This window comes from Esox lucius, chromosome 23 (genome assembly GCF_011004845.1).
Source record: "Esox lucius isolate fEsoLuc1 chromosome 23, fEsoLuc1.pri, whole genome shotgun sequence".
In the NCBI taxonomy this organism is placed as follows: Eukaryota; Metazoa; Chordata; class Actinopteri; order Esociformes; family Esocidae; genus Esox; species Esox lucius.
In genome coordinates this window covers 18,137,679-18,426,036 of record NC_047591.1, presented here as the reverse complement: position 1 = coordinate 18,426,036, position 288,358 = coordinate 18,137,679, and the positions used below count along the sequence as shown (strand labels likewise).

At 44.2% G+C, this 288,358-nt stretch overlaps 8 protein-coding genes and 1 non-coding gene across 29 annotated transcripts; 6 read left to right on the top strand and 3 right to left on the bottom strand.

Annotated features, from left to right (window-relative positions):
• Window positions 1-68,639: 68,639 nt before the first annotated feature.
• On the bottom strand, window positions 68,640-104,469 carry LOC105020322 (ATP-sensitive inward rectifier potassium channel 1-like). Of its 2 annotated transcripts, none has more exons than XM_010887257.3 (3): window positions 104,410-104,469; window positions 80,294-80,385; window positions 68,640-70,491 (listed from the first exon to the last, which is right to left on the bottom strand). In XM_010887257.3, the coding sequence occupies exon 3, from the start codon at window positions 70,489-70,491 to the stop codon at window positions 69,370-69,372; it is 1,122 nt and encodes a 373-aa protein (XP_010885559.1). In that variant the 5' UTR covers window positions 80,294-80,385; window positions 104,410-104,469; the 3' UTR covers window positions 68,640-69,369. The 2 variants fall into 2 exon arrangements, with proteins under 2 accessions (XP_010885559.1, XP_019898344.1); XM_020042785.2 differs by having other exon boundaries at window positions 80,294-80,394; window positions 104,410-104,460.
• Window positions 97,314-107,372, top strand: e2f7 (E2F transcription factor 7). The gene is made up of 12 exons (XM_010887258.3): window positions 97,314-97,482; window positions 98,192-98,284; window positions 98,819-99,335; window positions 99,923-100,171; window positions 100,991-101,149; window positions 101,374-101,511; window positions 101,843-102,031; window positions 102,238-102,325; window positions 102,560-102,878; window positions 103,848-104,010; window positions 104,230-104,612; window positions 105,606-107,372. Exons 2-12 carry the CDS (start codon window positions 98,192-98,194, stop codon window positions 105,759-105,761), a joined length of 2,454 nt encoding a protein of 817 aa, XP_010885560.2. The 5' UTR covers window positions 97,314-97,482; the 3' UTR covers window positions 105,762-107,372.
• Window positions 107,373-113,389: 6,017 nt separating this feature from the next.
• On the top strand, window positions 113,390-120,876 carry csrp2 (cysteine and glycine-rich protein 2). Its single transcript, XM_010887261.5, has 6 exons — window positions 113,390-113,706; window positions 116,405-116,525; window positions 117,582-117,750; window positions 118,559-118,688; window positions 119,382-119,475; window positions 120,671-120,876. The coding sequence occupies exons 2-6, from the start codon at window positions 116,414-116,416 to the stop codon at window positions 120,745-120,747; spliced, it is 582 nt and encodes a 193-aa protein (XP_010885563.1). The 5' UTR covers window positions 113,390-113,706; window positions 116,405-116,413; the 3' UTR covers window positions 120,748-120,876.
• Window positions 120,877-123,272: 2,396 nt separating this feature from the next.
• On the bottom strand, window positions 123,273-148,874 carry zdhhc17 (zinc finger DHHC-type palmitoyltransferase 17). The gene is made up of 18 exons (XM_020042786.3): window positions 148,799-148,874; window positions 147,262-147,365; window positions 140,862-140,965; window positions 137,665-137,787; window positions 136,737-136,814; window positions 135,605-135,749; window positions 135,134-135,198; window positions 134,893-135,055; window positions 134,504-134,629; window positions 133,012-133,154; window positions 132,459-132,559; window positions 127,731-127,855; window positions 126,936-126,998; window positions 126,710-126,803; window positions 126,175-126,258; window positions 125,810-125,967; window positions 125,415-125,509; window positions 123,273-123,748 (listed from the first exon to the last, which is right to left on the bottom strand). Exons 2-18 carry the CDS (start codon window positions 147,322-147,324, stop codon window positions 123,610-123,612), a joined length of 1,869 nt encoding a protein of 622 aa, XP_019898345.2. The 5' UTR covers window positions 147,325-147,365; window positions 148,799-148,874; the 3' UTR covers window positions 123,273-123,609.
• osbpl8 (oxysterol binding protein-like 8) lies at window positions 148,453-222,379 on the top strand. Of its 18 annotated transcripts, XM_034290073.1 has the most exons (26): window positions 148,453-148,997; window positions 154,655-154,741; window positions 169,676-169,770; window positions 186,118-186,154; window positions 188,366-188,683; window positions 204,447-204,517; window positions 206,039-206,119; window positions 206,278-206,379; window positions 207,014-207,217; window positions 209,258-209,342; window positions 209,618-209,780; window positions 210,037-210,262; window positions 211,560-211,744; window positions 211,850-211,931; window positions 212,143-212,241; window positions 212,785-212,881; window positions 213,089-213,187; window positions 213,583-213,680; window positions 213,981-213,995; window positions 214,250-214,339; window positions 214,691-214,827; window positions 216,969-217,154; window positions 217,864-218,014; window positions 219,133-219,238; window positions 219,502-219,607; window positions 219,776-222,379. In XM_034290073.1, exons 3-26 carry the CDS (start codon window positions 169,723-169,725, stop codon window positions 219,909-219,911), a joined length of 2,922 nt encoding a protein of 973 aa, XP_034145964.1. In that variant the 5' UTR covers window positions 148,453-148,997; window positions 154,655-154,741; window positions 169,676-169,722; the 3' UTR covers window positions 219,912-222,379. The 18 variants fall into 18 exon arrangements, with proteins under 18 accessions (XP_034145964.1, XP_034145966.1, XP_034145963.1 ...); XM_034290075.1 differs by lacking the exon at window positions 154,655-154,741 and having other exon boundaries at window positions 217,864-217,951; XM_034290072.1 differs by lacking the exon at window positions 154,655-154,741.
• A 17,417-nt stretch (window positions 222,380-239,796) lies between these two features.
• nap1l1 (nucleosome assembly protein 1-like 1) lies at window positions 239,797-255,504 on the top strand. Of its 3 annotated transcripts, XM_010887266.5 has the most exons (15): window positions 239,797-239,900; window positions 243,107-243,145; window positions 244,798-244,886; window positions 246,392-246,521; window positions 248,296-248,437; window positions 249,594-249,674; window positions 249,998-250,126; window positions 250,449-250,520; window positions 250,645-250,784; window positions 251,140-251,305; window positions 251,533-251,655; window positions 251,769-251,801; window positions 251,901-251,951; window positions 252,684-252,715; window positions 253,848-255,504. In XM_010887266.5, exons 2-14 carry the CDS (start codon window positions 243,129-243,131, stop codon window positions 252,687-252,689), a joined length of 1,179 nt encoding a protein of 392 aa, XP_010885568.1. In that variant the 5' UTR covers window positions 239,797-239,900; window positions 243,107-243,128; the 3' UTR covers window positions 252,690-252,715; window positions 253,848-255,504. The 3 variants fall into 3 exon arrangements, with proteins under 3 accessions (XP_010885568.1, XP_010885567.1, XP_010885566.1); XM_010887265.4 differs by lacking the exon at window positions 252,684-252,715 and having other exon boundaries at window positions 246,419-246,521; XM_010887264.4 differs by lacking the exon at window positions 252,684-252,715.
• On the top strand, window positions 250,817-250,942 carry LOC114830174. The gene has a single exon (XR_003777899.1). It is a non-coding gene; the product is annotated as a small nucleolar RNA SNORA14 (small nucleolar RNA).
• A 740-nt stretch (window positions 255,505-256,244) lies between the features above and the next one.
• Window positions 256,245-259,791, top strand: phlda1 (pleckstrin homology-like domain, family A, member 1). Its single transcript, XM_010887267.5, has 2 exons — window positions 256,245-257,034; window positions 258,616-259,791. Exon 1 carries the CDS (start codon window positions 256,547-256,549, stop codon window positions 257,003-257,005), a length of 459 nt encoding a protein of 152 aa, XP_010885569.1. The 5' UTR covers window positions 256,245-256,546; the 3' UTR covers window positions 257,006-257,034; window positions 258,616-259,791.
• An 8,818-nt stretch (window positions 259,792-268,609) lies between these two features.
• LOC117593810 (extensin-like) lies at window positions 268,610-270,048 on the bottom strand. The gene is made up of 2 exons (XM_034290264.1): window positions 270,036-270,048; window positions 268,610-269,574 (listed from the first exon to the last, which is right to left on the bottom strand). The coding sequence occupies exons 1-2, from the start codon at window positions 270,046-270,048 to the stop codon at window positions 268,610-268,612; spliced, it is 978 nt and encodes a 325-aa protein (XP_034146155.1).
• Between the last annotated feature and the right edge of the window lie 18,310 nt (window positions 270,049-288,358).

Here is a 288,358-nt window from a genome sequence, read left to right as displayed (position 1 = left end):
ACCCATTACACAGTATTTCTCGTGGTTAGCATTGCATTTTTACAATTTGCACATGAGAACATGTGGCAATACCAACTGCCTGCAAATACTTTGCTGTGCCTTTGGCTGTCATAAAACTAAATAAGAAAACTGTAGCCCGGTTTGCTTAATATAAGGATTCGTAGCCTTTGCTTAAACTTCCACATGCAAATCGGAGTTTAACAGCAGCCCCATTACTATGGAGTTTCCCATAATGTCTGCATCCAGATGTTTTACGCGTGCTGCATGCATGTATATTTCATGTAACATCGTCCGTGTCCGCACAGGCTACCGTCTTGCCTGCATGATTACATGCCATGTGAGTTCTGATCACAGTGCCCAACTCTGAATATTCACCGCTGGGCAGAAAAGGTGCTATAATGCAATTTAACCGATTCAGCTTTGAATTCTGACTGTTTCAATCTCCCAGTGTGCTGCTTTAGTTAGACCTGCTCCCTGGCACTTTGATTAATATAAAATAATATAGTTCAGGTTGAGGTTCCACGTGATTACCATTTATATAGCCTGCTGTAATGCCAATACATGTTGCCTTGCCCGGCCAAATAATGGGATTTCATTTTAACACCACCCAGTCCTGGTTTGGGATACATCCTTTTAATACGACTCTGCAGTATTTCAGGGAAATTGTCACGGCACACTCCACGCCATGAAGAGAAGCTTCACTGAAGGTTTATGGTCACCGTAGATATTCCATGTACAGGCCGGGGCAATCCGTTTGAATTCCCCCTCAGACTGCTACCAATCCAATGGCTGTGTGATTTAAGACAGAGGCCTAATGGATATAGTGGCTCGATCTCGGTGGCTGCACAATCATTGGCGAAATTCAAGCCCGGCAGAGAAAGCAATCTCATCTGGGCGACGTGCAGGGCGAGATAAGGAGAGCATGCCATTAACCACACCTAGCGTGAACGAAAGGGATATAATTCCTGATGCTATCAAGGGATTGTGAGGGACTCCTGGCTCTCAACATGGCCCAATCAGAGACACCCTCGGGTGGGGGAATACACAGCAGGAGCGTATCATTATAATATTACATCCTCATAGCCCCACCTGGGGTTTGAGATAAACAGGTAGACGCCACCCCGCCCCCAACCGTCACAAAAGCCAATATGTCAAGCTCTTTAGAGCGGATCCCAGATAATAAACATAATCTTCCTCTCGTATTAGAACACAGTGTTGATACGGAAATGGTAGGGATCGACGTGGGCCGCTGTAATGACCATCATTATGTATGAGAAAATAAATTAAAATGAAATATGGGGGTCCCTCGTCAAACGTCAACAATAATGCCCAATCCTACTAATCCCAAGGTAGCGGAGTACGTGTGTTCAGGCAGCACAACGGAACCCGTGACTCCCACGAAAGCCTTTCAGCAATAACAGCTGGTGTCGGTCCGGTTCTAAACTGGACCAATGGACTTGAGCCCCCCCAAAGCCACTCGCCCCAGAACACCTGGCTAAACGCACTTCAACCAGACAACAGACAGGAGGCCGTCCTCAGAGGGACGACAGCATCTGATCTCATCCTTCCCCCGTCAACCACTCTCAGTGCATCCAGCGTTCCCGAAGAGAAATGAGTGCCGGGAAACAAACACAAGCCCCGCTAAGTAGAGCCATTGCCCGGGGGTGCAACTGAAGACTTTTGCCGAGTTTCTCTAAATGTCAATGTCATTGAGTTTGTTCCCCCTCTCCGTCTTTCTCTGTTGGACGGCAGCCCGCTCTCTGCTCTCGCCTTCGCGGCGCTGTGGTGGAAGCTGCTTTGTGGGTGTACCTAACCCCCTGTGACTCCGTCTTGTTTTGACATGTTTTTGTTTTCTGACTTTCCCCCGGCGGGCGCAGACCACTAATCGCATACGGAAGAAGCCGATGAGCCTCGGCGTCGAGAGGCGCGCGGGGGCCGTGGGCGAGGTAATGTGAGGCGCTAGTTCTGATAGGGCCACCATACGGGCGACTAGGCTTAAACCGTGACCCAGCTACCTGGGACTGGCTAGGTCAAAAAAGGTTCACCGTGTTGAGTCTGTCGCACATTAGAGAAAGGCTAAGGCGGAGAAGAACCGATTGAGATTTAATCAATGCACACACATGCCTGATAACGTGATATATGTAACACAGACTCTACACAACCAACTGTTTTGTTTTCTTGAAATATTTTTTCACTGAACACACGCAAATAGACTGTTTCTTCAGCTGACTGTTTCATACAGCTTGAAAGCGCTGCCTCTGTCATCAATGATTTACAAATGTTATCTTAAATTATTTGCATTATCTGTAAACTAGATCAGATTCCCCAAGCTGTTATTGCACCGGGCATTTTCTCTTTTAACAACCTGTGTGAAGATAAAAACCTAACCGAATGTGCTATCAAACTGCCAGAGAGACAACCCACGGAGCTAATGCTTGTAAAAGCCATTAAATGCAGCAACCTGTACAAGACTTTACAAGCCCAACTGTAGAAAAAGGAAATATTAGCTTTACTAAGTGTTAAGCATTTCTCACTCAAGGTCATTCTCAATGGTACATTGTTATGGCAGAACCATAATTAACCTCAACTGTTTTTACAGTTATTTTACAAGAGGCACTACACACTTTACGAGTCCCGTGAAACCAAAAACACGCCTCCGTCTTTGACACAGAACGAACAAAAAACAACAACATTTGAATCCACTGCCACTAACCAATGTCACACAAGTTAGTGTTACTGGGCTAGGCTAATCATCCCAACATGCACTGTCTGTGTGACAGGGATGGAAGAAGGGCTATGTCGGCTCCCCTGTGTCGATCTGAGTTCCTGTCGCCGCCTGATCTGTATGCGCAGCGGGCAGGTGTGCCGACTGGCAGGTCTCCATCTTCAGCCACTTCCTGATTGGCTGACGCCTGGTGGGCTGGCAGGCAGAATCATCAGCACATTAGTTCTGTGTCTCTCCTCAGGGGCACAGCTAATTGAGAACAGGTTTCTACAATGGGAGAGGGGAACATGCTCAGTCTCCGCACTGATGTGTACTGCTAATGAGCCTTTTGGAGGGAGGGTACACCAGGATTGAGGTGACAAGGTCAACTGAATATTTTGATTGAATGAAAGCAAACCCCCACCCAAAAAAGGCATACACAAGTCTACTACTGAATTCACTGTATTAACCTTTGTGGTCACTGAATAGAGGTGATCATTTACATTGAATGCATGTGACTGATAGGAAATGTGTACTCATCTGCAAAAACATTGCCATGTCATTCTGTATAGAGGCCTCTCAATTCTTTAGTGCTGTGTGCCATTCTCAGAGTCAGGGCGTCCTATTGGGAACTCAGTATATGGACCACAAAGAGCTGCCAACATGAGAACCTTTCCAATTGGCCTCTCCGTATCAGCGAATCTCTCAGTGAAGTGGTAAACAACATGAAAATGAAAACGTTTAATCAGAAATGTAGTCAGAGAATTATGGAGCGAAGGGGCAATAAAGAATTGAAGCCGGGGATTGCTGTGGAGCTGTGTGGATCCCCTAAACTGCATATTTTATCACATAGCCAGTAGGAGTGTAGTTACGGAGGCTGCTTAGGCCAGCTACTGTAGCTCATTAAGAAGACCCTCAGGCCCAGCCTCTGCATTCAAAACACCTTGACACCCATTGTGATATACATGTGCAGACTATCCAACCAAAATAAAATCACCATGAACGCATTGCATAATGTCAAAGGCTTGGTCAACGTACATCGTTAAGCGGCGCAGCGCTGTAGAACCCGACATCCAGAATGTGGTGTGAACAATGCAATCGACTAGCCCTGAGTGAAGAATCTACCAAAAAAATGTATCAAACAGGAACACCATTCGGAACCCACCCTTGGAACACCATTCAGAACCCACCCTTGGAACACCATTCGGGACCCACTATTGAAACACCATTTGGTACTCACCCTTGGAACACCATAAAAAGATATGCCACGTTAGAACATGGGAAAGTGGCATGTGAATTATTTATGTACGACATGCATATTTTCACCATCTGCCACCACATCTCCTCTAATCTGACATTAGCATGTAAATGTGAGAATATGAAACTGACCCTGTCTAAATGATTCACTATTTACTCACAAGCTCAGGGGCTGAACTGGACATTTTTTTCATCCGGGATAGATGAGTTACCCCAGGGGGCTAGCTGACCAATTCTGACTGGAAATGTAGATCATTCACTCCCCAGTGGGCCTGTATAGATGCACCAGTATAACAAATCAGTGTGGGAATGCTCAATATTGATCAATAAAGATGGAGAGAGAGGAGTTAGGGGAGGGGGGAGCAGAGAGGGTTGACCAAAACCTAAACAAGACCAGTACAGCCAGAAATCCCGATGATTGGTGGGAGGCTGCGGTCCAAAGGTCCCCCATTACGCATAGATCCCCACATCTGACCATAGGCTCTGCTTGACATATAGGGAAGAGGTGCCTTGTGGGATGACAAAAAAACTGCGGCTTGGTAACTCTGATAAGAGCAAATGTAGAATAGGAATGTAGTGAGAAAACGAGGTCCGAGCACCAACACGCCCACATCAAAAACACACAAGAGTAACTGGGAGAGTTAGTGCATCCTCCTCATGCTTTGTGAATCAGTGGTAGGCTCTGAATCCTTGTCAACGAATATGAACAGAGCCGCACCCTGAGCTCACCATGCCTGATCCTTTGGGTCACAGGCGGGCCCTGCCCAATGGCAAAGTTCAGCAGCTAGTTTGATATGAAGGGTCTTTTAAACAAAGCCACTTCATCTCTTGACTGACGTATGCAGCCCTAAACCAATTTGTGTTGCCAAAACATCCTGGTCCCCATCAGTCCCTTTCCCATTGGTTCTAACCCATGCTGCCATTCAAAGAAAACTCAGTTACCTAGGAATCGAAAACAACCGGAGTTAAGAAAATCAAGAGAGATCATCCTGATTGTTATTGGCCATGTCAAAATCAGGCTACCCCAAATGTTTTGCTTTGTATTTATCTTCTCGTCTCGATTTACTGCACCTCAGGGTGCCCTTTTATTTATATATATTTTTTAATAGACGGTTTAATTCCTTAAGACGTTAACGGCCTTACATTGTATAAGTGTCATCAAAGCATACTGATTTAAGGCCCGAATTGCTCAGTCATCATCAATGGAAATTAATCAATCCATGATCCTTTAGAGCTTTAGCATTTAATATTTGCTCTCTCAAAGTCTTTCTTTAGTCTCTTATGAGACCATTAACATCTTCTATACAAGTTCTGAGAATAAGTATCAATAAGTAAGAATACAAGGCACACACGCATGTTAGCCTGTCTCCACTCGGTTGTTCTACTAACAGGCAAATCTGAGCGCTCCTCACAGTGGACTTTGGACCGAGAAAAGGGAGACGTATTAAAGCAGCATCTCCTCCTATGAGATCATAAGAGTGCCTCTGGCTTCAGACCCGATGTACGGCCGTGTGCCTGCAGCTCTCAGATGTTCCCCGGCAAGAGAATAATTGTGCTCGTCGGCAGGACTTTGTTAGCGGGAGCCGGGTCGGCTTCAGAGGAATACGGTGGACAAACTCTCCCTGATGGAGAAATGGAAGGGGGAGGAAAAGAAATGGAGACCAAGGGGAGGAGGGCCCAGAGGGACTTCGCTGGCTGCTAACAAATGCCATCCCTCCGTCTTCCAGTCACTGCGTCGCAGCGTACGCCAGGATTCCAGCCCATCCAGGCAAATGCCCAGCAATCAGCGAGAGCCCACACACAGCTTCCGTTCAGGTCAGCGCAGCTCTATCTATTAAGTACAGCCAAACCAGAGTGGGAGACGATTAAAAGGTCAAATGCGCGGGGACGACACAGCTCTGTGAAGAAACGTCCGTCCTCTCGGTTTTAAATTCTTCACCACTCCTAGAGTATTTAACATTACAACAGTACTATGACGCTGTTCTCAAATATATGTATTCCCAGGAGGCCGGAGAGCTTTGCCCAGAGAGACACCACATACACTGGGATGAAAAACTGTTGGGGCTAGGGGGAACAGAACAAGCATCCTCCGTGGATCCTCAGTGTGTAAAGACAAAGACAAGAGAGAAGACGTCTCTTAAAACACGCCCCTGGGATGTGGGCCACACACAAGAATAAACACCAATAACAACAAGAAAAGTCTCTACATGCATAAAAGGACTTAAGGGAATTCTGATTTCTTAACCCCTGCAATAACATTTTCCAAACTATTAAAGCAACCTTTTCAGCGCAAAGCTGGATCGAAGAGGACATTTTTTCAGGTGGGCCCCAAAGGGGATTACACCCACAACCCAACTTTGCTAGCACAACGCGCCGCCAAATGAGCCGGGCGGCACCACCCGAAAGCAGTAAACATGAAGGGGTGGGGTTCTCCTACCTTCTTCTGGTCCTCCAGCTTTTGGCTTGTCGTTTTCTTGCCATGCTTGTTCGCCTCTGACGTTACATCCATCCCTGGCTCCAAACAGGAATAAACTCCAGGGACAGACGAGGAAAATAAGCCAGTACTGAAGGAAAAATGAAACGGAACAGGACCGAGGGAGGAGGGGGCTACAGTTGGCCGGAGGTGTGGGCCCGCGTCCGCCTCACACCATCACTCGGACACATGGGATCCATGGAGCGACAGGGGGGTTGGGTATGACAAGAGGACCAGGCAGTTTAGAGGCACGCTGCCTAGGGGCTACCCAGAGAACAAGCACATCGCAGCCAGCGAGGCAAAAAAAAAAAAAAAAAAAAAACGGACAGCCTCGCAAGCTAAGATTCCCAACTTGCAGGTCGGCGTTTTCCACCCAGATAATCCTTGATCTGTGCTTCTGTACCTACAGGCGTCTGCTAGACCGCGGCTCCGAGACCAAGATCCAGCTCACATCTGTAAAACAGACAGAACACGATTCAGAAACCCCCACCAAAAAAAAAAAAAAAGAGAATAACCCAGAGACAAGACAACCGGATTTAGAATCACAATTAACAAGTACGAATGAAAACAGTCTACCTCTCTCTAGAAATTCAATAACCCCTAAGGCACAAGGCATATGGAGAGGGCATCTGCATATCAAAGTGAATATGTTACCATGGCATCCTATATGTAATGAGACGGAATACTCATACCAGGAAGACGGGCTGTTGGTTCTTTTGTGTGTGCATGTGTGATTGTTGTCTGTTAACGTGCCCCAGTGTTTTCCACAAAAGCAGCGCAGAGGGAAGGATTGAGTCATCTTGAGGTTGGGGAGCTGAGATTCTGGGAGGAGTCCAAGCCAGGGAGCGATAACCACAGACGGGATCGATGTCCGGCCCTGCGTAGCCCCTTTGGTACAGAGGGCCCCAGAGCCTGCCTGTTTGGTTCATGAGGCCAGTGGGTTTGAGAACAGTTCATATTGCATCTCATTGCAACCATTTTAAACAATACGTGGCCTGGACTTGAGAGTAAAGCTTGTCAACTCATGGATCCTCTCCTGTAGAACAGAGGTTCAAGACTAACCTTTTTTTTTTTTTCGGATGGTACTCAAATAGTCGGTCGCATTGTAAGGATTTGCTTCAGACTGTCATTACGCACAAATTAATCGGATTCTCGCAAGTAGAGCAACTACTGCTTTTGTCTAATGCAATGCATAGGGACTATGGTGCTGTGGGATAAATGCTTACAGCTCTTCCTTCAAGAGACAGGCCACCTCTTCTGGGTGCTATACATAGGCTATGATTGCAACATCCCACGGTCTTATCAGATCATCCGCGCTTCGGATGACAATGTAAGGCCACGTGCTCTCAGCTGTGGCCTCTTAGATAACAGTCCTCCAAAATCAACCGGAGTGCCGGCGCCACTTTCCCCACGGTAATCTCTTAACCTCGCTAAGTGCCTAAATAGCCCATTTCCCTGCTTGAACTCTGTGAGCTCTTGAGGGCCACGCGGCAAAACCCAGTCAAAACAGGTTTGAAATTGGGAACTGGTGCAGAGAGCTAATGTAAAGACAGTCAACAGTAAAGGTAAAAAGCACACTCACGGGACAGTTGGTGTTGAACTGGACAAAAACAAAGAAAAACGTGGCAGAATAAACAAACGCATATCCCAGAACAGGCTGAACACCCAGTGTACCCCAGACACCCAGCCCTCTGAAGGCTGCATTCTCATGAATGATAATGTCCCCTCTCTTCTCTTGGATATTACAAAGGAAACACCAGGGCGCGTCAGGAATTTGGGCCTGCAGGCGTTTTATTAGCGACACACACGACTAGAAGGCACCGGGATCCTGTCAATGAGAAGTAGGTCAGTAGGTAGCCCCGTATCTAGGCCATCCAGTTCAGAGGTCGTTCACGACCTGTCCTCACTGCTGTACCAACAGCCAAACAGACTAGCCTCAGAATTTAAATGTAATCAAAGTGGCCTTCCGTAACGTGACACACGAGTACATTCTAGACAAACGTGGGACGTCAAAACGCGTTCCCACGGACACATAGCGTTAGGAACAGTGTCGCACAACAGCACAGGCAATGTTGTGTCGACAGAGTTGACACACAATAGATGCCCAGTACTATATTTAACCAGAGAGGTCTGACTGACAGGTGCCTGTTCTTTATTAAGTGAGCCAAGACACACCATGAAAACCTAACATGTAAGAGTTAAAACTGTGCAACTGCACAGGACAATTTAAAAGGAGCAGGTTTAAATGATGTGTATAAAATAAACGGTCATTCCAGGTCCATTTTCCGTCATGGGGCAGAAAGGCTAAAACACCAACCAGACTCCATTCTTATACATGGGACATTAGCCACAGCATTTTTGTTGCTTGCTCTTCGGGGTTTTCTAAGCTGGCTATATGCATAAACACGTTGTGACAATTGCTAATGTAGAAAGGCTTAATTAAATACATTTGATAAATTCTACATTATCTGAAATACAGATATAGACACAAATGACCGGTACTCCCTAGCGTGAAATGTGCTTATATAGAGTATATTGCAATGTAGCTTAAGATAGGCTTATAGATTTAAAAAAATGCTTGTCTGTTGCCTGGCAGCATAACTAATAAGATGACAATGATGTGTAGGTTGTGTTTGCCTAGTGAGAGTAGGCAAGACCCATAAGCTTTGCCGGAACAAGGTCAAAATGAAGACAGAAATAAAAAAAACAAGACATGTTTCTGATGAAAAAGGGTAAGTCCACCAGGTAAGTTTGCGAACATTGTCAGTTTCAACCCAGGAGCAATTACATACAACTGCTTTTCTCAGGGACAGAAATAAAGAAAAAGAACCAATCTGTAGCTATATGAAAGCATACAGAGAAAATCATGCAAAATGATGTTTATTCTGTATGATCTTTTCTTTTATTTTCTGTCGTTTTGGTCATTTAGACAGAACTGTTGCATTGCGTTGGAAACATCGACAGTTTTCTTCCATCACAACATTTGAACTCTGTCGCGGTTTTGAAATCACAATTGGACCCATGTTTGAGCAGTTTTCTTCCAGTCTTGCGGCTCAGTTCAGAATGACGAATTTCTTTCATGCGGGTGATTTTCAAACCACATTATAACTATTATCTTGACAATACTTAAAAAACACAGTAACTGTCTTAGTTACCCATCCACCAATCACTGACCCTCTTTAGCTCCCAGGTCTTTATACTATAATCTTGAACTCCTGTACATGATTGAGGAACCTTACCAACACAGTTTATGGTCACGCACAGACACAACATGGTTCCTCCCTGAGAGCCTTCCACAGTTCAAATCCAGGGGCATGTTCTCTGGGTTGTCTCCATTTTCCAACATTTAACAACGTGTGTAATTATTTTTAGACTCTGCAGATCTGAGGGAACGCCAAAACCTCTGCTTCTTCTTCTTTGGTTCTGGGCGGGTGGTTCTGGGCGGGTGGCTCCTTTTGTTGTGTAGCGCCTCGGTCAAATCGTCGTCGTTTATTGTGTAGTGCTTTAATAATTACAGGAAAACAAAACACTCCAACATTAATATAACGCACCACCTTTGGACAGCGTTCTAAATACCCTGGTCAGAAAAAGGGGGGTGGGGGGGGGCATTTGAGACATACTGTAACTAGTCAAATATCTGTGTAATAAGCCTAATCAACACTAATCTCCCACTATGGACAGTAATTTCTCCATCCATAGAAATTGTGTGTGTGTGTGTGTGTGTGTGTGTGTGGGGGGGGGGGGGGCTGGTAATGCACTTTACTCTGAGAAACAGATCGTCAACACAGCCACAACAACGTGCCCAGTGTTCATGTCGAGCTGCAGTGTTGACTGGAGATGTCCGACGCGCTGTGGGTGGCAAAACCAAAACAAGATGACTCGCAGTGACTAAAGGCTGAGTAACACTCACATTACGGCTGTCAGACAGAATACAAATGCGTAGCGTATGGGCTTTTCGCTGGGCGGCTCAATGACGCCAGGAAACATTTTAACATGCAGTATTTACGAAGGGGCGGGCCACACTCGTCTAATCACTGGGCCGGCCCGGCGCAGCAGTGTTCACATTCTTAAGCCTGACAATAACGCGACGGCGCACACACCCCGTGACCTTTCCGTGACACTTGGTATTCAGCCGGTGTCGGTGACTATCCAGAACGGTCAATAGAGTATGACTTATGGACACCGACTCGACTACACACTGCCGGTTTCATTTGAAGAGATGTAAATTACTAGAAAGATACTCGCTGATTTCCTTAGGGAGACGAATAGGACTGCAGAAAGACACCCGTGTTTACCAAGGCAAAGTCCAAAGGTCAATCCCAGTGACAAACACCTGGCTGTCGTACTGTAACGTCCTGACAAGATTCAAATCAAAACGGAACCACCTCAGCTTAGCATCAGGATACCTTGTCCTGGATCTGAGAGAAGAAAAAAAAAAACATAAGGAGAGAAAAAAAAAAACAAGCCTAAGGAGGAACTCCGGCAAGGATTTTCAAATTGAAACTGCCTGGTGATTAAAAACTTGGCTGAGTGTTATTTGGCGGGTAGAGTTGGTGAGAGGTGTGTGTGATGTGAAGTGTGAATGATTGTGAATTACATTCAGCCAGGGACAGTGGGCTCTGCAGAGACAGGCAGGTGATCGTCCAGGATTACACAACAGCGCGCAAACGTCACGCCAACAGATAATCAACATATAGTCACACAGCGCGGCTGGGCGACGGACCTCCCGTCTCTTCTAGGGACAAAAGACAAGATTAATTTAATGAACAATAAAATGTATCTTTACTGCCGGCAGGAAGGCAATCTATTTCGACCAGCTGTCTTATGGGCAAAAACCCATGGCCATAAAAATTTGCAGTGGATTGGACTGATAAGGTGGTGATTCAGGTTGGAGTCCAGGAACAGATGCCTATATATGGATATGGTGTCATCGATGTGAGGAAACAGAAGTGACATGACTTCAAGCAAGTGATGACAACAGGGTAAAGAATCCAAGCGGTAGATAGTGACATCAACACTGAAAGTTATTTTACTCGTCCCCTCAAGCTAAATCAAGGACCGAGTGGGACATTCTTAACAAGGTTCCACTTCCAATGCGTTTGTTTTCCTGAAAGCCTCTTCACTGTCTAATTGGACTTCCCAGACTAACTACCCAGGTTCCTACAGAACCGATTGCAATGAACAGATCCGAAAACAACCTCAGCAGGTGAACAGTTAACATTTACATTACATTCTCGTCCCTTATAGCAGACACTGATCGAGGGCGATATACAGTGCACACACAGAGATCCACAGGTATTTCACATGATCTTGGGTCCTGAAAACACATACCTGGGAGGCGCGTCTCATGAGGAGAACGGCACATTTAGGACAGGGAGGGAGAGGGTGGGGGCTGGCAGACACTAGCAGACACGGAGCATGGGAAATAAGACTGTCCGGGCATGAAGCAACACAACCGCCGACATAAAAGAAATAGCTGGCAATTTATCATTACTGGATGGCCTTTGGAGACTTGCACGCTCAATAACTACATGGCCTCAAAAAACTACAAGATAAGCAAACAAAAGCAATACATCTCCTTAGCAGTTTTAACTACTGCTTTTGGACCGCTGTGTGAAAAACGTGTCTTGCTTTGCTTCGCAAAAAAATTGTAAAAAAAAAAGGGAACCATGACTGCCATCTCAGCGAATCGTCATTTAGCGACAGGCTTGATTGGTGCACGCAGAATGCTCCCCCGTGAAAATGACCCTGGTTTTCCTGTTGTCACGGTAACAAAGGGGAAAGGAAGGCAGACAAGGTCTGTCTCTGTGTGTGGGTGTGTGTGTTTCGGAGGATGTGGGTATCCACCGTGGTTTGGTTCAACCCTGTATTCCTGAGTGAAGGGGGGGGGGCAGATCGTTGGCATCGACACGCAGCGTAGGTCGCGGCAAGTCATTGCCGTAGTGTCACAACTCGAAGCCTCCGACTGTTTTCAACAGGAACGATTTCTGCAACCAACCCTTTGGCACAACAATCTAGGCAGGGATCAAATTGTCTCCAACACAAAATCTATATGTACGGTGTGTTGAAGAGCGTATGCAAAGCAGACAGACCAAGGCCTGTCAAAAGCCAGGTGAGGACGGAAAGAGATGAGGAGAGAAAGAAGGAGAGGAGTAGAAGAGCAGAGGAAAGGAGGAGTACACCCGTCTTTGTTCTCCAGTCCTCACCATCCTCCCTCTGCTGTGGCACTCCCTGTCCTCCCTCCCTCTCCTCTGCACGTTCCCTGTCCGCCCTCCCTCTCCTCGCCCACACTCAATCCTCCCACCCTCTCCTCCCTCCCGCTCCTCACTCCCTGTCCTCCCTCTCCTCACTCCCTCCTTCTTGCGGCGATGCTCAAGAACCTCCAGAGATTCATTCTGCCTCTTTGTTCCCCTCGCTGGCCTCCGCTGACTGAGAGACGCAGAAAGAGAAAGAGCGAGAGAGAGAGAACACTTCCAGTCTCCCATTCATCTCAATGCAATCCGAATTACCACCCAATTACACTTAGATTACATGAATGCATTCTACCCGGCCAGCCTCTTCATAAACCAGGGCCAACTCACCAACGCCAGCATAGGGTGTATTAGAGAGCCGTGTAATCTGGTGATATTGTGTCAGGATTAAAATCTAATCTCATTACATACGCGTCTGGCTGGAGGAAATATACTTTTCTGGGTTTTTTTTTTAAGCCCCCGCCTTAAAGCTGAGAGGAGCGAGACTTGATCATGGCTCTGAAATCTCCTATTTCAATTTCCTAGCGTGAACGGCTAACATGTGGGGGAGGCGGTTGATCCACCGCGGCTAATTCCCCTCATCGGGGGCCGCCGTACAAACGCGCAACCGACGCCACCCTAGTCCAGGAGGAAGGAGACACATGATTAGCTAGATTGGGTCAAGGGGTCAGAGTGGGAGTTCGAAGTATCACAACAAATGCAGACAATTTATGACAATGAAACAGACACCCCCCTTTAAGTCCTGTGTTCTGTTACCATTTCTACTCTGCTAGTTCAGGCCACATTAAACTGGTTTCATTACCGAGATATATACACGCGTAATTGCCACAGTGAAGTACAGCTCACGCTGGAACGCAACTTCGTTTTTGTCCATTTTAGGTGTGCTGCGACTGTCGTCAGTGGAGCGACTCATCCTGTTAAATAGAACACATTCTCGTGCTCAATTATAGGGTCCAAAATCTCATTTCGACACACACAAATCCCCAGGGGGCACCTGCCACGACTGGCTGAGGAGGCAAGCAACAACGCGTGTGTGTAACACACACAGAGTTTATGGCAAGAAGACAACTCATACACTTTCGTCCTTCAATCCACGCATGCACGCACACGGTATTGAGCCTTGGTTGAATAACTAAATCACAGTGAGGACCCTGAAATGAGAGATAACAGCACAGCAATGTTACGATCATTGATTGCAGAATCCATCATGCTTTTTTATTTAACACCGAGGGAGGCCTTTAGCATGACCACATAGGGGAGATGGTTTACGACCAGCAGAGGAAGCCAATGGCTGAGAAAACTACTACATGCACGCGTGATAAAATCCAGACAGGAGCGTCAGGGCTGTTTTCACTGCCTATTATAAGTGAGGGAGAATTAATTCAGCCTTTCTGGTCTCCTATCACTGAATTCCAAGGATTCTCCGCTTCCTGGGGTATGTGTAAAAAAAAAAATCGTTGGGAGATATTTAGCTGTTATTCTGTTTTCAACAAAGGAACCGGTGAACAGGCAGACCCTATTGAGTGACTGTAAGTGGAGTATCAGCGTTCACTGAACACACTGCTTCCTAAACAGCACTTGATTGCCTAGTGCACTAGGCTTGTTCCCATTGTAGGGCACCACTGGAGACACACACTCCATCAAGCCCCTATTCTACTATGTGTGGCGAGCGGTGAGAGTACGGAAGCTTTCACTGACAACACGGTCTGTCAACAAAGTGATCTTCAACTCTTCCGAGGTACAAGAACCTTCAACAGAGCTGCTCACTGGAAAGCAACACCCAATATATGCCTGCACTTCGCCGGATCCATGGGACGAATGCCTCGTGAAGCACGCCAGATCAGACGGATTACCAGTCATTCCGGCATAAGTGTTTGTAGTTACGCCAGATGCAGCAACTGAGCCACTTGAGCGATCCGAGTCGCTTAAACATTTTAGTATACATTCTAATGATTAAACGCAGTAAATGATGTTCCAACTCCCACAATAACAGATACTTTAAAGCGTGTCCAACAAAAATGTGGGCAACGATGCACATGTGCCAGTTCTTACCATTTCCACAGAACCTTTTGCAAAAGCACATCAAGTTGGAAAATAGTTTAGCTGTAAAGTTTTATAACAGAATTAAGGTATAAAAAAAAAACGGTCACCACACTTCCCTAAAACCCCCATTTGACTGAGTGAGGGAGGCGAGGCCGATCCAAGATGAAACTAGCAGAAAACAGAGGTGTCTGTGTTGAATCTCTAGGGTCTGTGGGGGAGGTAAGACCAGACAACACTACTGGCTGGTCTGCATAATCAATCAATACATCCCAGATCCTTTGATCCACCGACCCCACACTGGTGACGCCAGGGAAGCGTAGATGCTCAGCAGATATCTGTGCTCGTTTGCTCTGGCCTGAGCCTCGGCAAGTTCGTTATCCAGGGGCCAATCATGCATCCGTGTGTGTGTGGGCGGAGGGGGGATTGTGAGGACCCTTCAACACCCCTGTATTCCATTACCCACACTGTGATCTACTACATCACACGCATGGGGTGGTTATCCTCCCCTCAGGATTATTTCCCTGCCCTCCTCCACCCATCCATGCCCTCCCCTCACACACCCAGCATCCGTCCCATCCATCAGGCTGTTACGGACGGTCCTGTGAGTAATGACCGACGCATCAAACGGGGGGGAAGAGACCCGGGAATGTTCAGGAGCAAAATGAGCCTAAATTATGCTCGAACAAAATGCATCAAAGCTACCTGGGAGTCGGTGAGAGCGGAGTAGACCGGACCGCGTGTTTCTGTTGGGGAAACAAAGCGACATATGCATGGGAGAGGTAGAAGCGAGACAGCAACCGGCTGCTCGATTTGAGAGGTCTTTCAAGGATACACGTGTGTAATTAGTCATCTTCCAATGGAGTGGTGCTCTTAAGCGCACAACGCTGTGGTGGTTAATTAGAACTTAGAGAACGTCGCGTCAAAATCATCAACAGTCCCGACATGTTGCTTTCAATCAAAAACAATCAATCACCTCAGAGCAGTCACATTCACAGAGAATAATCAATCACCTCAGAGCAGTGACTTTCATGAGGAATAATGATTTAAATCAGGGCAGTGACTTTCATCAAAAAAAATCAGTCGACTCCAACAAGTCGCCTACAGGTTCAACCACTAGTCAGTGGAATCCCGAATACAGGACTCACCTTAAATCCACTTAAACCCGGCCATATGTAGCCTCCTGTGTTTCTAGTCATCCCAGACAAGGTGCCTGACCGCCAAACCTTTTCCAAACAACAGCGGTACCCGAAGCCAGTATCCACAAACGGCAAGCCTAGCAGAGACGGCGCAAATCCCAGTTGCACCTTGTTAAGTCCTCGTTCTTCCCTCCCACTGCCCCGAGGGCGGCGCTGCCTGACGCTAGGTTGGACTTGAGGTGTGGATGGGTGGATGGGATGGCGAGCAGGGCAGAGGGGGGGGGGGGAGTGACTCACGTCGCCGGCGAACAGCCCCTCGACCTCCGCATCCTCTCGTAGTGAGGTTGAGACGAACCACGGAGAAAAGGGAGTGGGGAAGGAGGAGACACTATCCCTCCCCCACTTACATACACAGCACCCCCCCCCACTACACACACACACACACCCACCCCCCGGAACAGAGATTGCATTGCACTGATGAAATTTTAATGGTTCTTTTACGAAGAATAATGAACAGGCGGTTCCCTTGGGGGGGGGGGGGGGGGGGGGGGCTGCACTACACACACCTCCTGTACAGCATTCAACACACACACACACACACACACACACACACACAGCTTTACACTCTGCAACATCAAACACTCCGGCTGCCAACTGACAGCTCCCCCTCTACAGCAGCACAGGAGGGGGAGGGGGGAACAGACAGGATCCAACCCATCCTCAAACACTGAGCATACACACACACACACACGCACACACACACGCACACACACACGCACAAACAAATTTGCACCCGACTCGACATACAGACAAGACAGGAAGGGTTACATACACCCACGGCTTGGAGCAAAGAGGCCGGCCCACATACACCCCCAGAGTAAAACAGAGGCTCAGATACACCCACGACATGGAGCAGAGCGGCCAAGACACACCCCCGGAGTGGAGCAGAGCGGCCAAGACACACCCCCGGAGTGGAGCAGAGCGGCCAAGACACACCCCCGGAGTGGAGCAGAGCGGCCAAGACACACCCCCGGAGTGGAGCAGAGAGGCCAAGACACACCCCCGGAGTGGAGCAGAGAGGCCAAGACACACCCCCGGAGTGGAGCAGAGAGGCCAAGACACACCCCCGGAGTGGAGCAGAGAGGCCAAGACACACCCCCGGAGTGGAGCAGAGGCCGGATTAAATATACCCATGGTGTGAAACAGAGGCTCAGATACACCCACGGTGTGGCACATGGAGCCCCAGCAGCACCAGTGTGGAGAAGGCCATGAAAGAGGAACCATCTGTTTCTGGACTGTAAATGAATATTGAACGACTCTCACGAGCCGCCTCGTCAACCATCTGCACGCGCAGTTGCTCGCAGCCACACTGATTGACTCATGAATCAAAATAAATCGGTGAGGCTAATTTACTATGTACATTCATTAGGCCAGCACTCCCCTGGTTTAGGAGTCAATAGGCTGCAGTCCTGTTCATAGCAGAATGGGACTTGAAGTTTATTACAGCTGAATGCATTGCTCTGATCTTGTGGAAGCGAGGTGGATAGCAATGCAGCATCCACCTGTAGCGACAACCAAATAAATCAGTGTTTTTTATTATTGTGGAAAACGTAGATCAGCCTGAAAAATATACAAAATAAACAAGACTTAAATACACAAGCGCAGTCAAATAAACAATGTCACTTAGAATTCAAAGTGCTGAAGCCAATTGGTTAGACCACCACTCTTCTTTCCACCAAACCTCACCTCAGCGCTAAGAGAAAACCTTTCCAGGATATAAAGTTTACTCAAAGGATTTGTTGGCTTGGCGTGGCCATTTACATTTGTATTTTCTTTAAATAAGTCTCGGAAACAAGGTAATTATCTCAAAAGTCAACTTTGTTTCACAGAAAATTGCTCTCATCCTTCACACACACGCCCCTTCAAAGCGATGCACGAAGGGCGTTTGCTTCCTGATTCCCATCCTCCAATCAATTACCTGAGACTCTGAGCACCTAACCCTGATAGAAAAGAAGCATCTTAATTTAAATCTTTGGGAAACAAGCTCCCATTTCAGCAACCAATTTACGTATAATATTCAATTTTGCCAGACGGACTGAATCTGTCTGCTAATGCATATTATTCTGTTCACAGAAGAAACTGTAGAGACACTTAAGTTGCTATGAAACTATGACCCAAGAGACAAACAACAAAATGTTATTTGAGGCCAGGCAATGATGTGAGAGTGCAGAGGATATGACTGTTACATTGACTAAGCGGCTCTGCCAAAAGATTACCATTTAAAACTGTTTCAGTGTGGTGTGGCCCATAGTTTACCCATTGTCACGAACCTAATCCGGTAAAACTCCAAACATTAAGCTTTGATTTGATTCATCTATAGTTAAAAGGTTTAAAATTGGGTTATGAACACACATTCGCAGGGCTTTCAAAATATCAGTAACACGATACTAATAATTTTATAACGCGAAGCAGACCAAACCCTATGTCCATTAATAACAGTGTTTATTTTAAATACTCTGTGCACTAGCTTGTAAATAAACACATCTGAGGGATAACAGAAGGTTCTGTGTTGCAACAATTGGATGTTGATTTCTCGGTAAACGGAGTCTGCCTCATGTTATGTTTCCTTGCTGTGAGCCTCTTAAGTACTGTGATACTGTTACTGCGAAAATCTCAACTCTGTGTGCCTTAAAATCCTGGCATAGACTTAACATGGGTCCACAAAATCATCCAAAAGCCAACAGGGATCGGAAGGCAAAATAAGTCAGTCACACTTGGACTGAGGGTTCTCCGAGGACATCCCCCTCCCAATACCACAGAGACAAGCGTAGGTGACAGTGTTGGCGGCCTTCCCCTACAGACCAAGGTCGGGGCAATATCTCAGATTAATAACATTATTTCAAAGGCGTGTTTTTAGGCAACCTTCCAAAAATGTATGGGGGGGGGGGGGGGTTTGGGAAGGCATATACTGTACATGGCCATTCTGTGATGTTATAAATGGGATTATTACCATTCTGTGATGTTATAAATGGCATTATCACCATTATGTGAAGTTCTTAAGTTGTTACTCATTCCGTAATGTTCTCAATTCCATTTTTTTCCTTCAGTGAGATAATTAATGCCTTTATTACTGTTTTGTTAGGATATTAATGGCATCAGCAGGAGTGCCTCGAGGTAAGGTGGGATTTATATGACAGTGGTTATAAAGGATTTGCAAGGCTCAGGACAAGTCAAATCAAGGTCATTTAAAAAGACCAAAGAACTTGGGAAGCCTTCAGATCAGATGTATTATACGTAAATGATTAGCCAAATAATTGTATAACCGTTATGTACAATGTGCAGGTTTGTTAGAGTAGAGGATCAAAAAATGTCATCCAATGCAGCTCGTCGATTTGTTTGGCTTCTTATCACACATGCGGGCACATGCGATCTAGAGATTACATTGCCCGGGCAACAATAACTGTTGTCCATTCATACTTGCTTACAGTAGATCAACAATAGTGGCATATGTAAGTAATTAAAAAAGGGGTGTGGTATATGCCCATATGCCCAATACGCTATGGCTAAGGGTTCTGAGGCACAATACACAGTGCCTGGACACAGCGCCCAGCCATGGTATGTTGGCAAGATCTCAGAAACCCCCAAGACTCTTTATTGCTTTTGGAAACCGGTTAGCAACACTAAAGGAGCAGTAAAAAGTGATGTCATAGCCGTGGCATATGGTCTAATATACTGTACAATGGCTATCCACCAATTAGCAACCAGGACTCAGACCACCTGGTTTGTAATCTTCGACATACCAATGCATAAATATCAGTAATCATTTAAATAGGAATCGCAACCGTTAACTGCAGCATCCTTTAAAAACCGAGGACACTGCCTGACTGATTGAATTTTTGGGCACGTTTTCAACGCATTTGTTTGATCGCATCTGGCAGGAAAAACTGCTGGGGAATAGATTTCACCCACCTCCTATTACCTAGTTAATATTGACAAAAAGTTACACAGATAAAATTGGAATAGCAAGGCATACGGGGGACGATGGCATTGGATTGTGTGCGTGCGTGCGCGGTCTATCGTTTGTCAAGCGAGGGCTGGTGAACATGCTCGCCAAAGATGATGCGGTAGGTGCGGACACATTCCGTTGGTCACAATCTACGGCCAGATTGAAACTTCCTTTTATTGTAATCCCAAGCTGAGCACAAGATGTCTGGCCTGTTCATCGTGTCTCGGGGGGGCTACGCAGTCTAAAAGCAACAGAGTTAACCGTTTAAATCACGCACATACAAGCAATTCAGTTTGAGAACAAATATTATTCCGAGAAGTCGTCGCCACGGACAAGAGCTGCTCCCTTGCAATGTCCCCACTGTGCAGCTGTAAATGAGTGGTTGGGAAGGAAGCCAGTAGCCCCCAGTGGCGTTAATTAACCAGCATTAGCAGGCTGCCCCTGTCCCCAAGCTGCTGCCATCACTCACGCCCAAACTTCCAGCGGCTTTGGGGGGCCGGCAAAGGCGACTGACAGACCTTCTGAAAATGACCAGCGTCTTGTTTTCCCTATTCCGCTTCCATGTTGGGAACTAATGGAACGAGTCCGGATTCTCCACAGCTCTAATATAACACAAAGACACGTTCCATTTGCCCGCGGTGTGGTTTGATCACCAGACGGGGAGCGCTTTGAGTGGGGAGCCCCTGTGCGAAGGGACCCCATCTCAATCTTTGTAATGGGACGACTGAAGGGTGGTGGGGGGGTAGGCAGGAACGGGGGGAGGCAGGAATCACATATGCGGTCAATTACCCGACCCCTATTGTATAAGAACATCTCATTTTCTGCCGATCCGTCATTGTGACAACCGCGTTGACATTGCTTTACGTACACTCAGGCCCAGGTCAGGGCCACGGTGATTGAATTAGAGTCCCGGGCAGGATGGATGACAGTGCCTCAGCCAACGGGGAAACGTGCTCCCGGCGATTCGGAGGAATTGCCTAACGGACGCCTTTGCAATGATGCGCAGTTTCGTGTCTATTTTTTAACTACTGTTTTATCGGATTCAAATGTCGCGATTCGTTTCGAGCGACTCGTTAGTCGTTTAGTCGACCAATTGACCAGCTGTTCATAGTGACTAGATTAGAGCAGGATTAATATGCATTTATATGGTGGAGTGCCAGTCACCAACTGCCCAATTGGCCAAACAAATGCTAGAGAAAAATGTATGTTTAGAAGAGATCGAATACTGCAGTAATGTTTGAATTAACAGAATTTTCATGACTGACACATCAAAAACTAAAACACAGGACGTCTGCCAATGCTGAACAAGTAAAAAAAATAATCAAGGAATCCCCCCAGCCACATTAAGCATTCCACTTAGTCATTCACAATATTATCTGACTGCTAACCCAACTTGGTCTATAGATCTTGTTTCGAAGGGATACAGAATAATCTTATTTGTATTCCTAGTGATCGCACACTGTACGTTGCTTGAAGGCCAGTTTTATACATCTCAATAAAAAAAATTATAATAATAATTATAATTAAAAAAACAGCTCCAAGACACTTTAGCAATCGTTTAATGTGATCCAATGGTTGTGACCGTAGCAGAGGAAACATGTGTGGAGTCCTTAATAGGCCCTAATCTCATGTATGTTCAACAGTATTAAGATGCAAACTTATTAGCCAGATTATGTGGTCCCTTTAGTTAATGCAAACTTATTAGCCAGATTATGTGGTCCCTTTAGTTAATGGTTGGGAAAAGAGAAAATGCCCTGTGTGGTAAACTTGTAATGAAAGTCGATGCCAACATGGCTGCCATGAGGAAGTTTGGTGTATTATTTTTTTTGAAAATTCCCAATGCACTCAAATCAAGCCATGACTGAAAAAAACCAAAAGATCCAGTTAACTGAGTGGAATTGCTCGCTTAATTAGCCTCAAACTGAAACAAGAAGGAATTTTTCACGGCAACAAACATGTTAGCAAACTAATAACCGCAACCAGTCGTGACACGGCAAAAACCTTCGGTGTCTTCTTCGCCCCCGGAGTCAGACTAAACAACAGTAAATAAGACAAGCTAATAAAAGCCACATCAAAAGGATAAGTTCATTATTAATAATGGAAGACGTTGCTTAAATACCTTCCGGACATTGTCCTCTCTTAGCTTATTTGTCGGTACTGTGGAACAAACAGAATTATTAGACACATTGGTGCTAATTGCAACTGGGGTGTTTTAGGAACCTCTCACCTTAAATCTAATCTGCCCATGTGAAAAATCCACACTTCTATTACCATTTCCCTGCAGGGGCTAATTTAAGGACAAAATAAGGGGGGGGGGGGGGGGCACAGGAGGACGCAGGACCAGAGGGGTGAGGAATCCAATTTACTCTGCAAAATGAAAAAATAAAATTTCTCTAAAACCCTTAGCCTATTGCAACCCAGAGGATATCATCCACTACGGTTCCATATGGGAATTGAGAATAGTGGCGATGACCAAACAGCTAACCCTCCTTAGCAAAGAATACATGCACCTGGCCAACTGAATACACACATGTCAAGGTCCAAGATGGCCTCTCAACATCTTAGAAACCCACTCCTTCTGTAGACCTTTTTTATTGGATGAAAAATAAAATAAAAAAATCAATAGAACAGGAGACACAGACTGAATGGCCTTTATTCAACAAGTGAATTTACATATCCTTGATTATAAGGTGTTGCCAGACAACAGAGGACAGTATATACAGTCTACATTACACACTACTACAATTCTGAAATGTGCTTCGGCCTCAATATTTTTCAATACAGTATGCTTGGACCTATGCTGTGCGCATTTAGGTTCTACTCATTATTAAACAATGTCTTCTATTCATTATACATCTATATAAGTAATCCTATTCAATAGGCAAATCCAAGTGGATAACTTCAGTTAAACCAGCCCCTTGAGATTTTGTTGAATTAAGGCAATCTGCAGCGGTCACTCAAAACACGCCACCAATCAATAATAAATAGAATAGAAATAGGGAAGTTGCGCAACAGATTTTGCACACAGACGTGCGGTTTGACTGGAGAAAAGGGTAGCGTAGGACTCCTTAGGGTAAGCTTACGGGCCGAATGGCCCTGGTTCGGGAGAAGAGCCGGGGCAGAAATAAGCCCAGCTATGTAAGATAGGTTGGATAACATCCCAAATGGCATCTTATTCCGTAGGGCTCGGGACATAGTAGTGCATTAGGGAATGCCGACTTGGTTGGGAGGGCTGACATATCTGGATGTTTTCCACAGCTCCCCCCCCGACCCCCCCCCCCCGTACCCAGGCAGTACAGGAGGATGGAACCAGACCTTCAGAGATCAATATTCCACTGTTGAGCAGAACATCCTGCTTTTTTTTCCCCCCCTGGGAGAATCCTCAACAGGACAGAAAAATCCCGACATGAAACAAAAACGCAGCCATTACGCTCCCTCATCATAGGCTGTTGAAGTCCCAGTTATTGTACGGTTTGTCTCAGAGCTTTGTAGTCTCAGTTAACATGTAAGGTGGGTCTCAGAGTTTTACAGCTGAAAGAAATCTAAATACCTGGCTTCAATAATACCAAAGTGTTAGAGATGCGGGTAAATGAGATATGGCTCTTTGGGATGTTGTCATAGGCATACACAGCGCAGGGTGTGCATCTTAATATCCCAGACAGCAATGCTTAATATATTTCTGTCTGCCAGAAACACAAATGAGCAGCCCTGGGCCGTTTTGGTGCAAATTAAATTCCAATGAGGGGTGAATTCACTTTAAAAAAGCAAGCTAATTAAATTGCCATGCATGGTCACATATCTTAAATGACATGCCAGGACCATGAAATACTAACATGTACTCTACCGCCACATAGCTAGCAGGGCATTTGACAAAGGGGAAAACAGATAACAGAGCTGTCTATATATATATATAAATAAATAAGTGAGACGGAAAAAAAACAAGCTACCCATTTAATTTCCACCGCTACGCTGTATGTTGTTCTGCACTGTGCACAGACCTCTGGTTTACCTGGGCCAATGATCGTCTGCTTAAATATAACTCCCGTTTTCCACATCCAACAAGCTGTTTCCCTTCAACAAAAATCAGAAGACCAAGTTCACCTGGGGGGGGTAAAAAAATTTAAAAAACGAAAAAAAACGTTTGAAGATTTGAACCAATGACATTCAAAAGGTGGTACACTTGTCAGCGGGCTACGGGATCAGAACGGAATGGAATTCTGGTGAGCAGGGCCACACCGGAGCCTACAGCTGCCGTAATGGGGGCGAGCCATTATCTGCAGGTCTGAGGAGGACAGACTGGGCACACATCAGAGGAGCTTCTGACCCTTTTAAAATCACACGCGGCACCGATCAAGGCCTCTGAACACCAGAGACAGACAAGATTAAGATCGTAGAGAGAAGGAACAGTGGGGGTTGCAAGCGGGAAAAAGACAGGGAGAGATGACGAGAGGTTAGTGCCAGACCTCCATGCTTCAAGGCATTTTCCTATTGAGAACATTGTCAAACGGATAAGGCAGAAAGCAGAGGAGCTCAGTACATGGCTTCCAAGAGGACTGATACATTATCATTCAGTAGTCCTTACATGATTTCATTACCCCTGCGCAACGCCACTGCCATTGACAACAGGCTGCAGGGCAATTCAACTCCAGTCCTGAGGGTCCGAAACATGTCTGGCTTCAGCTTCTCCTTCTAATCAAGATTAGATTTAGACCCGAGAGACCAATTGAGTGCAATTAATTAACAGGTAGCTGTTTACAGCCAGGATTGTAGTTTCCACTTAAAACGAAGACTGCATTTACGATTGCGATCCTATATTGGACAAACATATGCCAAATACTATGATTCCACTATTATTGCTGAAATATTATGTATTATCTCTGAAGTCACAAAAATTGTCCTCGAAGGTATCAAGGGAGGAAGACTGGCCAATCAGCTGATCGCTCCGACTTCAATATGCATTAATATGCAGAGAAACCAGGGAGGCTTGGTGACTCAGGGTACACACAGTAGGCTAGGAAACACTTGCAGGCCTGTGACCAAACAAAAAATGCCATTCATTCATTTTCTTATTTTCCTAACCTTTACCCTAAACCCCCCCTTTTCATTTTTGGGATAAACCTAACCCCTTGATCCTCATGAGGACCAGCAAAACGTCCCCACAAGGTCAAATGTGGCTTGTTTTCCAATTATTTTCCAATTATTGTGATTTTTGTCCTCAAGAGTAAAACTATTACCCATACTTGCCATCACACACACACACAGTCAAAGCCTTTTTCGAAGCAGCATGGGTGAGAGTCAAAATAACACTACCTCATTTCCCTTCACTTGACACAATTTCCCACCATCTACACGTCTTAGAGTAAAACAGACCCTCAAAGTCCACAATTCATTGTAGCCTCCCAATTGGCATCCTATTCCCTACACCAAGCCCTGCCCTCGATCCGGAGCGCTACTTTGCACCATGGCCAGGCTCAAAAGAGCTCCACATAGGGAACAATTTAGGATGCACAGGATGACTCCCTGACTGACGGATAATATTCCGTAACGTGCAGCGCCATTACAATCCATGCAACTCCCACTGTGCACTCAGAAATCCAACAAAGACTAAACAAAGAACCCAGGCAACACATGCCTAGCTAGGAAGGCTTCTGAATATGTATGAACTACCTATTTGTTTTTCTGTTGCATGAGCAACCCGATAGATTATTTTTGAGAAGGGGAGGGGTGGGGAGGGGGGGCTCAAGTGTGCTTCAGAGGGGAGCTTGCACGTGATAGTGCCTATCCAAGATGACATCATGGTTAAAAATAGTGGCGTGCCGTAATGCCACAGATATCTCTGGAGACATCGGCAGCGCTGCTCAGTGCTCCTGCTGACCTGGATAAAGGCTCCTGTTCTACCAGTCACCAGCGACACCTCTCAGAGAGACACGGTGGGTCTTCGTTAGTGCTAAAAGAAAGTCCGCGGAGCGGGGCGCAGTTGTCACTAGAAGCTGATCTTGGGCCTGTTTTGCGTCGCCGTCACTTACAGTATGGATAAACTTATGATCGTAGACCTGTGTCTTGTTGAGATGTCAGCACAAAGCTGTACAGCTGTACTGTGGTTACCTCTCTGATCACGAGGCGAGATCTACAGGTGGATAACGGTGAAGCGATTCAAGTTTAACTCCTCGTTGTCATTTAAACTGGTCTGGAATCAGGCTAAGCAGTGGGAAAACCGATGCGACCAGAGGACTGGGACCAGTCAAGCGTTAAATGATGATGTCATGTGACGGCGACGCTGTAACAGCCTGACTACTCATCCACACAATTACTCCATCCAAACCATAGCGTTTCCTCCCCACGACGAAGTGACGGATAGACGAGTGGAATTAAAGGCTAGATCGGTTGTCAGGCAAGCAAGGCGCATCATGACTAAAATCGCTGGGGCGCTGAACACCGGGGGTTGAGTTATGAGCCGGTTGACTGCGCACTGTTAACCATAATTATTTTTTTTCCCCAAATCACACGATAATGACATGCTTGAGGTCCTGTTAACTCGCCATGTAGTAGTTCGCTTGCTTTTTGGTGCCGGTTTTCCTTAAGTTAGCGGATTCTGACGGCGGTGAGCCGGGCACCAGTGTGTGGTGGGTCCCATAGTGGCAGAGGGGTGACGTTGTATCATTATCTTGCCCACTAATGTTCCAATTACATCTCCCTGCTTTTATTAACATGAGCCAAATTATGGCATTGACCTTTGTTTCAGGAATTAAACTCTACAATTCAAAACCACAGCGCTGAACCCCTTAGCTCTCGTTCCTCCACTTTCTTCCCTCTCTTTCTCGCTTTCCTTCTACTCTTGCTCCCTTAATCTACACACCCACTCCCTCCCTCTGCCTGTCTCTCGTCCCCTTCTCCCCTCCCTCCCTCCCTCACTCCTCTCCCTAAATTCCCAGAGCACACTGGTGATGTGATGAAAGAGGTGGAAATGTGGCACACCTGGACGTGAGCTTAGAAACGGCCCACATCACTCACGCATTTTCAGTCCTTCCGTCGCACGAACGCCGCCGCTCAAACTGCAGCTCGGCGCCGATGTGACAAGATGGTTTATGTCACGTGCCATTTCGGTCGGGCGCGGTAATGAGAAACAACATTAACATTTTGCTGACACGCATTCGCCGCCTTCCCTCTCTCCTGTCGTTGAATTGGGGCAGGGGTGGGGGGTGTGATTATCTGCCCAGCACCGTGGTAACACACCCTCAGTCAACCATTACAGAATGTCTCCTGACAACGCGGCGTCGGCTGGCTGCCAGCCTGTGCCAGCCGCTTCTGTAATGGCCACCCATTAGGGGCAGGGGCAGGCCCGGACAACACGGGGGAGGCGGGGCACGGGGGTTACATATTCCATCCACTCCGCCCCCCCCCTCCCCCGCAATCGTGAAATGGATGAAGCCGGCCGATCTGCGAAATGCTAATTGGATACCCTGTGATCTTCTGTGGAAATTTCACCGTACAGATTTGAGTGTTGAGCGATTCCACCAAGTTACCCGGGCTCCTGGAAAACCAAAGTTGGTTTGCTGTTAAGGAAAATCAAAAAAGGACATGGCCAAAGGCCATTTTTCTCTCCTATTTCACATCTTCTCACACACGATGTATTTCTTTGGGAGTTTCAACACTGAAACAGCCCATCAGTTAACGAGTTACTAATGGATTCCTCGTAAACAAGAGAACATGAATGGAGAGTGGTCTGAGAGAGAGCAGCCCACTGGAATGGTAAACATCAATGACATTACTGATGTCACTTCATATTCCATTTCAATTGTTTTGCCACATAAGAGGTGAAAAATCAATAACATCCTCCATCTTTCTGTAGTGTTTAATTACCAGGACAGGCAGAGGCGTAAATCAGCGAGGGCCACGGAGCACCCCTCCCCAATACTCACTTTCTGACAAACAGCACTGACGCTAATTGGCTCCAAATGCACTAATAATGGACATTAACAACAGAGGGAGGCCTGAGATATGTATCAAAGGTTTATTGAAGGGAAAAGAATGAACAGGGAGCAGAGCCCGGGAAGCTTTCATCAGTCTTGCTGTGATCTCCGAAAATCAGAGCAAAATGTAAGTAACAGTGGTTTCTGATAATATTTGTCATGGCAACAAGAAAAGAAAATCATTAAAGTGCTCATCAAGCCATTACAAAGGAGCCCCGATGCCGAACCTATAGCACAGTGACGTTCAAGTCGAAATATAATAATGCTTCATTACATCGTGACACGCGTGTTGAAAATCTGTCATTGGATAAACAAATTAACATAAACCCGTTCAGCACCTGTCTGGGCAGTGCACGTCGGGTCACATGTAACTCCAAACACAGCGCCAGAACTCCTGCCATTTGCACTTCCCGGTCCCACAGTGCCTTGCTTCATTCCTGGGCCCAGGTGCTTTTGAACAGAAGCACGGTACACCCGCCTGCAGATTTAATCCCAATAATGGTGCCCGGGACCCCTCAAGTCCCCAGAAAAAGGGTCCGGAGCTGGCAGGGGGTTGTACAACAAAGAACTGACCCCCCCCCCCCTTAGATGACTGCTGACGGGGCAAATGTTATTCAGGGGAATTACGGACGGCTGTATCCTGACAACCATTGATCTCCCAGGACAGTGGGTTGACAGGACTGAGGAGCAAAGTGCAGCAGTGGCGGCGGCGGCAGCGTCCAGATCGTTTTGTCTAACGTTCCGGTCAGTCGTCCTTGAGCAGATAGCCAGAGACAACGCGCCCTGGCAGCATGGTGGCTGCTGAACCGCTGTGTAACGAACCTGTCCATTTCAATCTGCTCCCCCCACCCCCCCCCCCTCGCCAACTCATCTGAGCCCCACAACCGCTCCAGTCTAGACACTCGCCCTGCTCCTCCCTCCACACTGACCAGCCCGGCTCATTTTCAACAACGCCACTGCACCAACATTTCAGCTACAACACAGGCATTCCGTTCTGTTGCCTTAAAACGGCGTATCGACCTGACGTTTCACCAGTCACGTCAAGAACAACCAAAATGTACTTCTAATTTTTTTAAATAAGAAGATATAATTAAAGTCTGGTCAGCCATTGACAATTAGACCTTGGAAAGGTTTTAGCTCGGAAACTGCCATTGGAAGTGATGCACTGCCAACCAACAGCTTTCAGTGTTTTAAGGGGAAGTGTCCCTGTAATGGCTGTTGGCTGTAGTGTAGAAAAGCCATAACCTACAAAAGGACAACACCTACAAGCTTTCTGGATCTTTGCTGAAGATGTACAGTGAACACCAGCTCCATTTTGAGGTTTAATACACATAAATGATAGAATTTGAAGGCATACTTGACTAATATACAATGGTTAAGTGCCGTTCTATAATGGCAATATACAACAAATCCCACAAGGTGCCTTTTATCTTTTATAAGAACAGTAAAAAAATAAAGATCTGATGTCATACATATATGCACGTGATATTAGGGCCTGTTCGGCCGTGGTGATATAATCCACCAGCTGCAGACAGACATGTACATACAGAATCCGTTACAGTGCAAGCTTTCGGTACCACGCTGATTGCCTCCCGCTAACGAATATAAACCAAGAAGAATCCCTGCTGGCCGAGTGAACCAAAGAGACAACGTCAATCATACACCACACAGGCCAAGACGTATTGAACGAGTCGAAGACATAGATGCCCATAGTGTTACCTCAGCCGTTCCATCAAACGTCGCCTAGGCAAAATTCCAAACAGTTTCCCAGGAGACACTGAAAGTATCAAGTCGCCGGTATGCACTGGAGACGGAACATGTCCGGACGGTGAGGATGAAAAAGGTGGATGCCGACTGATTTCCCCACGTGTCATCGGCGACATCACTGTCACAACGGAGGGATCTTCCGCTCTGCAATAATATCCGCCTCCTTAATGGCACACGACTCATTATAGTACAATACTGCCCGCCGTAACTAGGCCTGGACAATGCAGACCTGTGACACGAGAGTAAATAAAGGGGTTATCAGTGCCCACTAACAACAACCATGAAACACCTGGCGATTTGGTAAAAGCCTATATGCACTGGCAGACTGAACAAATTCGCCCCAAAAAAATTACACGAAGTGGTTTGCATGTGAAATCCCAAAAGAAACCCAAGAACTTCGACAGGCTCGTGACTCGTGAATGTGCCACTTTTAAATGTATTTAATAGTAAAATGAGCATGACATTTAAATTAAATCTCTCCTGTTGTTTTAAACAGAACAAAACTCAGTAACAGCAAAAAACATTTAATCTAGAAGGTACTTCATTACTTTAAGCGTGTCAAGTCTCAAAACCCAATAAAAACACACGTAATATAATTAGGCACACCTATCCATTATTTTGTGTTAAATTGCACAAGGTGCCCTAAGGGATTCCACTCTGCTCATGGAGGCTACATCACTGCACACTCAGTAAGAGGGTTGACTGGAGGGTCTAATTAGCCCCTACACCCTCAATCATTTCCAATCCCTCAGCTTTGGGACACTTATGAATGGGGGCGTGGTCCAATTGGGATCAGATATTAACAACAAACACGTGCTGGTGCTTGCTCTGTAGCTCCTATAGATACAGTGCTGAAGAGGAGCACAATGTCTCGGAAACCGGTATGTATCAGCTCTCTCCTCACGTCACCTCCATCCCAAACACGTTCTCTAGCCAGCGGTTCCGCGGTCGATCGGACCTCTGTGGCGGCGGCACCGGGCTGTGGGGGGCGAGATACCCAAGGGGCACAGGCTGCACTTTCATAGGGTGTGATCTCCGTAGAGATCACGGTCCAAACGGCTTCCAGCTGTGTGACCCGGGTCACCAGACTGCAAACATCATACTGGACTGTCTACTGTTGTCTCTGTAGGGCTCCAGCTCAGAAGAATTTCTAATACTAACGACTGAATTACAAAATGTCAACCACATAAATAAAAAGAGGAAGACACAGGAAGCCCCTTGGTATTCACGTTAAGAACGTCGAACAGAGCTGCGAAATCAAATTCTCATGCAACATGCTACATGCATTCAACGTGGTGTGGTGTCAAGGAGCCCTCTGGAGCTCGGTACACACCATCCCCGTTTTAAGAGAATGACGCAATGCTTCTGAATATTTCATGATTATTTTTGAGGTTATCGTGTTTGTTTGGGCACGGTCGACTCCAAGCAAGGAAAAAAAACCAAGACAATGAATCAGCGCACGACAGACTTGCAAAATAGACCAATTTGCTTTGCTTAGTAACCATCTACTGGCTGCCGGAGATGATCTCGTTGCTGCTCGAGACGATACTGAACAGCAGCACGTCAACACTGCTATAGAATAGGAAAGACAAACAAGTGTCTCAGTCGCTCAGCTGCTAGTGGGGCTAAGAAACGACCCAAGTAGATAAAAGGACATTCAGGCCCATGATTTCAGCCTGCCTTAATGCAATGATAGTAATTTATATCCGATTAACGCCTTAGCACAATCAGGAATTCAAGGTCAGAACTGCCGAGAGTTGGTAATGAGAATATGAATTACATCCGGCAGGGTGATGAGAGGCGCGCACACACACACACACACACACACACACACACACACACACACACACACACACACACAAAAACAACACACTCCCTCCAGTCTGCTTCCATCTCTCCTGGGTAATATATGATGATTGAACATGTGTAGGGTAAACACCCCCCCCCGTCCAGTCCTGTCCAGCAGCTTCCCTGCAATCTGTCGACTTTCAGCGCGAACTCTGTCAACTGGTCCCATGTGATCCTGCACAGTCAAGTTCTGTGGAACGCAACACCATGGATGACAAAGAGAATGGGGGCCATTTTTGTCACAGACCATGGGTTCTGCACGGTTGGGGTTCTGCTCTTTGTAGTACTATTAGACAGCAAAGTCTTTGACAGAAGGATAATGAGTGCATTATGGAATATATCCTTGGCAGTAAAGCATATGCCACTGTTGATGTTTAATTTTCCATTGTGAATATCAATATCATGTCATAACCAGCTACAATTCCTGCTGCGATAATGGCATTTGGAACAAAGTCGATACTGTCTATTCAACATTAATTGGTGATTAAAGCGAACAGCCAACTCTGTGAACAAATACCTTTCAACGCCTACAAACAACGTTTGAACATAGAATAGTGAAGCCACCATAAAAGGCGTCACAGGGTCTCCTGACAGGAATACAAATGACCATACCATGGCCCACTTTCTAGTTCATCTCCAGATCAAATTAGTTTTACTGTTCATTTTGTATCTTAACCTACCAAAATCCAAGGGCAGTGCTTTCCCTCTAGCCTATTGCTGCCATGCCAGTGCTGGTTTCTACAGACCACAGAAAGAGAAATGGAGATGGATACACTGGATATACAGCAGTGGGCCTGTAGTGAGGCTAAGGGCTACGTGAAAACATGATACCTCTCAAAAAGGTTTTCCCTATGGCCCTCTGATCAATATAGCAGTGGTTTTCCACTGACTTCTATGAAATATATATTTTCACATAATGGTTGTTTTAATAGCACTGTTACAGTTTTGGCAATGCACTTGGTTTGTAAAAAAAAAACCAAAGAAAAAGAAAACTCTGATTACACGATCTCTATGGAATTGAAACATTAAAAAGGTATTCAACCGTCTCATCAGGGATCCCCAGATGTCTCACAATAATGTTGAAGCCTTGAACAGGCACACCTGATTTACTAATCAGGGACTTGATGATTAACTGACAAATCTGAATCAGTTGTGGTAGATCTGGGACAGATCAAACACACGGAACCACCGGGGGTCCCTGAGGAGGGCTGAATACCTCTGCTCAAGAGGTTTTAATGCTGATTTCAGAGTTCCTTGAACGGAAATGTGGTGTAACTGCTGCTTTTTGGGGAGTAGGTGCATTGTCTCATATACTCTAGTTCCAGAGGAGATCCACTTTTATCTACTCAACTTCAGGAGGAGGTCTGCTGTCATTTAGTCCAGTTCAGTGGAAGGTCTGCTGTCATTTAGTCCAGTTCAGTGGAAGGTCTGCTGTCATTTAGTCCAGTTCAGTGGAAGGTCTGCTGTCATTTAGTCCAGTTCAGTGGAAGGTCTGCTGTCTTCTAGTCTACTTCAAGAGAAGGTCTGTAGTCAAAAGGTTTCCAGAACAATGGCAAACTGCGCCATGGAAACAAAGAGATATCATCCAAATGGAATCATGAAGTAGGAAACAAATCAGTCATCCTCCAAAACCCATACCTTAGTTATTATCGCAATGCTGTTAGAGGGACGCTTCTGTGTGTGTTTTCTGTACTGTGGGTGTAAACTATGTGAAGCAGCAGAGTACTTCTTCATTCCATCATCTGCACTGCTGGCAGCACACAGAGTGCTGTCCTGGTGCAATCCCTTCACAGCGACCTCGAACAAATCTCCTTTCCTCAAAGACGGTCCTGATGTACTCTCCTCTAAAAAAAAAAGATATACTCCTTGGAAGAAAAATAATCGTTCATCGCCAGCACTCTGGGCTTGGCCCTGAAAGATAAAGCAGCATGATGCTTAGTTAAAGGCAGACGGGAAAGAAAACGTTTCCGAGCGCTTTGTTTTCCCAGACCAGGGATTAGATACTATTTTGAAATCTTTCAAATACTTTCAGCATTTGCTCTTGAAGTACTAAATAAGCTCAACAAATACCAAATAAAGTGTTCTAAAGTATCTGACCCAGGTTTGGTCTCACTCTGATGTACAGCCTCCGACCTGCTAGCTTCTGGGCCAAGGGAAACAACATTTCTAAGGCAGGGTGCGAATAAGAGCGCTGAGGAACTGCATGTGCTTATCGCAGCGCCGAGCTACCACCACATTATAAAACGGGGAAGCTAACAGATACACCTTCCAGCATTTAATCAGCCTACTCCTCTAATAGTGGCAGGCTGGAGGTCCATATCTAAATAGGCCAAATAAATCAGCAATTGGTTGGTAGCCAAGAAAGACTCTGAGAGGACGCATGTAGTTCACTGTTTATGAAGTACAACCAGACCTGGCCTCACATACTATTTGAAATGGTTTTAAAAAGGTAGAATTAGCCAGTTAAGACAGGAAACCCAGGTGGCCCGTGGTCCGCGACTTATCAGCTGATATCATGGATCACTCATATCACAACTTTGATACTGACTATTGTCTTACCCTCATGCTATTACTGACTATATGAGGGGGGGGGGGGGACGACTACCTTGGTAACGTGCTCATTGCATATGGCAGTGTTTTCAACCCTGCTCCTGGATCAGCTCATTTTCAAGTCCTTGATGAGCTACATCAGGTATGGGAGGGCAGAGAGAGATCTAAAACATGCAGGGCAGGGGGCCTCCAGGAGCAGGGTTGAAAAACACTGGCATATGGGGATTGCTATTATTGATATTACGGTGTGGATGTTCATTGTTAGTACTATTGTTTATTAGACCATGGGATGGCAGTGATTTAACCCAGAGGAGCAGCACCTAATGCCAAGACTAGTAGGAGTATTTGTTGTGCAAGTCTCCAATAAATGGTTGAACTAATATGTGGCTTTTTCTGTCTGAACTCAGTGATACATGTAGTAAACTTAATGGGGACTAGTCAACTAAAATTAGGAGCGCCAAATATCTGTCTATTTACAATAAATCAGGTTTGTTGTAAATTCCACAGTCATCGGGGAAAGAATCTTAAACACTGCATTTAAAACAACCGAATCTGCCAGCCAGTCTTATTTGGCTGGTCGTAAAAGGAGACATGTTTGGTTTTAGAATGTGGTGAAATTTGGACCAGTAGCTTACACAGCCCTTTAAAAAGAGACCAAGTGTTTTAATTGGTGTGTGATGTGATTAACGGTTTTAATGTTCCTGATGAGGGCCTGTCTGGGGTACCTTTAAGGTTGATGACGAACTCACATTCTAAAGGATAATTTTTTGTTGACTGGCCCAAAGTGACAGGGCACTTTATGGCCAGTCTCTGATAAGTAGAAAGAGAGAGCTGAGGTACAGACAAAACAAAAGGAATGGGAGAGAAGGAGAATGAGACCAAAAATAAGTAGCAAGAGGAAGCAAGCATAATAATGAACAAAAATGTGTTATTATTGTTAATGTTGTTTAAACATTGTGATTATACTTTGGCAATATGTACAGGTGTCATGCCAATGAAGCAAATTTAACTTAAGAGACAGTCCCAAAGACAGAGAGATAGAGAGCGAGGCAGAGAGACTGACCGTTAGAGCAAGACAGAGGAGAGAGCGACCGATAGAGCAAGACAGAGAGGCATAGAGAACGACCGACAGAGAGGGTGACCGACAGAAAGCGACTGACAGACACAGAGAAAGTGAGACAGAGAGTGAAACAGAGAAGAAAGACTCGGCAAGAGGGGTGACAGCTGAGGCGTTCCAGCTTGTGTCCGGAGGAGCCAGACTTCGGCCAGGCTTGGAGGAGAGCCAAGAGGAAGCCTGCGATAATGAGACAGTTTCATCCCGTCCTCCAACTCCCGACTCCCTGCCAGAGTCCCAAATGGAACAGTGCACTACCTTCAACCAGAGCCCTAGACATCACAATCAGAAGGGACGAAAAAGGGAACAGGCCACCGTTTTGGACACAGCCAACACTCCGGCTGCCAGAGTGTCCTCAGACCAGCCAGGGGAGGAAGCCAGGAGGGAGCGGGAGGGAGAGGAGGGAAAGTGAGCATTCAGACAGGTCAGTCATGTCCAGCCGATATTAAAACAAGCTAGCGAGGCGGTCTGAGAAAAAACGGCAGTGCCCGACCGGCATGACAACAGTGGACAGCTAATGACCGCAAAGTAGCAGGTGACCCGAGAAATATTTCCCAAGGAACAACTCAAGTGGATACCCCTCTTCCAGCGACTCAGCGAGTACCAACCCGCTCCACAAAACCGGACGCAGTCATTTCCCAAACACGCGTCCCAAACGGTACCACATTCCCCCACGTAGCGCCCTGATGTTGACCCTGCCGAAGGGCACTACGTGGCGTAACGGGCTCCGTTCGGGACGTCGCACACCGGACTGCCGGCGGTGGGATGATGTGGGAATTAGGAGGACGATGCGACGGGAGCATTAGCTAGAGGGAAGCACAAAGCCGATTCCTCTACATTTGTGCGATTATCGTCCTTTGTGAAAGGCAGGAAGGGTTCACGCTTCACAAAAGCAAGGGTACCTCCAATCGTACTCCCTCGTACACATATGAAGGACGACTTCACCATTTCCCCTCATCGTCACACACACGCACAGGGTGCAAGTGAGAAGTCCGCGCACACCCTAGACCGTTCCCTACTGCACGGCTCCCCAACATCACTAGACCAGTGTTTAGATCACTAAAGGTGCGTCCCAAATGGCATCCTACCCCCTACACAGACACACAGAAAATAACCGGATAGGAGAGAACGTCGCTGCAGAGAACACAGTGGCCTACATGTTTGAGCCTCCTAAATGAAAGGATTTTCTTTTACAACAACGACGGGATGTGACTTTTTAACTGGAAGTCTTACACCAAGTGAAAAAACCACATTCCCATTTGTGAGGATCTGGTGGGAGGGTGGGGGAGGGGGGGGTAGCTTAAGCGCTGAGAGATTGCATGCAGGCACTCACAAACATACAAACACACCGTTCCCGTCTAGAGGTTCCAGCTTTGGGGTATACCTCAAGCCCATGGACAGAGAGAAAAAGAAAGCAGAACAGGAGACAGAAGACGAGAGCACAGTAAGAGTTCAGAGGGCGTTGTTTCCTGAGCAAAGATGGTTTGGCTATGGAATTGAGCGCTGGGGACAAGGCAGGCAAAGTCATAGAAACGACTAAAATGGCTTTTGGCTGCAAAGACTCTGCCATGAATTGCAGGAGGCAGGCAGGCAGGCAGGCAGGCAATCAGTTTCACGCTCAGGAAGTTGCCTAGGTGTTTCCAGTCTGCTGACTTTTACAGGTGATGAGGGGAGATGAGAGTTAGTACGGCACACAGGGCCAGGACACATCATCAGTGCCGACTTCATTTCCACACGGCAAGAGGCAATTAAAGGTGACCTCCGACCCCCATGGGAGATGCTCATCGCCGCCGCCGCCACGCAGCGTTCCAGTCGGTTTCCTGCTGCGCTAATTCCAGCCGGCTACTCCAGGCACTTCAGCGTTTCTAAAACACCAGCGCTCGCAGTTTAGAGTCTATTAACTGGCGCCATCATCAGACAGGAGACGGATCCGGCCTCCAGCCTGCGGCCACCAACTGCTCAACACCCAACGTGACAGCTGATTGCCATTTGCATTAAAAGTACACATTTTATTTTGTGCCCTTGTTCACTTTGCCACTATCGTCCGACAGCTTCATGCATACTGCATGTGCTTACATCTCTTGCTGAAAGGAAACGGCAAAACTGTCTGCTAGGAACAATAGACAACCGTAATAGTTCATCTAGAGAGCAACAACTCTGTCAATCAAAGACAGCAGGTTTCTTTGGATTCTTCCACGGACCAGACAATTGAGGAAGAAAAATCTTAATAGTCACACAGATATTGAGGAGGCAACAAAAGAAAGGCGAGCGTGTAGAAAGCCAACGATTGTGAGATACAATAATGTGAAACGCCACCTTCGTTATTGTCGATATCCTTTTACCCACTTCCATTCAACATATGGACGTTAGAGAAGGCGCTGACCTAGTCTTCCATGGTAAAACTTCGAAACATGTTCTCATCACAACTTCTTTGTGGTCTGGAGAACATTGTTGAGCCTAGCTAGAACACGTTTGCCCAATGCGATTGAAGTAGTGCTGCGTGTTAACCTTTGTCCAAACAAGGCATTTGATTGCTTTGATACTGTGAGACGTGTCACCGATTTACCCTGGATTCTCCACCGTTTGAGGTACTTTCTGCCACAGACATTCAGCGATCGGTAATGGAGAAATACCTGTAAAAGAATGACTGCAACAGGAAGTCAAAGCAGTCGCAAATGGCAGGAGAGAAGACTACAGTAGAACATAGGAAAGTGATCCAAACCGTCAAAGGTGGTTGATAACTTTGTATGCAACATTAAGCAATATAAAATCATTAGTATATATTTCAGCCAGTACCAGTGATTCCATATTCAGGTTCTGTGGCCACAGGGCATTTGTGTTATAACCTGGTTATAATGATAAGTAACAGCTGGTCAACAAAACACATGTATGTGTAGTAAAACAAAAACATGCAAAGACACAGATGGGGAAATAAGTGTAAATGAAACTCTCCCTCTCCATGTAAACGTCACTTTTCAATACCGCTGAAGCCTCCAACGAGGCCAGACATTTCTACAGCCTTTGTGTAGACCACCAGTCACCTCGCTCTCCTGGGTCCTACCACCTTATTTCACAGACCCTAAGAATGAAACTTAAATACAAGCCTGAGGCAGGAGTGGACAAAACAACCCTGGTTGTTCATCTCCTAGTTCATCACCATAGAGCATAACATTTCAAACAAGACTGACCAGTGGGCTCAGACTCTCAATGTACGCACCTTCAAAGCTAACTTGATCAATTGTAATCAATTGGCCTTAAGAAAAATTACAAGACCCAACAAATGCTATAATAAATGATTGATGCAGTAGACACGCTATGTGAAAAAGAGTTTTGTAGTTTCTGGAATACAAGTTTGTTGTGTTTGAAACTAGATCCTATTAAACGTTTATGATGATTTTAACATGTAGTACCTCATGAAGCATGACTGTGTTACAAGTTTCCCTTTGTTTATAGTTACGTTCTAATGTGGAGAGCAAAACTGGGAACAGATTTAAGATGTTTATTTTCTTTTTAAATCAAGCAGGTCTACACAAGGTGAACTCAACACCAAACAACAACAAGATGTCAAATAAAGTCCATTGATTGCAAACCATACTCTACGCACCTGTCTCCCATACTACTTTCACTGAAAACTTCACAAAAAAACACATTTACAGAAAGAACAGTGTAGATGTCAATGTGTAAAAATCACCATGTGCTTTCATGACATTTTCCAAAAACAACTGAAACTTGGCAATTAAATGATGCCTTGAGTTTGAAGATATTAATTTTGGTAATTGGCTCAGCAGTAAAGTAGGTGTATCAACACCTGGTAACAGAATGACATCATGGGTCACTGACCTGTATGAAACAAATCAATATCATGGTTGCCATGGCAACAACCTGAATACATCACCAGGAACAACAAGTTTGGACATCGCATCCCAGTGGAGCACAATACTCTAGAGCTGAGTACAATGACACGATTAATACCCCCACTACTAAACATTTAAATTCATTGACATAATTAGGGGCTTATCTTACACTCAAAAGTACTGAAAGACACACACACACACACACACACACACACATTTATAACTTTAGTAATGTCAGTAAAGTACATTATAACTGAGTATAGTAGATTACAACAAAGTACAGTACAGTAGAATAAATGCACATTTTGGGGTAGATGTGTAATATGTTGTTTCCATCTGTATAGGCTAAGCAGAATTTCTATCACACCTTAGTTACTCATGAAACATGAAGTTTGAATGTGAGTGGTTTTGATGACATAGGACATAATCATCAGGGACCCCTTTTTCGCAAGCGGCTTTTACTACCGCATCTTTAAATGGCAGGAACTATTAAACTACAGCTTTCTCGTCTTTGTTCTCTGACAAACAGAGACAGAAAGTCAGAGCAACCCTGGGAACCTTCCCACAAAAGCCCAACCAAAATGAGGGTGGATGAGGAAGGGCGACTAGCTGCTCTGAGCGTGCGAACAGTAATGTGGACACAGGGAAAATCAACCAATCAGGGAGAGAAATAGAACAGGGACTGGTTGACGTTCTTCTATGAAACAGCAGGGGCGTTGCGCTGTGGTGGCAGCGAGATGCTGACAGATCCACTCCACTGTCACTCCCACATCGAGTAATTCCGCTGAGCTTTCTGAATTGGCTTTGATTTTCATATTATATATATATAAACAGTCGACCACGCAGACATTGGAGAGGACGAAGGAACAGTGCCAGTCATGAAGTCAAACATTCCGGGTTGGAGTGGAAACAACCAATTAGAAGGTAGAACACCATCATCAGTTTCTTGGTCTCCAGAACGTAGACGAAGATCATTGAGCAGTGAGCCAACCAGCAGGTGACGAGAGATGGTTTTTTTTCTTTTCTACAAATGAACCGCCAGTGCTGGGCAGAACATAAACCACATGTGTCACCTCACAACAACTCAAAAAGCCTCAGACGAAATGAATAACAATCTTGTAGAAATTTTGAAAGACAATAAATGGGCCTTATTGTGTTGTAAGGAAATGTTTTTCAATTTAATCTGAACCGCCGTTCTGTTCCAGAGCGAAGTACAAGTTGTTGACATTCAGCGGAGTGGTGGTAATCAACCAAAGAAGCTGCTCATTACAGACCAAGCGGACTTACGTCAAAAGGCACAAAACGTAAATGCTCCGGGATGATATTTTTGGATTCACCAGCCAAAACAGCCCACCACAACTATATGATCCATTTTAAATCATTTTGAAAACCAGACAGACAGACAAACAAAGCAGGTACATGATGAATGACCATTCACTCAAGAGGCTGGGCAAGTACCACAGCTATCCTTAACAGGAAGCGGAAAGCCATAAAAAAAAAGCGCAATGACAGACTGACAGACATGATGAATGGATATCCGTGGAAGCAGCCATGAGCAACTAAACTCAAGCCGCTAATAGGAACTTTAAAACTGTATTTCCTGGCAACTGCATTAGAAAACACATAGGTTTTACCGACGATGACTGTGACCGCGGCTGGGCCATCCAGAGGGAGGAAGATACCAGCAAAAATGTTGGAGAAAAATAATGTTCTAGGAAGAGGCTTTTAAAAAACAAAAACATCTGTTGGGCGGATATGGGGATTCCAACCGGTTAACTGGATGGAGGACCTTAGCAGTCACAGGTTCTGGAAGTTCTTGTTGATTGAGATTAGAAGATCTGAGACGTTCCGATCGTCTCTACACCCACAATCCCCCTGGTCTGCAGTCCAGACTGCAACTGGGTTCCATGAGGGGGCTGAAGGCAACTATTGGCTGAAACACAAACAGCTCAATAGAGGTCCATGATGCTGGTATCCGGCGTGTTAGTCCAAAGCCAATCCACCACGGCGCAATCAGTGTTGTTTATTATGTTCAACTGAGTGAAATGTGCTGACGCGCACCACTCTTTCATCAGGGTTGAAAAACGAACAAACGAGCGTCACCGGTATCCAGGACCGCCAGAACGGTCCACCATGACGGTCCACAGTGAGTACAGGGGCATCCCAGAGGGGGTGAGGGTCTTTGTCTCCCAGTACATTGTGTCTCACTAATGATGCACTACCGGAGCCTTGTACCAGACAGCTCACCGAAGACCTGCTTGACCGACTATTATCAAGGACATGGACATGAGACGCGAGGTCATAGTGCATGTTTCACACCGACACAGACACGCCTGATATTCAACTCCTCCTTCCATTTCCTCCCACAGACTGGCAGTTACTTATAATAATAACAGTGTTGGAATCTTCGTATCAACAATAAGACACCATAAAAAACATTGCACGGGTCTAATGTTGAAAAGGCAAGATGACAGTCTGGCTGTGTAATTTGCCATTGTTCTAATGTGCCTGCTTGAAAACGCATGGCGAAAAATCCCATGCGGAAGCCATTACCGCATCTTTCATCAATCAAGGCCATGTCTGAGCCCCTCTGCAGTTCACCGTCCCCGTTTGCTTTCCTTGGAGGTCATCTAAGAATCTCACAAAAATGAGTTACCCACCACAAGACAAAACTATTCAGATCTTAAGCCCCCCCCCCCACCCTCACCATGTAAGCAATTACACACACCCTCCCCCACCCCCCGCAAAAAAAAAAGATGTTTGACTATACACATTCAGTGTACACAAATCTACATCGAGATCTGTGGTTGTCACACATCAATCTTTGGAGGAGGGGGAAAGCAATAATTGATGGCTGCCTGCCACACAATTCTGATTTAAATTAGTGCATAGGTAATCTCACACACACACACACACACACACACACACACACACACACAAGTTTGTATGGCTATCCTCATGGGGACCAGACAATAGAAACTGCATGCTCCCTTGCCTTAATCTTAACCCTAAACCTAAACTCAATAATCTAACATTTATGCCTAAACCTTACCTAGATGTTATGCCTGACCTTAACGCTAAACTTAACCAACAATGCTTGGACCTAAAAGAAACCCCGATTCTAACTCTGAAATGAATTCTAAGTTTGACCCTAAACCTAAACCCTGAGCCGGAAAATGACTTTTGCCTCATGGGGACCGGCAAAAGGTTTTACTACTCTCATTGGGACATTTAGGACATGCACACAAGCACAAAGACACACGCACAAAATTGCTTGATAAACATTGTTGTAATTTGGCCTGTAGTAAGCCATCCAGACCCTAAAATGCAAGGGGAAAAATCTACTAAGTAATACCACGCTGAGTCATATTCTTAAGTGTGTTTTCAGCGATGTTCAGACAAAACGCTGATGCATTGAAAACAGCACTGATGGAAGTACCAAAACAGCTGAAGGCTTCTTGGAGGAAAATCAATTTAGAGAAACACGGGTGTTCAACACATTTCCGAGTACGAGCTCTGCAATGGAAAAAAAAACATTGCTGGGGTGAACACAGACCTACTGTATATCAAACACACAGAGACTGACAGGTCATGTTGGTCGACAAAGAAGAAGAAAAAAAACGTTAATTCACATTGTCAGAATATAGGAGGTGCTAGATCAGGGAAAATACCTGGGGAAGGGAAAGCACGGAAAGACAGATGCGCCAGCAGTTGAACAAATTGGTTTACATTCCACCTCATGCAATATGGAAAAGGTAGTCCTGTCTCTGACAACTCCTCCGTGTGACTTTCATGTACATTATCGGGCGATAATGAGAGCACATCGATCCAGGCGACCCGCGGACGTCACAGCAGAGTGTCTGTGGCCTTTGGGAACTAAAGAGAAACGCCATCTCCTCCAGATAGTCTGAGAAGTAGATTCAGCGTGACCATCTGATCAGGGGGATCATCTAGCTTATCACTGTGTGGTATTCCTTGACACCGAAATAGGCCATTTTGAAATAACTGATAACACAATTGTTTCACATGCACAAATATCATTACGTAGACGAAAAATGACCCAGCTGCATAATAATCATGGTTTGTTCCTTTTATAGCATCACGTACCGTTCTCACTGCCACAAAAACAGGCGGCACTTGTACTCGACAAAGACCCCAAAGTACTGTTCCCCTTGAACCTATAGGCCCCCCTCCCGAAATCCAAAATCGAATTCCCCTTTGAACGGCTGGTGGGAGGTTGCATCAAAGTTCCCCCGTTCAGGAGAACGAGATCCCACGGGCTCAAACGCCCGCCTAACGCCCATCGTAACGCGGCACTCAACCGGACCAAGGCTCTGCTCGCCTGCCGGCCCTAATCCTCTGTACTCGGACCGAATCTCCGGTCGGGAAGCCGTCAGCCGTCATGTTCCTTTAAGATAACAGCACCTGTGGTGAGGGGGGCGGCACGAGATTCCATTAAAGACGGTCCCCTTTCATCAACCCCAGGCCCTGCAGACGACCACGACAGACCGTAATAATCAGCCGTCCCTCACACAGCCCCCGGTGGGATAACTGTCAGCTCTCTCGTTCGTGACACCAGAGCAATGACACGGGGGAATGGGGGGGGGGGTGGGGGTTCATGTGGAGGAGGGGAGACTGTAATCCTCAAAAGGACGAGAGCTACTGTATCTGCTACCGCGGGGTTCCCAACACCCAGCCAGGGGATCCAGAGAAGGGTAGGATCTCTCTACAACCTGGCAGTTAATTGCATCCCTCCCCCGGAGTCCACGGCCTATATCGGTCCCTGACTGGAGGGCCAGAATGAAAAGGTACTTTGACTCCTGGAGTATAGATCTACTTCTATCGGGATGTGAAGAGACACCCAGATAGGAGACTCTCTCCCTCTCTGCATGTCTCTCCCCTGAGATCAGTGTCTAGGCCGTAACTTACTCCTACTTCCTACCGACCGAGGCCCCCGGCCGGCAGTACATTACAATTAGGTGGCAGTCAGGTGGCCTTGTGCCGGCATCCATTTTGCTGGTAGAATACAAATGGTGGAGGTCGGGTGCAGGGGGGGGGGGTTGGATGAATGCGCCGCGGTCGCCAGATACTGAATCTCTGTTGTTCCCAATGCCGGGGACCAAACTGGCACCACGCTTGTCTGAGAACAGCTATGAGAGAGACAGACAGACGGAGAGACAGAGGGTGCAAGAGTACAGAGGAAACACTACAGGCCCCAGGGCCTGTCCAATGTATATTGCAAGGTCCATAGGGCCAGAGATGGTGTCATAAAGGGACTTTTGTTTTTCTGTGAGCTTCCAGAAATGGACATTACACCACATATGACAGAGTTTCACATCGTTAAAGTGCACACCGCCCAGTCTTTATTTGAATCTGAGAAAACAGTCCACCACCATTTCAGTTTGAAGTAAATGTTTCATGCTTAACAGTGTTCGTAATTGAGTTCCTCCTAAACAGAAGAAAAACTACACTGCAGGCCTGGCAGAGACAGCCTTAGTTGGGTGGTTTGTTAAGAGGAATTCAATCTCAGGACGGTTTCCATACGACACACTATCAGCCTATTAACCGCATCAAAAGTAGCACACTACACAGGGAATAGGGCACCATATGGGACACCGCCTTAATGTGTAGCAGTCAGTCACTAGCCCAGCTGTGTGGGCGGAGCAGCTGATCTAGATCAAACACCAGAAATGTTCATCGATCCATGGAACACTAATTAAAAATAGGACATTGACTATAGGCTAGAACAGGCCACTCCCTCTCCTGCCAGCTCTCACCCTTTGCCTAACTCTCATGCCCGCTCCGGCCTGACCACATCATCAACCCCAAAACGATCTCACTCCAAATGACACATGAACAGAGGTGTGGCTTAATGGGACCCGTGAGGCTTGGCTTGTAGTTTTTGGAGCTGGTGAGAAAGTTGGGTTTGATCACGACCAGGGCCACCACTGATAAAAAAAAAGGAATTAATGCACCCCTTTATATGACGCGCCGAGTTATTAACTGGGATATGTCACTAGAAGGCATATGGTATTAACTAGAATGTGTCAGTACAGTACATGGGATTAATGTTGCAGGGGATATGTTCAGAAGTGGTATAGGTTATTCCACTGCATATTGTATTAATTTGAATATGCCATTATGGTATGTGGGATTGTTATTACATGGCATGTAATATTAGCTGTAAAATGCTATTACTCTTCGTGGGATTTTTATGACACTGCATGTTATTAACGGGGATGTTATTACACGGTATACCACAGTACGTGGATTGTTTTATAACATGGGCCGTCGACTGCCTAATCTCCACGGGAGTCGATTTGTTTCCACATGCCAGAGGGCAGGCCCTGCACAGCCACCCTTCACATAACCAGTCAATGACCTTTGACCCACCAAGCGGCAGCTTGAAAGTGCATTGGAAATGAGCAGTGTGACGCGTGCCATGTCCGGGGTCACCCGAAAAGCCGTACATTTTAAATAGTCATTAGACTAGTAATATGGACACAGTGAATGGGGCAAACCACTCATTCGCATAAAAAAACTGATTCTGACCTGAAGAGGCCATCTAACGTCAAGTGTTTTTTTTGTGTCTAATGACCAGACGGTCACCTGACTGATGACGGCCAACACAGGCAGCCACGTCACGGGGAGGCCTGTGTGAGGAGGTTTCTCCATCTCAGAAGACAACCTGCCTTGAGTCCACTGGCGCGGGTCTGTCGGGGCTCTACACGCGGCAGCTTGCACGCGATGCCCTCTGGGTCATGCGTGTGACATGGATATGACGTGACGCGGGTCTTTCCGCCAAACGGGCCGACGCCGACGGAAGGCAAGTCTGGGTTATCCCCCTGAGAAACGCACAGCAAACATTATCCCATCAAACCTAAACACTAGCCCCTGGGAAACACACCTAGAAATCACCCCACGGAGAAACAAACCAAAACATAACGCTCTTAGAAACAAATCTAGACGTCAACCGCTGAGAAACAAACGTTTAAAAAAATCCTTTGAGAAACCAACCTAAACATAATCCCCTGCTCGCTTTTCTTACTGTCCTTTTTCTAGCCACTCTGTTGTGAAAGTCACCTGATATGACAACCTACCTACAAACACACCCCCCCCCCCCAACCACGTTAACTGCCCCCGCGGTCGTTAGTCTCGTGTGACACGTCTGGCAGTAATGCGGCCATCCAGCAGCGGCGTGTCAAAACGTAAATCACGGGCAACGCTCGACGAGCCAGAGCCCGCCGTGTGTGGGGGAGCCGGCTGGAGAGGGAAACAACCAGCCTGCTCGTAACCATGGTGATACAAACCACCCCCAAACTCCACACACGCACGCACACATGCACGCACGCTCCAGGCTTGAGAACAGAGTGTGAGATCTGGAGGAAAAGGTGTCCTGAGACGAACAGCCGTGGCTGCATTGTTAAAACCTGACAGGGGTAGTGGAGTTCCTCCAACCTCCAAACACTCCCACGCACTTCCAAGTAATTACGGAGCCCAAATTTTTATTTCATTGCCTGCGCCTGTCTTCTTGGGCATGACCTTTCGTTAGTCCTGTCGGTGTACTGTGGGTAGGCTTGGGAACCTGAAATAGGTAATGTTAAAAAGGTCTCACCAACTTCTTCTGCATTGACATTTAATTCTGCTAGATGCTGCCATGTGATAGGCTCCGCGGTTCAAGTACTAAAAGGGCAAAACCATATCAAAGCTTGATTTTATTACCTCCATATAAGTAAATCTACATCGAGATCTGTGGTCGTCACACATCAATCTACGGAGGACGGGGTGGGGGAAAGCAATAAGTCATGGACTCCATCACTAACAAGCACAGCCTGTCCTGATCCCAAGCGTCACAGATGAAGGACAGCACATGGAATTTCTGAGAGGAAATTGGGACATTGACTAACTAGGTCTGTCATATAACGGCATCTCAGCTTAGACCCAGTGACTACGCTTGACTGATTTGTTTTAATGACTCCCAGGGGAAAAAAATAAATTCACCCTCAAATCACGACACGCAGACCTCCTCCACACCCTGCCTCTCGAAGTCGCCAAAACGTCATTCATGCAAGTCCCTTTATTCGTCTAAAGAAATGATACTAACAGAATTAGAAACCGTACCTTCAGACGTACAAAAGAAAACACCCCTAAAACATTCTAACCGACGCTCGCAAATGCTTACACAAATCGACCCTGAGAAACGCAAAACCGCCACTGTCCCCCTGCTGAACCGGAGGAAATGTGTGCCATTCTGAGGACAAGGGCTCCAGTGAACGGAGCTGGAGGCACAAAGCGTAAGACAACTCTACATAAAGCAGACCCCATCGACTAGAAATGTCTGGAGGCGTTTCTTGGTCTCCACCAGCGCTTTGTTCGTTCTGTGACGGGCCCGGTTACGGCGAACCGGTCTCTCCTGGTGGCACAAGCTCCAGTCCTGAGCCAGTAGTCACTCTCACAGGCCCTGGCCTCATTCCCCTGGCTGCCGAACATGCCAGCCTTCTCAGTCAGCCACCATGGTCTGGCAAACAGAGCCGCAGTCGGGGCAGGCCCTCAGGGGCTGGCCGCTAGCGATAACAGGCGGAGAACACATGGGGGCATTGTCCGTCTGTCCACTCACTCCAGTCAGCCGTGGAAACAGTCCATTTGTGCGGAGAGAGACTTGACAATGGGAGACAGGACCATGGGAGCGTCTCGATTGTGCCACACTATCCACCAGAGAGTGATCCAAGCCGAAAGGCACAATAATTGAGAAGCTTTTGTTTTCTCCAGGACCTATTTTTACTGAATTTGTCTGACACAAACAAAAACCGTAAAAATTTAGGCATATACACATTTCGTCAACCGAAAGTTGTTGCTCTTGAAGCATGGCGATGACGTCACCAATGTCAAGTCAGCGGCTGAAAGCAAAACCCCTTACATAGACAGGCCACAGCAAAGACACAACTACAAATGTCTTCCGTTGGATTCGGGCCACGCGTTGGAAAAGTTGCTTTGCTTTTTATCAGCAGATCTCAAGTCAGAGCCCGGACACCCATGGAGCCGTCCAGGCCACATGAAACCTCATCTCGATGAAGAACTGTGCCTGAGAACCCATACATTTCTTTTTAAAAACACACTCTGGTGCTTCAGTATCACTAATATATGTAGCTGAAGGCACACAAAGGACTTCCAATGTCCTTGGAAACTGCAGAAGTCTGGACAGCTTCAGAAGGCTGAGGGACACAGAGTCACAGTGCAGACCTGAATTGCCAATCAGCCCACGTCAGTCGTAGCGCCACCTCTCCGGATCGCCTGGCACGTTAGTAATGAATTTGCACAGGATTTAAAAGCAGGACGCATGGGGAGGACATTTCACCTTCAAAGCCCAAGCAATGTGACGCTGAATTGGCTAGATGAGCAAACCATGAGCTTGACTGGTCAGAGCAGGACGTCAAACAGTATGGATTCTTCAGGGGGGGGACAAACAACAATGGTAACTAGGTGGACTCTCAGGCAGTAACGAGCCATTTTAAAATCCATAAAGTTGTCAGACTACTGAAATTATGGCTGCACACTTGTGTTGACCGAACAAACGTCGCTCTTCAACACAATCAACTTCGGTCCTCTAGTAGACGCCACAGAGAGAAGAACCACAAGGTGCCCTTTGAGTTTGCAGTCCATTCTCAAAAGCCCTTGCCGAGTCGATTCCCAGGCCTTCGTAAGAAACAACCGCAGAGGACCGACCTAATCTAGTTCGAGTTAAAATTTTAAACGACTCATCACGGATTGTGTCATGATTATTCACAACACAGAACGACGGCGGCAAATTAATCCAATCAGTGCCTTTGTCCCCCAAAATCGGTTTAATGTAATTACAGAGAGATTTACACTAGCTCAAGGAGCATGACTCACAACGGCATTACAAAGGAAACTCGCAATCCCCTGACACATCCAACACACAACATACGCTGCGGCTCCCCCACCTCACAGGATCCCGCCTTTGATGTCGTCCTCAGTGCTCCGCCAGCGTCACTTGAGACAGCGCCTCGACGCCACCCCGCTACACGTGTACAAATCAATCAACTCAGCATTCCCTGTGTGCAAGACGGCATCCTGCTCGCGCAAACGGAAGAGAGGGAGAGTGTCTGGTGTCACACGCCCCCCCCCCGCAAAAAACTGAAACGCGGCATAGACCCCACCCCCGCCAAGCCCTCGCCCCACTCCGTAACAGACACTGGTGAGGTCATAATGCGTGCGTTACACTCCCCGAAAAAAAGACCGTCTCATGGCAACCCACGCGGCGACCCAAACGCTCCACTACAGCCGACGCGCCAAGATTAAAAACCTCCCTTCTCATTACCATTCAATGACAGAGCACAAGTAACCCCACCGGGCAACCCAGGGCAGTGACGGAACGTTAAAACGGGTGTCACTGAAGACCACCCCTCCCCCTCCCCCCGGTTGGAGTCACTCAACGTGACAGCAGGGTGTTAACTCCGGGGTTCTGATGACATCTGGCCTTCATACCATCTTGGCCACTTATACCTCCGCAATATCGTCCCATTGATTTGCTGTCCTCCTACTGTAACTACTGCTGCTGTGAAGGAGAATTTGCTCTAAACCAAAGGCCTTGGTGAAATAAGGATTACTTTTAAAAAATGCCTCAAGGTCCACAGAGGCTTAAAGCAAAACCTTTGGATGTGATATTGCGAATGTGAAGTGATTGGCTGCAGATACATAGAGATGGGAAGAGGAGGAGTCTGGCGGAGAGCAGAAAACGGCGTGCCGTTTGGCCTTGGAGTCGCCCACGCCCCTTTTTCCTTGTGTCAACAGTGTCACATTAATGAGCAAAATAAGCCCACAGCAAGATTGATCAAAGGGACTTTTTTTCTTAGGAAAATGTGAAAACCAGCTGGAATTAGCTTTTTCCATTTGAACCATGCCACTGGATTTTCATTGAACAATAATACGTCGCGGAATGAAATAGAAAAATAACTACATTATGTTTGTGTAGCAGAATTGAGTTTCTCGACCTTACAGTATACAGAACGTACATTCCCTTAAGTTCCAGACAGTCGCACACTTTCCGCCGGCAAGCCTGGGGACACGGTTGGCTCTGAAGCACAGGCCGATCCTCCAGCGGGTGAAAGGAAATGGGACAAATTGCGCTTGTTTCCCCAACGATGATCTGCACCTAACCCCCAGACTCATCCAAATGACATGTCTGCCTTGTAAATAGTGTAGAGAGATGGGTCATGAGCGCCTCGCGGCCTCCATTATAAACATCCTGTCACAGATGGGGCCTGCCCCCTCTGCCAACGGAAACTGTGGCTGGGCAAATATGGCTGCCGACCCGAGGTCGGGACAAATTGCTTGGCTGGCTCTCGATGCCAGACAACTGTCACGGCACTCAAGTGAGAAATGAATGAGTGAAAGAATGAGTGAGTGAGAGAGTGAGAGAGTGAGAGAGTGAGAGAGTGAGAGAGTGAGAGAGTGAGAGAGTGAGAGAGTGAGAGAGAGAGAGAGTGAGAGAGAGTGAGAGAGAGAGAGAGAGAGAGAGAGAGAGAGAGAGAGAGAGGATCAGAAAGGCGGTGTACATTTTAATGTGTGTGTGACTATAACTTAAATTGGCTGCTACTCCCTGATGAGCCCGTTGGAGTCAATCAAACCGGGTCACGAAGAAGGTTGAGGTTTGAAGTCACACACCACCTTTATTATATTAAAATGGTTGATGCCTTCAATGGCAACATCCATGCCCTGACAGACACCATATTGGGAATAAATACATGGATGCATCTTCTGACCCAGTGTAACAAACACACCGCTGGCTCCTTCAAATGTCCACCAAACCCACACACAAAAGCAAAACAAGGAGTGAGGAAGTTGTTTCTCAGGGGACAGATTTGGCATGAAAGGAAATCAGACATTTCCAATCCTGTTTATTTAAGGGTTTAAAGTCTTAGGACAGAAGACATCATAGTGAAGATATAAATCTGAGTTTCCTTTATTTTTATTCGATTTCCACACTAATAATGACAACATTTGTGTAAGAACAGATTGACGTTCTAGCATGTTCCATTTTTCAGCCAGTTTGGAAGGGATGTTACTTTTGGCCAACAGCATGATGTCACAAAGCTGATTTAAATTTTCTAGACTGCTGAATGTTCATTTCAGTAAAAGGGTGGACTCTGGACCATCCAATCAGGTCTGAGTACAGTGGATATTATAAGTCTACACACCCCTGTTAAAATGCCAGGTTATTGTAATGGAAAAGAATGAGACAAAGATAAATCATGTCAGAACTTTCTCCAGTTTTAATGTGACCTATAATGTGAATAAGTCAATTGAAAAACAAACTGAAATCTTCGAGGGGAATATTTTTAATAAAAAACTTACAATAACCTGGTTGCCTAAGTGTGCACACCCTCTTAAAATTGGGGATGTGGCTGTGTTCAGAATGAACCAATCACTTTCAAACTCATGTTAAATAGAAGTCATTACACACCTGCCGTCAAGTGACTCATATTAATCACAAATAAAAGGTCAGCTGTTGTAGTAGGATTTTCCTTACACTTTCTTAGTTGCATCTCAGAGCAAAAGCCATGGTCCGCAGAGAGCTCCCAAAGCATCAGAGGGATCTCTTTGTGGAAAGATCAGTCAGGAGACGGGTACAAAAGAATTTCCAGAGCACTAGATATACCATGGAACACAGTGAAGACAGTCATCATCAAGTAGAGAAAAATGTGTCCCCAAGACATTACCAAGAACTGGACCAAAACTGATAAAAAGACAAGGAGAAAACGGGTCAGGGAGGCTTCCAAGAGGCCTACAGAAACATTAAAGGAGCTGCAGGAATTTCAGGCAAGTACTGGCTGTGTGCTACAGGTAACAATCTCCCATATTCTTCATATGAATGAGCTATGGGGTAAGGTGGCAAGAGGGAAGCCTATTCTTATAAATAAAAACATCCAAGCCCGGCTTAAATTTGCAAAAACAAACATCAAGTCTCCCAAAAGCACGTGGGAAAATGTGTTGAACTTTTTGGCCATAATTCCAAAAGGTATGTTTGACGCAAAAACAACACTGCACATCACCCAAAGAACACCATACCCCCACAGTGAAGCATGGTGGTGACAGCATCATGCTTTGGGGCAGTTTTTCTTCTGCTGCAACCAGGGAGGAGGGAATTATGACAGTTCCAAATACCAGGCAATTTTGGCACAAAACCTTCAGGCGACCTCACAAGAACATCTGTACATGTGAGGTGATCTGCAGAGAGTTGTGCACAGGAGATGTCCTCGCAATCTGACAGATTTGGAGCGCTTTTGCCAAGAAGAGTGAGCAAATAATACCACATGCATTTTAACAGGGGTGTGTAGACTTTATATCCACCGTATGTAAATATGCTAAAGTTTTTCATGAAAGCCCACAAGATTAAACTGAGCATTTCAGTGACTAAAGGAGGCTTAACAAAATACATTTAACAAAAAAATATATTTTTTGAAAGATTTCATGGGGATGTTAAAAGAAGACAGATGCATTTGCTCGCCACATTCTGGCAGAGTTTACACTGGGTTTTGTGGAAAGATGACAGCCACTACCATAAAGAACATTCTGCCAAAACGGTTCCCACAATCCCGGTGTAGGTTTCCCTGCTTCGTGAAGTCTGTCTGCCAGCGATGACACGTCTCAGACTTCGACTGTTGACAGGACCGCGTTGCAAGGTCTTTCACAAAGTCAAACAAGTTTTTGATGGGAAAGCCTGATCCATCTGGTTGTGCTTGTAGTTTCGCTCCTCCTGGATGAAAGGAACATCTCACAGATGTAGGACCTGTTGTTAAGGCAGGGTGTAGAGGGGCAGCCACAGCATCACAAACATCTGATCCTGACAGACTGCGGTTCACCTTTGTCGAGGCATGATGGGAGACAGGGCCGTGTTTGGCAGATTGACGAACAACACGGGGGTGGGACTCTTGAACGACCAAGCGTTCCCAGAAGGCAAAACCTCCCGAATAATGCTGAGTAACAGTCAGATGGGTGTGTGCACACGCGCACACAAGCGTTTGTACAATTGATTTTGTCGCATGGACAGCTGAGTTGATCTCCAAACAAGCAGCCCTCCATAAATTATGCATCAAACAACAGCGCCAAAAGACGAGCGCTCAGTGACTCATGCTGAAGAGGGGACGAGAAGCCAGAAACATGCCTCAATCAGACTCTGGGGTCAAAGTTCATGCCCACCTCCAAAGGGCACTCTGCTGGGCCTATTATGTGGGAGTACAAAACACAGCAGTGTCTGGCAGGGCCACTTTGAGCCTTCCCTCTTCCACCGCAAAAATCCCTCCCTATTTTCGGTGATAATCCAGGGACTCCTGGGGTGTCCACATAAATCAACTATACTTCTATGAATACAGATGGCCAGCATCCAAAATGGCAACCCATTCCCTACATAGGTCACTTCTGTGGACCGGGGACATGCGTGTCGTGTTAGGGCTCTGGTCGAGGGAAGTTCACTTTGTAGGGAATAGGGTGGAATGTGTGACACGGACTAGCTCCGCCAGTGAGAGGATGCAAATGACATTCATGACTTTCCGCAGCGGTCCGGAGGGGAAAGCGGGCGGAAACCATTGGGTGTCAGAGTGGACTCCTCGGAGAGCTGTGGTCCTGTGTGTGTTAGATGTGTTGGGGATGGGAGTGTCAAAGACCATGGCCATTCCTTTGGAGGAAAATCTGAGATGACTGACGGCAGTAAAGCATCTCACCTTAATCAGGTACGGAATACGTTACTGATTCAGGAAGTTCTGCAACAGATGCATTGTTGCTTTCCTAATGTTTTGTTAAAAAAACATTAGGAGCTGCATCTTATCCTCGGCGGATATTTCGAGGAGGACTTGTGGGAGCTGCCTGATTGACAAAGCAGACGTCTAGGACTATTTATCTGACTGTTACTTAAACAGGTAATTTTGATTGAGCACCAATTCTGACTTTCAGACCTGGCCAAAGGCATAGATTTGCAAAACAAAGCACTACACAGAAAAAAAAAAAAAAAGGGTTTTACAAATACACAAACAAGTACACCACATCCTATCTGTATGCATGGATCTAATTATAGGGGAATCCTGACGGCCATTATGTGTTACAAATGCATGTGGCTTCTTTCTTTGAAGAACACCGACATGAACAAACCTACCGTGGAATGTCCATGTTGTTCCTGCGTGTCGGTGTTTAGTTTGGTGTTAAGTCCTCAGGGTGGCTTGCGTGTGTTAGACAGAAGGGAAAAATCTGCCCGGCATCAAAATTGCTACTAGCGGTGACAGATACTGTAATGGAAAGCATCTCCCTTAACCACCCTCTTTCACAAGAGAAAAAAAAAAAAAAAAAAGAAAAAAGGGTAAGTGTGTAATTTCCTAAACCGCCGGAGAAGGAATCAGAGGGCCGAGGGCAAGAGAGAGCAGATGAGATGAGCAATGAGTCGCGTGAGACAGAGAGGAAAAGGGAGAGGGAGGAAAGAGCAGGAGACACTGCGACAATGGCGGTCTACACACAATTGTTTATTAGTTCAATTGCCCAATAAATGTCTCGTTGGGCAGAATCTTTAGGGCTCCTTAAGGGTTGGCATGTCTCCATTTGGCAGGGGCTCTTTCACTGAACTCTTCCGTCACGGCTCCTTCTATTGTGGTTTTTTTATATGGCTCTTTTAGTGACCAAATAGCTCATAATGGCTTGATTATGCCTTGTTAGGGGTCATTATCATAAACAAATCAATCGCCCTCTATGGAGGACATGGCTCAGGTTGCCATCCGCCCTGTCGGAATTTCATATCCAATCAAACTGGGTGGAGATGTTAGGGAGAATTGGGCTGGCCGTCCCTCAGCATTGATTCAGCAGTCAATATGTATTTCTGCTGGAGACCAGCCAAGGGCTGGCAATACTCTGGTCTAGAAAAGAAAGTCAAGGTGCCGTGAAACACCAGACCAAAATTCAAAACAGCGTGACGCTTTCCGGGACCGAGATTCATTGCTCAATAGAGAATCTCCATTGGAATCGCCATTATTTGAGAAAAATACTTTGGATCTGGGAAGCCGGCCCTGAGAACAGTCCCACAAATTAGGACAAGACATGCAGAACGCAAACGCGTCTCGTTCAATTCCCCCATACAAAATCTATCTACGATGTGGAGAAATAATCACAAATAAGTTAATCCACGGAGGGACGGTAACAAATAGCCTTTTACCAGCGAAATAAAATGTCCAACTCCAATCTCATCACCCAGATGGTAAAAATCTCCCATGCTCTGCTGCAGACTGACTACAGCCTGTCAATTCCAGTTCTAATGAATGAAGCACAGGGCCAGCTAATTGCACTGCTGAACGTACCCAAGATTAGAGAGTAGTGTTTGGGAAAATAATTGCCATTGAATGAGTCGGAGGAGACCATATTAGCTGCCATGTAACCATGATGGAGAGGTCCCCGGAGCTCAGGACAGATAAACAAAAACCAACAACACCATGACAACTAAACCTGGGTTTTTTTGTTTTTTATTCCTGGGTTAGTGGTTCGGAGGAGGTCATTCCCTCAGAACTGCTCACGCCGTGCAAACAGGGTCACAGAACTCCACAGACAGATTGGCTCTCTACGGCTGTACTGTAAATAGTGCAATTGGACTGTTAATACAATCCTGTTCATCTCTATTCACACAAGGAGATAAAGCTCCCACAGGGTGTGTGTACAAACAGGCCTTAAAAGACTGTGCTGTTGGAGCTGACGGCCAGTTGAGAGATTCACTAAAAATAGAGTTGTTTTTCCCATCATTCTCATGTCTCTCTAGTGAGTCTACATTACACATCAGGTTACCTTTAAAACCACCCTATTGTGCGAAGATATGATATTTCATACGCTGAGTGTTCTGGCATAGGACAATGTGATGCCATGCTATTCTCCAGACAAATAAATAAATAAGACAGATCAATGATTCTCCATGGAACTGGTCTAGCCTCCAACCAAACTCGGCACACTTTAGTTTTACCACGGGTGCCTTTAAATTCTGAGCAGCGTGACACCTATAGCATTGACACAGCTCTAACACCCAATTCCTGTAGAGCTGAAGCACTAGAACATGTCTTTGCCACCCTGAAGTGAACTCAAGAAACCTGCAGCCTCAGATCCATGGCAAGCACGACCCCCACCCATACTTTGATGGTACATCTGATGCCTTGCTGATTGTTGTAAGAGAAGAAAAGTGGTTGTGTTCTCTCCATGTCAGCAACATTCCCTGGCCAGAGCTGCAGCCAATTCCCCCGAGGACACAAATGTACACACACGTCCACCACTTACACAGAAACAGACCAACACAAAGCACCGACTTTACTACACACGCAAGCACACACAAACACACGCAGAAATGAACACAGTCAACCCCAGCTATGAAAACCACATCTGCAGCGCAAGGGGAAGACTTAATTCTGTCGTAGCAGTGTGTTGCATCGTGCCGTGAACAAACACTCATGGACTCTCTCATAGATGCGCGCACACGCGCACGCACGCACGCACGCACGCAGCTGTTGGATGGGAGTGGATTAAGCTTGACAGGGTCTTGGTTGTCTGACTAGGAGGCCACGGGGGTTAATGGAATGGGTAAAGAGCCCTTTCAGCGCCACGGACCCAAAAGTCAAGACCCAAACACAGATTTACCTCTAATTGAATTGAGAATTTTCTGTTGATGAAACTCCCAGCAAGGGGAATTGATTAAGCCTGGAGCGGGTGTCAGGGACAGGAATGTGAAGGAACATGTCACGGTGTGCGTGCGCGTGTGCATGCGCATGTGCGCGTGTTGGTAAGATGCAGCTCTAGTCAGACAGTCTGGGACTTAATTACAAGTCACATGACACTCTAAAATTCTGTGTGGGACACCCATAAACTTCTCGAAAAGGCTCCCGTTACAAATTGGATAGGAGATTTTGTGAGGCTGCCGTCCATTAAGTCCGACTTCATCTTTCGACTCCATAAACGTATAATTTGTCTGCTTCAGCACCTGCTTTCTGTTGCCAGTTCATTAAAGCCATTTATCATCTCCAAGCTCACTCTCAGTCACTCTGACAGTAAGCATAAAAGGCAAAGTCAGAATCAGGGGGCAGCATTTAGTGCATTCAAATCACATCAGTACAACGCCTCAAGTCCACTAAATTGAGATAAACAATCCCTGAGGTATATTTGAATGTTAGATAGGGCTTCAGGCCCAACCACATCATCTCATACTCCACTTAACACCGGTAGGTCAAGGTTATACAGTGAACGCCAAAACTATTTTGACATTGACAAACTTTGTTTTTTCAGGCTTTGTAATTCAAGCACTTTGAAATGACATAAAGTCTAATGACTATGGGTTTAAAAGAGCCGCTGTACCAGGCAGGCAATTTTCGATTACTGAGCTTGCCAGTCGTCTTCGTCTTCTTCCAAATAGTTCATTTTAACACACCCCATGTTTTGGAGGTCTCTGAACAATATATTCTGCTTAACCTGCGTCGTGGCGGCAAGTGTGAGTTGGTCCTCATTGTCAGACAGCAGCAAATTACACCTATCAAAAAAAAAACAACATTAAAACACTGCTGTGAAGCCAACTGTCCAATACTTCTCATCCACTAAAATACGGGGGGGGGGGACGACTACGTACAAAACCCACCATGTACAAAACATGCTGCGATACGCAAAAAGTTTTAAATTAAAGATTAGTCTTCACGATAATCCTATAGTCAAAAACAAAAGTCCTGGAATAAAGAGCCAAAAAACTAAACACGTATCAATGTCCAAATTCTTTCACCACAACAGCTGATGGCAGATTCGTCTTCCATAACCAGAATGGATTCATGGGAATTGTTTATGACCTGTGAACCCTTAAGTGCAGGTACAAAATGCTCACTCGGGCACCTCGGGAAATAAGTCTCAGGTTGCTAGCCCACCTCACTAAGCCATCATTTCACGACCCGGGTTTCTGTTGGTATTATCTGGGGCAAGGTTACACACACTCCCCGGCAAAAAGTATGTAAATTAATTCCTAAATCCTCCGAGCCCTTATGCATGGCATCAGCTCTATAGGATCAGAGATTAAAAACAGAAAACAGGGTTAGTAGTCAGGCATCACCAAGGCTCCTGGAAACGGATTTAAGGCTCCAGAGATTGATAGTATCAAAAAAAAAAGCAATCACCCCACCACTCCCTTTGACAGTTAAAAAGAAAAGAAAAAAGAAAAGTAAAAGAAGAGAAAAAACATTATCATGAGCATTACTAGTATCGTCAACAAGAGTCTAACACCTTGTTTTTAAAACAACATTGAATCTTTCAAAGAAGAACTAGAATTATAATTCTGTAGGACAACGTTATTTCATATTCTTCCAACACCCTACTCTTATCTTCTTGGTTTAGCCCGGTGTTGGCCACATTCACTCAGCCGGGAGACGGAGTGCACTATTCGTCATGACAACCTAATTCAAAGGCATCTGAGAGTAGCTTCACAAGCCATCAGTGTCAACACTTGGTAGTGACAAATCAGCTCCCGCTTTCTCCCTAGCTCGCTCCCTCTCATCTGTATACCTTCAAGCCCCTCTCTCAGTCTCTCTCTCAGTCTCTCTCTCTGAACCAACTTTTACAATCAATCTCTCCCGCTTCCAACTTGTCATTCCCTTCTTTCATCACTTGAAAAAGCAAAAGGAAGGTATCTCCTTTCCACATTTTTTTGTTAGTGTTTGATTCCACTTCCTTTTCTTCCCTCAAAATGTACTTATCTGGTCAATAGCAGGTGACATGTTTGACTTGTTTCAAGAAACATTCCAATCCAAATCTAATGCAGGGGCACCTTTGAAAATAATTTTTACCAAAGCACTGAATAATGGCAACTACCAATTCAACAGGCCCCCTAAAAACAGGTTGTGTAGCCCTTTGACTGGCTCAGGAACTTGCCCTTTTGAGTCCCCTTTTCCTAGAAGCACAATGGCTGTGCGTGTGAACAGTAGAAAAAGGCAGAAATAATCATAAACATCTGCAGGGCACAGTCATGATAAAGACAGGACCAGGCTAACGCCTTGGAACGTCAGATGGCCAAATTCCACGTGCTACTCAAAACACGACTCATCAAATGAGATTTCCCCAATAGGACAAAAGGACTAACTGACTCCAAAGAGACCCTGTTTTTCATTCTCATCTTTGCAATGAAACTCATCTGCTGGTGCAACCTAATACAACCGAACAGCGGATGAAATACTGTATCTTATTGATCTCAGCAAAACAGCGGCCCTGAGTTGATACAAGGACACTGCTCATGTGACGCAAAGAGAGCTAGAGATTAAGATTGCACTCCTTGTGACGTTCCAATCTCAAGGTTCTCTGAAAACAATAGGAGCAACAGGAAGTGAGATTAAACACAGCGTAGTATGAGGGAGGGGAAGGAGAATACTGAAAGACTGACAGATGGACAGGGGTGGAGGTTTGACGGACAGGGGTGGAGGTTTGACGGATATTGCGTCCTTCAGGGTTCACTTCTCCTCCAGTCTGATTATTTGTCCGGCAGCCACAATCAGCGGAGCCAACCAACGGCATACAGACAAGTATGCCAACAAATCGAATTAACTTTCCATTCTCCTTCTACTATGCACTGGAAATTTATGTTCTTACAGTACCCCTTGTTATCAGATGGATTCCTAAGCCTGGGTCAGTGAATAGAGTGAAAAGTCCTATTCAAGCAGTACATTGACTACATATGAAAGAAACCTGGAAGATAGACTGTAGATTAGAAGGAGACTTACACTGTGTAGTGGACATCAGTTCCTAGATGCCATCTACTGTTAGGGTCCTTGAGCAAGGCACTTAACCGCTAGAACTGTTCCAAGGACACTGTAGCACGGCTGCCGTCTACTCCAAAAATATTGCTCTTATTTTTTGTACCTAGCTCCTCTTGGTTACCACATCCATAAAATACCCAATACATAAACAAGTTATACTGTTCCTTAACATCCAAATGATTCTTGGGTAACATACTAGGTATTTTAATATTACAATTTGTAGCACATGAGGATTTCATTAATATTGTAAGTTTCCTCAAAGGAAGGGGGTGATTACAATCTTTGGGAGAGGGAGGGAATCTGATTTGATTGGTCCTCAACTTCTGGCTGAGTTATTTAATGCAAGGTAAGTTGAGTTAGCTGTAATGTAACCTGTCCCAAGCAGGTTCATCCTAGAATACCTCGCCAAAAGAAATGTCCATGGCTAAAAGGTGAGCGATTTTGAATTTCAGTTTATGCCTAGTTAAAATCAGTGGCCCAGAGTTCTCAAGTTTAGTTTTGGATTATATTTTTTCAAAGAAATTAACCTGGTATTGAAGTAAGCAACAATCTTGTGCCGGTATATCCCAGGTTTTAACTCATAGTTCAGGGGTAATTGAATTAGGGGTCTATGGTCCAGAGAGCTACAGCAGGGGGTCCGTGGAGAGATCCCAAATGATGCATAACAAGGGAGGAAGGTTCAAAAATAATGATGGTTTAGGGGATGGAGAAACAGAAAATGGGTTTATTTAAATGTTACTAGTACAATATTTAAAACAATTTCTATGCAAATCTTGACATTGCCTTGTGTAAAATGTCTAAAATACTGAAATTATTACTACATTGCCAACTTGTTACAGTGTGTGATTTCAAGTACAATTGTGTAAGTACAAATATTAAGTAGTTTAGCTGTCACCAAAGTAACTTAGAGTTGTGAGCACACATTTCTATACCTACCACCCATGGGAATCAAACCAACCAAGTGAGCTACATGGGACAACATATGATAAGGGCCCCTGGATAGACTAAGGGCTTAAGGTGGGGGTCCCTGAACAAGAAACAGTTGAATACCTCCATCATAGTTCAAAAACATGACCTCACTAACTCCTCCCGATATATTGATATCATAGACTACCCACCTAGTAGTCAAGCTACCTTTCATGTAAGTTTCATGTAAGTGCAATGGCACTCAAGCGGCCCTCAAAAGGATGCCCCTCCACTTCAAGGTCAACCCTTTTCGTTTCTGATTTTTATTTTTTTACATCATCACTCGTCGCTTCAATTATTTGCACATTAAAGACAAATCCCATCTTGCCACTGGAAAATAAATGGTTGAGAAAATGTACAAACGGGTTGTCAAATTAATTAATTCTGCATAAATTACCATACAACCTACCCAATTCTGAGGATTTCGTGTTGTGCCTGCTTTCATTTGAGACACATGCTCCTTAATAAAGATCGGGTGTCACTTCAGTAATGACAATTTTAATCTTGATCACCCGTTTCCAATACATTTTAATTAAATTATAGCGTCTCCTTGCCGGGGAAAGACCGAATGCGTCAAGCCATTAGCGTTGCGGCGGAAATCCATTCATTCCAATGGAGCGCAATTCCACTAGCTCGCGGGGTTACGCAGGCGTTCGATTCCTTTAACTTGTGCGTTGCTATGCCGTGCGGTATCAGAAACGGAAGTAGACCAACCATCGAAGATGCTGCTGATGTGTGGCTTTAAACTATGTGTTTGTGGTACAGAAACAAGCAACCAGACAGAAAATATTTAATCGAAAAGTACTAAATCAGTGTTGATTGTAAATTGTGGGAGGCAGTTGCACAATTCACTTGTTACTCATGATCATTCTGCCAGCTTTTTGTGTTCGCCTGTAATTGCATTAGGATAACGCAGCATTCATTATTTCACAAAAGCCATGTTAGAAATTAGATATTTTGGGGAAATGGAATAACATCATGACAGCACATTTCTTTGAAGCGCATAAAATCGTAAAGTGATTAAGAAATGCGCATAGGCAATTAGGATCCACGGCGTTCTCTTCACGGATGTTATCGGTTCAAAACTAAGCCCTTTTCATCTCGGCTTGCCCCATGCAGAGAACGAATCGATGCGAACACTGTAGCGGGTGACACTGGTTCATGCATTATTTAATCCGTTCGAAGCGTGATGAAGGTGAGCATCACGATGCCAACTAATACAAACGTCACCCACGCAAATGTGCTTTTTTTTTGTTATCAGTAAAATTCCAAACTCAACTGTAGCGCAGCTAGACATGGGAAGCAATTTGATTGCATTTAAAGGATGTCAAATTTCCTGGTCCTTTTTAAATAACCCTTGAAGGCTACATTTAAAAATGTGGCTAAAATACATGCAATGCAAAATAACTTTATGCCTTTTGAGTCTGTCCTGTGCAGACAGCGGCTTAGATTTACTGATGTGATGCATTGACTGAGCAGTAATTTGATGAACAAAATGAGGTGGCAACAAACATTAGGCAACATTGGTCGAAAGATGGTAATGACTACTCTATCTGCAGTCATTGTGAATAGAGATTTGGCACAATATTTTTTTTTTCAATCACTCTTTCAAGTGCAATCATGCCGAACTCGACCACATACATACGACTGAAAGCACCACGCAACGCCTAACAAAATTGCATAACTTGGGTAATCTCAAGTATTTGGACTACATCTCAAAACAGGTATTTAGGGTACATCATTTCAGCAGGTGCAGTAGACTCCTGCTGAAATTTGTAAGCAACATGTAAAAAAATTAAACGACAGCAAGACGGAACAATAACTGCCTTACCTGCCAACAGCTTTGGCATAAGCGCTTTCACCGGGTCTTCAAAAACGCCAAATCAAACGGCTTACACACAGGTGTGTCGAAAAGCGGTATCTTTATCTCCGGATAGATGGTGCTCTTAGAAAGCCGGTGTATGGCGAGCTGTCACTCCTGCAAGCCCAAGCGAAAGCTCCCTACACCCTCACGATGTGAAGCACGCAGCCTCCTGCAAACCACGCACGTTTGGAGTTGGTGCCGGAGAGCGCAAGACGACTGTCTCTGCAGCTATTGAGCTGCGCACAATGTGGCGCTGTTACACTATAAACTTGCACATGGTTTGACACCTAGCTTCCGCATCTCCCTAAAAACACGATATTACTTCTGATTAGGCGTTTCTTCGGATCCGGATTAAAAAAAGGAGCTTCCTTCGCACAGTGCATCTTTAGCTAAGGATGTTGAATGCGTTCGATTCGAGGCGCGATCCCTATTGGATGATTGGAGGTCCAATTACATACATTTCTCTGTTGCTTGAACACATTGTCCCTTTCCCTAATTATATTCACCAGGGCTGCCCAACCCTGTTCCTGGAGATCTACTGTCCTGTAGGTTTTCTCTCCAACTCTAATTTAGCATACCTGATTCAAGTAATTAGCTGGATAACAAGCTAAATCAGGTTTGCTACAAATAGGGTGGCAGACAAAACCTACTGGAAAGCAGATCTGCAGGAACACCTTGCCTCCTCTTTGCTCATCTTCTCTAAACCCACTGGACAAGAAAGATGGATGGGAGGAGATAAAATGTCACAAAACAACCACAGAAGATGTGTAACTTTTAAAAGAGAAAATAGAGGCAGGCCTTCTCTTTAGAATCACACCACAAAAAAATGCCCCTGCTGTATCAGAAATACTCAACAAGCTGCCCTCGGTGGCGTCGGACAGAGGGGGAAAAATCTTGAATAAAGAGGGGAGGGGCCCTAAGAGACCACCAATGTACAGGGCCCAGAATTCTGTGCTACACCCCAGGCAGTCCTATTCAGTATAGTTAGTTGTCTTAGACTTCTCCCATGGCGTCATTAGGCCTGGGCATCCAGGGCTTTAGCCCTGTAGCCCTGCACCTTTTATGAATAGCCATGGATCTCAAATTGACCAAAGACAATAGTTTAAAAAAAATTGCCCCTGATCGATGCATCTGTAATTCCAATTGCGCATTATGACAATGTAGACCCGTACAGTAAGTACATCAACGGTGTCTATGAGCATGTATATTCGGGGCGGGGGGGGGGGGGTGGGGGGGGGGGGTATTGTGATGCTAGCAACGTCTCTGGACTTCACAGAACAGCTACTCTAGATCATCTATTAAAGCAGCCACCCACCTTCAATTCCACACTCTTGAATGCAAGGCGGGGTGTCCCCGAGTAGATCATGGAGGGGGTCACGTCATAGCCAGACATCCTGGGCAAGGGGCGTCAGAATAGCATTCTTTATGGTTAACAGATTTTCTGTTTGGAAAAAGGGTTGATAACCCTTTCTTTCATAAAAAGATTAGGACTACTCTCCCGGTTGTTTATATAAATGTATTTTAAAAATCAGCACGGATGTTAATTCCTGTAATCCAATATTAAAGTCTAACGTAATCTATTAGAGTAAGAAAGCACTTCAATTCAATGGGGAATTAAAGGAAAGGAAATCCTACTGCATTTAGGCAAGTCTGGTGCTGCTTTCTTGTCACCAACAATATGTCTTTGTGGGTGGTGACTGTTATGCTACATCTTGGTAGAATAGCACGCGTGCTGCTGAATCATTAATTTGTGAGTGGCACTGCTGGGTATCCATAACAACCGATCTCACCAATAGAGAGATATGAGGTTAATTTGTTTTAATGAGATTAAATAAAATAACATGTTATTTGTTACCTTCTTCATTAAAAACAGGTGTAGACTATATGTCAATGAAACACAAGTGACATGACTGTAACAATGAGAAGACATTTACAGAAGTACATCTGGTGATCCAGCCAGCTTGTATAAAAAGTTTAACACAATCTGTTCTAATTAGGAAGAATAATCAGTCTAAAGCTTTTTGAGATTTGTTTCTTTGGAATAGCCCAAACATAGTAAACAATATGGATTTGGTCTCTCTAGTTTGAACAGTTCAAATTCAGTATTCATTTACCAAAGGCCGAATTGATCTGACAACATAAAAAGTCTCACCTGATTTGTGTGCACAGTTCCTATATTTTAGCCACTGATTCAAGCTGACCTCTATGACCTGTCAGCAATGCTCATCTGTGCCACGCCTAGCCTCTATGCCCAGCCCCATGGAGGCAAAGCACGTGTCTCCAATGCACGCTCCTCTAATTGGAAATTGATCTACACACACTGTCCCTGATGCCCTGTGCATCCAAATCCAATTGCCATGACAAATAAGCACACAGAAGACGGGGCAAATATGTCTGCTAATTATTTACCCTCCACCAACGTCCCTGATTAGTCTAATTCAGGAGTGATAAAAGGTGTGCGTGCGTGGCCTGCCCTGATAATAAGAGAGCAGGCTCCCACGTAGTGCATGTGTGACGTGAATACATCTCAGACACGGTGGCATGACTGATTCCCTGGCAAGTCTCCATGTCAGTGCCAGGAGTAACTCCTACAGAATCCAATTACTCTTGTGGCATCCGAGAAGACCATCAGAGTACCCGTCACAGGAAGCCATGCTTTTCTGTCGACTAATGGTGGGATGTGTGAAAATGATAACATTTGTTGACATTTGCAAAATACAGTCATTTTTAAATTGCAATAGTAAATATAATTTTCAATCTCCCTCATATGAATCCAAACCATCTCCTTGTCCCTATCCACGTGTTTCAGAGTAACCTCTATAGTCCCGTGTTACAGACAAAACCCCAAGGGTGACTTCCAGAGAGCGGTGAGAGGATCAGCAAACACATCACCATCAGACCCCTCTGGTGATTTGAACAAGGCATTTCATGTTCCAAGTTTTCAATAATACAACAATCGTAACATTCTAATTAGGATATCCCTCTTGTCATTTTAGAAGAACTAAGCCTGAATTCAATGAATTTATTTTTGAAGGTGATACGTCTTTTACATTTGTCAGGTCAGGGAATCAGACATGATTAATTAGGCAAGCCTACCCATTCTTTTGTGTGAAATTGCCCAAACACAGAAGCAGCATGGTGCCTCAGGATTCCACTTCGTTCTTGAAGGCTGTATCATTGTACACTTGCTGGAAGGGGCCGCTTGGAGCCCTAATTAGCCCCTACATTACTTTTCACTCACTCAGCTTTGAGACACTCGTGGACATGCGCATCAATGTGGAAATCTACAGCTGAGGGTGGAGGTTAAGGGGTTCGGTATACAAGCGACCAAGTCAAAGTCTGTGTGTTCAGACAGCAGTCGTTTGCTGACATAGCTTGGCTAGTTGTCATAGAAACAACGGTTGTGTGGCATCGGCCCAATAGTGGAGCTGACGTCATTCAGTAAGCCAAGGTGACAGTGTCGGCCCTGAATTATCCCCAGCCGCTTGAACATTTGAAATGATAGTATAAGTAAACCTTAAAGCCTTCAAAGAATAAGACGATCCAACTTTCAAAACAAAGGCTGAACAACTTGTAGACCTGAGTCACTTCAGGCTGAGTGAACGGATCATCACAGATGCTCATAGGTCATTGTGTTTCCTTGTGTCATTGAGAAATTAAAAGAAAAGGAAACTTTTGCACGTTGCTTTGAAAAAGAGCAACATTATGTTAAAATGCACTATACGCATGTGTGTCGGGCACATAGCCGCAGACCAAGAACATCCTTTATAAATGCCTTACACAAGACACAGACGCAAAAGTCCTGTTGCCGCCGGAGAACACAAACAACAATCCGCCATTGATCAAAGTAATCAGGCCTACGCTCTTACATCTCACACACTTATCTCCTGCAAACCAGAAGCCCTCGCCCAAGGTTATCGTCCCCGGCCATGGTTGACCAGGTTCCGACAAGGGCTCCAGTCACCGTATCGTGAATCCGCAGATCGGGCGGGGGCAAGTGGGATGCGGCTCCCTTTTCAATACGTCCGCAGTACCAATCAGGCTATTGACTCCAATTACGCTCTCGTGGCACTAATGGTCTGACTCGTTATGTCTGATACCCAGCACCCTCACTCCGCTGTGACATTCACTCTTGGTAATACATATAAGACAAAACAGTTTTGAGGCTGTGCTCCAGGTAAGGTTTCCGATTTGCAACTGTTAGTTCACTGAGATGCAATAACTCACTGGCTAGAATAGTTTCCCGTAGTGTTTTTGATTGACAGACTTCAAACAAATGAATGTAATATCACCAGACAAACTGATGTGTAATTCAACACCCTACTTTTTTTTTCACAGGCTGGTGTTATTTAAATCTGTGGTATTGACTTGAACGAACAGAAAAATCCACCATTGTCAGAATTGAAAGCAAAAAAGCAGGGTAAGGCTTTCACACAAAAGGCCGGTGGGTTCTGACCGAAGCATCTGGGATGATTACTTTGTGTTTAGAGAATCTCGAGAGATTTCCCGAAATGTATATCGTATTTGACAAATTTGTATGAGATTGTGGGAGATTAGCTCAAGCTGTGTTGAATTGGTCATTGAGCACTGCGCATTAGGTTTTTGCTCCTGCTGTGAGCTATTCAAGGTTGAAAATCATCTAAGGGACCTTTACACCCTGTGGCCGTAAAAAAGCCTGTGCTTGATGGCCAAACCAATCAGCGGACGTGCTTCTCTGTTATGCAGACAAAACCCCAAAATGAGATGTAATTTTATAATATGATTGTATTACGCAGACTCCTCCCCTGTGAAGTACTATGGATCTCTAGGTGTTTGAAACAATTGTCTTTTGTTCGGTTTTTCACATTGTTGTAATTCACCCAGCCGCTGTCCTTCAGTCTTTTAACCAGAAAACACAATTTTCAAGCATGCACTGCACTTCTGGGTCTCATTAAGTGCATTCTCTCTGCATGTGTTTAGCACCAAGACAAATTTAGACCCTGTTTATGCAAAAGGCACATGTTCACACAGCACCCCTCCCTTGCCCTGCTTGCCGTAGCCAGCAGACACACAGTCTTCCAGCCATTGCGTCTGATGCTCGCCATAGTTATGTTCACTGACCTGGCCCAGGTTAACATTTCCACTTTGTTCCGGCCTTGGATTGAACAGACGTTTTAACCTAAGACAAAATACGGGGTGGTTTTTAGTCCATTTATTGAAAATGGTTATGTAAAGCAAATGTTTTTTAGAAAGAAATATCATGCTCATCTCAGGGAATAACAGTTCTTTCATGGAATTCTTCATCCATGTCAGTTTCAGAGAAAATCACGTGGTGGGGCTATCTTTCAACTGCAGAACTCATTTAAAATAAAGACTTGTTTGTGCTCTGAAAGAAGGCATTCATGTGTCTTAAATATTTTAGATAAAGTAATAAAATGATTTACAAAATGATTTACAAAGTGATTTACAAAGTGTCTGTTCCTCAAACTAGACACTAATTTATTTGTCCACTTGTTTAGTTGGGCACTGGGTCCTCGCACTCCTCTTCACGTTCTGGTTAAAGCCTGTTCTCGCTTTTCTGTGAAGGGCGTAGTACACAACATTGTACAAGAACATTGTATTTCGGACCAATATGATGTTATTTTAATGGAAAAGAAATTGCTTTTCATTTGAAAAAACAAGGACATTTCTACGTGACCCCAAACTATTGAACAGTAGTGTAAGTAGCCTTAATATTTTATTATAGGCCCGGAGGACTCAGTACACATGCCAGTCATGTTCTGCACGTGTACATTTATTTTTTATACAATCTGCTACAGCTCTGGTTTAATCTATCTGATAATATAACCCATGTCTTTGTATCAAATGTCTTAACACCAGACATTAAACTGGCAAAATAACAACCCTGCTGCTACTTCACTGAGCCTTGTAAAAATGAACTAAAAAGTTAGAGCGGAAAGAGCTGCAACCAGTCTTTAATATAGAGCATAAAGCACACAGAAGCTTCTGGATCATTGGTGAAAGTAATTCTGTTATTTTCTTAAGGTCAGAGAAGAGACAGATACACAGCCATAACTTGAATAGTAAGGGTAAGGTTTTTTTTATGGATGGACAATGTAAAACCAAGTGCCTGCAACTCGAATAATGCTTGCCTGCAAAGTGATGTGTCATTTTTATTGAAATAGAGCCAGAGTGAGGACATCCAACAATTGAAATTTGGCAACCCTCTACGCTAAACCTTTTGATAATACCCTAAAATGTACTGAGAAGTAAACCAACAATAATATCAGTGTTGTGTTTTCTCCAGGCTCTTTGGTACAATTGATGTAGGCTATTGGGCTATAGGTCAGGTCAAAACCTCTTGTTATTCCAGAGACAGAATGCATTTGTGTTTCCCCTGGGCCAGCATTTGTGAATACTCTCTTTCTGTTGTAAAATTCTAAAGAGGAGCTTGCTTTATCCAGTGATTTGGGTTGTCAGAGAGCTTTTCAGGTGATAAGATTGAATTAAAAACATTGTTTGTCTCATCATAACCTATTTCTACTGTTACCCTTCTGCTCTAATTGCAAAAATGTTAAAACAATGGCTAGATGTGTAACCTAATGTTATTTCATGACACAGCACTTTTTCTCTCTTTCCCACACCTCAGAATAAGAGGTTTCTCCTCAGCGCCTTAAGGAGTTCACCTGAGAGATGGACCTATGGGACAGTCCCAGCTCCCTGTTGACCACAACAACATCATGCAAGTCTTCTATTCCCAATGTGCACTGGCTTCGTTCAAACACTAGGTTCTATGTCAATTAATTCCAGTCCCCTACTGTCAGTTCCGGGAATGGAATGTAGATGGTGTCCCGGCACCTTGTAGAAGCAGTACCCACAGTGTGCCGTGGCCACGGGTGTGACCTTGGAGAAGTTGGAGAAGTCCACTCTGTACTTGCCCTCTTTGCTGCGGGAGATGATGGGTAGGAAGCTGTAACCCCACATGATCTCCTGAGGAATGAAAGAAGTCCTGACCTGGCAAGCCGAGCTGGTCGACTCAGCTGTGCCATCCAGGAAGACCACCAGCTCAAACTCCTGCTTGTGGAGCGTGTCGACCGCCATCTCGTAGAAAGGGCTGGCCTTTTCGATGACATGGTAGAGTGTGAGAGGGCACACAAAAAAAAGGTTGTCTTTCATAGCCTCCACCATGAACTCAACATTCATTTGATGCAAGATGACTGTTTCTCCACTGGGTGAGATGGTTGTCCGCAACAGCTTGCCGTAGATCTGGCTCCCAATCATCAGGGTCCTGCGCAGGTTGGCCACTCTGATCATGAGGCAAAGAATGTCTTTCTTGGGACAGATGACAGCTTTCTCACTGAACATGATGGTCTTGGCTCTTTTCTTAGGGAGGGAGATCTTGGCAATGATGGCCCCACATAGGAAGCTGTTAATTATGGTCCCTATGAGCGACTGGACAATAAGTAGGGCAACAGCACCAGGGCAGAAAGCAGTGATGGCACGTTCACCATACCCAATGGTGGTCTGGGTCTCCAGAGAGTAGAGGAAGGCCTCTGTAAGACCTGTGATGTTCAACACACATGGAATGTGGTCCAGTGGGGGGTTCTGCCAACTCAGGTCCCCATTGCTCTGGGCAACCCAGAACCAAAGCAGGCCGAAGAAGCCCCAACTCAGGGTAGAGATGGCAATGAAGTAGAAGAGGACAAAGCGCCACCTTAACTCCACAAATGTTGTCCAGAAATCTATGAGGAAGGCAAGGTGGTTGCTATAATTCATGTTGTTAAATTCAATGTTGCAGTGGCCATCTTTTGTCACCAGTCGGGTTCTGTGGATTCTTTTTGCAACCAGGTGGTCCTTGATTCGCTTCCGAATGTCAAATACCATTGTATCTGTTATCATCTGTTAGAGAGAAAAAACTTGTTATTTTCTTATTTAAATCTGTTGTACAACAGTGGGGGAGGGGGGGGCAGGTTAGAAGGAAGATCTTTTCTATTATTTTGGTAATGGGTGTTCGTGTTCTAAGGAGTATTCCCAACAAATGGAATGGAATTGTTTGCTCAAGTTCATTTTTGACAGAGCTCACTAGGTTACAAATCTAGTCTTTTGCAATACCCCTCTGGTGGTTTTGGTGAGAAATAGGAGAAAAAAAAAATTCACACGTAAATATATAACAATATGCATATGTATATGAATACATTTGCCAGCAAACACAATAATATATATAACTGGGGGGAATATGACCCAAAATAGACAGTTAACTATAGCACAACTACGTAATGCACTAATAACTCATTTATTTACCCATTTGGATTACATTTAGGCAAGCATACTGTCAGCACTGATGTTTTGTATATGACGAGTGGGCTATACGTTTGTAGTTACTTAGCAAAAACAAAAACGAGTAACTACAAAAACAATGTTAACACACATTTACCAGTAGAAATAAGAATTGTTGCTTCCTCAACTTCCACTAAATTTGGTTGTTCTTTGAAAGGACGTAACCATTGTTAGAAATCGGCGGTTACGTATAGTGGTAAAATAATGTAGAACCCGTATCAAATCGAGGGAGAAGTTCGCTCAAGTTTATTGGAGAATTGCAGCACAGATGTCATTCGGTGAACGTTCCAGTATCTTCTCACTGTAATGTTGGTTACAAGCTGATATATACACTGAAGGCGTTTCTATCTAGCAAAGACCATGTTTTTAGAAGTCAACCCCCCCTGCCATATGGCCATCGTAAACATTCCTCTGGTCATTCAAGCACAACCTACAGAGAGATAACCTAAACAGAGATGTTTCTGTTGTTCTCCTTATCTAGGCACATTCCCTTCCAATGAAAATTGTAATTGTTAATGCCCAGATTCCACACCATAAATTGTTCCATAGTAGCTGGAATAACAGGCAACAACATTTGTTGATACATTATACTACAGAATGTTGGACACAGATGTCAACAGTTTGTCAGGTTGTGGCTGGGGGCCTCTACACATCGCTGTTGTTTTTGATTGTCCCCAGTTAGAGGCAGCTTCCCCTCGTTGTCTCTAATTGGAGACCCAATTTAAGTTCAGCAGTTCATCATTGCTTGTGCTGTGTGCCTCAGTTTGTGGTGTACTGCTTCTTTTGTTGTTTTTGTTTCTGGAAAAGCACATTAAATGACACCGTAAATTTCCACAAGCATGGTTTTCAATAAGCAAGGCTCAAACACTTGCCATTTTAACAATAGTATTTATCCATATATAAATGAAGTAGACTTTATATTTTACAGTAATTGCCAGCCACAAATATCAATAGAAGCTGTTCAACCTAGCCAATATAAGCAGTAGGTAAATCCCCACAGCGACTGTTTAGCAACAAGCAAGGCACAAATCATTAGAATTAACTTCTTTGATACTTGTGTCCAGTTAAACTTTTCTCTTCCAAATGCAATTAGTAAATACATTCTTTAACCCATATTTGAATGTTTTACTACGCAGGAAAATCTAAGTATATCCACCTACCACTCTCTTTCAAATCTGTTTAACAATAGCCTACCCTGATTCAAACATGTCATTGTCTTGCGTCTTGTGACATTAGCTAGCTAGCAGTATCCAGTCTATCCGCGTGCTGTTTAAAAAACCCGCCAAGTACAGGAGGAGGGTTGGTGAGACCGTGGCAGAGCAGAATCATTGCCCCTCAGAGTTAGTCTTTTAGAAAGAGGGAAAATGTTGACACCCTGTACATGAATGAATATATCCGCTGATAGGAACACTACTGAAATACATCCAATGGCCTGCTTAATCTAACTACCACAACTACACGCAAATTAACTTGCAGCACGATTGTCATAACATGGAGGCTTCGTAAAATTCAACAAAACACAACTACACTTATCAACTGGATGTCACCCTTCAATCCCCACTGCGATATACTGGTGTGGGTGGTTTGGAGTGCAAGAAACATTCTCACTGCCCTTGAAACCACACAAACAGGATGCACACCACCTAAGATCCCCCGCAGGTGAATTGCCCCTTTAATGGGGTATTACGCATTACCCAAAGCATCGGTCTAGCTTACTTGGTAGTGCAACGAAGGCTCTTCCTCTCTCTTTCTGTCACAGGCATTTTGTTCATATGTTGTGTGTTCATATCCCATTCCTAAGTCTTGTCTGGGACACACCTGGACGTTTTAATTTGTGTTCATATGCATGAAAACAAATGCACATGAGGCTTGTATTTATTTGTTCTAAGTGTTTTCATCTTCGAAATATTGCAAAAATCTGAAACTTTCTATCAAAAACTGATGCAGAAAAACGAATCGATGCTTTTGTTACTTCTAGACTAGATTACTACACTGCTCTTCTTTCCGGTTACCCTGACGAATCAATAAATAAACTTCAATTAGTGCTGCACATGGCTGCTAGAATTCTAAATAGAACAAAAAAATATGAACACATTACTCCTGTACTAGCCTCTTAACACTGGCTGCCTGTTAGGGTTAGGGCTGATTTTAAGGTGCTTTTCAGGGGCGTGAAGGTGACCAGAAAGGCTTGATACTGTCCACCTTTGCTATCTTGCCAGGTGGGCTCTCATCGCCACTGGGATGCCCTCCCTTTAATGACAGAGTCACTGGCTTGTTGTTGTCTCTCTGTTGCACACTTGTGCCATTGGGCTGTACTCTGCTGGCAATACTCTGCCCTCATTCAGGGTGGTTGCGGTTGGTGGGTGTCCCTTTGGTTGATGCCTGGCAATGTGAGTAGATTGATTTCCAGCCTATTGGGCCCTGTCAGGGGCCTCCCCCGGGTAGGGCCACAGTGTCACCGGACACCCCTGTCTCAGCCCCAAGGTCTTACGCTGCTATATTATTGTGCTAGGGGAGTAGGGTCAGTTCTCCTCCACTATAAATCCTTGTATAAATTCTAAGGAATGCAATTTCTAAATTTTCCCTGTCTCCTGCCGTTTTAAACTTAGGTGGACATGAGATCCTGGCCCATACCTGAGGAGTACCTGGCTTGAAAGACCCGTTGCTGTCCCTGTCCAAAGTCCTCCTGGTTGTGTTGCAGATCAAGACGATACCTGACGATTTCAGCTGCCAATGTGCTAACACCCCCCCACCTTGTGTTGTCCCTGTCTTTGTCCATCTGGTCATGCTTCCAACCTGGACTAAGTTTAAATAGACTCTGGACTCAGCCCACATGCATTTATGATTACAAGTTGTGCTCTTAATATGTTCACCCGGCACAGCCAGAAGCGGACTGGTCACCCCTCTGAGCCTGGGTCCTCTCTAGGTTTCTTCCTAAATCTCTGCCTTCTTAGGGAGTTTTTCCTAGCCACTGAAATTCAACACTACTCTTGTTTGCTCCTTGGGGTTTAAGGGCGGGTGTTTTGTAAAACCAATTTGTGACAACTGCTTATGTAAAAAGGGCTTTATAAATCAACTTGATTGATTGATTGATTGATTGTTGTGGGTGTCATTTAGGTTGAAACGTTAGCAAAAGTGAATTGTGAAGACCAACGTGAGAAAACACTTAACCAAATTGTTTTAATCTAATTGTAGAGATCCACTGTACTAATCTTTCTAACAAGTTCTTAAAATCAATGGTGGAATATGGAAATAAACACTTCAGATATAAATAATTTATTCAACATATAACATATAAGCTTGGATTATGGCTCATCTTTGTTTTGTCAACATCAAGCAACTACTGCATAGGCTCAGAACAATGCCTGTTTACAACAAACAAATGGTTAGACCATTGCAGTTTAAGAGCATTCATCTTCATATAAGACATCACTATATGAAAATAATCCATGTTGCTATTATTTTCAGACTTAATCTATACAATAATTACATCTACTAAAATGACCTAAAACACAGATATCCAGCAAAGCTTGTCAAAGGACTCCTGATACAGATGAGCTGAGTAAAAGCCCTTGACATATCGGATAACGACTTACAAAAGATGTTCTCTGAATGAACGAATGAACACAAAGCATTTATACTTGGGGACGATTTTTCAAAGGTTATCCTCTTGGATTACACCTTTGTGATACTTGTGGTAAGAAAACTATAGAGAATGAATTAACAGAACAGAAGTACCCTTTCAACTCAATTAAGTGTTCTATTTATTCTGTATATTCAATGTAATCCTATCAGATGGGAGAAATCCACTGAGCTTTAAAAAAAAATTGCCTCTCGGTATTTAGCATCCCCGCCCATACTGAAGGATAATATATAGACATACTTTTCAAAAACATACATTTATTATATGTGAGGATATATATTTTTTAAATATGTAAACATATATTTAATAGACATATTACTGACATAAAGTGCCATCCATGGGAGGAACTCTGACAGTGCTGTTATTATTAGTTAGAACTAAAAGATGAAATTCTGTACATTTGCCTCATATTCATCTTTTAATTGTCTTTTCATATGCTTTATGAGTGTACAGCAAAAAAATCTATTTTAACTTTACTGTCCAAGTAAATCAATCAATTAAATGTATTTATAAAACCCTTTTTACATCAGCAGTTGTCACAAAGTGCTTTTACAAAACACCCGGCCTTTTAACCCCAAGGCGCAAACAACAGTAGTGTTGAATTTCAGTGGCTAGGAAAAACTCACTAAGAAGGCCGAAATTTTGGAAGAAACTTAGAGAGGACCAAGGATCAGAGGGGTGACCAGTCCTCTTCTGGCTGTGCCGGGTGAACATATTAAGAGTATAAACTGTAATAATTAATAAATGCATGTGGGCTGAGTCCAGAGTCTATCTAAACTTAGTCCGAGTCGGAAGCATGACGAGATGGACAAGTCCGAGTATTGATTTATAGGTTAACAATAAAACCTTAAAATCAGCCCTAACCCTAACAGGCAGCCAGTGTAAAGAGGCTAGTACTGCAGTAGTGTTACATTTTTTTTGTCCTAGTTAGGATTCTAGCCGCCATGTGCAGCACTAATTGAAGTTTATTTTTTGATTTGTCAGGGTAACCAGAAAGTAGAGCGTTGAAGTAATCTAATCTGGAAGTAACAAAATCATGGATTCGTTATTCTGCATCAGTTTTTGATAGAAAAAGTTTCTGATTTTTCCAATGTTTCGAATTAAAATAAGCAACTCTTGAGACATACACTCACCTAAAGGATTATTAGGAACACCATACTAATACTGTGTTTGACCCCCTTTCGCCTTCAGAACTGCCTTAATTTTACGTGCCATTGATTCAACAAGGTGCTGAAAGCATTCTTTAGAAATGTTGGCCCATATTGATAGGATAGCATCTTGCAGTTGATTGAGATTTGTGGGATGCACATCCAGGGCACGAAGCTCCCGTTCCACCACATCCCAAAGATGCTCTATTGGGTTGAGATCTGGTGACTGTGGGGGCCATTTCAGTACAGTGAACTCATCGTCATGTTCAAGAAACCAATTTGAAATGATTCGAGCTTTGTGACATGGTGCATTATCCTCCTGGAAGTAGCCATCAGAGGATGGGTACATGGTGGTCATAAAGGGATGGACATGGTCAGAAACAATGCTCAGGTAGGCCGTGGCATTTAAACGATGCCCAATTGGCACTAAGGGGCCTAAAGTGTGCCAAGAAAACATCCCCCACACCATTACACCAACACCACCAGCCTGCACAGTGGTAACAAGGCATGATGGATCCATGTTCTCATTCTGTTTACGCCAAATTCTGACTCTACCATCTGAATGTCTCAACAAAATCGAGACTCATCAGATCAGGCAACATTCTTCCAGTCTTCCACTGTCCAATTTTGGTGAGCTCGTGCAAATTGTAGCCTCTTTTTCCTATTTGGCTTCACAAATGCTTTGCTGCATACCTTGGTTGTAACGAGTGGTTATTTCAGTCAAAGTTGCTCTTCTATCAGCTTGAATCAGCCCATTCTCCTCTGACCTCTAGAATCAACAAGGCATTTTCACCCACAGGACTGCCGCATACTGGATGTTTTTCCCTTTTCACACCATTCTTTGTAAACCCTAGAAATGGTTGTGCGTGAAAATCCCAGTAACTGAGCAGATTGTGAAATAATCAGATCGGCCCGTCTGGCACCTACAACCATGCCATGCTCAAAATTGCTTAAATCACCTTTCTTTCCCATTCTGACATTCAGTTTGGAGTTCAGGAGATTGTCTTGACCAGGACCACACCCGTAAATGCATTGAAGCAACTGCCATGTGATTGGTTGATTAGATAATTGCATTAATGAGAAATTGAACATGTGTTCCTAATAATCCTTTAGGTGAGTGTATTGTATATGTTCATCAAAGGAAAGGTCAGGGTCAGGGGTAACGCTGAGGTTCCTTTGTCTGGATGCGGAACCTTTGTCTGAGGCCATTAGAAGGTCATTTGTTACCTTCACAAGTACAGTCTCAGTACTATGATGGGGTCTGAAACCGGACTGGAGCATATCATAAATGTTATGTCTTCAGGAAGGCATTCAGTTGTTGGGAAACACATTTTTCTATGATTTTTGAGAGGAACGGGAGGTTCGATATTGGCCTATAATTGTTTAATATGTCTGGATCCAGATGAGATTTTTTTAGAAGAGGCTTAATTCCCGCTATTTTCTGTGCGTTTGGTACACATCCGGAGGAAAGGGAGCAATTTATTATGTTCAACATTGGCTGACCTAGCACAGGAAATAGCTCCTTAAGTAATTTTGTTGGAATCGGGTCTAGCTGACAATTTGTGGGTTTAGAACTCATTACAAATTTAGTGAATGTGTCGAGCAATATGGGATCCCCATGACACCTGGTCGGGGAGATTCAGGATATTCTCAGGACAACTGAGTTTTTGGGGACTATAACTATTTAAGGAGATGTCAGGTATTTGTTTTCTAATGGTGATGATCTTTTCATCAAAGTAGTATTTCTCGTGACAGGGCTAAATCTAAAGTATGATTGTGGCAGTGTGTTGGACCTGAGACATGTTGGATAAAACCCACTGAGTCAATTATGGCTTCAAAGGCTTTTTGAAGAGGGTCATTGGACTTTTCCATATGAATATTGAAATTGCCAAAAATGTGAATATTATCTGCCATGACTACAAGGTTAGACAATAATTCTGGAAACCCATTGAGGAACATTGTGTATGGCCCGGGGGGCCTCTAAATAGTAGCTATGTAAAACAATTTATCAGCCTGGTTAACTTTCATGAGTAAAACTTCAAAATAATGAAAACCAGTGATGTGTTTGAGAGTCAATTTATATTTATTGTCATAAATATTAGCCACACCCCCTCCATTTCAGGATGCATGGAGGATATGATCACTAGTATAGCCAGGAGGAGAGGCCTCATTTAGGGCAGTGAATTCATCAGGCTTTAGCCAAGTTTCACACAGGCCAATAACATCTAGTTAATGATCAGAGATTAATTAATTTACGGCAACTGTCTTTGGAGCAAGGGATCTAACATTTAGGAGTCCCATTTTGAGATGCGAGGTGATACAGCCATTTTTATTTGTGACCGAGGTGGAGGAAGGCTTTATCTTAATAAGGTTGCTATTGTTAGCACAACCTTGTTTAACTTTTCTCAGCCTGGAACGAGTCACAGTGGCAATAGGTTAAACTGTACTAACTACTCTGGCTATACTCCACTATGCCATTAGGCTGGCTAATAGCCTGTGGCCTGACCTGCACCCTATCTCATGGTGAGGCTATAGGAGTGAGACTCTTGTCAATGTTCCTAAATAAAAGAAGAGCACTGTCTGTGGCACTGCTCAGGTGTTATGAGAGCCCAGGTTGCTCTGATAGTGGCCTTCAGCTCTTCTGCATTGTTGGGTCTGGCGTATCGCATCTTCCTCTTCACAATACCCCATAGATTTTCTATAGGGTTAAGGTCAGGCGAGTTTGCTGGCCAATTAAGAACAGGGATACCATGGTCCTTAAACCAGGTACTGGTAGCTTTGTGCAGGTGCCAAGTCCTGTTGGAAAATGATAACTGCATCTCCATAAAGTTGGTCAGCAGCAGGAAGCATGAAGTGCTCTAAAACTTCCTTGTAGATGGCTGCGTTGAACTTGAACCTCAGAAAACACAGTTGACCAACACCAGCAGATGACATGGCACCCCAAACCATCACTGACCGTGGAAACTGTACACTGGACTTCAAGCAATGTGGATTATGTGCCTCTCCTCTCTTCCTCCAGACTCTGGTACCTTGATTTCCAAAGGAAATGCAAAATTTACTTTCATCAGAGAACATAACTTTGGACCACTCAGCAGCAGTCCAGTCCTCTCCCAGGTGAAACGCTTCTGACGCTGTGTCTTATTCAAGCGTGGCTTGACACAAGGAATGCAACAGCTGAAACCCATGTCTTGCATACGTCTGTGCATGGTGGTTCTTGAAGTACTGACTCCAGCTGCAGTCCACTCTTTGTGAATCTCCCCCACATTTTTTAATGGGTTTTGTTTCACAATCCTCTCTATTGCTTGTACACTTTTTTCTACCACATCTTTTCCTTCCCTTCGCCTCTTTATTAATGTGCTTGGACACAGAGCTCTGTGAACAGCCAGCCTCTTTTGCAATGACCTTTTGTGTCTTGCCCTCCTTATGCAAGGTGTCAATGGTCGTCTTTTGGACAGCTGTCAATTCAGCAGTCTTCCCCATGATAGTCTAGTTCTGTAGGCTACACATAGACCATTTAAAGGCCTTTGCAGGTGTTTTGAGTTAATTAACTGATTAGAGTGTGGCACCAGGTGTCTTCAATATTGAACCTTTTCACAATATTCTAATTTTCTGAGATACTGAATTTAGGGTTTTCATTAGTTTTCAGTTATAATCATCAAAATTAAAAGAAATAAACACTTGAAATATATCGGTCTGTGTGGAATGAATGTATACATTATGCAAGTTTCACTTTTTGAATGGAATTACTGAAATAAATAAATGTTATGACCAGCACCTGTATAACACATTGACTTACATCACAGTATGCTGGAAGAGTTACTAGTTGGCTAAGTACAGTCAGAGTAGCAGCGGAACTAAGACAGAGTTTCTAAATATCAACTCCCATCCTGTATGGAACACTCAAAATAAATGTACATACAGTATACAAACAGAATATATTTAGGAAATATACAACTTGCGCTTGTCACAGGCATGTAAATTAAATAGAACACAGTATATTTTATGTTTTTTTTTACAGTCTAGAACAGTTGATAACAATTCTGCATGTTAAAAAATATATATGAGACTGTTATATGTTTCATAAATATACTCTGAGTTTTCCTTATGAGCCTGTTAATAACACTTGAGAAAGTTGCAACCAACTAAGTAGTTGTTTCTCCCTTTAGTTAGAGAGACGATATTAACTATTACAAATGTATTCAATTTATTAAAACAAATCCCAAGGTCCTGTTTTAAACAAGATACAACACAATGTACAAGACCCAAAAGAAATGTACTTACTAAATCATTTTGAGACTGACTATATCAATGTGACTTACTATATCCTTTTACATTTTATTTACTGTTAAGGATGACACTCTTCATTCACAGTGTTTTGCAAAGCAGCAGTAACAGAATGACAGATTAACATACATGCTTAGCTTATTCCAAGAGATACACAGTGTGTCACAACATTGTTTGCCTTGCCTCAAAACCGTGTTGACACTGCTCTTATAACAGGAGTTTACCAAGTGGGCTTTTCACTCAGTGGTCCAATGAGATAAGATTAGATTTTTACTCAAACTGAGCTTACCTGTCAGTACGGACACTGCCGAAATCCAAAGTTGTGATTTATCCTGGATGCCCTCTGTCTCTCTGCCAGTTTCTGAAGGTGTGTCCTCTGGGCTGCGATTACTGAACAGTTTAGTTAGGGGTTCAAGCAGCAAATCAGCAAAAACGATTCCATTGATGGTTGTTAATTATTATTCATTTTATCAATTACAGTTATTATTGTAAAATATACAAATTCCAATAGTGGTTGGGGTGGTCAATTTGGAATAATCATAAGGGGGCAATGGCAACACTTTTTCATGCAATGAGAATGCACCTAGGTAACGTAAAGTACACTCAGTTTAGCCACATAGTGGAACAAGAACAGAGATTTGACTGCAAGTAAATATTGCTTTGAGAAAATGCTGATTCTTCTGTCTCGGTCCAGGTCTCTCGCGAATAGTAGAGATTTAGAGATTAACCGTGAATCTCAACGAGACGAACCTGGTTAAATAAAAATGAAAAATAAACATTTGGTTGCTTAAATCATGCCCAAGCACAACAGACACACTACATGGTAGCGGAAGTCCCAGGTTGTCATTACTGGGGCTGGAAGGATTGCTCTCAGTGGCTCCCTAGTTACTTTAAAGTTAATCAGAGTGGGAATAGACTGGACTCAAGAGGCTCCTGAATATACAGAAGTACCTTACAAGACCACTCGAGTCAGAGGCTGGGTAACTGCGTTCATGGCTAGTTGAATGCCATTGTAAACTGATAGCTAGATCAAACATCACTCCATGGGGCAATTTTTGGCACAATCAAAATTAAAAGACCCTTTTACCTTGCAAATTCAGCACACTTTGCTTTGAGATTGCTTATTTTTGTATTGTATATCATTAATAAACTTGGTCTTTGATGTGCTTCTCAAGTACCCTTTTCTTTACTGCTGTGATAAAATAAGACCAAACTTTTTCCTTTGCATTCTGTCATAGTAGCTGCACAATGCTGAATGGCAAATGTGTAATCGATATTTGGGGGGCATTGTAGGTTTTTTATTGTTACAGGGATAGGGAGGAAGATAGACAGAGTGTTCTGAAATAGAAGTAGGCCAGGATCTAGCTTGTGCTGTGGTGACAAGACATGTGTACTGGAGGTAGCGGTTTAGACTCCAGGACCAGCCCGGGCCACATATGAATAACATTGTTAGAAATATTTCTTCAGTTGTTTCTGGTATCCTGTAAAATCTAATAAGGTTGGAGAATAAAGTGCAAGGAATCTGAGACCATTCCTCTTTACAGAATCTCTCCAGATCATCCAGGGTCCTTGGTCCTCTCTTATGCATCCACTTCTTCAGCTCAGCCCACAGGTTTTCAATGGGGTTTAAGTCGGGGGACGTACGTTTAGGATCATTGTCATGCTGAAAGATCCAATGACGACCCAGTTTTAGTTTCCTGGCAGAGGCAGACAGATTCATGATGCCATGTACCCTAACAATGTTCCCTGGGCCTTTGGAGGAAAAACAACACCACAAAATCACAGAATCTCCAACATATTCAACAGTGGGGTTCAGGTTATTTTTGGCATAGCCACCCTTCTGTTCATAGCGCCCAGTTCCAGTCTCCGAGAGATGCTACTCTCCTCTGTAAAACTCCAACAGTGATCTTTGGGTATTTTTTTGCCTGTCCTTCTCACTGTGTGTGGGGGCAAAATAAACTTGGATCCTTTTACAGGCAAGTTTGTAACAGTTCCAGTTGCTTTGAACTTGTTTAGTATTGCCCTAATGGTAGATGTGGGCATTTTCAGGATAGTTGCTAGTTTTAATAGCCAAATATGGCCTCTGTGTCAACTCATACTTACACCCCAGTGAAACCGGAAGTAATAGATTACTGCTTGACAGTTCCACAACCCTCTGATCAACTTAAAAAAGTATCTAAATGGAAAAAATGCTACAGTTAACCGTGGCAATGGTTGTCTTAGAAATAATTATTTCTTGAAGATAGATTTTTCTTTCTCAGAATACATTTACTTCCAACTAAAGGTTGGATGTTCCAAATTTTTTTCAGTGTGACATTAAGCTGATTCACCAAAAGGTGAAATTTACACTCATCTTTACTATGGGTGTCAACTGCGGAGGGCACTGTGGTTACAGAATATTTCACCTGCATTCCCATAAACCCTAGCAGCGAGAACTCGCCAAAGTCAACATAATGTTGAGGAAATGTTAATGACTGTTAATGTACATTTTCATGACACAAATGCATCATCGCAAATATTAGCACAGTAATAAAAAAAATTGGCAGGTGAGGTGAGGTAAAATGATCCTCAGGATGTCTGTCCAGCTGATTATCGTAGATTAGTGCTTGTAATGTAGATCAGCTCTTTGTATTTAAAATGGCAGTGCTTGAGACAAATCCAACAAATACTCTTTCACTGCGGTTGGACCTACTGGCAGCCCTCTAGCGAAAATGTTGTAAGCACAGACCTCCAGGAAAAGGAGGATGTCACTCTCAAGCCTTTAATGATGCAACCAACGATGCAGCGGACTCAAACCAACGCTTAATCGAAACAGAGCTCTGACTTTCTACTTTCCGAGAGAAAATGTAATCAAACATAATATAGGGGAATAACGCTGTCAGGAGCCACTTTGTACTGAAGGTTATTTTGCTACATACACATCCTCTGAATACATGAACTCTTGTTTTTTCCCCCAACGTCTTGATCAAAAAGCTGTGCTACTGTTTATAGTACAAACACACACACAAATATAAGCTGATGAGAGGGTAAATAGTAGCTGCATCAATATCAATGGGGATCCTGATCAAAATAAAATGAGGATCTTGATTCGTAGAGAGATTCTGTGATATTACGTCACATGTATCTGATACTGACAAGGCAAGTTTGGTCAGAGTGACGTTGCATTTATGTTATAACATATGGTCCCATTCTCCTGGACTACCCGAATACGTTTTTTTTATGTTATTCAGAGCAGACTAATATTTCGGCTTGATGGGATCATCGCAATTTGTGACTGATTGAAAAAGAAACCTGATAACGTCAGCTGGTTAGACTTAAGTAATAGACTTGAGGGGGTGTGGTATATTAGAGCAGTGAAAATGGATGTGACTTCATACCGGTGGTATGTGTTTTCACCAGGGGTGGGTAGAGTACTGAAAATCTGTACTCAAGTACTATTACTCGTCCTAAAATGTACTCAAGTAAAAGTTGAAGTACCACCTGAAAAAAATACTCAAGTAAGAGTAAAGAGTACTTGGTCAAAAATGTACTTGAGTACTAGTTACATATTCTGTTCAAGTCATTATAACGCAATAGTAACAACAAGGGAAAATGATTTAAGTAAGTACAAACGCAAACTGCATCTTTACTGTTTGAATAGGCATTTGTTTTCCAGAGCCCATAGCAATGCAGAATAGAAAAACCAAAATAAATTGCAAAAGTAAATAATAGTGTATTTCTATTATTAATCTGTGTTGCAAATACGATTCTTTCAAATTAAGGCCATCATACATGTTACTGGTAAAAAAATATATATATTCATCTTGTGTAGTATGCTCAGTACATCTTGTCAATCAAATATTTGTTGTTAGTAAGTCAGGTCTTGGGTGGAATTACTGGCTGCATTGCAACTAAGCCACCTGGTTAGCATCAATTGCTGTACTGAAACTGTACTCTTTTACTCATTTGCGTTACTACCCCCCTCTTTGTAAAACAGGCTAAGATGCCCCAATCACATCAATTAATTTTTTTATTACCTGGTGTTTGCAATTAAAACTGAAGGGAAACTGAACCATAGATGACAGTTTCTCCTGACTCATACACTATTTCCAAGGTAAAGAGCCATCAAGCATTATGTTGGAAAAAAATTATCCTTTCAGACAAAATGGTTCTGGGTGGGATTTGTTTTATCTCCATTTATGGGAGGTATCAGCTTTTCACCTATTATTATTTCCCAAAAAGGGTGGCCTTATTATTTCATGGCTTCCAGGAAAGAGTATTTGTTACCTACATAATGTATTTATGCCATACAGACAGTCTTTATACACTTTGGCACTAAAAATGGACCATGGCTGTTTGTTCACATTGTCTTTCAGAGCATACACCTCCTTTTGTGACATAAATTACTTTATATGAAGTAATATGTATTGCTGTATAATCTACTCTAGGCATATATGAGCCTTTGTGATGTTCTATCATAATATTATTTTATAACTTGCAAAAGGCTTCTGTACATACAAATAAAAAAAAATTCTGCAACAACTTACTAATCATCACAAACTGTAAACAAGATATTTACAGTGCTTCCACAAAATTTGATTAAAACAAATAAAGAAAAAAGCTTGGGCTGATGATGACTGAGGTAAATCTGCTGGTTAGCTGGATTGTGATTTATCTTCAATGCTCTAATTAACTAATAACTTTACAATAGCATATGTAAACCTCGAACTCATGAAATTCGGCTGGCTGGGAAGGAGCTTGCGAGGACACATGGCCCTGCTCTGACCTGGTCCTGCTCTGACCTGGTCCTGCTCTGACCTGGTCCTGCTCTGACCTGGTCCTGCTCTGACCTGGTCCTGCTCTGACCTACAAGTGTAACTCCTGACTGAAGAAGGGACGGAGTTGGGTCAAGGGGCCATAGATGCGTACATCTTCCTGCCAGACTGAATACTGACGAGAATTGCTAAAACAAGTCTGAATGCGGTAAAACAACTGTGGTTTCACAGTCTTTTCAGGACCACACCCAAGGTCAAGTATGTTAGAGCCAGAGTACTCAAAAACTCAAACGGAGGTCAGGCACTAGCATTGCAGTTCACAGTGAAATGTCCCGAAAAAAAGCAGACGAGAACAACCGTAACAGTCCTCCTTGTCTCCCCCTGCAGGATTACTCACAGGTTGCGTTACAAATGGCACACTATACCCTACAGTTCACAGCTTTTGACGAGGTAGTGCTGATGTCAAATTGATGTGCCAACACCACGGGATAAGAGTTCCTGACAAAACCCTCTTGGTCTCTCAGTTGTGTCTTTGCAGACGTTCTGACAGAAAGGCCCTTACCCAGGGATGTGAGTTAATGAGGTCTCCATCGCAGTGAACAAAAACACAAAAGATGACTGCAAAAATTGCTTTGACTCCGCAACAAATCGCAAGACACAGTGAGAACAGCAGCAGTGACACTGTCTGTGAGGCCTTTTTATCTTCCACAACTGGAGTGCCTCGAAGGAGCAATTCTGCACGCCAGGAACATCTGTCTCAGGATGTTTGCCAAACCAAGTGGGATCAAATCCCTCAGCATGATCAAGTCCTACCTGGGAGAAGCACCAGGCCTCCAATGAAATATTACGATGGTAGATATATAGCCTGGACACAGACGAGGCTCAGACGGGGGGCTACTGGATGCCTCATGCCTGCGTTGGGCCTATTAACATGGTCTGTATGAACGGTTCAATCGCTCAAATCATGATGTGTTGAGAGCACGGCCAGAGGACACAAAGCAGAAGTGGGAGGATCACCTGCTGGCGTCAAACAATCAGACTCATTTGTCTACTGGATACTGCTCTTTCCACCTGCTAGGAGGTGAAGAACCCAGGCCATCTGGATACCTCAGGAACGTTAAAGAGGCTTCGAGAAGAAGGAAAAGGACTTACAATAGATGGACGTCAGAGAATCTGAGATTGCGTGCCGGTTCACAATCACCAACAGAAACAAGATACAGGATTATTGGAAAATCAAGATCCTACATTGTGGTGAGGAGCGGCCAGTACGCACTGAGCGACCGGAGGGATAAAACCAGGTCACATGGAGCAAATTAAACCCTACACTTGCAAACAAACCTACAAGGACGCCACTGCTGATGCCACATCCCCCAGAGGAGCACGGAATACAATTATGTTGACCCTAAAGACTCCACTGGGGTTTTTTCGAAGCCTGACGTCATGTGGGTGTGACTGCTGGAGGGCACCCTCTAGGGGAGAAGAAAGTGTGCATGCAGAGTATGAGATGTGGGTGGGTCCCCGACAGTCAGACAGGAGCTCTGAGGGTACACTGCTGGTTTGGAGAGGGGTATATCTTGTCCTGTGATACCAGATTTTGTAATCTGTAGTTAAGTTAATGTGTACTGCAAGGCCAAATATGTTATATCCGGGTTCAGAGGTACCTGGACTGGGCAGGGTTTTGCAAGGGGAATGTGGTGGAATTAAGACATGTAACTGTCCCTATTACCCTACTGGACTGCCCAAGGCGACTATTTAGAAATAAGGTTACAGCACGGATGGAAGATTAAAAAATGAGAGTAGTGTGCGAGAGGATGAGCGAGTCAGAGAGTGGTAACAAGTGACAGAGCTAAGTTTAGGAAGTGACCTACTCCGAGTAACATTGTGGAAGAGTTTAATCAAGAAAGCTAGCTAACTAACTATTTTGTTTCTTTGCCTGTTTGGTTGGTTTATAATTTGTCCTTTCGGCTCCATCCCACCTGTTACACTGAGAAGAGGAACCCTGAACCTTCATAGCTCCGATATGTTTGAGACGAAGGTGAAAAGACAGCATATGAGGAATCACTTTGAGATGGAACCAGTGTGTGTAGCCATTAAGCCAGATGCTACTTCCGGTCTGTGCTGCTGTGTCTCACCAGGATGGCTTAGTCATCATACAATGAGGAAAGGCGTCCTCGGAGTCTGGAGTCATTCATCCAGTGTTAACACTGCTTGGTGGTCTATGAGAAAGCCTGAAAAGCAGAAACATTTGTTGGGATGACCTTTACGAAGACTCCCCTGTGGTTTGAGTCTGTGAATTTTAGAAGAAAATCCTTCCTTTAGTCTGTGTTATGAAGTACCAAACCTGTCATAGTTAGAACTACATTTATAAAAAGGGAAGCATATACTGTAAATAGAAGATTGATAAATGAATAAATGCATATCTCAAAACATTTGAGAGACCTGCTATGTACCATAACCTTTTTAGAAAAAAACTATAACTCCAAGATATACTGAACGCAGCGGAGCATTCATGTACAGTATGACATAAGACAGTGTATAGATACATGACTGTAAATGGGCAACATCCAATACAGCCCACATACACTTAAGAATGCCAATGATTGAGAGTGAACACAAAGGGAGGACTGAGGTAAAAACATCTGGCCTTGTTGCCACGGCATCTTTGTACCGCACTACTGACCTAGCAGATAATTGCATTGCTGTGTGATACCCGGCTGTTTCACTCACAAGGGACAGCAAAGGCATAAGGGCAGAGGGAGCCACCTGGTGGACACAATTGCCATCTCATACAGTCACAGCACAGCATTTACAGTAAACGCCATAACCCCAGTAACACAACACTGTCTGGACCCTAGGCATGTGCTAAGTACGGATGTCACCGGAGCCTAAACTTAGCTTATAGGACCTAATATCAGCTAAGAACGACACCACGCTGGAGACCTAATTATTGCAAATTTGATCAGATATTAATCTTAATTTGAAAACATCAAAAGGGGGGGGGGGGGCATCGTTTTTTATTAACCTCTCAGCAGAATACAAACGTGCCCTAGCTGAGAAGGACAAACATTCTACTTTGCCTATTGAACCAGATGAGATGTTATGATAAAGATTTCCTGCAGATCAAGGGAAATCTGAAAGGGTGAGTAAAACACACACACGCACACACCACCTTACCTATTGAACACAATGAGATGCTGTTATTGTCATTTGCTGGGGGTGAATGGTCATTTGAATGTTGGCTGTGAGATGCATCATGGGTATCCATAACACAGCCACAACAAAACCCTGAATCAGACCGGAGGACTCTCAAAGACAGAGAGTGTCCCAGCCACAGAGAGATCCTATTACAAACCGTATTGTTTGGTTCTTGGCTGCTCATTTGTAGAATGTCATGGTATATTTAAGCCAATATATCACAGCTAAGGGCTGTTCTTAGGCACGACGCATCACCTATTAAGAAACGGGGTATGACTGAATATTAAATGTTTCATGTTCTAGGCACATTGGTGATTAGTTTACAATAGTAATTGGAAACATAATGGTGTATATGGCTAAGAGCATTCGTAGCCGCTGGCATATTGATAATTTCTCATTGTTTAATTACAGACGTTGCAAACCTTTACTGTACAGACTCCAAACTAAAGATCCTCTACATAGATTGAGGAGAGTTCTTCCCCAGTCTCTTATGTATTCACGTCTCACTGCAGTCAATTCTGACACTGTTACTGGCGGAGGTGAAGGAAAAGTACAAGGAAAAGGAGAAGTATGGTGAGGGAGGGCTGCTAACCCAAATGTATGCCGTAAGAGTGTAGGGTGTTTTGAATTCAGTGCAGAAACTCTGTCTGGCGTCGGGGAAATCAGTCGTGAAATGGAGCCCAGGCCTTATGAGCCATTACATCAGCCTGTTAGCATACATGCAGCGCTGGTTTAAAAGTGCCTGACTTTGGGAGGAGTGGTGGCGCAGCCACGGGAGAGCTTTAATATGTGATAGAAATGTTTACCTTGGGAGACATACATACTGCAGGCTGACTGCCTCAAATTGCATCGCTCTTGTTTTTGCTTGTTTAAAAAAAAAAAATCAAAAACATTGTGTACTGGACACAATGTTTTCTCTGAGAGCGAATGAACAAATGACCTGAAGCCAAAGCAGGTGAGGATAATGATGAGTCTACAGAGAACCAGAGAAAATAGCAGGCTGTAATCATACCACTGCACTAGTGCTGTACCTGAATACAGAAATGGATTGGCTATATGGGCATAGTGTATCTATTACTCATTTGGTCTTGTCTAAATCAGGGGTTTTGTGTGGAAGTACAATCATTTGGGCCTCATGGGTGAAAAAAATTGATTGGTATTTTCAAAATGGTCCTGGAAAATGTGATTTCTGATTCCAGACCGTACCTAACAAATTTCATGGAGACGAACAAAAGATAATAAAAAATTCCTAATATTGTATACAAAGGATGTTGCTAGGATATTGTACGGAATTTCCAGCCATAGGCTTGAGCAAGGTCAGTGTTTTGAAGATGATAACAGCAATGTTGGCCTTAAGGATGAAATCACCAAGGGTCATTCAATGAAAAGAACAGCCCTGTTTTGTCACAGGCTTAGATAATGGAATGGGCTACGGGAAGATGGGAGGATGTTATGTTTCTTCCTAGCTTGGCTCGTAACATCCCTTTCTTTTTCATTTATAAAAACAGGGTATATTTTTCATATTGGAATCACTGTAAAATGAAGGCCTTTCTGAGTACACTTAACTAGGAAATCTTTAAGATAAATACTAATGCATTGGTGCTCCAATATTAATGAAATGTTTAGTTGTGCATGCATTGCTGTTAGTTGATGTTGATTGGTTATACCTACAAAATATTGGTTTTGTTATTAGGGGTGGTCTGGTTGTGCTAAAGATTATCTACGTTTTTATGTTTTTTTGGAGCACAGTATACACATGTATTAATAAATCAATTATACTTTTAAAGTCTTAATTTCTCTCAGATAGCGAACTATAACTATACATTTTCAAATTTCACTAAAGTTATGGAGAAAGAAAAAACACTTTAAAACAATCTCCTCCTGTCTCTTTTAACAATATTTTCAAATTCTCCCCACCTACAAATTAACATATTGCACCAGCAAAAAGATCACCCTGTTCAGCCACTGATGTTGTGTTTTGTGTCTGACCAATCACAGAACGCAAACTTAAGCAAATCAAAAGCAAGCAAGACAATAAATGTGCATAAACTGCCGAAATTCCCCCAAAACCCATCCACCAAGTGTACTCATTACTCAACACCGAAACTCAACCTCATCCCTCAACCAAGAGTACTAACTATTCAACATCTAAGGACAAACTTGCCTCTACATCAAAACCACTCACTCTACAGTGTCCAAAGACAACAATGCTTTTTATTTCCCCAGAATATTTCAACAGAAAGGTTTAATGAGAGCACATTTTCAGCAATGAACTGGGAGCTGTTTTTGTTGGCTGCCTTGTAAGTCCTAAAAAATATTAATGTGAGTAGACAGCTGTCCTGTGCATACTATTCTTTGCTACTGATTGGCCAGTTCCAACTCCTCATCGTTTTATAAATTGTCTGTTACAGGAGGGAGTTCGTGTTTTTTCTAAGATTTTAGTTTTGGACAAAAATATGAGTATAGGTCAAGTCAACTACATTTTTGGACTTCACAAATAGTGCTCATAAGCCAAAACAGATCAATTTCTTTCTGTACTTGAACTAAATATTTATATATGTTGCTGCAAAAAGCAATTTGTGTAACATATTTTGAATCCAATTGAATTTGGTGTGCTTAAGATTCCACAGCGCATTGTTACATGAATATCAAAACACTGACACTCCAACCCTTAAGAGCCATATTGATCTCTGGTGTGGTGAGTGAGTGCTAGCGAGAGAGCTAAATAATTAAGTGTGCCATTCATCAGCAGGGCTGGACTACCAACACTATGATCAGAGGGGGCCAATTGGCACTTCTTCACCTGGCCACATCGTCTCTAATGCTAGACCTTCAAATCGTAAAGGTTTCTAGTGCACTGCTTTTGATCTTGGCTTATTGGACACTTCTACAAGGTTGGGCACTATTTAAGGAGCTGGATGGGTCTGGAGGGGGCACTGGGTTTCCTCAAACAAATAGGGTCAACTCTCAAATGCAAGCACAGTGAAATATGCTTTGGCTCTTCACCTTAGCTTAATGAAGAAATCAATGATGCATTTGTAGGAGTGTATAACCATAACCATTTGTCCTCTGATAGAGCCACAGGAATATAGGGAGCCAGGTTTCCCATATATTTCAGCAGCGGACATGGGCCCAGCGCCAGACCCATTGATTAAAGACATCTCCATTTACACAGTGAATGCATCCCAAATGGCTCCCTAGCACCAATTCAGCTCAACAGAGCCCCATCCCAATGAAAAGGCAGTACACTGCCATTCAGGGTGGCTTATAACTGTGCACTACCTGTCGAAGTGCTCAGGCAAGGGTTCATACCACATCCAAGTAGCGTTGAGGGGGCATATGTGGATGCAGCCAGGTTTAGCCTGGGAAAAGCAGTTGAATGATTTTATTAGCTCATCGTCTGAAAAATGGCTGAGACATCAAAAATCTTATTCAGCATAGAATTAACTGATCTTCATAAAAAAGAATATCAAAGAAGAGAGACATATGCCAGTAGCGAAAGTTTGTAATGGCTTCGTAAAGAAACCTCAACCATGGATTGTAGTTTATTTGGGCTTTTAGACTCCTTTTTAAGTTATAAAGGAAACGATCATTTTAATCCAGATTGTACCTGACTGTTTATATCAATTGTCTTCAGTTTGTTAATGAGCTAAACGTCTCCATGTACTTATAATGACCTTTTGACCTTGGTGGGACAAGAAACATGGACAATGCCATGTCGGGGCCATTGGGTGGCGATGTTTATTTAGAGAATTCTTTGGCTATATTCAAGAGGATCAAACCACAATGTATCATAAGTAAATTGGGACTGACTGGCAGATCTACAAATAATAGTTAGTCATTATTAATTATGCAAGGTTTTGTAGATCATTTTGGCAGTTATTTGGCAGTTGTCAGCAGTCACCTTGATCCTCTTGAACATGGCCTTTTTTAACTCCTTGTCCTTGTTGTTCTTCTTCAGTTAGTGTGGTGATATTTTTCTTAAAAGATAAAGTATATTGCTGCAAGTAAAAATTACATGGAAAAACATTCCATTACTCATTGACACTTTCATCACGCTTTACCCTTTACTTTTTTCAGTATAGTATTCCATGGAGAAGAGACTGGTGAAACAAAGTTGTTAATATTTTCTGAATTCTTCTCAATGTTGTTCAATGACATTCAACACCACCACTAAAAAGGATACAAAGTCTATATCTTTCCCCTGAAGAATCTTTAGATTCTGCTGTTAAAATGCTATGTTTGTTACAGTGCAGTCATATTGGATTTAACTAGCCAAAGGCTCCTGCAACTCCTTTTGACTGCCTCCATGTAAGACTGAACCACTCTGATATTGGCAACGTCAGTCTCTTTCACCCTGAGATGTTTCCAACCACAATTACAATACATTAAGTTTTCTGTTTACTCTCTTTTGTTCAACATCTTCCACGTCTTGTTCTTTCCCACAGTCCCGACTATTACGGAAACATCGACCATTACAGGAATGCTTCTTCGTTCGTTAACATCAGCTTCCGCCGGCAATCCAAAATCAACTTTTTGGAACCTTTAGTAAGAGGTTATTTAAGCCCAAGCCCAACGTGATTATTAAATGAACTGAGTGGAAAATTACCACTGGATTCACCAAATCAGGCCCATATACTGCCACCAGGAATCAAACTCTGTATTCAGGTCAGGCATCTTCATGCAGAGAAGTCAAATAACTCTTTGGATTATAAATCTAAACCGAAACCCAGTGGAGCTGCTGACAATTTAAAAGGTGTCAAAAGAGATTGAGATAGATGGACAAGTCTCAACTTGTCCCTGTTAACAAGATCCTGCCTGGGATTTGTGCGACAGGATAATAAACTGCCCACCAAACCTCTGTGACTGGTTGAGATTGGCCATGCTAGGGTTAAACGTTATTTCCTCTGTATGACTCAAAGAACCTTCTCTGACCAACAGGTCCATCTGAATGCAAGACAAAACATAACACGTTGCATATTTACTCCCTGGATCAATCTCAAAGACCTTGTAGATCCATGTGGTTGGTATGGAAATAGTTAAGAAATGAAAGTTGAATGAAACTAAAAAAAGAGTTGTGTTTATTGGTGTACACGGTGTTTTAAAATGTTTCTCAACAGGCCTGTAATGTATAGAATGCTGTCTAAAGAGCCCACTGGCTCAACACTTTTGTGTTGTTTGACATTTTGATGGTCTTTTGTGTAGAGTTAATTGGTCAAAAAAAAGTACCAATTAGATTTGCTTTGAATATTCATTAGTCTTCATGATGTCATTTTTGTTAGGGACATCCAACTGTAGGACCTTCTTCTTTAGGAACCGTAGGACCGCTCAGAGACAGGTGTATTTAACTGGAAATCATGTCAATGATTGCACACAGATTTCTTTCAACAGCAATTACAAACTTCAGCTAACTTCAGACAGCACTAGATAAACATCTAGATGTGATGTAGGCCAAAGGATCAAAAGTAGTCTATTTCAAACACATTTCATCCCACATGGATAACAGTTGGTAACTTCCAATGATTCTTTGGTTACTTCAATGGTCTTAACTAAAACTGTAACCCTGCAATTGAAAATACAGTTCTAATAAAAGCTCATTGTTGTCCATAATATAATTCATTCACAGAATGACGTACCTGAAAAACACAAACAAAGTGTTGACATTCATAAAATCATACTTTAACAGTATCCCCCAATTTTCCCTATCCAAACAAAGCAAACTGGGGATGTTGCATAGAGCTCCTTCCTGTGTCTAGAAGGGGATTACTACACCACATAAGATTCTTCAGCAATTCAGCCTGTGATTATAGACAGTACATATCATTTTGATGAGTCTTCAGTCCAGTTGCTGGTCTTCCCCTCAAATGTTGGAAAGCCTGGTTCCATATGTCATGGTCCGATTCATCACAGTGGGCCAGAGAAATTTGCTGCACTCATTGTGCCACCATTTTGACAATCTTACCATCCCTTCTAACATCCATAGCTCCCTCTGTGTTGATGACAGAAACTTTCCGTTTGTTGCACAGTGAATGTCATACTTTATAGGATTTGCAGTGGGCCATATGTCCTCCTTAGCTCCAAGCCAATTTGCTTATTTTCACAGTGCTTGCTCAACCAGGAAGTGTCCGCAAAAACCTATGCACTTTGAGGAAAGCAAATTTTTCATCAACCTCAATTGAGCTTGCAGGCCCCCTAACAACCACAAGGAGTCGCTGGACACCTTATCTATTGCATGCATATTTCAGGAGGAGGATTTCTCTGATTGACCTTAATTCATCTGAGGGTTTGTGTTAACATCTATTTAGGGAGTTTTACATCAGTTACAATCCAGAGGATCTATCAACCAATGCTTATAGCACACACAATTAAATTACATTCACATAATTTACCAGAGCCACATCCCTCTCGACTCTCAGTATTGCCAGCATACATTTTCATTCATTTCAGTCCTGGCCCCCTGTGGGAATTAAACCCACAACTCTGGCGTTGCTGGTGCCATGCTCTACCAACTGAGCTATGCGGTATACATATGCTACTGTGTATTAGCGGTGAAGAGGCAATCATTCACCTAACCAATGACAGATGGAACACTTGTTTACGCCCCTTTGGAAGCAGTTGTTTGCTTCTTCAGCATGCCATGTTTAGTAGAGAGCTGTTGTGGTCTATAGAGGCCTTCCTAAATGTTTGTTCCATCTGTGTTGCCATGGACACACGAAAACCAAACACTGTCATCTCAGAGTCAGGGGGACTGTGGTATCAGGGGGGAAAATGCCTTATTTCTGCAGCTCTGGTCCAGGAGGGCTGCTGGGTGTGCAGGCTTTTTTCCCCAGCCCTACCGTAACACACCAGATTCTATTCATTAAGGTCCAAGTGACAACTTCGACAGATTTTCTTGGTCCTGCCAGTCAAAATCAGCCTAGATTTTTTGAATACTTTAGAATACTACTAGAATAGTGGAAATATTTTCTTCCATTTTGGCTCTCTCTCTCCTTATTTCATAGCCATCCAGGAAAGCAAAGCTGACCTTTATGGCAGTGTAGACATACTCTTAAAATCTCTCACCCTGGCAAGGCCAGAAGGAAATTGTCCAGGCCACCTGTCGGGCCCCAGCACTTCTTTAGGTTTATTCCAAGGTTCCAAGGTATCCAACACACAAAACACAGTTGCCTGGCAGTAGTATCAAACAACCCAGTGGCTTAATCGCCCACCCACAACGTCTTGGAAGGCCGCAAACCTACTAGAAGGCAATGGGCATGGGGCACTTGTGTTGACCTTGTGGACTGTAGGAAATTGCGAGGGAGACTGCAGAGGTGCATAATATGGTGCCTGCAGTAAAACATCAAGGACGCACATTCCGAACCAAAAAATGGGTATTTCGCCAAGCCACCGTGATTCCACATCTGCATTGTTTGCCCTTCGGGGCTTTGGGCTTGGAACACGACTTCCAGGTGCTCAATGTCTAAAAGGGCCGCAAGACTGTTCAGATTAATTGACCCGCTAGGTGAGCGCCCACACGTCGTTACAGTGCTAGTTAGGGGGACAATTCCTATCACGTCCCGTTGCCGTGACAAAACGAAATAACACAGAATGTGTCCCAAACGGCAGCCAATTTCTTTACTGCCCAGTCAAATCTGTCCAAGGTTAAGGTTCTACTCAGGATGCGTCCACGGTTTCATCTGGAGCCAGCTTCCAATTGTTCGCTCTAATTAGCAATGACATGGCAGAGCTGCACTGGGGCCCCGCCACGGCACTTTGCCCCTCTGCCAGAATTCTCCTCCATAAATGGGACTTCATTTGAATGCAAACCCAGTAGTAGCTTCCTATTATAGCAGCACAAGGCACATTGTGATGTGGTTCATTATGAATACTTCCCTACTGTACAGGAATAACAAAACAAAAAAATCTGACAGATAACGACACAACCACAAAGCAATACAGAAATAAAATGTTATATAAACGTTTTGATGCAGCTAAAATGCTGGTAGTCGGAAAGATTAAAAGCACTGCAAATGGCAAACGCTTACGGTCGGTCAAATTCATATTGATATCCCAGAATTCCCAGGGGTCTTAGGGAAATGTCAGAGAGGGAGGCTTGACACAGACAAAAGTTCAACTGCTCAATATTTCACCAGGTCGAAAACTATGTGATCAGATTATGCTTAGATTTTGGAGTTTAACTTAGTGGTAAGAATCTACTGCAACAACATTATAATAAAAAAATGTATACATATATATCGACACAAATAAAGCCTAATCTGTGCAGTCTTTGGGTTTAATAAATCAATGAAAACAGTTCATTGCTTTTGAATGCCTTGGAAAAATTTAAATAAAACATTGAGTGTCCATGTGGAACTATCTGTGTGAGAGTTTTTCAACAAGAGGAGACATAGTTTTGAATCCACATGGTTACACAAAGTAAATTTCCAGACCTGTTCAAGTATGTTTGCCTAATTGTGCAATATATTCATTTATGAACCAGGTGGTTCAAGCATTGAATGGTGATTGGCTAAGAGTATCTACTCCCATGGTATTAAAATAAAATTTACTTTTATTGTTATAATTGCATAGGTACGGATTATAAAAGAGCAATAAGGCACATCAGAGGTTTCTAGAATATAGCAAGTACACCAAGCAGAGGCTTTTTCCAGAAACTCCACCATGCAATGAGATAAGAACAGCCCATCCCTAATATATTGTCCATATAACCATTGTCTTGCTTAATTCTGCAATCGATTAACACATTTATTTTAATTATGTTTATTGAACACACAATATTTGTTATAAATTGCTTATTATTTCATATTCTAAAATAAAAAAGGCGTCTTGAAATGTTTGGCGGGGATTATGTAAAAACTCGGACAACTCGAGAGACTTGGAAAGCCTGAGGGCGGGGCACTGGGTACTGGGGTCCTCTCATTACAACTTTTCGCGCGGTGTCACAGGTAAAATGAGCGGCACCCACAATCCGTGTCCCATCTGTTTCCCAGAGCCTGGAAAGCTCATTAGATGAAACCCCGGTGGGTCCATAGGTGTATACACAACAATAAAGCATATGTGATTAGGTTTATTATTAGGGTTTCTAAGGTGCGTGGCTAAGCCACTCTGTGAACAGCATAATAGCACTCACTGAACAGTACTTGACTTCCAGCTCCAAGTCAAGAACGCGCGGAGTGCCCCGCCAAGAAATGTCTGTAGGCGTGGTTACTGCCCCTTGCCGATTGGATGAATCAATATTACGGGTCTCAACATCTAGATGTCTATTGGCTTAACTAAGTGAAACGCATGTGAGCGCCAGAAAACAAGCTTTAGCGGGTGTTTTTGGTTATACGCTGACTCAGTAATGCAATTCCAACTCCAGTAACGTCAGTAGGGCAGGAGTTGCTCATGAATTTCAGCAGGATCTATGGAAAGCCCGCTTATTTCAGAAAAGACAATTATGGTGATTTGAAGAAACAACGTGCCAACTATACATCTGTATAACTGGACATACATTATTGAGACATATTTCTTAAGAAACACTGAAGTGAAGGTGAGTAGCTAAATAATCCAGAGTTAGCTGGCTTAGTTGGCTGGGGGTTTTGCGAAGTTTCAAGCAATACAGTACAGTACTAATACTTTAGCGTTAACGTTACTTACATCTTATCCTGCTACTAATAGTAATCTAGCTTCAGTAGATAAATAACATTCGGTAATGTATACAATCATTTTCTTAATAACTGATTAACAGTAATACTCTCTTGTCGTAACATGGTGGCTTGTAGACAGTTAACACATAGCTACTCATGATTAAATGGGCCAGAAACTACTTAACCTGTAATTACATGTACATGTCCGTTTTAGCCAAAATACTTGCTTAACAAAATCCTATTTTGCAGTTTATTCATATCATGTAATTACCGTTAGCTAAGTAGTTATTCTGTATTTACCTGCCATCAGAGCATTCACAGTAGTAGTTAGCAATAGTCACAAATAGGATTGGATAGAAAGCAGCTAACTAGCTACAGTATGTCAATCATTTAGAGCTAGCTAGGTGGGCTAGTAGGTCTTTGCGCCAAAAACCCACTGACATCTTGTGATGACCCTGTATTACACCGGTCATTCTATCTGGTGTGTTAGACTAACGAAAGTTGTGTCTGAGGGATGGGTTAGGGTTAATGAAACTAGCTAAATTGCAAGTTGCTTTTCTGTTCACAACAACAGCCTGAACAGAGGCATTTTTATTACTGACTGTTTTTCAGATGGAAGTTGAATGTCTAACTTTGAGAGATCTCCTAAGTCCCAAGAAGAGTAAAACCAACTTGGAGGAAGTTGGAGGCAGAAATGATCAGAAGGTCAGTTATTTTTTGTAATTCTGTGTACAACCCATTTCATTGCTTTTTCAAGACTCACCCAGAAACATCATTCAATTTGTCTTTCCATGAAGTTGTTACATAGGTCTACAATGGATTAAAACTGGGCGGATGCTTACCTTTTTCCTATTTAATGCGTGTACACATTGTTCTGTTCACTCTTGTGATTTGAAAAGCCAGGTGATCAGCCATTTCTTATTGTAACCTTGGAGCCAATTAGGATTTAGTGTCTTGCTCAAGGACAGAACAACAGACTTGTCTGCTCTGGGATTCAATCTTGCAAACTTATAAATTGTTAGGCTACCATATCTCATGGCCTTAACTGTACATACGTACATACATATTTACATACGTACATACATACATACACGTAGACACACACACAAAAAAAAGATCTTGAGTTATACAGATGTTATTACTATATTTTGCTACATATAAATAGTTCTACTTACAAATATACTTCATTTCATATCACTGCTCCCACATAGAGTTCATAACAATTCCTCTCCTTCATAGGAGAACATCTTTGTGGAGCGAAGGAGGACTACCCCACACAAAAAGGACACTACGGTTACCATGCTGCCGAATGGCAAGAAAACCGCCACCCCTGAACACCTCCACATCACCCCGGTTAAGAACCCGGAGCGCGGCGCCCAACCCCACCTGGATCCCTGGACCCCCACGGCCAACCTGAAGATGCTCATCAGCGCCGCCAGCCCGGACATCCGTGACCGAGAGATGAGAAAGGTGTTGTTCAGGCCCATAGAGAATGAGAGGGCAGCGGGAGTGATGGATGTCCAGGTTGAAGACCTCGACATCAGAGGGGTGCCAGGTACCCCCTCGACCACTAACTCTCCTCAGTTTGATGCCGTGGAAGAAGACGAGGGTGTGGAGGAGGACGAAGGTGAAAGGAAGCCAAGCAGGAAGCAGAAGAGTCTGGGCCTTCTGTGCCAGAAGTTCCTGTCCTTGTACCCGGACTATCCCACCTCTGACAACACCAGCATCTCATTGGACAAGGTGGCTACCTGCCTCGGTAAGAGCCAGTGAAACCAAGGAGGGATTTTTTTTAGCTGCTCCTGGGTCATGTTCATTAGGGTATTTTATGGAACAAGTACAGGTCTACGTGTTTCAGTCACCTCCAAATAACATTTTTATCACTTCTCCATTCAATGTCTGGAGAATTTCAAATTGCCAGAAGGCTGTTGAAAAAAAACCCTAAAAGCTGCTGTAATTGGAAGTCACACAGAAAGCAAGATAATAATGGAAAAAGCTAATGTAATATCCATTTGAAATATTGGATTTTTAGAGAGTGTTGCTATGGATAGCGAGTCATTTTTGTATCTGTATCCCAGGGTACTTTCCAGAATAGAAGAAGGATGCGGTATAAAGAAACAATGTCAATTTCTGAGACAGGATGCAGTATAAGGGAGATCATGTCCATTTCTGGGACAGGATGCAGTACGAAGGAGATCATGTCTGTGTCTAGCAGCACAGGAAACATGAATTACCTCACCTTATCATTTCATCTCCATTGTGCCAGATAGAGGCACCTTAGTTATAGCTGAGTCGTATAACTAGTTCACATTACACTAATACCACGTGGTGTCTGTTTGTCACTAGGGGTGGAGCGGCGGCGGATCTATGACATCATAAACGTGCTGGAGTCTCTGATGATCGTGGGCCGGGTGGCCAAGAACCAGTACGTCTGGCACGGACGCCATCGCCTGGCCTCCACCCTGGCCGAGCTGCATGGGCTGGGCCGACAGCAGCTCTACCACCTCCACATGGAGCAGGCCGGGGAGGGTGCCCTCAGGGCGGGGGGCTCAGCCGGCACCGCGGAGGAGGGAGGGGGCGGAGACTCTAGCCACGGTGAGTAGGACTGGCGTTTCACCCCGATAATGGTCGCACGTAGCTCAGTGCATAGCCTGGGCATATGGGTGTCATGTGATGGACAGTGGTTGGATGATTATTCAGTGTGGGTGAAGCCTGACGTAAAATATGGACTGGACATTTGCCTTTTATGTTTTAACCATATGTCAAGGAAAGAGAGTAATGATGTCGGATTCTGTCTGAGTTCCAGTAACTGTAGGTACGGTTAACTTTAACAAGGCTGAAATGTGCATTCTGTTGAACTGTCTCCGAAACAGGTCTTGGGTCAGTTCTGTATTTACTGTGCTGGTGCTGTTATTAGTCAAACTGTTGCCTGACTAATTAACTCCAACAGGCGTTTGGTATCGGTGGTTAATATGTTCCCCTTCCAAACCTCCGTTGCCAGGCCTCTGCTGTAATCTTCCAGTCAGATTAGCCAACCCGTTCACACGGCACATTTGCTCGTCACGCACACCGAAATGCGAAGAATCCCATCACCCCAGAAAAAAAAAAGTGTGGCGCCTATCTCCGGAACGAGGAGGAACGGCTGTAATTGGCTTGTGCTGAAAGACTAATGACTACTGTTAATTTAGAACCGTGTGTGTTCATTTGATACTGTGTCTGGTGGAAACACACTTGCCCCCATTGCTGCTGTATTGCATCAGTGCCGTTACGTTAAACCACTGCTGTTGACTAGACCTTTCAGGTTTCGGTGACTGACAGGTGATCTGTGTTAAAAGGCGTGATATCTGATCCAGTGGCGGTTGTTTATTTGGTCGCTGACTTGGTTTTTGGTGGTTTCGCTCGTCTGTTTTGCAGCAGCTGCCAGCAGGCGGAAAGACAAGTCCTTGCGCATCATGAGTCAGAAGTTTGTCATGCTCTTCCTGGTGTCCAAAACCCAGACGGTGACCCTGGACGTGGCCGCCAAGATCCTCAACGAGGAGAGTCAGGACACGGCCAACAGCAGCACACACAAAAGTAAGCCTCCTGGTTCCTACACAGTCCTCGGTTTTGACCAGATCCCATGATGACGTAGCGAGCGGACGGGGGGGGGGTGGGTGGGGGGGGGTCTCTCGCACGATACGTCGACGAGGATCATCGGCTGGGCCCTCTCAAGTCCCAACACACTGCCAGCTTCGTGGGTGAGATCACTGTCCGTCTTCCGTGTACAACAGTCTGACACCGTAACCTGTCGTCTGCAGCCAAGGTGCGGCGGCTTTATGACATCGCCAACGTCCTGACCAGTCTGGGACTGATCAAGAAGGTCCATGTTCAGGATAAGAGGGGGAGGAAGCCGGTGTTTAAATGGATCGGCCCGGCTGACTTCCACACCGATCCTGGTGAGTCCGACTCAAATGAGTTTCTGTGTTTGTTCCAAGAGGATAGAACTTAAACGCATTCATTAAAATACTTTCCAAAGTGGTGATCAGGGTTAAAAAAAAATCTAATAATAATCAGTCCTGTAGAAGATCTAAGGGAAACTCTACTGTCTATTAACCAGTTTTACAGTGAATATGAAGATGTATTGGATGTATTTTAGGTGGATACTACTTCCACTGAGCATAAACCTGTCTGTTGACAAATTCCAACAGAGTGGAAAAGAGATTGGAGTCCAGGTTTACTTCACCCTTCACTTCAGAACTCACCGACCACTCTGGTGTTTTTTCACAGAGGCCTCTGAGGCGGCGGCGGCCCTCGAGCGCCCGCAGACCCGTCCAGCCGCGCTACGGCCCACTGCGGCTCTGGGCAGCAGGAAGCAGAAGCTCTCGCGTCACGCCTCCCTCGGCGCGGTGTCAGCCCCCGTGGCCGATCAACGCCGTGCCAGCTCCGCCCCCAGCAGCCCACGCAGAGAGCTAACGGGTAAGGGGCGATGGCGGTTCACTTCCCAGATGGGCCGCATGGCTCGGTGGGGCGGAGCTTGGTTCTGACCGGTTCATTGTTAGGAGAGGTGACACGGTTAGGGTGACAGTTGTTAGTCGAACGTACACTATGAACCTGAATGGTCTGAAGGAAGTTACACCTGTTAATGTAATGCAGTATCTCCTGTCTGCCTCGGCTCCTTCCAGGTCTTCTCCCCCAGCCCGTGGACTATTCTAGAAAGTGTGAGAGCATTAGCTCCGTGTGCAGTCTGCCGTTCGGAACCACTGACACAGAGTAAGTAGCACGCGCACAGACACGCGTCCAAGACTCCCATTTCCGGCCGGCCACTTCAGCGTCCCCGGGGGGTTTTCTGTGATTTATGACCAGAGGCCGAGCCACCGCTGCCTCCGGGGCTGATGCCGGCCCGAGTGTTGCTGGAGATGGGGCGGAGGAGGGGACGTGCCAGGGAGAGGTGCTCCAAACGGCCGAGAGAAGCTGTGGTTTAAGTCGGTTCCTTTGTCTTTGCAGCGACAGCCACTCCAGCGGTGGACTTCAGACTCCCAGCCTCCCCCCCCCGGGTCCAGCCCCCCTGGCCGGGCCCGTCCACCCATATGGGGGAGCGCCGACCGAGCACCAGCTGGCCTTTCTGCCAAGCATGTCCCAGGCCGTTGTCATGCTCTACGGAGGCCCGACGGCGCAGGACGGGCGTGACCACCTCACCGCGGACGCGCCAAAGTCCCCCGGGCCCGGGGTGAGCATGCTGGGAAAGAGGAAGGCCGACGAAGACGGGGAGAAGACGGCGAACGGAGACAAGAGAGGGTCGTCGGACATGGAACTACCGGTGAAGGTGAGGTCGCGGCGCACAGGCGAGGTGGACATGCGTAGCGTGACGTCCTGTAGATCCAGGCACATCACAACGTACCGTGATCCGTATCGAAACAGGAAGTTGTGGCTGAACGTCTCCTCGTCCGGAAAATTGCAACGAGCAGTTTGTGTCGCTTCCATTCGAAGCTGTTGGGATTCGAAGTCCGAGGACGATTCTGTTTACGGTCCGGTAACATCGGTCCTAGTCTTGGCCGGTTTCCCAGGTGACCAGTACGGGCTTTGTTTCAAATCTGTTTTATAAGAAACACTACAAATAAACCATTACAAATGGAGACAGGGTGGGTTGTTATGCACTTCTTTTGTCAATAATGATCTTCCCTATAATAACCTTTTGTTTACTACCGCAAGTAAGCCACCCAGCTTTTACTGCCGGGAAGTCACGCACGCACACACACACACACACACACACACATACACACAAAGCAGTCTGTCTAAACACGCCAACCACTAATTAGGCTCTGGTCTAAAGGAGAGCACTGGGTAGGGTACATTTGGGATGCGGTGCTGATGTCATAGTGGTCACACCAGGGCCCTCCCAAAAGGCTTTGTCCAAGTTGGAAGGGATCCTGTCCACTAGGAACGTGTCCAAAATGGCACACTAACCCCTGGGTTAAAGGATTTAATTATAGAGAAATTATAGAGAGATAACCAGTCAAAAGTAGTGTACTTTAGAAGGACTATATGCAGCTATTTGTAATGAAGTGCAGGACTCTGAGGTTAATTACATGCCATGGTGAGGGACAACTCGGCGTGCATTTCAAGGTTCCAACACAACCATCCACGGACGTTTTATCCTCCAGAGTTGCTTTGTGAAGTTGTACTGATCGATTGGGTCGTGGAGACACGGAGACAAGTAGAGGACAACATCACGTCAGTACATCCCATCGTCAGCCTACAGTCCCCCAAATACCTGATGTGTTTTCTTCTCCAGAAGAGTGATGGGAGGAGTTTGGAGGGGAGCAGCGTTCAGGTGAGCCCGAGGACCAGCTCCCCTGGGCACCGAGAGTGGGCCCCCAGAGATGTGGTGGACAGACCCGGCCCCCGCGGCGACTCGGCCCAGCCCTCTCACTACCTCTGCGTGCCCAACTCTGTGGGTATGTCATGAACACACTTGTGTGCTTTATGTTATATTAGGATCCTCGCCGAGTGGCCTCGGTCATGGGGTTTGGTGGCCTTTTATCAGTCACGCCTTTCTCCTTAGATCTTCTCAGGATTTTCGGCTACGTGTTGGTTGAACCCAGACGGGCGCTAGACAAACTTATGCCACCGTACGGGGGGAGAACGTCGTCCTCACTGTCCTCTCCAACCTCCAGGTCTCAGCGCTCTCAACTTCCTGCTCTCGGCCGGCCCAACGCCGGGCAGCCTGGCCCTACCCGCCGGCACGGTGCCCGCCCTGGCCCTCCCCTACGTCCTGGTGCCCTCCTCCACCCTCTCCCCCTACCCGCGCTTGGCCAGCGGGGGCGATAACCCTGCCAACCTCAGTTTCAACCTACCCGCCATGATGTCGCCGGGCCGCTTTTTGATGGGAGGGGCGGGGCCGTACGCTGTGGCCGGCGGGACCGACTTCGCTGGGTTGGCAGTGGCTCCAGCTCTCTCCATTCCAGAACAGCCCGGGCTGTTCATGTCCGGACCAGTACCTCCTCACTCTCCCCTGGAGCCCAGGGGACCTGTGAACGTGAACCAGACAGAGCCACAGGTGAGACAGGCACCAGCAGACAGACAGGCACCAGCAGACAGACAGGCACCAGCAGACAGACAGGCCCAGATTGACAGAGAGGAAGGCAGGTAATGACAGGCAGACGTACAGACAGACCGGTAAGCGGGTGCTCACAGAAGGAAAGGTAGGCAGACTTTAACTGGACCATGTCCTAGAGGGGGAGCAGGTGTCGTGTTTTGAGGATGTCACGTGGTCTTTGGCCTTTCGGGTAGCAGACAGAAACACAGGAAATGCCACTATCAGCCATGACTGTTTATAACGGCGAACCACTCCACCGACCACAGTTCAGCTTTTGTTCGAAAAGGAAAGTTGCCTCAGCCAGTTCCGGAGAGTTAATTAATCTATAGTCCATTAAAAGAAAATTAATGGTCCCAGATGTATCTCTGATGATGTCTTTGTGCGCCCCAGAAAATACCTCTCAGATGTTGGCTTTAGCGCCCCAAGTGGTACCCTATTCCCTCCTACATAGTTCACTCCTTTTGACCAGGGCCCATGGCACTTCCACTATGTAGGGAACAGGATGATATTTGGGATTCAGACTCTCTCTGGGCTTTCGAAGCCCAATTAAGGGATACTGTAAATGTTGGCACAAGCAACTTCTGTATCCAACATTAATCAGCCACATTCACAATCTCCCACTCATACAGCCATATGTTCCCTCTCCTAACACTGACCCATTGTCTTTACACTAAGTGGTATATTTTAAACTATACGTTGTTGACTCTGCTCAATGTTGCTTCGCTGTGTGTCTTGGTGGCCCCAGCCTCTGGCAGCTGAAACATAATCCTCACGGGAAAACGTTCCGTTGCTAAGAAGTAGACTGGTTGTTATTTTGTGAGGCTGGTCTTTAGAAGAGGGGATGCATAGCGTCCCGGGGACACTTGTCTGCCAGGGTTGATTATTTGTCTGGAGTTAGACACTCCCTCTAAACGGAGTGGTTTCAGGCCCTCACTCCCGTCTTTCTGTCCACAGACACCGCAAAATCCCAAAGGACCTGCAGCCGGAGGTGGCTCCAAGGCCTTCTTCCAGACGCCGGGAACCATGGAAACGGGCGCCTGTGCCCCTCTGGTCCGGCGACGAGGCTCCGCCCAGAGGAGGCTGGACATTGGCCACCCACCATCCAGTTAGAAGTCTGGGAGCTCCGAAGGGGGGCGCGGCTGTCGGTTAAGACCTCATGGGCCCACTCGTAGTGGCGTGTTGGACACTGGTGCGCCGCCAGGCTAAACGGGTCCTGACCGGGAGAGCCAGGGCTTTGCTGCCAAACACGCACACGCCCTTAACGTACGTTGCTCTCAATCCAGTAGGGCCTCGCCACATTACCTATGAATGAACGATAGTCTGAACAGTATCGCCTTTGACTGACAGCCTCATGATAATGGAGGGCGGCGTTATACCCAGACACCAGGTCTGTTTAGCATTTCCCCATTCTAATGGGGAAATTACATTGGGGGGGGGTGAGCGGTAGCTGATCCTGGATCTGTGCCTGAGGGATACTTTGCCCTGGAGAGTTTCGTGACCGGGCTGTGACACGGGAATATGGAAGGCGTCCGTGTTGTCTTCTGCTGTTCTAGTGCCCCCCTGTGGTGGGAGTAAGGCACTACTGTTGGTTTTATTTTCCAGCTTCCCAAACAAACATGATTGGGTAACTTTGACAATCCCTCCTCCCCATTACCTACAACATATCTCAATGTTATTTATATATATATATACACATATATTTATATATATTAGCTAATACAGTATATGTGATGAATTGGGACTGTTACTTTTCCCACCAAGTATCTAAGACTGTCCGGTGTTAGAAATAGTTTCTCTTTAGCTCAATTCAGGAAAAAAACGATATTGACAGAAAAGCAGTTTATCTTCGGTGAATAATATCAGTGGGAGCTACGTTTATACTTGATGACAACATTTCAGAAACTGCTATTGATCATGAACGTGTTTGAGAGGATCGAAAATGCTATGTGCCTTCAGTAACTCGCTGCCTGACTGACTGGTTGGCAGATAATGCACCGTTATTTATTATCCGAGGTGACTCGTACATCGTTTTGGTCCTCTCAAAACACAAACAAACAGGTCATGATATCAGGAAAACCTCGTTATCGTTTACAGTCTCCGACACCTGTAGTGTTTAGCAGGGCACCAATCCACAAACCACTAGTTAAGTATTTACCAGCCTCCGGTCGTGCTTTTGGGGTTTTCAAAATCCCGGCGAGGGTCTCTGTGTGCTTATGCAACTGCATGCGCACGGGGAAGAAACAAAATTCTTTTTTTTATGATTTTAATATTCCAAGATACTTGAATTGTGAGTTATCCAGTGGCATGAACTGGAAAGTGAAATATCGAAGTACTGTATTTAATGCATTAACCGACTGGTGCTCTGTGGTTTATCCACTCTGAACGTACTTGAGTTTGAGGAATTTGCATTTACACCAAAGGGTGCACTTTATCTACTTAACCAGTAGATATGGAACTAATGTACAGCAATGTCTTTATCTATAATTATTTTTCTATACTGTGTTGGTGTTTTTCATAATTGGTTTAATGACTTATTTAATGCTGCTTCTTATTTGATAATAATTGCACTGATTAGTCTTTATAGTTCCATCTGCTACTTGGTAGGAAACCTTTTCTAACATTACAACTCGAAGTCCTTCAAGTTGTCCTGACTTGCTTTATGTTATGGGCCAAACTGTTATCTTCTATAGGCATCAATACACTTTGTAATAAAAGAAGTAAAAATGGCAAGCTGTGTTTTGCGTTGTCTTAACGGGAATGCAAGTGATATGAGCAACTATTTTATTTTTTACAGGTATATCTAGCATTCTTCATGCAGCTTGGAAAAATACACTGGACCCCTTAAGAGTACACAGTGAAACATCTAGAGAGGTCGTAGGAGAGGGTTAGTTACTATGGTCTGGCACTTGACTGCTATTGACTGAGCTGGCCAGTAGATGGCAGTAAATCACTCTCAACACAGCGGTTTGATTACTTAGGTCCTTGAAAATACCTCCTGTTCTCCTTTCCTCTAATTAATTCATCTGACATGGACATAAAAGCTATGAAAAAAGTTTTATTTCACTAATTAAAGCCATTCTAACGATCCAAACAGCCAACTAATTCTCCAATGTCACGTATGATACAACCGGTACTCGGAAATGTCCGCATCTGCAAATTCTGCGTCCATGTTGGAAACTTTAGGGATCATCCATAAATCAAATCAGAGCTGTCCAAATGGACAGATGTTAGAGGTCATATAAACGTATCCAGTCATATCCAAGAAATGGATGGCAAAATCCCAAGTTATTCTCTTTCCCCTGGTTCTTCATTTACTCCTAGTTTTCCAAAGTGGAACGAGTCTAGGGACTAATTAAACCATATAGTGGCCCCTCATAGCAAGTTTGGAGCGATGCAGTCTTCGTGAGCTAAATGAAATCCCACAAGGCCCCACATTATTTGTTAGTATGCACAATTTCACATAAAAAAGGTTGAGGTATGCAGAACTACAGTGGGGGGAACAAGTATATGACACACTGCCGATTTTGCAGGTTTTCCTACTTACAAAGCATGTAGATGTCTAATTTTTATCATAGGTACACTTCAACTGTGGAATAATTAAATAATTAATTTGCATTTTATTGCATGAAATTAATATTTGATCACCTACCAACCCAGTAAGAATTCCAGCTCTCACAGACATGTTTTACTTTAAGAAGGCTTCCTGTTTTCCACTCATTACCTGTATTAACAGCACCTGTTTGAACTCATTGCCTGTATAAAAGAGACCTGTCCACACACTCAATCAAACAGACTCCAACCTCTCCACAACGGCCAAGACCAGAGAGCTGTGTAAGGACATCAGGGATAATATTGTAGACCTGCACAAGGCTGGGATGGGCTACAGGACAACAGGCAAGCAGCTTGGTGAGAAGGCAACAACTGTTGGCGCAATTATTAGAAAATTGAAGAAGTTCAAGAGGATGGTCAATCTCCCTCGGTCTGGGGCTCCATGGAAGATCTCACCTCGTGGGGCATCAATGATCATGAGGAAGGTGAGGGATCAGCCCAGAACTACACGGCAGGACCTGGTCAATGACCTGAAGAGAGCTGGGACCACAGTCTCAAAGAAAACCATTAGTAACACACTACGCCGTCATGGATTAAAATCCTGCAGCGCATGCAAGGTCCCCCTGCTCAAGCCTGTCCAGGCCCGTCTGAAGTTTGCAATGACCATCTGGATGATCCAGAGGAGGAATGGGAGAAGGTCATGTGGTCTGATGAGACAAAAATAGAGCTTTTTGGTCTAAACTCCACTCGCCGTGTTTGGAGGAAGAACGATGAGTACAACCCCAAGAACACCATCCCAACCGTGAAGCATGGAGGTGGAAACATCATTCTTTGGGGATGCTTTTCTGCAAAGGGGACAGGATGACTGCACCATATTGAGGGGAGGATGGATGGGGGCCATGTATCGTGAGATCTTGGCCAACAACCTCCTTCCCTCAGTAAGAGCATTGAAGATGGGTCGTGGCTGGGTTTTCCAGCATGACAACGACCCGAAACACACAGCCAGGGCAACTAAGGAGTTGCTCCGTAAGAAGCATCTCAAGGTCCTGGAGTGGCCTAGCCAGTCTCCAGACCTGAACCCAATAGAAAATATTTGGAGGGAGCTGAAAGTCTGTATTGCCCAGCAACAGCCCCGAAACCTGAAGCATCTGGAGAAGGTCTGTATGGAGGAGTGGGCCAAAATCCTGGCTGCAGTGTGTGCAAACCTGGTCAAGAACTACAGGAAACTTATGATCTCTGTAATTGCTAACAAAGGTTTCTGTACCAAATATTAGATTCTGCAATTATTATTGGTTAGTAGGTGATCAAATACTTATTTCATGCAATAAAATGCAAATTAATTATTTAAAAATCATACAATGTGATTTTCTGGATTTTTGTTTTAAATTCCGTCACTCACAGCTGAAGAGTACCTATGATAAAAATTACAGACTTCTACATCCTTTGTAAATGGGAAACCTGCAAAACCGGCAGGGTAACAAATACTTGTTGTCCCCACTGTACATGATTCATTTGTACTCATCTGAGTATTGACACTAAATTACATCTTGCAAGTCAACCAGAGGGATTTTTTTTCATTTGAAATTCATACATGTTTTATTGAAGTGTGTCATGAATCACATTTTTCTGTTCCCAAGACTGTCCAACAGGTTGATGGGCCTCTCTGAGTTACGCCTCAGTTCCAATAACGGCGCAGGCACTCCCGGCAAGCTGGTCGGACCGAACAGCTGGTCTGAATTTCACTGTGTATGAGAGAACGCTCGTATTTAAGAGGACCAAAACTGCTATGCGTCATGGTTCAACTGACTGATGTACAAATGATGATTAGCTATTTAGGGTGCAAGATTTTGAATCTCTTGAAACATCAATTTTCAGGGGCACTCCAGCAGTCACCCATGACTTGACCTATATGGTGTTTTTATTACAAGAGCAGTAAACCTGATGGGTTGCTGCCAGTGGGTTAGTGTTTTGTTTGCCTTTTTACGACCTCACAGGAATCCGCTAAATGACATGACAGCACATTCTGACTGGGCACTAAATTAATCTTCCCATTACAGCCAATTACATCCCGTTAATTACACCCTCCGGGGGTACTAAGCCATAGCCAGACGTTGCGGAACGTTAGTATTTGAAGTAAGCCGTCCGGCTTGAGGGACTATCTTTAATTTAATTTACAAAATGAAAGGTAAACTCAAAGGTTTTAGTTTAATTTCATACTGGTTTTTTTTTTTTTGGGGGGGGGGGGTAATATCCAAATTTGGTGCAGAGCATAGGTCTTCAATCCTCTCCTGGGGACCCCCCAGTGCAATCCCTGGGATACATCTAATTGATGTAATGGCTGGGGGGGTCCCCAGGAGAGGTTTGAAGACCTATGGTGTAGAGTGAATCCACTTTTGCAGGTCGGGAATAGCACAACAAACCTGGCATAAGGGGACGTTTCCACTTAAAGACGGCATGAGACAGCCAAGCGAGTCAATGGCTCTGCGAGAGCATCCAGGCAAATGTAATACATCACCTGATCATAGCTGACAGGGCACTCGGCCAGGTGAAAACAACAAAAAACATCTTAGGCTTCCTTCACAAAAATTCACCTAATCATAGGAGAGCTGATTTAGGATCAGTTTCACAGCGGGACGGCTGATCCCAGTACACAGCGGGACTGCTGATCCTAGACCATTACTTCTACTCATTTTTGGTACTTTTTAATTTCTCTATGATAAGGATTTTATACTGAAGCTCCGAAGGTATAAGTCCTAGAGAATGGACACATGGGCCTAATCTGAAGCACTGCACAGTATCTCCGGCTCTGTGTCAGTCCAAGGCCTTTCAGCTGGAATGCAAATAACTTGAAATGTCATTTGGAAAGAATTTAAAGAACAGGAGAGGAAAACTGGCATGTGAAATGAAAAACATACGGAACAGGTACTGCAGCCTACCTTCTCCGCCGTTTAGGGTCAGAAAGCCCTGAATAGTTTAAGAAAATCCCAGAGCCATGAGAGGGACCTCCAAAGCCCTCTCATGGCTCTGTTAAATAGTCTGAAGAAATGACCAAAACCACCTGTTTTTCAAGTTGCATTATGCATGTTTTCCACTGACTTCTCCCACAAAACTAGGTCATCGCATGGTGACTCGGTATTAGTCCTAAGCTGTCCGGTTTCCTATGTAGTACACTACTTTTGACCACAGTACTAGTCCTGGTCCAACGTGGGGCACTGTGAAGGGAAAAGGGCATCATTTGGGCCACTGCATGTCCTCCAGGTGTTGCATGAGAAGATGTGATTCTGTGGATAGGCAGCCATCTTTGTCCTGTCACTGTACTGTTCATTATGGTGACCTTTGGTGAACTATTAAAACTTCAAAGGACTTTCTAAAATGGTTATGAACACCTACAGTATGCATGGGGCTATGTAACCTTGCAGGGCTAGAAAAGCACTCTCTGACCTCCTTTCTAAATAAAATTACCATATTTTTCTCCCCTCCCATTTGTGTGATGCCAAATCAGGTATTAGGGCCATAGCAACAATTTAGCAGGTTTGGTAGAGATAAAAGAAACATGTCCTCTGATGATAATATTGCTGTGGAACAGTCATGAAAATAATCCACTATTTAACAATTGTCACACCGAAGCCTGGTTTTTGACAACGCTAACAGTACCCTTAGGCACAAAACAGTTTCTCTCTGACTCTATAACTCTCATCCTGGCTGCTCTGCTGTGGACTCAACAGCTACTCAATAGCCCTGTTCATACCTGGTGCTCTGTTCTGTATCCTTATCATATGCACATTCAGGAGTAGACTCCTAAAAGACACATGATCTGATTCTGAGTGTAAATGGCCAAGTTCTGAACAATACCTAGCGTTATCAATGTAATACTGCAAGTCAATGTATATGAATATAGAGATCTACTGGGTTCAGATGGTTGGTTCAGATACATTACCCCAAATGGTATCCACATACCCTATAATGTACCACCTTTGATTGAAATGTCTAGGGAAGAAAGTGTCCTTTGGGACACAGACTTAGTGCTAAGAGTTAGCATGTGACCTCTGGCCTTCTTATGTCCTTCATCCATTCAGAAAAACTCATGTTGATGTCAGACTTTGACAACATGATGCTTCTGGGTGGCACTGAAACCCTGACCAGAGAGAAGGGAGTATTCTCCACTGTGTGATGACGAGATTCTTCCAGAACTCATTCTCTCTTCGGCCCGTTACGACTACGGAGCCCAATATGTATTTATCATACTGGAGCACCGACAGCATAGTGTGTGATGGAAAGACTACGATAAACATTTAGCTCTGAGCAATATGATTTACTATATTGACAAGTCCTGCTAATACGAATTACATAATGGGCGAATAGCGCAGATATTTATCACTGAGTGGGAGGTTACACAATGGATGTCCTTTCTAAGCTGAATACCAGTCACAACCCACGTCTTGACGAAGTGGAGGTCTTTGCTCAGCATTATGGGTCATTTTTACACAGCTGTGTGAAGTAAAGGAATCGGGTGAATTCCTAACCTACATAACCATTATTAAAGGAAATTGTTCAAACTGATCTAAATCCATGCCTTTAGAGGCAACTTCATACAGTACTGTTCGGAAACAATCCACAGATCTATAAAGTAGTATCATTAGGCTGCTGTTGGGACATGCAAAGTAATCATTCAGTTCCTGAAACATGGCCCTGATAGGGGCTAGGTGTCAGTGAACATATACAGACAGCCATCCATTTCAAACTGTCTACATTTCTACCCCCCTGAGCCTTCTGTTTTCTCCTCGTTATCTAGAGTCTCTCCTTGTCCAATAAGGCAGGAGGAAGTCTGGTGTTTAGTCAATATACCAAGGCCAAGCTGTTCTTTGGCATGACTCATGGACAGCCTGCTTATGGTGTTTTAAGGTTAAAGAGGAAAGGTATAGTACTCTGGAATGCAATATACAGCTAGAACTGCAATTCCTACAATTAGGCCAACACAAGTCAAATGACTTGGCTTGAACAGGCAAAACAAAAAATCATGTTAAATTACTGAGCTTGTTCAGTTTGTTTTTATGTTCTGGAACATTCATATGTACTATAATGTACTAAACACGGGAGGAGTCGGTGGTCGATTGTGGTTTCGAAAACCCAAGTCCTTTAGATGCGTCACTGAGTGCTTAGACCTACACCCACCAAACGGGAGTAAATATCCAGCTGTGATTTTTAGAACATTCAAGAATATTTTGTGTAGGCCTACGCAGGAGTTTCGTAACGTAGTGAAACGTTCTAGCGAACTGAATTCACGTAGTGCAAGTCCTTTTCTGACGAATCGTGAGATAAAATCAACGTTTTAGCAAAACTTTGAACTCACCTCCTCTGCCTTGCAAAACCACTCCCCTCACGAAATCCCACATGCTTAATGAATCGGAGTAGCCTATTTTCATCACTTCGTGTAGTTGGATTCGCCAAAGGATACAGCGTAGAAATCTTGGATAAAACACAAGGATTCTCTTAGAATCAAATAAAGGTCAGTATGAATTGATCTGTGCCACAGAACGTAATCTACGGATAAATTTGGAAGACGACAGGTCGCTCTGGTGATATAACTAGCGAGGCTACTTGTTTACTATAAAATAAGCTGCAATCATATAAAGAAATATCAGCCTATCGACAGTAGTTGGTTACTGTTTCGTAAATGATTCATTCTAGTTTACGCGATTAATAGTCATATGTTATCGAAAACAGTAAATGCCGTATTAGATTTATAGATAGTTTTTCGGGTTAATGCACATTGCTTAAATTAGGCCATTTGCAAATCGTTTTTAATCTTCAATTAACCACCTAACTGATTCTGTACGCCATACATGTTCTGATGTTCTTTAAGTTGTTTTAATTCTATTCAGTCTTTTTTTTTTTTAAATCTAATGAATTGACACTTCTGTTTACCAAATGCGATTTTGGTTTACGCCTGCTATTACCAGGTGAACAGGAACTGTCAGACGTTACATGAAAATAAATACATCCCAATTACAGTTTGAAATCAGTGTCTATAGTGACGTCTGGGGGTTCCTGTGTCATTCCAGGTTCTTAAGCTGACCCATATATGTTATACAGCTGTTCTGTTATTTATGGGCTGCATTTTATGAGTCCAGTGTAAATCGCTTCTTGTGACGATTGACATTTACTTTATCATTTCAGGTTGTTAGGTTAGGATAGCCTGCATTTATGATTTATCAGTAGAATAACAATATAAGTTAAACGTTTTATTTAATTTCATATATAAATAAAATTAAGATTGTATTTATATTTTGTACCCCTTTGGGTTTTAACTGAATAGGCAATATTGTGATTTAATAAAAACAAGTTGGTATTAAATCTCACCCTTAATCTGCTCTCATTTCCCCCAAATCATAATACATTAGTGTTAACTCCTGTTAGCCTATTATTTAAAAAGAACTCAACACAAACATACACAAATATAGTATATTAAAACTGTGTTTCACATTGACTGTACGCACTTAACTGCAATACTGACATTATGGAAAATATGGGATGCATGGCTTCGAACCTCTGAAAGTGGGGGAGAAATGTAGTAATTGCAGTCATGTCACAGTCTGTAATAACGGTTGGAGGGTAGCCAGCATCATGCCTGATTAATGACTGGTACTGCTCTGTGATCTCCTTAATGAACCAGTAAAGGAACCAGGCAAGTTCAGCCCGCCCGCGATTAGAAGAGATTAATGTTGTTGTCGCTGGCTGGTTTCAGTCTGCGGTTTTCTATGTCTTTAACCATTACGCTATTTAAAACAGCGGCTCGTGTTGGACGTGATAAGTGTCTACTGCGGTGCAAAGGGAAAAGGCCGTACCTGCAATTTTGTTCTTGTCATTTTTGGAACAACTGCGCATTAGTGACGTTATGGAGTTACGGCCTCTGCTTATGTATTAATATATGTCATCGAAGCGTTTCTGACACCCATAGTAGTTTGAAGAAAGTGTAAAGCAAATAGTGTTGCTGCAATGGTTTATAAAAACGTTACATATAGGTTTTAAGAATGGCCCATTGCTCTCGAGGGAAATGTTAGTGGAGATACCTTGGTGTCTGCGTTTTAAAGCACATGTAAAGAAAGATTAGGCTACAACAGATAGGCAGTCTACTGAAATTACTTTTTAGCTAGCTTAGGCTTGTGCGAAGGCTGTAAAAGTACCGAGTGGATAAATATTTTCGAGGGACAAAAATTGGGACCTCTGAGAGGGGATTTAACCTGGGTGAAAATTTAAACAACATCGTGGGCGTTCCCAAAAGACGTGGACAACAGAACATTTGTTACAACAATCACACGTGGACAACAGTCACCCACTCAGTAAAAGACGATCGCTCTAAAAGAAACCCACTCCTGTTTTTCTGGACATCATGGCTATGTCCCGATGGCTCCCCATTCCATTTGAGGTGCTCTACTCTGGTTTTATGGACCCTTAGCTTCCAGTGGGTTGTCAACAGGATTGTACAGTCTAAAAGGCAAACAGCACATTTTGAATATGTCTGTCAAAGTGCACACAGTGTCTCGCTGATAGGAAGCGTGGTATTTCATAAATGATGTGCCTCTCTTCAAGTTTGTAATCGGGACACTGTAATCAATGTTGGTATTAATGTCCTAAAAACAATTAAACATGGTGAGCGTGGGTGTCGTCGGTCCTCATTCCTTTCATGTGCCCAAGGCCGCAACCACTGTGGCTTGACTCATGTTTTCCACAAGACATTTCAATAACCATGTCACCACTCTTGTTATACCACTGAAGGACCCCTTTTTGAAATGGACTATTGTCCTCACTAGACCCACACTAGCCTGATTTTGAGCGTGGACTTCCTGAACACGGGGGGGGGTTTGTTGTCTTTTGCTGGTATCTCGTTGGTCCAGGAAGGTGTCACAGATGTGTTGTTCGAGACAGGAAGGACTGACCCCTTCCCATGTGTTTCCGCTTCTCTTTGAGTAGACCCTGACCATGAGTTAATTCTTCATATCCTTCGCTAGAATTGGTCGAGGTCATGCTAATTCTAGATCTGTAACTAGGGGAAACCTCACCCCACACAGCATGGGTTTCAATCAAACCCACTGTTCTTTCTGCAAAAACCCATCTCTATCTTTCCCACACTTTCCTGTCAAATAAAGCATAAAAATACCTGAAGAATATATTTGTAAGTTATTCCATTTCTGTCTCTCCTACAGTACAAAAAAATGCCGAACTGGGGAGGAGGCAACAGATGTGGCGCATGCCAGGGGTTGGTATATCACGCCGAGGAGGTGCAATGTGATGGAAAGAGCTTCCACAAGTGCTGCTTCCTATGCAGTGAGTATGATATCCTTTCCTATTCTCAGTGGAACAGCTTACCTGGAGGTTTTCTTTAGAAAAATGCAACCATTTGGATAGACATGCAGTGTGAAAACTTGCTTCTCTAATAGAGTTTTTACAAAATGAATCTATAGGGAGTTGGCCCTATTTCTGGTGTTTCTTTTTGCAAAGTTCTGCAACATTCGGCTAGTGAACCTGGCCTTGTTTATCCAACATGGCTGCTGTCCAGAAGCCCCAGAAAGGCTTTTAAAACAAAGCCAACTGTGTTGTTCTGAAAGAATTGGACAGGCATTGGCAGCTGCTCTGCGTTACTTTCAGATAGGCTTTATTGCTCATACCCATCCACAGAATAATAACCATGAAACAATACTTTAAGAGTTGTGATAGGTTGGTGAACTTAGATTCATCCCGGTTCAGGGTCTTATGCACAGCATTGACATATTTCTCATCAGATTATGTAGCTCAGTACAATGCAGATGTTTGAATAAGTGTTTGGCTACCAAAACACAGTACTTGGGGATTTCTGTTGGGTCCTCACAATGGCCGCTTTGTTTAGAGCAGGCAGCCATGGCATGAGTTAATGAGCAGCAAAGGCCAGTAGGCCTGTCCCAAATGTCATTCTATTCCCCATTACCGAGCAGTCATTTTGACATTTAACCTGATGGGGTTTTTCACATTTCTTGTGTGGAAACAAATTCAGTTTTTCATTGCAATTATAGTCACTTCACACAGGATGCTTTTACAGACTTGGCCCTGACCTGAGGTTAACAAAAAGTCTGCGATGGAGTCAGATTGCACCTGATTCACCTAATTGAACTAAACAAGGACACATAATCACAATGTTTTTAATCGTCACAACTCGTGACTAATGGGCATTTCCCCTCCATCCAGTTCTCTTTTTCTCTTGACTCTTTCTGAATTGTATCCCGCTCTTACATTACAGACTCAATCTGCCACTGAGAAATTAACAGAAATGAACACAAAGAGATCTAAATGGAGTTGATAGACAATTCTGTCATGTACTCAGCTGAATGTCTTGTTTTCTTGTTCCAGTGGTCTGCCGGAAGGGTTTAGACAGCAACAATGTGGCCATCCACGACACCGAGATATACTGCAAGTCCTGTTATGGGAAGAAGTATGGACCTAAGGGCTATGGCTACGGGCAGGGGGCTGGAACCCTCAACATGGACCGCGGGGAGAGACTGGGCATCAAACCAGAGCAGTAAGTGTCCAGACCCAGGTTTCAGCCATAAACACATCTAGAATCAGCGTTGCCTCTCCTAATTCTTTAAAGAGAAATGGGGGGGGGGGGGGGGGATATGTTATGACCCTGGATCAGCGTTTAGGGGCAACTTTACCCTTAAGAGTATTCTTATGTTTATAGGTGTGTGGTACTGTGTGGTTGTTCACAGTGATATTGTAAAAAACCCAGCAGTTGATAAGTTACTTAATCAGTGCCAGTTCTGCTAATGAATACTGTAAAACACATGTAGTTAGAACACACGTAGTTACAAGCTGGGAGACTTTAAACTCCAAGGTATCAGGGCTCGTACGTAACATCTCTAAAATAAGATATTTCATAGACAAAGAGGACCTGAACCTTGACGAGGCTATTATACTATTATATTGCAACATTAACTTCTATGCACACCAGAGCGGCCCTGACCAGGCCCTGATTGGCTCCTGCTCAGTGTTCAGTGACCACGTCTCCACATGGAGTAATTTACCTGGAGCTTGTAGTCTGGTATCAGGTGACTGTTGTTATAAAAGGACTCCATTATGTTGCCAAACCACAGCCTTTCATATAGCCCTGCTGACCGTCCCACTCAATCCACACTGTCCCTGAGACAAAGCCACCCATTCAAGGCCTCTTTGTTAGGCAGCGCCGAGACTACGCCAGCCCGAGTCTACGTAGCGCTTACCCAGGACCATCAGAGATGAGGCCTGGTGGGAGCCAGAAGGCGACAGAACCAGCCGGGGGTGACCTGTTTCTAATGCCTCTAATGCTGTTCTTCTGTCCACACCTCCAGGACCCATACTCACAGACCGACCACCAACCCCAACCCCTCCAAATTCGCCCAGAAGTTTGGGGGCTCTGAGAAGTGCGCTCGTTGCGGGGAGTCGGTTTACGCTGCGGAGAAGATCGTGGGCGCTGGCAAGGTGGGAAGAGATGTACAGTGAGAGCTGTAAAGTGGATTCCGGAATCAAGGTTTTGTTCTAGTGGCTGCCGTTAACTGAATATAGGTCGGTTTACTGTGAAATTGGATGGATTTACTATAGGATTCACATAAAACAGAAATAATTTTTTCTGCCATAAGCTTTTTTTTATTTATTTTTTTTAAATACATTTTGGATTAGGACGGCTGGCTTCTGGACAGCTGGTGTGGAAATCTGCAGTTCTAGCTGGCTGACTAAGGGGTTTCAGGCAAATGTAGCCCATCATGTCTATATTATGGCAGCCAGATGTCATTTCATCCTAATGTGGACTGGTGTTCCACTGCAGGGGAAACGCACTATGCACTGGGCTTTCAGAAGAAAGCTTTTCGATGGGCACCGCAGGACACGTCTTGATGGTCATAAATTGGACATTACGATAGTGGGCAGGGGCCAAAGAATGGGGTACAAAGAAAGACTGCGTGGGGACATGAATTTCCCGATATGGCATCCAGATTCGACGTCGGAACTATAGCTCCATCAAGCGACGATGCAATTTGCACGTATAGTACCGGAAGTGGGGAGAAGTGTTAGAACCTATCGCCAATGGAGTTGTTCAACTTTTCTGATCTTGTCTATAATATCTGGTGTGTTTTCCTGTCGCTGGTAATTAATAGTCTCTTATCTGATCCTAAGCAGCCATGGCATAAGAACTGCTTCCGGTGTGCCAAATGTGGGAAGAGCCTAGAGTCAACCACGCAGACAGAGAAAGATGGCGAGATCTACTGCAAAGGTAAGAGATCAGGTTTCTTTCTAAATGCCCTTTCAGGCTTGATCCTGCATGGTCACCGTAGCGACTCTACCGGTGTGGGGGGGGGGGGGGTCACAGGTTGCCCCAGTTACTGTTCCTGGGTCAGTTTTGAATTTCCCCCCACTAATACATGGGATTCAGGGGAAGTAAATCGTAGACCTGTTACTTGAGGCCAACTTCACCCCCCCGGAGCAGTCACAAGCCAACTCAACTCTCTCCTGTCAACAAAGGAAGATTATGTGATTAGAGCAGAAACCAAACAACCGGATGGACTCGCTTTAAAAAAAGTACACTGCCAATCCAAACACTCACATTAGACTGTTATACCAGGTGGCATTGGGTTACTAGGGCACCGACTGGGCCTGTCAAGTCATGATGCCCTAATCTAAATGTTACAAATACATTATGCTCAATTGCTTAAAAATCAAATTCTCAATGGCGTTGGAATGTTTTGGCTAAACATGAGCCTACACAGTCGCACAGACAGACACAGCCCTCAGTGTTTTTTTCTTAGCAGGAAAAACATGCTGATGCATAATTGATGTATCGCACACTTCACTCATCAGTTGTGATGCAAGGCCTGGGTCAAACAACAGTTTGTAAAAATGTCGATTTTTTTGAAAATCCATTGCGCTTGTTCTGCACAATCACATTGCGAAGAGCAAAAAGTAAATGTCAATTCTTTATACTCACTTTTTAATTTAGGTTTTGCTCTCTGTAATTGTTGTAACACAGCACAATTGCAAAACATTTTAATGAAATAAGTTGGCTTTAAAGAATTCCCTGGGGTTGTTTTCAGACCGATGTATTGCAAATGATATTGCAACCAGACCTGCATTAAAATCTCAGAAGTGATGAGGAATCTTTAATCCCAATTGTCTAAATCTTATCCAAACCCCACAAAAGATTAATCAGATATGAACTACTGATGTCCACCGTATTGAAATCCTTGTTGATTTCAGTTCTGCTGGTAATTTTTCCAATGTGATAACTGTAATCCATTCATTGCATAGGCAAGCGTAAGGGAAGAGTTCACAAGAATCTGTGTTTTCTTTTCTTAATTAGCTTTGTGTTCAAACACAGCGTTCTTTACGCCGATCACCCACTGATCAACAGTGAGTGACACGTTTGAATGTCAGTTTTCACTCATGGGTCTTTCTTCTCCCCCCCCCTTCAGCATGTTATGCAAAGAACTTTGGACCTAAAGGATTTGGATATGGCCAAGGGGCTGGAGCCCTGGTGCACGCTCAGTGACAAACAACATCCACACAGGACAATCACGCCTTTGTACATTTCTGACTGAAAAAACCCCACCGTACTCAAGTGCCTTTGCTTGTGATTCTCAAAAGGGGGGGGCGCAATAAAAACAATTCCAAAAAACAGCTGTTTAACGTGTGACATTTGTTATATAGATAAGGAGGGAGTGCATATAGATGAAGGGCGTGGCTGGTAACCCTGGCTTGTTTTTATTGCTATGAATCAGATTGTACACACACATTTAGCCCTTTATCCTTAGAATAAAAACACACAAGTAACAACGCTTTCACATTTGAATGTATTTTATTATTAAAGCCATTAAAATTTAACCATGCCCAATATTTTTTGATCTGAAACGGAGTTACAATGATGTCCTGAAGAAGGCGAAGAGGCACTGTAGATGATCATGTGCTTTTCACATGGTGGGAGGTGGGGCAAAACTGCATATTCATCGGAAGAGCCAGTGTAAATATATCCTGATCCCAGACCTGTTTGTGCTGCCCGCGACACCGAATGACAGGAGCACAAACAGAATGGCAGCAAGGCTTGTGAATATTTCTCTGAATCGGATATTAATCAGAACCTGCATGAGCTATATGCTTGTAGGCTGTGTTTATGATGACTGCTTTAACCCTTATAGATAGGAAGCATTAGCCTTAGCCTGCGAAATGATACACCAGGTACCCAACTGATGACGCTGGGAAACCTCTCTACACCTGTGTACGCTATCCCGGTTTACGGTGCAGTATGACAACACGTATGATTTCCGCTTTTAGAAAACAAAAATCGGTGTCATTATTTCTTTTGTGTCTTGCTTTACAATTTGTACATCCAGTGGTATAACAAACCCAGCAATATGACATAGGAAAAAAAAAAACAGAGTATTGTCCACCAGTATGGAACATTCAAATATATTACACTTTGGCAGGAGGTGCCATACTTGATATCTGGCGCCTGCAGACCAAGAAGGAGGACTTGCACTAAAGATACGCACACTGGATTTCTTACAAACAAAAAAAAAAAAAAAAGAGAACATAACGAAGAAAGTACTTGCAAATACTGAACATTCACTATATACAGAGACATGGTTTGCTGGGGCTATCACTGGGCAGCTTGGATGGCGACGTGGGAGAGTTAACAGTATGGCGACAGCCCAATGTCCAAGCATCACACATGCAGTGGGTTTTGCAAGGTTAAAATGCCTATACACAGCAGTGTCGGACATCACTAAAAGCTACAGTCATACAATTGGATTATAATCGGGAAGTTTTCCGTTTGGTTGGATGAAATAAAAAAGAAAAAAAAAATTCTTAAAAGGAGCAGCTTCAACTAACACTGACAAAAAAACTAAGTCACTCACCGGAAAAAAATAACTAGATTGTTTATGTACAGATGCACATTCTTTACATTTCAGTCCGCCCTGGTGCTGCAGCTGCGTAGAGTCCACTTGTGGGAGACTGAATGACCAATAAGAGATGAGAACCCAGAAGAAGGGGAGGGGTCTGAGGCTATATACTTTGTTTCTCATAGGGCCCGAGCTCCTTCAATCTGTAAACATGGGAGTATTTGTTGGAAACGGCGCAGGTCCGCCTATTTTTCTTCAGTAACGGCAATCCATAAAACCAAAAGGTGATCAGTGCATTGTCATTGGCAAAGAAATGGAAATGACAAAAAAAATAAAATAAAAAGACTTTAGGAATAACACACATGGCATGAACCTTTCTTGTAAACTCCCAAAACCACCCTAATCAGTCTTGGTTGGAATGAACTTACCTTCCTTTAACTCTAGTTAACCTCTAAAACTACATTTATATTAATACATACCTGTTTAAGTATGTGTCTAGTTTTCTGGTAAAGATCACAGGGCACCATGTCAAACACCCATATAAGATTTGAAGATAATATTCTCTTAATAAAAAAAAAAAAAAAATTCAATGACATGAAATGTAAAAAAAGAAATGGTACCATGACATCATAGTTTTACCTATAAATAGCTTTAAAATAAATATGCTTGTATCACATCATATGTGGGATATCGCTTCTATCTGTCATTTAATCACCCTGTGAAATTGATCACTGGGAAAGCTACCCCCCCCCCCCCCCCCCCCCAAACCATTGCTAAAGCCATTTCAGTTGGTACGTTAGTCTAAATATTTCTTGGAGTTACTAACTTACACAAGGCTTTAACAACGATACGGAAACCACAACACAACAGCTGTCCCTTATGAAATCCATCCGGACAACTAACGTCCAATCATTCTCCAGAACCAAAGCCTGACAACAGAGTTGAGGACAATCAAATGAAAACAGGCAACAACGTTTTACAGGATAACACAACATGGACGATGAAAAATCTTTACAAAAAAATTAAAAATAAAGTAAAAATGTATATAATATTTAACGGGGGGGAGGGGGTTAAAATAAATAAAAATGGAGGAGAGAAAAAAAGAAATACTGCCGTTAGCTATACTGCATGCTTCGTAGTGTGATTATTCCAGTACAGCAAAAAAAATGAAGACTCCTTGTTTTGAAATTGTGTTTCCTCCTGACCCTCCCTCCGCCTCTCTCTCAGCCGTGCCAGGCAGCGGTGCACCGTCCATGAGCAGGATCGACCAGTAATGGGGGTGGCATTCCGTGTAGAGTAGTAGGTGGCCATTTTGTTGTGGTTGTACTGGTGGTGTGTTTGTTCCCTAACAGCATGCTAGTTCCTGGCTGCTTTCTCAGTCCGAAATCGGTGAGGGAGATGGTCCGAGGCGAGCGCTCCCGAGAACAGCCTGGCTGGCTCCAGTGTTGAACCACGGGGAACCCCCTCCTCTTCTAAGACGCCTCCGCTCCTTCTCCCTCCCTGCTCTCCCCGTTCTACACCAGCTGGTAGCCCGACCCGGACGTCTGGTCGTACTCTATTGTGTACTGTGTGGTCCAGTCTATCGCCTTGGGCCGGATCAGCCCACAGCAGCGGATCTCAAAGAAGTCAATGAGGTTCCGTATACACCCATGGCTATAGGATAGAGAGGAGAATTATGTTGGATCTAATGACTCCTTCAACAATAACACTGAACAAAATTATAAACGCAGCACTTTTGTTTTTGGCCCCATTTATCACAGGCTAAACTGAAATATATAAGACTATGTACACAAAAGGCCTATTTCTCTCAAATATTGTTCACAAATCTGTCTAAATCTGTGTTAATGAGCACTTCTCCTTTGCCGAGATGATCCATCCACCTCACAGGTGCGGCATATCAAGATGCTGATTAGACAGCATGATTATTGCACAGGTGTGCCTTAGGCTGGCCACAATAAAAGCCCACTCTAAAATGAAACCATGTCAGGGAAGCTCATCTGCATGCTCGTCGTCCTCATCGGGGTCTCGAGTGGACTGCAGTTCGTCATCGTAACCGACTTGAGTGGGCAAATGCTCACATTTGATGGCATCTGCCACTTTGGAGAGATGTTCTCTTCACGGATGAATCTCGGTTTTCACTGTAAAGGGCAGATGGCTGACAGTGTGTATGGCGTTGTGTGGGTGAGCGGTTTGCTGATGTCAATGTTGTGGATCGAGTGGCCCATGGTGGCGGTGGGGTTATGGTATGGGCAGGAGTGTGTTATGGACAACGAACACAGGTGCATTTTATTGATGGCAGTTTGAATGCACAGAGATACCGTGATGAGATCCTGAGGCCCATTGTTGTGCCATTCATCCACGACCATCACCTCATGTTACAGCATGATAATGCATGGCCCCATGCTGCAAGGATCTGTACACAATTCCTCGAAGCTGAAAACATACCAGTTCTTGCATGGCCAGCATACTCCCCGGACATGCCACCCATTGAGCATGTTTGGGATGCTCTGGATCCGCGTATACGACAGCATGTACCAGGTCCTGCCAATATCCAGCAACTTCGCACAGCCATTGAAGAGGAGTGGACAAATATTCCACAAGCCACAATCAACAACCTAATCAACTCTATGCGAAGGTGATGTGTTGCACTGCGTGAGGCAAATGGTGGTCACACCAGATACACCCCAGACCCCCCGAAAACAGTGAAACTGGACATTTTAGAGTGGCCTTTTATTGTGGCCAGCCTAAGGCACACCTGTGCAATAATCATGTTGTCTAATCAGAATCTTGATATGCCACACCTGTGAGGTGGATGGATCATCTCGGCAAAGGAGAAGTGCTCACTAACACAGATTTAGACAGATTTGTGAACAATATTTGAGAGAAATAGGCCTTTTGTGTACATAGAAAAAGTCTTAGATCTTTGGGTTCAGCTCATGATAAATGGGGGCAAAAACAAAAGTGTTGTGTTTACAATTTTGTTCAATGTAGTTGGGATCTATTAACACAAGCATAAAAACGTGTTACCAAGTGAGGTTTTGGCTTGTAGTACCCCGTTGGTAATATCAGGGACAACAAATGGAAATTTGTGCGAAGATGCCAAATTGTGTCAGCAACATTAGTAACCAATGAGGTATCACGGATGCTGTCACTATTGGCTTACGTTACCTCAACTTTTTTTTCCGCCAGACACAAATTAGGCGCAGTCCTGGATAAAAAAGTGTTACGGTAACATTTGAAAATGCCCTGTACCAGATCTGTTGAAGGAACAGCTCAGTGTTTATGGGTAAGATGGCACAGAGAGAGGATTGGTACTCACTTGAAAGGGCTCTCAATGGATGTGGCTGTTACTTTAAAGTGCTTGTATCTCCTAGCATTCATCCTTTCATTGGTGGTGATTCCCAGACCGGCAATCTGAAAGAGGTTCGGAAACGCATGAAACCAGCTGTTTATGAAGTGACACAAGGACATTTGGATGAAACAAAAGTAATCCATCTGTGCAATCCCTAAAACCAGTTGATGGCCGTAGCCTTGTTATTACAATTGAGTCACATGACTTGTGAAAGCAGTTTCCTTGGGAAAGCGTACTGGGACAAAATGCCCTCTAAAGAAACATGAGATCGCATGGTGGCGTACGGGTCGTAGCTGGGACAAGGCTTGCTGACCTCATCTCAACAGGCTAAACGTAGGTTAAACAACCAACTGATCCCCCACCTGGTACAGCTGGCACATGATGAGCACGGCCACCCACATGAAGTGGAAGACGCTGTTGAGGAACATCCAGAACATCCAGGGCGAGCAGGAGGCGATCTGCGTTAGGTACAGCCAGAAACCGTCCTTGGCGTAGCTGGTGGCGCAGTGGATCCTCCAGTCTGGGCCGGGGGGTGGGGTGGGAGCGAGGACAGAACGTCAGGACGACAAGTGCAAGGCTGACCATCAAAACCAACACGCTAAACCTCATCTTGCGTTTCTACGATTTCAAAGTGAATGACTACACAGGGACGAACTTGGACTTTAGGTTCACATGAGATGTGTGTCGAAATCAAATGAGGTGTTAAGGTGAACGGTGTTCATCTCACAGCAGATACAGCCGTAGATCATCCAGCAGATCATGCAGAGCAGGAAAAACAGGTAGCCCATGAAGTAGCGATGGTTCCCGCTTCCTGTGGGACGGCGAACAGGGAAAAGTTAGAGCGTTGTGGCGCCGAGCTCTTCACGACCCCTCTTCTCTCTCCCGGTTAAGTTTGGTTGTCGGACTAGCCAGTCGGCTCGTTCGGCAAAACTATGACATGCGCAGGTTTGTGAGGCTGCTATCAAACAATGTTTGGACAAAGCTTAGTGAATGTGTGGAGGGGGTTTCCTCTCCCCTGAGTCAACTTCCTACATAGAGACCTGACCAAACAACACAAAGTACCCCTAGGGAGTAGCTCGTCTGTTGCCGCCTGACTAAAAAACTAACTCCATCCTGCCAGTCTGGTGCTAAAGGGACAGTACTGATACCTTGGGACAACCCATTCCAAATACTCCTCTCTCCACCCTCCCCCATATCCCCCAAGGCCATATATCTGACATACAGAGGGGGGAAACACAAACAGGGAGCTGTCCGTTACGTACCCACACAGTTCCCAACCCATGGACAGTGGTGGTCAAACTTGGCAATGCAGCGGTTGCACACGGCACAGTGTTTGGACCTGATGGGCTTCCGTATCTGTGAGAACACATACAACGCAGTGAGACGAAGTCATTGGACAAGCTGATATCACACGGAAACTACGGAAAACACTTCCCTGGACAGAGAAGTTAGACAGACGAACACCTCGAAAATAAAGTTTGTCGTTACCAAACAAGTACTGCAGAATATGCTGAGATCCAGACTGCCCGTCTCTGCCAGTTCAACAATAGTCTGGGAATAACCGAAAAGAGAGAGAGACAGAAGGACAGAGACAGACAGAAAGAGAAACCGATAGAGAGGAAGAGAAAGAGACAGAAAGGAAACACATTCTGAGCATGACATTGAAAGAATATGTTGACAAATCAATCTTGTATTTCTACATCAACGCAATAACCATTTAGAAAGATAAAGCCACAGTAAACATGTCCCCCCCCCCCGTGAATGATATGCAGCCCCCCTGGGTCAACCAGTGTTACTTGTTTTTAAAAAAAAAAAAAAAGCAGACCACACTCTTGGGTGTAATGAGGGAGAGCTGGCCAGAAAAAAAACAAACTAGGAATTAGCCTGCAGGTTTCTAGGACGGTTGCCCATTCCCTCCCCAGCGGACCACGCTCTGGTTAGCACTGCAGAGCGCTGAAGACGAGGTCTATTTTAAGCCCACTCATCAGTCCCACACAGTGGGCCGGTCTCGCTACACACCATGAGAGTCCGCTAATGAGAGACTCTGCTCCCAGTTATGCTCTTCAAAAAGCCCCCGGGCTGAACTCTGTGGTACGTCCGAAAACGGCAGCCTTCTCTGTAAACCGGTACTACCAATGTCAAAGCCGCGCAAGGCGATCGGAATGACCTGGAGGGCTCCGTCGCCTCAGCGAACGTTCTGGACGCTGACCATGATCCTCTCCACACCGCGCCTTGCCCCTGCTCAACACTGCAGGAGTAAACAGGTGTTATTAGGGGCTTTACCTTCTTCTTCTGCTCCTCCGAGGCCTTGATGATGCCGGGGTCGGATTTCCAGGATTTGCCGAAGTTGTAGAACAGGCAGACGCTGTTCAGAAGGAACGGGACGTGGATGGTGGCAAACGGGAGATGTGCAGGGGAGTTAAGGAGGACAGCGGACTGAATTAAAGGTGACAACAGCTCTTAAACGTTACCGTTTACCCAAATAAAACGGGGAAGAAAACCGGATTGGTTTCCCTACAGTGTAAGTAACACGTTATTTGGTTTATTTGCCTGATTAAATAAAAAGTTGGCGTGAATACACATTAAACTTCCCCTTACTGCCAGAACATGGCGACAGCTTGGCCATCTTGGCCAATAAACCACAGTGGAGCAGTTTTCTTCAGAGCACATGAAGCACACTATTAAGAGTTTTATGGAGCGAGTCAGACAGACAAAGAGGTCATATTATGTAACAACAGTGACCGGACACAGTGACACCATCAGAGACAGTCGGCTCATCCCAGGCAGCACCTTATTACCTACATAGTGGGCTCTCTGAGCCAGTCAAAAACGGTGCACGAGGAAAAGGTAAACAGGTTTGAGACGCAGGAACACTCCTTCCACTCCCGACTATGAGGTCATCAATTGCCCATACCAAAGTCCTGAATCACGCACTCACGCTATCACATTTGCCCGGGCAATACAAAAGGAGCAGGGATTTAAAGAACAGGGAATGGTTAGGACCAGAGCCAAGCATTAAAAATGGTGTTCAGGTATTAGAACAGCCAACTGGTTGGAGTTTAAAAACAACCACAGAAACAACCCCTCTCTACAGAGATATACAGCCTCATTTCCTCAATTTCAGTGGTGATGGCAATAAGTCACTGAATGACAAATTCTGCTTGATTCCAGAAATGACAAGATGTATTACTAAAAAGTAATGACAAATGGAACTGATCTTCCATTGAGATTATTTCTATTGAGCTAACAGCGTATAGGACAAGTTGACTAGTACGATGTCAGCATCAGCGTACATTTTGAAAGACTGCCATTAAAAGACACACACACAAATGTACCAACTTGTACAAGCCTCCAGCTACATGATATGACAGATTACCAAACCGGGCCACTTCCCATGTACTTTGGTATCGAAAAATCATGCCATTACTTGCTGCTTACGTTTCCCATGTAATGATTCTTCTCATTACATGGGAAAGGGGATGAGTCTGTCTAAAATGGCACCCAATTCCAAATGCAGTGCTGTAAATTTGACCAGATCACCACGCACTTCCCCACGCCAGTGAAAAGTTATGTACTACCCAGGGATGCGGGATGACACTTGGGTTTGGGCAGCGCTTTTAGTCTCAACGGACCAGACAAGATCATAAATCTGTATGATAATTCTCACCACAGAAATCTGGTCACAGCAATTAACCTCTCTGTGGTGCCATTTAGCCCCTTCACAAGACGGACCTGAAATGAACGACGTGGGGCTGTGTCCCAAATGGAACCCCTTGAATTCCCTCTGGAGTGGAATTCAAATGATGACCTGCAAAGATCGCCCAATTGGGACGCTCAGAATGCATGGAATTTGACAGTTGTAATTGCCATGAAGCCGACTGGCCCTACAGTGAACAGTGGAGACCTTCGTACCAACCTTGTAAGTTTCCCTTGAGGCCTTGCTGTATATGCCCTTCCCATTGGAGCCATTTGTCTTTCTAATAGCTTAGGAGCGGGGGAATTATGAAACAAAGCATTGCGCAAGATGAAGCTCTACAAACACCGGGTAAACACCATGGATTTATAAAGCTTGTGGATTTAGTGGGACTAAGAGTATGCTGACAGGGTGACAATGCTTCCCTGTAGCTAAAGAACTGGGATCTTATTTCCTTCCCCAAATACAAAACATAAAGGCCCCAAAAAAAAATGTAATAACTCTGCACATTTGAAAACAGATCAGACTAATCTGTGGGGTTTTATCAATGAGGTTGAAAAATTACTCCAACTCAACAGATACTACTAGTGTCCAGAGATTGGTAAGGCTACCATCTCAATCACGGTGCAAGTCATTTTCACAGGAAATGTCTTTAGGCTGAAGTTAGAAAAAACCACACCTGTGTAACCAACCACATCAGTAACCAACATGTCTGTATAGTCGTGCTGGGAGATGTAACCCTGTACACACCATGCGAGAAATATTTTTTACATACATATCTTGAAAACTAAATTGTGAGAACTGCAGATCCTGTCTTTGGATTCTATTTTTATTGAGTAATGTGCTTTAGATGCATTTTTGACTCTGTCTACTCAATAACGTTACCCTTAGCCAAAAAACACTAAAGCCGTTGGACATTTGAAGGCTGACGAGTGGCTGGTGTTAACTTCACTGGACTGTGGCTATAAGTCATTGCATGATCAAAGTTTTTGGTGCTTAATCGTTACTGACGTTGGCAACACTGGATTTAGCTTACCAGTATTTTCTGTGCTAATGAGAAGCGTTGAAATTAGCAACCGGAATTCAATTTTTTAATAATTCAGGCTTTTGAAAATAGAAAGCCAACTATCCTGTCCTGCAAGAGTTTTATGCAATGAACTTCAATTAGGGAGACAGAATGAACTTCAAATAGGTAGGAATGCTATTTCATTTTGTTTTCTCATCTGGCTTTGGTCCTGCTGCTGCATATTGTTATTTCTAGCTTTAGGCCTAACTGTTCTTCTGATGAAGCTCCTAAACCAGGGAATCTGTTGCTTTTGCACTTAATGCCGACTTCTACCCCACATTTCTCTGGGCTATAAATAAAAATAACATGAATCAATCTCTCTCTCTTGCTCGCTCATTCGCTCGCTGAGTAGACTGCGCATGTGGGCGAGGGAACCTAGACGTTAAAGGTAGCCTACTGCGTACAATGAAATACAGTGGTGCCGGCAATGATTCTCTGTAACCAGACATTTGTAACCAGCCACATCCGTAACCAGCCACATTCGTCATTAGTGACCATTTGGTACTCAGTTCAAAAGCTGTGGTAGTCTGGGACACCAGCTCTACACAGCGTGTTGGACTACGTCCTCATCGTTCGGATGGTGACCGGATGTCCCTGTTAAAGTTGCAAATTACAGGGCCAGTTCAGTGGAGGAATGAGCCTTGTACAACTCGTCGTTAGTCCCACCAAAACGCCACTACTATTACAGTAAACACAGAAACCATGGCGGTGACCGGGCGCTCTGAACTACTTTCACACGAAAAGCTTTTCTCCTTCAAGTTGTGTGGAGAAGAAAACACCAGCTGGGGGATAAATCGGCAGCAGGTTCAGGCTCCACCCCAGCGGGCCACTAGATCGGATTTCAACTGCAACCCCTGGAATATAACAAGTCTGCAGTATCAGACAGAGAAATCCTGCCTGAGACCGAGACAAGTTTACCTAGAGGTGAACGCAGACACAAAGCCCAGACAACACAGTCCCAGCCACCTCACAGACTTATTATCACACAGAGGCGTTGCCTGGCTACCGCATAACCACAGTTGAATCAGATTTAGCACAGAGCCAGATGACCAGGCTAAGTGCAACCAAATGGCTGCCAGTTCCAGTCTATTGCGTGAAACAAAAACGTTTTAGCACGCCAAGCTAACGCAGAACTGAGGAGTTATTTTCCTTTCACCTTCACATTAGCGCTAGGGTCTACTGTGCTCAGGCAAGGTAAACAGGAATGTAAAGAGGAAACCTCACAGGGAGTGAGGTGGAAATGACAATGGAAAAACCAGTCTGGCTACTAAACCTAAAAAAAAACCTGCGTCTGACAAGACAGAACTTGTGCAGTGCAAAAGACAATGTGAATAAACACCTGTTCAGAAAGCAGGGGAAGTCACCAGGGAAAAACACTGAACACAGAGCTGCAGCAGAGCTGTGGATATCAAACCCCTCCTGAAGGAAGCTGGGTTCCAGGAGCCTCATAACTCAGCTGTAGCCCTGAACTAGCTCACCTAAACCAACCAGCCAAGGGCTAGACGATTAGCTGACATGTTTAATCGGGTCTGCTACACCTGGAATATAATAATTCCTGGAATATAATAAAGGAGCAGCTAGGGGTTCACGTTTGAAGAACACAAATGGAGACTCAGCAGATCCAAGACAACCACCAACGTCATGTGAATAAACTAGGCATATCATTTGAACTTCCCTTAAACAAAGGAGTTCAACCCTTCCTCTCGTTTCTGACCCAGCAGGGGACATTTTCATGATCAAAGTGACTGAAGGAGCCAGTCACTGGGCCAGGCCCCGGTCAGCTGTGCGGCACCCTCACAGTCTTTTGTTCTGCACATTTTAACAGCGTGTTCAACAGAGGCTGTGTCCACACAGAGCTGAAGCAAGCCATGTTCTGAGACACAACATCTGTGTGGGCAGGAGCAGCAGGCCGGATGAGTCACTGAAATGATTGCTTCCTGTGAATCCACAGCAGTTAAAACCAGCTTTAATCAATTCTGTCTGAAGGTCACCATAATGTATCAGCTGCCCCCCGGGCATTTACACTTTGAAAAACCCATCAATCAAGTCCACCCAAGAGTCAACTTCCGTAATAAGATGATTGATTCCTAACATGCACATATGCACGCACACGCACGCACGTGCACACCCTCAGGGTGCTAATAGTCTAAGCCCTTTTGAACAGAACAGCAGCTTAGATGTAATGAACTGATTTATAGTTTGCAAAGAGAAAACATAGAGGAAACCTGGAGGCTGTTATTGTGAAGGATATCATTCCAGAACCAATAAAACCAAGTGACATACATCCAGAATTTGGTTGCCAGGTAGATTCCCAGGGGCAGGGCACTGTGCATGGAGTGGTCAAAGAAAGACCTGGAGAACAGATGGAGGAAGAGCAAATTAGAGAAGGGCAATCGCTGTTAGAATTTAACAGAAAAACATCAAATTGCAAAATCCATTGAACTACATATCACAGTCTTCCAGTCAGAAAATTCACCAAATGCTAGACTGCTAAGATGAGTCCAATGTTAGAGTAAACCTAACCTGCTTACACGTGTCTAATGTTCAAGTAAACATTGTTATCACAAGAGTGACACACACAGATTTCAATGGGAAAGGATGTCTATTAATGTCAACAAACTGCAGGGGAATGAAACTTCCTGCGATGCTGAAGACAAACTACTTCCTACATTCAAACTGAGCATGTCAGATAGGACCAGGTGGTTAACGGTGATGAGGACGAGTGAGAGGAGGAGTAACTGACCGTGTGACAGAGTGAAGGAGTGCGTGAACATGTGACTAGAGCGAAGGAGTGAGTGACATACTTGGAAAGGAACTGCACGGTGGCCCAGACTCCAGCGTACATGAGGCCCTTCAGTAGCCAGGAGTCAATATCCAGATCTGCAATGAAGCCCACCAACCAGATGACAAGGAAGGGGGTCCCCAACATTATCTTCTGCCTGAACTCCTGGGTGGGTGGGTGGGGGGTGGTGGTGGGGGTGGGGGGGGGTTGGGGAAGTGATGAGAGGAAAATACACAATTAGAATTGGCGACTTTGCCTGGATCCTGATGGTTACAGGTAGCGACTACAAGTTCAGTTGCCTTGACTTCCTCACCTCTATGGCCCTGGCCCTTGCTAGTGTGACACGGTGAATGCATCGAAATCAGACCTCCCTTTGGAGTTCCCATCTAGACTCGTACCTGGACCACTTACATCGTCCAGTATGAAATATACCAATGCAAATTCAAGGTCGAGATCAACGCGCTGAAAGGCACAAGACACATCGGATATTGCCCTGTGCACTTCCTGTCCCAAAGGCCAGTTGCAATCTGAGCAACAGTCTAGGGCCACATTTATCCTGGTAACAGGCCTGGTAGGAAAATAAACAATAATGCCATGCTCGGTTTGTTTACAATATAGCGTTTACAATATAACTTCTTGCTCAAACAAATTTCTTGCTCAAACTCCCCGAATCGGCTCCTTCTCCACTTACACTTGTGACACTGCAATTAAACCAGCTTAATACGTTTTTTGTCACAACTATCCATCTCTAATAGAAGGATTTGGGAGAATTCTGTGGTAATTTTGTGTTGTTATCAGTTCTGCAGGCTACGTCCCGTTTTTCTTTTGAGTCAATGGCATCGTATCACCTTTGGTAGTTCAAACTCTTTCCGTTGAGTCGTTACTTTATTTTATCAGGGATCTGTTTGTTGGATCGGATGAAAACAATGAGAGAAGCCTAAAGAAAACGCAAACCCTGCCCTAAGTCCTAAAGAAAAATATCTGGACTTTAGGGTAGAACACCAGTGTTTGGCACTAGTGGAAACGCGGCATAGGTGCCACTGGGCTCTGAGAAAAGATTCCCCCAAAAAGTCATAACCATTAGTGAGGAAAATACTAACCCAGGATCAGGGACACCGCGCAACATACACCTACTCCCTGATTAGGACCTTGACACAATGCTCTGGTTTCTCTATGCAGGGAAACAGCTGGCTTCCTCTGCCCCCCAAAAAATCACTACCTTTGACAGGCAATTACTTCAAATCACAGGGGCCACTCAAGACCTGAACTGAGAGTTGGCCCCTGTCTGTCTGTCGGTCGGTCATTCGCCAACAGAAAAGCAGCAATTTGGCCTGAAGGGGCTGTTTTGGAAGTATGGAATTGGCTGAAGGCTTTTTAGACACTGTGAAACTCTGGGAACGCTGACAGGCTTTGGGAGCAAGCCACGCTTCTGAAGAGACAGTGGAACACTATGAACTGTGTGTGTGTCTGCATGCTGGTGTGTGTGCACCCCTGTCTCCTCCCGGGTGTTGTACCTTGTCCATCTTGAGCCTCTTCAGGTAGCCGGGGCTGTCGTAGCCCTTGGCTTGGCGGGCCTCCTGTAAGTGGTTGACCATCCAGACGTTTTTCCTCTGCTTGGCCAGGTCCAAAGGCGTCTCGCCCTGCAGGGAAACGCAGGAGTCAGACGCTAGTTTTAACCACCGCGGTAACAGCCCAAAGGACCAATCCGGACTCGCGGATGACTAGACAGTACGTGATCACATTTGCAGACTCCTGGCCCTTAAATACCACAGATCTGTACATCTTAATGCATCCCGGATAAAGCTCATCGCTTAAGCACTCAAACGGCCCCGGTGAAACCGCTCGCTGCTTCTTCGACAACGGCTAAGGAGAACCGTGACAGCGAGGCTACGCGGCCCCTGACCTTGATGTTCTGCGCGTCCACGTTGGAGCTGGAGTCAAGCAGCAGGCTGATGACGGTGGTGTTGCCGGCCAAGACGGCCCAGTGAAGAGCTGTGTTCTTGTGGTACTTGTCGCCCAGGTTCACCGACACGTTGAAGGTCAGCAGGAGCCGGGTCGGGTCCACGCTGTCGGGGCAGGACAAAGGTTAGCGCGGAAGAACGCGTGGCTCATGCGTTGCACGTACTGACAAGATGGCAACACACCTGTGCGTCCTGTAAGCTGCCCACATCAAGGGTGTCATGCCGTTCTGATCCATCATGTCCACATCCTGTTTGTGGGAAGAGAGAGCCCCTTGTCACAAACCATCCCCAATAAAAACAAAAAAAACAAAGATGACGGTTTATTGAAAGACGTCCTAAATGCCTCCTAATGTGGAATGCTTTTGGAGAAAAATAAATGAAACATCACCCCCAGGTGGCCAAAGCATGCAACAACTTCAGTTATTGGAATCGACACCACTATGTCAGCACATCTAAGGAAACACCCCATGGACGCACGTCACATGACCTCATGCCCAATCCCCCAATCAAAACCCACAGCTCCCGAGGACAACGCATGGGACAGTGTCCTGTAATTGGCTGGGCAGAATATTCCCCCTACTGCCAACACGCAGAAAAGCCTCTCAGATCCCCACAAACACACGTATCCAGGAGGAGGGGACCCAGACACCATACCTGTCCCTTGGCGATTAGGTAGGCCACAATGGAGGTGTGTCCGAACTGCGCAGCCAGGTGGACGCAGCTGCAGCCCTCTCCGTCGATGAGTGAAGGGTCTGAGCCGTACTTCAGCAGCTGCACCACCATGGACAGGTGGCCCTGTCTGCGGGGAGACACGCATGGAATCATGCAGAAATGCATTAGCTACTACTAAGAACAACATCCAGTCATGATGTACATCACATCCACACACAGACCCGCATAGACTCCATTCCCCTCTGCTGTGAAATGCCATTAGCAGGAAGGAGAATGCAGTTAAGAAGCCCCCCCTGCTGGTCACATTAATAATGGAGTAGACAGAGCTCTGACTGGGGGGGGGGGGGCTGAGACAGTACTGGGTCATCATCATACAGCTCCAGGAAGAATTAAGAGAGCACCACACCTTTGTCTTTCCTTTCCAAAAAAGTCAAAAAGGAAGGTTTTGAATGAGGAACAGAAGGGTTAAAATTAAGAGACCACTGCAAAGTGAACGCTTCTGTTCCTAACTCAAAACTTTCCTTTTCAACTTTTTTTGGACAGGAAAGAAAAAGGTGCAGTGGCCTCTTAATTTTTTCCAGAGCTGTATAACCCTGGAGGTCTTGAGCTTCCCCATGACACCCATATGGGGGGGGGTCTAATGGAAACAATAGAATCCTCAAAGTACAGAAAGATTGTTACAGGGACCACATTTGTAAAGTATTATTTAGAAGCAGGACATTTTCTACATCACTTTTCTGCTGACAAGAGTAAAAAACTATCCTTGATAAAAGGTAATGTTGCTAGTGGATTTTTTTGTCCTTTAAGAATCACATAGTGCATCAAAGGTATTGTAGAGGATTTAGTCTCATTATTTACAGTGTTGAGAGTCAGTAGAGAATGTCTCTCAAACTTTAGTGTCTTTAACGGTCAAGCACTCATAATAATATTGCTTTATGATGTCCACTTTCCTATTCACTAAGTAGCACTTGAGTGCTCTATCTAAAAATGGTCATGTCATGTCTACAGTTTAGGAAACACCAACAGGATCTAATCTTTGAAACTGCTGGACCAGCTCAGTGTTGGAAGAGACATTAGTCACTGTTCATTTATTACATATTGTTGCCTCTCTTACCTTGTGGCCCAATGAAGTGGTGTGGAATTGAGGTCACCTCCCAACTGATCCACAATCGCCCCCTTCGATATGTAGTACCTATAGACAGAAATATATTTAGCCCATATGCACGCACTGACAGACCCAACAGGTGATCCTGAAAATGGAGGAGACAAGGGTTTATTAAAAAACTTAAGGGACTGTTGACTAGAAACACACAGAATAGACAGAGACAGACGGGACAGTCGGGACAGACAGACGGGACAGTCGGGACAGACAGACGGGACAGTCGGGACAGACAGACGGAACAGTCGAGACAGACAGACGGAACAGTCGAGACAGACAGACGGAACAGTCGAGACAGACAGACGGAACAGTCGAGACAGACAGACGGGACAGTCGAGACAGACAGACGGAACAGTCGAGACAGACAGACGGGACAGTCGAGACAGACAGACGGGACAGTCGGGACAGACAGACGGGACAGTCGGGACAGACAGACGGGACAGTCGGGACAGACAGTCGGGACAGACAGACGGGACATTCGAGACAGATGGGACAGTTGAGGGACTAACTGAACCAAACCGGAGGGACAAACTCAAAAAGATAAAATGTGTAGTTGGGTGTTGGTTATAGTGTTTCACATTAAATATATTTACTGCCAATTATAAATCTGTAAATGTGGAGGACATTAACATTTTAGTCATTTATCAGGCCTTCCAGAGAAAATTAGTTAGTGAATTCATGCAAATATAGGTGGCATAAACACAACCCAATACTAGGAAGAACACTCTTACTCAATGAAGTATCCAGGAAGAGGGTAGACCTTTGAGACCAGGAAGAGGGGTGTCCTTTGAGACTAGTACGAGGGAATTTGGTCCTTGAGTGTAAGAGGTGCATAGAGTAACAAGGCTGAAATAGTGTGTGTGTGTGTGTGATCATCACTTACTTGACCAGGTCTATTCTATTGTTGATGGCGGCCCAGTGCAGGAGTGTGACGTTCTCTTTGTCGGGCTGCCGCACGTCATAGCCAGCCTCCACCAGCTCCCTGCAGCGCTCAAATATCCCATACCTGACGAATGCAGGCATACAAGGTCATCATCCAGTATACACACACACACACACAGCTCCCACACTCCGTTCAAAACCGGTCACAAGCACACGGCCAACACGCACGTTACGGTATCCCATATAAGGACGTAGCTACTGTTGCTAAGCCCCTGGTGAATGATGCCATCTTAGTCCTTTAGTTACCAAAGCACACAAATGAAACTCACACCTAGTGTATTTAATTGGTCTTTATTAGGGTATATTTTTTCACAAGAAACAAGTCCTTCTTGTGTCATTAAGACTATACCATGTCCGCACTCTGCAACACACACACACACACACACAGTATACTCACATTCGTGACAGGACATTTTTGACACAGCGCCAAGTGACCACATCAATGCAAAAATGAAAATAACCGGTAGTGGAGCTGAGGGGGAAATTGGACTGCCTGATGTATATCCGCTAACCGGCCCTGCCAGCACGAGAACCAGGTGAAAAGCTGAGGGAGGGTGTTGTGAATCATACAGGAAATAAATGAGCTGTTGGCGGTTTGCTGCTAGCGTCTACGCTAGGGGCCCGTGTGTCGCCAAATAGGCAAATGGGCTCAGGAGAGCAGGAGTCTTTCTGGTTGATGTTTCTGATTGGGGGAGGGGGAGGTTATCCTACATATAGTATGTTTCTAAATAAAGACATGGGTATGTTTACATTGCCAACACTTCTAAATGGGTAAGGAATAGCTCAGGATCTACACTAAATGGGTAAGGAATAGCTCAGGATCTACACTAAATTAAAGGGATAGTTTGTCCAAAAATCATAGTTTGGTGACAGTTCCCTTAATACCAGTTGGTCCTTCAGACACAGTCATTTTTGCCGGACCGCGTAAGCAGAGCTGGCTAAAAAGAGCCAAAGACAGTGCCTCTCATGTGGAAGACCCAAGTTCGAATCTATAGAGAGCAATGATATTTATAAATTATTTCTGCAAGATTCCACGATTCTCTCGTCTTTGCACTTGATGATCGTATAAATGTCATTCACGAATGAAAGAAAAAAATACGTTGTTATGCCATGAACTGAAATAGCTTTGCAGACTCGCTAGCAATTGCTCAATTCTTATGACTATTCCAGTAAGTTAGTAGATACCGGCAAAGCTTATTACTGGCTAACACACTGTTAAAACGGCAAGTGGCAAACGCAATACATAGACCCTATTTGTGGTGGAGGTAAACTTAGTAAGAAACATTAGTCAGTTTAACTGTATCAATGTCATTCACGAATGGCCAATTAACTATTAAAACAGCCAGTGGCAAAAGAGGATTTGTTCAGGATAGAGACAAGAGGCTATACTGACACCCAGCAAATGGATCCGTGGTGTAGTGCACAGGTGTCAAACCGGTTCCACAAAGGGCCGAGTGTCTGCAGGTTTTTGGTTTTTCCTATAAATTGGTTCCTAGTTAATACCTACACAACCAGGTGAGGGTAGAAACTAACCAATCAGTGACCTAATTAACCAATCAAGTACAAGGAGAGCGCAAAAACCTGCAGACACTCGGCTCTCCGTGGAACCGGTTTGACACCTCTGGTGTAGTGGATAACGACACAGCCTTTCACATGGGTGACCCGGATTTGAAACTTGAGGTGGCAACATTTACTGTTGCGGGCTGGCTGAACTAGGCTTGCCTGGTTTCTTGTTTAAAACAATCCAACATTCAGCTCTGGCTCAGTCAGCACTTAGTGTTATTAGCATTGTACAAATTCATGAATGGAAACCATACATACCTTTATTGCAAAGCTGCACTGCAAGCAGAAAACTACTCCACAACACTCCAAACTAAGACAAGTGGTGTTGTTCACCTCAAAGCACATGACGATGTTGTATTCCTCCAAATGAAGTAAAAAATGTTTGTGATATTCTCATTTCAAATAAACGGGCACTTCCTGTGTTTACCGGTCAGTTTTGTTCACAGTTCTATCAATCCAAGCATGCGTTCGGAAAGAGTTAGTGTGTACACAGTAAACGAAAGTTAGTATTCACCAGCTAGAAAGCAAGTTACCCATTTGGTCTTTGATATTCGCCTCAGACAATCACCTCGACGGTGAACACGTTAATCCCCAACCGTTGGCCAGAATATCCGGAGGGAATGTGTACTTTTAATATTATAACACAGCAATCAGAGGTGTTACTTACAATCTGTCTTGCGTCCACGGGTTGAACTGGGTAAACTGATGGAATTGCATTTGCCTTTAGTCCTCTTCTAAGTGAACAGGGGTCACAAAAATGTTTTGTCTCGTTGGCCAAGTTCATACATTGATTCTCCCACAATAGACATGGGAGAGGTATTGTCCCAGTTGCAGAGCAGCTAGAATTAACTCAAGATCCACGAGAAGGCAAACAAGTAGGCAGAAGTCGACATCGAAAAAAAATCAACAAGTTCTAAGTTCACTTATCAAACGCACCGAATAACACAGTGTCATCCTGCACACTGAAATTCTTGTGACATGACAAACAACATCTACATAGTAAGAATTAAGAAAACATATAAAGCAAAAACATAGCACAAAATATTGCAATAACATACCTAAGTGGAAACAAGTAGTAATTTTAAAAAGGTCTTTGGCGACAGATTACTGAATGTAGTTTGAAGTGTTTTGGAGTAGTTTTCTGCTTGCAATGCAGCTTTGCTGTAGTGGGACAAACAGATACCATTCATGAACGATGGACGATTGGACGATGGATGATGCTAAGAACGCTAATTACAGCCTGGGACAGAGCTGAATAATGCACTATGTGCATTCCGGAATAACGTTTGGTAAGTTAATCTTTAGATAAATATGATTTTTGAACAAACTATCCCTTTAAGTGTGTAAAAAAAAAAATTCCCTAGTGCTTAGATGATGCAGACATTTCTCACACCATGAGACCAGTACACAAATAGAATAACGGAGTAAATCCAAGCCAAGACAAAAATAATAAAACCGCTGTAGAACAAATAAACGGTCTCTTCAGCCTGCATTCCTTTATTCCACTCAACCACAGTGGCTCAAGGTTAGACTAGTGTAGTAAGAATCACCACAGTAAACTGTGTTGGTACTCACTGTGTGGCTTTGACAATGTCCCAAGTGCTGTAGTCATCCACGTGGCTCTTGCGTGCCACATTCTCGCTGTAGCCATGGTTATAGTGACTCTGGGGCTTGATTTCCTGTCGGGGTAGATGGAGGTCAAGGGTCAGAGAGTGTGAGGGAGCGAGAGTGCTGAAGCTGGCTGCGCTGTGTTTGATTGATGACGCTGTAAGACCACACTGACCACACAAGCCATTCAAGTAAAATGAGGCTCAACACCAAATCAACCTCCTACATAGAGGAAAGCTGTGTAGCAGGTTTGTTCTGACAGGCATTAGCACAGAATAAGTATACGAATGCACATTTCTGGTCGAACTGGTGTCTTCAACATTTCCTTCAAATCGTAAAACCTGGTACACTTGTAGAGGTCACACATGGTCATTGTAATATAATTCAAATGGGCGCAGTAATCTAAGTCAGTGATTCTCAAGCGTTTTACACCGCGTACCAGCTCAGAAAAAAATTGCACCGAATATAAACATCCACTAAAGGGAACCATGTACCATAATTTGAATCAGAATCAGTGCAGTGGTCGAAGCAATCCGGTAATTTACAGGCTAGGCCTCAACTGTTCTGATGGCATAGTTGAGTATGCAGGAGAGGAGGTAACTGGGGTACTGAAGAACAGACAGGGGTACAGGGAATTGGGAAAGGAAAGAGGATGGGACCGGGCAGATGTACAGATGTTGCGGCTGTAGTCTTGTTACGTTAGAGGAGGGCTTTTACCTCCATCTCCCTCCACCTCCCAGCATTCTGATGTAACATACTGCAACATAATACCTGCCATTTAGCAGACTCTTATCTACAGCTAATTACAGAAGTAGTGCACATATCCTTAATTTCCTTATGGGTGACCCCAATGGGGATGGACACCCGTCCATGCCACAGCAACGCCAACTGAGGCACCATACAACATGACACCAAATGCTACACTCTGTCAGGAAGGGCGCCACAAGATAATAAATCAGAGGCTTCAACGGAAAAGCTGACCTGGATTCACAGGAATGTAGGCGAACCTGCCGGCAAAACACCTAGCAGGTTGCTGGAACCCACCAATCGCATTCTGCAAGGAACATAAAGTAACTAGAACAGAAAGCGACCTCGAAATGAAAAATGCTGAGAAACGGGTCAGAGGAACATCCTCCAGAGACAGAGACAGGTTGTTTTCTGACGTTCTGCTAGAACGCTGAGCCAGCTTCCACTTACATGGAATTGTGAGAATTGCAAGTTAGAGACAGTAGAACAGGGGCATATCCACTAGCAGCCAATGGAAAGCAAACAGGATGAAAAGGAGCGAGTTCTAACGAATAAAAACTCCTGGAGAACATTTTCCACCGCTTAACTATGTGCACCAACCAGGGAAACGATGACTAGCGAAAAGAGATTCACAGGATAACGCAAACAAATGTTTTCCGACTAGTATGGTAAATAATAGCACAGTCCACGGCATTGCGCCGGCATGCGTATCGTAATTTCAAATGTATGAATGTGTCTGGGACTGACATGACGACTTCCAGGCCACTCCCCGTGGGAACATAAAGTATAAAATAAAGTAAAAATACACAAAAATAATCTAACCAGAATGTACTTAATCAAATACTAACGCACATGCGGCAGTGTCACCACACTGACCTGGTCTTTGCTTTTAGGATAAAACAAAAGTTCTCTCAAATGGCTGATCAATTCCTTTTACCCAGACTAACTATAAGACAACCCTCTGGATTCAGTCTTCATGCACTGTAATGATTGTTTTGCTCCTTAATTACTTACGCTAAACACCCTTTCTTTCTTTTTTTTTTTTTAGGGCAGAGGAAAAATAGCCTGGTCCGTTGTAGAGTACATAATCTATCTGAAGCCGCTGCTACACCCTCTTACTCCATTCGGTAGCCAGGCTTTGTCAAACGTGGTCAGCAAACACAGAGTAAAAAGGCAAAAAAAAAAACTGCAGCAAACCTAAACATCTATTCAGGGAGGCTGCACTACTTCAATAAGTCAACCCACACCATTGTACTTACTCGGAGCAGGAGGATGACCAAGTAAGGGAGGATGCTACCAGGACTGGAAAGGGTTAAGAAAGGAATGAATCCCGATTTTAACCACAGACCTATGCAGGGGGCTCAAGTCTGTCATGCAGCATGTTCACACATTTAACGTTCTGCTATAGCCAATGGGAAGTGCACAAGTTTTTCATTAAAATATAATTGGGGGACAAGGGGTGTATACCTGCTTATTCTTACATAAGAGATGTACAATATTCAGGCCTAAGCCATGGTCTGTTTGTCCGCAGTGTTTTGGTTCTCTAAAAACCACAGACTTTAAAGCCATGTTGTACACTACTACCATTGTCTCATTGCTGAGATTAAGCAGATGCGTAGGAGTAGGCACATAATACAAATCTGAAATAACACATGTGGAATCATGTAATATCCAAATAAAGGTGTTAAACAAATGAAAAGCCACCCTATGCCTTGCTGACAGCTTCACACACTCTTGGCATTCTCTCCACCAGCTTCAGGAGGCAGTCCCCTGCCCCTAACGAGGCAGCTAAGTCATTTGCTTCATCTGTGATATTTTTCCTAAATTCAGGTCACAAGATTGTGGCAAGAAATGTGGCAACTAAATGTTTTGTCGCTAGGAATACATATATTTGGAATAATTCCACTGCATCCACATTTAGCCTGACTAAAATGTAATTTGCTGTACAATAAAATACATAACATCCCAGAACATGATAAACAACACTTTTATACATAAAAGATTAGTCAGTCAAGTATACCGAACTGGAATTACATTGGTTTGAAGCACGTCCATCACTAAGCGACCTGAGCAATCTCTGATCAAACATCTCAGAGGCAATCAAAAGCAGCTGTGCCCTTTCAGACAAGAGACTTGAGCTCCGGCATAGAATGTTCACTATTATCTCCTGCTTTTAACACTGCATATTGAAGTGCTTGGTTTTGCTGATATTTGGTTAGGTTCATTTGGTAGCAAGATAAATGGTATTTCTACTAAATACTGTAGCAGCAAGCAGCATTTTTTGCTTGACAGTTTCGGTCATCTGTTGATGGACGTTAGTCCGGATTTTGTTACAGGCTATGGAAATGTGGTAATAGTGACGCTTATCAAACCATCTCCAGAAAAATGTGTGCGCCAAAATTTGAAAAGCAGTATTGGTTCCTTACAGATACACAAATATGCTGAGCCAAAGCACTTCTGAGGCACCAGAGTCGATGTCTGAATAGGGTCAAATCATCACATAATTAATATTTCAATGCAGCTCTAAAAGTTTTTTTTTAAAAATTCTCACTTCATCAGTGTCACAAGCAAGAATCATCTCACTCTTACTCTCACTTCTAAACCAATGGTTTCTTTGTATGGTGAGACTTTCACGTTGATGACCACGCAGCAGGAGTGGGCCTTTAATATAGTTCTATAAATGACAGCCACTGAATGAATCAATGTCAGTAAAAGCTACTACACATGAATGATGAGACAAGCTTTGTGTCAAGGAAACAGGGGACAGACGCACGTTTTTACAAGGAGTCAAAAGAACAATATGGGGGTCATCCATCTCAAACAGAACCTGTACGGTTCAACTAGGCTTACTGATGAGCCAGGCTTTAACCACAACAAAAGCAAGTCCGGAAATGAAGTGATTAGTCCATAGAGGGTTTGGCTGAGAACATCACAAACAAACACTGGTTTTAGGTGTCATCACTTCCTCTCCAGGGTTGTCAACTCCAGCAAGAGACATAGACAAACACTGGCAGTACAATGGGTGGTACTGAAGAGCTACAACAGCCCAGGTACGACGTGATAGACCAAGCAAACTCACAAGAGTGGGGCCGCCGAGTGCTGAATCTGGGTGTGGAGGATGCCAGGAGAATGCTACCTATTGGAATGCATAGGGGCTAGTGTAAGGCTTCAGAGTTTGGGCTAGGCCCCTTAATTACCTTAACCCCTCAGAATGGTAATCTTAATGCTAGAGGTAGGGCTGTCACAATTATTACAAGTTCCCTGTTTGCGGTTATTTGAGCAAAATATTTTTATGACATCTATCTTTTTGCACAATATTTAGGTTTCCAATATCATGTTTCCAATCTAAATTAGGGGATTTTACACTGATGTTAGAAGTATCTCAACAAATACCATGCAAATTATGTCAGTTTTAATAAGGTAGGATGTTTAGCCCAGGGGAGTGTTTTGACAGCTCTGCTGAACGTTACTGGAGCGGGAAAATTACTGAAAGTAATTCTCTTCTCAATTTCAGTGTTCTCTCCACCAGCGCGAGAGATGAAATGTTACGATGCGCAGGTCAATGTAATTGTGAAGACAAGGTTTGACGAGGTTGAGAAGGAGGAACTCGATTGGCCTACACAGAGCCCTGACCTAAACCCCATTGAAAACCTTTGGGATTAATTGGAACAGCGAATATGAGCCAGGCATTCTCATCCTACATCAGTGCATGGCCTCACAAATGCTCTTTTGGCTGAATGGGCACAAATTCCCACAGAGACACTCCAAAATCTTGGAGAGTGGCGGCTTCCAACATTTTAATTCCCAATTGAATGCCCATGGTTAAGGAATGGGATGCCCAACAAGCATGTATATATGTACAGTAGCTAGTTAGTTAAAAAAAGGTGTGATGGTCAGGTGTCCACATTCTTTCGGCCATACAGTATATAACTGTTACGGTCTGATCATAGAACTACATGTTGATTTAATCCATATTTAGTTAGTAATCACTTATCTTTATGGGCTGAGCAAAGATGTGTCCTCTATAGTTTTAAAACAGTAAGACAGAAAGGAAACTAGCATATATAAAAATAAATGAAAAGCAACTTGCTGCCATCCAAAAAAAGTGCATAATAAAATAGGGTGCAGACATACAGTTCTCAAATATAACTTGGGCAGCTCATTAGTTCAATGTATTACCTTGTAATAATGTGTCAAGAATGCATCAGATTACAATGTTTTCATCTGAATGTCTAACTATCATTACAGGTACTCCAGTTGGACACTGGCACACGTTTGTCCACAATGATTTTAGCATTTAAACAATGTGCTGTTCCCCAGAAATTTCATAAATCAAAAGTAGGGCTACAAGGGTAACAGTATGTATGGTGGTTTGAGGGGCATGGTACAGTATGTCAACAGTTTTTAGTTTATTTGATACTGGGATGATATACATTCACAATGTTCATTTCAATTTGGGCCTGAATTTAAAAAAAAGCATGTTTTCAGTTTTCTGTATACTACCTGTAGATAGTATATTCATATTTAAGCATTAAATACCATAAAGGCCATCTCACAGACCACATTCAGGCTTCATATAGGCCTCATGTTGTATGTTTAAAATTCACAACCCCGACCAAGTTCTGTGAAAAAGTACTTAAGTAGTATATTAATTACACCATTAGTAACCTGACTGCGAGCAAAACACATAAATAAAGCGTTATTTACTTTATTTACAGTAGCTAGTTATTTAAAAAGGTACTGTGGACACAAAACGTTGTTGTTGGTCCATCAAGCCAATAAGCATACTAAGGCCGGTTAAATATGCTGGTTTGATCTGGATTTAGGTAGATCCAGGTAACGCGACAGCGATAATCGTAGAATTCGGTGAAACTAACTAACATAAATAAAATGACATTCAAGTGTTTATTCGCGAACCATCTTAGGCAGGCGAGCTAACGTGTGTTAGCCATGTTAGCTCGTTGCTGGCTCTAGAAGGTAGGTAGCAACAAGCTAACATTAATTGCAGTAGCTCAATAGGCTGATAGAGGAAACATTTCGAATGTTGCATAAGCAGAGAATTTAAAAGCATTTCACGGTTATTTACAAAGGTTGCAAATGTAGTGCCAAGCTAGCTACACACAGTTAGGCCAGACAGACTTCTATGTAACGTTGCCATCCCGGACTAAACAGAATGACATTTCAGCACAGAAGTCATTTCTCGGGCTGCACAAAGCCCTACTTGTTTATATGTCAATAAACCAGATTGACATATACTTCTATAGTTAGCCGGCTAGCTTCAATAATTTATTTGGTAATTACGTTATTTGCATGACAGTTCATATGCTGAGTGCAATAAACAACGTAAAAACCGAATGATGTTTTACAAACGTTAGCTAGCAAGCTATGTATTGAACAGACACCAATTTAGCTTGCTTGCTAGTTAGCTAGCTAACATGCTATTACGCAGCACAGGAAAACCTGACAGATGCATTTGGTGGTGGCTGGCCTCTCGATGAGGGGGGCATTGTGGTTCTCCTAAAACGCGGTGAATTTTTACTGTTTAGTCGATTCCGACATTTACACTATCCACCCTCGAAATTATCTCGTGAGCAAAGTGATGCAAGGCTGAACAACTTACCTCTGGATGGAGAATAGGGACACAGCCAGCTTCTTTCTCATATTCATCCATAACGTCAGCCATCTTGGTGGTCAATCTCGCCAAGCATTATGGGAAGCAATGCTCTGTAGAAACAAACAGGAGATGGGGATGTTCTGTAAAAGCGACGCCTCGCGCTTACCATCCTTCGGTTTTGTGGCGGTACATTGATGTTGCATTACGTAATTGTGTCACATCATCGTTTTAGGAAGTCATGCATACAAGATGTTAGTAAGCTACCACTACATAACGTTATGAAAGGTCAACGTACCCAAATGCAATGTCATTCTAATTGAAATCCATTGTTATAGCCTACTGATCAGAAATAACAAATTATGTGCATAACAAAAACATTGCATTACAGGGAGTGACATTGACAGCGAATCATGTACTTTATTTTAATTTTTTAATTTTTAATCTGTGCTTCATGGCATAGAGAATTGACACCTCATTTCACTGTATGCCAAGTTATATGTCTGGAGCGGATCCGTCTTGTCAAGATCATGGCTAAAGCTCCCTCTGAATATTCGGTGGAATGGATCATTTATAACATTTCCAGAGAAACTTGAATTCAAATCTATTTGAAAAAATACATGTATATACTGAAAAACAAAACCATAATGCAATATAGATATGTTATGAACAAGGTGATCTGATAAAAATGGGAATAATGTAATAAACCTTCTTGGGTTATGGTAAAATAAATGCATAAAAATAACTCATAATCAAATAACCACTAACAATGTAATAGCCATAGCTAAAGCATTTTACATAACCATTGCAACGTCCCAGTGCATTGCAATCCTAAATATACCAACATGCTTCATTTTCTAATTTACGTTTTACCATAGAAATATATATAACTTGAAACCATTGCGATATGCGATAGGTAAAATGTTTATAACACATTGTATAGAAGTAAATTTTTCATTATCTTAATGTTTTGATTGTATTAATGTGTGACTAAGTGTTGTCTTGCAATCGTTATGTTTTAGACAGGTATAGTCGTTGTAATTAAGAATTGGTTCTGAATTGATTTACCGGGTTGAAAGTGAAATAACAAAAAAATAATAAAATAGATTGTGCTAACTAATTCTGCCACAAGGTGTCAGACAAACTCTACCCATCCCATACATTTTGGTGGTTAAACATACTGAACATACATTCTAGGGCAACATGGACACAGCAACTAATATTCATTAGATGTAGCTTAGTTCTACCATTATATGCCGACTATAACACCGTAATTTATCTGTCTACTTAAGCTTAAAAAACAGATATCTAGCAACAAGGACCTGAATCAAGCAAAAGTAGTCGAACGTTGATAGAAAAATTACAGGCTTTTCAATTGATCAGTGATTCAACGTTCGCACTCGCAGGAAGAAATCAAACGAACAGGACCGAACAAACAGAATTTAAACTTGATTTACCTATTCGTTTTAGAATCGGACCTATTTAATAAACTAATGAAGTTATTATCTACAAAATCATAACATGTTTTAGTCGTTGTCTGCCAAACCTGTGTAGTAGCAGCTGTTCTGACTCCTTTACGACTGTTGGGTGATGGAGTGCTGTATGTTAGCTAGATATTAGCTTGCCGTTTCTGCAGTTTTGTCTTACTACACAAGGCAGCGGACAGGGTGAAAGCGTTGCACCATAATCAAGTTGCAGCCGTCAAACATTGGATGGTACCAGATAAGCGGACTAAACCAACAAAGGTAAGAATACCTAAAGTTAGCTACATTTATGTGGATGTTATGTTAGTGTGACAGGGATGGTGACACAATGCGACAAAATGGAAAGGTTCATTCTGCTGTAGAGAGTCAGCAGCACATCAGTCAGTTTTAGCTAGCTACGTAAATAGTTGCTGTTACCAATTTTGCTTATGGTGTTGTATGCTATTTAACTTTAATGTTTCCTGTTGGAGATTATCCTTACATGGTTAGCTAGCGGACATGCTAACTGACACAATCATTCGGCTAGCCTGGTGGTTATGTAATAGATGATGGGGCAGCAGGATCCAGCCAGCTCGCTTGTTTTTATTTTTTATTTGATGATGCAAGTAAATGGCACGGTGCTCCTAGTTTTTCAACCTCAGCCTCTGGTTGTGTCAAGACATCATAGCTTTGTAGTAGCAAGATCACAGGACAATGCAACCATTTATGATGAATGCAACGTGACTAGATAGTTCTGGGGCAAGACGCCCTACATATGTTGCAATATGTAATCTACTGTATTATTTTCCATTTTCAGTTAAAATATGATCGGATTTTATCATGCAAGTCATGCTGCTTTGTTGTTTGTTATCTGTGAGATGTTGTGCTCTGAAAACTGTAAACCTGGAGATTGCTTCCCAGTGTTCCCATGACTCCTGTTGTTGTGTTACATGTCAGTAGCCCCAGGCCTCATTAGGTATTACATTACAACTCTCACTTATGAGTAAAGAGCTCAGCAACCTGATACAACTTGATACATTCTATGCCAGGTTTCTTCAGCTCTGGTGCTGGAGGGCTGAAACACTTGGGGTTTCCATCCTCTCTTCTAATAAGGGTCTGATTGTGATCTGGGACACAGAATGAGTGCAATTAATGACTTTTGAAAAGTAAAATACAGAAGTATTCAGGAGTTAATTAGTTTGTTATAAACTAGGTGGTTCAAGCCCTCAATGCTGATTCACTGAAAGCTGTGGTAAGACTAAGACCTGATACCACAGGTCTTACTTTTTTAATAATGTTTATAGCTGGTTAATGTTAAGGCACCTTGTGTGGTTCTGGTATCCGGCAAATATACCACCGTTAAGGGCTGTGTCCAGGCACTGTGCATTGTGTCAAGCATATGGCCTAAGTCACACCTCCTCAGGGCATATTGCTTACAGGGATGCACATAAATATTGTCCCACAATGATATTGGATGTTTATAGGCAAAACAAATGTAATAATTTGTATTGGCTGATTGATTTAAAATAGCCTATTATTCCAGACACAGTGTTCTTTCATCTGATCTAGTCTGTTCTAGTAATTATTATATGTATTTTTTGCGCGAGTCTTCTGTCCTATTGTTTTATTGTTATTTTTTATTCTCTGTTGCAGTTAAGTTGAAGTCTTATACCTAATTTACCACATTTATAAGCTGGTGTAATGTACAATTACAGAAAGCAATTTATTTTTTGATAATGTAAATTAATAACTTTTTCTATTCATATATTTTTTTTCTACCGGGGCACATGGGTAAAAAAAATGGTAATACATTTTTATTGGCATTGGCTGATTGTGTTATATGAATGTTGCTATTGGTATTTACTAAGAATCTTCTTATTGTTGTATCTCTAATTACTTAAAAGCATGCTCTGCACAGTAATTTCAGAATTGGTCACTGAAATAAAATGCCTTTTTGCCTACAAAGACAGAATCAACTAGATTAGTCTACATTTAAACCATTGTTATACTACGGAAATGTATCTGTATGATTCTGTTAACCTATTAGAGCTGGTTTAGCTATTCCTTGAAATGGAAGACATTGTCTGCCAATATCTAAATAAAAACCAGGCCTTTGCTGTTAGAGGATACATCTCTCTTTCTTTCGTCACAAAGGATTAATATCGCTTCCTGAAATGTTGAGAGTAACTACAAGGCTACTGCTTACCATTCAGTAGTTGATTCATAGGCCGGCTTAGATTGGGGATCACGTATTTCCATGTTTTCCATTCTTGTTACATTTGCATGTCAATACAAGCATAATCCAGAAGGCGAAACATGGCTGAGGAAAGTGATGAGGACTAGGCTACACCCTCGGTCATAGGCTCAGTCTTCCAGGACAATGCGGTTAATTTGCCTGCCAAATATAGTTTCCATTTGCCCTTTAAACCAGGGCCTACAGCCCAGGCCTGTGTACTGTTGCACAGCTTTGGGATGTCTGTGACATGGCTATTGCTCCATGTGCAGTGGTGACATGCTTCTAAGATAGCTGCCAAGCTAGCTGAAGTCCTTCTAATTCCAGTCTCGTGGCAGTTCCACTGGTTACAGTGTTTCCTGTGTCATAGCTCAGAGAGGAACAAGGTCATTGTGTGGTACAGCTCAGACAACTAAATGCATACTTTAAACATTTTTCTTTTTGTATTTATGGACTAGTGGAAACAAGCCCTGAGCCACCACAATCCCATTACAGAGTACGATTACTCATGCTGAGATGGAATGAGGGTGTCGGCCATGTTAATGAAATACATTCTTAATGCCAGTATGCTGTAGCGCCACGTGATGAATATAAACAAAGCCAAATATTAAATCTGAAGGTGAGTTACTAAGGCATGCAGTTTTACACTGAGTTTAAAACACATTGAGGTAGTAATAATGCAGTTACACATTATTATTTTAATTTTTACGGGGAGCAAAATGTTTCCTTTTGAGTACTTGTGGGTATAATAGTATTTTTATTGAAAGTGTTTCTATCTCTTAGGTGTTCTACATACAGTGGGGAGAACAAGTATTTGATACACTGCCAATTTTGCAGGTTTTCCACAAAGCACAAAGTGACGGAATCTAAAACAAAAATCCATAAAATCACATTGTATGATTTTAAAGTAATTAATTAGCATTTTATTGCATGACATAAGTATTTGATACATCAGAAAAGCAGAACTTAATATTTGGCACAGAAACCTTTGTTTGCAATTACAGAGATCATAAGTTTCCTGTAGTTCTTGACCAGGTTTGCACAGACTGTAGCAGGGATTTTGGCCCACTCCTCCATACAGACCTTCTCCAGATGCTTCAGGTTTTGGGGCTGTCGCTGGGCAATACGGACTTTCAGCTCCCTCCAAAGATTTTCTATTGGCTTCAGGTCTGGAGACTGGCTAGGCCACTCCAGGACCTTGGTATGCTTCTTATGGAGCCACTCCTTAGTTGCCCTGGCTGTGTGTTTCGGGTCGTTGTCATGCTGGAAGACCCAGCCATGACCCATCTTCAATGCTCTTACTGAGGGAAGGAGGTTGTTGGCAAAGATCTCGCAATACATGGTCCCATCCATCCTCCCCTCAATACGGTGCAGTCGTCCTGTCCCCTTTGCACAAAAGCATCCCCAAAGAAGGATGTTTCCACTTCCATGCTTCATGGTTGGGATGGTGTTCTTGGGGTTGTACTCATCCTTCTTCTTCCTCCAAACACGGCGAGTGGAGTTTAGACCAAAAAGCTCTATTTTGGTCTCATCACACCACATGACCTTCTCCCATTCCTCCTTTGGATCAGCCAGATGGTCATTGGCAAACTTCAGACGGGCCTGGACATTCGCTGGCTTGAGCAGGGGGACCTTGCGTGCGCTGCAGGATTTTAATCCAAGACGGCGTAGTGTGTTACTAATGGATTTCTTTGAGACTGTGGTCCCAGCTCTCTTCAGGCCATTGACCAGGTCCTGCCGTGTAGTTCTTGGCTGATCCCTCACCTTCCTCACAATCACTGATGCCCCACGAGGTGAGATCTTGCATGGAGCCCCAGACCGAGGGAGATTGACCGTCATCTTGAACTTCTTCCATTTTCTTACTGGTTGGTAGGTGATCAAATACTTATGTCATGCAATAAAATGCAAATTCATTATTTAAAAATCATACAATGTGATTTTCTGGATTTTTGTTTTAGATTCCGTCTCTCACAGTTGAAGTGTACCTATGATAAACATTACAGACTTCTACATGTTTTGTAAGTAGGAAAACCTGCAAAATCGGCAGTGTATCAAATACTTGTTTTCCCTACTGTAGTTAGCACTGAGGATGAACAAAGCAAGTTGAAAAGGTAGTAACAGGTGTTCCCCCAAATAATATTTTTATATTTTTGCATTATTACGCAGAACATCTGTGACTCCAATGCATACATTTGATAAGGCGTAAGCATGTTATAAAATGCTCCAGAACAACACATTACGTCATCCAGATAATGTACTCTGCCAGCCATATTTGAATAATGCTTTTTAAAACATTGAAACTACTACACCAATGAGGATTACTGGGAGAGTGAGAGTCTTCTCAAATTCACTGCAGAATGATCTAGAATAAGCTTTAAATGGAATAAGTTGATTTGGAGTGTTTTGGATTGTGTTATATAGCACAATTTGTACATTGAAGCAATTCAATGTGCTTTACAAAGAAAAATATATGAAAGTACAATAACATAAAAACAAATACTCAAATGAAAACATCAAAACAAATTAATACAGCATAATAATAAAAAATACAATAAGAAAACATATACAGTTTAAAAATGGGATAAAAACAAAGGAAGCTATAAGGCTAAACAGTGAGAAGAGAAGTGTTTTTAACCTGGATTTAAAAATGTGTAAGTTTGGGGCTCGTCTAAGATCTTCTGGTAGTTTATTCCAGTTTTGTACAGAATAAGTGTTAAACGCAGCTTCTTCATGTTTAGTTTGGACTCTGGGCTCTACTAGCGGACCTGTGTTCATGGATCTAAGAGCCCTGCTCAGTTTATATTCTTCAAAATACTTAGACACATTGTCATATAACATTGTCATCAATAGCAAGTGATTACTAAAACAATATTCTGAATTTCTTTCAAAAAAATCTAAATAAATAAAAAATTGAAAAACATGTATAATTGGTGAGCTTCCTCTTTAAGCGGGCCACAGCAATAGCTCTTGCAAAGTAACTTCGTTAAATATCTTTACAGCTGTTGCTATAGCAATGCAACCTTCGGAAAGTGGGTTCCAATAGAAAGACCCAGATGTGCATTGAATCGTGTGTGATGATCTCCCACAGACCATGAATTCTTGCTCATCTTCAGACAGTTAATATGAGGTGAAGGCTTCATGCTGAATAATATGCAGTACATTAGACAGGCTAAATCAGATTGGATTGCAAATGTCCCTGATAGAAGCAGGTGGTTGTGTAGCACTGACAGAATGGAGCTATAAGATTTTATGAAGATGTCAACTCTGTGTTTGAGATCTTCGGTTCCCTGAATATAGTCTACACCCGCACTGCGTTGGCTAACATAGTCATTTATGTGTTGTCATATGCATGACAGACCTAAGTGCAAAACCATTAGCTACTCGTAGATGTTCTTTTCCATACTTAGCTCTTGAGTCTCTAATTTGTAATGTCTCTCATGGAGCGACTTAGTGGCATACGTGGTTCTGAACCATCTGTGAGGTGACTGTGGGACGATTGTTTCAGTGCTCATGTTTTTTTTGTTGTAAAATCTCGGTTTATTGTGTGAAAGTCTCTGTGAATTTGGAAGGGGTTTGGGCATTTGTTGCATAAACTTGCGTGGTGAGGGGGTGGTGCTGATGCACAGATTCCGCTCTATGTTATGTTATCTTCTCTTGTCTCCCCATACAATGTAACCGACTGGGCCGTCTGATGCCACCGCGGCAGTTTTCTAAATGCAGATGTCTGCTTTCAACCCAGCTGTCCTGGACTGTGAGACTGAGGGCGGAAGACCTCAAAGGGGACGTGTGACAGGTGTGTTCTTTCTCGTAGTCGATAAAATATAAATATTAATATAATATATCATATAATATATGATACACTTCCTTTTTAAAAATGTAAAGACGATCCCATAGAATGTGGTTAATTACCTTGGAAACCTGCCAGTAGGTGCATTTAAATCTACCACTCCATGGAATGACTGAGCTGTAGGCTGAACAGATTTACTGTAGCATTGAGTAGTGGGGCCCACCTGAGAACACGCCTTTGTTCGCCTTTTATTTTGCTTCCTAACAAATGAATATTTAATTGTTCCACTAATTGTCACCCTACTGATTGCTTTCAAAATGGAAACTGACAATATAAATATGATTGCCTTTGCAAACTCCTTTTACCGTGGGGATTAGTCAAATAGGACATCTCTGCAGTGTTTCCCTTCTGATCTCTGTGCATAATTTTTATTGTGATGATTTTCTTTTTGGAGGCCGAGACAAGCTTTCAAGATCAAAGTCACAATTATAATGTGTCGCAAATCGTCCGAGCAGGTGTGTGAATTAGCTCCTAGCATGACTGGCTGAGTTTCCTTTTGTCTTCCTATTGTGCAGTGGTGTGTATCCAGTGATTGAATTTGCCTTGGTCAGAGTAGCTGTCAGTCTCATCACATTCATATGGCGGAGTGTACTATACAATAGATGATGTAGGCAAAACGAACTGAGCCTTTTTTTATAGATCGAAGAGGCAGGACAGCAGGGTCTCAGACAAACCACAACTGCTGAAAACCAATTGTAAGCCAGTCACTTCAGATAATAATGTGTATTATAGAACACGCTTGTGTCCTGGGCTGTGTTTTCTCACAAAATTGTTTAGTTATTACATTGATATGAAGTAGATGTCTCCCAGCAGCTTGTCCATTGCAGCCCACATAATCAGTTGCTCGCCAAAACGTTTGTTAAAATAAAAAAGGCTCCAAAAATCTTTAGCCGTTCCACCGGAAAATGTCATAGCATCACAGGTATCCAAACGGCAATCTTCCAGGTACTGGCTAATCAGTGGAAACATTCCTCCCAGCCACGTTCTGCCACTGTTGGCCTTGAAAGTGAAACCAAACCCAGTATCTGTTTCCAGCAGAACCGGACGTTTCTGTTTGCGTGGCCCCTCGTATCCATCTCCGTGTGTATCCAGCGTAATCATAACCACCCCTTGGTTTTTACAGGGAACATTCTGAACCTCTCACGAAACGGCAGTGCTGCCCTACCTGCCATGTACTGTGTATGTCCTAAGTATGTCCTTAGCGCGTATTATTTGTGGTAATTGTAAACCTGGCCCAGAAAAGAGCGGCAACGTTCCAGAATAATCAATACATCCCTCGCTTTCCACACAATTAAGGGGCCGGATGCTCTATAAAGTCCTCTAATCTAATTTCATAATTGAGACTGAGACTCAGAAAATCCAACTTCACAACGGCTGATAGGAAATGTCCTTCTCGTTACGTAATATATTACCCGTGCTTATCGTCCACAATACAATAATCTGTCTTCTGGGACACGTTAGGCCTCTCCACGTCTGCTATCCGAAGGTCTCATCTTAAGACCCTAACTGAGCAGAGTAAATGAAAGCCCTCAAGTCGGAGGTTATCTGTACGCTCTGGTTTGCTTCCTGTCACGGTTGAAATCTAACCCTGGTAACAGAGCCCTGAGAGTTGTAACTGACAGGAAGACACATGACTGCGAGCATGCCCTCTAGCAAACCCACACCCACACACACACACACACATGCATGTACATGAATACAAATACACGCATGCATATACACACGTGCACACAGCCTGTAGGCTGTTGGCCATGGTAACTACCCTGCAGCCTGTAATCAATGGACTGGGGTGAGGCTGGCATGATAGGGATGACTGAGTGTTATTTAGATGTTCGTAGTGTAATTATTAACCCCGCACTTTTTGTCATGCACGTTATTTGATGGACAGGGCTTGGTTTGATGGCAATCACATCCATTGTCAATGCTCAAGGCTTTTGTTGCACTGAAGTCACATTGGTAGTCAATTCAAAATGCAAAAAAGCCTTACCGCTGAAGGAATACGGGAATAGTGTCTGACTGTCTTTGTGCTCCTCTTCAGGCAACCTGCTACATCACCTGAATAGCATTTTGCACCCAGAGGTTAAAGAATAGAACTTTAATTAACAAGCACAGGTCTTCCATTGTAATAACACACCACCTTTCGTAGCTTTGTACAGACCTGTATATTCGCCTTCACTTACATATACACACTCACACACACACTCACTCAGATTCAGGATTCTCCATAGACACGTGCCATGCCTGGACGTCTGAGAACATTGACCCAGCCAATTATCCTCATGGCCCGACCTTGTCATGCCTCCTTGAGCACATCCTTAGATATGAAGGCCAACCTCATTAGGGTTGCGCACCCAAGTGACTGTTCCCCAGGGGAACAGTGCTGCGCACACAAATGGTTCTTCTTAATTAATCTTGGAAACAAGGAGTGGCCAGTGTCCAAAATAAAAATGTCTCCTGGTGTTGAAAATCAGTATGGGCCTGAATGGAAACTGAACAGAGTGAGTCCCGTCCTTGTCCTTAACTCGTCCATAACCAGGAGCTTTTGGCACAACACAAACACATTAAGAAGTCATGAAGCAGCGTTATCTGCTCATGGAAACCTGCTAAAAGGATTCTACTGTCACACAGACATCTAATGAACTACCCCAGTGGCGGACAGCAATGTTGAAACTAACCCTTGTAATGTGGTGGTCTTGTTTAGGGGCAAACTTGTTTAGGGCAGATTAAAAAAACAAACATAGACAGGGTTCTTTATTTGCCTAATTGACAGTGGAGGCTCTCTGTTCCATGTGGATGGGAGGTCCTTCATCTTTGTTCCATATGAATGGGTTGTCCTTCATCTTTGTTCCATATGAATGGGTTGTCCTTCATCTTTGTTCCATATGAATGGGATGTCCTTCGTCTTCTCCATTCCATGTGGATGGGATGTCCTCCATCTTCTCTGTTCCATGTGGATGGGAGGTTCTTCGTCTTCTCCATTCCATGTGGATGGGAGGTCCTTTGTCTTTGTTCCATATGAAAGGGTTGTCCTTCATCTTTGTTCCAAATGAATGGGATGTCCTTCGTCTTCTCCATTCCATGTGGATGGGATGTCCTTCGTCTTTTCCGTTCCATGTGGATGGGAGGTCCTTCGTCTTCTCTGTTCCATGTGGATGGGAGGTCCTTCGTCTTCTATGTTCCATGTGGATGGGTTGTCCTTCGTCTTCTCCATTCCATGTGGATGGGATGTGCTGGGATAGTGCCAACATAGATGTGAAAATGTTATTCAGTTTGCCCCTAATATCCCTGTTTATCGATCTGGAGTCCAAGCCTAGGTGCAGAGTGACTGGGGCCATGAGTTGGCTTTTTGACATTTGAATGCGTTGCTGCTATTTATTACCTTGTACCTTTTCATATCTTCGGGTCACGATAAGACACGATAAGTCTTGCGCAGGAACCCAAAAGCAGACCAGGACGAGGTAAGTAGAAGTTGAATATTTATTTGGATTTTGAATGAGGGAAACGATAGGTTCCGTTGGTCGGCAGGGAGTGAGGCAGGAAGACGGGAGGCTTGTGTGCTCATCCAATACATGCTGCAGTGAGGTAGACGGCCAGGCAGGTGTGAGTGACGATCCAGGTGAGTAGCTGTAGACCGAGGTACAGGCAGCAGATTAGCGACAGGCAACAAAACAAAAACAGCAAAAGGACTTTCCAAAATTAGCGGTTGGATACGGGAGCTAAACGTACTGGTTACGCTAACGATCCGGCAGGGAATGGATGTCTGGTCGCGGCTTATAACGGTGCAGGGAAAGGTAATCAGGACCAGGTTTGCAGATCGCAGCAGGTGTAAGTGGTTGGGAACTCAGCCGGGATGTGTTCAGGAAACTCAGCAAAAAAGAACTTCAGACTAGAGACAAAAACAAAACACTGGCACAACAGGCTCAAGATGCTGGAGCCATGACAGTCAGCCTGACCTAATGTACTGGAAATGTGTGTAGGGACACATCATTCCACCCGAGTACGGCATGATTCACAGAGAAAGTTCCCACTCCCATGACAATATTAGGCCTTTAGAAACACTGAATGAAATGTGTTTTATGTGAATGACAACTGGTACAGTCTGTTTTTCCTTCTTAACCCGAATCCTTAAGGGCAATTCACCCATAAGCGTATGCAATAATTCTTTTCGCCTTTAATGTATGTCAAACAAAGACTATTGATTGCAAAGTTAAACAAATAATTAAACTAGTCCCAAGGACAAAACATTTTTTGGGAGTAATTTTCTTTACTTTTAAAATGTGTGTTTTTGTACGTATGTGATCAGCTGTTCAGAAAGATACATACAATTCAACAGTTGTCTGCAGAAATTATAGGGTGTCTGCTCTGATATGACACAGATTGTAAAATCTGTGTTTTTGCACGTATGTGATCAGCTGTTCAGAAAGATACATACGATTCAACAATTGTCTGCAGAAATTATAGGGTGTCTGCTCTGATATGACACATCATCACACAACTTCAGAGTTTGCTTCTACAGCACAATGGTTCAGTGCAATATCTTTCAGTGCCTGCGTGCCGGTCATGGCAACTGTTTGGGGCCCCAGGCCATTAGAGGGCTCCCGACAGCAAACTTTACTCCACAGCAATGTCTGAAAATGTGGCAATTGCAGTGACCGCAACCCCCTCCCCCTTAAAAAAAACAATGGACGATTTGCAGTGACATCTCAGTAGGAAATGATGTGCTTCCACATGTGTTTTCATGTTCGTAGTATTTTTCTGTCAGGGTGTGGTTGCAAACGCTGTGTTCGCCAGAATATACAGTATGTGATATTTAAAGTGCCTGCCCTTTTTTTCTACCAGTAATTTGTACCGGGGGAGTAGCCGTAATGAAAGCAGTCAATCCGTTGCCGCCAGATTACAGAACCATCTGAGGTGATTCTGGAATGACCTGGGCATGACATTTCTTTTCCACCAAATAGCATTGCAACATTGGAACGAGAAAGGCAAACATTTCTGCTCATGTCCATGTATGCTTTTGATTGGACAAAACAAAAACACAAGCTTCCTTTCCAAAATCCAAATATCCAAGTAGTTATATAAGACATTGGTCAAACTTCAAAAAACATAATTTGGTCTTGTCTCGTTTTTGTCAACCGAAATGCAAAATATTTTCAGTGTTTTTATTATTATATTTTTTTTGCACTAACATTGGCTCAGTACAATAACGAGGGAAAGGAGACGGTAAACAATCTAAAGTCTACAAGCATTGCTTTGCCCCGGTTGGCTACTCGAGTGGAAACATTTCTAACTTGATTACGTCATTCATACCGAAACTGTACCGCTTTCCATGTCCCACAAACCGCGGTATACCGTGGGCCCACTGTACCGTTGCATCCCTGGTGCTCAGTGACAGAAACCCACTGCAAAGTGTCCTGGAATTTGTTCATTTGTTCAGAAAGGTTAAGCTAGGCTAGTTACAGTAGATTTATTTATTTTTTTCTCCTGAAGGAGACCTATGAAGGAGGCCTTTCACACTGGGGTGGAAATACGGAGCTGCCTCACCAGAGCAGTGTGGGTAGGGCTATTTGCCGCGCCGTTGAAGCAGCAGACCTGAATGGCTGTCAGCTGCCTGACATACTGCCCAAGGAAGGGTTCCCTGGTCCACCCTTAAACCATTATTGTGTCTGGCTTGGAATTGCACAGACAAGATTAAGGGGCTAAAAATATCCTAGTTTTAGGACTTAGACGTTCCGGGTATGCCCCAGGGAGCGCTCCTTATGTGGCGTGTGTGTGGCTTTAAATGCTGGAACAGCACACCAAAAGGAAAAGAAACAAGTGCAAGGATAATATTATATAAGGCTTTTTCAAGGTGTTAGCATTATCAGTGTCTGACCACACCTATGTTAGCCATAATTGTGGACTTACGTATATAGCTATGGAGGAAGGTGTCATTGGGTGTAACCATGGCACCCACTGTTTGAGTTCTAATCCGGTGAAGCCAGGCTTTGTGATTGGAGTTAGCACAGAGTTACAGCAGGTTCACAGAGTTTTCTGATATTTAACTTCTTCTCTGACTTTGGCAGGTATTTTAAAGTCCCTCCTCTAATTGTAAACCTAGTCTTATCTCTCCTGTGTGCATCACAGATTGAATGAATTTGCCACAGTGAATATAGGAGTTTGTTGTTGCTTTAAAATAACAGATTAAGAAATAATTGTCAATAATTTTTTTTTTTTTTAAATACTAAATTAACTTAATTTTGCCTCAGGAAGCTCAGTTCAGAGAACAGTGGGTTTTGCAGTTATGCTTCTCTAATGATTTACTCCAGTTCAGAGTTCGCTGTTGTATTAAAGGAAGTAAAGAATCGTTGTTGCTCTTACATCTCTCCAGAAGGGTTCAACTCCAGGAAGGCCTAGCATATTTTACAATTCTAATATAGAAACTTGGGACAAATATGTACGTTTTAAAATTGTATTGGCATACGTTTTATACAAATGTTACCCAATACAATCTCTCTTTCAGTCCTCTTATTACGGACTGAAAAACATAGAAACAAAACCTCTCAACATTGTTTTGTAAATATTGCCTACAGTGTGCTCTCAAATACTGTATGAAATATGTCTATGGTCAGAGACAGGTTGTGAACCCTGTGTTTTCTGTATTCCTGCATATGTTTTACATATAGGTAAAGATCACTGTTCTCTTTTCCTATACATTTGCTCATTAAATAAATTAAATAGTACTATTTTGTTTTGTGGGGGTTCCATTTGGTTACCACTGTAGACAGTGAATTTTTATTTATTTTTAATTAAGTTTATTACTCCAAAATACTGATTCCAAATAATGTTTTGTTTTTGCTTATTTTTATTTCACTGTCTACTGTTTTATATTCATCAAACAATTTCTGTACTAGATTTCTGGAACTTTTGAACATGTGACGTCTTATTTCACTTTTTACGAGACAATGTTTGGTTTATGGAGATACACAGATGGTGAAAGTGGCCCTGCTGGCAGGAGACCGGTGAGACAGTTATTTGTTTAACCTGATGAATGTGTTTGAAAATGTATTACAGCCCACCTCATCTCTTTTAGCCTTGGGGCACGATTGAGGACAGGTTGATTCCAGTGATGCTAAGAGGGACTCTGGGTGGCGGTGCAGCGTCTCTGCTGTGTTTGTCTCCTGGGCAACCGTTGGCAACCGTTTGCAACCTCACCCCACTTGACTAATTTGTCTGGGGCTAACTGGCAGGTAGACTAGCGCTTGGGGCGTTGGGCCAGTACCTGAATGGTTTCCGGTTCAAATCCCTGAGACCAACAAGGTGAAGAAACTGTAGTCTTGGGCAAGTTACCAAATTGCTCCTGTAAGTCGCACTAGACAAGGGTGTCTGATGAATGAAAAGATATGTTTAAATATAAGCTTTGGGCTGGTCCTGGGACAACTTTGAGAGTGTTTACATCAATACTCTATATTTTCAACCCCCACTACCCCAAGTTGTGCCAGCTTGTGAGGCTGATGAAATTAATTAAGTGAAATTATTGTTGTATTCTTTTGTTTCTTTTGTAATGAGGAGTATTTACACCAAGGATGCATAGAATGAATGAATAGAACATGTGTATTTCAAATAGTTTATTATTTAAAATAGTTTTTATTTTTTTAAGTGGAGACCATATAATTTGATTCCATATTTTGTATTAAGCAGAGATTACCAACAATATTTGACCCTTGACACCATTTCGATACAAAACAGTTATTTGGCAGGTTATTAAACTAGTTTTAGACTGTTTTGTAATACTATTTTGATAAAAAAAAAACATTGGTTTAAAATGTATCACAGAAGGTAAGTTCAGAAAAACATCAAATACGTTCGTTAGGCATAAATTGTAATTTTCATCTCAGTGTAGAAGTGCGTTTCCATCCCTGAGGATATTGCCTAGGCCCCTCCGTTGCTTTATGACTCACAAAGCAGAATTGAAATATTGGTGCCGTGGGAATTTCCCACCAGTAAGTAGAATCTGACTGATAAAAATGTGCTTTTGTAAGCCAGAGTTTTCTTTACCAGGCAAAACCTGACCTCATTTGTTACCGTATCAAATAGCATGAGCTCTCTCTGCTGACCTTTTGGGTTAACGTATATAGAAGGCCAGTGGCACCAGTTTCTCTTTCTCTCTTATTTATTTTATCGTAAACCGGGCTTAGCATTGAAGAGCCCTACACGTAGTGCTACAGACAAGATGATCGTACATTTATATTTAAAATCTGGGCAGAATCTGGATTACATTGGATTTTCCCGCAATTGGATTAGCACAAATGCACGACACTTTTTTTTTAATGTGAAACATAAGGTGATTAGATATGAGGCAAAAGTATACATTTATACAGAAATTATAATCGTACATATGTGAACAAAGAACCATTTGTCCCGTATCTGCTGTGTTTTCTCTTTGTTTCATGGCAAAATCCGTGCTCACAGCGAGGAGCGACATCCGGACAAGGTAACTCGACACAGGTGATATGTAGATTCACTCAGACATGCTCTGTCAGCTCCAGGTCACCCGTCGGTGTCCTCCAACTGGCCTCCTATTTCCCATATAGGGCCCTAGTCAAAAGTGTTGATTTAGGGGATGGCATGCCATTTGGAACAAACTCAAAGAAGAGGAGGACAAATACATTCTCTCATGCTTGCCCTTAACTTGTGAGTTTGTTCCAAGTACGATTTTAGGGGGACACGTCAACCGCCGGAGCTTGGAGATCATAGTCCGCATCTCCCTCTGTATTGGATTTATTCAAATGTGTTATGCTTTATTTGACAGGTAAGTGTTGATGTATAGTGGAGGGATTTATTTTAGCTGAAACCTCGAATCGCCACTCTAGGCCACTGACTGTAATCTTTTGATTTGTGGCAACAACTAAAAAAATTTGGGGGGAAACCAGTGACAATATGACCATGATCCGTGAAACTTACGTACAGAATCTCTCACAGTATGTTGATTTGTCAAAATCAAAAGAAGACAAATACTTCTTTATATATTTATATATAAACTGCTCGGTAAGGTCACTCGCATGTGAGGACTGCCAACATCACCTCGACCTTGCTGATTCTGGGGACCTTCAACCCTCTGCTTTAGTCCTCGTTCAGCCACGACAGCTTGGGTTTCCACAACACCAGCTCCATCAAGTCTACTGATGACGCAATAGCCTGGGGAAGTATTATGCATAGATAAAGAGGCCGGAAATGCTTTAGCTATGACAATTTCTTATGGTGCTTGTATTCACTTGCTACTCCCTGTGGTCAACATGCGCCCATTTCCCCTATTGCAAGGGGATTAATTGCTCATCCAAAATGCTATTGTCAAAGCTTTTACTTTATTTGTCACTTAATAACAGCCTCTTAAAATGAAGTGAAATTACTGGTTCTTCCAAATCTAGTATAAGCTGTACACACACACACACACACTCACAAACTACGTTTAACTAAATTTCTGGGGACCCTAAACCATATTTCCATTCAATATCTTCCCTATCTACCCTAAATCTAAACCTACTCGCAGTTGTAACCTAAATAAACCTTAGCCAAAAAAGCCTTATATCTCAGGGGCCCAGAAAAATGTCAAGTTTTCCTGGCTTTACTATCCTCGTGGGGATTTGTGGTCCCTACACAAAAGTAAAACATGTACACAACTCGTGCACAGGACGAGTGCAGATTCGCTGAAACTTACGCAGCCTTTGATCTTTGGGTGACGTTTTAAATTGGACGGGGATAAAAATGTTGTGATGTCATTACCTCTCCCTCATTCACTCTATGTCCCTCTGTCAGGCGGTCTGTTGTGTTGTTGTTAGGAGACTGCTTTCCATTGCAGTCTTCTCATGGTAGGTCCTATATTTGTCACTGCGACAGTTAGTCTGCGCGTGGGTTCTGTGAATGGGTTTGGCACTCTTCATGTGACTGTGTATTTCTGTTCGCCTGTGACTGTGTCTTTGGATCTTGGATCTTGTGTGTGTGTGTATGTGTGTGTATGTGTGTGTGTGTGTGTGTGTGTGTGTGTGTTTTAGTGCATGTGTGCACATGTGTAATCCCATACTGCAATCATGCCAAGCCATGTGCAAGGACAGGCTAGGATAGGTTAACTTGTATGCTTGTGATGCAAAATTAGCCACTTTCTAAAAATATCTTTATTAAGGTAAAATTGACATTACATGCCAGCTGCAGTGGAAGCCTTGTTTTGTTCTGGTTCTGGTTCTGGTTCTGGTCTGGGTTTTCAGCTGAGGAATGCGTTCTTCTCTGTTAAATGTGTTCTGGGCTGGCGAATACTTCCTGGTTGAGTGGGAATCTTCCAAACACGCTATCAAGTTGTTTTGCAACAAGGCCATAATTGCGGACTGGATATCGCTATATAGTCCACAATTAATCTATAAGAAAAAACAAATGTACAATTTAAAATGGAAAAGATACATGAGAGAGTTTTAAAACACCTACAGCTTGAGAGTCTTCTGAAATCTATTATTTATTTAGTCACTGATATGATTAGCATTTTTAAATAAACTGGAGCTCTTAGTAATTAAGCTAATTGATTGCACCAGAATGTGTCATTATAGGTCATAGGATTTGTACAATATTAAATAACAGAAGTAAAAATGCCTAATTTGGAATAGACCTATTGACTTCTTAATAATGACTTATAAATGGTCACGATATACCTGTGACCGCCCTGACGCCAATTTAAAGAATCAGATCAGTCAGGTTTGACAGTTAGTATTAAACTGTGTCTTGGAGAATTACTTATTCAGCCTGTAGTGTGTCCCTTAATAGAAAGTAGTCATTCGTAAATAGATGGCCCACCTTGTGAATGAGACTCAGATCTCAATGTGACCCCCCTGGTTAAATAAAATAATTATCTTGCAACCTGTAATTACCATCTCTGACAGATATATGGTACTTTTTTAATATACCAACTCACTATTTTATCCAGTTAAACAGTTCAAATAACTACACATCTAATACAGATTCATAGTTAAAACCCCAGAGGAGCCTAGGGCAATATACCATATACCTCACCTTTGGAAATTGCCAATAGATTATTTTCATTGCAGTCAATAGCGTATTTGGAAAATGGTTTGCCTATAATACCATAAACCTTGAGATGGAAACTGGCCAACCCTACCAATTGTCAGACTGGATTTTTTATTATCTGTTCCCTACAGCTAAATACATCGAGTGTCTGTGTGTGTGTGTGTGTGTGAGAGAAAGAGAGCGACAATGTGTACGCTGGCGAAGAGAGAACACGTGTGCTGGTGTGTGATTAATATTCCTTAGGCCTACACTCTGACCTACATGAAATAACTGTCTGAAGATGCTAAATATTACCCCTTCAGCACAGTCCCAAAATGGGACGACACACTTTATTCCTCGGGACGGTAGCATTTTAAAATGACCCAAATCGAGAAAGTGCACTTGTCTGTCTAAACCCTCCGAGCATATTTTCCTGCCCAGGGTCCCAGGCTGCCTGCCATTTCCAGAGTGACGCCACATTGACTTGTCTCTATAGGAAAGCGTCTATGGCCTGCCCTGTCTGTCACTGAAGCGGCAGCCCCTGAGGGAAGAACTCAAGGCCAGTTGTTTTTCCATTTGAACGGAGAGAGGGTGAGAGACAACGCGTGTGTGGCTGTGGAATAAGCTGGAACTAGCCTCTGTAGCTCACATTTCACTCCCGTGTAGCATTTAACGCGTCAACGGCGTGGCTGGCAAACCTGGCCGGAGCTGGGCAGCGGCAGCGAACGAGACGTTTCAGTTCTTTCCCCGTGCTGTCCGTCACCCTGGGGAGGGTATGCCGACTGCCCCGCTGCAGGGGGGGGGGGGGCGTCTTTCGGTCTGTCCCGTTGGTTTGTCTGCCCCAGGGTAGCCCTCCCTCGTTAGGACTGACAGTCAGACTGCCCCGGTCGGATGCCCGTCCTGAAATTGGCATGTCTGTCTGCCGATCACGGATGATTGGGCTTACAAAGTAATGAAGTTCATCCTTCATGTGTCGCTCCGCTAGCGTAGTACACCTGCTGGTTCTCCATCAGCCTCATGATTTTGCTCTCGGCTTTGACTGAAACGGACCAAGTCGCTGTTCGGTCCCACTCGTTATGTAGCCAATGCTTTACTGGCTCTATTTCAATTCTGAATGTCAATTTTGTCGCCCTATTAACTGTATTGTCTCACAGGAAGTCATTTTATTTTTACCTGCCCACCGTCAGTGTGTTAAGTAGTAAATACTTAACATGGTAAATAGATAGAACGTGACTGTTACTTGGTTTGCATTCATCTGTCTCAGCTTGCAATTCACCCGTTCTAATCTACGTGGAAATCACAGGTGTGTGTCCCAGAGGCTTCTGTGCTGTTGCTACACCAGTCAGGCCACCATCCAATGTACTTGTTATACTGGATCAGCCACAAGAGAGACATTGAAACGGAATGTGGATGTTGACTGTTTTCTGCTCTAGAATGGAGCTGTCCTGGTTATTTCTCTGCTGATGCCCTCGTGGGAGTTGAAAGACAATGTGTGGGCTTTTTTTTTTTTCTTTCATTTGTTCAGTTGTTCATTCATTTAATGTAGACCGGAATAGTCCTTTCAGTGTAACCACTTACATTCGCCACAGTTTTCCAGGGGGTTCTGGGTCTTGGGTCCTGTGTGTGTGTCTGTGTGTGTGTGTGTGTGTTGAACCTGAGTGATAATGAATTGGGGTAAATCCAGCTGATGTCTGTCATGGCCTTGCTGGCATTTTTTCTCCTAGTCTGTAGTTTAGTGTTGTCAGATGTAAAACCAAGAAACTAAAACCTCCTCAATATATACTAAACTTTTCTTGAGTTAACTAACATCCATTCTGTCTATTTTTAGAAAGTGATACTGATGCCATTTGGTGTCTCAGGATGGTCAAAAATCAGCAATTGACACTTTTAACTACACCTCAGAGATGGAAATCTTGTTTTTTCCTAATGAGCACCAGGTGCTATTGTGACAGCACAAGTTCAGATCTGGAGGTTGCTGTTTGTGTCTGAGTCATCGATCTAGCCAATTATACTGGAGAAGGACAATAAAGTTGACAATAAAGAAATGTTGAACATTGTTAAGTGCCATGAGGAGCAATGTGACATCAGGCGACTGTTGTAAGGAGAAAACTCAGTTAGAACTCTGTTACCTCCATGTTGTGCTGTCTTGTCTCTCCTTCTTCTCTATTATCAACCTGTTTTCTTAGTCTGTTCTTGCTCTCCTCTGTCTGTCTGTCTGTGTTATTTTTGTTCTATTCTGCTTTCATGCTCTCTGTCTGTCTCTTCTCTGGTGTCACTGTCTAATTGCTACTTGTTCTCTGTTCTCTGTCTGCCAGGACAATAAAGTGCAGTCAACTTTGACAGATTAAACTAATTAAACAACTGTTTGGATGTGCATTAGTGTTATTTGTATTATTATTGTAAATTGTAATTAGGCTACTTGTGTTTAATTAAAAACACTGTGTGTACCGTACTGCCAGAGTACCAGCTGCTGTGGTCGATGTCGTTGTTGGCTCTTTGTTGTTCGGTTGTTGATCCAGGGGATTGGCCATTGATTGATGTCCTTGTTCAAGGGCAAAAATCTGGGAATTCTGCCGGCAACTTTTGATTACTGCTCCAATTCTCTTACTGTCTAGGCTACCCAGACACTCAGCGTTAGCGCCCGGACACAAAGCGTTAGCGCCCAGACACTCAGCGTTAGCTCCCGGACACAAAGCGTTAGCTCCCGGACACTCTGTGTTATCTCCTGGATGTTTGTGAATAAGCAAACAAAGGGATTCTTATCGGATGTTCAATACACCTTCACACACAAAATGTTTTTATATCCTTCGGGTGACAATATTCCTATTCAAATTCCTATAACCATAACCCCAAAAACCCCTAAACCTAAATAATTACCCCTAACCCTAGTCATTACTTTAACACTAAACTTAAACTTAATCCAAAATTATCCCTTTTCCTCATGGGGAGTGGTGAAATGTCCCTACAAGGAATTTAAAAAAAATACTGTCCTTGTGGACACACACACACACACACACACACACCAAGAATCAAAAGGTGTAAATTACAGAATGGAGATGATACTTTACATACCGTGTTGCATAGCATGTTCCGGTAAGCTGACCTCATCAGTCAATTGGGGGGGGTTAAATGTTTTCCCGTTGTGGCTGGTTGTATGTACAGTGAATGTACAGTGTAAATACTGTGTGTTTGGCTCTGCTGCAGGAGGTATCGGAGACTGTGGAGATGAGACGAGACCTTGTGGGCTCTGATACTGGCCATTCCGCTTATTGAAGCTTGGAGAGGACCGGAAGCTGTGGATGATTTGCCAGGGGGAAAATGTGACTAGCTATGTAGATGAGAGAGTTGGGAAGAGGCACATTAGTGCATCAATTTATGTTTCGTGGCAGGTAGGATTAGACTGGCAGGAGGGATTAGACTGTCAGGAGGGATTTTTGAAAGAAACAGAACTTGGAAAATAAATGACCCGGGGAAAAACAAAGTATTTGGAGTGTGTTCTGCAAAGCTTGCCAGGGGAACTGATGGTGGATGTCACAGTTGAAGTTCAGCGGTGCTCCGAGAGGCTGGAGATGTCATCAGAGCCATTGAGAAGTTGAAGCTGCAGATTGCAGTATGTGACCCCTGGAGGCTGTTGGCTGGCTGACCTCCATTTTCCCCTGTGACCTTTAACTTTTGGCATATGTCCTGATGCGCTCTGCTGTGGTTGGATCCAATAATGTTTCTCCGTGGCTCTGTTTCTATTGTTTGTGCGCGCGTGCAGTTTTCTTGTTTTCCCTTTCTCTCCCTCTCTCTCTGTCCACGGTCCGTCTCTCCACCTGCGTGTGTTCTGTAACTCTCTCCATTTCTCTCTTCCAGTCATGCGGTCCGCCGGGCAGCTCTAACAGGCCGTTCTGTGTGGAGCCATGGACTCTTCCTGTTCCGAATCCCAGGGGGAACCTGAGAAAGCTTTGGTGAGTGACACCCGTGTTCCTTCTCTCGTTTTGCGCTGGATAATAAACTCACAAGGCGGGTAGCAACAGATCCCTTTCACACAGACTCAGGCCTTTTTTCCCCCGTACTTTTTCTATGTATTCCAGTTTAAACTTTAGTGGACAGACGCAGGGGTGAATGATACAGGAGAGCAGTGGACCGGATTCAAACCGATGCTGCAGCGGTATATATACACCCCTGGGCCACCACAGACCTCAGTCCTAGTAGCTCAGCGTGGCCTTTTCTTGTGAACCCCAATTATATAGATGCACAGTGCCAATTACCTGTTTTCTTCCTCTTTCACCCTCGCTCCTGGGCGTCTTATAGTTATTTGCCGTGTGAAAGGTGAAGTGTGACACCCCTATTAGCCCCCACCAGGGTGTTCAGGGCTGACGCTTGGCTGTTGATTTTTCGGCCGAGCCTCTGCGTTGAGCCGTCTGGCGCGGCTGCCGTGTGTTGTCGGCTCAGTCCGAGGCCCCGGGTGGGTCGTGGCTTGAAGGGATCCAGCTCGCCTGGCGTTGTGGCGTCGCTCCCGCGAGAGTTGGATGAACAGCCTTGAGTCCCGGACGAGAGTATGATGTCACTTTGACTCAAGCTGTGTTCCTTTCGAGCCCTGGCCCTGCCGGGAAACATCAGGGGAAACGGCGGTCACATGGCGGTCCACCTGGAATTGCCCTCCATCTGAAAAGAGCCACCGTGCCAAGAAGTCACTGGTTAGGAAGACGAAATAGGAGCGACCATCGATTGTAGCTCATTGTAAACAGACAGAGCGGTGTACCCCACCTTCCCAAACAACTGGGATTGTGTGCTGGCAGCAATGTTTTGGACACGGTGAGGTTACTTTTAGACTAAGATTAGATACCTTTTTAAGAACAGTATGTTTTTAATGTGGTGTGGCCGTTTTAATGTGATAATCATTGATCATTGTTCCCTGTTAAGATGGGACCCATGCTATATAGATGCTAGATGGGTTGGTCACATGCCTTGGAGAACGCTGGCTGTGTTCAACACCTTTCTCAACCTTGATCCAGGACAACATTCAGTGTTTGTGATTATTTGGACATTTCTGGCTATTCACGCAGGTCGCAACTATGTACAAACCTCTGTCTCTGTGCGATTTGGACCCAGATAAATGGTGGTTTGCCCTGTAGAATTCCCCCTAAAATCCAGTACTTTCGAAGAGTCTCACTATGAGCTTTCTGATTTTGGAGAAACATTATCTCACCTTAATCGTAATCCTCATTGGCTTTTCCTCTGGCTGGTGCAAAGGCAATTATATCTAAAGATGACTTGGGAGATAACAGGACAGCCTCTCTCCTAAGGGGCTTCACACACAATGGCTTTGCTCTCATAACTGTGATTACAGTAGGAGGGCAAAAAGACAGTCTCCAACTCTTTTATGCTAATAAAGGAGCGGGAGTGATGTGTACCGACAACTATGCTTGTGGGAGTATTTAATTGCTGAACTATCCTTGGGTGTGCAGATAGTTGGTGGCATCGGTCCACTGAGACTGCCATGCAGCTGAATGACTGCTGTGATGGCAGGCCGCGCAGGACTTCCCAGGGGTCGCATCATGGACGCGCTTCACCTAAACCGAAGACAGAGCAGTGGCAAACACAAAAACAAAGACCAGGGTTGCTGGGATCGGCTCCAACTGACGGTCTTTGAGAGACTCTGCTAAATGACCGGCGTGGAGAGAAGCAGTTAATTGAAGGCTTTCAGTGATGTGACTGGAGTCCAGGTTTTGACTGATGAATTTCAGCATCCTCTAATTATACCCACAAGCACTCCCTTCAGGAATAAACACAGACAAAAGCGCACCCACGCGCACACACACTCACAATGCAATACCAGCATTTTCTGCCGTCTAAGCAATAGATAAATATTAACTTTATTGTAACGAAACATAAAGGAGGAAATAACCATCCACCAGTTCCTCTCTTCCTGTGGTGTAGATACAGATTGACACCCACTTCAAGTGCTCTGTGGCTTCAACATGACAGTGAGTCAGGCTAATGTTGACAAAGCCAGCCAAAACAGATGATAAAGCACATTGTTACTAGTCGGCCCTTGGAGTAAACAGGAAACCAGATGGACCTCCATGTGACTGACACATCACAAACTTGCAATGCTGCCGTGACGTCCCTTTTTGCCTCAGCTTTGACAAGTGGGAGGAATTTGCTCAACAAACGGCACAAACGTAGCCAGAAGACTTCAGAGCTGGGTTTCAGAAGAGACGTCTAGATTTTGGGCTGTAGCGTCTTTCTAAATCGCAGTAGGTGGTACACAACTCTTATAGGTCTGATTGGATAACCGCTGAGAAAAGCTTCTTGTTTCTCTGCTGTCCTCCAGCAGTCTTGACCAGGAATAATCCATTGTTCTGTATTTGGGGGGTGGGGAACAAGCCATTACTTAGGATGGTATGAAGGTAGGTACTGTGGAGATCAGACAGATGGATATCTGTCATTTTTCAGCGTCTTTTGTTACATTGACATTATTCCGGGACTTGTAAACCGAGACAGGAAGTTGAGGTTTTACAGAGCTTTTTGGACACTAAACAGGCAGTAATTCACTTCTATCTTAAATGTCAAACATTTTATCGGACCACTTTCTCCATATGCTAAGCCTTTTTAATTTTGGGTAGAAATAACAATGTAAGCATGTTGTCTTTGGCTGATTTGGTAGAGCATGGAACTTGTCAATGCCAGGGTGTTTGATTCCAATGGGCGGCTGGCGTGAAAAAAGGATGACTATGTAAGTACCACCTACTGTAAGTCACTTTGCACAAGAGTGTCTGGTAGATAAATGAAATGTCAATATCCCCAAAATATTTCTGCTTAATTTTAGGTGAACTGTCCCTTTAAAGTTTGAAGTTTCAGTTCAGGCTCATTGGGAGTTCTCTGCACAGATTCTTTCTTTACTCTTAAGTGGATTTATTATGAAACTGCAAATGAGCCTTCGATCAGTCGTTGTAGTGAATACAGGATGTTTTATTGTTTTTTGTCTGTAGTTCTGATAGGGTGAAGTTCTGTTCTTCTGTTGTCTCTGACCCTCACCCAGCCATGTGAGAGACATGGGCTAAGGTGTGTGGGAATCCTGTGTCTTTCTGTACACTAATCATGGCCCTTCACACCACGCTAGATGTTTAGTGCACCACCACAGACAACACAGTAGTCTTTGTGAAGGTGGTGACTGAGAATGTATAGCAGAGTTGGGAAATGGTTTTGTCTTCAGGTTTGGATTTTAAATAATTCTGCACAGTGTCACAGAGTTACATATAGACCGAATTCTTTCTCAAAAGCAATTTGCTGCCAAGGACAGGGGCAAATATTGAAAGAATTATCATGTTCATGCACTTTCTGTACAATTTTAGAAATTCCTGAGGGGCTTGGAATATTTTGTCTGTCAAAGCATTTTACCAGTGGTAGTTTTACCATCTCTGGATGGTAGTTTTACATATCGTTCCCTAAACCTATCGTACAAACACGTCTATGCTTGTGTCCCGGTCTCAAAGGTACCAACACATTGACTGATTTGTGCCTTGTGGAAGCAAACAGTAACTATATCACCTAGCTTAATTTACATTGTGTGGAAGATCAGCGCTATGCCACTGAAAGAGTGCAAACATTTATTGACATGTCCTTAACAAGTAGTACCCTTGTATCACTCGCCCCTTACGTTCTTCTACGTTCTTCTATGTTCTTCTACGTTCTTCTACGTTCTTCCTGACTGTTGTGTGTGTGCTTTGTGCCCAGGAAACCATGTTTCTGTAAGCTCTTTGTGACAACTGACATAAAAAGGGGCTTTGTTAAATACATTGGATGTAAATAATTGATCGTCTGAGCCATGTGTCGTACAGGTATTTCCGCACAACCAGAACACAACCCAGGTGCAGGGACTCTTACATGCTGAATGTTTCCGGCGTTGCATTCTGGGCCCTCACGTCTGGTTCTGGGTTTAGTGGACTGAGTCCCAGACGGCGGACAACATGAGGCCCATGAAATATAACATAATGAATAAACCAATTTCTTTGTTATTTCAGTATGTTTTAAGCCTTTACAGTCCAAACTGAAGCATATACTACTGTTTAATATCTCTACCAGTCCGACTGGTGCCCTAGACTGCGTCCCCGACTGCTGTGTCCACTCCACTGGGGAGACATTAGGACAGTTTTGTGGACACAGATGAAGCCAGTTCTCCATTCACCTTGATTGTTTCGTCCTAGACTAGGCAGAATCTGAGTCCACGAGACAGACTCGTAAAATATAGACCGTTTTCCTTATACAGTGAGGGGAAAAACGTATTTTTTACGTTTGTCCACTGACAAGGAAATGATCAGTCTATAGTTTCAATGGTATGTTTATTTGAACAGTAAGAGACAGAATAACAATAACAAAATCCCGAAAAACGCATGTCAAAAATGTTATAAATTGATTTGCATTTTAATGAGTGAAATAGGTATTTGATCCCCTCTCAATCAGAAAGATTTCTGCCTCCCAGGTGTCTTTTATACAGGTAACGAGCTGAGATTTGGAGCACACTCTTAAAGGGAGTGCTCCTAATCTCAGCTTGTTACCTGTATAAAAGACACCTGTCCACAGAAGCAATCAATCAATCAGATTCCAAACAGATCTCATCCCCTGGAGTTGCAATGATCATGACAAAGGTGAGGAATCAGCCCAGAACTACAAGGGAGGATCTTATCAATGATCTCATGGCAGCTGGGACCATAGTCACCAAGAAAACAATTGGTAACACACTACGCCGTGAAGGACTGAAATCCTGCAGCACCCGCAAGGTCCCCCTGCACAAGAAAGCACATGTACAGGCCTGTCTGTAGTTTGCCAATGAACATCTGAATGATTGAACTGGGTGAAAGTGTTGTGGTCAGATGAGACCAAAATGTAGCTCTTTGGCATCAACTCAACTCGCCGTGTTTGGAGGAGGAGGAATGCTGCCTATGACCCCAAGAACACCATCCACACCGTCAAACATGGAGGTGGAAGCTATGGGGGAGTTTTGGGGGAGATTTTCTGCTAAGGGGACAGGACAACTTCACCGCATCAAAGGGACAATGCACGGGGCCACGTACCATCAAATCTTGGGTGAGAACCTCCTTCCCTCAGCCAGGGCATTGAAAATGGGTCGTGGATGGGTATTCCAGCATGACAATGACCCAAAACACATGGCCAAGGCAACAAAGGAGTGGCTCAAGAAGAAGCACATTAAGGTCCTGGAGTGGCCTAGCCAGTCTCCAGACCTTAATCCCATAGAAAATCTGTGGAGGGAGCTGAAGGTTTGAGTTGCCAAACGTCATCCTCAAAACCTTAATGACTTGGAGAAGATCTACAAAGAGGAGTGGGACAAAATCCCTCCTGAGATGTGTGCAAACCTGATGGCCAACTACAAGAAACGTCTGACCTCTATGATTGCCAACAAGGATTTTGCCTCCAAGTACTAAATTATGTTTTGCAGAGGGGTCGAATACTTATTTCACTCATTAAAATGCAAATCAATTTATAACATTTTAATGGATTTTTTGGTTGTCAAATAAACCTACCATTAAAATTATAGACTGATAATTTCTTTGTCAGTGGACAAATGTACAAAATCAGCAGGGGATCAAATACTTTTTCCCCTCACTGTACATATATAATTGCCTTGCTGCTCAGTTTATCACTTCATAGCAGAGAAATTAAAATGGAACAGAGAGCCTTGGAGAGCAGAGAAGTCTCACTGTCCTCACAATGTCCCCACACTGCTAGACTCTAACCGGTTCTCTCCGCCGGGTCTTTGACAAAAGCTGTCAGACTAAGTTTAGACCTGAGAGCGGCCTGTGGTTTGAGGTGAGCAGGTTAATGGAAAAAGAGCAGAACACGCAAACATCGTCCTTAATAAGATGGAGATGGCCTGAGTCAGGTTGTGGCCTCTTCATTAGCGGCCTGCTTGGGTGTGTGTTTTTCTGGGACGGCTGGAGAAATTAGGTGGCTTGCGTAGGGAGTAATGGTGCAGAGGGGCCTGAATTAACAGGCACACTCAGTCTGAGACTGAGTGTTGTTTTGTTTGTGAATGAGTGTGTGTGTGTGTGTGTGTTCAAGTGTATGTGCATCTGTGTTTTCTGGCTTGCAAGTAAAGCCCTGTTTTGAAGTTTGAACACTGTGTAAAATGTAAAGAAAAACAGAATGCAATGATGTGCAAATCATTTAAACCCTATATTCAATAGAAAATAGTACAAAGACAACATATCAAATGTTGAAACTGGGAAATTTTATCGTTTCTTGAAAAATGTATGCCCACTTTGAATTTGGGCAACAAAAGACTGGAAAAGTTGTGTAATGCAAAATAAAATACTTGTAGAGTATCTCACAACTAATTAGGTTAATTGGCAACAGGTCAGTAACATGATTGTTTATGAAAAGAGCATCCCAGGGAGGATGAGTCTTTCAGAAGATGGGAAGGGGTTCACCACTCTGTGAAAGACTGCGTGGGCAAATAGTGCAACAATTTAAGATTAAAGTTGATCAAAGTAAAATTGCAAAAATCCCGCTTGTTATCACTGAACAGTTCAAAAGCCAATATCAGTGATGGTATGGTGGTGCATTTGTGCACATGGCATGGGTGACTTGCACATCTGTGAAAGCACCAATAATGCTGAACCACATATGCTGCCATTCAGACAATGTCGTTTTCAGGAAAGGCCTTGCTTAATTCAGCAAGACAATGACAAAGCACATTCAGCATGTGTTACAACAGCATGGCTGCGTAGAAATGAGTCTGGGTGCTAAATTGGCCTGCCTGCTGTACAGACCTCTCCCCCATTGAAAACATTTGGCGCATTATGAAATGAGAAATATGACAAAGGAGACCCCGAACTGTTGAGCAGCTGAAATCCTATATTAAGCAAGAATGGGAAAACATTTCACTTTCAAAACTACAGTAATTGGTCTGCTCAGTTCCCAAACCAGAGTAGTGTTAAAAGAAGAGGAGATGCAATACAGTAAAAAAACATGCCCTTGTCCCAACTTTTTTTAAACATGTGTCTGGCATCAAATTCAAAATGGGCATATCTTTTTTCCAAAAGCAATAACATTTCTCTTGTTCAACATTGATATGTTGTCTTTGTACTATTTTCAATTAAATATTGGGATAAATGATTTGCACATCATTGCCTTCTGTCTCTCTTTGGATTATAAACAGCATCCCCAATCTTTTTGGAAACGGGATTGTATATACTGTTTCTGTTTGTGTGTGTGTGTCTGTGTGTGTGTGAGCAAAACAACCAACAAAAAGTATACATTAGATAGAAGAGATTCATAGAGACGGCAGCAAAACCAAATTATCTCCTGAGAAGGAGTGACTTTGAATACACAGGAAGATAAAAGCAGATGGGGAGAGTCAACAAGCGAAGAGGGCAGGGGGCAGGGTGAGAGAGAGAGAGAGAGAGAGAGAGAGAGACTCAGGGAGGGAGGGAGGGAGGGGCAAATTCTCAGCAGGGCTGCGTGTGAAAGACGGAGAGGAAGGGACTGTGCTCCCCAGCCCGTTCTCTCATTCTGTGTGTGTGAATTCGGTAGTTGGTTGTATCTGGACTCGTCCCGCCACGCAACAGCCGACGCATCGCCGCCAGGCAGCCCTCACTCGTCAACCGGTAATCATTTCCTCGCCTCAACCCAAGCCTGACCGACAGCTGGCGCTGCTTGACTGACGGGTTTGGTTGTCTGGGGTGGAGATGTTTGTTTGTGTTGACTTCTGTGTTGCTGGTGGTTCTGCCACACTGCCTAGAACTGTTGTCACGCAAGGAATTAAGGATTTTAGTCATTTATCAGACGCTCGTATCCATAGCGACTTGCAGCAAGCGCGCCTCTGTTGTAATTGCTGACACGTGGTTAGTCAGTGGGAGTGGGGATTTAATTTGTTCCTCTGTGCTTGCTTGTCTGTCTGGTGACTGTGTGTGGATACTGGCTGCTGTAAGATCACCAGATTTTAGAAATGGTTGTCTATCATATGCGTTCTAGTTTGTGTTCTTTGCTAGTGTCTGAGGCTAACAGAGATGCATTGTCATCTATGTTGTCTTATAGCATTTGTTAGCGTCCGTCTGTATGGTCTTCTCTGTCTGCTGAACTGGGATGGCTGGGCCGTGAACTTATTTCCATGGAGCGACTTCCATCTTCGACTAGGCTCCTTTGTGGCTTGTTTACAGTGCCTGTCAGACATGGTTTCATATTTGTTTGTGTTTCTCTGGTATTTAAATTCATGTATTTCTGTGTATTTTATTAGTTTTTAGCTGTATTTGAATAGCTTAGTTTGCCAAATTGTAGCAGAGGGAAACTCATTGTTCATTTGAGTATTTTCAAATTCTTTGCAAATGTATTCCCAAATACACAAATACACATACAATTACCTGGTTGCATAAGTGTGCACACCCTTAAACTAATACTTTGTTGAAGCACCTTTTGATTTTATTACAGCACTCAGTATTTTTGGGTAGCAGTCTATTAGCATGGTACATCTTGACGTGGCAATATTTGCCCACTCTTCTTTGCAAAAGCACTCCAAATCTGTCAGATTGCGAGGACTCTCCTGTGCACACTCTTCAGATCACCCCACATATTTTCAATTGGATTCAAGTCTGGGCTCTGGCTGGGCCATTCCAAAATGTTAATCTTCTTCTGGTGAAGCCATGCTTTTGTGGATTTGGATGTGTGCTTTGGGTCATTGTCGTGCTGAAAGTTGAACTTCATCTTCAGCTTTCTAACGGATGCCTGAAGGTTTTGTGCCAAAATTGCCTGGTATATGGAACTGTTCATAATTCCCTCCATCCTGACTAAGGCCCTGGTTCCAGCTGAAGAAAAACAGCCCCAATGAATGATGCTGCCAGCATGCTTCACTGTGGGTATGGTGTTCTTTGGGTGATGTGCATTGTTGTTTTCGCGCCAAACATACCTTTTGGAATTATAGCCAAAAAGTTGAACCTTGGTTTCATCAGACCATAACACATTTTCTCACTTGCTTTTGGGGGACTTGATGTTTGTTTTTGCAAACTTCAGCCTGGCTTGGATATTTTACTTTGTAAGAAAAGGCTTCCATCTTGCCACCCTAACGCATAGCCCATTCATATGAAGAATGTGGGAGATTGTTGTCACATGCAGCACACAGTCAGAACTGACTGATATCTTTCAACAATGAGATCCCTCTGATGCTTTGGGAGCTCTCTGCGGACCATGGCTTTTGCTCTGAGATGCAACTAAGAAAATGTTAAATGATGGCAGGTGTGTAATGACTTTAATTCTGAACACAGCCACATCCCCAGTTATAAGAGGGTGTGCACACTTATGCAACCAGTTTATTGTAAGGTTTTTATTTTTCATTTTTCCCCCTCGAAGATTTCAGTTTGTTTTTCAATTGAATTGTTCACATATAGGTCACATTAAAAGTGGAAAAAGTTCTGACATGATTTATCTTTGTCTCATTCTTTCACATCACGAAGACCTGGCATTTTCACAGGGGTTTGTAGACTTTTTATATCCACTGTACGTCGGACGAGGATAAAAACACAAATTTGAAAAACACAAGTTTTCTGATATCCATGAGCAGTCTTATGGTTACATGATTTAGAAGTGCTATCGCAAGAATGGCTGCTGCCTAGCCCGAGCCAGTGGTTGAATTTGGGCTTTGGCTTTGCAAACTGTGAAATAGGTTCCATTCCAAATGGCACCCTAGTCTCAAACAGATGCTCTGGCCCTTTTTTTTTTTTTTTTTTACCAGGGCCCGTAATTCAGATGTAGGGGCTAAGGTGCCTGGTGGGACCCAGAGACTGGACCTGCTACTTCAGGTCTGAGTGCTTCTAATTAGATCATTAGCATTAGTCTGGCTGGACTGGGAGGATAGGCCCAGTGATTCCTCTTCCCTCAGACAGGCACCTTGGAATCTCTGGATTGGGGGACTTTGAGTTCTAACAGAGCTATTACTCATAAATAGCAGTGATCACCAGAGATTTATTAGTGAAGGCTTTGGCTTTATGGGAATAAATAGAGTCAAATATTGTTCGTGTGAAACTACCCAGCTACCTTAAGCTTGTGTAAGGCTTTGTTGTGAAAGGTACATTTCGACCTTGAAATGAGAACAGAAACCCAAGATGATTCAGGAAGCCTTTGACACAGTTGTGTGTATGAATACATTGCCTCAGAACGCGTTTGATTTAAAGCTTTTCTTGTTTGCAACCAGTAGAATCTAAATATTCCGAAGGTGATGACCAGTAAAAGTGTCTGTCTCATCAAAACTCTTTGATCCAGGTCTTGTTTATTGTTCATATCCTCCTTGTCAAAATAGGGTTTTCTATAAATGGGATTTTCTATAAGTTGACCTGCCCCCCAAAAGTTTGAAAATGTAGTCATTCCAACTGTTAAGTACCTTCGGTTAGGGATGTCAGTTAAATGTCCTCTGAGAATTGTTAATAGTAGTCATTTTAGTAGTCATTTTAGAATTGTGACATGAAGTACTTCTGAAGGGAATCGGCAGCTTCTATAGTTATAACCTGGCTTTCTACAAAGGACTTTGTGAAGATTACCATAGCAACTGTGTAACTTTAAGTATGGACTGCCATGGAAATATCATCGTCAAGAATTTGACACCTGTGTCTGCATGAATGCAATAGCCTTTTTTAATATAATTCTTTCCAATGCTTTATATTTAAGCTAACCAACAACACACTGAACTAAAGATTAGTTTACTTCAGTGTGTTGTTTTGTGGTATTGACGTAAATGATTAGTTCAGTGGTGCTGACCAGGCTTGAATGTCTCACCTGCCTTAGTTACGGCGTCAACAAAGTGTTGATTTAGCATTTGTTTGGATCACTGACCCGTTTGGATCCATTTGTCTAATGTTTTACGGAGAAGCTTCTTGAGTGCTCTGTTTTCACAAAGCTGACGTTCGCAGCCCGGAAAGTCCACCAACATGCTGAGGGAGTGATTGTGTGGCAATAAAACTAGGGACCTCCGGCTCCATCTTCTTCGGTTGTTTGGCCTTTTCAGGTTGTTCCGCCACCGGTGCTGAATGTCCCAATAGACCGGACACACAACACAGAGTGGCGGAAAACTACCAGGAGGTGTTCAGGGGCCGCACGAACCGCATCAAGCCTCCCGGAATAGGAGTTCTGATCCAGGATCACGTCCACCCTGTCTATGTAATTTTGTTCATTATGATCTGAAAGGCCCGGCCGGCCCAGTTGGCACACTCCCTGGGGAGACACATTCTAAGTGAAGGTTTAGTCTGTCTAGGGACGTATGGTGGATACAGCATAGAGCCAGGCGAACTAGAGAACATCACTGCTACGTTCAGTACTATGGCTTTCTAACTCTTTCTGTCTCTTTCTCTCCCCCGCTTTGTCACACACAGTCACAAACCCTCCTTCAACCACTCATAAACTCCAGCGTGCTATTGACGTTCTTCATAACCTCGTTACTTTGTGCAGGAAGTAATGCAAGCCACAGCTACCGTAATTAACCAAGTGAAAGAGCAGCTCAAGTGAAGAAGCCACATCAAGGGGCCTCTTAGATATGGCAGTCATTGGTGGGCGGTGGCACTTTAAATAGGGAGGATGGGCTCTTAGGATGGAACAGAATACATGGAATGATGTCAAACACACAGACTCTGATTGATACCGTTTGGTTCACTCCATTCCATTTGCTATGAGCCGGAGTACCCCAATCAGCCTGTTACGGTTTTACATTACCAGGAAGTTCATTACATATTAATGAACACAACTGGGACAGGGGAGACATCTGCCTTGCCTTACTGCCGGTATGTGAATACTCAGTCTGCCAATTAGACGCTACAGCCATCATCATCATCCAGGCTACAGCCATCATCATCATGCAGGCTACAGCCATCTTCATCAGCCAGGCTACAGCCATCATCATCATCCAGGCTACAGCCATCATCATCATCCAGGCTACAGCCATCTTCATCAGCCAGGCTACAGCCATCATCATCATCCAGGCTACAGCCATCATCATCATCCAGGCTACAGCCATCATCGTCATCCAGGCTACAGCAATCTTCATCATCCAGGCTACAGCCGTCTTCATCAGCCAGGCTACAGCCATCTTCATCATCCAGGCTACAGCCATCATCATCATCCAGGCTACAGCCATCATCATCATCCGGGCTACAGCCGTCTTCATCAGCCAGGCTACAGCCATTGTCTTCATCCAGGCTACAGCCATCGTCATCCAGGCTACATCTGTTGTCATCATCCAGGCAACAGCCGTCGTCATCATCATCCAGTCTACAGCCATAGTCATCCACTCTATAGCCAAAGTCATCCAGTCTAAAGCCATCGTCATCATCCGGGCTACAGCTATCATCATCATACAGTCTATCAATCAATCAATCAAATGTATTTATAAAGCCCTTTTTACAACAGCAGTTGTCACAAAGTGCTTTACAGAGACACCCGGCCTTAAACCCCAAGGAGCAAACAACAGTAGTGTTGAATTTCAGTGGCTAGGAAAAACTCCCTAAGAAGGCCGAATTTTAGGAAGAAACCTAGAGAGGACCCAGGCTCAGAGGGGTGACCAGTCCTCTTCTGGCTGTGCCGGGTGAGATATTAAGAGTCCAATTGGAATAATAAATACATTTCTCTGGGCTAAATCCAGAGTCTATTTGATTCTAGACTAGGTCAAAAGTATGACCAGGTGGACAAGGACAGGGACAGCAATGGGCCCCCCAAACCAGTCTACAGCCATAGTCATCCAGTCTATAGCCAAAGTCATCCAGGCTACATCCGTCGTCATCTTTCAGGCTACGGCCGTCGTCATCTTTCAAGCTACACCCATCGTCATCCAGGAAACAGCCATCATCATCCAGTCTAAAGCCATAGTTATCCAGTCTACATGGTGTGGTCACGGCCAGGGTCAGCACCTTTCAGCACCTCTGGAGCAATTTGGGTCAAGTGCCTTGGTCAAGCAACACATTTTTTCCCCCAAAAGTCTGAGATTTGAACCAAACACCTGTAGGTTAATTCCCCAAAGAAAGTAAATCGTGTGCCACGGGATGTCACAGTCAGCAGAATATGAAGTTATTACTCCAGCTGGCCTGGGGGGGATTCCTTTGGTCATGTTCTGAACAACACACTAACATAGAGAATAACACAAACCTAGCAATGCAGACAATGGGTCACAATCCTATGTACCTGAAAAGGGGAATAGACTACATCTCTCTGTTTTTTGGCGTTGTTAATTTAGTTATCTTACATTGTGACCTTTTAAGTCTTATAGTTGATTAGTTTAGCATATTGGTATTCCTTCTGAGTTCTTCTGATAGAGTAGATAGAAGCCTTAGTGAATCATATCCTTCCCATTCTACCAAAGGAAAATGGGTCAGAGACTTGTATAAACTTTATGTAATATGCCATGGCATTCTGTCTTACGTAAGTACAGTTTGTCTCTTCTGGGACAGGAAGGAAGTAAAACCTTTCAAGTTTTGCCCCTAAACCCTAAACTATTCACTGTCCCTGGGGTTGAGAAAAATCTAGGCTACACATTAAAATGAAATACTAAGGTAAAAGAAATGCTGTGATGAAAGACACATTCCATAAAAAGACTAGAAATGTGCCTAAATAGTCTAGTGTTTCACACCGCAGTAAAATCTTACAGTTTTAATGGGTGAGGTGAAGTTGCCTTAGGATAGATGCTGATTTTGGTTCAGCATATTTCCCAATAATGTTTAATGTAAAAGTAACTGCCCAGGCTTTCCGGAGGTGTTTTAATTATGTTTAAAAGCAGCTAATCTGTTTTTTAGGTTGTTGGGCATACCCCAACAACAGAATGGTTTGGATGTAAAAAAAAAATGTATTGCTGATTGCACAGTGCATTCTTTTGTACACTGGTGATTGGCCAGCTTGTCATTGTCTGAACTGATCATTTTCTGATTTGTCCTTAAGACTAGTACTAGTTTCATTCTAAGAAAAAGGAAACTCATATTCAGCCTATAATTAGGCATTTGTCATTGTCAGCACCGGATGTTATTGCTTTGGTAGTCTCTGCAGGGCAAAGTCTGGGTCAGCGTTCCTTCTATGGTGCACTTCTTTTAGAGCGCATTTTATGACTCTTCTCTCCTGGTGGTCACTATCCCCCCCACCCCCCCCACCCCCGGCCTGTCCTCTCACTGGTGATATCAACCTCCTCAGATGAAAGCTAGAAAACCAGACAAAGGAAATGGCACCGTCTGGGAAAGAAATACAGCTTTCATGTTTTCCCTCGTGTTATATCATGGAAGATGCTATCACATAAAAAATAGGTTAGACACTGGGGAGATATTTTAAACCAGATTTTATGGGTTTATGGTGGATTACTCATACTGCACATTGAAACTATCGCCCCTGCTGTATTGTATATAGGTTCTGAATTCACTGGCAATAATCTGGTCTTACTTGTATAGAGCCATTGGTGTGTCTTTGTACCAATCCTGCAGTGTTATTTGTTCAGGCAGACACATACAGAGGCCTGTTCCTCGCATTGCTGGTTGGACAGCTCAAGTTACAGTGGTCCTATTGAGATTCACCAGCTGCGTTGTCTGTTTCCCAAGTCAGTTGATACAGGCGCCAACAACGCATTCACACCCATTTGTCATCACAGATTATTTCTGCTCTCTTCCCGCTGTTTTCTCTGTTTTATATCCATTCACCTCTGCCAACTTCACACACTAACCAGGCCAACTTCACCCACTAACCAGGCCAACTTGACCCTCTATCCTGGCCAAATTCACCCTCTAACCAGGCCAACTTCACACACTAACCAGGCCAACTTCACACACTAACCAGGCCAACTTCACCCACTAACCAGGCCAACTTGACCCTCTATCCAGGCCAAATTCACCCTCTAACCAGGCCAACTTATCATCACCCTATGGGTAATGTTAACTGGTATAATCAATAGGGATATTCCAGTATCATCAAGATCCTCCTGCTTTCTTGGGCATCTGCAAAGCAAACTAATACCTTGCGGTGAGGGACCTTGCCCACACATGCTTTGAACCAAACAACGTCCTGTGTGGAAGGGCTGTGTGGGTGAATGGCTTGCCTCGGCCTCTTTGGAGAAAGGCTTGTGGCAGACTTGAACTCTGCCGGATCCTTTGGGTGTTGTCGTGGCGATACAGGGCCACACAATGGGCTGTGATGAAATAGGCACCAAGTTGTGACATACTCAGCCGTTTCCGTTCCTGCGGTTCTGTCCTCGTGTTGGGTGGAGAGGGTGTGTGGTCTGTTCATGTAGCAAAAATTCTGAGCTGCAGTTTTTGCGCAACAGTGCCCTGTCGGCTTTGATTGATTTAAAATGCCAATCTATGGCTGCCTGCCCCTGAAGCTTTATTAATCAAACACGCCTCTCCTGCACTCTTCTGTAAGCAGCTTTCCTTGTTGTCGGGCCCTCTGGCGTGTCCCAAATGGCACCCTACTCCGCGTGTATGGGTGCCTATTAGCGTGTCGGAGAAGTGCCATCCGAAGGCACCAGAGTGCTGTTTGAGACGCTTGCTCAACCTGTCAAAGCTCTGCGGTGGCCTCTCTCTGAGCTTGGGGCCAATGGGAAGCATCGGTTGCTATTTTCTGTCCACCTGCCCAATGACGTGTGTTGTTTCGCCAATGATCCCGCCCCGTCCTGGGCATCCCTGTTAAAATCTCTTCTAACCCAGGCCGCTTGCTGAGTTGTGTGAGGATTGTGCACATGCATGTGTGTGTGTGTGTGTGTGCACGAGTTTGCTTGCCATAGGCTTGCCTGTCATATGTGTCCCCAACTCGTTTTGTCTGCTCGTCATGCTTTTGTGTCTTTGGCACGGCTTCTATTGTGATGGAGTCCGTGGGTGTGATGCGTTTAGGATTATCATTTTTATTATTTTTATTTTTTACTAACGTCTGTTCTTTTTGTCTTTTGTCTCCTTCTGTTCATCGTCTTCTGTGGTTTCCGCTGCTGTACCAAACATCGCCCCTGCTGCACTCAAACACCACCTTTCTACCGATCAACATCACTCTGGACCCCCCACCGTCTCTCCACCTCTTGGTCTCTCCACCTCTGTCTCTCCACTTCTTTCTCTCCACCTCTTGGTCTCTCCACCTCTGTCTCTCCACCTCTTGGTCTCTCCACTTCTTTCTCTCCACCTCTTGGTCTCTCCACTTCTTTCTCTCCACCTCTTTCTCTCCACCTCTCTGTCTCTCCAACTCTGTCTCTCCATCTCTCCGTCTCTCCCTCTCTCTGTCTCTCCGTCTCTCCATCTCTCCGTCTCTCCCTCTCTCTGTCTCTCCAACTCTCTGTCTCTCCCCACCCTTGCCTATGTCAGCACCATGCAGAGATCAGAGAGTACCCTGCCACGTCAGGTAAGCCACTGACCTTTGGACCATAGGAGAATAGGAATTGTGCGGCAGGGCTGAGAGGGTTTGGCTAACGACCCTATGGAAAGCCTCCCTCAGCAAGACTTTGAGACATTTAGAGCCGGTGTTACGGTAGCATTGCACCACCTGTTAATGTTCACCTTAAATGGTGCTTAAATTATAGGAAGTGATTTCTATAGGTAGGACTACATAGAGGCACCCTTATATATAGGGGGTGTAACCATGTATATAGTGAAGGTCTAAATTAAGAAATGCCTGACTAAAACCAAATATATAGTAGTATTGCCGATCACATGAGTTACTATTTGGAGGAACAGCGCTGATGTGCACTGATTATGGTACATGATTTTGGTTAATCACAATGTTTTCAATAGCAAAGCTAAACTCATTGAAACATGGCCTGCTGTTAGTGCCGTGATTTAGGGTGTATTTAGGTTTGGGGTATGTTTAGGGAGTATATAGGTTTGGGGTATGTTTAGGGTGTGTTTAGGTTTGGGGTATGTTTAGGTTAAGGGTATGTTTAGGGTGTATTTAGGTTTGGGGTATGTTTAGGGTGTTTTTAGGTTTGGGGTACAATTAGGTTTAGGGTATGTTTAGGGTGTTTGGGGTACATTTAGGTTTATGGTATGTTTAGGGTGTTTGGGGTATTTTTAGGTTAAGGGTATGTTTAGAGTGGTTTAGGGTGTTTGGGGTATTTTTAGGTTAAGGGTATGTTTAGAGTGGTTTAGGGTGTTTGGGGTATGTTTAGGTTAAGGGTATCTTTAGGGTGGTTTAGGTTTAGGGTGTTTGGGGTATTTTTTGTTTTAGGGTGTTTGGGGTATGTTTAGGGTATTTTGTCAACCAGCTTTATCCACATATTCTTGTGTTGATGATGCAAGGCTGTATGTTTCCAGCATATGCTGAGTTTTCTCAATGAATTAATTTTGGGGACCTCATAAGGACCCATCTTGGATGAATTGATAAATGTCTCTTGCGTGCACCTTATTTTGGAGCATTAAGCCATAGATTACACAGCCATACAGATACTGCCAACCACAGACCAGTCTGGCTCCACAATCACACAGAACATTTTAAAGTGTCTCTCTATCTCTCTCTGCCTGTACGACTGTCTCAGTGCTTGAGTGTTTCAACATGATATTAGAAATGTAACTTATTTAATAATTTTCCCATTTGAAGAGATGTACTGATGCAGAATACACTGATAAATTATGTTTTGCTTTTTTAAAATGCAATTTAGAGTTGTCTGGATGATTTTTCTCTCTGATGCCGAGGTTAATCAGATCTACATTCAGACAGGGATGACTGGATGAACATGGTTGTGGGAATCAGATTCTAGAGAGTTAACTTATGCTATATGATTTACTGAGTATATATATAGGCAGTAATGTTTATTCTGGTTTTATTTCATATTAGTGCAATTGCTTGCATTGAGTTTCATCGTGATGACAGTAAGCCATGTTGTTTTATTTCATGAAATGTGTTAAAGTCTGACAGAGTCCTTGTGGTTGTTAGGCCATTTAACCTTGGTGTTGCTTAATGCCTGGGTACAATGTCAGAGCGCAAAACACATACTGCCCCACCACTGTCCTCAACTGTAACGATCGGCGTCGGAAATGCAAAACCTATTGGTGGCTGGACTGGCTGCTCTGACGGGGCTAGAGCAATTCTGGTTTTAGTTTCTGCCTGCTGGTTTATTCCACTCACTCTCCCAGGTCTTTTAGTTCCTGGTTTGACGGGGGTGAAAGACAGAAGAGTCACGGTTGCTTACCTCTGGGTTATATGAGTCCCACACACTCCCTTTCTTTGAGTCTCACCTGAACATACTTTATGTACAGTGTATATTTAGAGAAGGACACTAGGCTATTCCCCCTCCCTGCATGCAATTCATTTGTCGTAATGACAACTTTATATTTCAGGTAGATGTTCACCCGAAGATGTTTACCCAAAGATGTTTACCCAAAGATGTTTACCCAAGCCCAGGACTCTATTTCACCATTATTGTTAGACAGAAACTTCGCAGATATTCCACTAGAGGGCCCTATATTGTCACTATCTGAAAGAGGAGAAGCTCGGCTGCCTGGCCTTTGATTTAGGAGCTTGAAATGAACCCTCTTTTCTTGCTGATATTTTCGCTCTTACATCTTCCCACTCCCATCTCTCCCTCTCTCTCTCTCTCTCTCTCTCTCCCTCCTCCAGCTGCCTTAATGCCGAGCGATGACCCCGTCCTACTGACCCCAGGGAGGATGAGCCAACGAACCCAGGGGAAGGAGCGAGAGAAGAAGGAGGACAAAGAGAGAGAGAAAGAGAAGAAGGAGGACAAAGAGCGGGAGAAAGAGAAGGGGAAGGAGCGAGAGAAGAAGGAGGAGAAAGAGAGAGAGAAGGAGAAGAAGGAGGAGAAAGAGCAGGGGAAGGACAAAGAGGAGAGGAAGGAGAAGGATGGGGGCCTCCACACGCCAAGCCGAGATCTCCTTGCCAGCCCCTCCTCTCTCAGCCCTGGGCTCAGTTACACCCATGGTAAGAACCACTCCTCCTCAGTGCTGCGGACCCACTCCGATCCATTTCAACCTCTGTGTTGACCCCAGCATTCAAGCATTCAAATGATACTGATCTGAGACCAGTCCTCTGTTCACCCTGAGTTCAGGGTGTGCTGTCCTTCCTGAACAACATTGCCATCTTGTGGTTAGGAGCGTTCTCTGGGCACCAATCGACCAACATGGTTATATACTATTCTCATTTATTATGGTATCCCTTAAATTGCTTAATGCTACACAGGTGACTGAACTGTACATATTAATATAACTCTGTATGCCCATAGAATGAGGCTAGTGCTGGGTGTGGTTTAAGAATGTAGGCACAACACTTCACTGGTATGCCGTGCCAAATGGGTCTGGAGCAAAGTCCGGGGGTCTGGGGCAAAGTCAGAAGGTCTGGGGCAACAATGCTTGCGATTTGTATCTTATACTTGATGTTCACACAGACTCACCGTGAAGCCAGCTGGAGACCATCGTGTTATTCTTCGGCAAACGGCACTATACTAATGCTTTGCTGCAATCAGTGGGACCCTGTTCTGGGTTGTATTTCACCTGGAATATTTTTTGTTTGAAGCAGAGCTAGGTTTAATGGCAGTGCTGTCCTTCAGGTCTCTCTCACTGGGTGGAATATTTCCGGCTTTTCACTGGCCTTTTCACCTAAAGATCCCTGTTGTCCATTTAAGACTATAACTCAAAAGGATTTGAGCGCTGCATTTGGAATAAGGCCAAAAATAAAAAAAATTCTGTCTTTGCTAACAAATACTTAAGGATTTTGCTTTAAAACACTGTACATTCACTATTATTACTATCAACTATTATTTTATGCTGTTGAACCATCAGCCCCGGGCAGGTCTGCTGTCGAGCTGAAACAGAAATGAGTTGTTTGAAGTCCTGTCTCCTCTTTCAGTCCCTACTCAGAAGTGGGGATTGGATTGTCCATCCTACTTCCCAACCCCTGTTCTCTGTGAGAACAGTTTGGTTCTGTCTGGCCCTGGGCCAGGTTTCCATGGTAACCCGCACTGCCTCAAGTCGTCTTTTTGTATTGGCAGTGGGAAGGTTGTTGTGTGGTACTCTGTCAGGGTTGTGTGGATTGAGATTGTGAAAAGAGAACTGCACGTTCCCGTTTCTCCTCCTGTCTCAACCGTTAGTCCTAATCAGTTCTCTAGCTATTCAAATAATATTGTGTGACCTTTGGGCGCAACAAAGTAAATACATTTAATTGTAATAATGCACTAATGCCAAAAAATATTGAAAATGTTCTAAGGTTTTGTGTGCCAGGCTGAACTCCCTCAGCAGACAATAGACGTCAAACACTGAGCTGGGCAATGGCACTCCTTTCTCACTAACAGAGTGTGTTCATGGTCAGCCTGTTAAGCAAAGTCTTCCTCTCTGCCTTGGCACGGGGGCCCCTGGATAACACCTGACCCAGCCTGTTGACCGTCATGGCGATTCCAATCCCGACAATTCTTGGCAAGAGTAACAGGAGTGGAGGAATGAGAGAGAGAGAGAGAGAGAGAGAGCAGGTGGGGCTGACCCGGATTTAGGCTCAGCCCTAGGGATTACACCCTGTCCGCTGAAGTTAACATACACAGGGACGCCTGTCAGAACCAATAGCAGCCCAGCCCTCCTTCTTCCTGCCTGACCTGCGGCAGTGGCAGGCTGTGTCTGGGGAACCGGGGAACCCTGAGGGCCGCGGGCTCATGGTGTAATGAAGGGCCCGTTGGAAATAAGCCGAGCGACATGGAGGATTTGTGGGCCCTGCTGCCCGTTCTTACCTTGGACGTCCGTAGGCTTGGACAGCACAGCTGGTGGACGTAATGTGGTGGATTTCTAGAGCCGTTTCGCTTGGCCTAACCGATAAGGATACTTTTCTGTAATTGACCTTGGTTGGTATTACACCGGCGCAACAACGGAAGGCAAGTATGGCTGGGTGGCGGCGTGGCGGTGGCGTGTCTGTCCTGCCGAGGAGCTGTTAGCATTTGAGGGCCCCAGAGAGAAGCACCTTTGGCTCTGCAGATGTAGCATCGGGTGTCTGCCTCTGGTCCTGCTCATGCACTCTCCGACCTGACAGATTTGCCATCGCTCCCATTATAATCCCTGTTTTGTTGTGCTACAACAGTCTAGAATACTGTTTGCTTTGGCGCTCGCAGCTGCCACTTGTTGCAGTGAGGATGGATTTAGAGCAATGCCAAGACAAACAAGGGCTTATCTGTTTTCCCTAGTACTGAAGCATAACGTGAATATATTTTCCCTAGTACTAAAGCATAGCATGGATCTGTTTTCCCTAGTACTAAAGCATAGCATGGATCTGTTTTCCCTAGTACTGAAGCATAAAATAAATCTATTTTTCCTGGTACTAAAGCATGGATCTAATTTCCTGAAGCACAACATGGATATATTTTCTATAGCAGTGAACAAGAGCATAGATCTATTTTCCCTTGGACTGAATCATAGCATGGATCTATTTTCCCTAGCACTGAATTACAGTTAGTAACACAAAGCTTTGGTTATTTGAATCAGCTGTGTAACCGAAGGATCTACTCAGTTGCTCCTGGACCCTGCCCTCCAGAAAGCCTCTTTGTCACACAGCTAATCCCTGCTCAACCAGAGGGTCCCTGGCTCTGGCACTAGAGGGAAGGATTCTAGTAAATCTTACAAGGAGATCCCATGGCTGATGTCTAATTCCTGTTGCCATGTTCTGGCCTGGTGTCTACTTCCTGTTGCCATGTTCCGGTCACCAGTGTTGTGTAACTGGTAGTCTCTAGTTACATACAGTGTTGTGTTACTTGTGGGGTTCTAAAATCAGAGTTGTGTTACTTGTAATCTCTAGTTACATACAGTGGGGTGCTAACACCAGTGTTGTGTTAATGGTAATCTCTAGTTAAGTACAGTGTGGTGCTAACAACAGTTTTGTGTTGCTTGTGGGGTGCTAACATTAGAGTTGTGTTACTTGTAATCTCTAGTTACGTACAGTGGGGTGCTAACACAAGTGTTGTGTTACTGTTAATCTCTAGTTAAGTACTGTGGGGTGCTAATACAAGTGTTGTGTTACTGTTAATCTCTAGTTAAGTACAGTGTGGTGCTAACACAAGTGTTGTGTTACTGTTAATCTCTAGTTACGTACAGTGGGGTGCTAACACAAGTGTTTTGTTACTGGTAAGCTCTAGTTAAGTACAGTGGGGTGCTAACACAAGTGTTGTGTTACTGGTAATCTCTAGTTAAGTACAGTGGGGTGCTAACACAAGTGTTGTGTACTGGTAATCTCTAGTTAAGTACAGTGGGGTGCTAACACAAGTGTTTTGTTACTGGTAAGCTCTAGTTAAGTACAGTGGGGTGCTAACACAAGTGTTGTGTTACTGGTAATCTCTAGTTAAGTACAGTGGGGTGCTAACACAAGTGTTGTGTACTGGTAATCTCTAGTTAAGTACAGTGTGGTGCTAACACAAGTGTTGTGTTACTGGTAAGCTCTAGTTAAGTACAGTGGGGTGCTAACACAAGTGTTTTGTTACTGGTAAGCTCTAGTTAAGTACAGTGTGGTGCTAACACAAGTGTTGTGTTACTGGTAAGCTCTAGTTAAGTACAGTGGGGTGCTAACACAAGTGTTGTGTTACTGGTAAGCTCTAGTTAAGTACAGTGGGGTGCTAACACAAGTGTTGTGTTACTGTTAATCTCTAGTTACGTACAGTGGGGTGCTAATACCAGTGTTGTGTTCCTGGTAATTTCTAGGATTCAGAGAGGCATGAAGTGGCAGGACTGAATGCTATGGTGCTGCTAAAATTGAAAAGCAAAAAAAGACCTGGTCAACATGCCAATTAAAGCACTGAAATTAAGTAGATTTTAGTTGATAACAACAGTTATTTGAAGTGTGTCCTAATGTACTTTCAGTGTATAGCTCATCTGTCATGGACAGGCTGCATAAACCGAAAGATATTGTAGATATGTTATGAAAATACATGATGAATGAGATGACCAACAGCTTCAGTTAGGATTTTGCAGAATTTTTTTTTAAGAGAGAGCGTTTTGTTCCTGTTACATTGCTATCATCTCATAACAAAAATTACAATTCATCGCCTCAAGACATCATTTTTGATGAGATATCATGAATAATGAGTCCTTCCCATATTGATTTATGGAAAAGGAGGCGGGTACATTTTCCAGCCCAATCCCATTACTTTTTTTTTTTCCTGAGCAGGGTCAGATAGTACTTTAGACATTTCCCCCACTCAAATCTACAGTACAGTAAATATTAATAAATAAAACTGAGGTCGTCATAGAAAACCCAAGGCCCAACACATTACCTCAGTAATCAGAGGGAGGCCGCTGCAGGCCTAAACCTTGACTTTTAACTTTGCTGCAATAAAATATTACGTTTATAATGGGAGCTGGCGTTGCGCCTCCCTTCCTTTTCAATATAAATATATGGAGAGATGCCACGCTAAATCTCCATTACATTACATTAATTGACAAGGCAAATACTCAGACTTCAGCCTGCATTTTTTGACATGACCAGTTAACAGTTAAATGTTAACAGAGCATAGAAATCGACACAGTTAATGTCAACCATCTGTCCCGCTATTTACTCAGGATTCCTCATTCACCGTGATATGTAGCTATAAGCTAGCATTAATATGCCCCATTTGGTCACTGGTGTGGAGAAGTAAAAATTTCTCCAAATCTTTATTTAGAATTTGGAAAAGGATTGTGTCTGTACCTTAAATACAGGAGAAGGATCCTGTGTCTCTACCTATTAAAAAATACAGGGAAAGGTTCCTGTGTCTGTACCTACTGAAAAATACAGGGAAAGGGTCCTGTGCCTGTACCTAAATACAGGAAAAGGGTCCTGTGTCTGTACCTAACTACAGGAAATGAATCATGTGTCTGTACCTAACTACAGGAAACGGATCCTGTGTCTGGACCTAACTGCAGGAAATGGGTCCTGTGTCTGTACCTAACTACAGGAAAAGGGTTAGGGTTGCTGAAAAATACAGGGAAAGGGTCCTGTGTCTGTACCTAACTACAGGAAAAGGGTCCTGTGTCTGTACCTACGGGGAACTACAGGAAAATGATCCTGTGTCTGTACCTAGAGGAAACTACAGAAAAAGGATCCTGTGTCTGTACCTACGGGGAACTACAGGAAAAGGATCCTGTGTCTGTACCTACGGGGAACTACAGGAAAATGATCCTGTGTCTCTACTTAACTACAGGAAAGGGGTCCTGTGTCTGTACCTAACTACAGGAAAAGGGTCCTGTGTCTGTAACTAACTACAGGAAAAGGATCCTGTGTCTGTAGCTAACTACAGGAAAAGGGTCCTGTGTCTGTACCTACGGGGAACTACAGGAAAAGGATTCTGTGTGTGTACCGACGGAAAACCTACGGGCGGTTGTTGGAGCCTTTAAGAATGGGACTCAGGTTAAGGTGACCTGGGACAATAGTGTGAATGTGGAAACATGCACAATGCCCAGCGACTTCACTGTTTGTCTGTATACTGACGTATTATTGTGGGTCCTCCAGAATTAGCCTGTTGCTCTACTTCCTGTCATGACAGCCAGATGCTTATTATAATCAATGGCAGGCCCACTCCTGGGTTTCTGAAAACAAGGTAGTAGTACCTTTATTCACATTAAAGTTAGAGAGTAGAACTAAACTAAAGGCCAACTGTTACTAGACCCATTGCCAACTGCCAAAACTCCTTTCATTAACTTTTCGTGACATTTTTGGCCCAATGTTTTTGTGACTTTATAGAATGAGTAATCCTGCAATGACAGTCAATGGCTGGAAATTCCTTTAAGGGCAAAAGGGCTAATTAGAAGTAGGATTTTGAATTATACATAGGCCTTCTCCACAACGTCTTAATTACCAGTCTTAATTAAGCACTTTTGAGTCTGGACCTAGCTAGAGATTGATCTGTTTGCTCGAGGATCTGTGCCTTTGTCCCAATTGGCATCCTAATCCCTATCCACTTCTTTTGGCCAGGGATCATAGCTGTGTTTGCGCTATGTAGGCGATAGGACGTAATTTGGGACACAAATGTTTTTCTCGTCTAAGGGTTGCTGAGCAACACTGTGACCTCACCGTTAGCTAACAGGACTCAGGAGTTGTTATCGTAGCAGTTGTTTGCCTCGTCCTCAACCAGTCACGGATGGAATGGCAGCCTGTTTAAAAAATATATATACATAGCAAACCTTAACTGGGTGGGGGAACTAGTCCTACAGCTTTATACAAACAGGTGTAAATATTGTAATGCAATTATGAAACAATAAGATCAGTCAGTCAGTTGAATGGGAGGCAAGGATTCCAGGAATCTGATGGACGGAACAATAGCAATGCTAATGAGATTCTATTCGAACGATTAGCACTGTTTGTGCCCTTTGACTTGCAGTTTTCCAGGCGACCACACTGGAACCACACTGTATCTGCAACAGACTGTCTTTACAGGATTGTCAGGGAGGCAGCACCATCTTAACCTTACCACAGGGACCTTTCTTCTCCTGCAGCTGCGCAACTGTCCCCTTGAGATTGCATTGTCAGCGAGCAGTATTGATCAACTGCACTTAGGCTATACTGTTGTGTGACTTCCCTCCAACAGTAACATCATGAGCATTGACTATGAATGAATTTACTTCAGTTCTCCTACCTTTACACAAACGGTGCCAAGACCCTTTTCTACTGGGTTTTCTAATCCATTACCTCTGTCCAATTGCAGTCCAAAAATAGCCATTTGATCTTTGAAACTTATTTTGCCAGTCCAAAGTGGCTCTGAACATGAAACTGAAATGGGCGTTGGTTGCAGCGCATAGAGCTGTGATTCAATATGGGACAAACAGGTTAGAAAGACTGATAGCCTGAGACATTTATGCCGCCTGTAACTGTTTTGGTAGTATTCTCCAGAGGATCCCTGGGATGTAAATGGGCTGTCGGGGGTTTGGGTCTTGTGAATATGATGAGCTGCATCTTGTTTCTCCAACAGGCCAATAGAGACAGAATGCAATGTTAGTTGGTGTGTTGCTTCGGTGTTTGTGTGTGTGCTAGTCTGCTAGTGTGTTGAGTATTTGCGTGATCTAGTCTCTGTGAGCACTGGAACGCTGTAACTGAAGTTGTCTGTCAGACGTATTGGATTATTTCGCACACAGGGAGGAGGCGAGGGGGAATATTCATCCCTTCTGACCTAACCAATGAGAGGGGAATAAGCAGAGAGATTCAGGAGATACCATTACAAAGCTCTGTGAGAGGCTGACAAACGGAGAACCCGAGAAATGGGGTTTGAATGGGGGACGGGGGCGGGGGGCGTGACGGACAGAAAACGAGCAGGGAAGAGAGGACGAGGACAGGAAAACGAACGTGTCGGCTGCCGCTAAGAAAATACGGATATTGAAAGACGGGATAGGGAAGTAGACGAGATGATATGCAACCCCCGTGTACACTGACGGTGCTCGGGAAACAGGAGGGGGGAGGGGCCGTGCTGATTCATCAGAGTAGTTCTCGGAGCATGCTCCCTCACTCTCACACACCAACAGACTGCGGGGAGGGAACAACACAGAGAGGCAGAAACCCACAAAACGTGCTGCACTGGTTTTAGCGCCTGGAGACTGAGTAGCTGTGTGCGTGCGTGTGTGTGCGTGTGTGTGTGTGTGTGGTGCGTGGCTGCCGCGGGGAACAGATCTGAGCGTTTCGCGGTCCGCTGCCCCACCTTCCCCGGCCCCCGGTGATCCCCAGCAGGGCCTCCTCGGGCCCCCGCCGGATCTCGCCGGCCCCATGATGAAGGAGGAGGGTTTGCTGTGCCGTCGACGCTTCTCCACGTGCGGCACAACCGCCACGCCGCGGCCCCCTCACCCCGACGGACGCAAGCTCATCCGCAACGCTTCGTTCGGGGGCTACAACGAGCTGTCTCCCCTCTCGCTGCCAGGTGGGTGTCGTGTCCCGGGGGGGGGATCCGACGGCGGATCCTTCGCCCTCCCCCTCCCGTCTGGTGAGCAGCCTGCCACGGGCTCTCGTAGACCCAGCTAGCCATAGGCTCTGATTGGTGCCTCCTGTAATGCAGAGCAACTCCTTGTCCAGCTGTTTCCTATAGCGGCAAATACGTGACCCTTAGATAGTATTTGGGTGTAAAATTGCTCAAGGTTTTGTGTCCCGGATGCCTACTGAAGCGGTGTCTAAGCTACAGGTGTGCTGTTGCTATAGTGATTCCCCTGTAGCAGAGTTCCTTCTGTATTTGTTGCCTAAAGAGAATCTCGTAACCCCTAGATACTGCTTGTGGATGAGAACCGTGCTACTGTTTTATGGTGCAAAATTGTGGGAGGTTATTTCTCAGTGTAATACTGGAGAAATTCTCTTGCTGTTCCTTATTGCATTGCCTGATGTAGAATTTTTAGGTTTTGCTTTTTTACCCCCCTTTGCATAAGTCTTTATGGAAATGTACATATTATTATTATTATTATTATTATTATTGGAAAAGTGACCTTGGTTATAACTGGATTCCCTGAATACTGAAATGCTGTATACTGAAATTCTGTATACTGAAATGTTATTTCATACTCCCAAGTAGAGGTATTAAAAAAGGGATGAGAGAGAGAGCGCAGTTATCTGTTGCATGGAGTAGGCTAGATACGATTCAACTCCTGTTATTTGATCATTCTTTGGGCTGCATTAGAACGGCTGTCTACCTGTGCATGCAATTGAGCTTTCTCAGAATGTAAATGGAGTGAATCACACTTAAATCATCTATTCTGAGTGTGAATCATATTTGTACCTGTCAGTCTGATGGCCTCCCAGCCAGAAGACAGCACACCCTCCACTCCTGTCTATTTAAGACTCTGTGAGATGCTCCTTTCCTGCCAAAAGAGCTGCCGGCTTTCACAAAGATGGCTGATTTGCTGGAGACAGATGATCTGGGCTCTCTCTTTCTCTGAAGCGTTTCCATGTCTTAGTTCTTATTTCTCTGTAGTTCCTTAACCTCTGAATGGGTACAGATGACTCATGCTGTTTTTTTACTATGAGTGCGTGTTGTTGTCAATGGAATTAATGTCTTGCCGGTCTTATTTTTGCCAACTTTAGCCTTCACAAGCTCTCGTTTTCCAAGGAGACAATCGCACATTTTCACTTTTAGAAATGCGTCGGGTTGGCCTAAATCATAATATCGAAATAGCTGAATAACCTATCTCTTTGTACAAACGTTAAACTAGCTTAAATTTCTGCCCTAACTTTGAAATTACTCCTTGTTCATTTAGTGAAATATCCGGTTTTTCCAAATAGACGTAAATTCTCATCAGTTTTGTGTGACCATTAACCATGTTCATTTGACCATTAACATATAACTGGATATAGAAATAATCTGTAACAGACAATCAGTCACGTACATTCTGAGGTTGGATATTTTGATTTTGGCTCCATGTTGGAGCTGGACTGCATTGTATTTGGTGCACCTTGATCTGCTGGGGACTGTTGCCCCTATCCTGCCTTATCACCTGAAACTGCAAAATTATTATTTATTTAAAATTATTAATGTTTCCTAGCCAGTGTGCCTCTGTTTCCTGTTGCTTGCTCTTTGGGGTTTAAGGTTGGTATATGTATTAGCACTTTGTGCCAGCTGCTAATGTGTGGTCTTTATAAAATAAATGGGACTGATTGAGTTAATTACATTTGGAGTAATAGGGGTCACTCTCATTTTGCAATAGGCCAGCCTCCCACTGTAGTCCCAATGGGAGAAATGAAGCGCATTACATTTAAAACTATAGGTTGTACAAAGTTGTGCAAATGGTATTACAACCTGCCAGTTGTAAAGACGTCATATTTGGACATTTATCCTGTCAGGTAGCCGGAGTAGATAGAGACTACTTTTTCTGGTGCTAAACATATTTGTACTAAATACCTAATGACGTCCAGCACACCCAGTGTCAATATTAGGATTGTGACCTTGTTTCAGACCAACATCTGAAAGGTGAGAACATGAAAAGTCAGGAAATGTTTTGATAATTCCCTGTCTTGCCAGTTGTTCCTAAAAACTGTCACTGTCTACCGGTTTCTCACAGATACCTGAGATACCAAAGCAAGATCCCTGTAGTGTTAATCAATCAGGGCAAAATTCCACTGCTGTCAGACCTGAGGATCGACACACACACACACACACACACGTTCATTCAACCCAAATGCAGAAGTTGAAGCAGACTATCTTTAAAGTTTTCTCTGAAGAGCACTGGTTACAGACACCTCTATTCAGAAGCTTTTTCCCCTTCAATCAATCCAATGCGTAGAAATAGTACCTAGTTACCTAGTAACCAGCATTGATGCTTGAGTACCAGAGGTTCACTACTTGGAAGCTGTCCTACTTCCTCTTCCTTTTCTGTCTCATCTTCCTCCTCCTCTTCTCCTCCCTACCTCTCTTTGTAATCCCAGCTTTTGTCTAACTGGAGCTGTTGACCCAGGAATGAACTGTCCCTGGGCTGTGTTTATCTCTGTCACACACAGTTTATTTATTAATTTGGGTAGTGCATATAAACAGGCCAACCATAACGTTCTGAAATCCATCACCAACAGAGATTCTAAACTGTACTATTCTGGGGACCACCATACCACTCTTTTGTGGTGTTATTTTGCTTTAATATTTGATGGCAAAGAAATTTTATGTTATGAGTAAATGTCTTCAGTGTATGTAATAATTTCAGACCTATTATTATTATTATAAACAAAGTGCGTTGTCAAGCATTTATGCAAAAATACTAAAGAACGCTCAGAACTGCTATTATTTTGGATAGCATATGTTCCTACTGTGAAGCTGAGATCAATGTGCCATTTTTCATGACTTTAAGCAAACTTGAGTATTTACAGGAAATTACATAATACACATCCAATCAGACATTCAAGAAGTGGGCTAGAAGCAGTCTCATGACCCAGGTGCACGCCTAAACAGGTCTTCTCTGTACGGATGAGAGAAAGGAATGAAAGCCGTTTGTTAATCACATCCAACACTGTTTAAATGTAATCTTTTATGTACTGTAGCTGCTTCCTGAATGGTTCCAAATGTTTTCTACAGAACGCAATCTCTGGCCGGCGAGACAGAAGGGACGGAATATATGTCTGTATTCAAAAAGAACCCCCCCCCCCCCCCGCCTTAATCTTTGAACATCTAAGCAAGGGAGATGATATCATGAACATTTACTGAAAGTCAATCTCATCCTCGGGCTATTGCACACAGCCCAGCACAACAACCTTTCTAAACTGACCTTTAGAAAGGTTGTGCTTTTCAATGGCAGTGACCTTGCTGGTTTTGTCACCTTTTTCTTTTAGCCAGTGAAAACGCTGGAGCAGTAGTCCTGATGGATAAATACCAATGCTCTGTACATTAACTTGGAAATAATGTACAACACAATGGGACGAGGAGTAGCCGAGTCACATCACAGAGTTGATTTTTTTCCTAAGTAAAGTACAGAACAGATGTGTTTATCCCACTCAAACCACAGTATACAAACAACATTAGCCAACATTTACCAGTAGTCATTGCATGTTTATAATAAAATGTAACATTTTTAAAAATGTTTTATTACTTCATTAATGCTTTCTCAACTAATCAAACGAAAGAGTAGCAACCAAAATTTGAAAAAGCATAAATTCATTAATGGCATGTAAATATAAAAGAACACTTAATTACCTGCTAAAATATATTTCCTTATCTATTTGCTTGTTATCAATTGTTAAAGCGTGATAAACGGCAAATTATGTTTAGCACTTTCTAAATGTAGTGGTTTCCCTTCCAGACTCAAGGGCATCAATGACCTTTCTTTTGAGGGCTTCGGCTTGGTGTTTTGATCTCGGTGTGATGTGTTACTACAGATCCATATGGTTGAGACCAAACCAGACCAAGTTTTTTTGTATGATGATAATTTGGGTTTGCTTTATCAATGAATGTGTTGGGAAGTTTGCTCAAATATCCATGTGTCAACTTTTCAGGGGTTATCCTTACTTCATTAATTTATTATATATGTTGCACTTATATTGGACTTATATTAAAATCAGTAATTACCTGTTGGTCGTATTTTTGGCCAGAGAATGGAACATCAGAATAGTTTTTTTCACTGACTTCCCATGTTAAGAACAAAAATACTCTCCATCAGGAAATTTGGCAAGCTCTTTTTATTCGGTCCTTAAAATATTATAATAGCTTTATATGGAAAAAAAAGTGTGCGAGTGTGTGGGGGTGTGTTGTGGATTTGTGTGAATGTGGGTTGGTGCGTGAACTGTCTGAACAACAAAGCAGACAAGAGAAATAGGCTTTGAAAAGCCAGACTGTGTAACAACATCACACTCAAGCCTAAACTCACCTGCTCTATATCCTCCTCTCACTTTCCTTTTTTCCTCTTGGTTTTGGTAGTGATATGATTGGTTATGTAATCCATCTATTATATTTTTTTGATATAGAGGAGTCAAAACGAAAAGAGTCACTGAGTGTCCCTTGACCTAACTTGAGGCTAAATGATAAATACAAATGAGAAAAGGCCCCTCAGAGTGTGATTGGTGTCTCTTATTTACCTGGTCTCTATGGAGATGAGATTGTGGAGTAGCTGCTCATGGGGACTTCTCTTCAGTCTGCCTTCTTTTCATCGCTCACCATCCACAAAATGAGAATTGTTGTTTAAAATATGCAGTATGTTTAGCTGTGTTGCATAAAATGCATTGTTTGACCCTCAACAGATGCTTTACATTTCGCTTTTCAGACAATGATGTCTCGTAATATAATTTATTAATATATTTCAAGTATTGTATTTAATACACTTTATATTGTTGGTTGCAAAATGGCAGTTTAGATTTTGCTGTTTATGTAGACGGTTTGGAGATTTTAGAACGTGCATGTTTAATATGGCCTTATGTGTGAACATGGAAACTTGCTTTAATCCTCTTGGGGTGCATGAGAAGAATCCATACCAAACCGTTGGCCTTTAAAACCACTGGCCTTTAAAACCACTGGCCTTTAAAACCACTGGCCTTTAAAACCACTGGACTTTAAAACAACTGGCCTTTAAAACCACTGGACTTTAAAACCACTGGCCTTTAAAACCACTAGCCTTTAAAACCACTGGTCTTTAAAACCACTGGCCTTTCAAACCACTGGCCTTTCAAACCACTAGCCTTTAAAACCACTGGTCTTTAAAACCACTGGGCTTTAAAACCACTGGCCTTTCAAACCACTGGCCTTTCAAACCACTGGTCTTTAAAACCACTGGTCTTTAAAACCACTAGCCTTTAAAACCACTGGTCTTTAAAACCACTGGCCTTTCAAACCACTGGCCTTTAAAACCACTGGACTTTAAAACAACTGGCCTTTAAAACCACTGGACTTTAAAACCACTGGTCTTTAAAACCACTGGCCTTTCAAACATCTGGCCTTTAAAACCACTGGCCTTTAAAACCACTGGCCTTTAAAACCACTAGCCTTTAAAACCACTGGTCTTTAAAACCACTGGCCTTTCAAACCACTGGCCTTTAAAACCACTGGTCTTTAAAACCACTGGCCTTTCAAACTACTGGCCTTTAAAACCACTGGCCTTTCAAACCACTGGCCTTTCAAACCACTGGCCTTTAAAACCACTGGACTTTAAAACAACTGGCCTTTCAAACCACTGGCCTTTAAAATGTCCCTCAACGGCATGTTAGTGATGTAACTCGTCTTCACAGGGATTGTTCATTGGTCACTGATGAAGACAGAGGTTGTTCCTTCATTGCTGTTCATGGTGGTACGGCGGCTTTTTGCCGGAGCCAACCCAATGACTGGAAGCTTCTTAACCGACTGATTTATCCTTGTAATAAAGTGCAGGAGGCGCAGAACGAGCTATAGATCTCTCCGTAAAAAGCCAAGCACCGCCAGTACAGGGCTGAACATCGAGCCATAGCCACAATACTCGTCTGCTACCACAGCATGCCATGAATGATTATCAGCGCTGCTACAGTCGATCTTAATGGACTGAGTTTTACCTAACGAGAGATTCAGAGTTTGTCATAATTCTCTTAGTTGTTAGCTGTGTGTTGTTTTCAGCTGAATGGCATAGAGGGACCAGTTGTCATGAGGACCTGTTTTACATCTCTGAATCTGTTAACGGCAGGTGATCTTAGGTCAGATGTGGGCCTAAGCATTGATGTGTTGACTGGTTCCACACGATCTGTTAATAACAGGTCTTAGAAGTGAGCATTGGTACATATCTGTATGTGGACTGATCCAACACGCGTGTCCGTGTGTGTTCTGCTCCTGTTGTTCTGCCAGTAACAAAACCACTGAGTGTTTGCACCTTGAGGCATTGTCAATAATATGAGTCAATTGTCAATAGGGACTTTGGCAATCTGACCTTAGTGGCGTAGCAGTGACTTTAAGACCGCTGTCATACTGATCTGTTTTCAGACTGCTGACATCTTGAATGTCGCAAACAGCCCTCTATTCCATGCAGTGGACTACTTTTGACCCCGTCCCTATGGGCCCTAGAGGGAACAGGGTGCAATTTGGGAACAAATAGGCCAAATAAATTATTCACAGCAGCTTGCGGTGCACCATGCGGGAGATGGAAATTGAACTGCGGCAGCATCCCCCCCGTCGTTCCACCGCCCCCTGGCCTTTGAGTCGAAGCCGGGTTGTCCGAGCCGTTCCCTGGATGGGAGACCGGATGTGTTGGAGGATTTAATCCGAACTCCCCATGGCAGTGAAGGGGACATTGCCCAGTGAAGGGGACATTGCCCTGTGAAGGGGGACAGTGCCGTCTTTCAGTTGGGATGTTAGCGCTGGTGTCCTGGCTACATTTCTAATCTTTTAACTGTGACCATCTAATCATCCCCAGTGTACAATTGTCTCACTGATCACATGACCTCCCCTGCAATTAAAAAATACATGTAAAGTACTATCTACAATTTAAGTGTAGTGAACATACTTCTTGGTGGGTGATATGAGAAGCAAAGAACCATTGCTGTTTGTTTCTACACCGTCGCAAGCTGGTTTATTGGGTCCTCCAGAGATACATCCCCTAATGCTTATTTATCCTCTTTTTTTTTTGCAGTTTAGTTGACTGACAAACATTCTCATTTATAGCAACAAACTGGGGAGCAGTTATGGTTAACTTATTTTTTTTTTCGGGGGGAAAAACCAACAGATTTTGTGATTAGCAATCTTTTGTTTACTGTTCATATGCTCTAACTCCTCGTCAGTGGTTGGCTACAGTGTTTGGCCACATGCCTCTTTTTACTGTGTGCTTTCGACTCGCCTTTCTGCACCTACTCTGATTAAAACATGGTGTGCGTCCATGGGCTTTCTGTCCATGAAATATTCAGAGGCCAACGGCTGAAGACTTGTGAGGAAGAGAAAGGCCTGCACTCGGACTGCTGCTGTTTCCTCACAACTGGGATGTCAGAGGTGGAGCGCAGCCGTGGTTGGTTACCTGGCTTGCTAGAAAGGACTCTCCATTTTTCCTTGATTTCGTCAACATAGTGTTGAGTTCGATTTCGGGCTAGAAGCTGAGCAAATGTGATAGGTACACATTCAAGGACCAGCTTTCCCTCCCCTGTCTATAACCTCGGTCAGAAGTGGGAAAAATGCAGACTGTACCTAGATAATGTCAGGTGTGATAATGTCAGGTGTGATAATGTCAGGTGTGATAATGTCAGGTGTGATAATGTCAGGTGTAAAAATGTCAGGTGTGATAATGTCAGGTGTGATAATGTCAGGTGTGCCTAGGGACACATTTAAGGGGTTTGAGCTGATTCGTCTTTGTTTTTTCAGGTTTTGACCGGGGGAAAGAAGATGCACTGCCTCTCAAAGAGGATTCCTCTCATTCCATATCCAAGAGCAAGGTAGAGTCCCGAAATACAAATACACCCATCATTTCTCCTTTCTCCTCTCTTCTCCTTGCCTCCTCCTCACTCCTCTCTCTTCTGTTGTAGGGGGTCAAGGAGTGACCCTGGTACGCTTTTTCAGACTTATGAGACCAAAGAGTCACATTCGTTATTAATCACATGTACATCAAGCAATCACCAGACACAGAAACACCACCATTCCAGACCAGAACCAATACCAGGCCTCTCAACAGAACCACAGTTCAAAGACCACTGAGGCCTTAGCTTTAGATAACCCTGAGTACATGTTTATAACGTTGCAGTATACCGCTCAGACGTCGTCAGGATCTGACTGGAATCTGAACAAAGAATCTGAATCAGAATTGTACTCTGTGTTCTGGACCATTCAAATGCCGACACCACTCTTTGTCTCTGCTTCAGAACACTTTGTTGTGCTAGCCAGCTTAATTGTCTGGGTTTAGATTCGGCTACCAAAGTGTGACTAGATAATATTGCCAAGATGTTTGACGACTTCAAAGACCCGCTGTGTCAGAATCTTAAGAATTAATCAAACTCAAGCACGTTTCTGATGTCTTCACTGTCCTCTGTTGAATCATCAACTGAACTGTTTTTAAACTCTGGGTTGAAATGTGCCAAACTCAAACCGTGTCTGACTGGGAGAGCGTGACCGGCACTGCTGTTGAATTTAGCGTTCCATTACACCTCTCATCCTCTCCCTGCCTCTGTTGTCTGAACCAATAGGTGACCCTGCTGTCTCTCTCTCTCTGTTTGTCTCTGTCTGCCTACTTTCTCCAAATGGAATCCTATTAGGCCCTGCACTCAGCTAAGAGTCATGCCTGTATAGACATCCATCACCTTCATTAGCATTAGCCCGGCTTGCAAAGGCCTTAACAGAAAGCTTGTCATGCTCAGCACGGGCTGAGGTAGTAACCACATCAGTGTTTCAGATGGCTTTGGCTAGTCTCATTTGGGACTGTTTCTCTGCTGTCCTCACAGGCTTACTGTTATCTTCCAGGTAAATAAAGGTACTTTAAAGCGCCCTGTATTATAGTCCACTTACGAAATGGGGTCAAAAAAGTGAAAACATGTCTGGACTCCATGAGAGTCTGTGTACCAGACATGTTGAATCTCTGGGGATGTCAATGAATGACTCGCGCCTTAAATGCTTCCCAGCCATCTTTAATTGAGCAACTGATTGGATATGAACAATGCCCAGGTAAACCGTCCAGCTGGTTGTTTTATATCAGGGCTCCTTAATCCTGGTCCTGGAGATCTACAGTCCAGTAGGTTTCTCTCCAACCCTAGTAACCTGACTAGGTGTTCCATCTGGTTCGTTATTAGAATCAGGGGTGCAAACTTAGGGTTGGAGAGAACCTACAGGAACAGGATTGAGCAGCCCTGTTTTATATAGCACGGAGGGGATATTCACCTGATCCAGACCGATCACCACTAGTCCATCCCATGACAATGTGAGGCCTTAACGTGACTCGCTCCATGACTCTCTCCATGTCTCCACAGTCCGAGTCCAAGCTCTACAATGGCTCTGACAAGGATGTCTCAGCTTCTGGGAACAAGCTGACCAAGAAGGAGTCGCTCAAGGTAAGGAGTGAGAGTCCAGCCTCGGGTGACCCAACAGGCAGTGGACTTGTCCGAGACGGAACGGCCCGTAGGGCAGGTGCCTATTCCACCCCACCCCCTGACGATGGGCTAAATGCAAGGGGATACAATGTAACATCATGACTGTGTGTGTGTTTCAGGTACAGAAGAAGAACTACCGGGAGGAGAAGAAGAGAGCCACCAAGGAACTCCTGAGCACCATTACTGACCCTTCTGTCATCGTTATGGCTGATTGGCTTAAGGTGAGACCCCTCTGTCATCGTTATGGCTGATTGGCTTAAGGTGAGACCCCTCTGTCATCGTTATGGCTGATTGGCTTAAGGTGAGACCCCTCTGTCATTGTTATGACTGACTGACTTAAGGTGAGACCCCTCTTTCATCGTTATGACTGACTGACTTAAGGTGAGACCCCTCTGTCATTGTTATGACTGACTGACTTAAGGTGAGACCCCTCTGTCATTGTTATGACTGACTTAAGGTGAGACCCCTCTGTCATCGTTATGACTGACTGACTTAAGGTGAGACCCCTCTGTCATCGTTATGACTGACTGACTTAAGGTGAGACCCCTCTGTCATCGTTGTGACTGACTGACTTAAGGTGAGACCCCTCTGTCATCATTATGGCCAACTGCACTTTTTTGGACTGTACACAACATGGACCATGTGCTGGACAAACAACACAGTGTAAAGCCAAATACTCCTGCCACAATCGGTTGAGGTTTCTTCTGAATGTTTCCGGATTTCCCTTGTTGAAGAAGTGTTTAACATTTATTTGCCGCCTACGTTTGTGTGAAACATTTCTGACAGTTTATCAGATATGTCCAGAGGACTTAATTCCTGTGTCTCGGTGTGTGTATGTCCTCGTTGTGCCCTCAGATCCGGGGCACTCTGAAGAGCTGGACCAAGCTGTGGTGTGTGCTGAAGCCAGGGGTCCTGCTCATCTACAAGACCCATAAGAACGGCCAGTGGGTTGGAACGGTGCTGCTCAATGCCTGCGAGCTCATCGAGAGGCCGTCCAAGAAGGACGGCTTCTGCTTCAAGCTATTCCACCCGCTGGAACAATCCATCTGGGCTGTGAAGGTAATATTCAGCCTCCAACTGTTTTTTTCTCTCTTCAGACCTGAATATCGGGAGTTTCTGCATATTTGCAGGTCACGTTATATTCTCCCTGCAGTCTGTGTAGCCTAATTGTAGAGGAGGGGTGCGCAAAATATATACAGACAACATAATTTAAAACAGTACTGGGTTAGGTCTGATGGAAAGTATTGGGGTAGTAAATAATTTTTCATTTTGGCTCTGTAAGTTTGGATTTGACCCTTTTTGTTTGAGGGTGTGTATGTATGTATGTATGTATGTTGGTTTAATATTTTAGAAATATGAAAGTCCCTTTAAAAACAATGGAATTCAAGGTAATCTGGCAGATTCTTGGGTGATCGCTTCTCCAGTTTTAGATGATAGCAATGATGAAATTGAGTTTTTAGTCAAACGTTGTGATGAGTTAATTTAGTGGAGTGTTATGCGCATATCAATAAAACCCTCATGTCCTAAGTGCTGGATGGAAAAGGATAATCTCAAAAGTAATCTGTCTGCACACTGTTATATAAATTTCTGTTCAGACATTAATTACCACAAGCTAGAACCTTTGGTTGTAAATGGAGGAAATTTTGAAATGAACCAGCAAATGAAGTTAGCCAGATGTTTCTGCCTTTTTTTGTATCCTAAAAAGTACATCAGAATCCAAAGTTCAGGCTTATACAATACTTCTAAGACTTGATGCCAGATTTGTTTCATAGATATTTCTGTACATAGTGTCAACTGGTGAAAATGTCAGTTGTTGCGCATCCCCTTCCAGGTGACTGACTAAAATGTAGGTAATCTGGGACATTTTTCCAAAAAAGTGGCTCCTCAGGTAAGTGGGGGTGGAACGAGAGGTGACATGGGAAGTTATTGTTGGTCCTTCCAGCTCTAGAAATAGAATCAGATGTTTTTTAATTTTCCTTTCAGGGAGTTACTAAAAGCATCTCACACTGGCACCGAAACAATTCTACTGTCACCAGTTGTAGCACTTGTTGAACAGGGAGCGCCGTGTTAGTTTCTAGTTAAACAACATTGTCAGTTTTTTTTTTTATGCCTTCCAGGTCAGGGGTCAAAGCCAAAGCTCTGCACGCGTATCGGTCACGCCTTGCGGCACCCCAAAAGTTTCTCGTTGCTACTATGAATACAAAATTGTGTTTACTTATTATGTTAATGTTACTCAAAGTGTATTGCTTTCACGGCCATCGGTGTAGTGTAAATGGGCACCCGCTCCCTTTCTCTGCATTGTGTTCTACTCAGGAGGAGATCTCTTTGGGGAGATCGGTGGGAGGAGGGCTTAATAAAGGGAAAAAGACACCACTTGGGAGGGTCCCTGTTGAAGTAGAGGAATAATATTTTCATCAGGCAGACGTTATTCACTTCTAATTTCCCTTTATTGTTGTCTGTGGTGTATTGCCATTTTCTCTTCAGTGTTTACTAGATTCTCTTCAGTCTAATATAGTCTAGAAGCTACAATAACAGTTCTTGAACTAGACGAGAACTGTTTGTCTTGCTGTTGAATAGTACTAGGTGAGTTGTCCATCAGAATGCATGTCGTAGCACCACATTTCCTCTACTGTCCAGAAGCACTGGTCTTTTCCCACTGATGTTGCTGATTACTTCACTGGGGTGGGATGTGGGCTATGAATGTGCTATTTGGGGATCACGCCTGCGCTAGCATTTGTATTGCACTGAACTGTAAGTCACTGGTTAAGATTGACAAATTGCCTAAATGTTCATTGTCTACGAGCCCAGGTCGACATCCTGTGTAAATGTCCCACAAAACCAAGCAATGAAGTGCTGTCTGTTAAACTAAGGCATTTTTCCAACTGCCTCGTTATATTGGACATCAGTGTCATCCATGGGACTTGGCTAACAGGACCCATTGTTATGCCTCATATAGAAAGTGACGAGTCATGCTCAGCTACACACACACACACACACCTTCCCACAGGCTTTGGCCTTGGTGAGACCTCTGAGTCCCATAGAGGTTCTACAGTGTTCCAGATGAGATATTCACCCGTCCTCCTCCACTGTGTCTGTCAGGGTCCCAAAGGGGAGACGGTGGGCTCCATCACACAGCCGTTACCAGGGAGTCACCTCATCTTCCGCGCCGCCTCGGAGTCCGATGGTGAGACAGGGCTCCGGCGTCTCAGTGTGACCGTGTTTTCCAACTCAGCCGAAGCCGGTCCCTTTATCTGTGTCGGCCTGTTTGTGTTTGTATGACTGAATGCTTTCGTCTGTGTAATCGGTTAGCTACCGTCTGTGTGTGTGTGTGTGTGTGTGTGTGTGTGTACGTGCATGCAAGCGTGTCCTCTTCTTCAGTTGGGTGTGGTGTTGCGTGGTCGTGCGTACCTGTGCGGTTCTGTAAATCCTATCCCCGGCCCCCCGTCTCTTCTCCGCCAGGCCGCTGTTGGATGGACGCTCTAGAGCTGGCTCTGAAGTGCTCCAGCCTACTGAAGCGCACCATGATCCGCGAGGGCAAGGAGGACCCGGCCTCTACGGTCGGGGAGACTTCCCAGATCAACTTCTACAGCCTGCTGCGCGCCCACAACATGCAGGGCTTCCAGTGAGTGTGCACCGCCCCCAGCCCATTCCCGGGGTCTCCCGTCCTGGACCCGTTTCACGCTATCGTCCCACCGTTTTAGATTAGCTACCGGTTAACAGTGTCTGTTCGGCCATCAATCATCATGTTGTCTTTTATTTATTTATTTTTCAATCAGTCCTCTGTTCATTCGATCCCCAGTAGAGACCAAGAACCGCGTGTGTGTTGCGGAATGGTTCTGTGTGATCCGCTAATCGCTGATCGTGGTTGTCGCCGCTAGGTTCAACGACAGTGACCAGTTCAAAGACCCTGACCTGTACTCGGACAAATCTGACCGGGAGGGCGAACCGGACCACGAGGAGTCAGATGGGGAAGGCCTGGAGAAGAGCGAGGAGAGCGACAGTGACACGTCAGAACGACAGGACGACTCCTACGTCGACCTCGATCCTAATGAGGCCCTGCGGGAGACCCCCTATTTGGAGCAGTCCCACGAGGAGCTGGGGGAGGTGCGTGATTAGGAAGGGACCAGCTAGAGTTGCTTACAGTTAAAGGCCCGAGTCTAAGAAAATACGAGTACCCAAGTTACCTTTCCTTGAACATGGTGGGAACCTTTAAAATGTTTAAAATGTTTCAAGTGAGTAAGCTTGTTGAAGGGTGGAGGAGAAGTGCAACGAGCGTGCACCCGTCTAGTCGAGTGGTGTTTGTCTTGGTGTGCGTGCTTGTTAAAAGTGCTGACTCACTCGGCCTTCGCCCCTTTTTTTTTCCCTTTTACGAGCAACTGAGCGTCCATTAGCGTGAAGCCTCTGACAGCCCTAGATCAACCACTGCGCCTCTGATTCATATCAGTGCACAGAGCATCTCGCCTCACTGTCAGAAGTATGCGTCCTCTCAGTCTCGTACCAAACATCCAGTATATTTCTGTCACGCTTCCTTGTTCTCCCCTTTCCTTTCTGTCTCTCTACCTCTCTCTTTGCTTTTTATCCTTCTTCTCTTTCTGTCATTCCACTCCCTTTTCCCTCTCTCTCTTCTGCTCCCCCATTTCATCTCCTGCTCTGTTTTAAACCAAAATCGGCCACAAACGCTGCATTTTTCTCAAGCACGTTATTCTGAGAGTCTGGAACCTCCAGGCGTTTATATTGCGATAGATGCGTCATCTGCAGCACAGCTGAACAGTATGCAATGCAATAAGGAACAGGAAGTACTAAGATGATGTTTGTCATCTTTAGAGGTTCGACTTCTGAAACATTTAGCCCTCTTCTGCAGGATCGTCATTTCGTCTTAAGCAAGTGCCACAGGCGTAGTGTGTTAGTAATGAGATTTAGACGCTGTATGTGTGTGTGTGATTGTGTGTGTTGGTGTGCGCGGGGACACGCGGCGCGCGCATGTGTTTGAAATTCCTCCCAGCTGTGTTGAAGGAGTGTCATTTCTGATAGCTCTCTAATTAAACACCCAGCAGAAGCTAAAATTGGAAGGCGAAGGATGTGATTAATTACCCGATACACGGTCAGGAGGAAGTTGTTCACACAGCCGAGATGTGCACACTGAGTCCGTGATGTTCTGGTACGCTGTAAGCTAAGCTAGGCATATGCTTTAACCCTGTTTGAATGTTCGGACCCCGCATAGCCAATTATCTAGCAACCTGGTCAATAGGTTTGGATGTTTGGAACAACAGTTAAGATTTCGCCAAACCGGGTTCGAGACCCAATTGGCACTGCCCCCCAGAATCTGTTACCATATGAGGGTGTGTGTGGTGTGTATCCGCAACCCATCATGTGTGTGTGTGTGTGTCTGTGTGTGTGGCAGGCTGGCGAAGCAGCCCAGACAGAGACCGTGTCGGAGGAGAATAAATCTCTGATCTGGACGCTGCTGAAGCAGGTCAGGCCTGGGATGGACCTGTCTAAAGTGGTCCTGCCCACCTTCATCCTGGAGCCGCGCTCCTTCCTGGACAAACTGTCTGACTACTACTACCACGCGGACTTCCTCTCTGAGTGAGCGCCAGGACATTATCCCTGAGGGGACATTCTCAACGATACAGCTTAATATTCACCACGGGACGTCGGTGATCATTGTGATTTAATGTCGACCATTTCCAGGGCTGCCGTGGAGGAGAATGCCTACAACAGGATGAAGAAGGTGGTCAAGTGGTACATTTCTGGATTCTACAAAAAACCGCAGGTAATTTGGACATCCGCTTAAAATTGCAGCTACTCCATCTCTGTCTTGTTCGTTTACGGTTTAAGTGACAGAATTGTCTTGCTGGACATGTTAGTGATTTCTGCAGTTTGGGAAGGAATGATCCGGTTGTTCATTTTACCATCTTTCTCCTCGGATTCCTCAACATTCAGCAGAGGTATCTGACACTCCTTTTTAACCTTCTGTGAACCAGGGGCTGAAGAAGCCATACAACCCCATAATTGGCGAGACCTACCGCTGCATGTGGCTCCACAGCAAGACCAGCAGCAAGACCTTCTACATCTCTGAGCAGGTAGCGTCAAGTGAGATCACTGAGATCTTTAGGGGTAAGAGCATGGCTCTCGTCACCCCAGGGTCGCGGGTTTGACACCCATGGTGGCTGGTACGTAAATCAGTGGCGGGGCTTATCTTTCTCTCACGGGTGCAAACCTTAGCCATGGAGCCTTTTAGACGCTTTTAGCCTTTTAGCCCAATTATGCAGGAAAACTGTCCCATCTGGCCACGCTGGCTACACTCCCATGGTCACAGTTTGGTCATCATACAAATGCATTATGTTTATCACATGTCAACTAAATACTATGTAAAAAATGAATCATAATATAATTTTATTCTGCTTGCTCTAATCTTTTCAACAATAAGAAACTTCTCGGGGGCCCCTGTGATTAAAGCTCTTAAGTCAGTCAGGATACCGTTTGAATCACCTCGTATGTCTTCACCAGGTCTTAACCACAACGTCTTATGCCGTGGTAGGTTGGCTAGGATCAGGTCTCAGTCGCTGGTCCTGACCTCTGACCCCAATTCCCCTCTGACCAATCACCCTCTCTCTCCCGGTCAGGTGTCCCATCATCCTCCAGTGTCTGCGTTTTATGTCAGCAACAGGAAGGACGGCTTCTGTCTCAGTGGCAGCATCCTGGCCAAATCCAAGTTCTATGGTACGAAACGTGTTCCCTGAACATACGCGCCACATACACTCATACACACCACACACACACACACACAAGCAACGCACCAATCAGCACATGACATGGAGGTCGACTGCATTATCAGTGGGTCTTGCAGCCCAGGTACTGTGACGCATTGCAGACAGATCGTTTCGTTAGCATGGAAACGCTTGAGTGACACAATGTGTCTCTGTGCAGGGAACTCCCTGTCGGCCATACTGGATGGAGAGGCCCGGCTGACCTTTCTCAACAGAGGGGAGGACTACGTCATGAACATGCCCTACGCCCACTGCAAAGGTCTGCCTTCTCCTGGCTGGAGTCTAAGCCGTGAAACCTACCACACACACACACACACCCACACACACACACACACACACACAACATGAATGACCTCCGAAATACTGCACATCCACCCGCCACACGTCCATTCGCCGTGAACTGTACATCTGGATTCACACAGACACCACGGAAAGCCGGGAGCGTTGGTGCTGTGAATATACGGTCCAGTACGTAAATGTGTTTTTCTGGCTAAGGATTGGATCGGTACCGTTTCATTTCAGTCAGTGGAAATGGAAAGACCTCCACTGGAACCAGAATTCAGTTCGGTTTCTGAAACAGAATGAATTGAAATAGGCCAGATGACGACACTGCGGATTGACCTACTCTAGCTGACCGTCCTCTCTCTGTATCAGGCATCCTCTATGGTACCATGACATTGGAGCTGGCTGGCCAGGTCTCCATTGCCTGTGAGAAGACGGGCTATAGTGCCCAGCTTGAATTCAAACTCAAGGTACGAGGAAGAACACCTACTCCGTAGCTAAAAAAAAAAAAATCCTGCTTTAAGTTAATCAATCGCTACATCGTTGCCTGCAGGCTTTCGCTTCAACCCTTGTGGATACCTGATTGGGCTAATTAGGGCTCCGCAGGACCTTGATTAGCTGAGTCTGATGTTTCGTAATGGGGTTGGAATGAAAGCCTGCACACCCAGTATTTATGGCAGAGAAGGGTTGTTAGACCACCTTTTTGCTACACCTTTCAAAACAAATGCCAACATTATGAATACTCCTTTCTGTAACACTTTATTTTGCAGCCATCTTCCTACCAGGTATTTACTAAGATATTACTTGTTAACATGTTTATTTCCCATAGTATAGTTAGATAATAGTTAGTATAGTCGCTAAATACACTTTGGTTTCTTTAGAAGTCAATACACCATTTTGGTACCAGGTGTGTTGGAACCAGAACGTATCCATTGTTAGCGTGTAACCCTGTAACCACTTGGTTTCTGTGTAAATACCCGGTGAGAACCAGGTAAACAGAGCTGTACCATAAAGCGTCACCCTCCCGCTCTTTTTTCAGCCATTCTTGGGTAACAGCGACAGCGTCAACCAGATCGCTGGGAAGATCAAGCTGGGGAAGGAGGTGCTGGCGACCCTGGAGGGACACTGGGTACGTTTTTCATGTAGCGACCAGACAGCTGGAACAGCCAGGGATTAGCATTACTTTTATTCTGTCAGACGTCGTTCAGATTTTTCACACAACCACAACATGGAACAAAATGTGTCCCATAACTACTTTAAGTCACTCTGGGCAGGTGCCTTCAGATAAACGACTTACGTGGTGTGTTGGTGTGGTCTTACTGCGTTAAATGTGGTGCGTTGGTGTGGTCTTTCTGCGTTATGTGGTGTGTTGGCATGGTCTTACTGCATTAAATGTGGTGCGTTGGTGTGGTCTTTCTGCGTTATGTGGTATGTTGGTGTGGTCTTACTGCATTAAATGTGATGTGTTTGCTGCCTTTAGGACAGTGAAGTCTTCATCAACGATAAGAAAACTGGGGTGGTGGAGACTTTCTGGAATCCCACTCCAGAGCTGCGTCAGAGCAGATTGACCCGCTGCACTGTGCCTCCTGAGGAGCAGGGAGATTATGAGTCTGAGAGGTACACAGACACCAGCACAGACAGACACCAGCACAGACAGACACCAGCACAGTCAGACACCAGCACAGGCAGACACCAGCACAGACAGACACCAGCACAGACAGACACCAGCACAGTCAGACACCAGCACAGTCAGACACCAGCACAGGCAGGCAGACACCAACACAGACAGACACCAGCACAGACAGACAGGAACACAGACAGACAGACACCAGCACAGTCAGACACCAGCACAGGGAGACAGACACCAGCACAGGCAGGCAGACACCAACACAGACCGACAGACACCAACACAGACCGACAGACACCAAAACAGACAGACACCAAAACAGACATACACCAACACAGACAGACACCAACACAGTCAGACACCAGCACAGTCAGACACCAGCACAGGCAGGCAGACACCAACACAGACCGACAGACACCAACACAGACCGACAGACACCAACACAGACCGACAGACACCAAAACAGACAGACACCAAAACAGACAGACACCAAAACAGACATACACCTACACAGACAGACACCAACACAGACAGACAGGAACACAGACAGACTGGTACAAACACAGACAGACAGACACAAACACAGACAGACAGACACAAACACAAACAGACAGACACATAGACAGTCTGTGTTCATATCTGTCTGTTTGTGTTTGTGTGTATGTCTGTGTTTGTACCAGTCTGTCTGTGTTCCTGTCTGTCTGTGTTCCTGTCTGTCTGTGTTGGTGTCTGTCTGTCTGTGTTCCTGTCTGTCTGTGTTGGTGTCTGTCTGTCTGTGTTGGTGTCTGTCTGTCTGTGTTGGTGTCTGTCGGTCTGTGTTGGTGTCTGTCGGTCTGTGTTGGTGTCTGTCAGTCTGTGTTCGTGTCTGTCTGTCACACACACACACACAAAGACAGACAGAAAGGCAGGCAGTTAGAAAAGCAGACAGTTTTCTTTCACCTCTCCTATCTTCCTTCTTTCATGAATGTTTTCTTCATTTTCTGTATACCGTTGTGCTGGGTGTTGAATTAGAAGGGGGTACTGAGAGATGGGAGGTGGGTCCAGGCATTGATCCCCTGTCCCTAGCAGGGATCATGTCCATAGAGAGCATTACTGCGAGACCACAGGCTTGAATACTTCTATTACTACTGCTCCTTCCTTTCTCCTGCATCCTTCCATCTGTTTTTCTTGCCAAGTTCTCTCCTGGTAAATGCCTCATCATCATTTCTATTTACAGTTGTCAAGCCTATCTACATCCGCATTCTCTTTTCTGTCCTTCCACCCCTCCATCAATCTCTTCTACTTCCCCCTTTTGGTTTATAAGGACCTGTTCTTCTCTAGATACTGTTACAAACGGGTGATCAGTTTGCTCTGATTACTTGATCAATGTATTTGTTGTATGTGTGTTCATTAATCAACCAGTTATTCAGTGAACATTGGAATATAATGACCATGGCAGCTGCGTGGACGCTGTGGACTGTTACTGTCTCTGGCATTTTTCACCGATCATTAGGTTTTGGCTCAGTTCCCTTTCAACTCCATAATTACAGAAAGTTCTTGAAATGCGAAGGACAAGAATGTCCACGTAGGAAATATAATAAGGGCAGTTTTCACATCATCTTCTGGGTTAAAATGTGAATGAATTCGTTTTTTCAAAGCACAGCTGCCTATAATTCTATTTCATGTCTCAAATTTCCCACATTCTCCTGTCTCTACTTTTCCCTCTCTTTCTTGTGCCCTGCTTCTTCTCTCTTTTTTAACTTTTTTCCTCTGTCTTTCTCATTCTCTCATTCTCTCCTCCACAACTTCTCAATCCTCCTCTGTCTCTATACCCCACCCCCCTCTGTCTCTATACCCCACCCCCCTCTGTCTCTATACCCCACCCCCTCTGTCTCTATACCCCACCCCCCTCTGTCTCTATACCCCACCCCCTCTGTCTCTATACCCCACCCCCTCTGTCTCTATACCCCACCCCCCTCTGTCTCTATATACCCCCCCCCTCTGTCTCTATACCCCACCCACCTCTGTCTCTATACCCCACGCCCCTCCCTATACCCCACGCCCCTCCCTATACCCCACGCCCCTCCCTATACCCCACGCCTCTCCCTATACCCCACCCCCTCTATCTCTGTACCCGCCCCGCTCTCTGCAGGTTATGGCAGCATGTGACGCGGGCGATCAACAATAAGGACCAGACGGAGGCCACCAATGAGAAATTCATCCTGGAGGAGGTTCAGAGGAAGGCTGCTCGCGAGCGCAAAGCCAAGTGTGAGGACTGGGTGCCCGCGCTCTTCGAACAGGACCCCATCACTGGGGAGTGGCATTATCGATATGCCGAGTGAGTCTTTCTTTGTTTGGTTCTCTCAAATGTGTCTGTCTTTCCTGCGGTGTGGACAAATGGGTCTGAAAATCCAGCAGTTATTGGATGAGCGGTTTTGGGCTGTGTGTAGTTGAGTGGGAGAGAGTCCACTGGAAGAAGCCCATCCCTGTCATTTGAATGTCTGTGCTTGGCCGTGGGTTGGAACTGACAGAGTAGTGACATCTGACGGGATCCCTGTAGCAACGTCTCTTCCCGGAATCCAAACAAGAACAAACCCCAGTTCCTCCCGTGTGAACAGAGCACGGGTGAGAACAGAGCACGGGTGAGAACAGAGCACGGGTGAGAACAGAGCACGGGTGAGAACAGAGCACGGGTGAGAACAGAGCACGGGTGAGAACAGAGCACGGGTGAGAACAGAGCACGGGTGAGAACAGAGCACGGGTGAGAACAGAGCACGGGTGAGAACAGAGCACGGGTGAGAACAGAGCACGGGTGGATGATTTTAAATGCGTGTTGAGGGGGAGAATGAGAGCGTTTTGTTCTGCACACCGTTGGCTGTTGCAGTCCTTCCCGACAGACTAATATCTGGTGATTTAAGTGTGTTCTCCCTTTCTCTCCTTCATGTGTGTGTCTGTATTGGATCGTCTGTGTGTGCGCGTGTCTGTGTGTGCGCGTGCGTATATGCGCGTGCGCGCGCGCGCGTGTGTGTGTGTGTGTGTCTCCGCAGCACCCGGCCATGGGATCCACTGAATGATATGATTCAGTTTGAGAAAGACGGCTGGATCCAGACTAAAGTGCGTCACCGAACCCCTATGGTACGTTCTGGCAGTGTAATTAGTCTCAGTCACCAGGGGCCCCGGAGGGATGGCAAGTGCCAGGTAGGTCGGCCAACCGAACGGCGCTCCACCACCTCCTCCGCTTCAGTTTCTCACCAGCCGCCACTGCCGCCTGCGCTAAGTGTTTTCCAGCTCCGTGGCCTGTGGCTGCTTTCCGTTCTGCGTGGACCGCAACACGCTGCCCAGCCTGTGTTTTCTCTCGCCACCATTTTGTTTTGGCTGTTTCTTCACCTGCCGCCACGATATCTGTTGTTGTTTCATTTATTTTATTAAGGGGGGGGGCGGGGGGCGGGGGGGGGGGGGGGGTCATTGCTGGGTTATTATCTGTTATTATTTTTATTATTATTAAGTATTATAAGTATTATAATCAGGTGTTGGACGCTCTATGATTTGGGTTGGTTTACTTCAGTTGCCACTGACGTTAATTTCTGTTTTGTTTCACCGAATGTGGCCAATCAGCACGCTCGCATGCTTTACACAACTTTGCTGTACTACTGATTAGCATGTTATGCCAGTGTTTTCTATATGATGCCAGTCTTATTCTGTATAATAGCAGTCTTATGCTATACGATGGCTGTGTTATTCTGTACGATGGCAGCCATATTTTATATGATGCCGGTCTTCTATACTATGCCAGTCTTATTCTATACTATGCCAGTCTTATTCTATATAATGCCAGTCTTATTCTATATAATGACAGTCTTATTCTATATGATGTCAGCCTTATTTTATATGATGCCAGTCTTTTTCTATATGATGCCATTCTTATTCTATATGATGGCAGTCTTGTCCTATATGATGGCAGTCTTGTTCTATATGATGGCAGTCTTGTTCTATAAGATGCCAGTCTTATTCTGTAAGATGCCAGTTTTATTCTGTATAATGCCAGTCTTATTCCAGTGATGCCAGTCTTTATGTGATGCCTGTGTAATTCCATGTGTGTCCATACGACTCAGTGTTTTGTAAAGTCATGTGAAGCTGTTGAATTTGTCTCTGTACATTGTTTCTTAATGTTGTTTCTGTGTAGGTGTCTTTGTCACTCTTCTGTGCCATTCAGCTGTCATGCATGTCTGTATAGTGTGTGTGTGCTCATGTTTATTTGGTGGCTGGTGTGCGCGGCTCCGTGTTGATGTGTGTTTGTGTGTCCTTGGTGTGTCAAGGTGACAGGGCCGAAGAGGAAGCACAAGCAGAGCGACAACCCCAAGAAGCCTGACAGTGGCTGCTCCTCCCCCGAACCCGACCGTCAGGACTCCTCCGGTAGTGAGCGTAGGTCACACACACTCTCACACACACACACACACACACACTCACTCTCACACACACACACACCCACACACACTCTCACACACACACACACACACACACACACACACTCTCACACACACTCTCACACACACACACACACACACACACACTCATGCCCATTTGAGATTACCACATCTTTTTATTATAGCTTCCCCCAAATCCAGTGTGCCATAATAGATTGCCTCCCGGTTTGTTATTCACTCTCCGCTGTGGACGTGTTCCAGGACATAAAAACAAGCACAGCGGTCGGCTACGGAGGAAAGGAATGGACCTCAGTGAACTTCAAAGTGCCATTGATTCTATAAAGAAGACACAAGAGGATATCAACAAGTGAGTAAACTTCAAGCACGCGACCTGGAAGTATTTTGGTGTCCTAACTGGTAGTCGGCCCTCACCGTGTGTGTGTGTGTGTGTGTGTGTGTGTGTGTGTGTGGGTGGGCGTGTGTGTGCATGTGGGTGTGTGTGCGTGCGTGTGTGCTTGTGTGTGCGTGCGTCCAGGAGCATCAGCGTGCTGCGATCCCGTGCAGCGGTGAGCCAGGTGGCGGCAGAGGGCGGTTTCCTGCAACAACGTGACTACGCCATCATCATCCTCCTCATCTTCCTTCAGGTCTTCATCAACTTCCTATTCAAGTAGCAGCCCTGACAGACTGACTGACAGAGAGACTGACAGACAGAGAGAGAGCAGCGGTCTGGCGATGCTAAGGAGGGGAAGGAGACTGGAAGTGAATGGGCTAGAAGAGCCTCTAACACCCCCCCCCCCCCCCCGCGTGGTCTCTGCTCTGAGGTCTCTTAAAGAGCCAGTACTGTCACACACAAGTGCTCAAAAACAAGCACATCTGAAAAAGAGGCTCCATGAAAGACACTTGTTTTTTAATTTCTATTTATTGTTTCCTGATTTTAACGACAAAGGTCCACGTATTTCAAACGGGGGGAACACCGGCCGGGGCAGAAGCAGAGTCAAAAGATTTGCCTGTGTCACGGCTGTTGTCACCTGGAGCCCTGGAGTTGGCATTGAGCTGGCATTGAGCTGTGGTGGCCATTTTTTATTTTGCTAAGAGTTTGGCCCTCCTGCATTCCATCTTATTTACATTTCACCTGGCTCCGCAACTACAGGGGAAGTTTTACACTGAGGCTTTTGAAGCAAAATAACTTTCATTATTTAAAAAGAAACTGTCCGTGTTGCAAATCTGACTTGCCTGCTACTAAAACTACATTTATAAAAGAAAAACGACATCTCTTCCTCAATAGCATGACGTGAATTTTACTAGAAGAAAAGCAGAACATTCTGGCAAACAAGATTTACAACCATACAACATTTTTTTAAACACTTTTTATTTTTGCATTCCCTGAAAGCCTACTATTTAGAATGCAAGTATGGGTATTCTGACAAGGCCTCTGTTTGTTTATTTTGTTTGTTTGTTTGTTTGTTTGGTGTGTCCTTTGAAAAACCTGTACTTGGAAAAATGAAAAGAAAAGCAAAGGGGTCCAGTACATGTGACATTATTTGGAAGATCGGAGGTAGCTTGATTTCCCAACTTGGAAGATCACTCTGCAAGAAAATCTCAATTTCAGCCATGACAATAATTTCCTGAATCAGACCTTCCTTAATTAAATAAATAGATTAAAATCGTTCCGCTCACTATCTGCATACCATGTCAATCGTATAAATAAATTCCAGCTTGACATGCCTTGTTGCTACTGTATGGTTAGCATGTATGTTAGCACAGTATGATGAATGTTTAGTACGCCATCTTAGCAGTGTTAATAGGACTTTTAGATACAGGGTCCCTAGGGAGGAGTCTGTTTACAGACCCTTGTAGTTGCTAATCACCGTTGTCAAGACACTCAAATGAACTAAAGTTGATGTTACAAAAATCAGCCAAATGTATTGTTTTAGCTGTAGAATAGGTTGGTTGGTCTACTCCCTGTGTACATACCTTGTGGACTGACTCGCTCACTCCTAGACGTTTTATGTTCTTTGGAAAAGAGATGTTCTTTCACACGGACAGACCCTCTGTGGAGTAAGCCAGTCTGTGGTTATAATCAACACGACCGGGGTGTCTTTGTGGGCTTCTCGCCCTCTCTCTGTGTGTGTGCGTGTGTGTGCGTGTGTGTGCGTGTGCGTGCGTGTGTGTGCGTGTGCGTGCGTGTGTGTGTGTGCGTGTGTGTGCGCGTGTGTGTGTGTCCGAGAAATCATCGTCCACTCATCACTGTCATTCACTCATCCAAGCCAGACATTTAGAATGTGGTCACAAGAAAATTTAACCAGTGCCTTTAAGAGTGGGGCTGTGGGCGGGTGGAGGTTAGGTTGTGAGGGATGATTATGGTTGGAGGGGGGGGTAAGGTAGGAAGTAGTTAGGGGTAATATGTGTGCGTGTGTGGTGTTGGGGCGGGGGGGGGGGGGGGGCAATGGCCAGTGTTTTTCTGGAGTGGACGTGCCATATCAAGCCTTAGAGAAGAGTCCCTCTTGGTGACAGTTGGATCATCCCAGGCATCTACCAGCGTTGCTGTGGTTACGCCAGCGTGGGTATTCCAGAAGCTAATTCCTGCCACTTGGGGAGATGACGTTACCTCACCGATTCATCCCTCCATCTCTCGTTCTGTCTCTTCCTCTCACCGCGAGGCACTAAATCCAGGGGAACACCAAACAACTCGTCTCCGCTCGTCCTTGTTCCCTTCCATGTAATAAAACATGCATTGTTTTTTTTTTCTTTTTTTCTATGTGGCACGTTTTCGCTTTTGTAGGATAGCTCCATTGTTTTCTTTCCCCTTTTCTCTACTTTTCAATACCAATTTATACAGATGATGACACTTCTGTTTCCTGACGTTTTGCGGTCACAAAGAGGGACCTCTCGTTGACTTGTGTTCAATGTCGAAATACTGTGGCTGTGTTCCAAGCAGCACCCTATTCCCTACTTAGGTTACTACTGTTGACTGTTGACTAGCAATTGCAGTGTTCTATTAGAGAATAGGGTGGAGTTTGGGAGCCTCTGCTATTCTCTCTGTACCTGGCCGTATTTGTTTGTACCACAATAACACTTCCTGGAAGTTACGTTTTCACGTGTAACATTTCATCCAATAAAAACTATGTGAGATATTTAATTGTGTTGTCTGTTTGAGCTTGCGTTGCCAGTCGACTGTGGTATCCCACCTAGTCGGTGAGCCATGCAGGTGGTCAGAAAGACACTGGACAGATATGCAGCTGACAACTCCAGTAAGAGGCCATGTGCCGGCGTCCCCGCAGGGCCCAGTGGTTTAAGCCACTGCCTCCAGTGGCCATATACTGCTACAGTGTAGGTTTGATGCTTCACTGGAGCTCCAGTTCCATACATTGTAGTTGATAATTATTATACTTTATAATTATTTGGACATTGACACAATTTTTCCCAAAAAAATAGGAGGACTGTGTATTAAGGGCTGTAATTCATTTAAGTTTCAAATATATTCCTTGTAAATATCCTGGAATCAAAGCTGGCACTTTGCACTGTTAATTAATTAATTGTTTAATTTTAAATCCAGTGTGCAAGTACAGAGCCAAAAACAACTGAAATTGTGTCACTGTCCAAATAATTATAGACTGCACTGTATAACAATGTATTTAATAATAAAAAAAGATGGATCTAAGCACCCAAATTATGTGTAAATACAGGCTATTTTTTGGGATGCTTCAATCCATGAATTCATTTTATGAAAACCTTAACTTGTGTTTAGCTATACCTGCCACAACTACTTTCCTTGTACCAGATGGCTGTGAACACTAGAGGGCAGTATTCAGCCTCTGCTTCCCCTATTGCTCAGACCATTGGCATCGTCTGACATACCCAAAGCCCTGACATGATGCTACAATTTCCATGATAATGTAGAATGTTCTTTCAAATTCACTCATGTGGCTCATGCAATGGAATGTATTTGTTCTAATGTCACTTAATCAAAATTGATGAAAGTTTCGCATTTACTTCCTGTTTTTTACTTTGTGGTTTGCCAGTAGATTAAACCTAAATTGAACAGTAGAAGGTTAAGGCAACAGAGAATACCACAATTACTTTAAATATTTGATTCACAGTAGCCTCTGTAATTGGGATGTCTTCTCCTTTTGGTTAAGTACTCCAAAAGTCAAACTCTTACTGTTACATAGTCCTCCTATTTCAAGGCACAAAGCTCATTGTGACATTTAGATTGAGAAGTGTTTCTGTTACTAATTTGTGCAGCTATAGGACAGCTGTGAATCTCTAGTCTTGATTCTAGATTGTAGTGTTTGTCTTTGGAGTTTACTATTGTCTTCTGTCAACATTAGGACCAAAGAGGTGTACAAAAGGATGCCTGTGGCCGGAAAAAAAATGTCAGAAACCATAATCTTATTCAGAGAGACTTACATTAGTTAGTGCATTTTCACATTTTTGCATACTGACCCGCCACCAAAAAGAAGGTATCCACTGGAGCTTAGCAACTGCAAATGCCCTGGTATGCCAAGGAAGACCTCTTCAGTGGGTGATTGAAAAATGCTCACCATAATGAAGATAAAATTATTTGAAAACCTTCCTTTCATTTGTTAACAGTGAGATTTTAGGCCAAAGTACGTCAGAAACCAAAAACAACTGACAACCACGTTTGCAGCACAGAGTATCTAGAGGCAAAACAATGCTTCAATGTCCCAATTCGCAGGAGGGCACTGTCACTGCTTTGGGCGTTTCATCTTTTCGTTATAAACACTTACGATTTGACAAGCACAAGCACATTGATGAATATCCTATTGAAGCCTGGGAATGAAAGCCACTACCCTGAACAAGCTGATGGAAGGGACAGAGTAGGGACTACAGGGAACGTAGTCACGTCCGGCCGAGACTATAATATTGACACGAACGGTCTCAGATACGCGGAAGCATGGCTAGTCATTCATTCCTCACTCTTTGCACCGGCAGGGCCTACCTAGGTGGCGTTTGATCTCCCCGGCTGTTGAGCCGCCATTCACGCGAACACTAAAACCGCTATTAGCTCGAACGTGGCACCTTGAAGCCCCGGCAGGGTGATTCAAGGCTCTAATTAGTGGATGCCAACTGGAAGGCCCCGGCCGACGGTGGCTCACACAGGGATAGCTGGGCTGAGGCTAATAATCGTCTGCGCCACGTTGACACGGCACTTACACATCCAGGGGGGCGCGCGGCTCCGCGCTCTGCCCTCTAAATTATGCAGCAATCAGAGTCAGACTGAAAGAGCAGCCCGGAGGTGTACCTGACGCTGCCCATCGAGCGGTGGTTTTTAACGCGTTTTAACATCTCTTCGGCACGAGCCGGGTCATTTGATGTGGCTGTTTTGGCTGCGGATCCGGGGGCGCCACGGGTGTCAGGAATGTAATATTGTCTCCCGCCGTTCTTGGGATGCTGTGGGTGTGAGACATTATATGTCTCCCGTCGCTGAAGCGTGTGTCTCGCTTATTTCAATCTGTAAGAACTTGCCCATAGAAACTCTGGGTCAATACCCCCTGGGGGAATTGGTCAAAGGCGTATTTCTGTCTATAGGGTATAGGGTGAACAGCGGAGACTTATTTGGTACACGAAGCTAGTGTGTCGGTCAACCTTAGTCAGGGCGTGGTAGCGGTTTTGCACGAACAGCTGGATCTCTATGACATCTTAATCCCTAACGTCTTCTCATGCATGCTGGGAGGCTGGCGCCCTCCTCCAAACTGTCCTACACACACATCCTGTTTGTATTTGGAAGAGTAGAGCAGCAGTGTTTCCATTAAATTCGCATCAGAGTCGGCTGGCATTCAGAATATCTATCTGGCAAATCTGCCCTGTGTTTCCATTACCATGGGGATGTGTAGATATTGTGTGTAATATTTGTGTTTTTAATGTTAAGTTGGCTCTTTAATGTTATGCTGATTGGAATGTGTCCCAATTAGATTTGAACACAGCCCTGTCACCCAAGACTGTGTTATCCCACTGAGCCAAGTCCTCAGGTCTTCAGTTACTAACCACAATCTCTACATGTCACACAAGACAATTAGCTTCATTATTCTCCTTTTGTTTTAACAGAGCCGTAGATAGAGAATTTGTTATGGGCCTCCCCTCGTCCCCTTTTCCTATCAACATCACCATATTAGGAACCATTCCGCCTATCCCAGACTAGCGAGCCTGCTACCTCTGCCACTGTTGCTAAGCTACCCGCCCCTGTCTGTGCGTCGAGCGTGTCCCCTCAAAGCTGCAGGGTGCATGTGTGTGTCTGGTCTGTGACAGGGTGGCATCTCACAAGGCCTCTGCCATCCTATCCACACGCTGCGTGTCACGCCAATACCATCCATCCTTGGTACCCGCGCGCCGATTTAACACGGACTCAGCCTCAATTCAGATTCAGGTTTTCCCTCGCGATGGGGCGGGGAGACAGAGAGGGGGGACACAGAGGAGGGGGGAGACAGAGAGGGGGGACACAGAGAGGGGGGACACAGAGGGGGGGGACACAGAGAGGGGGGACACAGAGGGGGGGGACACAGAGAGGGGGGACACAGAGGGGGGACATGGCAGCCAGACGGAGAAACTGAAGTAGAGCGATGCAGCGTTCTGCAGGAGAATGGGACCTCCTTCTGTGTATTACTGTTGTTACGTAATCACCCCCCTCTTATCCCGTCTCCCTCCCGTCTCCTCCCCTTCTCTCCCCTGTTTTCTTTCCTCTTCCCTCCCCTTCTGCCCCCCCCCCCTCCCATCGCGCCTTCCTCCCTCTCCCCTCCAGCTCGTGGCTGTTCCTCAGCAGCTAGCCCCTTGGCGCTCAACAGTCGGATCTGACGCTGTGGCAGATGTTACACTCCTGTTATGTTGCTCTTTGTGTTATAGGACATTGTAAACAACCGCTCAGATCATTTAATAGAGCCCTTTAGCACGAGCACAGGACGACACCGGCCGTTAGTATGTGCTAGGAACGCACTTTGACATACTGGACTGGCAAAGACTCCTGCACGCACGCTCAAACAAACACATTCTTCACATTAGCGTATACGCACAGTTGCGCTCCCATACACATACACATTCACATTCACACACACACACACATACACACCCACATCCACACACTCACCACTCTATCACACACACACACAATCCTTTATGTGTCTGATCCCTGACACCGTTGACTCATTTGACGGGTGCATCCTGCTTCGCTTTATTTTTATTTATTTTTTTTAAAATAAAGGCCGGAATGCCCTTAACCGACATAAAAGGGAGCGAGGTAATCTGCAGAGCTGGTGTTTGGGGCGGGGAGCTGGCTCAGCAGAGTATTTATCCCCGTGTGGGATCACTAGCGCATAAAAGAATTGCTGCAGTGAGGCTCTCATTCAGAGCAGGATTAGCGGAGCATTACTCCATTCCACTGGCCCTGTCGCCACAGACATGCACACAGCATTCAATGCAGTGACTGCAGGACAGTTCTATCTATCTGTACCTCAATGGCAGATAGTCAGCCCTGTCACACTGCCCCCCCCCCTTCCTGTCCCAACCCCCCTCACTCTGCCTGAGAATGGAGTCAACCCCCCCCCCCCCCCCCCCAAAAAAAAAAACAAACATCTGGGTTGCCAGATCAAAGTCCTCATTCTATTTCATTTGAATTCTGCCTTTCTCCGCATGGTTGTTTGGATAGTGTTCGGATCACTTTGAGGTCGGATGCTGCTTTTACCTGGTGGACGTACCTGCTCTCTCTCAGTCAATACGCCACCAGCGTACTCCCTCCACTTACCTCCCAAGTCAGTCACTCAGCCACTGTGTGCAACCCAGACGACACCCCTGCTCTCTGTATGGTGCACTGATTTACCTCCTAAATGCTGGGCGCCGGACCGGGACAGTCTTTGGCGTGACTCGACTGGGGATCGTACTCCCAAGCTGCTGTCGGGGCGACGTACACATGGCAAGGCCGCGAAGCTGACCCCGGGTCAGTCGTGCGGCGTGAAGGGGCACGAGAGCCTTCAGAGTCTGGGGGCATTTTTTCTCTGGACGTCTCACTGATTAGCTGGATGTGTTTCTGTCAGTTTTGGGCGTCTGTGTGCGAATAAGATGAAGAGGTGCCTGTGGAGCTCAGCGTTGTTTTTCTCACAGTCTGATGGACAAAGTTCTATGACAGCGACAAACGTTGAAAGAATTGTCACAGACATTCCTGTTCTATTATTAGCTGCACGTCTAATATCAGCACTTCTGGCTTTTCATCCACATAGAAAACAATTTATTTGAAATCACATTCCCTCAGTGTGAAATCTTGGAAAAAAGGACAATTTCTGCTCTAAAAATAAACAACCCTAGCCACCACAATATAGCCACGTGAAAACGCACAAATGAAAAAAGAGCATAAGCGTTGTAGCTAGGATGGATAACGATATAATATTCGATATAATATCAGGGTCTACAGCCGTTATGTTTTAAATGAATGTTTTAAATCTCTGTGGCTCCGGTTGGCTGGTGGGACAATGACACCCTAATCCCTACAATATAGTGAGTAACCTTTGACCGAGGGAATAGTGTTCTATTTGGGATTCAGGTGGGACTCTTTGGACTGCACTGCTGTCCTATTGTTCTGGACAGCGTACAGTGAATGAATGGCCTCATCTGCTCATTTCACTTTGGGCCCGCTAGTTCCTGGCAGCTCCGAGATTAAACTGGAACATAGACTCTGGCTGTCTGTGTGTGTGTGTGTTGTGTTAATTTGTGCATGCACATCTTAGTTCCAATGTTGTCACTTCTCCTTTACGTCTCCTTTAATTTGTTTACAGCTCTGTGTTGCTCTGAGGTAGCCTTCTGAAGGACAGGTAGCCTACCGAGGAGCGCCTAGTCAGACTAGGCCTTGTTTGGCGTTGTGTGGGAGAGAGACTGTGACAAAGGCAGAACCTGGAGAATGATGAACTGCAGAGGAAGAGGGTGGAAAGCGGTAGAGAGATGTGGGAAGGAGGAAGAGAAAGATAAAGGAAGAGAAGTGGCGAGTCGACGGCTGCGGGGTTGATGGGAAGTATCCTCGACAGACATCCAGACAGATACCACACTCACAGTGCGGCCAGAAGTTTGGGATTGTAAGAAGCAATTCAGCAGTACATTCAATATATTTTTTATTTAAAACAGGAAATTGAGAAAACGCTTGCTCTTTGTGGTACAACCAGTGACATTTGCTAATGATTACTGTTGTTTGTTGACCTCTGCACAGTGAAAGCCCAATTGCTGCCACTGATTTTAGACTGCTTTTCCACCAAACGGAGAGAGAATTGTTCGCATGATCGATCCGTAGCTTTGTGTAGTGTTTCTGTAATTCAGGAAAGTGAATCGATATGTCCTAAAAACCTGGCATACAGCAACTCTGGCTTGGGAAGGACATCAACTCTCCACATTCATACATGTACACCTCTTCTAGGAACTGTCTTTCTGTGGAATCCATCAGCGACCCTGGACCATCAGGCCCTGTTTCACAACAGTTATCCACCGTGTAGTTAGCCTGGTAACCATCATACACCGTGTAGTTAGCCTGGTAACAGTTATCCACCGTGTAGTTAGCCTGGTAACCATCATACACCGTGTAGTTAGCCTGGTAACAGTTATCCACCGTGTAGTTAGCCTGGTAACAGTTATCCACCGTGTAGTTAGCCTGGTAACAGTTATACACCGTGTAGTTAGCCTGGTAACAGTTATCCACCGTGTAGTTAGCCTGGTAACAGTTATCCACCGTGTAGTTAGCCTGGTAACAGTTATCCACCGTGTAGTTAGCCTGGTAACAGTTATCCACCGTGTAGTTAGCCTGGTAACAGTTATCCACCGTGTAGATAGCCTGGTAACAGTTATCCACCGTGTAGTTAGCCTGGTAACTGTTATCCTCCGTGTAGTTAGCCTGGTAACTGTTATCCTCCGTGTAGTTAGCCTGGTAGCAACAATCTACTGTGATTTAGCCCAACTCCAGTGAGCTCATGGCAACGACAAGCAGAACACTTTGGAGCTATATCACCAAGCGATCTGAATACATTGTGGTGACCGGGTCAGTGACATCATCCATCCATTGATTCTGAGAGTGTTTCCTCTCACTGATAACCAGTGCTTAGCCAGCTCTGTCCAGCCCTTATGGATTTACCTCGGTCCCAGGGAGCCTAAAGGTGGAACAGTGATAATCCCCAACTCTGCCCTTCATGGATTTCCACAGCCTGTGTCTCAACGCTCTGTTTCAGCGATAAAGGCTGGACGACCAATAAAAACAGAATCGCTATTATACCACTGTTAATTTATTCGTTCAAAACGATCCCTGCTTCATTGAGCTTGGCTGTCTTCCGCTCTCTCCTGCATCCTTCTCATCCCTGCCTCTCTTCTCTCTCTCTGCTCCTCCTCTCGTTGTTGTCACTGCCACTTGTTTCAGTCCAGGCGTATTTTAGTCCCCCCCCCCCCCCGATCGACACCCAAGCTGCCCGTAGCTTTAGGGGGGGGGGGGGGGGTCAATACATTTGGAGGAACCTTAAAGGCGACAATTACAAATGTACAAGGAAGTCAGCGACTGTCGTTCATACTGTACCTGTGATGTACGTCTGTGTGCCACGAGTCGGTCCAATGCCCACTCCGTCAGGCCTCATCGGTGAAGAGGCCGCGTTGTTTCTGACCGGGTTGAGGAAGTAAGATGAGATCAGTGGGGGAGGATGAGTCAGCGGTAGCGGGAAGCAGTGTTTATTATCAGTGGACCTGAATGGGAAAGGCTCCAAACTGCCTGAGCTTTGACAACCTCTTCAGCGTCATTTCAGCACAACGTGTAGACCCAGTTTCGCGAATGTTTGTCCAATTTCGGCGTGCCCCGTTTAACCACGCTTAGGCTTGATGATTTAGTTTCGTTTTTTAAATTGTGTAAAACAATGTGTGACTTTGGGGTTTCCAGAAAACCGAATATGAGTGGTTTCCGAGGTCATTGGCTCCCAAAGTGTGGGTGCAAACCAATCAATCAAATGTATTTTATAAAGCCCTTTTTACCAATTACTTATACAGACATCCAGCTGATAACCTAAAAGAGTAAGCAACAACAAGAATCCACCGTGGTTAGGAAAAACTTCCTAGTGGTGTCGGAACCTGAAAAGAAACCACCAGAGGAACCAGATTTTTTCAGGCCACATCAATGTTTTTGCATTTTAGATGGCTAGCATGACAATAAATACAGGGGGGGGTCTGTTAGACAACCAGGTGGCTGTGGGCAATGAATACGGGTGGGATCGGTTCAGAGTCTTTAGACAACCAGGTGGCTGTGGGCAATGAATACGGGTGGGACTTGTTCAGAGTCTTAAGACAACCAGGTGTCTGTGGGCAATGAATACGGGATGTATCTGTTCAGAGACTTTAGACAACCAGGTGGCTGTGGGCAATGAATACGGGTGGGATCTGTTCAGAGTCTTTAGACAACCAGGTGGCTGTGGGCAATGACAGCAGCGGCCGTCAGGCAAAAACTAGATCTGCAATACAACCAGATGGATTTGGGACAGAAACTGCTAGTTGTCAGGCCAGGGAGTCCTATGGCTTGGTCCAGCCATGGATCCTCAGCAAATAAGAGGGTGTGTTCTTTAGATCTGAGAGGATACCTCAGCATACAATTCAGACTGATACTGATCCCCCATAGTGGATAGGAAAATCCAGTGAATATTTAAGTGTCAACAAAATGTATATTATCTGCCATGACTAGTAGGTCCAAAAAGGACACATCGGTCAGTCAGGGTGAGTTACATTTGGATGAATACTGGTGAAGAACTAGATTACAAATAACCTGTATCTAATGCAACCAGGAACAATTATATTTATGACATTATTGCGAAGACATTGGCAGATACCCTTTCAGAATAAAACCTGATCTGGTCATTAATTTAACAAACAGGGTGGGAAAAAATGCTTTAAAGCCTGAATCCTCAGTTGCTACATCCATTTTTGGACTTATGAATAAATTATATATATTCATTAATTATTGAACGGTATAACTTGTGAGCCTCACAAGTATATTGGATCCCGAAATATACCGCTTTTACTCCAGTGTATATAAACAATATAACTGTTTTGATGTAATAGATGGTTCGTTCTTGCCTCTAAAGCTCTGTGGGTACATTTATGGATGAGGTGTGGTCTTTCGGGAGACATCAATCAATCAATCAAATGTATTTATAAAGCCCTTTTTACAACAGCAGTTGTCACAAAGTGCTTTACAGAGACACCCGGCCTTAAACCCCAAGGAGCAAACAACAGTAGACATCTTCGTTAATGTTTCGACGGAGGGTTCTACCTTAAACCAAATGTCTTCATAGTCCCCTTTCTGGGTTTGTAAACACTGACTCACAATGGTGTTGGACACCATTTGGTTGGCAGAACAGAAGCAGTTCTCATAGAGCAGCATCAAAAAAAGTCCACATTTACATGTCCCATATCAGGGCATTTAACAATACTTCTAAATTATTGTTTGGGCTTGTGTTTATGCCTTTCTTAACAAAATGGTTGAGTCATGACCGTTAGAATTCCAGCAAACAATTGCTGAATCCAAAATAGGTGTGTTCAATACATGACAACCGAACATTTCGGTTCAAGCAAATAATCACAACAACGTCGTAAGTGTCTAACGGCCCCAAAAGTATTTTTGTTTACAAATAAGAACAGGGCAAATGTAATGTCCGTTAAATGTAATTTCTGTAAAATTACGTCCGCCATGATGCATTCCCAATGACCTGAAGATGACATCATCAAATACATCATGATGACATCACTGCTACCGGTTTCGCCTGCTGGGTAGATTGGTCATGGCCCCGAAAACCCGGGGATCCATTGATGTAGGGTCATGCAGAGTAAGGCTATATGTGCAGTGATAGCAGGCTACTCTATGACAATGGCTTGGCCAGATGACACACGGGCCAGAACCAGCTGATGTGGCGCTTTTCTTTCAAACGCCGGATTAAAGACTAGCATGTCTGCCTCTCCTCACAGGCTGCTGTTGTCTTTCTTTGGAACAAAGGGAAACACGCGAGATGTTCTATGCGGATGGTTATTTTTATTTCATTTGGAGACAAGACAGTTCATTGAAGGCACTCTACGGAGCACTCACACACTGCGAGCAGGTGGCTTCACGCTTTCCTCTGAAGTTCATGTTCCGCGATAAGGTGTTTTAGAATTATATTCTCCCTCCTGCACAATTATATTAAAGTGCTGTGCAACCTAAGCCATACTTAGGATGTTGACAGTTTTTAGTTGTTATTGTGCAATGAACGAATAAATGATTTCAGTCAAGAGGACATATGGTACACAAACAGTGCCATATGCCAGCCAGCCAGAATAATAGTTTGGGATTTGGTTATGCCATCAGAGATAAAAATCACCTGCATTTATGAAGGGGACCTTGCTGAAACCATCAAACAAATGGACACAATCTGTTCTTCACTATTTTCTGCATCCACCAATCAGCTATGTGTGTTTACTATGTAAATCTACCTTTTTATGTTTTTCTTTGCGAACCATACCTTCCTAAAGATTACAGTACATACTCGGAGCTTGTCTCCTCTTGAGGTTTCTTCCCAGGTTCTTGCTGTTCTAGGCTGTTCTGTACAGCATGTTGTTGCTTGCTCTTTGGAGTTAAATAAGCATTTGATTAGCCTTACATACACTAATCAACTGGTTCCGAAGTTATTATATTTTGTTTAGTTTTGATTGACTTTCCAAAGAATGTGACAGTTGAATTGGATGATTGCCGATTCATGGATTTGAGCTGCCTCCTTGAGTAAGGTGGTGGCGAGGCTATATTCATTTTTTCACAGCGGACTGCGAAAAATGAGCCACCTGGAGGAGATAGTCTTTACATGGCCCAGGGCCAGACAAGGGTCAGAGCAGTCACACATTCTAGCTTCCTGCGTAAACCAGGGACCTTGGAGGACTCGGGAAACATTCCCATCTGACTGCTACCTCATATATTGTTGTAAAATGATCATATACTGTGTGTATGTATCTACTGTATATACAGTAGCAGTCAAAGGTTTGGACACACTTACCCACTGGTAAGTGTGACTGAATTGTTGAGCAATGTTCTGACGTCCATTGACAATTAAACACATTACCAACTGGTAAGTGTATCCAGACATTTGACTGGGACTTTATTTAATGTGTTTTATTGTTGATAGAAGTTGGGAACATTGCTCTACTATTCAGTCGCTGACTGCAAGCTATCTTAACCACTACTACTATAACTTCAGTTTTTCTGGGGTCAACGCTAGCTATCCGGGGGGGGGGGGGGGTGAACCAGGGAGTGATGAACCAGGGAGACAGGGGTCAGGAGAATAGCGAATAGCTCCCCAGTAAGCCACAAACAATTGGGGAGGTCTGCTTGTATAATTCTGTTGTAAAGTACATTAACCCCGACAGTGAATACTAGCGCTACAAGCAAATAAATGCACTCTATTCCGATCCGTTACCAGCCTTTTCATAATGTTTCGAGACACGTCTGAAACCAATGAAATGTAATGATCTCTGGAGAGTCTCTAGTTTAATTTAATCTGAATTTCGTCAGAGGCTGATAGGATTGGGTGACAGCAGGAACAGACAAACTTGGCTGCTTTTGCTGTAGCAGCACTTTAAGGCAAAGCCGTCTCTCTGTGAGAGGGATTTGCAGAAGCGCTTGATGAAAGGGAAGCAGAGACCCAGGAAGAATAGAGACCTCTCATCATGATGCAACTATTTTTAAGGGCTGTCAAGACCGAGGCAGAGGAATCACTTTTAATGTAAATGAAGATGTCCTGTTCTCACTGTGATCAGGTTGTTCGGGAGGACTGTCTGTCTTGGTCCCTCTTCTTTTCTGCCTCTGTTTGTCTCCCTCTCTCTGTGTTTGCCTTCATTTGTCTGTCCGTTTCTCTGTTTCCAGAGGAAACTCGAGATTATTTAGGGGGGTGAGTGGGTGTGAGGGAAGCCTGCACGTTCAGGATTTGATTCCCCCCTTGGAGTCGTCTAGATCTGTGCGTCTCTGCTCCACATCTGCCTCCAGAATCCCTGGTTGTTACACAACGCAGGTTTCCGCCTCATGCCCTGGTGTGGTTAAGTATTCATCAGGGTAAGCTGTGAGGCGAAGGCAAACGGGCAGACTCCCTGATGCTAGTCTCTACCACAACCCCACTCTCCCTCTTTCTCGTACTCTCACTGATCTCCTCTTTCAAACATCCCTCCTTTCCACCTCCCCTTTGGTGCGTGTGCTTACCCGGGAAGTGCAGATGTCACGACCTGTTTTGCCAGCACAGCAGTCTTTCCCCTGGGCAGTAGGCAGCCGGCCATTTCAACCCCCCCAAGCCCCCCCCCCCAAGAATGTGTGTTTACTGAGTTTTGCTGTGACAATTTCAGATCAGTAACATTCTGTCCTGATGTTGAGTCATTTCGTGATGCCTTTGTCCTGTCCAGCTCAGTTGGTCAATTAGGGCACTAGCAATGTCAAGCTAGCGGGTGTCATTCCCTCTGGGGCTGCCAATACAAACATGCATTCACTGTACTTTTGTTTTTGTCCCTCCGTGGACAATAAACTACAGTGAACTCGTACAGCCGTGGACAATAAACTACAGTGAACTCATACTGCTGATGTAAAAAGGGCTACATGAAATACAGTTGACTGATTGAATGGCAGCTGATGGTGTTTCTCAGCATGTGGCATTATAAAGAACTCAGTATCCGTGCTCTCATCACAGCTTGATCAGTGGAGATTCTATTTTATATGAACTGGTTGCTTAGCTACAACATAAACTGTGAAATTCTGTAGGTTAAAGAACAATTGCAAAAAGCCACCCATCCATCTGGTACAATCAGCTAGCTGCTCTTCAACCTCCTCTCTCTTCAGAGAGAGGACTTTCTTCAGATCTGAAGTGACATGGGGAGCTTTTGAAGAAGGACCTGCAGGCATAGCGACTCACAACTAGCTAACAATTACAAGGAGCGTGTAGAAGCACCATCAGTGGGATCTCGTTTGGTTTAATGTGCCAATAAATCGGCACAATCTACATTTCTTAATACTTTTTTCAGGCACTTTATATAATCTGAATAAGGAGAGAAACAGCTAGACAGGGCCTTTGTGTGATCATGGGCCAAATGCTAATAAAAAACCAAGCCAATCGTTCCCTTGTCTCTCGCCTGTTCAGAGAAGTTGGCCTCCATTTCTAATCCCATGTCGTCAGTTCTATCGTACCTCGCATTCTGTGAAGCCAGTGGGATCAACCTCACGCAGTGACTTAACATGCAGATGCCTCTCTCACAAAACGAACCAATGGCTGGAATCAATATTTTTTCATGTGGCTGACTGCTTGTCATCTCCCCTTACAGTGGAGAAAGGAAGCTACGTATTGATTGTCAACTCTGCAGTCTAAACCAGTCTTCCCAGGGTTCAAGTGGTTGTCTCTCACGCTCTGTCTCCCTCCCTTTCCTCTCCTGCCGTATCTCTCTCTCTTCATTGCATAGTAAAGCAAGGTGATGAAGGCCTTTATGGTTTTGATATTGGCTGGAACAGCCGGTTCCCAAGCAGAATGTGACAACCCAGCCGGCTAACAATTTGCATGCTGGATGAGGTGTTTTGTCATCGGCAGCACTCTGTCAAGACCCTTTTCTAAATGTATACCTTGTTGCTAGGAGGTCAGCATCTGTCTGGGGTTTTTAGGTGGGTAATTACACTTGAGAAATAACATAATCCGTAGCCGCGCACGGTTATCACTAATGAGGACCCATTTTAGTGCCAAATATGATCAATTCTCAGTAATGGCCAGTCCAATCCTCAACGGAAATATTCCAGCTATGATGACTGTGCTTACATTAGACTAGGACTTGTTTCTGTACATACTTGGTAAATACATACACTACAGTTCAGAAGTTTGTGGTCACTTAGAAATGTCCTTGTTCTCCATGAAAACATATACGTGAAATAGGTTTGAATAGGAAATATTACAGGCCTTCCTTGTTCAAGATCACTTTTACCCTGTACAGATCTCCCAATTTATCATCACCCCCAGACCATCACATTGCCTCCACCATGCTTGACAGAACTCCTCCAGCATCTTTTGTTCTGCATGTCTCAAACGTTTTGCTTTGTGATCCAAACGCCTTTTTCTTTCTGGGCCTCCCACTCCTCTTTCTATTCTGGTTAGAACCAGTTTGCACTATTCTGTGAAGGGAGTAGTACCCAGCATTTTACGAGATCTTCAGTTTCTTGACCATTTCTTGCATGGAATAGCATTCATTTCTCAGAACAAGAAGAGACTGATGAGTTTCAGAAGAAAGGTATTTATTTCTGGCCATTTTGAGCCTGTCATCAAACCCATAATTGCTGATGCTCCAGGTACTCAACTAGTCTAAAGATCAGATTTATTGCTTCTTTAATCAGCACAACAGTTTTCCGATGTGCTAAGATAATTGCAAAAGGGTTTTCCAATGATCAATTAACCTATCTAAATGATACATTTGGATTAGCAAACACAGCATGTCATTGGAACACAGGACTTATGGTGGCTGATAATGGGTCTCTGTATGCCTATGTAGATATTACATAAAAAATCTGCCATTTCCTGCCACAGTTGTCATTTGCAATGTTAGAAAGGTATTACATTTCTGATCAATTTGATGTTACTTTAATTGACATAAAATTTGCTTTTGACCCCAAACCTTTGAACGGTAGTGTATATATGGTATGTGCATAGGTTTTACAAGTGCGCCCTGGCCACGAAAGCAGCATACAGACTTAACTCCAACATAAAACGCAACAATGAATAGAATATGAAATGGTGTAATTGGATAAGACAGTCCCGGTCTCTGAGTCATATGGTTGTCGTGTCTAGGAACCAGTGGCAACAGCAGTTATCACAGAAGGGCACTTCATGAGCAAATGAGAGACTCTCCGAGACACCCCAGGGTCCGTTTACATACTGTTGTCTTGTTAAGGAACCAGTTCACGGTGCGTCCTTCATCCCCCTGGTTCTCCAGTCAGAAGACATCTCTCCTGATGGTGCTTCAACGTGGTCCCCGTAATGGTTACTTACTTATGAGTCACTATATCCGTAGGTCCCTCTTTGTCAGCTCCCTGTGTCAGTTCAGGTCTGACGAAAGCCCACCCGGTACGAGAAAGGAGGTTGGAGAACATCTGTGTTGGATTGGATTGGATAGATGGGTGGCTTTTTGCGTTTGTTCTTTAACATACTGAATTTCACACACGTTATGTTGTAGCTTAGCAACCAGTTCATATAAAATAATAAGACTCCACAGCGGGCAAGCTGTGGTGATGTAGCAGTGGTTTAGGCAAAGAAATTGAAATAAAGTATGCTTGATTTGAATAGTCAAGATAAACATCTGCAGATATTCATACTATCAACAAACTATCAAAATGAAATAAATCCGTCCTAAGGTTAAGGAAAGTGTTAGGTACAGAATAGGGTTAAGGTTAAGGTTAGGGAAAAGATGACATTTAAGGTTACATACTACTAACAATTTCATTTTCTGTAAGCATAGGAAAATAATGTTTATTTTCCATTCACATTACACATAAATTACTTCAATATGTGCCTGTCTTATCATTTTGTAAATAAAGTATAGCACAACTTTAATTTTCAACTCGCATGCATTTGCTCTAACTACCTGGTATATTTGTCCCTGTGCCTCACATCCAGGTCAGTGTCACACTGTTGGGAAACAAAGGCGGGCCTGTTCATACCCTTCAAACTTGATAAGTAGTGTGAATTACTGTGAACCGGGCAACTGTAATGTAGGAGTTGCCTGGAATACAATGCTTCTAATGAACCGTGACAGTTGTACTAATAAAAATATACATAAAGAGACTTGCCTATGAAAATGTGTTTACTCATTCACCCAATGCCATGTGTTGTCCTAATGCTTTGACTCAGTTTGAAAATGAACTGACCCCTGGTCCGTTATATAGAAACAATAGGGATGTCAGCCGTGTGTTTATCATCATTTATTTACGGGATGTTGTCTATAAGCACTATCTGCTGAGACAGTGTGGAAACAGGAGACCAGTACTCAAAGAAGTGGGATAATTTTGTCATGTTGGTATTCTCCTGGTGAATATGACGGTATATGGGATTATACTCTTAAAAAGCAGACAGAGCATTGCAGCCATGAGTGCATTGTATGGGATTAAATCATGTTTATTTGGCATCGAACCTAAGTAGGTGGACTGAAAAAGCAAATGACTACCTGGAAAAACCAAAAGAAAAACGGATCGCTTTTAAAACATTTTCATTTGGAAATATCTTTGTGTTTATATGTTTGCACGCCATAACAGAGTCGTCCCCAAACTTATAAATAAAATGTTGATTTAATTGATTGAGCTGGGTCGGCAGGCAGTCTAGCGCTTAGAGGATCTGATTTAGTAACCAAAAGGTTGCTGGATCAAATCCCCAAGCCAGCAAGGTGAATCTTTAGTTCTGTTCCTGAACAAGGCAGTCTACCCTGTTTGCTCCCAGGTTGTTGCTGTAAATGAAAATGTGTTCTCAGTCAACTTACCTGGTAAAATTATGCTAATAATAATAAATTATGCTAATAATGCACATCTGGTGTAGCATGTCAAGACATGGGTGGGTTTTGCTTCAGTATTTATGAATGAGAAGTGTTATCGACGTGACACCCACGTATGGGAAAGACACACATGACTTTTGGGCACAGACCCAAAACTGCTCTTGAGTATACGAGCTCTGTGGGGCCTAGTGAGTAATAGTCAGCCAGTTGGCCGCTTATTGATAAATGATTCACACTCCTGTGTTGCTTCAATGAGCCTGGAGTCAAGGGAAAATGATATGATGCAACCCACAACTGTTTCCAACTCTTATGGTGTTGCCACGGCCAATAAAATCATCTCTACTGAATGTCCTTCCTCACAGTCTCTAGGCATTATTCTTGAGATTACAGGAACAGGGAGCTTCAACATGGATTGTATATGTCTTGTGGCGCAGAGGTGAACTTGCTATTTGGCCGTGTAAAAGCATAGAGCTCTGGGGAAGACAGTACTGCCCTCACATACCACATATCAGGACATACAGTATTGTTCTTGTGAGGTGTCATCCTCACACACAGTGCAGCTTTCCAAAGCGTAAGCCGAAGACAAATTCCATTGGTGCCCGAGTGAAATCTGCAGTTCGGGACTTGAACCTTGTGTGGTGCAGGACAAACTGTCTGACTGTGCCACACAAGCATGGGCCTCTGGGCAAGGGACTGCTCACCTAATTTAATCAGATAGGCCATGGCTTGTTTTGCCATCAAAATAAAGCATTGTGGGGCTTAATCTTTTAATCAAATGACCACTCCGATATATATCCACTCATGGTACAGTGCCATGGTCTGTTTGACAGTGATGTAAGATAATATGCAAACATGCCAGTGAACTTGTTTTGGGGTGTGATTAGATACATTTAATAATGATGCTGGCAGTTTCTTGGAGATTGTTATATGACAACACTTTCCCCAAATATTCGAGACCTGCCCCTCCCCTAGATCGAACGTTGCCTTGGTGACTATGGGTTTACGTGATGACGCTGGATGTATATGAGCGCAAGCGGCGGGCTCTCTCACCCTTTTACCGCCATCAGAGCGGAGTCTTTTTCCTTGGGACCGCTTCACTGCGCAGAACCACCTAGTCAAGCCGCCAGCTAAAGGTAAGAGAATGACTTGATATGCGTCTAGCTTGACCTTTAGCAATATAACAGAGTCTCATCTATTCTACTCTTTATAAGAGTCAAAATGGGGATGTGCATATTGTCTTACAATTAATATTTGCGTGACTTTAGTCGTGAGGAATGGAACAATAGCTTGCCAGCTAACACGTTAGCTCGCTAAGTCAGATGGCTAGCCAGTATGAGCATTAAGTCAGAGAGCCTCCACCATGATGTGCAGGCTACAGTACATACACGATAATGAAAATGGCTGTAATTTTCTCCCCGGTCTAAGATGTTTAAAAAAAATAAAAATACAACTTAAAAAGCAGTTGCGTTATTTGGGCACATCATTGTTATTTACACAAAAGAAACGTCGGATTTGTTTTATTTAGACTTGACCTTATTTATTGGCTAGCCGTAGGGAGCGGAGATGTGGCTGGTGTAAGTTTTTGGGTGTTTAACCGGAGTGCGAGTTAGTCGTCAACTAGCAGTCTATGGAAGGGAACGAGTTGTCGGTTTTTGCTCGGGGTTTGCGGATGCCGTGCTTGGTTTTAACTTATTTGATGGCTAATTTCTACTGCCACCCATTCTGCATCTGGCAGTTTATATTGTTTTGGTTACCTGTTAAAGTTCCGGATGGTTGCGAAATATTTGCCCGCTAATAAGTGAAGTAGATTATCTGCGAGACGATGGACTATCTGTCTCGCTGAATGATAACTAGTTGAATATACTCAACTTCAAAAGTGGGCTTTAAGTGGAGTTTAGTATATGTAAGTTGCGCTAGACGAAAGTGCGAATACCAAGCTAACGTAGCAAACTAGTTGTACCATTGATGTATTGTAGTAGCTGCATTACAGTAGTTAACTTATTCAGGTTGCTAGGAGTTTAGCAAACAATCTGGAAATGGGGTGAACATTTCAAATAGTTAGCTCTGTATAGAGTCTAAGTTCGCGCAAACATTTCCATTCCATTGTATATGGTAGTTATCACTAAATGAACACACGTTTAACGTAACAATTAATTGGTAAGCTTATTGGCTATCTTTGGCCGACTAGCTTTCTTTGTGGGTAATGCTATATAGCTGGTACTAGCTCCAGTCTGCAACACGTGGTCGAAGGGTTAGTAAAAAGCGCGTTGATCGGAAACGCTGTTACGACACTTGGATCACCGAAGTTCTCCCTGCTTCGAGGTAAAAATTTCTCAAACTATCAATGCTTCAGCAGTTATATTCAGCCTTTTCTGTCAATACATATTAACATTAATACGTCAACATCACATAGATCGTGAAATCGATCGACTTTAACGCGCCGTACAATACTATTATTACGTTATGATGATGCTGGCCACTAGTAGCTAGCGTTAAAAGCTAAATTGGTTTTGGTTGACACCCGTTACATCTTACTGTAAAGGCCCAGCAAACACTGATGTGCATTTACGCAAGTTAAGTCGATTGGGGCTGAAGGCGACATTGACGTTTCTTGTTCCCACGACTTAATTTCCACGAGTTTAATGGATGGTGGCTACTCTTCAGGTTTTATAGAATAAAGGTTACTTTTAATGTGAGGCATTTCCGAGCTCCTCATGCAGACATTGACCCTTGTGTAGACGTTTTAATTTACAATGTAGTCCGAAACTCTTATACTCTAACGTGGAAGGGAAGTGAATTGATGTGCAAGTTGCTAGGTATTCGTAAAACCATGACGTAACCCCAAAGTTATGACTCCGTCATGATTCCACAACTGACAGTCGCTACATGGCGATATATCAACAACATGCCTAAAGCATAAGTGTCATGTCTAATGGAATATTGTTATATTTAAACTGATCAAAACAACAGTGTAGAGGGACCGAATATTCTAGTCCTAAGTCCATTTCTGCTGTGGAGTCAAAGCCAAAGTCTAAAAGGCATTCACAGAATAGCTGTCTATACATTTTCCATTGCTATTCTCAAGCTTTTAATTTCTATTAAGAGCATTTTTACTGCCCATGTTCTTTGATCATTAATAATTAAGTATAGCAGTGGGTACTGTTGGTGGACAACTGTCTCACGGTTTTCCAGCCAGACATCGTAATTTTAGCTTGTGGTGTTTTACCGGCCCATTTCAATGGCATCTGTCTGCTTTTTCAAACATTATGGTAGTTCTGTGTGGGGATTTGTAATTTGAATGACTACACATCTCTGCTCAAATATCCTCTATTTGTAGCCGGTCTGCTAGGTAATCTCATTCTGCTGTGGAATTCATTTTTTGGAACAGATTTCCTCTTGGCCTATTTAAACTACACAGGTGGGCGACAGGATAATGTTTGCCATTCTTAACAAATAGGTGTAATTTGATTGCAGGGCGAGGTGTTATGGGAGAGGCTGGAATTGGTGGGAGAGAAATTGAAGTGGGGATGGACTGTTCTTACATCTAGAAGAGCAATGCGTTTCACATTAACGGCCAGGCCCATTTCGGCATCAGTGAACATACCTTTTGCTGATTGGTTCATCATGGCCCTGTGTTTTTGACTGTCTTGTGCCGTAGCAGGTTAACTAATAACATTTTTCATCCGTATATTAATCAGTCCAACTAAGGGCCTGTTTAGACTTCAACCATTAATTTAAATATAATTTGCGTAGTATGTAAATCAAATTTTTCTATTCATGCTAGCAACAAGAAGCCCATCACCGTGTCAGAGGTACGGTGTCAAACATGCATGGCCTCCCTGGCACTGTTGTTCACCTGGCCTCTAACATGGTTCCCTCCATCATGCAAGTCTTGTTGCTGGTAGAATTCCTTAGGTGCCCATGTGAGGGGATTTTAGTTGACGAAATATCTCTACATGGCGCCGGAAGGACTTCTGAATCCGGTGATCCTAGGTCACCGCTTGTTTCCCTCCAATATGTTGAGCTGTCGTCTCCAGGCCTCATTGGCTGCAGGGCGGGTCTAAACATTTTCGGCACTCCTGTGGGCAATTGATTCCAGAAATGTCTGAATTATTAATGCTTGCTTTGGTTTCCCTCAAGTTGGTGTTATTGAACTCATGGGTGTTTATATATTCCAAACATAGTATTGAACTTTGATGCTGGGGTTTTGTAACTATGTAATGTGTCTATTCAAGTACATTTGGTGCGGAAGCTTTTTAAATGGAGTGTCTCGATGAACCTATGAAGTCTAATATATTGTTCCTGTTGTGTTTATCCAACACTCTCCCCTTCTCTCCAGCATCCCTGAAGACTTGGCTCAGATGGCTGATATGGATAAGTAAGTGAGGGTCTGCTGGGGAGTGTCACATGGAAAGACAATCGTTGCTTAAGTTTCCACTTTGGAAAAACAATCCCATCTCTGGATCATTCCCCCCAGGCGCCAAAGTTAAACCTTCCCAATCAGCACCCCCCCCCACACCACACACACTTTTTCTTTGGTACTATTGGTTAATCTGAAAGATGTTAGGATTCTCCTTCTCTGAAGCCATTTGGGCCTTGTTGGCCTGTGTTATCTGGCCTGGAAGCAGTTATTCTAATGTTCTGGTTAATATCGTGTTGTCGACCTAGAACTGAAATAGCGGTTTACATAGGCATTTCTTAGTGCAACTCTGTAGCAAAATTTCACAGAGGTAGCGGTCTTGTTTGTTCTCATGCTTTTATGGTATCCCAGAACTAGACCTCAATCTGCAATGTTAACACATGAAGATGAAGGTCCAAATGGAACTACATTTCCATGGAAAGTCTATGGCAGGCAAATGGCTTTGTGAACTAGCTGTAAATCAGTAACGCCACGCAACATGTCAAAACAATCAAGTGCCTTGTTTGGATGGAGATCCCACTGTGTAATATGTTAATGCTGGCAGACTCTCTGCAGTATTGCAAACCATAACATGGAACAACTCGATGTAACATTTATCCCACTTGATCTGAACTCTTATCATACGTGCGCCCCCAACAGGTTAATGGGTGGGACTTAAAATATCACCTCATTTTTACATCTGGTAGATGTGCAGTGTTACCCTTTTAGGTCAGTGAATAAAACAACCTGGGCAAGGTCGATAAGCCCTGTGTGCGGCTGTCATCCCTCGGTGCCAGTGTCCGAGCGGGAGCAGGGCAAGCTGGCTCTCGGGAGACGCCTTTCGCTGGGCTGTGGCTGTTGACTCTGCCAGAGCGGCTTCGGATGCCACACTTGAGCTGGCGTTTCGCCGGCTGGCGCGCACACCTTGCAGACACCTTCTGGGGTTTTGAGTCATGGTCCTTGACACCAGACCAGCGGCCTGCAGCAATGACTCACCACAGGAAATCCTGAAAGTCGGTCAGAGAGTCTGTCAGCCAGGCGTCCTGCTGTTTACCCGTTTATCTGCCCTCTATACGCTTCAGACTAACTGCAAGATGGGGGGGGGGGGGGGGTTCCGGTAAGGTACATATCTAGGGTCAGCTTCTATCCCTCACACCCTAATCTTTACTGGGCGAGGTACAAAAAAAAAAGCTCTGATCAGTGTCAAGGATCAGCTTGGGCGTATTGTCGCTCCAGTGGGGTCCGGGACTGTCGGAGGAGGCTAGCGTGTTAGTGGATTTCAGTCCACCTTTAGGAGTGAGGTTCGGTGCCGTTCGGAGCCCGGTTCATGGTTTAGTATGAACACGGTTTATATTTTGTGCTGCGTGGAACTTCCGTGAGCCTGGGGTTGGGTCCTTTACCCTCTCCCTGTTCACTGTGTGGGGACACGTGCCTGTGGAGGAGGTCACGGGGAGAGCCGTCGCTACGTTTGATTTTACGGGATATGACTGGGTCCAGAGATGATTAAATGTTCTCCATGACACAATCGCATGATGCTGACACGCACGCCTTTCTGTCTGACCGTTTTGTACATAACCTCCAGCGTAGCGTCTGTTTTGGCTGATTCCACTCCTCTCTCTCCCTCGGTGCAGCAAAGACCAGGCTGAGCTGGACCCAGCGGACATGGAGGACGTTGAGGAGGTGGAAGAGGAGGAGACTGGCGAGGATGTCAACAGCAAAGGTAGTTCTAACCTCTTGGGGAACGGTTTAATTGAAACCAGACAGGGAGCCATGACATCTGAATGCAGGGGATTTGCCAGAATCTGGCTGGTGAGCACGGGTTTGTGACATGGTCTCTTCTTTCGGCCGTTTGTCAGTAAGTGCGTTGAATGCTGCCTGTGCCCACCTTAACTTGGTTTGGGGAGTGGTCCTTGATTCAGTGAATGTTGCGTGGTTTATTAATGAGCTTTATTATGAGTAACTGGCTCTTTTTTGTAGACCGAATTAGATGCCTCTCTGCCCCTAGTATTTATAGCCCTGTCTAAAAACAGTCTTGTGAGACCTGCAACGCCTATCGTATCTTACAATAGCCGTCTGTCAAAATGAGTTCACACATACCCTTGACAGGCCCGGCTTTCTCACCGCCAGGGCCTAACATCCTAATTATTGCCGTTTTTGGAAATGGTTTATCGCTGGGTTATATAGACAGCGCCCACGTGTAGGAGCTACTCACAACGATTTATAGCACCCAGGGTGTGTTACAGAGGCACCTGTGGTCTCAAGTGTTACCCGTTAAATGATATAATGCAAGAGTGTTGACCATGTAGTCAAATGGATATGCAACAACTCGAGGATAGGATGGCGTTTAGTGGGACGCGTGCCGCCAGCACGACAGGGCCCACAAATCCGGAAGCGGGCCGCGTTGAAGCGTGGCATACGAAGGCAGAGCTGCTGGCCGACTCACTGTAAATTATGCAGCGTCCCTCCGCCTCGACTGCTGTGACAAACGTTTGTCCCCCCCCACGTCCCCAGTAATCTCTAACAGCTGCCATTATGTAACAGAACCCGGTGTGGTTAAAGGTAAGGCGTTACCTGTAATGTTCTCCGTGCTCTAGAACAATCTGTGTTTTATTAGGGCCTCCGACAACTCCACCTGATGACCGGTGTTGATGACGTTCCTACTGTCAGTGGAAAGTGTGGTTAGGCACTGTTCGGTTCATGTTTTCGTATGAACAGCGTTTACATTTTGTGCTACATGATACTTCAGTGAGGCTGGGGAGCTGTGTGTCCTTGACTGTTTCCCTGTTCACTGTCTGGGAACACTTGACTTCCAGTCTGCCAGATGTGGCGTTGCCAAACCTCCGTGGCTCGGTTTCCCTTGTTCTCGCTCGTCTGCACGGATCTGAAAGGGCTTGATGGGTAGCGGTGTTATTGCAGTAGCAGTTATTTGTCTGTCAAGTTTCAGATCAGTGTAAACTGAGGAAATGGAGCAGGGGAGGGGGTGACTGACAAACTTAAATTCCCCTTCAGCTGTTTTTTTTTTTTCCTGGTTCCACCTTGTTAATCATTGTTTATGCTACGTGACCTCAGGGGGCCTAAAAACACTTGGGACAGCCTGCCCTATAACTACTTATGCAGAAAAAGCCACGCCTTCACTCCCTTTCTTTTTCTGTCTTCGTATCCTGTCCGTATCATGTTGGATGTCTGTCTGATGCTCTGAATGACTGTCTGTGTGTCTGACTGTAGTGCCTGGTTTTGTCCGTCTCCCCTCAGCTCGTCAGCTGACTGTGCAGATGATGCAGAACCCACAGATCCTGGCCGCGTTGCAGGAGAGGCTGGACGGTCTGGTGGGATCGCCGTCAGGTTACATGGAAAGGTGAGGCCTCAAGCTGCTGGAAGTAATTTTTTTTTTAGCTATTGCATGTGGCCTTTTGTGATATCGACATGGACAGTACAGCCACACAGACTGAGCCAATACAACTTGATTATAGGCTTTTGTTTACCAGTAACAGAGGGTTCAAGGTGAGGCTTTCACTAACAGAGGCTTAACCCAACCTGGTCTGTTTTGGAGTTTGTCAAGGAAGTCTGCCCATTGACTGTTTTCAAACAGGACCTCCACTACAATGAAAGAAGGCTGTTCCTTTCTTGTTCTAAAACAGTAACCCTCTGTGTCCCTTTAGTTCCAGAGGTCTACCTTTCACAGGTGTGATCTGAAATGTCAAGAGGCTGTAGTATCACTGCCTAAGTAGTGCAGAATCAGGTTTAACCCTGGCAGTGTTTTAATTTAAATTATCTAACGGGTGTAGTTAATGCTGATCTGACAAATTGTTTTCCATAATGTTCCTTTGTCTTAACAGATGAAATGAACAAATCTGTGTATAAATATTCAGTTTCTCCCTCTGTTCTTAACAAAGCACATTTCCATAATCTGTTGGCGCAAGTTTCTTCCAATTCTGTCTGTAAGCATTGAAGTGCAGGCCTCACTTGGCCACTCTGAGTAATGGAAGAGCTGGCCAGTCGCCCCTGTTTTCCTCAGCTCCAAAAGCTCTCAAAGACTAACTGCGCTACCTTTCACCACTGGTGGTTTTTTGGTACTTCTGGACCTCTAAGGCTACGTTTACAGGAAATTGTGAATCCTCTAAAAAAAATCGGTCACTGGTCTAAATATTGAATTTGATTAAATTCCATTTGTATGCAGTCTTCCTTTTAATTAGCTGCATATCACCTGATTTTATCTGTTTAACAGAAAAACCAATAATGATATTATAAACTTGGAAAGTGTCCTGTATTTCTCATGAGCGTCTGCTGCTTAACCATTTGATGCGTACGGTCACACCAGTGTGATCAGGCTAGTGGTCCCTGGAGCGTACGATCACACTGGTGTGATTGGCACGTCTTGTGAAGAACGCACCATTAGCATGCCTATCTACAAGTAACGTAACAGTGGCTGGTAAAACCGCGCTATTATTTACTCACATTTAGCTCAAACAGTGTTTAACTATTTCTTGATTGTAATTGTTTCAAGACCACACTATGATATTAACCAGGTAGAAAGCATTCAAATCGGGACAAGAAGTGTTACTTACGTACCAACAGACAGCCAACGCTAATACACAAAAACAAATTATATTAGCGACTACTACCGATCAAAACCATTGTAAAAACCTTCTAGAAGTTACCTTATCCTAGAAGCTTGCAATGCAATGCATGTAGTGTTCCTTACCTAGCAAGGTGACTGTTCAAATGCTGGAGAGTACTGAAGTCACGTGAAAAAAGATACTCACGCTGGGGGGGTCGGTAAGGAATATTTGAAACTTGTGCGTGAAAAGGTTAATCCCTCACTCATAGATGATACATGTGTAGTTTTTTTCGCATCTGTGTGGGGTTTTCTGGCTTTAAAATGGAAACAAAATATGTTTCTGGTGGGGGGGGGGGGGGGGTCGTCGTGCTTGGTTTGAAAGACCTGTGGTTTGTGAAATCTAGCTGGAAATTTCTGCACCTTTACTTAGCATTGTGAATGCAGTCTCCATTGTTAGAACACAGGCCTGTCTTGTGGCTTGTCAGTGGAATTCATACCACCATATTTGGTGTTTTGTGGAAAGTAAAAAAACTGCCTGCCCTGGCGTTGACCTTTCTCTCCCTGCCTCCAGCTTACCCAAGGTAGTGAAGAGGCGCGTCAATGCCCTGAAGAACCTCCAAGTCAAATGTGCCCACATAGAGGCGAAGTTCTACGAAGAGGTCCATGAGCTGGAGAGGAAGTATGCTGCGCTCTACCAGCCCCTCTTCGACAAGGTGACTGCCTCCACACTGTCATTTAGAACCATCTAAATACAATTTCCTGTCCCCTGGGACTTTGGACAGCTGCTTTTTTCTAGCGTTGGGTGCATGTGGGGTGTTCTGCAATTGTTGTGTTTTGGTCCAATTCAAGCACATCTGTTTTGTTGTATTTGATTCCATTGTGTGATTGATGAATGCTGAAATTAGCAGCGTGGCTCTAACTTTATTTACTAGTGTTGAACACACAGGGACATTTTAATGCGCTTTTCTGTATTGCTCCCATGTTCCCTGGCCAATGTATGAACATATTTGTGGTGTTAACAGCTGCATTGGCTACTCTAGTTAGGCGGGGACGTGTTTTATCCCCACTCCTGACTTGTGTAATCTACAGTCAAACTAACAGGATCTTACCGTTCCGATTCGACAACCCACCGCTGCCTCTGAAAAACAGACAAAGACATTGTGAAGTTGGCTTGCAACAAGAACGCAAGTTCAGAAGACCGACATAAATCAGACTACACTACATTGTGTTCAATGTGACTTGCAGACAGGCTCCAGCTTAGGCCTCCTCACTGGCCTGACCTATGAAGCTTGTCCCAATGTCCAGGTCCCAGCTGCAGGTCCATTTCACGACGTGCCTGTGGTTTTACCCAGGGGGTGAGCAGTAACTAGTTTCAGGCGTGGTGCTTGGCATCTGGGCCTAACAGTTAGACTTTGGCCTCATCCGCCGACTGTTGTTCCACGTGCTAAATCCTTCAGATGCCATGTCCTACCTTTTTCGGGGGCGTTTCTTAATGTCTCTGATTTGATTGTGGTCTTGGTGTGTAGTGATTCAGTCTCTAATACAGTGTGGAGAAAGCAAAGGGATCGGAATATGTCCTGGAGCCACTGTAGATGGTACCAGGCTGCGCCGATGTTAGCGCACTGTTTTGGTCTGTTTCGTGGATATAGCATGTGCCTCGGGGGATGTCGGGGTTTACTGAAGTTTGGTTGGTGTGCAAGTCTACGCGTTTCATGTACAATGTCCGGTTGACAGTGGGTGTTTAGGGGCGTGGCCTCGCTCACACAGCGTCATTACACACGTTTCCGTCTGCCGAGCGACAACAATCATTTTGTAACCATGCCTTTTTTTCTTTTTTACTGATGCTGACTGTTTCATCTCTACCTCTAGCGAAGTGACATTGTTAAAGCAGCCTACGAGCCCACTGATGAGGAGTGTGAGTGGAAAGCGGACGACGAGGAAGAGCTGACCGTAAGTAAACCGGTGAAGGTGATTCAAGCCTGCGTGCCTTCTGGCCGACCTGGCAGCGATCCGCTGCTGTCTAGCCAGCAGGGGCCGCTATACTTATACGTTTTTGGTAGGAAAGATCTGCCATTGCAGGTGTGCAACTAGGATGTTTTGCTGGCCTGTTTTATGCCCGTTTTGGTTACTTTGACCTTGAGGCTTTTTGCATGTGGAAATTGCCTGTTTTCTCTGCCCTGCTCGGTCTGACGGCTGCATGAACGAGCATAATCTGGCGCCGAGTTAACGATGGTGGGTAACGTAAGCTCTTGCCCCTCCCTCTTGTTTTCCAGGAAGAGATGAAGGAGAAGGCGAAGGTGGAGGAGGAAAAGAAGGACGAGGAGAAGGAGGACCCCAAAGGCATTCCAGAGTTCTGGCTAACGGTTTTCAAGAATGTGGACCTGCTCAGCGACATGCTGCAGGTAGGTGGAGCGAGTGAAGCAGGGTGGGGATCTGGGGGAGAGCGGGTGGCGGTGTGAGATATTCACACAATGGAGAGCAGTGGTGGAAAGTGGGTCAGGCCAGCAGCGGTTACTGCTGTTTCTCCCCAACGGTGCAGCTTTGTCGCCACCTGCTGGTGTAACGAGGCAATTTGAGCCCCCGGAACGTAGATCCTGTGGCTTTGTCATAGTGTTTAGTCGAGTTAATATTCGCTTAGTCTGTTTTATAATGCAGCTGTTGGTTTTGAGTATGTCCATAGTCAGCCATTTTAATGATTTGATTTACACTTTTTTTTTTTTCTAGGAACATGACGAGCCAATTCTCAAGCACTTACAGGATATCAAAGTTAAATTCTCAGACCAAGGCCAGCCCATGGTGAGTTGGTACTCTGCTGAAGCAGTTCTTTTCTAGAAAATATATTGTCCCATGAAAGGTAATAACTTATTGAATATGCTCCCTAATGTCCTAAATTTGTTTTCCCCCTTCTCGTTGTTTCCAGAGCTTCTCATTAGAATTCTACTTTGAGCCCAATGAGTTCTTCACAAACACTTTGTTGACAAAAACCTACAAGATGAGGTCAGAGCCTGACGAGAGTGACCCCTTTTCCTTCGACGGGCCAGAGATCATGGGCTGTACAGGGTAAGGCAAGCTGCCGGTCCGTCTGTCCGCGCGCGCGTCCTTATTAAACCCCCTAGTTGCTAATCGTAGCTTCTGGGACAAGGAAGGATGCTAGATCAAACTAGAGATCCAAATCCGAGAGGCTTGTCAGTGTCTCTCGGTTATTTCAGCTCTAGGATAACCATTGCAGGCGCTGTTCATCAATTTAGATTTTCTGGAGTCGTGTTTGAGATGTGGGTTTTAGTTTCCATAATCAGACCTTTATAATAGACAACCTCATTGATTGTGAGTACCAGGAGACATGGTGGACTAATGATCGTGTTCAACCTGTGGGACAGCAAGGGGTCTCTAACAGTGCTTCCCTCTGGCTCCGCAGCTGCACGATCGACTGGACGAAGGGCAAGAACGTCACATTGAAAACCATAAAGAAGAAACAGAAACACAAGGGGCGCGGCACCGTCCGCACCGTCACCAAAACAGTCCCTAATGATTCGTTCTTCAACTTCTTCACCCCGCCTGAAGTCCCCGAGAGCGGAGAGTTGGTAAGTAATGCTGTCCCTGTCGTGAAATATTGGCGCGTTTTCATTTAAGGTGCCGGAGCCTTTTATATTTGGGGACCTTTAAAGAGGTCTTAAGGAAATAGTTTCTGAGTTGAACTGGTCGTGATGTGTTCCGGCCCCACAACAAACACTTGTGTGGGGTTCTTATTGGTGTCGTGGCTGAACGTTCGGTCTCATAGCCTGACTTCTGTTTCCGACGGCCCGTTAAGGACGAAGACTCCGAGGCTGTCCTGGCTGCGGACTTTGAGATCGGCCACTTCATCCGCGAGCGCATCGTCCCCAGGGCTGTACTGTATTTCACAGGCGAGGCCATTGAGGATGACGATGATGACGTGAGTATGGTTCCCGCGCGCCGCTGTTCTCATCCGTGTTCTCATCCGTGCCCGGGGGCTCTGAACCGGCTGCCCTGACGAGTGTCCTAACGCTGGTTTGTCTCCCCCCACAGTACGACGAGGAAGGGGAGGAGGCCGATGATGAGGTAAGACCCCGTGGGCGGAGCCTGTCAGTCTGGTCGAACTTGTACATGACTTGGGTCTGCTGATGGTCCAGTGTCTTAAAACGTTTTCCTCTGTCCTAGGAGGGGGAGGAAGAGGGAGAAGAGGAGAATGACCCTGATTATGATCCCAAGGTGGGTGGGAGAATGCCTACCGTTGACCTAATGTGACCTCTACTCAGAAATGGCAGGTTTCAACATACAGAATAGATTACATGCCAGCTACCAATCTGAGATTGGTTGTACTACTAGATCCTGTGCCCCAACACATCAAACTTGTTCCTGTCACGTTGTTTAGGACGTAAAAACTTGTACCCAAGGCTTTTAGGGCTGAGATCCAAGGCAGGTTTAGATTAGTCCCAGACTAACAATCATTCTCGTGTTAGATTATTTATGGGGAAACACATTTAAGCCAAACTAAGCTTATTGTCCCCGTAATCCCTGGTAGATTGAGGGCTGTAGTTAAAAGGGATGGTATTTCTGAATCAGTCTGTTTAACCTGATGTAAGTAGAAGTAAATTCACAGCTTCTGTGTAAGCGTCAGGTGGAATGTTTTTCCACGTTTTATTTTCAATGGAATGCCTTAAAAGCATGCTTTGACTTCATTCTCTCCATCCTTGCTAAACTCTTAAGACTGCATGTGAACTTGCAACCACGTACTAAATCTGTTTTGGTTTTGACTTTTAGTGCCACTACATAGCTCTGCGTTTCCAAGCATTATTTGATCTGATACCAGTCGAAACGTTACTCATGCCGTATGGAACCTCAAATTGTTTTCTGCTTTTTTTTGCCTTTAATTCATTAATGTTCATCTAAAATCACTTGGCACCTTTTGTCAGCTATACTCTTTAAATTTTTCCTCACTAGGTTTAAGTGATGTCTGTAATAACCCTATCCTGGTAGGTACAGCTTGTGAATTGTCAGCTTATGGCACCCTGGCTCCCTCTGCCCTTTCTGCACCTTTTAATTTTGACCCTTTTTCACTCACCCCCCCCCCCCCCTCCATCTGCACTTTCAACTAACATAGTGGATTGGTTTCAGTTTGTGTCCTTTAACCATAGTGATCTCTGCGTTAGCATTTTTATCTCTTCTGTATGTTGAAGCAAGTTAACCTACCTCCAATTCGACCACATTTGTCTACTTTCAAAAAAAAAAAAAGATCTATCGTTTGCCACATTTGAGTTTTGTGGATTGATGTTTGAGTGTCTTTAAGCCATCGCTCTGTCCATCCCTGTGACCCCCCCCCCCCGTACACGACGGCTGTTGTGGAAGGATGCTTGTTTGTTCACCTTCTGCTGGACACGGAGTGTTCAGACTGCGTGGGGTGAATCTGAACTCGCGACTGTGTGGCAGTTCTGATTCACCTCCGTCCGGGAGAACCGTCCGCCCCTGTAGGTGTTGCATGTCCCCCCCCCCCCCCGCGTTGCAGCCGGCAGCGTTTCCCTCCCCTGTGAACGAATGGAGGATGCCAGATCAGTGCCACAACCCCTGTCTGTCCTTACCATAATCATGGGCTTATTAAATGCTCCGCGTCACCACCGCCACTACACGTTAGTGTATCCAGTGTAGAGAGTCTGTGTACCGAAACGGTGTTAATGTTGTGAAGGCTTTAACAGTGGTCTTAAAGTCCCAGTGCAGCTGTTCTTTCACTGAAATTCCTTTTATTTTTTTTATACAGCTCTTACGAAAAGGGGCATTCTTTTTATAACTTGAGCTTTTTTTGTGTGGAAAACAGAAAAAGCTGTGTTTTTGGCCTGCACTGGGCCTTCAGACTTGGTTAACTTGTCACCAACACTCCTGTCTCTGCTGTCTTGGACTTGGTATTATATTTACCTGACACCGAATGTGAGCGTTTCTTTCACTGTGGCCGTGGTATGTGATGGACTGTTATCAGTGCTCAAATCGTTAGCTCGCGTGACTGCTGACTTTTCCCTTGACGTTTGTCTCAACTGGAATCGTCACGCCTTGTTTGTTTTTTGGTTTGTATGTGTGACAGTTGAGATGTGACTGTCTCTCTCTGGTCCCTTACAGAAAGATGCAAATCCACCTGCCGAGTGCAAGCAGCAATGAAGCCTGCGTTGGCGGTCTGAGGATCAACTGCACTGTAACAGCTTCTCAAATAAAACATAGTTACTTACCGCCTTATAATGTTTTGTATTTTTATTGGTAGAAATAAGAATAAAGGGTTTCGAGATTTGTTACAAAACTCATAATATAACGGGAGCAGTGATTCGATATGCATAGTATTTTACTAGACCTGTTTTTTTTTTTCTGTTTTTTTTTTTCTGTACAAATAGTTAGAATGACAAACTCCCTCGAAAAAGCATGATCTTGTTTCTCTCACTGAAACTAGTTTGGGTTCTTGTGAAGTCTTTTGTTGTATTGCTCTTAGACAACAGCTGTGTTAGGTCTGCGTTGAGGTGAATGACAAAAGCCAACCTATTTCATAAGTCTCGTCACGCTACCGACGTTGCCGCCCAGTCGGCTCCGGTTGAAGTCTTTGTCGTCGCTCTGCCTCGAGCTCTGTCAAAACGCTGCTTTCTCGTCCCGGCAGAGGAGATGAGGAAAGAACGGTGGCATTGAAAGCACTTCTAGGCCAGTTGAAAGTGGTTAGTAGTCACTTAAGAGGGCTGAATCAAGCTGTCAATATAACATTCCCGTTTGCAGATTGGCAGGAATTGGAAGTTTTGCCTCTAGTCGATCTGATTTGTTAAACACAACCGTGTGTTAGCGCTGCTAAATTTAATGAGCGTCAAGTTGGCAATTTATTACTCTTCTGTTAAACCTTTGACAAATTTGCATTAAGCTAATGTTTTTCCTCAAGCACATGGTTTGGTTTGGCCCAGTCGGTTAACATTCCAGGTTTGATAAGGGACAGTTCCGGTTGTTCACCAGCAGGGGGCACCCTATGCCAATTGTGCTTCAGGCTCTTGATAGGCCCGCATTTGTGACTTGTCTTTTCTATAGCACTTTGTACTACTTTGTCATGTACCGGTGGTGTGTCCTCTGAAATGGCTTGCTGATGGTCATGTATACCCCTTGAGCCAATCAGAAAGCAAGCAGCACTTTGATGGCCATTGACACGTACTGTTGCCCAAATGATTAGTGCCCCATGGGCTTTTCCCTGTTCCATGAAATACATCCCTCTGTTACAGGAATCTCAAAAGTGCATTTACCCTTTTGAAACAGTGTTTTTATGCTCTTTCTTTCTAGCTTCCATATCGGTGACCATTAAAAGGCTGGACGACTAAGTAGGTCCATTCATTTCAACAGATTCGTACTGATTTGGCCTTGCGGGCCACAGCATTGATCCCTGACCTCTAGACACTGCCAGGTGCCCCAGACTCCGGGGCGTATAGCTAATTTATCACTGTGAAGGCTGGGGGGTGGGGTGGGGAGAGACTGGCGTTCCAGTGCAGACTTCTCCGACTGTCGGCCACCTTGTGTAGCTGACCTTACCCAGCAGGTCCCTGAACCGTGAGCAGGTCCGGGAGAGCTGAAGGAAAGAGTAGCCACGCTGACCCGCCGCATCACTTACCTGTAGTTGGTTGACCAATAGGGACACTGGATTCAGTCTGTGGATCTGTTCGAGCAGCTGTTGTCAAAGCGAAATTGCCATGCTACAAAATACTAATGTACTCAATAACTGTACGTGTATGTATATTCATGAATAAATCGGTTAAACGTGTGTCACGATGGTTGTCTGTCTCAATGCTCTCATACCGCTGGTTCTCTGGAAGGTGAAGTGCTAGTCGCTGTACAGTTGAAGTGTCATCCTTGGGGCCTGCTGAGTGTAAGCAAAATCTGTTCTTTCATGGACTACTTCAAACCTAGGATAAGTTATGCTACATACATTCAAGGAGCTTGAGTTTGAAATTATGACCATTTCACTTGAGAACATTTATTACTGACATTGTTTTGAAATTACAGTTTTGGGTAATTATGACCATTTAACTTGAGAACATTTATTACTGACATTGTTTTGAAATTACAGTTTTGGGTAATTTCTAACAGTAAATCCAATTCTGTAAGCCTTTGTAGTTGTAGCAGACTTGAGCAAGCCTTGACCAAAAATCAAACCTAGATTCAGAGACTCACCCCTTAAGATCCACCTCATGAGGGCCGTCCCCAATGTAGTGATTCCATAGCATCATCTTGACCCGAACCCATGTCCAATTACTGTCCAGAAAATATGTTCGCAGTTCAGTATGCAAAGAGATCTAAACCTGTTTCTACTAAATTGCAGTATTTAAATAGGTTTTATTGAATCTCTAATTATCTTTTAACCAGTATGTTGCAGTAAAACATTTAAATACATAATCTGTTGATCTTGCTCTTACAGACTAGATAGCCTCTTAAACTAGGCTTGTAGTCTGTCTAAATTACAAAATGAAAAGGCATAGGCGGGCTATGTTTCTTTGTGCCCGACGGCCTCTGTGACATTGATCCTCACTGCCGGAGACCGTGGAGCTCTCTTTCCGCTGCATGTCACTCGGGGGCGGTCCATAAGCTCGAGAAAACCCCAATCAAACTGTACCTATCAGTCACTCCAGCGACCGCTGTCGACGGATTACCAAATACCCTGCAGACTGCACAGATCCACGAGGTTCACAGCACACACTAAACCACTAGCTGCAGTGACCACTTCTTCATCCGATGTATTTACTTTTCCTACGGGCAAGGAGAAGAAGCGTTTGCATTTGCTGAGGAAATTAGTGCGTTTTCTCAACATGCTGGAGAACGGCGGTAAGGTTCTGAAAGAGGGGCTTCTGGAGAAGCGAAGCGACGGCTTGCTGCAGCTTTGGAAGAAGAAGCACTGCGTCCTCACGGAGGACGGGGTTCTGCTTCACCCGCCGAAGCAGCACGATCACCCGCACCATCAGAACCACCACGGCGGAGGAGACACCGGTAAAGTCAAGGAGCTGCACTTTGCCAACATGAAAACTGTGGACTGCGTCGAGAGAAAGGGGAAATATGTATACTTCACTGTGGTCATGTCGGAGGGCAAGGAGATAGATTTCAGGTGTCCACAGGACGAGGGTTGGAACGCTGAGATAACTTTGCAGATGGTGCATTACAAGAATAGGCAGGCGATCCTGGCGGTGAAGTCGACTAGACAGAAACAGCAGCTTCTCGTAGTTCAGCTCCCGGGACAGAAAATGATTCGGAGCTCGCCAAACGTTGCGTGACCAGCGCCATGGACAGTCGACATTTGACGGTAAGAAATCAGAGAGTGTTGATTAAGCTGCTTCAGTCTCTTTGGAAATTCCCTGCCGCGGCAGAATTTTTCGATAGCCTGTACATTCCCCCGGCAACGTTTGATATTTGACACGAGTCAGGATACTGGACTCATGTTACCCATAAACAAGGGTTTACGCGTGTGGAAGTCGGCAGGGGAATCTTTTATGCCGCAAATAAGCGTGCATTGGTTTAATTGTTCCAGATGCTTGTAGCCTAGAAAGCCTGCTCAAATTAGACGACCTCTTGCATAAAAATACACTGGGATACATTGGTCATTGCAGCAAGGCGCGTGCCTATAAGTATCCCCGTTTATGTATAATTGCGTAGAGTGTTCTCATATTCACAATTAGGACTAGGCTATTCATTATCATCAGTTCGCATATTAAGATTCAGTAACCATGGCCACTTAATTATGCGTAGAAATAATTCATATTTAATTAAATGATTTAATATTAATTAATATTAGATTTAGGCTAATTAAAACACTGCCAGTGCTGCCGCTGTCCTTTAGCAAGGATAACATTTTTGGGACAATCAAAAGAATATTTCATCATAGACCACGTATAAGCGATCACAACATAATACCAATGGAAAAAAGTGCAAATAGCCTACTGAATCCACTCCGTCCGACACCTCAGAAGCTGACATTCCGTTTTTACACGATATTGTCCAATAAAGGTTTAAAGGCTTTACCGTTTACAAAATAATTTTCATAACGTTTATTGAAAGAAAAAGTGGTGGGGTTAACCGTCACAGGCAGATAAACAGCCACTGTTGTAGTTGACATGACCCAGAACTCTTCGCTACGACCATGACAGTTTGATATAAACATAAAATATGGAAAACGTGCCATTAGCCATATAATCAGACCTTACATTTTGACAAATCTGAGAGTTAGTTTTTTGGTAAGTGGACTATATATATATATAATATGTATATGTATGTATATATGTGTATATATATATGTGTGTATATGTGTTATTTTCAAATTATATACCAAGCAGCTATTTCGTTTTCCCTTACTCTGACTTTAAAAACTATTTTAATCTACAATTGTACCTTTATCAGGTAGATGGACTGTCCTGACAAATTTGTTTGTAATCAGTTCAACAGAAATGTACTTTTAACCTTATTGTTCATTATCAGTACTTTTTTACTGGGTTAATTTAAGAAAAACGGCATTTCCAGGCATACACCTGTCATCGATATGAATAATTTGAAAAACCAACACTTAAACCCACCTATCCAGCTCGAACATACTCTAAAGTGTTTCCGTTAAGACAAGGACTTTCTAAACGTTTAATAATCCGATTTAGACATTATATTTAGCCATTATGATACAGCCTCAGAAGATTGGTCGAATACCCTCACCTACAACTAAACTGTGTTCAATGTATGGAAGTTCGAATTTGACTTCACTGAATATGTTTTTGATTAGATTTTTAGGTCTCCTTGAACGATATGATATTTCGGTTCAAGTGAAGCCTTACGGAGATTCTTCTTCTCTCCGTGTCACACACTGCCGCCTCTGAGACAGTTTTATTTGTTTTGTCCACAGGTTGATTGGACATTCAGTGGAGGAATTTGATGTGGACTTGGACACCGGCTGCATCTGCCCCGCCTCACAAAAGGAACATCACCCGGCTGGAAACACCTCATTTAGCTGTTGTTCCGTCCCAAAAGCAGCGTCAGTTTTTAAGTCCTATTTTTCATTAGTGACTCGTATTTGAGGAAGATGGACACTGATGGACAAAGCATAGGCCTCTGCCACGGCATGTGAAAACCGTTGTATTCTAACACTCGATTCGGTGGTATCCCTTATTTATTAGATTGTTTATATTTTGTATCTTAGGTGTCATTGACGAATGTGTAGTGCGGATGTGTGAAATGAAAACCAATGGTTTTCTCAGATTTGCTGGAAGATTCCTGGATACGGTATGAGGTTTTACTATAACTGGAATTTAGTCTCAGTATCTTTGTGATCCCAGTGGAATGATTGATTTTGTTACACCTTTGAAGGAGATTTATTGCGCTTTCCCTGGAATCTGGAGCTAGAATGTCTCATTGTACAAACACACCATGACACACATGTCCTCATTCTTTAATTGAACCAAAGACTTACACTATGTGCTATAAACTTTCAGTTTTCTTCTTAAGTATTGTTTAATGTAAGACTGCAGAGAAGACTCCTGTTATGGAGAAGTTAACATCTCTTTTATTTGCTTAATTCTGTTACCTTCTGTAATGTTCAGTGCTAAATATGGTAGGCCTACCAATGTTACATTATCATTACTACTATAGAGTAGAGTTAGACTTCGGGAAGAAACACGTTTGAATGCTATATATTATTTTCAAAGTCTTAAATCTGTACATATTACAAACTGCAATTGCAACAAAGTCCTATTCATTTGTAACTGGTAGAGGGAGAAAGTACAAAAGAAAAACTGGTTAAAAATCAGATTTTGTTATTGTTGAAATTATTTTTCAAGTGTTTTTTCTTTGGCCTATTCATTTGGCTGATGTTACTCCCCAGATTTTCGTAGGAAGCTATTCTGATAAAAGGTTAACATTGGATTGGCTGTGCTGTCCTCACACTATTCCTGGGTTGGTTGCTCTGTTGTTGAACCGACTTATAGCTTTGTCCTTTTTTTACAGAGTCACTTTTCAGTTTGGTTCTTATTTTGAAGCGAGAGCTATTTTCATACCTCTGAAATATACATTCCATTTCAAATGATCTGTGCCTCGTGTGTTTTCCTACTATGTAGCGAATATAAATGGCTTGTGGGTAGGGAATGAAGTTGCATACCGTTTTAAATCATCAGCAGATGTGTGTGTTGCATGTGTTGAACAGCTTTACGCAGCGTTGCCTGTCTCATCCGGTCAATGCAAACAGCCTGTGAACGTCTCACCCTGGAGCTGTTCGGAGAATAACATTTCACCTTCAGACTCCGACCTTTAGACCAACTGCCGTCGGTGACGCATGTGTCTTTCTGCCTTTCCGCGTTAAGCTAACTCATTTACACTACAGGGGCTGCAAAACGAGAATGACAGCAACGTTTCTGCATGCCACGGCGAGACAACTCTATGACCACACCACTCTGCAGTTGTGTGCATACCGGACTCAAAGCCTGTCCGAGCCGGACAGATCGTGCTAGGCCGGGATACTGTATGTCACCCACGACTCACCTTGGGAGCCTTCGGTTTTCACAGGCTTCCTCCGATGGTGTGCCGTCGTCACATGAGCCGCCCGGTGAACGGTAGCTGCCGTGGTCGGGCCAGGCGCCCGGAGTTCACCGATGATGAAGTCATGTTGACAGACGAGTGTGTTGAGGGGCTGCCCTGGCCCTCTCACGGCACATGGCTCAGATTCCACAGTACGCCCCTCCTCCGCCCACCTCCCTACAAGGGCAGCGTCGGGAAAACAAAGTCCGAATGGCAGCGAATGGTTTGGCTGGCTGACTAGGCCTATCGACTGCTTGGCCTATTTAAGCCCTTCCTCCTACGCCCAGTGACCCAAGATCTTCTCAGTGGGTTATTACACCATATACTGCTCCTCAACCAAGCACTCCGTCACCCTTCCCTCATACATTAATTGATTACATAGTTCTGGAATGCAGCTCATATGTCTCCCAAGGAAAGATTGGCGCCCATACAAGTGACTTGTTGTCATAAGAGCTGCTGTCAGGTTATCATTATGAACACTGTCATGTCACAATTTTTCAGGGGCTCAACAGAAACAACACTGTTAATTCAGTTTAGAGTGAACAATGCAATCTTCTTTGCACTGACTATTGCAGAGGTATTGTGACTCCCCGCGAACGGAAAAAATACCTTGTAAAGGGAAACATCTGGAACTGGGATTTTCATGTGCTTGTTATATGGGAATGAAAGTGCTCATCAGTGCAATGGATCCCAGATTGTCCTTGCCTTTGTTTCTCCCTGCTCTTTGAAATGCTCTGCGTAGGTGTAAGGAAGATAGAGGAGGCTACTGTAGATTAGTAACTCCCTTTCTCTCTCTGGCTCGAGTAGCTGAGAGATAGATAACCTTCAGGGGTTTTGTTTTTTATCCGTTCCGTTCGTGTTGATGCTGATACTGCCCGTTTGGAAACGGGAAAGTACAATGTTATGTAATGGAGAGAAGCAAATGATAAATGTGTGCTAACAGGAAGCTGAAGAGAAATCTGTCACACATAGTTAACAGCAGGTGTATAAACAAGGTTTTGTCTTACAGCACCGTTCCTAAAGAAGGAATACAAACTGATAGAAACAACAGTAACGTGACTGTAGAACCAGGGCAAAGTCAATGTACGGGCTGACATAGTCATTTAGGATTAGTTTGTTAACAAAGATGCTGACTGTTGTGCTGTTACTTTTGCATTAGCACAGCATTATTAGCTTTCCAGCACCGTCCTCTGCTTGTAAGCTCACATCCTGTTCTGCCGGTGTGATCTGGATGGTTTTACATTACTCAGTTGTACTTATAAGCACCTATACCGCTATCGCCTGTGCTTGAATTAATTTATATTTTTGGTGCCGTTGAGCTACAACAATGCAAAGGTAAAAAAATTGTAAAACGGTAAGAGAGTGAATCCGGTGGGACGTTACGTGTGTTTCACTCAAAGACCTCTGCTTGACAACAACTGGGCCTTATGGATGATTTACCTGTCCGCTGACATTCTCTTGATTTTTGTGTTGTGGAGGTGGTAGAGCGTTTAAGCCAATTAGAACCAGGCATCGATCAGTGGGCTGCACAATGATCAAGCACTGGTTTCTTCCGTGGGACGATTATTATCGCCTGGGGTTCCAGGAGGTATGGGAGGGTGAATGGAGTTCGTTGGGCTCCGTGCCCCAGGAATTCGGCCATTTCCCCAACGCTGTACCCCCCTTCCACTCTTTCCTCTTTTGCACCTGTTCCCAGACCACCCTGCTGTAGCACAGCCCCGGAGGTCAATGAGCTCAGCTGTCGCCTCCCTTCACTGATTAGGGCAGGAAGGCAGAGACGGCACCAGGAATGTCACCTTGCCTGTGGACTGCTGCCCTGACAACCCCATTAAACTCCACGGGTTGAGAGACAAAGAGCCAGAACGTTACAGTCCAATGACTCCGTGTGTCCCCGCGTGTAATCATTATTAACGATGAATAACCCTGGTTATGTTGCAGCCAGGTACGTAAGGTGAGAGCCAGTTCTCTGTCTGCTGGTGTTCTCTTTAGAGCAGTGGTTCTCGACTCCAGACCTTAGAGTTCTGCTGGCTTTTATTCTAGCCCTCTAATCAGGGGCTGATTTAGACCTGAAACACCAGGTGAATGCAATTAAAAACAAGGTAGAATAGAAAACCAGCTGTACTTTGGATACTGGAGTGGTAAAGTGGCCTAGTGGTAAGGGAATCTGCCAAGTTTCAGAAAAGTTCCAGGTTGTACGGCGGTTCCACCAAGGTGAAAGCTGTCATTCTGTCCCTGAGCAAGACCGTTAACCCTAATTGCTCCTCCCAGTTCATTGCTCTAACGAAGAATTGGTTCTTAATCAACAAGCCTGGTGAAATAAAGTAAAAACTGGGTAACAAAAGATACCCTTTCATCTCCAAAATATGTGCTGCGACTGAGGATTGCACACTCAGGGCTGTTGGCGCGATCTCCAGACAAGTTCAGGTATGGAAGAAATTAGTTTGTTCATGTATTTTTTCCCCCTCAGATTTCCATTGTTTTCATCAGGCACAAAAGCAGAGAGTCAGCAAAGCGAGGACAAAAGCAAGTTCTTGAAGACATAAGACCTGTCCTTTCTTCCACAGCAAGAAATGTTTTACTGCAAAAGTGTTATCTTATGTGTGCACACCAGTGGCATGATGCACCCACACATAAAAAATGACACGTATTCATGAACTTTCAGACACACACACACACACACACACACACACACACAGACAGCTGGCAGATTCTGTATCATTTTCATTACAGCGGTAGGGTGGCTCAGTAGACCTGCCAAATTAAACATAGCCTCTTCCTCATCCCTTCCCTAACAAGTTCAATGACAGGGCAGTGGCACCTGGGAACTCACCACCAACAACCCAATCTCTGGTTCTGCTCTGTCCTCCAAATGGCAGATTAGATTCTAATCAGCAGAGATGAGGACTCCAGTCGAAGGACTTGGACTTGAGTACAACTCTGGTCACATATTTTACAACAAAAAAACACTTAACTCGACATCGACTTGATGCCTATTACTAGCTAGCTAACGCGAAGCAATGTCAGAATGAAAATCTGTTAAAATAACGTTGAAATAACGTTACTGGATTGGAGAGATTGGAAACTAAAGCCATTTCAACCAATTTCCTGGCGACAACTAAATACATAAAGACTACCAACAGAATAATATTAGGTTCCTGTAAGCTAATTCAGGTATTCAACAAAAGAGTGATACTCCATTGTATAACACAATCTGTCTTAATTATTCACTTGAAGACTTGGGACTTGATTTGACAAGATCTGAGCTGTGGAACTTGAAACTTACTTGAGACTTGTCCATTATTACTTGGGACATGACTCGAGACTTTAAGATTATTGTCGGATGTAAGACTTGCTTAGGACTTGCAAAAATTTGACTTTGTCCCATAATTGCTAATTAGTGTATAGGATGCCATTTGGAACACAACTTAGCCTGTTACATGCACTTCCTCTTGGCCTAAGAAAGCACTGTTGTCAACCTGGCATTATCTTCTCCTGTCCTTCTTACATCCGTTGAAAAACAGCAAGTAGGAAGCACAAAGACAGACCGTGATGGAAATAAGCTGTGTTGTTTATAGTAATTTGGCAACTTGTTTCAGAGATTTTTTGCATTCATGGAAAAAGGGTTTAATCTGGAATCAAACTGTTGACTCGACCCCATTTTAAATGAAATGGAAATCCATAAATGCATCCAAAATAGGACCCTATTCCATCTATAGTACACAGTTTTTTACCAAATCCTGTTCAAAATGAAAGTGCTACATCAGGAATAAGGTGTCATTTGGGAAAATATCAGTATAACTTTTAGTGATGCTGACATTTGGAAATTTGAAAATGATGAATAGGTTGTTAATGCTAAAGCTAGGAGGGTCACTCAGTAATTAAAAACACTAAACTTAACCAGGCTGGGTCTCAAATGACACATCGTTACCTTTCCTTGTCAACTACCTGGGCTCTGGTCAAAAGTAGTGTGCTACAATGGGATAGTGTGGCATTTGGGATGTGCCCCCAATCAAATTATCCTCTGACATTTGAGTGTTTGTAGGGCTGGTTCAGCTTTAATAAACCGCTAAAAACCTGCAGTGGCAGCGTATTAATCTACCGCACCTGTGAATTAATGCGGTAAAATCATGTCTCTCAGGAACACCCTGAGATCTCTGGGAGAAACGATAATGTCCTCTCAGAATGTGGACATTTGTGAAAAAGTCTATCAGAGGTGACAGGAACCGTGCATTAATATTTATGCACGGTCGTGTTTCAACAAATATCTTGTGTTTGGTCCCTCAGTCCTTCACCGTTCCATCCTTTGGTCTCATGGAAACACATTATTAACAAGGACAGATGATTGGTTCATCTGGGTTCATTCTGGTAACTTCCTCAAGTTTTCCTGCTTGTAATATTCCAGTAATGAGCCGAGAATGAGGAGGAAAAGCCAAACCGTTTGTTTTTATTCTGGAAAACAAGGGCCATTTTGAAATGTTACAGAACGTTTAGACCCCTATGGTTCACTCAGTTTTTTTTACGTAGTACGTTCTCAAATACGCTCTCAAATCATTCTAAAATAGATGATTAGACATTCCAACATTCATATGGTGTCAATTTGTGAGTCTGTGCTGGTTCCTGGTGAACAGATTGTGAAACAGTATTAGTAGTCCTTTTTCTGCCTCCTATAAAATTCCTGTTCTCAGTCTTGTTCCTCCTTCGTGTATCAAGCTTTGGACTAGGGAAGATAGCTATTAGATTAACATTAACTCATAGCACTGCTACTCATACAGTTGCTGACAGTGCTGAGAGCATTGTGGCTGGGCCTGACTGATTCTCCCCATCAGCAGACAACCCACACTGAACGACTCTTCTATCATTCTCACTATTACACTCCACATTTCTCTAAGCCTCTGGTTTTGAGAGAGAGAGAGAGAGTGAGAGAGAGCGAGAGAGAGGGAGTAAGAGAGAGTAAGAGAGAGAAAGAGAGAGAAACGTTCAGTCCTTGAGGTGTTTACTGACAGTAGAGTGGCAAAATTCTGGTAACCTTCCCAAAAATCCCAGGTTATCCGGAAATCCAATTTTGCAGCCTCCCCGAATCAGGACGAAATAAGGAAACCAGGACTCCTATAACGAAGATTGCTGTTAAACCTTTTTTGGACAAATTAACTTTTTATGAAAGTTATGGAAACAACCCAAGCTGTCAGGCTGCATGTATTTTTCTGTTCCATTTGACACAGGAAATTAGGATTTGACCCTAGGGGACAGTTATCTACTGGGATGTGGGATTTAAACTCCCCTTTAGGATGTGAGTAGTGTAAAGGGTTAACCCTACCTGCCGGTATCGTCACTAAATGGATTGTTATTATCAACGATGGTTTACATTTGTGACCATATCTGAACTTTGACCTTGAACAAAGCCAGACGTCTTTCTGGCCAGCAATCTGCTTTTCCTGTATAATCACTTTTTCCTTTTGCATTGCCGTTCCACAATCACCCCTAATCAGTGTTGGAACGTTTGAGCCACGGGAATGGAATTTGAATGAACATTCAATAAACATTAAGCTGATATGACTCAGCGCAGAAGCGGATGTAACAGTAAATCTGCCGGTCGTCATAAATGTACAACATGGGTTAATAGTAGGTTATGTGAGGGAAATGAGTAATAAGCCCCTCCCAATGACATTGCCTCTTCTTTTCAGGGTAAATACAGGTGAAATGCAGCCACGGCAACGCTTTCTGGTCTAGCCTTTTTTTACCCCCTCATTCCTAGAAAATTCCAGAAAGTGTTTATACATATATATTTAGTTTGTGGATATTGACGGCCTGTGGAACAGAAAAACAAGCAAGCATGTGACTGTCACTAAAGCATGGCCTGAGCAGGAAGAACAGGGTTACATGTTAGCTCAGTAACAGTAAGAAACATTGTCATAAGCTCAAAGCACGTCTGAAAGCAGACAAAAAATCAACAGGAGTCATGTGGCTATTTCGTTGGTCATCTGATAAGCTCTCATTTGGGAACAAAGAAGCCTTGTAATAAACGGAAGGCTGGTGGCTCTAGTCATGTTTGAAATTGCACTGTATGTGATGAGGAGATGATAGTAGTTGATAGTAGCCAGCCTAACGCAAATATGGAGCAGCAGTATGGATAAGTCCCAAATGGTACTTTACATAGTGTAGGAACTAGGGTGACATTTGAAAGATATGGAGCTACTTCTGAGCTACGGATGGGCCACGCTCAAGGTGGTGTTTGCACTATGTAGGAAATAAGCAGACATTAGGGGCGCAGCTTGTTGGGAACAGGTACAGTTCCTGTCACTGTATGTTGAATACACACTGCACGTTCAGAACATCTACAGTTCCTGTCACTGTATGTTGAATACACACCGCACGTTCAGAACATCTACAGTTCCTGTCACTGTATGTTGAATACACACCGCACGTTCAGAACATCTACAGTTCCTGTCACTGTATATTGAATACACACTGCACGTTCAGAACATCTACAGTTCCTGTCACTGTATATTGAATACACACTGCACGTTCAGAACATCTACAGTTCCTGTCACTGTATGATGAATATACACTGCACGTTTAGAAAATCTACAGCTCCTGTCTCTTTATGTTGCTTGGCAGTTCTCTGCTACTTCACCTCTGCATATAAATCCCATCTTATGTCTGACACCCAGAACTAGACCTTTTCTGCATTCATTGCATGAAACACTCCAGAGTGTAATCAGTGTTCACATACATTAGTTTTGCTATCTGCTTGTCCTTGTCAGTCTGCCTCTTAGACATACAGTGCCTTTGTGAAGTATTCAGACCCATGTATCCCTTTCGGTGTTATAGACATAATTTATTATTGATATAATAAAAACGTTTGCCATCCATCTACATGCAAAACCCCATAATGACAAAACAATTTATGAAACACATTTATGGAAATGTTTACCAATCTATAAAAAATTTAAAAAAGTGAATATTCCTATATTTACATAAATATTCAGTACTTTGGCAGCGATCACAACTACAGTTTTCTTGGGTGTTGCTCTACCAGCTTTGCACATTTGGATTTGGGCAGTTTCTCCCATTCTTTCTTGATGATCCTCTCAAGTTCTGTCAGATTGGACATGTAGCTTCAAGGTGATGCCCCAGTCTCAGCTCTGGTGTGCTCTGAAGTTCTGAGTCCTTTAGGAGGCAAGTCATATTCCTTTAACTCACCATTTACTTCTGTCTATCCAATCTACCATAAAAATCTGATTGATTAACTGCTGTAGAGATGGTTGTCCTTCTGGCAGGTTCTCCATTTCTGCAGAGGAACTCTGAAGCTCTGTTAAAGTGACCATCAGGTTCTTGGTTTCCTCACAGACCAAGGCCCTTCTTGGTGGTTAATTAGTTTGTCCAGCTCTCAGAAGAGTCTTGGTGCTTCCAAATTTCTTCCATTTCAAAATGATGAAGCCCACTGTGCTCCTGGGAACATTTTATAACCTTCTCCATATCTGTGCCTTGACAGAATTCTTTGACATCTACAGTGTTCCTTGGACTTCAAGGCCTGGTTATTCCTCTGACATGCACTATGAACTGTGGGACCTTATATAAAAAACTAATCTAAATCATGTCCGATCAATTTAATTCGTCAAAGGTGGACTCCAATCAAGGTCTTGAGACTTCCTCATCACCGTGTGGTAATTATGGAATATTGTGGATGGTGGATGGTGAAAAAACAATTTAAATTACAAATGAAGTCTATAACACAACTGAATGTGGAGGAAGTGGAGGGCTCTGAATACATCCTGAAGGACCGGTACATGTTGCCACGGTTACCTTTTGATGTGGCAGCCCTGAAAAGCCTCAACACGGTCACGTTTGTCCACACTCCCCCTACACGTATTCAGGCCGATTTGGAGGAGTGAAACCTCCAGACGGGGCGAGGGAAGCAGATGTGTCCTCTCGTAACAGCAGTGGCAGTCTGAACCCTGGGAGATTACAGTGCTGCTCATTGTTAATGAGGGGCCTCGGTCCCAGAGCTCAGGCCTCCACCGCTAAACCTTATCATGAGGACCAGCTGTACGGGGGTTTCAATCGCAAACGGTGCCCTAATCCCTGTAAAGCGCACCGCACGACATGCACCCCGTTCCTTGTGTGGTGCACTTCATCACATACAAAATAGGGCACCATTTTGGACGGAGACTAAGCCTCCCTTCACAGGGCAGAGTCACACGAGCTCCTGGTAGAGAAACGCCCAGTTAACCAGGGTTTTAACTTGCTAGGAGCTAATGTCCAGGTTAGTCAGAACCTTATGTACAGACTGGCCTCTCTTCCTCCTCGAGTTGCACCTCTCCTTCTATCTTCTACCCCTCCTTGCTCCTCTCTCGACTCACTTCTCCTCGCGTCCCTCCCGTTCCCTCCTGTCCTCTTCCACTTGCAGCGTTACGGTGAAGGACAATGATCTCATTCACACCGCCTTGGGAAAATGTTTGTGGCACTTCAGAGTGCTGACGGCTGCCCTTGTGCTCATACTCTGAGTGAGCCTGCCGGCTGGGGACCTGGAGAGAGAAGGGAGATGGGAGGTGGGGGGTGGGAGGGATGGTGGTGGGGGCTGGGTGGGATGGTGGTGGGGGCTGGGAGGGATGGTGGTGGGGGATGGGTGGCTTGGTGGAGGTGGCTGGAAGGTGGATGGTGGAGGCTGGGTGGGATGGTGTTGGGGGCTGGGTGGGATGGTGGTAGGGGCTGGGTGGGATGGTGGTGGCTGGGTGGGATGGTGGAGGGGGCTGGAAGGTGGGTGGTGGAGGCTGGGTGGGATGGTGGTGGGGGCTGGGTGGGATGGTGGAGGGGGCTGGGTGGGATGGTGGTAGGGGCTGGGAGGGATGGTGGTGGGGGCTGGGTGGGATGGTGGTGGGGGCTGGAAGGTGGGTGGTGGAGGCTGGGTGGGATGGTGGTGGGGGCTGGGTGGGATAGTGGTTGGGGCTGGGTGGGATGGTGGAGGAGGCTGGAAAGTGGGTGTTGGAGGCTGGGTGGGATGGTGGTGGGGGCTGGGTGGGATGGTGGTAGGGGCTGGGAGGGATGGTGGTGGAGGCTGGGTGGGATGGTGGTGGGGGCTGGGTGGGATGGTGGTGGGGGCTGGGTGGGATGGTGGTGGAGGCTGGGTGGGATGGTGGTGGAGGCTGGGTGGGATGGTGGTAGGGGCTGGGAGGGATGGTGGTGGGAGCTGGGTGGGATGGTGGAGGAGGCTGGGTGGGATGGTGGTAGGGGCTTGGAGGGATGGTGGTTGGGGTTGGGAGGGATGGTGGTGTACAGGGAGAGATGGTGCACAGTGCTTTTGATGAAGAAGTGGCAGTTTACCCTTTTTACTTCACATGAACCTTTGCCTGCCCTTTGTGGAAAACATGCATTGAAAGTATGAAGACTTGGTAATAAACACAATCTCAATTCACCCACTTAGTTTTTTTGGGTGAGGAAAGGAGAGATAGAGAGAGGAAAAGAGAAATGAACAGGCAGAGACAGGGTTGGCTGTGAAAGAGGTTGAGATAAAAAGACAGAGACCCTCTCAATGTCACCAGGTCCATGAATGGGAGCGTACAGGCACCCCATGTGCCTCTCCCCACCCCCCCATTTCTGACCGACCAGTGCGCACGTTCCCAGTGGCAGCCCTTCACACGTGCTTTCTGTCACCTGCTGCAATGGCCGCTCAAGCGGATCTCCCAACAGACTCTATGGCCTCCGAGGACCAGTAAATCCCAGAGAGGACTCTTTCCAGCAGTCAATTCTTCATGGTACCTCCTGTAACCATTGGACTCCGGCAGTAGTGGGGAAACTGTGCACTTGTGATCGCAAATCTCAAGACAGCATTGAAATATGTGGCTCATGAAGATCTCCTGAATTGGCTCATATTGTAACTTGATAGATTCGTGGGCTTGAAGACTGATGAGAACTGTGCATATATGCTGTTTTTATAACAGCCTTTCACAAATTGTTCAGTAGACAAATGGGACAAGAAACCTTTCGTAGCTGTACTATGTGTTAAATCCAACACTGCTGAATCTCAGAGGGGTGTTATAGTGCATTGGTTTCAGTCGGCCCTAAAAGCAGGGAAGAAAACTCTGATGAAACCTCCCAAATTTCTCCACCTGTCCTTTTTGGCAGGTCTCACGTCACGGTTCGCACAAAAAATTTTTTTTACCAACTGCAGTTGCCTATGTTTATCTTTGCACTCCTCTTTTCATCCTGTCCATTCCTCATGCTTCATTCTTTCATGCTATCCACCCGCTTGTACTTTTCCATGGACAGGCGTTTCTATGGAAACAAAGGGAAAGAAGACGGGGCTGGGTTTGACAGAGCGCTGTCAGGCAACAGCACAGAGGGTGGCAGGAGTTCCTCCTGGAGGGAGAGAATACCCTGGAGGGATGGAAGAGGGAGGAGGAGAGGGAGTAACCGACAGAAGATGCAAAGCATAATAAGCCCATGTTCTATTCACTTGAACGTCCATATATTCCTGACGGTCAAAGAAGCCTGTCTTTAGAGTTCCCACGCAGGCTTTGTGATAATGCCTTTAAATTCATCATCACGTTTGATAATTCACTTTGTATGTTTATTTAATGAAACTAAATCCCCCGAGCCGCCTGTAGCCCTTGAAAACGCGCCATTTGATCATGTGGCTGTTTAGAAAACAACGTTGAAGATCTTTCCATACACTAATTGGCTGATAGGACGGGCTTGCTCATTCGCAGATGAACAGTCATTGTTTGATTATGCACTCCCAGAGTGTCTTATCAAGTGTATTTATCTTGTTTTCAAGTTTAAAATCTAACCATCCTTAAAATAAGGTAAATTTGTCTTAACAAGCAAATATAGAAAGATAGTACCGCTTGGTTTTAGAAAATATGCCTTGAATATCAAGTAATTTGTTCCATGGGCAGATTATTTCTTATGTCAAGCAAATATCTCCTCAAATATAGTTACATTTTTTTGCAGTGTAGTCAGATCCATCATTATGCTGGCCTAAAGCTTTAAACGGATTGAAATTCATCAGCTTTTTCAAACACACGGGATCTTTGTCGTTTTCACATGTTTGAAATTTCTTTTGTTATATTATTTTTGAAACATTTCAAGGAGAATGTTGTTTTGACAGCACCGCACAATTCAGACCTTTGTGGTAATATAGTTTAAATCTTTTCTTACTATCAACACGTTTTCCGTTTACTCATAATTCTTAGAAGGGCTCTGTATGTTTTATTTCTGCACTATGAGCTGCACTAAATCCCCGGGCAGGCGGTCTGCCGCTCTCATTCAGTCCTGCTCTGTCAGAGGGCTGTCCCCTGGGACACAGATCAATCCTCCCCCTGAAGTGCTTTAACATGAACAGGAAGTGAAGGAAACTCGTGACGTCCTCTGATTACTGGGCAGCTGTCATGGCAGGGGGGCCTGTCAGCTCTATGAATTGCATTAACGGACAAAAAACATGGCAGCCACATCTATGAAACCCACTTCCTCCCCCTCTGACCTGGTAATTAGCGAATGAATACTTTAATCTGACCACTCCATCATGGCCGATCAGCCTCTGGTCATTAACTCTGTAAATGTTGGAGGCCTTGGTAGTTGTTACACACACACCATCAACACATCAGCTTGAGTGTGTGTGTGTGTGTGTGTGTGCAGATTGCGTTTGCCCTGCAGTTGTCTGGGGCTCATTGGAAATGGAGAGACTTATTTGCCTGCCTCCTGTTTCCTTTATAATGCCCTTTTTTTTTTTTTACCTCAGCCCTGTGGGCCCTGGTCAAAAGCAGTTGAATAAATATGGAATAGAGTTCCCTTTGGGATGCAAAATTTGAGTGGACACAAAAAGGAAAACCTTATCTGAGAGAGATGTGTCTGCCGACTGCTTTTAGGAAATGATCTGGGGGTGAAGACCACACGGCCAGTAAGGGCAGATATCATATAACAGTAGGACTCTCCACACACCCAAGGCCGACAGAGTTCTTTCTTCTCGGAGTGAAAGGCTGTTTTAGTTCTTAGTCAGGATATCTTATATTGAGGGATCATAAATGTGCACAGATCTACTCACACAAGAAATTATCTTATCACAGTCAAAGCGTCATCAAACCTAAGCAGGTCACCACGCTGCCGGGCTCTTTGTGAAATGGCTGGGGAGTGGTCGGTCAGTGATAGAAATGCCTGAGTTATCAGAGTGAGACGAAACGCAAACAGCGAAGTGAGACACTTCTCACGCTTATCTCTCGGACCGGGGCAGATGGTGGACTCGGACGGGCGGGTCCTTCGGCTGAGGCAACGGCACTGTCGCTTCTGCTGTGCGTTTGTCCCCCCGTGCCCAGTGTAACCATCCCCCAGCGGTAACACCTGAGCTCTCTGCTATACCTGTCGTCTTGGTAACCTATGCCTCACCCGAACAATGTCCTACCCACATGAATGATGACTCTGTTAATGTCGTCACATTGCATTCCTGTCCGGATGACAGGCAGACAATTGCTTTTTCCAATCGCGCAGTCACCCTGTTAGTCACCTTGGTATCTGTGCCTGCACCACTTGAGCACATCCTCCAGCCTGCTCGCCGGCAGCCCTTTGGTTCGGTCATGCTATTGGGTGACGTTTAATTTTTTTGGTCATCATGTTACAAGCAAAGACACAAACACACACACACACAGACGCACACTCACACACATACACACACTGCATGTTATTAATGAAACAGAACGGCTTCATTACCGATCTGATTGCATGCCAATCCTGTGTCAAAGCACTACAGTCAACAGCTCTTGGAGATCATTTCAGCTCCGTGTTTAAACGTTCGGCTGTGTCTGTTCATGACCAGCCTATTTCACGGAAAACGTGCCTTATTCATGAAGCAGGACTCACCACTGATAACGGAAAGTGACGTTGTCTGATGTCAAACACCATGCACACTCTCTTTCATTCAGACGGAATTTGGAGTCTGTGATGTTTCCGCAGCAGTGTATCTGAGTATGGGTGTCGGGACGCCCAGATGTTTTATGACTGAAGCTGACAGTAACTGTCAACACGTGGCATTCCCTCTTGCTGACACACAAAGACACTGGCTGTAATAAAACAGTCACTGGGCGGGAGGCTCCACAATGCCTTTTAAAACCCCTTTGGGGTTAGCAAACAAGACCAGTCCAAAGCGGCACAAGACACGTTAATAAGACTCACAATATCCCAATGGGTTTTCATTGGGTTTAGTTTTAACCCAAGAGTTTGACTTCAATAGAAAGCTGGTTATAGGTATTGCAACTGAAGTCATTGTTGCCAGTAAGCTGTGATTGAATTCAGCTCTTGGATGAGTCTTTTAGGGTCTGCCAATGATTTACCCTTATTTTACCAGCTAAATTGTCCATGTCTTACCAACTGCTGACTTAAAAGACATACTGTGTATTAATCAAGCAGGCACCTACATGTTTAGATATGTCTCATACACCAATATCTCTTATACACCAATATGTCTCATACAGCAATATGTCTCATACACCAATATCTCTTATACACCAATATGTCTCATACACCAATATGTCTTATACACTAATATGTCTTATCCACCAATATGTCTTATACACCAATATGTGTCATACACCAATATGTCTCATACAGCAATATGTTTCATACACCAATATCTCTTATACACCAATATGTCTCATACACCAATGTCTCACACAGCATTTGTGCCAGTCAGGATTTTAGCAACTTGTTGCCCAAGGCACGTTAGAATGAAACAGCATATCAGTGGATGACACTGGTCAGATTCACTCACAAACAGACATCGATCAGGCACCAACCAGTCTTAGATGAAGGCAAATTCAATATCCTTAAAGTAATTAAAGGGGAAGCACACGTACTAAAAGTTGGCTTCCAGTTAGCCGTGTCATCCACACAGAACCTGTAATAAAATGCACATAAACCGTGAACCATGTAACTACTCCAGTCAAAATAACCATAAGGTCTTTAATACGGTATTATATTCCATTACATGAAAGTAGAAGGAAGGCAAGCAAGCAGGATGAATCATGTCGTGAAACATGATCTGAAATGAAAGCGAGTGCATTTACTCCACCTCGTCAAAACTATCGGGTTAAATGAAGTAGTTTCAAGTAGGGGGGCTACAATTAATCGATTAGAGTCGATGATCGATTAGTTGGGTAAAAAAAAGATTTTGAAAGACGGACGGAGGCTGTGATGGCGGAGGCTGCACGAAAGGGAGGTCACATATGGACAGAAATGTAGAATGTGTGTGACCACTTTAAGTTGAAGAATTCACCGAAAACAGTTTGTTGCAAAATTTGCAGGGGGGGGGGGTCAGTGATGCAGCTGTACTGCAGGAGAGTCAGTGATGCAGCTGTACCGCAGGGGGGTCAGTGATGCAGCTGTACTGCGGGGGGGGGGGGGGGGGGGGGCAGTGATGCAGCTGTACTGCAGGGGGGGGTCAGTGATGCAGCTGTACTGCGGGGGGGGGGGGGGGTCAGTGATGCAGCTGTACTGCAGGGGGGGGTCAGTGATGCAGCTGTACTGCGGGGGGGGGGGGGGGGGTCAGTGATGCAGCTGTACTGCAGGGTGGGGGTGGGGTCAGTGATGCAGCTGTACTGCAGGGGGGGCGTCAGTGATGCAGCTGTACTGCAGGGTGGGGGGGGGGGTCAGTGATGCAGCTGTACTGCGAGACAGTCATTTAGACCACTGCGCCACTTGTGGCCTCATCAACGTTTCATCATTGCATGAGCAATATTTTCAAACCTCCCATTTTGAGCTGGTGGATACGTAATATGTCATTTGCACAGCATACACATAGAATCACTATCATACCTCAGTTAACCACGGAATTTCGCTGAATCCAATTTGTTCTAGGACCCGTTTGGCCTGAGAGTGTCACCTTTTACTCCGGTGGCCAAAAATCCCAGAATGAATCTGTAAGGCAATATGCAAGCACAAATGATCAAATCTGCTCAATAAAATTAACGAAGCCAGCATCATAGGCAAAGCAGTGGAACACTATATTTACCCTTCACTGAAGGAGAAGACAGGAACCGCATACGGCAATTGACAACACAAACCCCGGCTCCTCTGCTGAGGTTTACATTCTGCTTCAGCAAATCCAGGGATTTTGAGCGATAACTCAAGTTTATTTTCGTAACAGCAGCAGTGTTTTTAGATTACCACAGGGTTTAGGAGCGCCGCCTCACCATGCGTGCCAGTCCCTGGGATGAAAACAGGACTCTCATTGTCCCTCCATCCACAATGGAGCGGGCCCTTGACACAGCTAGCGTAGAATTCGAGGCGACAGTCTCGGTTTCCTTGGTAAGAGCCATCTTGATATCCCGGCCTTTTCAGCTCTCGCTTGCAGCCGTCCTTCCTGACCCGCCCCTGGCGGTGTTCCAAATGGCGTCCTATTACTGATGTAGCACACTACTTCTGATGAGAGCCCGGCGGGCCCTGTGTAAATGTGTGGCAGCCTCTCTCTGATCGAGAGCAATGCAAAATGCACCGAGCAGAATGTATTGAATTAAAGGAACAATGCTCTTGCGTGAACTCCCACGCGTTGTTACTGGGTGCTTTATGCATAGTTTGAGGCTGTTGTTTTCGCTAATGAATGACGTTGTCAAGCAGATTATTTAAATGTCGCTGGAAGTGTGACATGGAAAATTAAACGGCTTTCGACATAATGGGAGCTCTCTTAATGCTGTATGGACTATCTTTTATTTGCTCAAATTGTCTTCACTGTCACCTCTTTGATGATTATGTAAATAGGCTTCTGGGGATATTATGAGTTTCAAAGAAAATTCAGACACGCAACTGCAAAGGGCCACACTTCATCACTAGTCAATTTGAACTGGGCTGTTTCTCATTAATCTAACATTTCTTCCCTCTCCTGTCTCCTTTCCTTTAGTGCAACTGGTAGGTGAAAGGACAGGATGGGTTTACATCCATAAACATCCAGTTTGCAGGTTAAGTTTAGGCGTTCTTTCCAACTGGTTGAGGTAACTGTTACGTGGAGCTGAAACTCATGGTTTACATGCTCCACTCCAGGCCACGATGCCCTAGCAAGCTGAGAGCCTAGTTCATGGTAAACATACTCACCGATTTCTTTAAAGGCAGGTATTTAAAGGCTTGTCTTGACAACCCTGGGACCTTCACGAACAACAAACATCACACTGGATGTGGTGTTATCTCGCTGTTTAGCCACGGTCCTTACACCTCTCATGTCTAATCAGATCTGCGAAGAAAATGAAAAGCTATGAATAATGAGGCAGATCCCAGGCCTTACGAAAGTGAAGACTGCTCGAACTATCACGACAGTTCACATCATTGACCAGTGTGTACTCATTGTCTGCCTCATACAAATCTAGAACAAGTGTAGGCAGGACAGATGCCATCACGGTCTTGGCCACACCGATATCTACATAGAATGTTCTGTGCTTGGAGAACAGAGTCATGTTTGTCATAGTTGCTATATTTTACAGACAAAGCGGGTAGCGTGGGCTCACTTGACAGACTGAGACGGAGAAGGGAGGAGGCCAAGAGGGTACGGCTTAAGACCTGAACACTGAACATGGATGATATGTAATTCATATCTCCCTGGCATTAGCAAATGCAACTAATGGCCAACCATGAACTAATCTAATTGAGCTGAATGTTTTAACAGTGTCCTAGGCTGTTCCACGTGTCCTGAATGACACCCTAAAAAAACGGTGTTCAAAATTTAAAGTTGTGCCCACTCAGTAACACAGTGCCATTTGGGGGATGCAATTCAAAGTCTTCAGCTTCCACACAATGAAACTGAGGGTGTAAATAGCAATGGGTAATCTGATGAATCTGATGGACTTTCTTTTTGCCGGCTTGAGACAGAGGGATGTTGGGTGAGATACATGGAGAGACTGAATGATGATCCCGTGAAGATAGTGAACAGAAAAACAGAAATGTGATACTGCAGATTAACAAACATTTACGCTGTAATTCATTGTCAATCTAAATGATTGTCCAAATAAAATTAGTTTGGATTTCTTAGCTTGCCCCAGATACACTACATACAAGAACTGTATGTGGACACTCCTTCAAATGAGTGGATTCGGTATTACAGCCACATCCATTGCTGACAGTTTAATTAAATCGAGCTCACAGCCATACAATCTCCACTGACAAACAGTGACAGTAGAATGGCCCGTACTGAAGAGCTCAGTGACTTTCAATGTGGTAGTCATATGAGGCCAACTTTCCAAAATGTACGTTTGTCAAATCACTTCACTGCTAGCGCTACCATAGTCAACTCCAAGTGCTGTTATTGTGAAGTTAGCTGAGAGTGATTATTTCAACCGTATTAGATTCAGATACGTAGGCTACTGTTTTTCACTGGCAGGTGAACCACACAGAAATTAGGCCTGTTCGTGTAGCATGTTTCCTACATGAACAAGTGTTGTCCGTTTTTCTTGCTTACTAGCGTTTTGGTTTCACGATCTTACAAAGTGTCCGTCGGCAGTCCATGCAACAGCAACATACAGCGACATTGTAGCAACAACATCTGTCTCGGTCTATCTTTCCCACCTCTCTGTCCAGCTATCAATCCATAGATTATCCTCTCTGCTTTATATAAATGGCAGTGCCTCAATCCGGAGTTTCAAAATGGCAGGTCCTGCTGCTGCGTTTGATAATGGCTTTTCCTCCGACTCTATCTATCTCAACCCTCGTAGGACGCTCGTCATGCATCATCCGTTCGCACGCCGAGGGATCAAGCCGCGGTTGAGCCGGGCCAATCATTTCTCTGTCGCTGTTGCTGTTTACGAGCTGTCACCTTCACACCCTGCCCAGCAGGCCCGCGGTTTAGAGGACTGTCAGTTTGCTGCTCAGGTGTGTGTGTTCAAAGCCTCAGGGGAAACCTGAGGATATATTGCATGAGGTTGAGTGAGTGTGTCTTTGTTTCACTGCGAGTGGGGGCAGGGCTTTCTCATTAGTCTCTTTATGTGTGTGTGTGTCTCCCTGCCTTAGTGTTTTTATGAGGGGGAAGTGAGGCAAGGAAAGAATTTGGAATGGTGTCAGCGTACTGGTTGAGAATACAGGTTGTTGAAGCGCCAGTCTCCCTCCACAGCACTCTGATCAAGATGGAAATCCCTCCCACACCGCATGCATATCAATGGCCTCCTTCACATCCACCTCACTGAGGTGGGGGTCCAGCAGGGGATGGAGAACACCGCAAACACAGCATGGGATTCTCCAGCGAAACATGTTTAACTCCCGTCTACAGCGTCCATATTAGTACAGCTTACAGGTTCAGTCTCAGCAGGACTTGTCTTCGCTGTGGGCGCCGTTGTTTTAGTGTTTTTCAGCAGCTGAGTCTGAACCTGTTGTTGTTGGATGGGAATGGTTGTTGTTGGATGGGAATGTATGCAGAAAGTGCGTTTAGCTACTGTGTGGGGTGAAGACAGTCAGCACGACCTCAGGAGTGCTGAGGGATTTTGACCCAAAGAGACACATCACCAGATCAACTGAGCTAATTGGTACTGTGCTTACGGAAAGCAGCCAGACCCCTTCACTCTTTCCACATTTTGTCATGTGACAGCCCGATTCTAAAATGGATTAAATTGTTTTTTTCCCTCATCAATCTAGACACAATACACCATAATTAGAAAGCAAAAGAGGATCCTGTTTCCAGTGATCATACTTGATGTTTTCACAACTTGAGTGGAGTCCAAATATGGCAGATTCAACCAACTGGACATGATTTGGACCAGGGGCGTAGGTTTGATTTCAAATGTGAGGGGGACAAACACTGGCGTAGAGTGGTGACGCCAGGCCCGGGGTGCAAGCTGTCCTCACATGGACCCCCGGGACGAAAAATTGTAACAAATACGTTTTTGCCCATGGTTTTGGAATGTGATGGCCAACAAGCTCATATGGGTGTGATGGTCGTGTGTCCACATACTTTTGGCCATATGCTGTATGTGCACTGATGGACACAACATCTCATTGATTCTGCTACAACAAACTCGCAAAATACAGCCTTCAGCCATTTAATTTAATATTACATAGTTTACATATTGTCTATACCTCTGTATTTCAATGGGTGTGGCTGATCCGTGATCTACATGTACAGTTTGCCAGTACTGTACTTGAATTTCACAACCTCACCTCCTGAGCTCCACCACTCTCGTGCATGACTACACTGGTTGACTCAACATCCTTCTGGTTCTGCTAATAAATATTACCATTCAAGATATGAGCGACACAAAACACATTTTATTTATGTTATCCACCTTAAAAGAACATTTCACCTCAGCTCCCCAGTTGAACTTTTCTCCCTGGCTGTCTGATCCTGCTGTGACAAGGACCTTCTCATGGTCACCATCTGATGCTGCTAAAATGCAGGACATAAATTGACATGAACAACTTGAGCTACATTGACGCCTGCAGAACCAGATGGCAGTGTTTGATCTATAAGACCCACATTAGGTTGAAATGTCAAATGCAGCTACTTATGTAGGAAACTACAATGTTAGCCAACTTTTCAAGAGATCAACTATTAAACTAGTTAGTTTGCTCATAGCTAGCTAGCTGAACCACTCACTTTGACTTTGCATAAGAAAATACCGTTTGTCTAACTTCAGTCTTTTCTTGGCTGGTGTCATACGGTGCTAGTTGTGAGTGAGGTGAACCTAGTGTAATGACTGTTTCCTAGCTAGCGAATTTTGATATATATTTTGCAACTATCATTCATATATAACGTTCGCCTATACATTATATGGCATCCCGCTTTTGTCATGATACTATACCTTACCGGTTTTAGAAAAACACTCTGATAAGATAAATATCTACTTCATTAATATGTTACGGGAGGTAATTAGCTAGAGGTAATGTCAGCTAGGTTAACAAACTTTCATGAGCCAGAGATCACAGCCGGTAATTGCAAATGTAGCCTCTACCCTACTACTGGTAACCAGACCTATCCAGCAACTACTGTACCTCAAAGCAAAGTGCCTGCGTGTGGTCCTAAAGCCAGTCTGATTCGAATTACGCAATATCTTACCTTACTGCAACGTTCTAAAGAGTTTGAGCTTTTCTTATAATAAGAGTGTTGGTAAAAAAAGTGGGGGGGGGGGGGCAAAATGCAATTTTCAAAAAGTCGAGGGGACATGTCCCACTCATGTATAATGAAACCTACGCCCCTGATTTGGACCCACAGTTGGCAGTACATGTCAGAGCAAAAACCAAGCCATGAGGTCAAATTAATTCTCTGTAGAGCTCCAAGACAGGATTGTGGCAAGGCACACATGGGGAAACGTACCGAAAAATTTCAGCATTTAAGGTCCCCAGGGACACCGTGGCCTCCATCCTTGTTAAATGGAAGAAATTTGACACCACCAACAGTCTTCCTACATCTGGCCTGCCCAGCCAAACTGCCCAGCCAAACTGCCCAGCCAAACAGCCCAGCCAAACTGGCCCAGCCAAACTGGGGGAGAAGGACCTCGGTCAGGGAGGTGAATTAAATGTTTGATCCAAAGCATTTCACAGTGTAATTTACAACCTGATAGGCTGCAGTAAAAGGGCTGTGTCTAAAACCTGATTGATGCACATTCAAATACAGTTCTTAGAGAGAAAGAAACTGTTGCTTAACATTTACCGATGCTTTTAAAAAGCTTAGGTCTTTTAAAAAGACCTTTCAGAGACCAGGTGATGTACTGTACACCGTGTCTGGGTATCTTGTGTCCCTGACCTTATGGACAGCATTGGTAGCTTTTCACACAAGGAACATCTTCTGAGACCAGTGTTACATTTAAAATGTGTCATAGTGCCAGTGAAAAGCAAAGTTGAGCGCTTAACGGACCAAGGTCCCGGTTGTCGACCCCTGTGGATTTCTTTGTGCCTATAACTTTTCCGACCGCCGTTGGCCATTGATTCGATCCGTGGCCGTGATTCTTATTGCTCTTAATGGGACTCACACATTGTTAAACAGCGGAGATGATGCCTCCCCCATCCAGAAAGTGCCCAATCTGTTTTTACACCCGTGGCCACACGGATTAATCAGCAATGCAACCTTGTCCCTACGCTCCTGCACACACTGTATATTTGTCCATGTAAAAGGAGACATTATCTGGAGCTGGATGCCTCATCTCCGCTGTTAGAAAGAACGGGAAATCACGGATCACTGTGTTCCTGCTCATAATAGAGTTTAATTGTAGTTAGCTAGATGCGTGTATGAGCGCACACACAGGCACACAAACAAACATACATGCACTAATCCACTGCCTTGGGTGTCTTTAAAATGTGGAGTCATTAGCATTTTGAATCCAAATTCACACGACACCGGCAAGATCTGCCAACGCTAATCCTCTGAACATGTATCTTCTGAATCTTTTCCCCCACAGTTACACACATCCAATCTGTTTGTTTGTTGATAACCTGACTGCTGTTCCCAATTAGGCAGTGTTAGCTTGTGGCTAATGAATTAGCATTCAAACACCAAACAGTCTATTTAATTTGTAATTATTCGTGGTTCCTCAGATTGAGATCTGCAGCGTTTAATGCATACTTAGAATTGAGCTGGTGTGAATTGAGTTGTTTACATTGTCCCCAGACACCAACATTAATTGTTTTCATCCCATTTGCATATGAAGACTTGGGAATAAACCGCCATACCTGCGTTATTTTCCGTTGGGAAACTGAATATTGCAGAATGAGTAGAGCTGACAATCTGACAACCCTTCTGCACAGCAGATCTGAACATTCTGTGATATCACACAATACAGGGCACTGATTCATTCGGCAAAATGGAAGCACTAAATTACAACAGTGCCAGACCGGTCCATAGTGGGCTTAATCCTTCTGTCAGGAGCAAGGTCAAAACCCACTGCTGCACTCCATAGGTGTGTGGTACGGGGGCTATTATTCCTGAGGTAGGGAACAAAAGGGGGCACGGCCACATTTCCCCTCTCAAACGTCCGTGATTTAGCGCTTGTCCTCCGGCAGGCTAGTAATCATTTGAACAGATGGCCGCTGCTGGTCTGTCTACCTTTTTCGGGAGGCCATCCGAGCAGGACCGCACAGCCACCCAGCACCCATTTGCCATTACAGCTGCCACTGGTGGACTTCAGACGACAATAAGAGGCTCTTTGTACGGGAGTGCATATCCAAGCTGTTCTGACACAGAGTGGCCCATTACTTGTCTTTCAGACGTTGAAGTGGCCTGCTTTTGTTAGGGAGCAAGTCGTTGCGGGTGGCAGTTATACAGTCCTAGCGTCTTATAAAAGCCTGCCAGGTCAGAAATTGAAAGTTTTCTTCTTGTGTTAAGTAGGAAAGTTATCACACGGAATTGCTGGTGATGTGCAATTGGTGCTACTTTTGCTTGGCACAGACTTCATACTGGATTCCAGAGGGGTATTAGGGGTGTCACTGTGAAGTGGTCTCGTGTGGACACGAGGTTGCCCCATCCATCTTCAGCAACATTGTTTATCTAATGGCTAGTTTTTTTTCTCTCACTCGTACCCCTGGGTGCTGTTTTGGGGGCAATAATAGGGCAGTCTGTAGGTTTGTGACCCCAAGGAATGAGTAAGTTCAACTCTGCTGGCTAAAACACACACACCCTCAATAGGCCCTTGTTGAAAAAGCCCTCAAGCTACTAAAAGGTGTCTAAGGCCATATTCAGCAAGGCCTCTCTTGGAGTTTTTACAGGAGATGTGCCTTTAAGTAGTCTGCTTCAATGGTTAATGCAGGATTCAATTTTCTTCCCTGGAAAATAAACAAGTGATATTATTAACCAAAAGGGAACTTGAAAGCACTCTGCTTCAAAATTCTGCAATAGATTTTTTTCTTAGCTTTTTGTCTCGCCCTTTGGATATAAACAATCTGTTTGATAATATGAGCCAGCAAGTTGTGTGTATACTTGGATAAATGGCAATAATTATCAATAGTGCATCACGGGTAAGACTATTAAGCCCCTGGTGATCTGACATAATTAAACAGAGACAATGTAAAATTGTTTGCTAAATCAGAGACACTACATTTTGGAATTTCAGATCCAACGAAAATGTGATTTGTGATTTATTTCTAGAAATACAAGCTTTATTCTGTTTAGGCATGTACACATGACATAGTATAAGTTGGATCCAAATTTGGAAATGTAATACAATTTATTTTGGGTGAAGCCACTGGAAACACTGACCTCCGTGGTCAGCAATTTTGACTTTACTGTCCCAATGCTTAATGCCAGTCATAGTCTACAACTGTTAAATCATTCACTGCTCATAAAGCTCTGAAATCCCCTTTCATTTGCAAAAAGTGGGAAGGAAAAAGCATTGCCAAGAGGTTTCTGTTTGCCAAATCGGAGGTGATGGCAACTTCCTCACCAACACCTGACCTCACCATGTACTGGGTCACAGGCGTGTGATGCCTCCATCAGCGCGTGAAATTAAGAAATTGCTGAATAAATATACATTGTTATTTTGCATAATGGCTTTCTCTGAAAGAGAGCTTATAGCTGCAGCATTTTGATTAAGAGCTGAAGGAAAGAGAAGTGCAAAGAGCTGTGGAAGCCATTTTTCAATTTCCAAAATCAACAAATCAAAATTTGCTGAGCGTAGAATGTAAATCTAGTTCGATAACCAGCAATTTCACCCCATAATGCTTTACTGCGGTACGTTGAGTAGCACGTCTTTGGGTGTGGGTTGGCAATGTTTCTTTATAATGGGAGAAGACTGACATTTTCATCAGTTCTGTATTATAAACCGCGGGTGAGTGGTTAATGCATCATATTTCAATTTTCAGTCCCTGTGAGCAGAATGCCAACCCATTTGGCTTCATTTGTCCACTGAACCCGTGTGGCTCAGCTAGCAGTGCAGGGAGGTCACATTGCCAGGGTTGTAGGTTTGATTTCCCGGTATGAAAATAATGACATTGCATACATTCAATACTGTCACTGCGTAAGAGGGTCTCCTAATTAACTTGCATGTCAGGGTTTATGTAAACGATAATGTATTAAATATAAGCATTGTGTTTGTAGCCTTGAAGATCAATCCTGGAGTGTTGACAACATGTTGATTAAAGTAACGACAATGGGTACGTTCCTCTAGAATGAGCACGTCCTGTTTTGGTCACGGCGTATGTGTTGAGTATATATGTGCGCGCAAACGTACCTCCATTGTGCGTGAACATGCATGTATGCTAGGACTCCTTTGTGCTCCGTGTTGCAGTGTTACCATGTTAGACATGGTACTGAGTGGCCCTGCCCCGGGCTACATCATCCTCAAGATGGATTCAAAGGCGAGTCTCGCTCCTTATGCATAATAATTAGAATAGTGACTGCCAGTCACAGAGAGTCTAGACCATCTGGTGAGTGTCTGTGTGCCTTCACAACAGCCGCTCATAAATAGCGCACACTGTTAGGGAATATTGTGCCACGTTGGGCTCTGTGAGCTTTTCTTGTGTGGTCAGCTGAGGAGAGCAGCACAAAGGCTTTTTATAGTCACCCCAACCTTCCAGTGTATGGTATGTGTATAAGGACTTGGTAATCGATCAGCCATTCCAGCTATGCACACTGGGTATACTTTCTGCATTTAAATTTGTGTGATTGTTAAGTTCCTGATTTGTGATAAACCAGTTGTTTCGTCTTAATACAGCCTTTGAAATGATAGCGTTTCCCAAGCAACGTCCCAGGGAGATGACTTTAATTACAGGAACAGCCTAATTACAGAGGTGAAATGTCATGACACAACAGTTCTAAATCTGGACCAGCAGTCCACAGGTCACGACCTCATCAGGATTGCGCTCCAGATTTGTGCGAGTGTGACTCTAGCGGTGACGTTGCAGTGTCTGCCTTGTGGATATGCATGTTCAGAAATGGCAAAAGAAGAGGAGAGTTTTGCCCTTTCTCCCCAAAACAAAAAATCGCCACCCTGCTAATACAATCCACAATCACCTGACTAAAGGCAAATGGCAGATTGTGACGTCTTTTAGGAGTTGAATTCTTCTTAAGTGAAATGAAGCACATCCTCTTCCTGCAGTTCTACTACTCCACACAGCATGACACGTTCACACTAAAGGCCAAGGAATGTAGCCAAGTACTCCTAATTTCCCTGTAGCCTTCCCTGGGGGATAATTCCCCCATTAAGAAAAGCTTCCAAGTGTTTTGTTTAATCAACACGTGCCGAATAAAAAGCTCCTAACACTTTTACATTTTCCTCCATTGCAATTCATTAATCTGCACCAGACATTTGCAGAGGCGACTTAAGGCAGCACATGATGTTGCCAACTCGAAGGGGCATTTTTACAGTGCGCAGTGGGTGACGGATGGGATTGGCACTGCCGTGCATTTGAATGTGATGTGTTGGGACTGTTAGCTGGCACACAGGCTGGTGGTAGTGAATAACATCCATAAAACTGACACTGCTACTGTTCATATTGCCAATATGGCGCTCCTCAAACGGCCTCCCTTCTCCCCCCTGTAAACTCAGTAATTGCCATTGTGGTTCTTGTAAGGAGAGGCAGGTTGCCAGTGGAATGAGGACTGTTCGAATATAAATTCATGTAGGAAAGTGCGGCGGTGGGAAAAAAGAGTCTTGCCGTGTGGAGTCTTAACGTTTTGAGTCCAAGCCTGTCCAATTCTGTTCCATTTCTCTCATTCATTTCTCTTGATTACGAGATGAATAATGGATTGCATTTAGATTCCATGGTATCGCAGCGGGACTGTGTGTGTGTGTGTGTGTGTTTGTGTGAGTGTGTTTGTTTGAGTGAGTGTGTGAGTGAGTGTGTGTGGGGGCGTGTGTGTGGATATGAAATTGAGGGCTTGTATTCCAGATTCTATATTGGTCCCTGCTGTGGTAACTTGTACTGTATGTGAAAGCAGTCACTGAACCCAACATGCAGGGTGGCCCCACATTGGTCCTCCAATAACAACACGTTACTGCTGCTATGATGTCAAATGCAACGGGTGCATTCCAAATGGCACCCTGGGTAGTATAGTGCAGTTCCATTGACCTGAACCCTTTCAACAGGAGTGTAAAGCACCACTGCACTCGTTTATCCTTAGAAGCCCAATCCACCCCCATCGTCTCACTGGCGAGTCTGCGACAATCATTCACTAAGACTTTTCTTTTTTATTTGACTAAATGGTGTGTGTGGGGGGGGGGGGGACATGAACACATTATTGAAAGTAAATGTGCATACCACATCTCATCATTATTTACTTTTATTATTTAATGTTCAAGACATTGTATATAATTTGGTTTATAAATAAACGTTGATAGATTGATATCAGAATGTTGGCTAGGTCATTGTCTGACGCCACAAAATCGGCTAAATAGCTCAGCTAATGTGTACCTTTTATACCCAATAAAACTGATATTGAATAGATATGTTACACAAAGCAAATTACATTTTCTACAAATAAAAATACACACATAACACACATAAAATTACACACATAAACACATTTCATGTATATTTTAATGGAAAACAAGGACCTTTTGAAGTAACCCCAATCTTTTTAACTGTAGTGTACATTGCTTATGTCTTATTTGCTTTTACTCAACACACCTGTGACCCACTGCATACAACATTTCCTTGCCCCAAATTTTGGCCGCAACCCACCAGTTATGAACCACTGTACTATGAAATGGGATGCCATTTGGGACAAAGAAGAATGGAAAATTCCAGCTCCCTCCATATCCAGTGTAAAAGCTAACCTGCCACACTAAACAAATGGCTCTCTGTAGACTCCGATGAACCCTAACATTAAGGAAGTTGCTGTGGCGACAAAAGTAAATATAAAATGAGACTTGTCTCTCAATCATGGAGACTCAGGGGAGATTGTCTCATTCAAACAAATTGCCTAAAGAACAAGAAACCTCATCAGGTGCAATCAGGGATTTTGAAAAACAATAAAATAGTCGCCTTGCCACTTATTTTGGCCTAAGTAATTTTGTTGGGATTTGAGAACTCAGATTCCTCAGCAGAGCTGTTGACGCAAGGCTTGGCCATCCATGAGATCTGATTCATAGCGTTGTTTTAAAGCTACATTTTCTGTCCATCTGTTCAGGAATGGTCAGGATTGAAAAAGTTCATGTATGATCTCTTAGCATTGTACCATACAATACCATTGAAGGTTGCAAAACATTTTGGGATCCTTTTGCATTTTCCATTGCCTTCAATCGAAAATTCTGTGAAATATACATGTACAGTATGTGCAATACACAACAATTCTCTGAAACTATATTTTCTGAAATAATGTTTTACAGAAAGAAATTCACTCAGGCCATACTTCATTTCTATGAAATTAATATTAACTTACTGGAATTATAAAAAAAAAAAATTGCTAGCCATTAAAATATAACGTTGTTTGGCACATGCCATGTTGACCAACATCAGGCAGCGGCGTTGTTAGGCCGGGTCTTCTTAAGGTTTAGCACCGGGACTGTCTGGAATATGACCGGGTATTTTGACTCTGTTCCAAAAAAAAAAAATGAAGACGTCAGCATGTTTTGTGAGCTGACGTTAATGCAGCAGAAATGGTGTTAGGAAACGTGCGACGAGAGCCATTACACAGCGGTGCTTTGTTTAACTTGCTCTGCCCTGGTCTGTGCTAATGCCTTAACATCAGAGTCCATACCCAACGTTTTAAAGAGGATCTAAAACACTCCATAGTTACCACATCACCACCACCTCGCCACCATTGCCTTCTTTGAACTAAATGTTGCAATTATTACTATGATTCTTTCTTTTTCCAGCTGTGACTTTGCTAAAACTTCATTGAGTAAAGTGTACTTGGCTACTACAGATTCAAGGGGAAAGGGAATCTTAAGGAGTGGTTGCATGTCATGTGATAGTCAAGCTAGGGAGTGAACATGAATGAATTGCGGCGACTTTAAGCAGTTAAAGGTTAAGCATTAGCTCATGGCGCTCACGTAATATTGCATCGAATTACATTCAAATCAGGGTGGGAAAATGACAATTGAACCTGTTCAACAGACCTACGTGGTTGTAACACATATAGTTGTTCTGGTGCTGAGACAAGACGATCAGTTTCATTGTTCCAGGCAACAAAAAACATTTTTATTTGAAAGACGTGTAAATGCTGCACTTGTTCCATGTCTAAGTCTTGTATCACT

Coding starts and splice junctions, on each gene's coding strand:
- osbpl8 (XM_034290072.1), top strand. CDS start 169,723: ATGGACTCTTCCTGTTCCGAATCCCAGGGGGAACCTGAGAAAGCTTTG. Junction 169,771..186,117: donor GGGAACCTGAGAAAGCTTTG/GTGAGTGACACC, acceptor TGCCTATGTCAG/CACCATGCAGAGATCAGAGA. Junction 219,608..219,775: donor ACACAAGAGGATATCAACAA/GTGAGTAAACTT, acceptor GCGTGCGTCCAG/GAGCATCAGCGTGCTGCGAT.
- nap1l1 (XM_010887264.4), top strand. Junction 244,887..246,391: donor CGAGGATGTCAACAGCAAAG/GTAGTTCTAACC, acceptor GTCTGACTGTAG/TGCCTGGTTTTGTCCGTCTC. Junction 251,802..251,900: donor GGGAGGAGGCCGATGATGAG/GTAAGACCCCGT, acceptor CCTCTGTCCTAG/GAGGGGGAGGAAGAGGGAGA.
- phlda1 (XM_010887267.5), top strand. CDS start 256,547: ATGCTGGAGAACGGCGGTAAGGTTCTGAAAGAGGGGCTTCTGGAGAAG.
- LOC105020322 (XM_010887257.3), bottom strand. CDS start 70,491: ATGATAACAGATACAATGGTATTTGACATTCGGAAGCGAATCAAGGAC.
- zdhhc17 (XM_020042786.3), bottom strand. CDS start 147,324: ATGGCTGACGTTATGGATGAATATGAGAAAGAAGCTGGCTGTGTCCCT. Junction 136,815..137,664: donor AATAGAATAGACCTGGTCAA/GTAAGTGATGAT, acceptor TTCTGTCTATAG/GTACTACATATCGAAGGGGG. Junction 135,750..136,736: donor CCACTTCATTGGGCCACAAG/GTAAGAGAGGCA, acceptor GTCTCCCCGCAG/ACAGGGCCACCTGTCCATGG.
- e2f7 (XM_010887258.3), top strand. CDS start 98,192: ATGGAAGTTGAATGTCTAACTTTGAGAGATCTCCTAAGTCCCAAGAAG. Junction 102,326..102,559: donor TTCGGAACCACTGACACAGA/GTAAGTAGCACG, acceptor TTGTCTTTGCAG/CGACAGCCACTCCAGCGGTG. Junction 102,879..103,847: donor ACATGGAACTACCGGTGAAG/GTGAGGTCGCGG, acceptor TTTCTTCTCCAG/AAGAGTGATGGGAGGAGTTT.
- csrp2 (XM_010887261.5), top strand. CDS start 116,414: ATGCCGAACTGGGGAGGAGGCAACAGATGTGGCGCATGCCAGGGGTTG. Junction 117,751..118,558: donor CTGGGCATCAAACCAGAGCA/GTAAGTGTCCAG, acceptor CCACACCTCCAG/GACCCATACTCACAGACCGA. Junction 118,689..119,381: donor AGATCGTGGGCGCTGGCAAG/GTGGGAAGAGAT, acceptor GATCCTAAGCAG/CCATGGCATAAGAACTGCTT.